General features: G+C 40.6%; 9 protein-coding genes, 3 long non-coding RNA genes and 1 other non-coding gene across 32 annotated transcripts; 8 read left to right on the top strand and 5 right to left on the bottom strand.

Annotated features, from left to right (window-relative positions):
* The first annotated feature begins 55,944 nt into the window (after nt 1–55,944).
* lrpap1 (low density lipoprotein receptor-related protein associated protein 1) lies at nt 55,945–68,040 on the top strand. Its single transcript, XM_044346304.1, has 8 exons — nt 55,945–56,271; nt 57,418–57,562; nt 60,300–60,430; nt 61,143–61,263; nt 62,655–62,810; nt 63,818–63,900; nt 64,425–64,601; nt 65,349–68,040. Exons 1-8 carry the CDS (start codon nt 55,969–55,971, stop codon nt 65,415–65,417), a joined length of 1,185 nt encoding a protein of 394 aa, XP_044202239.1. The 5' UTR covers nt 55,945–55,968; the 3' UTR covers nt 65,418–68,040.
* LOC122979090 (protein Dok-7-like) lies at nt 66,177–88,858 on the bottom strand. 3 transcript variants are annotated; one of them, XM_044346300.1, is made up of 13 exons: nt 88,422–88,858; nt 88,258–88,303; nt 87,298–87,386; nt 86,525–86,675; nt 83,592–83,792; nt 77,650–77,769; nt 74,750–74,860; nt 73,259–74,163; nt 70,210–70,281; nt 69,179–69,224; nt 68,924–69,076; nt 68,514–68,738; nt 66,177–67,633 (listed from the first exon to the last, which is right to left on the bottom strand). In XM_044346300.1, the coding sequence occupies exons 1-13, from the start codon at nt 88,473–88,475 to the stop codon at nt 67,482–67,484; spliced, it is 2,325 nt and encodes a 774-aa protein (XP_044202235.1). In that variant the 5' UTR covers nt 88,476–88,858; the 3' UTR covers nt 66,177–67,481. The 3 variants fall into 3 exon arrangements, with proteins under 3 accessions (XP_044202235.1, XP_044202238.1, XP_044202237.1); XM_044346303.1 differs by having other exon boundaries at nt 66,177–67,618; nt 68,541–68,738; XM_044346302.1 differs by having other exon boundaries at nt 66,177–67,618; nt 88,422–88,856.
* LOC122979092 lies at nt 87,777–99,909 on the top strand. The gene is made up of 3 exons (XR_006402795.1): nt 87,777–88,313; nt 99,336–99,450; nt 99,820–99,909. It is a non-coding gene; the product is annotated as an uncharacterized LOC122979092 (long non-coding RNA).
* rgs12b (regulator of G protein signaling 12b) lies at nt 94,212–142,911 on the bottom strand. 6 transcript variants are annotated; one of them, XM_044346295.1, is made up of 19 exons: nt 142,489–142,911; nt 139,930–141,253; nt 139,337–139,576; nt 137,689–138,681; nt 131,813–131,932; nt 108,928–108,949; nt 102,953–103,122; nt 102,154–102,246; nt 101,800–101,943; nt 100,472–100,654; nt 100,030–100,180; nt 99,826–99,920; nt 99,318–99,530; nt 98,696–98,769; nt 98,425–98,551; nt 98,227–98,323; nt 97,995–98,065; nt 96,819–96,990; nt 94,212–96,432 (listed from the first exon to the last, which is right to left on the bottom strand). In XM_044346295.1, exons 2-19 carry the CDS (start codon nt 141,019–141,021, stop codon nt 95,831–95,833), a joined length of 4,659 nt encoding a protein of 1,552 aa, XP_044202230.1. In that variant the 5' UTR covers nt 141,022–141,253; nt 142,489–142,911; the 3' UTR covers nt 94,212–95,830. The 6 variants fall into 6 exon arrangements, with proteins under 6 accessions (XP_044202230.1, XP_044202229.1, XP_044202232.1 ...); XM_044346294.1 differs by lacking the exon at nt 142,489–142,911 and adding an exon at nt 141,977–142,473; XM_044346297.1 differs by lacking the exon at nt 142,489–142,911 and adding an exon at nt 141,977–142,473 and having other exon boundaries at nt 96,819–96,867.
* On the top strand, nt 101,895–102,951 carry LOC122979093. Its single transcript, XR_006402796.1, has 3 exons — nt 101,895–101,970; nt 102,174–102,261; nt 102,867–102,951. It is a non-coding gene; the product is annotated as an uncharacterized LOC122979093 (long non-coding RNA).
* A 2,706-nt stretch (nt 142,912–145,617) lies between the features above and the next one.
* On the bottom strand, nt 145,618–177,514 carry htt (huntingtin). Of its 9 annotated transcripts, none has more exons than XM_044346281.1 (67): nt 177,152–177,514; nt 175,211–175,294; nt 174,010–174,142; nt 173,667–173,726; nt 173,381–173,460; nt 173,086–173,224; nt 172,642–172,783; nt 172,244–172,422; nt 171,863–172,067; nt 171,462–171,509; nt 171,049–171,126; nt 170,503–170,906; nt 168,541–168,667; nt 168,310–168,425; nt 168,097–168,208; nt 167,406–167,543; nt 166,669–166,827; nt 166,450–166,547; nt 166,219–166,358; nt 165,994–166,057; nt 165,759–165,859; nt 165,313–165,459; nt 164,919–165,039; nt 164,587–164,732; nt 164,299–164,483; nt 163,946–164,169; nt 163,709–163,835; nt 163,494–163,618; nt 163,255–163,365; nt 163,008–163,085; nt 161,954–162,177; nt 161,752–161,830; nt 161,500–161,661; nt 161,356–161,411; nt 161,085–161,233; nt 160,857–160,993; nt 160,630–160,746; nt 160,356–160,478; nt 159,929–160,188; nt 159,642–159,784; nt 159,274–159,505; nt 158,842–158,983; nt 158,533–158,712; nt 158,082–158,258; nt 157,694–157,770; nt 157,169–157,304; nt 156,910–157,032; nt 156,581–156,788; nt 156,157–156,302; nt 155,664–155,841; nt 155,436–155,537; nt 155,087–155,271; nt 154,871–154,997; nt 154,614–154,717; nt 154,242–154,396; nt 154,007–154,146; nt 153,821–153,906; nt 153,577–153,707; nt 153,337–153,469; nt 152,907–153,062; nt 152,559–152,749; nt 152,130–152,244; nt 151,736–151,949; nt 149,764–149,983; nt 149,342–149,504; nt 148,243–148,403; nt 145,618–148,112 (listed from the first exon to the last, which is right to left on the bottom strand). In XM_044346281.1, exons 1-67 carry the CDS (start codon nt 177,247–177,249, stop codon nt 147,899–147,901), a joined length of 9,615 nt encoding a protein of 3,204 aa, XP_044202216.1. In that variant the 5' UTR covers nt 177,250–177,514; the 3' UTR covers nt 145,618–147,898. The 9 variants fall into 9 exon arrangements, with proteins under 9 accessions (XP_044202216.1, XP_044202222.1, XP_044202217.1 ...); XM_044346287.1 differs by having other exon boundaries at nt 149,764–149,872; XM_044346282.1 differs by having other exon boundaries at nt 153,821–153,903.
* Nucleotides 162,807–162,938, bottom strand: LOC122979874. The gene has a single exon (XR_006402951.1).
* Nucleotides 168,326–181,159, top strand: LOC122979088. Its single transcript, XR_006402793.1, has 3 exons — nt 168,326–168,413; nt 174,028–174,156; nt 180,745–181,159. It is a non-coding gene; the product is annotated as an uncharacterized LOC122979088 (long non-coding RNA).
* On the bottom strand, nt 178,030–230,289 carry grk4 (G protein-coupled receptor kinase 4). 3 transcript variants are annotated; one of them, XM_044346292.1, is made up of 16 exons: nt 229,944–230,289; nt 211,430–211,525; nt 202,539–202,651; nt 201,205–201,282; nt 200,331–200,431; nt 194,688–194,780; nt 193,974–194,037; nt 193,498–193,638; nt 189,535–189,725; nt 188,057–188,094; nt 187,446–187,535; nt 187,071–187,279; nt 184,445–184,582; nt 183,466–183,603; nt 182,896–183,073; nt 178,030–181,635 (listed from the first exon to the last, which is right to left on the bottom strand). In XM_044346292.1, the coding sequence occupies exons 1-15, from the start codon at nt 229,993–229,995 to the stop codon at nt 182,897–182,899; spliced, it is 1,719 nt and encodes a 572-aa protein (XP_044202227.1). In that variant the 5' UTR covers nt 229,996–230,289; the 3' UTR covers nt 178,030–181,635; nt 182,896. The 3 variants fall into 3 exon arrangements, with proteins under 3 accessions (XP_044202227.1, XP_044202226.1, XP_044202228.1); XM_044346291.1 differs by having other exon boundaries at nt 182,942–183,073; XM_044346293.1 differs by lacking the exons at nt 211,430–211,525; nt 229,944–230,289 and adding an exon at nt 203,364–203,453 and having other exon boundaries at nt 182,942–183,073.
* Nucleotides 230,290–235,905: 5,616 nt separating this feature from the next.
* On the top strand, nt 235,906–244,105 carry LOC122979136 (target of Myb protein 1-like). 3 transcript variants are annotated; one of them, XM_044346362.1, is made up of 15 exons: nt 235,906–236,127; nt 238,462–238,546; nt 239,210–239,288; nt 239,557–239,706; nt 240,128–240,262; nt 240,350–240,499; nt 241,156–241,272; nt 241,789–241,922; nt 242,050–242,092; nt 242,257–242,389; nt 242,793–242,859; nt 243,311–243,386; nt 243,518–243,577; nt 243,695–243,734; nt 243,834–244,105. In XM_044346362.1, exons 1-15 carry the CDS (start codon nt 236,055–236,057, stop codon nt 243,977–243,979), a joined length of 1,488 nt encoding a protein of 495 aa, XP_044202297.1. In that variant the 5' UTR covers nt 235,906–236,054; the 3' UTR covers nt 243,980–244,105. The 3 variants fall into 3 exon arrangements, with proteins under 3 accessions (XP_044202297.1, XP_044202296.1, XP_044202298.1); XM_044346361.1 differs by having other exon boundaries at nt 242,254–242,389; XM_044346363.1 differs by lacking the exon at nt 235,906–236,127 and having other exon boundaries at nt 238,467–238,546; nt 239,197–239,288; nt 242,254–242,389.
* A 399-nt stretch (nt 244,106–244,504) lies between these two features.
* Nucleotides 244,505–245,958, top strand: LOC122979137 (noggin-2-like). The gene has a single exon (XM_044346365.1). The coding sequence runs from the start codon at nt 244,880–244,882 to the stop codon at nt 245,843–245,845; it is 966 nt and encodes a 321-aa protein (XP_044202300.1). The 5' UTR covers nt 244,505–244,879; the 3' UTR covers nt 245,846–245,958.
* Nucleotides 245,959–248,253: 2,295 nt separating this feature from the next.
* Nucleotides 248,254–252,839, top strand: get3 (guided entry of tail-anchored proteins factor 3, ATPase). Its single transcript, XM_044346305.1, has 7 exons — nt 248,254–248,444; nt 249,269–249,416; nt 249,826–249,974; nt 250,262–250,412; nt 250,520–250,627; nt 250,989–251,186; nt 251,297–252,839. Exons 1-7 carry the CDS (start codon nt 248,302–248,304, stop codon nt 251,423–251,425), a joined length of 1,026 nt encoding a protein of 341 aa, XP_044202240.1. The 5' UTR covers nt 248,254–248,301; the 3' UTR covers nt 251,426–252,839.
* A 2,126-nt stretch (nt 252,840–254,965) lies between these two features.
* Nucleotides 254,966–261,984, top strand: LOC122979081 (bestrophin-2-like). Its single transcript, XM_044346272.1, has 9 exons — nt 254,966–255,156; nt 255,257–255,351; nt 256,001–256,234; nt 256,992–257,146; nt 257,295–257,372; nt 259,017–259,169; nt 259,266–259,346; nt 259,565–259,719; nt 259,987–261,984. The coding sequence occupies exons 1-9, from the start codon at nt 255,005–255,007 to the stop codon at nt 260,762–260,764; spliced, it is 1,881 nt and encodes a 626-aa protein (XP_044202207.1). The 5' UTR covers nt 254,966–255,004; the 3' UTR covers nt 260,765–261,984.
* The last annotated feature ends 26,374 nt before the right edge of the window (nt 261,985–288,358 follow it).

The raw sequence follows: 288,358 nt of genomic DNA, 5'->3' as shown, positions 1-288,358 counted from the left end.
AGGCCACTTCTCTGTTTATTGAGGCTTTAAGTCCAACACAACACTATTAAAGATATTAAAGTCTGAAACTGCTTTTGTTAGTGGACGATGTCTGGGACAACCCTTACAATAATCCAGGATTGATGGTTCTCTTAGTAGACTATTAGGTATGAAGTGAAATTTAAAGATCCTCTCCAGTTGTCTTCATTTAAAAATATTCTACTTACACAATAATGTGTCTGTTATAGTTTTCCCAAAAAAAAGTATAATAATCTTGTTAAAATCCTCCTCCTTCTCCCTCATTACAAATTACAGAATCTATGAATATGCAAATATTGTTCATTATAGAAGTTAAGTTGCTTATGGACCACATATTGGCTTCCAAACTATTTGTGATGTCACAAATCATGCTCATAGTCCCACCCCTTAAAATACAATTTTTTATGAGCTCAGAGAAACTTTCCACCTTTCAGCAGATGTGAAAACAGCCTTCTAGTGTCAAACTCTGCACAGTGAAGCTCAAACATTCAAGTGAAGGAACAAGAATAAAAATATATTTTTCAGTGTGTGGGGACTTTAAATTTTAGTACCCCAGCTAATATTTGGGAGGCATGCAGCATTAGAACAAAAAAGGATAGTTTCATGCATTCCAGCTAGTTCCACTGATAAATTAATGATATGGTGAAAACATTACATGATGGAAGGAAATTTTAAATGCAATCTCGCATGCAAGACTTGTTCTAGACTTCACATGTCTTACCCTCTCCAAAAGAGATGACAGGAGTATATATTCAAGAGAAGTGGTCAAATGTAGGGCATGTGATTTAAAGGCTTGAGAAAAGGTCGTAACATTTCAGCAGTGGTCAACAAGGTCTTTAAGGTGGAGAGAATGCAGTTGAAACAATGTTGCCCTCTTTTTTTAAAACTTTACTAAAGGTTATCTTGAATCAAAGTCAAACAGCCTACATGGCTCTGATACAAACATTTCCATATGGTATGTTTTGGAACCATCCAAGGTTGACTTTGTTCTGGAAAAACATAGTGCTTGAAGTTGATATACCATTCAGATTTGATACACTGTACTTGCCCTTTGAGCTGAGACATAGTGCACTATATCCCTGCAAGTGAAAGACTGACCTCACTTTTGTGATTATGTTTTTATTGAGTTACCTAACAAAAAAAAAGTAAAATTAAGTAAGACCCACTTCTGTAATGTCAGGTCTGATTATTTCAGTTGTCCCCTTTTAGTTTTTGTTTTAGTCTTGTTAAACTTCCATCGACAAAAATGGAACTCAGTGCTTGAAAAATGCATTTTACATGATTCCAGTGAAAATAGTTGCAAAACAGGAGATGTTGGAGATATTGATATGTTTATGTATGCTAAACACATAGTGGAACGTTAATTTTGTCCCACAGCCTCAAAATATTTTTTTTAATGTTTTACCAGAACAAAGCCCTCTAATTTCTATGTGTATGGATTCACATATCAAACTGTGACAGCTTTTGGTAAATTTAACTTTATCTTTACTTTAAACATGAGACCCCTGAGCCACAACATCACCACACAGTAATTTGTTTCTGGATTGCATTATATTAAGCAACAACAAACAATTATATTGAATTATCAGCCAACCTTATCAGTCTCAGTGTCAGCTTTCAAATACCCGTGAGTCAAACTGTCTGCACAGACTGTCGGCACAGTACAAAGTAGTGCAGCAAGCTGCAGCTACAGTGCTGCTGTGTTTGAAACTTGGTCTTCTAAATTTAGACAGACACTGGGAACAAGGGAGAGGAAAACTTTCTGTAAGTTTTCACTCTGCAAGAAGACAACGTCCTTTGTCAAGCATAACAAATAAATCTGCCAGATTTTGTTGTAACTGTCTGCTCCCCTCTACCCCATGTCTCCCCTGTCTCCTCACACATCACACCTTTCCTATGTCTCTCCTGATCCCTCCATCTCTCTTCCTCTCATGATTATCTCTCTCATCATCACTTCTTAATCTCAGCCTCTACTCCTTCCCTTCGACCCTCTCTCTGTCTATACACTTATATTCCTTTCCTCCGTTTTTTTCTCCTCTTTCTTCAATTTAGCAGCCCCAATAAGTTTATCAAATGAATAGACACTTAGAGCCATGAGGTATCCCTGATTACAAACCAATTACAGAATTTCTTTTTTCCCATCCTCTCTCACTCTCTGTGTTCGATCTCTCTATCCTCCTCTGACCCTTCGATTCTTCTTGGTCTGTTGTGAGATCAATAATGTACCTCACCACAGTTGCTCCTGACGTGTCATTGGATTGTGGCTTAAATGGATCTTTTTGAATATGTGAAACCAATTAGAAAGCTAATTCTCTTAAACAGGAATAAACCCCTTTTTTGAATAATTGAATTGAACATTGAAGTCTCTGTAGCTCAACTAAGTCGCTAAAGTTGTATGTATGTTGTACTGTAACAAACCATATTAGCTCATCTATCTCTTAGCTTCTAAGCTTTACATTCATTTTAAACATTAAATAGGTAGAGATGTGCATCTTTCTATAGAACATAAGTTATTGCAGGAGGTCTATAAAACTAAGGTATAATCCTTTCAAGAATAAGAGCATTTAGCACTTAAAAACATTTACAAAAAATCAGTTAATAGGCTCATAACATCTGATTTGATTGTGGGTTACAAAACGCAGATTACCCCATCTGTAGAATTACTGGAAATTTTGGTCAAAGGTTCGCTTACCTTTGTTCATTTAGTGAAACACTGGAGGAAAGGGAAACATGCCGGTGCACTTGTGCGTCTCTGCAGGCGTGGACCACGCACTCCATTACCAGGAATATTTCTCTCTAACATGTGATCACTGTGCAACAAAGCAGATGAGCTTCAGCCACTGGTGAGAAAGAACAGAGACTTTTCTTCATCTTCCATTTTGTGCTTCACAGAAACTTGGCTATGTGGATTGATACCAGACTCTGCGCTGCAGCTGACTGGCTTCCACCTGTTCAGAGTGGATTGCAACACAGAGCTCTCCAGCAAAATGAAAGGTCGAGATATTTGTTTTTATACTAACAGTGGCTGGTGTTAAGATGTGACAGTGATACTGCAGCGCTATTTTCCTTCTCTGGATTTTTTTTTATCAACTGTAAACCCATCGAAATGAATGAACCAACCCATTCATTCATTCTGGTTGGTGTTTACATTCTAAGGACTGGTTTAAAGAATCCAAATACAGATTTAGCAAGATGGTGAGAGATGCTAAACAACTGAACTCGACGGCAGCTCTCAGAAAACAACTCAACCCCCTTTCTAGAGGGACCTCAGACAGATTAACAACTACAAACCAAAAGCCCCTTACCTGAATGAGTTCCTGACACCATCCCCCGTGACTCCATCTACCAGCTACTCCTCCCCCACCTCAGCAGGGTCCAGGGCCTCTCCACCTCTGAGGCCATCTCCTCTCCTACCACAATTAGGGTTTTTCCATTGGCACTTTTGGCCACCCCGAGTCAAACCATGCCGCATTGATTTGCATTTCCATTACCAGTTTAAACGCATCGAGTTGTGCCAAGTTGCACCCAAGATGGACCATCTCCGGAGCCGGGTCAAAGCGCACCCGAAGCAGGTTGTAGTGACATCTTGCAAACTGCAGCAAACCTGTGATGACCCCCCTTCTCACCCTCAAACAAGTGCGTGTTGCACAGTGAGACTGAACTCATGTCTGTGCTGGAGACCGGAGAGAAAGCTGTTTTTAAAAGTCTCTGTGTGTTCACCTCTCAGGACATTTGTAGCTTCTAACTGAATCACTGTGGTTTAATGCTTAGTTTCTCTCCTGTGTTCCTGGTTGTATTTTTTCAGATATCTGCTTTATTTTATTACTTCCTGATTGGCCATATCAGAGCTGCGTTAAGTTACTGCTGATGAAAACATTTCCTGTTGCTTCATATTAAAAGCTTTCCATTGATGAACTAACGGAAGGCTTTTATTGTGAAGAATTTAGAGGAAATGAAATATGTCTATCCACCGTTTTACAGCCATGACTTTGACCACTAGTCACAGCCATTATTTATACAGCCCAATGCTTTCAACTCAAGACAAGCACGTAATCAGTTTAAGACACACCTTCAAGCAGGTAGCCCTGTTGTAATGGGGATGCAAATCCCTGCCGTGTTGGGCTGATGCGCTGAGCCAAACCGAGTCAAGCCAAGCCCACATGTGTATGTTAACAGACTGTTCAAAAGACAGAACCCCCACAAAGCAGCTGGACCGGACTCTGTCTCTCCCTCCACCCTGAAGCACTGTGCTGATCAGCAGTCTCTGGTGTTCACAGACATTTTTAACATAACACTGGAGACATGCCACGTATCAGCCTGTTTCAAGACCTCCACCATCATTCTCGCCGCCAAAAAACCAAGGACCACAGGACTCAATGACTACAGACCCATTGCCCTGACCTCTGTGGTAATGAATTCTTTTGAGCACCTTGTACTGTCCCACCATAAATCCATCACAGACCCACTCCCCCCTACAGTTTACCTACAGAGCCAACAGGTCTGTGGATGATGCGGTAAACATGGCCCTCTACTTCATCCTCCAGCACCTGGACTTTGCAGAAACCTACGCCAGGATCCTGCTTGTGGATTTCAGCTCCACCTTTAACACCATTATCCCAGCTCTGCTGCAAGACAAGCTCTCTCAGCTGCACATGCCTGACTCCACCTGCAGGTGGATCACTGACTTCTTATTTGACAGGAATCAGCATGTCTCTGACTCCCGGACCATCAGCACCGGTTCTCCTCAAGGTTGCATGATTTCTCCACTTCTCTTCTCCCTGTACACCAACAGCTGCACCTCCAGTCATCAATGAGTCAAGCTCTTGAAGTTTGCAGATGACACCACCCTCACTGGGCTTATCTCTGGTGGGGATGACTCCGCCTGCAGGTGGGAGCGTCTGGTGATTTGGTACGGCCATAACAACTTGGAGCTCAATGCTCTAAAGACAGTGGATATGGTTGTGGACTTCAGAAAGATCATGTCAACACTGTGTCCTTCTGCTTCCTGGGCACCATCATTATCCAGGTCCTCAAGTGGAAGCTGATCATCAGCAGCCTCACCAAGAAGGCTCAGCAGAGGATGTAATTCCTGCATAGTGAAGAAGTTCAACCTGCCAAAGCCAATGATGGTGCACTTCTACACTGCCATCACTGAGTCCATCCTCACCTCCTCCATCACCATCTGGTACGCTGCTGCCGCTGCCAAGGACAAGAGCAGACTGCAGCGTATCATTCGCTCTACTCAAAGGGTGGTTGGCAGCAACCTGCACACTTCCAGGGCCCTGATGCGGGCAAGAAAGATTGTCACCAACCCCTCCCACCTTGGACATAAACTCTCTGAACCACTCCCCTCCAGCATGAGGCTGCGGTCCATCACGACCAAAACCTCACGACACAAGAACAGTTTCCTCCCAATTGCAGTTGGCCTCATCAACAAGGCACGTACATTAATGCACATGTCCATATCTGACTTATGCATTACATTAATGCACATCTTGCATATATTCTGTATTGCACATATCCTTATACTTCATACTGTGAACTTTTGCACATTCCCTGACAATATTTTGCACATTCTTGCACAAAACTGCACAGCTCTATTATTTTTAAAAACAGACATATCAAACCTATTATTATGCTTATAAAAGTTCATTCATTCATTCATCTTCTATTGTTAATTTGTCACTTATATTTCTTGTATTTTGCAGTACTTGCCTGTATTTGTCCTCACACTGTGTTTATTGTTATTGTTATGCATCATCAAGCCAAAGCAAATTCCTTGTATGTGAAAACCTACTTGGCAATAAACCTTTTTCTGATTCTGATTTCTTGTTCTGATTTGCATACATTAAAACAAATTTGTTCAACACCTCTCCACTGTCTTTGCCTCCAGTCAAACTTACCAAAGCAGCAGCTAATTCTGCAGCCAGCAACTGGAACTGTTCTCCAGACACATTCAGCAAGTGAAACCGGGCTTGAAAAGCACAGCTCAGTGATGGGATTAGTCTAATATCAGAACGCCAAAAAAAAAAAAAAAGAAATCAAAATGTAGATATTCTTGGATTGTTATTTTTCTGATTCCTCCCAAGCTGAACCTCAGATGATAAACTGCAAATAACATGTACATACCTCGGCAGGGAACATGTGTAAAATAAAATGTAAAAGCTCTAATAAATCTGGTCCTGAGTCTGTGCAGACCATCCCACTCTTCATAAACCCTGATTCAACCGTCAGATGGTTTTGACGAGTTATTTTCTATTTGACTTCCCACCCTGCCAAGTCATGGAGGCTGTTTATCATTCAGAGAGTGAGCTTTGTTAAATCATTCTTAGTCCCTGCTTTTTCCTCCACAATGACCTCTGACCTGCCCAAAATGCACCGTCTCTTCCATGAGACAAAGCCAGTTGCGTCATCCTACTGTGACAGGCATACGTGTGTGTGTGTGTGTGTGTGTGTGTGTGTGTGTGTGTGTGTGTGTGTGTGTGTGTGCATGCATGTGTGTATGAGGCAGACAGACAGAGGTCTTGCGTCTGTGTCAGGGCAGGAAGGAGGCACCAGCATCCTCATCATTAAAAAATGAATTCTACACTTTCTACCCCCAGAATAAGAGTAATTTAATGAACAATTTGAGAAGTTTTAAAAGATCCAGAAAAGGTTGTGTGTACATGATTGTTTTGTTTTTCATCTATTTGTCTTACCTTATGCTACATTCAATTATGTACATTAACCATTGGTCTCTCTGATATTCAGTTGGTGATTATTGTTAGCAGACATTTTGAAGGAAAAAAAAATCAATCACAGTTTCAGATTTTTAAGCAATAACCTAAATAATTTAACTTATCCTGACATTGTGATGTCTACAATTATAAGCATTACTGTCATAAAGCAGGTTAATGGGGAGAATAGAGTGTTCTGCAAACTAAAAAGTGGGTTATTTGAGGTTTGATTGATGGTTTATTGTAACACTGCAAATTATATCAATCCTTTCCAGGTTCATGAGGCGTCACTCTGACAAGCCAGTCAGTATTGATTTTTATGTCATTTTTAAGGGCACTGTCTCAAAGAGCTTAGTAACTAGATAAGTATTGACAGTTAAATTAGTTTTTTTTTGTGTGTTACTGCTGTTTTTCAATAATATGTGAATGGAATATGTTATTTTTCTGTCTTATCTTTCAGTTGACGTTCTCCATTTCTCATTAAGAGCCTGAAGTGGGACTAAGGAGAGTTGTTAGGTCAAAAGGTTATAGTATGTTTTATTACTGAATCTGTTTTAGAGTTTGTTTAGCATGAGCAAAATGTCCCAACCTTTTTTTTTCTGGCTATAGCACGTAAGTGTAGTTATGAATTTCCAACATTTACTGTAATGAATAGAAATGGGGTTTGACATCTCTCCCATAGACAACATAACTTCCAAACAAACAATTATGGGCTTTGTCCTTTGGGTCTTCCATACATTATTCAAAGCAGACACTTGGAAGCAAATATGAATACTAAAATACAGCAAAAACAGCTCAAATAGAGTTATATTCCAAATTATAGCAATAATGCCAGCAGGGCTTAGTTAACATTAATATCTGATTCTGACCAATATCTGTCATCTACAAAGCTGGCATGTATGAAGGTCTTTCAGTTGATGAACTCCCTGTAGAGCCATCTGAAGGCAGCAGGTTCGTTTGAGTTTGTCTGAGTAATCGGCCAAGGGCAAGTTATTAAACCACAATATGAATTCAGAACAACCAACTAGCCGGACACAGGTTCATAGCCAGTGAGTAAGCAAGGACAGAGGTTTTGACTCAACAAAACAATGTGTCTGTAGTGGCTTGTCCTGTGGGAGAACTGAAACAGTGTATTTGGCAAAAATATGAGTGTGTGTAATGAATGGATATCTTTAAAGTGGATTATACTGCAGGAATGCATTAGAGTGTATTTTCTTTTGACATTTTGATACTTTTTTATGATGTAACACTGGGTCACAATATGAAGGTTATAATGTTCAATTTTTGAAACTTCAGTTACAGCCACAGGGTGTTAAGTACAATGATTTTGGATGGAATATCAACCTGCAAAACACTAGAACCCCTTTTTTTATTTGTGTTTATATAATATATACTGTATCACAAAAATGAGTATTGTGTCATCATTGTCATTCCAAGTAAAATCGTGCCTCCTTTAGCACATTGAAAACATGTTAACCAACAGCAGAGATGATTGATTTCAACTTCTTCATATTATCTGCCCTTTGTCTCTGCATTTTGATAACTGTATATTCACACTTTCTGACTCTGCACAATCTTACCAAAGATATTAGTTTACGCTGCAGCAAAGCTGTCTAGACTATTACTTTATGCCCCCTCCCACCCATGAACTCCCACCCATTCAGTTCCTTTACTAGAGGACAAGAGAGACTGGTAGATCAAGACCCTCCCTGGTGTGGCGCCATTTTCGCAGGACAGACTGTAGAGGGGACGGGGAGGGTGGGTATTATGATTTAATTGCACTTACATCACAAAATCATGAAAGCACTGCATGTGTGTGTGTGTGTGTGTGTGTGTGTGCATGCGTGTCTGTGCTTGTTTGTCTTTCAAGAACTGAGCTACAACTTAGCTCTTGCTTGACTCAGAGTTATAACACCACTGTGGAGAACATTAATTATATTTATGATTTAACTTCCAAGCAGTGACAGGTTACAAGAGGGTGACTATTTGGAGTAACAGTAATGCTGGCCACTGAGAATGACATTTTATCTGGTGAATACAATAGTGTGAGTGTGAAACAGTTCATCAGTGAGTGTTTAACAACTGCTCATACTGTATTTATGTAATGCTAGTAATGATCTTGGAGCTGGGAGAGGTTTGTAACTTGCTCATGGATACATCAGCAGGGCAGACGTTTGCTGACTCAAGGGCTTTAATTGAATACCTCCTCTCAACATCACCCTGTGCACACACAGGCAACAGTGTATAAAGTACTGTAGGTTATGTGTATGTGTAATTGGCTGTGTAATGTCCCTACGTTACAGAGCTCATTGATTCTTGGTATTCAGAGAAATACACTTTCTAATTCAGTGTTTCTTAAACAATGTGCCCAGGAGGCTGCTGGTATGATTAATGGCTGCAGTATTGATCAAGCTAATTCAAACACACCCTCTCTTCTAATTGTTCATTCTTAGAGGTAATGCAATTCATACAGCAGCATGCTGGTGTGGTCCATCCCCTAAAAAAATGTATAGAATGTGTCTACAAATACTCTATATGGTTTTGGTGAAAAAGAAATAAATTGCCTCACTTGAGGGCAGTAGTAATTTGTCACGACTCATGGACCACATGCAGAAACGCACACATTGAGTGAAAACGCTTTGATTTAATTTGTAATTAGTTCACTCTGCTGATAGCAGTGCAGTTGAAGCAGTGCCTTTATGAACCCAGATAAGCAATGGGCCAATAACTTAACAAAAAAGACCAGGTGATTTAACATTGTGCAAATGCAAAACTAAAGCTATGCAGAGTAATTACACTGAATCACCAAATCATAGGCTCTGTCAAGAGTACAGTTAATGTTGTGAGCAGTAATAATTTTGTTCTCTGAACTCTAACAACCTCTCTGCTCCAGCTAAGCTCCCTTGATTACCTTCACACCAACTTCCCAAACATTGCATCTATTCTCAGCCCTCCCTCTTTCTGACAGTTCCCTCACTTTCCAGTCCGTGATGGATCTGTCCATTCGAGAAAAAACACCTTCTCCTCCATCGTGAGGGATCACCTGTCAACTGGTTTCTCACTGTGTGTTTGCTTGTGTGTGTGTGAGTGCCTACTGTTAGTGTACTCAGTGTAAATGAGCTTGGAGGGGATTCAGAGGAAGCATTTCGTTGAACTTGTGTTCCTCGCTAACACAGCAAAATTTTACCACAGTAAGCACAGCTCACAGAGTTCACGCTGGTCAGGAAGGACAGATGAAGGCAGAGAGAAACGAAGACACAGGGTGGAGGCTAAAACAACAGGAACAGTGAATCTGTAGGAGTCTGAGCACCATATGTGAGAAGATTAATTTCAATTGATGATGGAACAATTAGTCGACTAATCAATAAGTTTATCAACAAAAAATTAACTTACAATAAGTTTGATAATTTATTAATTATTTCCCTAATTTCAGCTTCTCAAATGTAGAGATTTACATATTTTTTCAGTTTTACATAATTGTAAATTGAATATTTTGGGGGTTTTGAAATGTTGTCAGATAAACTAACAATTTTGAGATGTCACCTTGGGCCCTGGAAAAAATGTGATGGTATTTTTCTCAACTATTACAAAACCACTTAAGTAGGAAATGCAAAAGTGTCTGCAATGCAAAATGCAAAAGAGCTGAATATCATACTGTATCATCTGGTTGTCGTCATTTAGAGGGTTAAAGGTAGATGGAAAAGTATGATTTCCTTTAGACTTTCCTTAGACCTACATCATTTTGGAAGTATTGGTTTACACCCTGCTTGTCCAAAATATCATAATCTTTCATTATTTGGTGAGTATTTTGGTCATAAACCTAGCTGGATCTCAGTTCCCCTGCCCTTTTTTGCTGGGGTCTTATTATTACTTCCACCAGCAGAGTTGAACAGGGGTTAAGGTCTATTTTTCCCCTTGCCTTTCCTTCTGTTTAGTTTGTCTTTTGGCAGGAAATGTTAAAAAGTTGAATGGGTTTGCACTAAACTTAATGGAAAACGTTTTTTGGGGAATGGGGGAACTAATAAATGTTTCGCTCCACCTGACTAAATGGGAATGATTCACAAAGCAACTGCCTCTTACCCAAAACCATCCAAGGTAATCACTACTTACATCCTGCCCTTATGTTCCTGGTCTGCAGTGATCCACTTCACCAGTTATTGGCCCAAAAAACCAGACTACTCCATAGTTTGTTAAAAAAAAAAAAACTCTACTACAGTAGTAGATGGCCAATTCAAGTAAATTAAATCAAGTATAGTATTCCTGCCACACTTGAGCTCCATGTTTTCCTGATGCTCTGACAGAAAAACTGAAAATGCCTCCTTAGTATGTTCTTAGTATGACACATGGGCTCCAAACTCTTGGACAACAAGGACACCTACATGCTAAGGACACATACATTAGGCATAGCATTAGACTGCTTTACATCTTATCTCACTGACAGAAGTTTCACCGTCTCTATTGGTGACTTTGTGTCTGATTCCTCTCCACTGTCTTGTGGTGTCCCACAGGGCTCTGTTCTGGAAATATTAATAAACTGAAATCAGTAGTTTCAAAGGGTGAACTAGAGATGCTTACACATGCCTTTATCTCATCTCGCATTGACTATGGTAACGCACTTTTCTCCTCACTTAGTATGTCTGCTCAGCAATCCAGAATGATGCCACCAAGACTACTCACTAGGTCAAACATGCAATCTCATATTACCCCTATACTTAAAACTGCTCACTGGCTCCCTTTAAAATTCTCTTTCTTACTTACAGAGCATTGCACAGTCAGGCTCCTGCATATGTGGCTCATTTACTTCACCCTTACTCATCAGCTCATTCTCTTAGGTCAAATATGCTAAATTTGCTGTCTGTCCCAGAGAGCTTTAAGGCTGTGGAGAGGTCATTAAGCTTTTGAGGTCGTAGCACAAACTATGGAATGCTCTGTCCACACCTTTACGATATGCTGAATCCATAGAGTCTTTTAAAAAGCAGCTAAAGACATACCTGTTCAGACCGACGTTTGGGTAACCTGTATGCAGCATTTTATGTTTTTATTGAGTATTTTTATTGTGTATTATGTTTTTTCATTGTGAAGTGTTTTTTAGTTTTGAACTTTTTAATCACGTGACCTGGGTAGTCACTTTATCTGCTATGATTTCTGTCTTTTTTATATGTTGTATTAGGCCCTTGTAAAGCACTTTGTGACTCATGTCTATGAAAAGTGCTGTGCAAATAAATTTTACTTTACTTACTTTACTATAGGTCAGGACACTTACTGATTTCAGCTCCACGACAGTGTCTTCAATGAACTCCATAGCAATACACTCTAAAACTGGATGTCTGACTCACCAATCAATCACACACTGATATCTGTATGAGATTAGTCATCTTACGGGGAGGAGGTACTGTAGAGCAATTTGTAGCTTGGTTTTCTGACAACCACCTGCCCTTGAATGTCAGCGAAACTGTTTTTGACTTCTGGATGAAGACAACAGCGTAGCAAAAGAGCCGCTGAAAGAATTACGAGATTAAGCTTCCTGGGTGCACAAATCACAGAATGCCTGAAATGGACTACAAACATTTTTCTTAGTTAAGAAGGCCCAGCACACTTCATAACAAGTTGTATGTAAACAGTTCTCTATTGTGACCACTTGGCAGCTCTACTGGAAATGATGTGTTTCTTTTTTTGTTTAGTGTTAGACAAACAAAATGCCCTGCATGTGTTGGATTTAGATAGATTTCTCTAGACAAGCTTAGATATCTATGAATGCATCCAATGTACCATATTTACACAGTGTACTTTGATGGTTTGTGTGATCATAATCTGTCACGAAATCCACTTGGTAAAACCAAGAGGCTGTCCTTGCAAGAAAAACAACAATGTTGGTAATTTGTTTAAAGTCCTAAACTGACCTATGTTAACATTCTCCTCACATGGACTTCTTTACTGTTGTCTATCAGGAGCAAAGGCAACTCAACAGTCAACATTATTTTCTTTTCACCATGACCACAGTTTTTCCCTAACTAGGTAGCTTTTGTGCTTAAATATGACCAAACCACAAGTAAGTGGTGGAAGATCAGAGAATTGAAATGGTCCTGCAAGGCACTGACAAATTATGTGTTCCTACTAATAGGGGCATCAGATCTAAACACACTCATAGGAGTCTTTACAATAAGGTCTATGACAAATGTTTGTACCTTATCTTATCTATATATCAGGATACAGAACAGTATGAACAGTTCACTTCAGTTGACAGCAGCCCAAAACCTTGATGACAGATACAGTTATGAAATGTATCATTACACATAATCAAGGAATTTTAGGTAAAATGGCATATTTGTCTGGCGAAGATTGACCAGTATCTTTGGTTTACAATAATGCTGCATTTATGCCATTTTGTAGAACAAGAACTGTGTAAGGTAGCATACAGTCAACAACCAATCCAATCCATCTTTGATTCACACGTGTGAGATTTCTATTATAACTATGTGTTGACAGGCAAGAGGGGGTGAGAGTTTGGAAAGCTTTGGTGTAGAGACAGAATGTCTATTTAGCCTGCTAACGCAGTACTTGATTGACTGTGATTTTGATGTTTTTAGTCACATTTGTTGCTTTCTTCCTGATTTGGAAATGCATACCAAAGATGGAGCCAATAATAGAGCAGATTGAGGACAGTTTGACAGAAGAGGTTTAGCATTATAAACATTTGTGCTTCTCATCTAAATGTTACAAAAATGGAAAAATGACTCTTGGAGAGTCAGTGGAACACTTTGAGAGCATCTTGATGATTATTTTCAAAAGTGTAAAACTATAAATTCAGCAGCTATAAATGTCAACAAAGCAGTTCCTATGGTGTTATTGTGCATTAATGTCTCTTGTGTAAAGTTTATGCAACAATATGCAACAGAAAAGCTAAATCTCTACTCTCTTCCACACCATGCTGCATAACCATAATCAGGCTTTAAAACACCCAAATGGACAGGTTGCCTGTGGATAAAGGTCTACACAAAAGGAGGAGGAGTGATGGAAAGTGAGGGGAGACAGAAAGAGAAGGGGGGGTAACAGATTAAAGTCTGAGTAGGCAGCTTCACAACATTATTAGTAGGTAGTACACACCAACAATGCAAACAAAGTTAACTTTTACCAAAGTTGGATTATATTTCAATTAAGGCAAAACATGGAGCTGCTAATTAAGATTAGCAGCTCAATTTTTTATTCACTGCTCACTGTGAAGGTGGTGCAAAGGTATTGTTCTCCTCACACTCCCCTTTATCACAGCCCCATACCGTTACAGCATGCACCCACACTGCTTGGAGCAATGAACACAAAGCAAAGCACCAGAGCCCTGATGATGCCACACATCCAAATCATGAGTCTATTCCTGCTGTTACCAAGCTGGCAAATCCACTGACAGATTACAGCTGCTCATTAAATAGCCACTCTATTGTTTTTACAGGTTTTCTCCTTCTGCTTTAAAACTGTCTGGAGCCATCAGAGACCCTGAGCTAGCAAATGTAGTGGATAAATTTCACATTTCCACCACACCTCACCAAACACAACCACACTGATGAAGCAGATGGTGGTACTACGAAATGCAATTTTATGTTTTAGGCAATCACTCTTGACCCATATGGCACTGAATAAAATGTTTATTTATTCATTCCAAGATATTTTAGCTGCCTTTAATTATATGCAAACCCTTTTGTTTTGCTATTTTCCCTCCAAAGTTGATCAAGTCTTCAAGTCATTTTTGGGAGGGCCAGCAAATTTCAACTGCCTATATGTTGCCTCTTTTACAGAATTTGGCTCTTGAAGCTGTTTGGCAGTGGTATATCAACAAAGTTGCTGATTCTGATTAAAAATATGGGAAGGAACCAGCTAGATCCTAAATGGTTCATGGGTTCAATTTGATGGATAGGTTTCAAACTAGTGAAGCAAAAAAGCTTTACTCTGGTCAGTCAGAGGTAGAGCGACAGCATGCCATCTTTACATATTGACCAAATTATTTCTTGCTTAAAACGAAGCTGTAGTTCATATTGGTTATCTCTGCACTGATTCACAATATAAACCAATTTTGTAAAAACAATATTTTGACTTCCTACATTATGTCAAGTAAACATACAAACAAACTAAGTTATAGTTTGGGATGGGCCCCGGAGACTACAGCAACACCTCTGCACAGTTAATGACCTTAAATTACTTTATACAGTACCAGCGACAGTGATAAGTCCTAACATCATGATCATTATAGAGAAAAATAATGAGTAATAAAAAATAATTAGTAATAAAGATTCAAAAATGAAACCGACAGCAATTTTAAAATGTACTGCTACAGCACTCAACTTCCAATAGATATTTGCACAGTGCCTTCAAAGTCTGTCAGATCACATTTGGTCATGCTATGTAGTAATAAATTGGCCATTTTGCAAATTTACATAGTCAAGTCATCTGTGTGTGTGACTGATGAGCTTGGACCACACAAAAAGAAACTTACAGCTATTGTAGGCAGCAGAGACCACAAGCCAAACTGCCATCACATGCATGGAAATAAAGCAATTGTTGCAGAATAGGCAGAGTACAAAACAATGTACGTGTTACTCTCAAATTATATCAGCTAACTGCTGTTCATGTCAACAAGAGTGCACATAAGAGAAATGTTTACTGGTGTCAGTGGAAATAAGGTTCAAATGGGCCTAGATGATACCAAAACAATCTTCCACAAGTTCTGCAAACCCTCAGCTTTAAGTTTGAGAGAACACAGTTGACTTTTATAGGTCAGAGTTTTCTCTTCCTTTTCCCTCAGCTGATACATTATTTGTATGAACTGAACTGTTTCATATATTACTGATAGCAGGAGTTAAACTGGGATTTGTTATGTTGGGAGGTGATTTGGCTCAAGGATCTTAATCTGCTGTATCCTATCACCCCATCAGCACACAAAGAAACTGGTCTCCAGTCTACTGCCATGCTAATGATTTTTTAATGACAAAATATATTAACACAGGAAAATATATTTGAAGAAACACGTTAATATCATTACTGATGTCTGAGAGGATGCCAGTATTTAACAGGCCAAACAAGAAAAGCGATGAGTTTTGTTTGGGTCTCGGTTCAGTGGGTCATTACTGTGAGCACTCTCTCCTGCAACACAACAGCTTAACAGAACGAGGAGACAGCACAGCAAATGAGTCAACAATGTGGACGCACATGTGGCAGCGTTCCCCTTGTCTGTTTGACAAAAACAGCAATAACGAGCATCAGTGTAAACAATAAGAAAACAGCAATACCGACGAGTCAAAGTTGCCCACAGGGGAACCTTAATGATTAAATAAACAAGAGGGATGGCGAGGGATAAGAAAACAACTACCACTGGGACAAGATGGGACATTTGTGTGTGTGTGTGTGTGTGTGTGTGTGTGTGTGTGTGTGTGCATGTGTTTATGCATCGCATCACATGTCTGTTTTGTTTGTGTGTTTTTGGCCATGTATTTTTACAGCAATATTTTTCTGTATACTTAGTTAAACAATGAAACACAGGGTTGGAGTATATTTGCCTATAAATGAACAAAGATGTGGGTATTAGTATTCAAACCAGCAATATTAATTATGTTCAGATATAATGTAAAGCAGGCTGTAAATGGACATTTCTGTTACCTTTAAGATAGAAATACCTTATTTAGGAACAAATTATTTTTCAGTTGTTATTTCTAATTGTGTGAACTCTCATACAGTCGGTGGTGAGGTGTGGGCATTTCAACATTTTTCTCCCCAGCAGGACCAAAAGTAAGGCAGGTATGATGAGACACAGAATGAGAAGCACATATATTAAAACATCGGGTCTGTCAATCACTCGTTCATAAGTTGTGTGCGATATTGGTATTTGGAAAAAGTCGGGGGGGTTTTTTCTTCCATATGTCTGTCAACTTTTCTCATTCTCCGTCCTGTTGACCTCCCTCAGCAGCACGATCTGTCTCTCTCTCTCTCACATACACACTCACAGGTTGTGTCAAGTTAAATGTTTTTATGGGTGGGCAGTCACTATTACTAACTGATGAAAGGCTGTTGTTATGACAAGCATGGCCTTGAAGACCAGCTCATTCAGCTTTGCAAATGTATTGTACCATCCAAGGCTTCAAGAAAGACTTTTATAAAGTTATAAGTTGTAAAGCAATTTTTTTTAAAAAACAGACTGATACTTTAAATTAAAGCTTTTGTCCCAGTTTAGCCTAAAGGATTAAAATGTTGTTTATATTATAATAAATAAGCTGATTTAAAGTTTTGTGCTGCACTGCATTTTTCTTTCACATTCTCATTAAATAGGCAACTACAGTATACTGCATCTTTAAAAGTAAATACAGCCCATGGAATAACATCACAAACACATATACAATCATCTAATACAATGCAATGCCAAAGCCCTGAAGCAATGTGTGTTTGTAAGGATTATAATGTGTCTCTACTTGATGAGTTATATCTACAGTATATATTTTGTCTTGTCCTTGGCATAAAGAGACAGGCTGTGGGGAGGAGAGGATTTCAGCATCAAACAATACCCTGGCCATTGTTATGAAACACATGTTTACTTGACAAAAGGTTCTTGCAATTGTGAAATTGATTGAATCAAGTGACACACAGTAATGACAGCTGTGTAGTTGTAACATTACAAGTTAGTACTCTCTAACTCAACAAACGAAATCTTTTGGAATAGCTCAGCACAATTTTTAATAAACATTTTCTTAGATTAATGTCTCTTGTCACTGGCTAACATACTGTATAAGTGCCACAGATGAATCATTGCCCATCATCTGTTGACAAGTTGTATAGCAATATGCTGACCATGCCTAGTCTTCCTGACACACTGTATTGATGTCACATTTTCACATGGTTAAACCCTCCTCACACCCTCTGAGTGACAAAACAAACCTGCTGTGGTGAAAATGAGGAGAGTTGTGATACTGAGAGGAAAACAGTCAGCAGTCCGTGGATGTTGACATGTGGCCAGAAATTGAGTTTCCTCACATATACTGTATATGTTTCTTATTTCAACACTTATTTTGAAACAGAGCAGTTAATCAAGATGGTGTCACACAAAAAAAAATATGTGTTTTAATAAAATATATAACATACTGTACCTGATTGGGGCAGTGGTGGCCTAAAGGTTAGAGAAGCGAGCTTGTGACTGGAGGGTCGCCGGTTCAGTCTCCTGGACTGGCAGGATAAATCTGGGTGGGGAAAGTGACAAAGCAGCACCTGTCCCTCATTACCACTACTGAGGTGCCCTTGAGTAAGGCCAAGGGCATTTCAGCTGGCCACTGAGAAAGCTGCTCAGTGGCAGATCAGACTGTAGGTGTGCTGGGCAGCTTCCAGGTACGAATGTGTAACTGAGAGAGCATTGCTCTCAGTGAAAGTCCCCTGAATAAATAAAGGTTTAAAAAAAAAAATTAGACTTGTCAAGAATGATGGCTCAGTTCCATTGAAGTGTCCTAGTAATCCATATCATTGAACCGGTATGCACAAAATCAGATTTCTGGGGCTGCTATCCATTTTGGTGTTGCAGCCCCAGAAATCTGATTTTGTCCATCAATAACATCATCAATTACACCTCTGCTTTTCCTGCTATGACACATTAAAATGTGAAAAAGGCCAAATTGCAGACCTCACACAACAGCTTTTTTTTAAACAACTTTTCATGTGAATGTTTCCATATATTTTAAAGTCATCCTTTCATGCAAACCTGTCTTTATTGTATTTCAAACATTTTGTTCTGACATTTTATTGTCATTAACCAATGAGAAACAGTTGTGTACCTCTAAATCAGGTACTTCTCTGGTGATGCATCCTTTCGAATGGACAGTATTCCACATCTTAATTAAACACCTCAACATTTTTTAACATATTGTAAAAGCATGGCAGCCAGTCTAACATATCATGGCAGGAACTGTATTTTCACTCGAACACACAGAATAGTGCTCCTGTCAAGCTCAGCTGCTACAATGGTGCTCTCAGCTACACTTTAGCATTTATTAATAAAGCATAAAGATTTAATTCCTCGAGGGAACTGAACCAATGGCCTTTTCAGTCACAACCGATGTGCTCCAGCATTCCAACCCACAGTACACTGACTTAAACCTCCAGGGAGAAAAGGTAAGGGGCACTACAAGGCCAGGGACCTCCAGCTCCTCTCGACCTCATGAAATTGCCATGTTTTTTCCTTTTCTTCTCCTCTCCCACACCTGTCCTGCCCTCACTCCTTGTTTTTTCTTGTTATATATACAGTATATGCAGTATATCAGGGGCGGCCCTTGTTATAGGCGACATAGGCGGTTGCCGGCACCACAAGATAAAGGTTGTTTTTTTTTTAAAGTGAACTATTATAATAGTCTTGGCACCAGAATGTTATGTTAAAAAATGAAATGGTATTTAGTGTTTAGGGTTGGGCACATAGAGGGGAGGGGGCAATCTAAAATCTTGCCTAGGGCTCCAGCACTGTCAGGGCCGGCCCTGCATAGACAGTCTAGTATTTCAAGGCTGGCTATCATGACAGTAGCGTCCTTCTGTCCTCAACCCTAATGAGTACCTTTATAACCTGTATTAGTGAGACAGATTTCTGTATAATTACTGTAGCTGCTGCCGTAAGTGATTCAGATTCCCTCTCAGCGAGCAAACTAATGCAGATTAAAGCAGCCTGATCTTGAAATCAGACGACAAGAGACCTCATTAACACTTTATCGAGGCTAAATAATACAATTGAAATAAAATGGCAGCTCACACTGCAAAACAACGTTGGATTAGTTCACAGAATGTGACTCTTGAGGACTTCAGTGAATTTATAGGGCCACACTTTATATAAACGATTTAATGGTCATGGTGGGAAAACATTGGAAATAATTAATAATTATGATAATTGAGTTAGAAACCTAAGTTTGAGGAGGCCTCACATGGTTCAGCCTCATATATGAAATGCAGCTTTTCAGACAACAACAACAAAAAAAGTTCAAAAAGGAAATGGAAGAAATAAGATTTAGACATATTAGATGAATGTGTTGCTTAATGGCATCTTCTTTCCAGGCAGTAATGGCATTGATGACGTTTGGAAAGCTCAGAAAGCTGTCTTCTCTGCTTTTCTTAATGGCTTTATACTCCACTCCATCCTTCATTATTTTTCTCTCTTTCAAGATAATTGGGATTTTAAAGTAAACAGTCTGCCTTCACTTGACATTTTGAATTTCTGTTATCACACACACTCCAAAATCATGAAGATGTCAGCAGTTGACACTTGCTTAAGTGCTAATTAGATGTGTGTTGAAGGAGCCACACTGTAAATGTTAATTCCCACCGAGATGGGAACCCAACCAGGACATTCATCTGCCTCTATAACCTCCGTCAGCTTATTTAAAGCTTACACACCACACTGCACTATATATCCCAAGGCCAGAGTTTAGACAGGAATAATGTATTACCGGGGCAAACAAAACACCCAAGCCTCACTGCCATACACCCAGACTGACACACACTGAGGAATATGAGGATGTCCATGTACAAAAACACACAAGATTGCTCCACTGATGATTATACTTGTGGGTGTGATGAATGAAACTAACTGTACGAGTATGTGTGTGTGTGTCTTTAAGACAAGTACAGAGTGATGTACGTAAGCAAGTTGTTTTGCGGCAATAAGAATTCACAAACATGACAGTGACCAGCCATCATATGGTATTATTATGAATCATGTGACATGAATTTTAAAACAGTCGACGTAATAAGGGAGCAGATGTCAAACAGATGCTGTGCTCCTTTGAGGATCATACTTGGCCTTGCTTAAAACTGACAGCATGGGTGAAGGGAATTGCCACTGGAGAGATACTGTTCAGTACATGTGTGTTTTATTATATTTTAGATTAATTAATATTCTAAATAAATTAAATCTGCTATATTAATCAGTGACAGAAGGAGTGAAAGCTGTTTCAACATCTGCTAAAAATCGTACCAGCTGATCTCCACCAAGCTCTTTTTAATAATCCTCTTCCTCTGACATTTACATGTCATGCATTTAACTGGTGCTTATCCAGTGTGACCAAAGTACTGCTTTTTTGAAAAGTATTTTATCTAGGAGATGAGTAACTTTCTCAAGAATTCAGGAACAGCATTACAAATCTACACGTTTATGCTTTTCTCACGAGAGACCTCTTGTAGTCGTGTAACTAAGGACTGTCCTATCAGAGAGGCAAACTCCGAAGTTTCAAAAAGTTATTATGACACCAAAAAACCTGTAAGGAAAGAGGTCAGGGTGGATGGTTGGGTGTACAGAGTCAGTGCTGGTTTCTCTTCATTGTGACCAAAATCTTTCCCTATGGAGGTTTTGTTGACTATTGGTGTGGAGTTTGCATAACTGAACATTGAACATCATGTTCAACACTGAACATGATGTTTGTGTTTTTTTTGTGAGTTTCGCAGCCACTATAGGTTCTCCTACACCCTTGGGAGGGCAGAGGTGTTCAGTTTTTTGCAGTCTGCAACCTCACCACTAGATGCCACTAAATCTTACACACTGGTCCTTTAACTGATGACAGACAACAACTATGTTGAAAGAGCTACAGTATTTTGTATCTTTTCCAAGGAGTAGATTTGAGTTCTCACTTTTCAGTCAAGTAAGTCTTATTAAACAGTAATATTGGTGAGTTTGGTTTCTTGCTCTGCCAGGACACTTTGGCGTGACACTCACAACATAGAAGCCAACAAGGCCTCATATGGTCATTTTTTGTTGTATAGCTAAATATCAGTCATATCACTTCTGAATTGAGAAACAGAAAAGAAAACTATTTGAATTATAACATCGTCAGCTACCTCAGCTTTTTGTTGTTTTACTATTTCTTTCAGTTGAAATCTGTTGACAAATGATGCAATTGCTTGCAAATTTTGTTTTTATGATGGGCTTTAATCACACCTATGAGACTACCAAATAAGAACTCTGCCCTGCAGCAAAAACACTATTACTGCTTCAGTAAATTTTTGTGCCTTAGATCTCTGCTACATCCTGTAACTTGCATGTGGACTATGCAAAATTTGCTGTCCCTAACGTTCCTTTTAATAAGTTAAGAACATTTATAACCTTGGTGACTGCAGTTCTCATTGCAGTCTTCCTCTTTTTCACTAATGTAAAATTTATTTCTGCTTATTTTGGTGCTGGGGGGGGGGGGTTAAGGTCATTTTCATGGTAGAGTCTGTAATCTCTTCATCAATACTTTGATACACACGGGCCACTGACTTCAGATTATATGACTTTACAAATCATAACTTTACATAGCATACTCGACTTTACATAGCATAACAAATCTCTCTAGCCACTCAGTCACGCTGTAAACCGTCTCCTCTCTTCCCTCTCTAAATGTGTCCTGATTGGCAGCAGTGCAGAAAAAATGGCAGGATGAAGTTATGTTGCTGTCAGCAGAAACTGTGAACTGCTGACAACAATGATCCCAGATGTCTGTCCCAGGAAAAATGACAGAATCAGTCATTTTAGCAACTGCTCCACAACAATATACATTTATATTCGAATGACAAAGCCCTCCAGCAACCATAGTCATTCTGACATTCGACATGATTATAGAGTGACAAAGTTTGCAGAGGGAGGAGGTTGCAGTGGATGCTTGGGTCACCAAAACATTGCCACAGAGAAGCAGAACAACAACAGCAAAAAACAACAAACAGCAGCAGCAGCAGGAGAAGGACATCCCCACATCAGTGCAGTCCATGGGGTTTCCTGCGGATGAGAAATCACAAAGAACTCTGGGGAAGAAGTCAAGTTAGTAACATGCATTAATGGTAAATGAATACATACAGATGGAGAAGAGGAGAGAGGAGCTCAGTGTGTCAATGGAAGTCCCCCGGCAGTCTAGGCCTATAGCAGTATAACTAAGGGATAGTCCATGGTGAGCTTGGTCGGCCCTAATTATAAACTTTATCAAAAAGGAAAGTTTTAAGCCTACTCTTAAAGGTAGAGAGGGTGTCTGCCCCCCAGACCGAATCTGGAAGATGGTTCCACAAGAGAGGAGCTTGATAGCTGAAGGCTCTGCCTCCCATTCTACTTTTGGAGACTGTAGAAACCACCAGTAAGCCTGCATTCTGGGAGCGCAGTGTTCTAGTGGGGTAATAGGGTACTATGAGCTCTTTAAGATATGATGGTGCCTGACCATTAAGGGCTTTGTAGGTGAGGAGAAGGATTTTAAATTCAATTCTGGATTTTACTGGAAGCAAATGCAACGAAGCTAAGATGGGAGAAATATCATCTCTTTTTCTAGTTTTTGTCAATACATGTGCAGCAGCATTCTGGACCAGCTGGAGAGTCTTTAGAGACTTGTTAGGGCAACTGATAAGAAAGGAATTGCAATAATCCAGCCTAGAGGAAACAAATGCGTGGACTATTTTTTCTGCATCTTTTTGAGACAGGATGTGCCTGATTTTTGTAATATTACATCAGTGAAAAAAAGCAGTCCTTGAAATTTGTTTTATGTGGGAGTTAAAGGACATATCCTGATCAAAAATAACTCCCAGATCCCTTACAGTGGTGCTGGAGGCCAGGGTAATACCATCTGGAGTAGCTCTATCATTATATAATGTGTTTCTAAGGTGTTTAGGGACAAGCATGATAACTTCAGTTTTGTCTGAGTTTAGTCGCAGAAAATTGCAGGTCATCCAGGTCTTCATACAGGTATGCTTGGAGTTTAGTTAACTGATTGGTTTCATCTGGCGTCATTTATAAATATATTTGGGTATCATCCGCATAGCTATGAAAATTTATGGAGTGTTTTCGAATAATATTACCTAAAGGAAGCATATACAAAGTGAATAGTATTGGTCCAAGTACAGAACCTTGTGGAACTCTGTGTCTAACTTTTGCCTTCATGGAGGATTCATCATTAACATGTACAAACTGAAATCAATCTGATAAATAGGACTTAAACCAGCTTAATACAGTTCCTTTAATGCCAATTAAATGTTCCAGTCTCTGTAAATAGTATGTGATGATCAATTGTGTCAAATGTGGCACTAAGATCTAACAAGACAAGCACAGAGACAAGTCCTTTGTCAGATGCAGTTAGGAGTTAGTTATCCTGACTGAAAATCTTCGAATAAACTATTGTTATGTAGAAAGTCACACAACTGATTGATCCAGATAAATCTAAATCCAGATAAGACTAATTCACCAAAAATCCTCCTCCTTTACTATTAGTACAATATCTGGGTCTAAAATTTAAAAAGTCCCATATTATAAGTACCTGGGTATCTGGTTAGATGAAAAAATATCTTTTAAAACTCATGTTGAGGAGCTGACTAAAAAGCCTAATTTTTAATTAGGTTGTTTTTTGTTTTTTAAATAAACAGTACCTGTCTTTTAAAAGTAGGTTGCAGCTTGTACAGGCAACATTTTTATCAGTACTTGACTATGCAGATGTAATTTGCATGCATGCCCTGAAACCCCTTGATGCTGTGTATCACAGTTCTCTTACATTTATTACAGGTGACAGTTTTAGAACCCATCATTATATCTCTATGAGAAAGTGGGTTGGAAATCACTTACCACTCGAAGGGAACAACACTGTCTCTTTTTTCTTTATAAAGCCATCCTAAATAAGCTACCATTTTATTTATCATCACTTTTAAGACTTAGAAATATGGGATACCGCATTTGTTCACCAGAATGCATTACCTTGTTTATCTATATATGAACACAGAACTGGGAAAAAATATTATGATGCTCCTCATAGGTGGAATAAGCTTCAGGACTCCCTTAAATTAGAGTAAGAAATTTAAGTTTTTATACATTAGAACATTTTACTAGAACATTTTAAGATTCTGTTGAATGATGTTTTGTATAATTAATGCTCTTTTTTTTTCTTAATTGTGACTGCTTTGTCCCTGTAAAATGTACTTATTTTACTGCCTTTTTCTTTGTGCTTTTTTGTATGTTGTAAGTCATTTGTCCTGTGTTTGTGTTGTATTTATGCTAAAAGTAGTAAAAACCAATATGATTATTGTTTTTATACTTTTTGTTATTTGGTTGTTTTGGTTGCATATTTGCAGTTGCACCATTGGAAATGCGAGCTTTGCTCTCAATTGGTTTCCCCTGCTAAAATAATGGTTATCTATCTATCTATCTATCTATCTATCTATCTATCTATCTATCTATCTATCTATCTATCTATCTATCTACATTTACACCCTTTGGTTAAAAAATCATTAAGTATCAAACTGTCAGAAGAGGTCACAGTCATTTATTTCACTGTGAAAATGTTAATGGAAGTTGCTGGACAATAAACTCTGAAGTGACTAGTGAAACCAGTCATAATGTATTCTCACAACAACAGAAAGTTGACAACTTCATTTAAATGAAACAACTGGGAGACTCAGCTTGTTTGCCAGTGTTGATAATGATTAGACTGGTTAGCTAGCGGCAGTGGAGTTGTGTTAACAAACAAACAGGATGACCAACATAGCAACAAATGCAGTGGGACGTTCAATATGACATAATTCATCTCCATGAAAGACAAATGTTAGATCAAGAGTCACCCTCTCCCTCCCTTTTCTGATGGTTAAATGTTTATCTGCGGCCGTTGTATGTATTTATCTCCTTAACAAGAAAGTAGCAAAGACATCATATAATGTGCTGTAGGTTGTTTGCCTGGACACTGAAGCTGTTGTGTTACAGCTTGCTTTTAACATGAACAAGGACAAGGACAGAACCTGATTCGTTTAGAATGTATCCAGTTTTTTATGTATTGGTTGTCCAGCCCCCTATTTACTGTGTGTGATTTGTGAATAAGCATGTGCAGAGGGTCTGGTTGCCTGTCAGATCTTTATTTTCTCTGTGATGTATAATGAGCTTAAAGTAACAAGAACATTGTAAGCTTTGTAGACTACTGCATGTATGTCATGATATAAGAGAAGTCATGTATTTAACACATGTATTAATAGTTTTTGATGTAAACATAAACTTTTAGATCTGTGAATGTTTAGTGTTCAATCTTTTTAGTATTCTGTACTGATCTGTACCTGTATCAGAGTGTAAGCTTTGTAGTGCTTTACATACAGTATGTCTGTATACTAAGAAAACACAGTACTATTATAATAATATATTAGGTGCAAAGTGCAAATATTATATCCATGATATGTGAATTGTCTCTTTTTGATGTGAACATAAATCTGTTGTCACAGTAGAACAGTACTATGCATTTGAAGAATATGACACATTGGCCTACTTTATACTTTATTTCTTTACATGATGTGTCTGTCTTGGCTTCTGAATCATTCCACTGCTGAAATGAGCGCTTAGTTTCAGAGTTTATTTAACGGGCCCCTCTAAAACAGCTGGTCCCGGTCTGGCCCCTGTGGTTAAAATGGACTAGAAGTGCCACTGTTCCTGACATGTCAAAATATCTTATGTGAAAAAACACATTTTAGGATAGCCTGAGTGGGTTATATTTGAATTACACTTGTTGAATTATGTGTGACCAGTGACTCTCTACCTCTGAGCAGAGTCACACACATTGACCTTTTCACTCTGTCAAAGCTCTCCCTCTTAGCTTCCTCCTCCTCTTCCTCTTCCTATTGCAAGCACATTCAAAGCTAAAGTGGTACTCCAGAAACTGCCAGAATAGCCCTGTGTTTGAGGATGAATATTTTACAGAGTGGAGTTTTTGAAAAGCACAGTCTGCACAGCAATTCTCTTTTTTTCCTCACTATATGAAGCTCATGTAGTGCACGGCTGCTGATAAAATTGGTTCATGGGGGAAATAAAAGAAATAAAGAAACAGGCGGTTGTGATGAGGAAGCCACAGAGGGACTACACTTGTGCATTGCTTTTCACTGACCAAGCATTTTCTCTGATATAAAATGAGTAAGTATGATGTTAAAATAGGGAAAAGAAATCAACATTTGCCTGCATTTCACTTTTTAACTATCAGTCAGCTTCCAGATAACTGCAGCAAGTTGTAAAATTGGGTCTGATAGATTCTTTTTCTTGTAATGTCTTTATTTGAAGTCCAGTATTCAGCCTTGAAATGTGACTTTCATTGCAAGTCTCTGATGCATATGATTACATCATTTGGTCAGGGAATAGTGAGGATGGCAAGGTACAACACACAGTGGGGCTGTTTGATTTGCTGCACTGTCAAATTTATTTCCAGATTCACACACTCCCGCCCATGCAGATACCCACAAAGGATATTGCAGGCATTACATGAGATGACAAAGGACAAAAGGCAATAAAGGAGTGTGACATGAATGCAAGGTTTCTCATAGGGAATACACACACACACACACACAAATGTGCATACATAATGAATTACTGTTGAATTCAGCAGAGAGTTGACAAAACAAGGCAGGGTTGATTGCTGTAAATGAGCTGAGAATGAAAAGTGTTAAATTAATTTTGCATCATCCACAGCCAAGGGAATTGAATGAGAAAGTAGGCAAGAAATCTGGTTAGAGGTGGAGAGCTGCAAGATTCAAAAATGTCTCTTGCTGCCACCCTTTCTCTTTTGTTTTTCCTGTCGCTCCTTCTCTTCTTTCATTCTGACTCCATTCCTATGTCCTCCATCATTCACGCTTTTTGATCTCATTGTCAGAGACGCATTCATCCATTACTCATGCATGCACAATTACACACACTAACCACATAACTGTAGTGAATCAGCATATACTTTCTGTGTACTCGGCACATATAAAGTTCAGTAGAGACCGGGGAGTGTGGGAAGAGCGCTCAGAGCTGAGAACTGAGAGAAGGTGCCCTGCGAAACATTTTGATTAAAGAATAGGTTCGTAATTTTTCAAGTCTGTCTTAATACAACAGTCAGGTTCCCAAATGAACATTGAGACAGGTTTTGCTTGCCATAATCATTCCTGCTGTTCATTCTGACTTTTAGAAGGTCCCCTCCTAATTGTTTACAGTACAATTTCAGTGATGGGGGACAAAATCAGAATCTCATTTTGAGCAAAAATGTGTAAGAGTTTATCTTCAGATAATATGAGGCTTCAGCCATCTGAGTTAGTCAAATGAAGTGGATATCTTCCACAGTTACACTCTTTTTAGTAAAAATTCCCTCTTTGTGTCTCAACAGTGTTTCAACAGTGTTTCAACAGTGAAGGATTGTAACAAAAAGGGGGAATTTAGTATTAAAAAGATAGAAGCTTTGGAAGATATTGACTTGATTTGACTGATTTGGGCGACTGAAGCTTCATATTAGCTTTTAAATACATTTTTGCACAGAAGGAGGACTGTAGACTTTGTCCACCATCACTTACATTGTAAGTGCATCATGAAGGGATCTCTAAATGGCTAATATTTACAGGAGGAATGATGACAGCAAGAAAAACATGTGTCAATGTTCATTTGGACACCTTACTGATGTGAACATGTGTCACATCTAAAGTGTCTAAAGTCCGATGTTTTTTTTTGTTTGTTTGTTTTTTGTATTTTCTTTTTTTGACAGGTATATCGTAGAGCTATCGTTTTTCATCATATAATAGCAGATATATATATCAGTGAGATCTTAAACTCACAAAGTCAGCCTTAATCAGTTTTCATAGTATGATTTTAGATTGGAAAACATCCACTAAGAATAGACCAAGCAGCTATACACCCGACCAATCAGGAAATAGTGGGATTTTCAATAACAATGGGATGTGTACCTTCTCAAGACCCCAAAACCTGATGAAAAACACACTACACTACACTAGGGGCCAAATCCATAAAAAGTATTGTGTGGCTTTTGCAGCCGTTAAACATGTGCAAATGAGACAAAAAGATAGCATCTAATTCACAAAGCACCCTCAAAGGGTAAAATGCACCGCAAACTGTGCTGCCAAGCAAGTAGCATCTTGGTGCGCCTGTTCCATTTGCATGTATGTAAATTAGGTAATATTCATACATTCAAACCTCATTGCAAAAAACAGTCTAACACAGAACATTAATTACTGTCTAGATCTTGACCAATCCAGAGTTAATGAAGTTATGGCTGCTGTGCCGTGTGTGCGTACATACACACAGCCTCTTTCTCAGTGTGGAGACACACTTATCATTTCAGCTGCTCTGTGATGCTGCAGCCAGCTGTGACGCACAGCCAGCTGTGGGCAACAAACAGAACATCAGTACTGATGTTTCTGTTAATATTCAGGTGTCACTGATACATTCAGTGACACCTGACCAATATTATTCTAACATGTTTCAGACCTGCCTGAGTCACATTAATAGCTGTATTTTGACATTTGACATTTCAGTAGATTATGTTATAGATGTGAAATACGAGAGAAGTACAAAAAAAAAGTAAATTAAAAAAAGTAAAATACAATTCACGAAATACAAAATACCACTGTGTGTGCACACCTCTGCTAGTTAAAGACACACAATTTGAGGCTTTTATGCTCTTTGCAGTTTTCATTATGGACCAATCTGTGTGTTGAAATGTGGAGAAAAGCCTGAAACACTGGAACCCGCTTCGCTCACTCAAACAGATGCAAAACAAGGGCAAATTGCACTCAGCTGCAAAACTTTGAGCGTGTTTGCGCCAGCATATCATTAACACAAAATCTTTTGTGAATAGGACCTTAAAACGGGGCAGATTGTGGATGCAAATGCTGCGCAATTCACAGTGCAATCCATTTTTATGGATCTGGCCCTAGGTGTTGATTGGAAATATATCTACTGCTAGTGTAAGTGTTTTTTAACATCATATAAAATATGACAGTTTGAGACATCTTTCATCTAGTATTTAAGGTTTTGCAATGAACAGTGTTTGCATATTCAGATATTCTGGATTTTCAACAAAGGGACTAGATGTAATTTTGAGATTTTTTTTATGTCTTTTGTGAAAAAAAACAAAATATTATCAAAGCAGAGTATTTTAATGTCTTAAAACACATCAAGAAGGCATCTTTAAAAATCAGACAGAAGTTATCTCAGGGCACTTTTCACTTAGAGCAGGTTAAGAACATACTCTTTAATTTATAGAGACCCAACATAGCCACATGAGCAAGCACTTGGTGAAAGCAGCAAGGAAAAGCTCCCCTTTACCGGGAAGAAGCCTCAAGCAGAACCGAGCTCCAGGTGAGCGGCCATCTGCCTTGACTGGTTGGGTTGAGAGAGAAAGAGGGAGGGGAAGATGGGGGAGAGAGAGACACAGAGAAGCACAATAACAACAATAATAGCATTAACAACAATGATAATAATAATAATCATAGAAGTGTGACTAATAATAATATTAGCAGGCGTGGGTGTCAAGTAGGACCATGGTGATCCCAGCAGCCACAGTCCATGCAAGCCCACAATCCATAACTAGGGGGTCAGTCCACAACCCTGATCCATCTATCTATCCAAGCCAAGATAGTAACACTAATGGTTAATGAATGCATACAGATGGAGAGGGGGAGGAGGATAGAGGAGCTTAGTCCCCCAGCAGTCTAGGCCTATAGCATCTCTAATGGAGAGACTGTCTAGATTTAAGCCAAGTGTAAACACTAGGTCTAATGTGTGTCCACAGTTGTGAGTTGGACCGTGCACATGTTGGACAAAAAACATGGACAAAATTGTAGGACTCAGTAATATTTAAAAACTCAGGTGTAGAACAATTTTAGGTGTTATTGACATGAAAGTTAAAATCCCCAACAATCATAATTTTATGATACTTTAGAACCACGGAGGCTAAAAATTCTGAAAATTCAGTGAAAACACAGGGTTAAAAGTTGGGAGTGTGAACAATGAAAATTTATTGAGTGTTTCCTAAAGGACATATCCTGATCAAAGATAACTCTCAGATAGTGCAGGAGACCATGGCAATGCCATCTAGAGTAGCTCTATCATTAGATAATCTGTCTCTAAGGTGTTCAGGGCCAAGCACGATAACTTCAGTTTTGTCTGAGTTTAGTAGCAGCAAGTTGCAGGTCATCCAGGTCTTTATGTCCTCAATGCATGCTTGGAGTTTAGTTAACTGATTGGTTTCATCTGGCTTCAAATAATAATAAATTCAGTAATCAGTCATCATCTGCATAACAATGAAAATTTATGGAATGTTTCCTAATAATATTACCTAAAGGAAGCATATATAAGGTGAATAGTATTGATCCAAGCACAGAACCTTGTGGAACTCCGTGCCTAACTGCGTGCATGGAGGATTCATCATTAATGTGTACAAACTGAAACTGATCTGATAAATAGGACTTAAACCAGCTTAATACAGTTCCTTTAATGCCAATTAAATGTTCCAGTCTCTGTAAATAGGATCTGATGGTTAATGGTTTCAAATACAGTACTAAGATCTAACAAGACAAGTACAGAGAGATGTTGTTTGTCCGATGCAGTTAGGAGGTCATTTGTAACTTTCACCAGTGCTGTATCTGTGCTATGATGCCCTCTAAATCCTGACTGAATATCCTCAAATATACTGCTGTTATGTGGGAGTCACACAACTGATTGGTGACTACTTTCTCAAGGATCTTAGAGCGAAATGGAAGATTAGATATGGGTCTATAGTTGGCTAAGACGCCTGAATCAAGAGTAAGCTTTTTGAAAAGAGGTTTAATTACAGCTACTTTAAAGAACTGTGGCACATAGCCTGTTAGATAAAGAAATTATTGAAGTTAGTTCAGGAAGGTCGATTGGAGAAAAACAGTCTAAATATATATCAGGTTTTACAGCTGTTTCTAAGGTTCCTGTATTTGGGGATAAATTTGTGCCTGTTGAGGGCAGGAGGTGATGAATTTTGTCTCTAATAGTTAGAATTTTATCATTATAGAAGCTCATGATGTTGTTACTACTGAGAGCAATAGGAATACATGGATCAATAGAGTTATGACTCTTTGTCAGCCTGGTCAAAATGCTGAAAGGAACTTAAGGCTGTTTTTTTCTCCTCTATTAATGATGAGTAAACAAAGGGCCTTCCTATATGTTTTAAGACTATCTTGCCAGACTAAGCGAGATACTTTCAGTTTGCTGGAACACCATATCCTTTCAAATTTTTGCAATGTTTGTTTTAATTTGCATTTTTGGGAGTTATACCATGGAGCTAACCTCTTTTGTTTTATTATCTTCTTTTTTAAAGGGGCAATGGAATCAAGTGTCATTCACAGTGAGCCTGCAGCACTGTCAACAAGATGATCAATTTGGGAGGGACTAAAGTTAGGATAAGAGTTTGTTGTATTGAGACATGTGATTGAATTCAATACTGATGGAATAGCTTCATTAAATTTAGCTACAGCACTATCAGACAGACATCTAGTGAAAACATTTTTGTCTAATGGCTTGTAGTCCAGTAATAGGAATTCAAAAGTTATTAAGTAATTGTCTAATAAAATAGGATTTTGTGGAAAAACTATTAAATATTCAATTTCGATGCCATATGTCAGAATAAGGTCGAGGGTGTGATTAAAACAGTAAGTGGGTTTTTTTACTCTGAGAGAAGCAAATTGAGTCAAATAATGAGATAAATGCAGTTCTAAGACTATCATTGTCGATATCCACATGAATTTGAAAATCACCCACTATAATTACTTGATCTGTACCAAGGACTAAATTTGATTTAAAAAAATCTGAGAATTCAGATAAAAATTAAGAGTACAGGCTAGGAGGGTGGTATAGTATAACAAAAAGAACTGGCCGTAAAGTTTTCCATGTTGGGTGTGAAAGACTAAGAACAAGGCTTAAGTTTAGGTCTAGGGTTGATTATTAGGCCTGAGTTGAAAATGGCTGAAACTCCACCTCCTTGGCCAGTGTTTCAAGTAATGTGAATATTAATATGACTGGGAGAGAGTGGATTCATTTAGGCTAGCTCATTCTTCAGCCAGGTTTCAGTAAGACAAAATAAATCAACATGATAATTTGAGATTAGATCATTTATTAATACGGTTTTAGATGATAGAGATCTAATGTTTAAGAGTCCATATTTAATTCTCCTATTTTGTTGTACTATTGCAGTGGTGGGGTTTATTTTTCAAATTTTTTTAGATTTTTGTGAATAACTCCTCTTTTGTTTACTTTAGATTTAATTGATTTAAGTGGTTGGGGGACAGATACAGTTTTTATGGGGGTTTGGGTGGGTAACTGCTCTAATGGAAGCGCAGAGAAACATGTAGGACTGAAGCTCTGCCTCCTGGTCTCAACTCTGGGTTGTCATGGTTTTGGTCTACTAATAAATTAAACTAATAAACTAATAAACATATTAGATATGAGAGCAGCTCCAACCAAAGTGGGGTATATGCCATCTCTCCTAATCAGACCAGGTCTTCCCCAGAAGGTCTGCCAATTGTCTATGAAGCCCACATCGTTTGCTGGACGCCATCTTGACAGCCAGTGGTTAAATGATGATGTGGCTATACATGTCATCACTGGTCAGATTAGGTCAAGCCCCCAGGAACAGCACTGGGCTGTGAAGCCAATTTGACATAGCAGCCAAACCGTGTAATTACATCACGTGATGCCATTGGGCCCAAAAAGACTTTTTCCCATAGACTTACGTTGTGAAAGAGATGTCTGTAAATCAGCAGATCTTTTTTTTTGAGCATTACAAAGCCTGCGAGATGTCTCACTATCAGAATTTGATCCATTTGGTCCGATCACATTTTGACAATGTAAAAGAGACACACGATTGAATTGTTTGCATTCAAGTTAGCCAGAGGGCTAAACTGGAAGTAGCCTGCTCAGCTGGCGAAAGTCACTAGTGCACTTGCTCTATGGGCCCAACAGACGCGGAAGCAATACAGAAGAAGTTGAACTTTTTTGGCTTCATGCGCCACTAAGCAACTTTCATAGGAATGAATGGGGCACCACCTCAGATGCTGTATTCAGTTCTCTTTATACATCTTATACTCTTTATACATCCTGCTGAGCTAAAGTAACTACTACAACTGTGGCAGAAAAGTCGCTAAAAGGAGAGAGCTAAGAGTGCAGAACTAGCATAAGTTTAAATGCACATTATCTGCAGTAATGAAGAATACAGCAAAATTAAATGAGTTGAGAGCAGCAAAAACGTTATCAGTAACACAGCCGGCAACCAGAAATGAGACAATACCCTTACTGCAGCATGTCAGCAGCACATCAGGGGGGATCAATGCAGGGATCAGGGACAAGTTCATCATAATGTCTCATTGAAGGAGAGCAACTTTTATCTCCTGCACAACCCTAGATATGACACCTGTCCAAAGCAAATACCACCTGAACCTTATGAACAAAGTGAAAATTGTGAACTGGATATGTGAGATGAGTGAAATATAGTCAAGCCATTAAATGTCCATTCAGTAAACAGCTTTTTAGATAATGAAATCTGACATAAATGCTTACCCAAAAAATAAGTTTACTGTATGAGCATGCGTGTGTTTGTATGCACAAGCGTAACTGCCAGCTAATAATGTTGGCTTGGCTAGCACAGACAAGTGTACTTTTGGTTGATACGTTGTACCTGTATGGACCAGCAGGGACCAAAGATAGGGAACAGCAGGTACAGATGGCCAGTGGGTGTACATGGCTACATGCTGCACAGCAAAACACACACACACATGCAAGCATGGACACAAATCATACAGCAGGGCCAGATTCACACATTAAGCTCCACACATTTTTTACCCTTTAATCCTCGAATTCCAGCTCTATAATTATGAGCAAGGATACATCAAACAAGAGGTAATAAATATGCAAATCATGGTGTGTCGACCTTTATAATGTAATGCAAACATCGTGACAGAAGCCACATTGTGTGCTTCATTCTTGACATGCCCTGAATCCTACAATATGCAGAGCTATATCAGTTTCCTGCTTTAAGGCAGTACATATGCATGCTAATAAATGGCAGTAAGATATGAACTGCTGAGTCACAAAAAGTGAAAGTTAATAACCAGCATCATTAACATTACATGGATGTTAAAAGAGAATCATAATGACTTTAGCCCTCTAAATTTTGAGCTTTTACTCACAGGCTGTCTTGGCCCACCCGCTGTCATCTTCTTCATCTCACTCAGGTCAAGTGAATTTTTAAGGAATCATCAAAGTGGATGGCACTATCAAGCCACATACTCTGTGCCAAGATGTAATTTAAATGGCAGAGGTGCATTGTATTCCGCTGTCTTGCACGGATGGGTAAGGAAATTGAGAAGAGAAGAGAAAAGTGTTGCATTCTTCATCATGTGAGAGTTCCCAATATCGTCAGTGCCATCAACGAACTAGAAAGCAGGTGTCTTTAGGAAACCAATCTTATCAATCTAAAAGTTATTTTTTAGAGCTCAGGATTTTCAAAAAGTATATTTTTTTCATTATTTGCATCATTATGGTAAGCTTAACAATCAATTTCATCCCATTGTTTTTTTTCTGTTCTTTTTTTTTTTTTTTTTTTTTTGCTTGATTGTGTGAAAATGGAGGAACTTTCATGTATATTGTTTATTAATTTGAATAAAGAATAAAGTTATTACAATTCATCCTGAGAGGGACATGAGTGTCTGACCCACCAGCTGTACATAAAGATCAGCCGGTCCTCACAAGAAAAACAACAGTATAGGCCTAAAATTCAGCTGGCAAAAACAACATATTGTTACATTTACGCCATATAGCAGCCATAGTAATTACGACGTCAATATAAGGTGACTTCCTTATTAAGTGAAGGCGGGCTGGGAGGATGCAAAAAGTCAAAAAGTGGACATAGCTGCAGGAGACCACTGTTTGCTTCCCGTTTCCAACCGCGAGTGTCATGTTTTCAACCACAAGTCAGGACATTTTTTTAAAAAACATAATGTGGGGATAACCACATTTCAAGTAATAATTTTAACCCAAACCATGGGTTAACCATTTAATCATTTAACCCTAACCCTAACCCTAACCCTAACCCTAACCCTTCCCCTAACCCTTCCCTGAACATAACCAAATGGTTTCTGTGCCTAAACCTAACCAGACCTTAACCACAGCGTTGTCAAACCAAAAAACATTATTTTTTAACAGTGATTTGTAACATTTTTGGAAGGCAGTATATTAATGTTGCCATATATTACGCTCCTATGGGTTTTTCTGAAAATGCCATCCGTCCTATAGAGGGTGCTGAACACACACATATATGTTGTTTTGGGAGTCATTGGAAATAGACCTATTCTGTAATTTCAGTATGAGGAGGTGTTGTAAAGATGAATGTAGCAAGGTGTGACATCACCCATTGGTTTGCATTGGAGCCCATTTGAAGCCCAGAGTTGCTGCTTGGAGCTGAGCGCACACTTGGGCTAACATTTTCTACTTAAGTTAAATTGTGCTAACAGGGAAGGTATCATAATCATTTAACATTAAACTTCCGAAATATTGTGACAATAATCTAACTGACATTTTCAAATCTTAACGGAGCAATAATCTCCAAAATGGCCACCAGCACAGTTAATCGAGGGCCGAATTTAGCAATTAAGACCATAATGACCTGTTGAAAAAAATTTTGACTTTGCATTTCTAAAGAGAAGTTGACACTTTTTTATTGGGAGTCTATTGGAGCCAGGGATTTTTTGGAGCCAGCATCTAGTGGCCATCGGTTGCATTGCACTTTAGGGTACTTCTGCATTGGCTTCAGCCTCAAGCTGTGGTAGATGCCCCTTGGTCTGAACTCAATTTCATGGCATCCAGTGGTTGTCAAAATATTTCACTCAAAACCACAAATCTCAACTTTATGGTGGCCCTAGAGGAAAACTTTGTCCCAATCCATCCAGTAGATGGTGAGATATTTCACTGGATAAGTGAAAACTTTGACCTTCTGACGGCATCATATGAAAAGTCAGGGGATCACCATTATAAGTATGATTCTTCCTCAGGGGACCATGACTGTCTGAAGAAAATGTCATGGAGATCCATCCAATTGTTGTTGAGATATTTCATTCCTGACCAACCAACATTGCCATCCCTAGAGCCAGGCTGCTAGCATGGCTAAAAATCTTGAGAGAAAAAAACTCTGAATAGCCTCAGTCAATTCATGTAGACAAAGCTGAGCCATGTATTGTACAGGCTCCCTACTTTAATTGCCACCATTATTAATTATTTCTGATCATTTCCTCCTGTGACCATTAAACTGTTTAATCAAAGCATGTCCCTCTAAATTCACTGAATGAATTACTCCAGGGTGACATTCGGTGAGTTAATCTGACATGGTTGTTTTGCAGTGTGAGCTGCCATTTGATTCTGCTGTATTATTTAGCCTTGATAAGATGTTAATGAGGTCTCCTGTTGTCTGATTCCAAGATCAGACTGCTTTAATCTTCTTTCATTTGATCGCTAAGAGAGAATCTGAATCACTTCAGGCAGCAGTTAATAGGTAAGGGAATCTGACTCAGTGACACATATTTAAACTTATTTATCGAGTTAAGGTATGAACGAATGCATAACATACTGTAGATACTAGATTATACATATTATATTATATTATAGTATATTCATCAGTGTGTAAGCATTCAAAAGTCTTAGAGGAAAGGAAGAGATGTTCACAATATTCAGTTACTTAAATACTCACTTGTTTATGTCCTCCATCAGTAATGAAGACAGTTTTGTTCTCTGACCTTTGATAAAGTACTCTCTCTTCTTCACAGAGTAGCAGGCTGTCTCATATAATATGAGCTGAACACCAAATGGCAGATTTAAAGAGCTTATGTGTGAAATTCAATTCATCTAAATGTGAAGCTAGAAGAGTGCACTCAGTAGAGTGCAGATCTCCACCAGGTGTGTACAGTCAAGATGGCAGCGAAGATAACAGGGATTTATTTGTTTCGTACTGTGCCTAACTGCAGTGGATCATAACATATCAGGTATGGAATTAATCTGCAGATGCTCCGATTCAAGATGAGCCCATTTTTCTATGGATGTCAGTTTTTGAGCCACAACAGGCCAAAATGTGGCCTGCAACAGACTAGGTAAGCCACATTTTTAGCCTAGCTGATTGCTAGAAATGTCTCTTGCTATGTTGTAAGGCATATTGTAAAATGGCGAGGACTGAAAAGAGGAAAGTCTAAGCTTTGTCTGAAAATACAAAAGTCTAAGCTTCAGGCTCATAAGAAATGGTGTTATAAAGTAGTTTTTTCAAAAATTGTGAATCACTACAACCACAAGAGGTCCTTGAGCATACAGTCATAAATGCGCACTAAAAATCAGGTCAGAAAGAATCAGAAATCACGACCAAACACATGATCCCCTCCGGACTTATGCTCAGCGGAGATAATAACCTCATACCTCACTGTGTCACATGCGGATGAGTGCACATGCTCTATCTCTTCTATTCTGTCCTTCACTTTTCCTTCTTCTCTTCGCTGTCATTCCCTCTGTTTATATCACTGCCACTGTCTAACTGTCACTTAGAAAATACATTTAAAAGTTAGGAAAAACGAATGTGGTGCATCACTTTTCTGTTTTTTACTTTTTTTACTTTTTATAAATGTACAGTACCCAAGAGGGAATCCACGTTACATATGATGACAATTGTGTGAGAAGTCACTCCCTCATTCACTCATTCACTGTCCTGTGTATAATAGACACTCAATAGTTTACTCACCAGTGAGTGATAAATTGAGATTTCGGACTCACTAACCATCATAATTTTGTGTCAACACTTACAACTATGAAGTCATAAAACAGTTATTATTGCATTGTGGGATTGTTGAAAGTAGTGTACATGCCATGGACACTGCTTTTTTTGTCTCACTGTGTAATTTTTTAGGGCAGTGGGGGGAGTCGGGAGTGATATGGGACACAAAATGACATGATGCATCAATATTGCTATATGTTATGGATATTTCTGGGGTGCATTTTAAATCAGAGTAGACAGGAAATGAAAGGAAGAGAGAGACTGGGGGTGACATGCCACAAACGTCCAGTGCCAGAATCGAGCCACGGACATTGCACTTATGTGGCATGTGTCTTAACCAGGCTACCACGCCAAAACTATGTTTATTTTATTTTTAGTGAGAGCTACAGGTAAATACGAACATTTAAATGGGGGGACCGGCATTTTGGTCTTTAAGTTTTCGGACCCCACACCATGAGATAGAAAGAAGATAAAACACACACCATAAATTGTGCATAGCTGCAAACCTGAGACAGCTGTTGCTGTGCCTTTGGGACCGGAAACTGCTGATGAGTATCATTACTAAACACCATCAAATAAAAACAACAGTTAGTCTTTCATCTTTTAACAAGAATACATGTATTTAGTATTCATAAAATACCACTTCTTTTAAAGTATCTTAAGATGAATCTTACTGATAATATGCTTTATTTTTCCGCTACCAATCACATTGTAAAAGAGGATGTCAGATGTTTCAAACTGTATGACATTCTGTGTCTTTGTTATGTAGATAAAAATAAAAAAAAAAACTCATCAAAAGCAAAATAAAGAATGTTTGACAGAAATATGATTTCTGTTTCTCTGTGAATACAACTGGAATTTATTCAGGAAGACGTGATAGTAGTCTAATGTATGGTTTGTGAGGAGCTTTATATGGCATCCACACTCACACAGACAGAGATGGAGGTTTGATTCACAGCCTGACTGCACTGTATTTCATCGTATACATAAAAAAACATCAAAACTACTGTGAAGCATCAACAATAACCATATGACTTTTCAATAACCTCCACGTATAAATTGCATTGCTTCATGTTCAAGTTTCTGTGGACATAGTGAAACATGAATGAAAATGTGTAATGATCTCAGTGTCTTAATGTACCAATCATTTTAATGTTTGAGTAATGTGTGGTGGGTTTATTCTGTATTTGTAGGTAATCCATGATTGTAGCACTTTGTGTGTATAGGAGCTTGGTCTTTTTACTTTTTTAGTGTTGAGGTAGAAATTCTACTTGGATTCTGTCTTTATATTACTGTAACATTTGCATAGTGAGACTGCTGTGAAAAGTAGAAATAAAGCTTCTACTGTAACAGCATACATCCATGTGAGATCCAGGAAGATCCATGTGCACACACACACACACACACACACACACACACACACACATACTCTCTCTTGCACACAAATAAGGGAGTACTGGGAACTGGCGGCAGATGTACTGTATCTTCTCCCAAAAGCCCAACTGTTAGCCTTCTGTTTTTATGACTTTCGCTGCTGGCAACTTACCCTCCCTCTCACGCGCACACACATGCTTAAGGTAGCATGTGGTATGTTATGTTTTAACTTGTGTTTTATGCCTGTCACACACACATACACACACACACACTGTCTTTACTATATATCTTCTGTCTTTACAGTTGACTCACTTTCTCCTCTTCAATCAGGCGATATTACTGCTTTCAGAAAACATCTATCAAAATCATCCCACCTGTAGCAACCATCAAATAGCAGAGCACCGCTACACAACAACAAAGGCAGTTTTATTTTTCATGCCCTGATGCCCCTGTGTAGTGTACCATAAAGTTTTTGTTTTTGTTGAGACCTATTGGAAAACTTGCACTCAAAAACTTCAGTTTTTGGTAACCAAACAATTTAAGAGTATAGTATATAGTAGGAAACCAGCACACTTTCAATTCAATCTGGAAATTATGATAATAAATATTAACCATTTATTGCAGTAGAATTGTGCATTTAAATTCGACTGTGGCACAGCTCTTGTCATGTTTCAGACACAGAACCTTTCAATTTTCAACTGACGAGAGCTGTGACTCTTACTAAACACACAGTATTTTCTGCACATACTCATGCCCCTAGGACGTCCCCATTAAATTGAAACTTTACACTAGTGCCAAAAATACTAGGTCCAATAATGGCAAAATTGTCTTTGTAGTACTGTACGTGATGACCATTTCAGTCATAATAGAAGAAGAATGGAAATTAATACACGTACTGTATGACAGTTAAGTTTCCCCAAAATATAAAATTGATCCCATTTCTCAGTTGATAATAGCTGAACTCCAATCAAAAAGCACACTTGAATTTATTATTTATTATTTATTATTTATTATTAAAGTTGACATGGTTGAATAAAAACACAAGATTTGACTTGATCAGAGTTTTCAGATGATCAGGAACAATGATAAAAGTTTTGTTTTGTAGAATTCAGCAACTCAGTTATAGTTATAATCCTATTAATAGTCACTGGTATGTCACCATAAATTATGAGTTAAATGCATATGTCTTAATATTCCTTCTACTTCATTAAACAAAGACCTGCATAAATATTCTTCAAAGATTTAGTTCTGTTTTGCCGAGTATTACAAAACATCTGAGAAACAACATGACCCTGGTGGCTACTGATCAAATAATCAGCTACCACAAGACTGAATTTATAAAATGTGCATTTTTATTATAAGAATCAAAAAATGCACTGTTCAGTAAAATGAATGCCAGATCTGAGAAGAGTTTGAAGGTTCTGACAAACAATATTTGCACTTGTCTGACTAGATGAGAAAAAATATTGGCACTGCTTATTCCATTGTTTGTTTTTAATTTTCTAAAACTTGTTGTTCATAACTTTGTAAAACTTTGATTAAAAACATGGCTTTTGGACTGTGTTTTTTCCACTTTAAATCAGGTTACTGCACTGTTTTCTGGTTTATTGATATCTTTTCTTGTTTGTACATTTTTACATATTTTAGATGACTCAGGTGGAGGAGGTGTCCAGGAGGTGGTGTGGCAGATGGTGGGGGAGTAAAGGTAGTTGTTAGATTGTAGAATAAAACTATGGTCTCATTTATTATTAGATGTTTCATTGTCATATTCTCACTTGATAATTCTCTAAGTTAACAACAATATAACTAAAGTTTTAAGTCCATCTGTTAACTTCTTCTGAATATTTCAAGCTAATTGTTCTGTGTTTTTGATATCCTGGTCCGACATGCTGTGCATCTTGCACTGGTTTAGACATTTGCTTCCAAACATCTGTCTTCAGTTGATTTGATGGTGTTGTGTTACTCGTAAACACTGAGCAGCATTGAAAATTAATTGTCTGCCAAATGCCATAAACAAAAATGTAGACATAAATGTGTTTGTGACTTGATGTCACATTAATGTTTTGCTCCACAGCTGATGTTTGCAGAAGTATCGTATTAATCATATAAATCAAAGACAGAGTGTGCAGACTGAGTCACTCATCTCTCAAACAACATATAGCATTCAGGGCAGTATATCCACAGATGTGTTTTAACAAGGGAGGGGTTGAGGGAATGAACTGTGACTTCAATCACTTCCTAAGACAAAAGCTACAAGAAACAGAACAAGAAAAAGAGAATAACGAGACATTATAGTGGAGACGGAAATAGAGTAAATAGGATGTTCTCCTCTGAAATGTATTTGTCTTCCTTTATTGTTGAACATATCAGTTTGCCTATGGAATGAGACAGAGCCCAACTGTGTGCTTTTATGTTGTTCACAGAAGGCTGCGCATAGCTTCAGGGCTAACACATGGCTACATTACAGAACATCGCTGACAGAGTCACAGTGCCGTGTTAGTTATACTCAGCATGAACACTTGCAGAGATTTAACAAGAAGGAATGCAAATTATTACAGACACAGGCTGTGGGAGGAATATTTCCTTGTTGTCCCTTATTGCCTAACTGAAAATTTGTAAATGTTCAGACACACACGTACAAACACTCATTTTGTGGCTGTGCTCCCAAAGCCATAATAGTTGTCAAAATCTCTACAGGAGGGGAGGGGTACACCATCAATTTAGTATTACACTTCCATAAAGTTGGGAAGATTAGACATAGATTTTTAAAAGAAGGCATCTGCGGCAAAGATATCCTGACCTTTATTACCAGTCTAAGTCAAGCTTCAAAAACATTGGGTCCTACTGCATTTCCCATGATGCAACTTGACAGCATCTTTCATTAGAACCTTCTTGTCTGGTAAATGCCTATGTTTTTCAAACATGGACACTCTAGGAAAAAAAATTGCTTGATGAGATCATTATGATATCATTTGTCATTTTCTCAGTCTTGAAAAAGCTCGTCCAGAGTCACAGAAGACGTTATACTGACATTTAACTGTTTTCACAGGCTGAATAGTTCTCCTAATGAGAAGTAATCTGATATTAATGTATAAAATCATTGGCATGCTCCTTTAAACCATTAAACCATACACTCTGATGTAAAATAAAAATGACCGCACCTTTGAGGAAATCTACCTGTCCTCTCTTTGAGTAGCGTTACCCGCCGCTGGGCTGTTTTCATTTTCTTGTCCTTTATTTCTCTTTGCTCTTGTTGTTTGACTCTCACGGTCTCTGTCTTTTTGAAACATTATGCTCAATGATGGCCCTGCTCCTTATGAATTAAAGATAACAGTTTCTCCTCACTCCAACTATAGTCCACCCGCTCTTTTACATCTCCCACAAACTTTCACAAGAACTCTCTTTTACAAACTCACACACATTCAATAAAAATGTAATTCTCTCAGCACCTCAGCATGTAAAGGATCATTTCCTTTACCACCGTCAGTAGATGGGTGACTGAAATTGCATCTAATGTTCAATGAGATGACATCTACAAGAAATAAATTGGAAAATTGAACAGTGTGAGCTTTTGAAAGAGCTGTTTTTTCAATTGGCAGCTTGCATACCAGCACCGATGAATCAGGTGGATGAATACTTTGATCTCAACTTTTAATCTAAGTGATGTGATAAGTTTCTCAATAAAATCTGTGTTCAGACGGATGATTGTCGGCTCTATGAAAATGGATTGGATTCCTTCCAAACAGACATTACCTCTCCCTCCCTCTCTCTCTCTCTACCTCTCTCTCTCTCTCTCTCTCACTTTCCTCCTCTTTCAATTTTGCTTTCGCTCTCTCCCACCTTATGTTATCCAGAGACATTTATCTTATTTATGTTTAATATATGTAAGATTACAACTCAACAGCAATTTATGATTGTTGTAGAGAAAGTAGAGAGAAATGACTTTCAGAAATGGATTTCAAACGAATACTCACACTTTGTACCTTCAAGTATCATATAGATGACATATGCAGTAAGTTTCGTATGGTAGTATAAAGCTTGTTCTTTTCTTTTTTTTTCCCAATTCGAAGCCCACCTCAGATCCCACAGTCTTTGGTTCTCAGTGACAGACTCCCCAGAGAAACACCTCACAGCTTCAATCCTCTATTTATCTGGCTCCTTGCTGCTCACCGGGACTCAGGGACTTTCACTCTGTATTCTCCTCTTTTTGAATTCCAAGGGCAGGTGTATGTTAGGACTGTATTCATTCACATGCATTACTCTGGTAAATAGAGTTGCATGCCTCTGCGCATGAGATCTGTGGTTTATCATGATACCTGAGGCTTTTACTGTCAGAAAAAATTTAAAAGGAGCTGTATGTGCGAGTGGCACCATGCTGTGATCGGATCACAACAATGATTCAGAAAAGGCTGTGACGTGCATTTTTTTCCAGAAGCCTGGCCATTTTTCTGACAAAACATCCTTTCAAATTCCAGAGATGATGCTCAGTATAATTTATGGCACTGCATTTCACATTAAATCGATATTGTGATATTCTACAGAGTCCCTGTGTCATTATAAAAACATCTCACAGGTGCCTCAAGCACATGGAACCACGCATGAGAAAAGCTTGTTCAATTATTCATTTATTATTATCATTGTATTCATACATACTGCCTTTTTGCCTAATTTATGTAATTTCCGGTGGCACTCTTTAAGTAGTTTATAAAAGTAAACATTTAGCCAACCACAATTGTGAAGAAAAGTATATTGCTCTGCAATTATCCGACTTGTTACCTCTAGGCTACAAGTAATTATGAATTATTCAAACATGCAAAACAGTTTCAGGTAAATCTCAGAAGGCCAATATTTAATTGAAAATTATGTTGCGAAAATCTTTTTTATTACCTTGTACTGGTATACCTATCCTCAGGAGTTCAGTTTGGTAAAAATGTGATTATCCCTGAATTTACTATTGAACATTTACAGCAATTAAGTATTAATGAAAGAGGAATTCGATGCCTATGGCAGTTTAAGCAGAGAAATCTCAGCAAAACTCCAAGATGCAATACTCAAAGTGAAAGTCTAGTTTGGAGACACAATACAAGAACACCTAGCTGTCCATTATATTTTGAGATGTTTTGTCATTTTCCAGGGTGTTGGGTGGACTGGAGGGGAGGGTGTGGTGGGAGGCATAATACCTTTTCAACCACTGGTGGGTAGAATTTTTCTGACCACATTAAAGTTATAATCTTTTGATAGTATGGTTGTCATGCACCCATTAAATGTATTTACACTCTGAAATTATCTCTTCAGTAATTTTCAATATTAGTGACGGAGTACACCATTCGTGCGCTACTCAAATAGCCTTCACACGCAGGAGAGATTCACAGGAAATGATGCAAATACAGTACCAGTCAAAAGTTTGGACACACCTTCCCATTCACTTGAATGAGACAGTGTGTCCAAACCTTTGACTGGTACTGTATGTAATCGAGCATTACTGTTTGTAATTTTATCTCATTGATGTCAGCCTCTCTGTTTACTGCTCACTCTCATACAGCTGTATTAAAGCTGTATTAAGTTACTGCTAATGCAAACCAAACATTTCCTGCTGCTTTACAGGATTTGAGTTGAGTTTTAGTATCTGCAGGCAAAAGGCTGCACCCCTCCAACTTCTCAGCAAGGTAACCAGCTCTTTTCACCTGCTGTTGAGACTACTCACACCATCTACAGCTTAAAATGATCATGGCATGAGTGAAAAAGGCCAATTATTGACTTTTTTAATCTTATTTATTAAAACTGTGAGTTTGTTTGGCTGCACTGTAAACTGATACAGCAGTTACTCCTCTGTATTTCTGACAAAGTAGCTTTTCGGGAATGTTTTCTGACCCCTTGGACCTGTAGTGTTAAACCACACTTGCTGTTACCACGGTAACCACAAGTGTCACCAAATCAATAAAAATTGAAATCTTGAGGATTCCTACTTTAAAGGCCTCTGATCCATGTTGGCTTACACAAAGGTAGTTTTTATCACATGGTTATTATATTTGCTTCAATATGTGTTACGTCATGAAAGCCAAGTGTAATTTTGCAGTCTGTATTCTCTACAACAGTCTGTCTCCAACAAGTACACACTGATCAACAGAATCGAGCCTACCTGCATCCGTGCTTGTTTCAGTTCAGTGCAAGCAGCAGGGTCTACGATGTAACAAGAGAAACCAGGTTTTCACTGTTGTGTCCACGGAGCCAGCCCCGGGCTACAGCTGGCCTTTGAGAAACAGATTTCTGTGGACAAAGATGCTCTTTTGGAGGAACGATCATGCTGTGTTTGTCTGCTCCTGCTTCCTTTGTTGTGTCAGCTCCGAATAGAGCCCTCTACCCACGGCAGTCAAGACATTTGGCTCTGGTCTGTGAGCATCTCGGCCTTTCAGTATGAGCAAAGTACACACACAGCTCAAAGTCTTGCCTAAGTCAAATTACAGCCTTACAGTTTTAATTCTGATGTATTTCATGACAAATTCCTTTATGCAAGAATTGAAATCTCATATTAATATGTGACAGAGTGCTGGAAACAGATACTTTGACATTAGCCTGTCAACAGTCTGACAGGTGTTGTTTCTGTTTTATTTTGTTCTCCCAGGTGAGCCAAAATGTGAATTTTGACAACTTCACACTGCGCTCTCATGTGCTAATGTTCCATTGCCTCGAACAACCATCTTATAATCCTCCTCATATTCTTCTTTACACCTTTCCCCCGATTCAGCTCTACTATAAATATCTGCTTCAGTGGAGTTAAAAAATCTGCACACCTTCATAGAGTCAAGGACCCTGTCAGAGCACAAATTAATGGTATTTTTCCCTCTCCTAAACTCAAAATGACAGTTCTACTGCAAAACAGGCTATTTAGCCTTCCCCTTTTGTCTTTCTTTTCCTCATTCCACTGTCATCCGTCTCCTCCCAGCTGATCTATATTGTCCCTCTTCCCTCTCCTCTCTGTACACAAAGCAATACCCTCAGGGAATAAATCTGTAAGTGAAGGTTTGCTTTGAAAATTAACGTCTCTTATTGAATCAAATGAAGCATGGACTCAGGGAGGGAGGTAGGAAAAGGTCAGCAGACTGAGAACATTTAATGAATATTGAATCCACCACCTCTGTCTCACATACAAACACACACACACACACACACACACACACACACACACACTCCAGCAAAGCATGTTTCAATCAGAGGAGTAATACAAGAAATAATAATATCAATCAAAACATGCACCCATTTTTCCACAGGGACTGGATGTATTACACTGGTAAGAGAACAGGTTATACCTAAATCCATTTTCTTTGTGAAAGAAGTGCAGTAGAGTCCTGTATTTCTTTTGACACCAAAAGAGTAGCTGCAGTCTTTTTAACCTATACAAGATCTTGGTGTGTTGTAGTTGAGTGTATCTGCAAACAGTTTTATTATGTGAATCCATTGTAGAAGAGATTGTTTATTACAGCATTTAGGCAATTAAACAATTCATTCTTCTCTTTCTTTCACCCTCCATTTCATCTAGCCTGGATTAGACAATTATTGATAAGACATCAGTTTAAAATCTTACCAGAACTATAAATTTCTCTATAGGGAGATTTGATTGGTTTTAGCATATGTTTGCAAACTTGTTGGAAAGTTAGCATTTTTAATACATGTATACTTTGGCAACTTCTGATAGCATCATAAGCATAACTCTCTCTTTACTTGTTTCATGAATGATGAGTAATTATTCTTTGGTGGCAAACATATCTTTGAGGGATCAGTGGTTCTGCTCCACTGCATATTCTGTCCTTTTTCTAGGATGCACCAGAGAGGGAAACTTCAAATTGTCCTCATCAATTGTAACAAAATGACCATGATATCATTGAATGCCAATAATGTGCTTTGTGCACAATAAGTAAGACAATAAGTAAGCAAAGTACATTTCCTCACCACACAAACATTAAGAGAAGGAGACGTGATTAGAACCAGGAGGTACTTTGACATTTAAATAGCACAGTGTAACTTAAGGCCAAGTTGACCCGGTAGATGTTAGCCATTCATATCCATTTCACTTCAAATGTTGCCTATTTACCTTAACTAAAAACTTTACCCTGACCTTTACTGAAGCATTTTATCTCCATTACCAAAGTTCTTCTTGCTTAAATCTTACTATAACTTGTGATTACCTTAATGTAATATACATTACTAACATGTGAAAATCATATCACGTAATCTTTTTGTCACAGCATCTGTGTGCACAACATGTAAACTTAATTTCAGTGTTGTTCAGTGACATTTTCCCTTTAAATGATTATCTGCGAGACAGTAAACCGCCTTCCCATTTCTGTATCTATTAACCTGCACTTCCTACCACTCTTATCTGTTAACATTTCTCTGATTAGTCACACATTTTATTCCAACAAGACTTTTTCACAGCAGACATTTGGATTTGTCATAGTAGTAAAAGCGCATGTGTTACTAATAACATTAACAATGGCTTCGCTCTGTTCAAGTGTAGCAGTAAGTCATGACAGTGTGACGGTGAGCCAGCGTGTACCAGGATTGTGGAGGAAGTGAGGGCTGTGTGGGAGGCAGGTAAGGTCTAGAGGTGTAAATTGTAAATCACTTTGCTGATTCGAATTGTTTCATTCAGTCTAATTAAAAGATTCGTCACTGTGAAATCGTTGACTCATTTTCATTTTGCGACCATACTGTACAGCAATAAGTGAATGCTTCACCGCTCATACTTCCATGTTGTTCATCACTAAGTCTGACTGTTTTCAGTTCAGTAGTACATTCAGTTTGTTGCTAATTCAAACTGTTGTGTTCACTTCTGTGCAAAATTGGGCAAATATGCAGCACTGTTTATAAGACAATAAGAAAAAAACAGAAAATCACAAGCCAAAAACTTTGCTTCAGCCAATCAGATTTACAGTGTCTGGGTCACAGCATCATGTACAGACAATCCCATATATTCACTCTGTCCCTTAAATGTGCCTTCATTGAATGCACTGAAAGCAAATGAATAAAAAAGCTTGTTAATTATGCACAGTAAACATATGGCTGAGCTTCCATAACAAAGAAAATAAATCAGCACTAAATTATAGTCCACAGTATTTAAACATTTCCGAGCCGTTACCAAAAGGATTACAAGATGGTGTCTACAGTTCATGAGTGAGCAGCCGGCTTGCCAATTTAGCTTACCAGTGGCCAACTACTCATTTACACCTAATATTAAACTATTCCTCATACATCCATCACACTGTAACAACATCAACAAGTTTGGCAACGGTAAATCACAGAATCAAAGCATATCATGTTTATTATCACATGCTACTGTCACCTGCCACTAGCTCACTGCTAATTATGAAAACATGAGTATATATGATCACATATAACTGAAATTAACTTATATGGCATCATTAAACCTCAGGAACAGCACTTGCTAACTAGGCACAAACTGTCTCTGTCTCTCACTGCTGGAGATCGATGCTGTTTTAACAAGGTGCAGCCTTCAGTCAAGTACAGTTGAGAGTGCAGTCCAATCTGCTGTCACCTCCAGCAATAACAATGTCACTTATTGGCTTTGTCTTTCTAACAAGGATCCTGAAACAGAAGCAGCTTCATGGATTTATCATTTTATTAGTCACACAAATGCTTCTCCGACTATGATGTATCAAAACGGCTTCCTTGTAAATGGCCTATTGATCAGTAATTGAGTTGCATAGGGGTGTCACACTCGGCATTTTCTTCAAGTCTGGTACAGGGCAGCTGTCCCATATTAATTAATAAGAAGCACCAAATCCCCAGAGGCTGATGGAATGATTGGCAGCTTATAGACAGGAATATGTAGGCCTGCCAGAGAAACAAAGAAATGTGAAGCATAGTTACATGTATCTGCTTGTGTGAGTGAAGTAAGTGATTCCCGTCAACTCAAGTGAAGCTGACTGTAAGGCAGAAGGACACATTACTGGCAGCACTGAACATGATATTACACAAGCTATTACTGGCATATCAACCTTATCGATTTTAAAATGTATTGCCTTTCCATGCCAGTAGGTTTTAAAATAGAAATAAGGAAGTGAGTCAGGGTAAGCAACATTAAAAAAACAAAATTACTTGTAATACTGGTTAAAAGGTCGCAGTTGTTCAGTCTAATGAATATAAATAAATCCAGTTATTTATTTATTATTTCTAATTAATTGATTATCCTATTGATAATTTTACATTTAAGTATGACTACATAATAGTAAAGTAACTCATAATGTGCTGAACTTTAATGTCAGATGTGCAGTCTTTAATCAATTGCACATTTTCATCTAAAGCACATAATTCTACCGTTCAACCAAGCTTAAACTTCTACTATATACTGCTGCACACTTCTAGGACTGAATATGCCCATTTTTAGCTTTTCAAAAATGGACAACATCATATCACTTGCCTCTTAGCAGAAAACTCCTTTTTGCACTGACATTTCAGGCTGGAAACTGCATCAAAGATGTCAGGAGTTGAAAGCCGCCGCTGCAGCTGACAGATTGAAAAATGCTAGAAACTGATCATTTTGTAATGCTGAAAATGAGTAGAGGGGATTCTAGACACTGTGGACATCAGGAAAAAAAAAAAAGTTCTTGCTGCAGATGTGAAAAATAGAAGCTCTTTTATTTTTCAGCCATGCTCTAAAACCAGTGCAGACATTTTGATCATAGCATCTTCCTCCACTGGGGATTAAGACATGTTCTCCACCTGTATGGGTAAAAACAAGAAACTTCATATATTCAGACAAAGCAACCCTCCTAGAAATTATGTTCATATACAACTAAAATATAACAAAATATAACATCAGAGCCCAGATGTCCACAGTGGTGTACAGGGTGACTATGGCCATGGATATATCACAGTCCCAACATGTCCTACACAGACATAGAAACTGGATGTGTGTAGAACAGACACTAGCTGCAGAAAATGTCAACGAACTGTATTTTCCATTTTTTCCTTCCTTCTTTCTTTTTCAAAGGCCCAGGTTGGGCTGGCACAGACAGAATTACATGAAAGAGACAGACACTGACTTTGAACATTATATCACAAATCTCCTTCTGCAGTGACATATATCATATTGCATGTGACCGACATGAAGTCCATATAATGCTCACTGAACTCTGCGAGATGTGCACTAGATAGACTCACAGGTCAGTCTCTTAACGCTTCGCTCAGTTAGAGACTGTGGACAATCTACCAGCTTTCATTGTTAAAACAGGGTGGAAATGATTAGAGAGTTAAAAAAAAAAAAAAAAAAAGCTGCATTGCAGAGCCAATCCCCAGTCTTTAGGGCAGCCCTTCATACTGGGGCAGTGACATGCAGTTCACTATGGAGGAGAATGGGGGCAAAGCATCATTTCAAGTAAGGAGTGTCCTTGACAAAATGTAAGGAGCGTAGGTTTGTCATTTGCATCTCCATAAATTATGCTAATTGAGATTCTGCTTCTTTTTGTATAAAATGTCATCTGTCTTACAATTTCACTCTGACAGTCTGATCTGGAATAAAGCAAGCAAAACAACCCAGTATATTTATTTTTTTACAAAACATGGAAGGAATATTAAGCTCTAGTGTATGTGACTCAGAAGTCAAGGGGCAGGGTGATTTGTGCAGGGTGACAAGCAAAGGGGAAAATATAAAAATATTTGTCATGGGGAAACAAATTCTCTTCTTTTCCTTTATCAGCAAACATAGTTGGTATATCTGCAGTCATTAAATATGAATTAAATTTAATTCACCACTGAGCTACTGCAAAACATAGGCAAACTGCTATTTTAAAAACATGCATTGAAACTAATCCCAGCTTTGTCGAGAGTACAGCACCATCAGATAGCTGTTTGATTTTGAAATGCTGAAATTTGTATTAGTGAGGAGCTAATTCGAGCTGAGATAGACTCTGAAGTTAATGTGATGTCTGCTGCTGTTGTTCCCTGCAGTTAAATTAGCACAAGTAATAAGATGATCGAAACCTGTTTATTGCAATCACTTGGTCTTAATGACTGTGTTTGTTCGTGGTCAGTGATTGAATATGTCCTTCATTTCATTACAACTCTCCCTCGCACCCACAGGACAACACAACCTGCTCATAAAACACCGGCTATCTCAATCTCTTTGTTTCAGTCTTGATTTCTTCTCTTTCCTTCCTCTTTCGCTCTGTGTTTTCTGTGTCTCTGTGCTCTCATACCCTGCCTCAGCCAATTTCTCTCTTTCCACCTAATGGAAGCCAAAGGGAGACAAAATGATGCTGTCATCAAACATGGTTTATGTAACAGTCATGGCACTGTGGGCTGTTTGCTGTGCTGCAGCCTCCTTCCGGCCTAATATCTCTCTCTTTCTTGACTTCCTACTCCAGAGACTCTTGCTGGCAGAAAAATTTGTGCAGGCTAATAACTTATCACAACCAAACCAACACCTGACACTTAGTCTGTCGCTTTGTGATCTATAAAATTACAATTGAGTACAACTGAGTTTATCTACAAGTATGTCAAGAAGTGCAGGGAATTAACAAAACTATACAAAACATTTCTATCCAAGACACCAACATTGTCCAGAAAAATGTCTCTGACCTGTTGCTAAAAGCATTCATCATAACTCAATAACTATGAAAGAAACCACATTTTGTCTTTATAGTGAAGTGTTGTTTGAATGCAACCCCATGCAAAGATATGCTCGTACATCCAAATAATAACACTTCATGAAGTAGAAATTCAAATTATTTATTTTCCATCTAATGATGTGGACCAATGATGATTAAAATGTGTATTTATTGATATACTACTAATATTATTACAGATTAAATATTAATGTTATATCACACTTAAAGATACACAGATGTTTCACAGCAAAAAAGAAGCCATGTGAATTCATAGTTTTTTTTTTATCATTCAATCATATATTAATTAATACATTTATTTATTTGTCCATGTCACTCACTTAAACATTTCAATATTATTCATACATCCACAAGGTATCCATGCTTGTGTTTGTGTGCATGCGTGCGTACAGGGATGCTGCAGGCGTGCCAGACGCAGAGACAGATGTGACAGTTTCAACTGTTTCCTGACAAGGTGCTGTTTGACCTTCTGAATTGCAGCTAGTGCTGATCTATCAGTAGCGGATCTCTTGCAGACATTTTTGCTCGTTAAAGCAAAAAACCTGACATGTAGAAGTGCAGTAAACAGAGATGTTACACAACAAAGAGGAAAGGAGGAGAGTTATGGGAACTGGAAAAGATCAAGAGAGTTTCATACTGTAAGTGTTCCTGTTTGTGGTGCCTTGTCATATGCAAATGAATACTGCAGGCGATATCTGATCAAAGCACAACCTCGTCTTTAAGAAGTTAGTGTTGTTATTATAATAGCCAAATTAAAATCAACTTGAATTTGGTTAAATGTGCCATTAAATAAGGTATGAAGATTGTAGGCCTCCAAGAAGTTATTAGAATACATTTTCAAAACATTTTCAAAGGCATAAATGTGTTAAAGTTATTAGATATGATGTTAGTATTCATTTACCGTCTGCCTGTCTTCTGTTTTCGGAAACTAGATATCAATATTGCCATTCTGAGAACACTTCACTCTGAATATAATTATCTAGCAATATTTTTAACTTTGCTACTTAATAATCAGAGGACGCTGCAGCTCCTAACCCCTGCTCTTCTTTTCAATGCGTATGCTGCCTCTAACTTTGTTGCTCATATACTACAAGATTGCCCTGCGTTTAACAATCAATGTAACACACACTAGAAAAGGCTTCTGCTAAATGCCTCAAATGTCAAAGTAATGCCAAGTAATGTGTCAAGCAACAATGTTTTGACATAAAGTGCTGTCTTGAATAACTGCTTGCCTCAGAGTTTCTGCCATAAACTCCTGTGTATTGTTAAATCAAAAATGTCTGAGCTCAGTGTCCCCTGAGGGAGCATCAATGGAGAAAGCAGCCAGACACGTACAGTACATCAGTCTTGTCTCAGTCCTGAGAACAGAGTGTCCCCCTTCACCAAGGATATCTCTGGCCGGTTGATAAGCACTGCATCTCCACAAGAGAATCACTTGAAACAAATGAGAAAAGGACTTTTTTTTTTTTACTATGCAGATGTCTTTTAACCTATAATTACCATGACATATAATATTTCGCCCATTCAAATAGAAGCTGAGGGTATCAGGACAATATTAATAACTAGTTGACAGAGACTAAGCTGTTAATTCATCTACTTAAGTGTCTCATCCTCGCAGTTTGTCTTATATTCAGTCAACAGCAATTTGCGGGACAGCAAATAACTGTCACCGGGAAAATGAATATAAACAACTGCTTGTTAAATTACACAACACTGCAGTTATAGAATATAAAACAACTAGCTTATCTTTGTCTGGTCTACTGCGTCTCCAAATTTTATAATATCCCAATTAAAATCCATTCATTTTCAGATGATTAAATTGACCGCTGCTGAAAGTGACTGCTGCTTTTCAAACAATGTAATTTAAGGTAAAATCCATCTTTTAATAACATTTCTAATTAGATTTTTTTTGTCAGGAAAGTAATAAAAGAGTTTTCTGACTAATGGTAGCATGTCATTTTAAAACTACTGTGAAAAAGTATGTTATTTGTTTGGTCTTTTGTTGAGCGTTTGTGAATTGCTGCATAGCAGTCACCCATGAGTCCATTACTCACAGTCTCTCTCGCTCTGTCTCTACCTCTCCCCTGATTCAATCCAATCCCATCTCAGTTGAATGAGATTTATCAACATTAAACAATATTGTCAAGGCGGAGGAGTACAATATACTGTCTCTCTGTCTGATTGTCCCACTCACTTCCCCCTCTCTTCCTCCCAGTTTAATATTGCTTAACTGAATTTACTTCAGTTACTGTAGTGCATTGGCATGAATGCTGTATAAACAATTTTGCCAAGGTGATCAGTTCAGTGGATAAATGATGAAGAGCTTGCCCTCCTTCTTTCTCTCACTAAATCAAATTAGCTTGATTGGCATGAATTTGTGATGAACGATATAAATTATGAATTCATAAAGCTCTGTGTGTGTGTGTGTGTGCGTTTGTGTGTGTGTTTTGCATTATCTACACACTCCTATATAGGCATGTAGGTATAATTACCATATACATCCCAGGCATTTCTTTCACTCTAACTCCTTTAAACTCTGAACTCTTTCTCCTACTTTTTAGGAGTGCTGCAATCTTTAAAGAAATAAATAACAATATACTAATCTTTTTAAGCAAAAACACAAACATGAGATAAGTCTACAAATAGTAGCTATGTGGGAATTGCAAGAATAAATATTAAAACCAAAAAAATGATGGACTCGCAATTTTCAAGTCTTTTCTTAAAACAACAGGAGCCCAAATGAACATTGAAATAGGGTTTTGGGTTTTTTTTTTTTTTGCTTTAATCATTCCTCCTGTTCATACTGACCATTATAAGATCCCTTCATAAAACACTTACAATATAAGTGATGTACAAAAATGTGTTTAAATGTTTATCTGAAGCTAATATGAGGCTTCAGCCGTCCAAATGAGTCAAATCAAGTAGATATCTTTCAATGTTACAGTCTTTTTAGTGTCAAAGTTCCTCTTTTTGTTACTATACTTCCTCCGCAGCTCAACAGGGCAACACTGTCTGAGGAAACACAAAGAGGGAATTTGATGCTAAAAAGACTGTAAATATGTCAGATATCCACTTGACCTTCAGAGAGCTTAAGCTTAAAATAAACTTTTTTAAATGCATTTTGACTGTGTGGACACACTGTGGATTTTGGCCCCCATCACTTACACTGAAAGCGCATTTGAATGGGGTCTTTTAATTGCCAGTATGAACAGGAGGAATGATTACGGCGAGGAAAACCTCTTTCAGTGTTCATATGGACACCTGACTGTTGTTTTAAGACAGACTTGTGAACCTATCCTTTAACTCCAAAGAAATGTTCCTGAAGGGCTGCGTCTACTATGAAACTGAATTACCCCTTTATTATCCCTGTTCCTAGACTTACTAAACAGACTCACACATTCCAATGAACTCCAGCAATCCATGTAAACCTCTTGTACAACAGAGACCCTCACACAGCAGCGTGTGTGAGGATGTGAGCAGCATCCAGTCACGTAAACGCGTGGAGGCTTTCTATTTGCTCAGGGTTTCGCAGCCTCCGTTGCCAGGTAACAAGGCACAGCGGCATTTCAGGAATTGTAGTTTAAAGGAGGTCGTATCCTCCTTACCAAGCCCACAAGGGAAGGGACATGAAACAACATATCCCAGAATGCAATTCTTATGGAAATGCCCTCCCCTTTTGAACACATGACTTATGGTACTCCAGTGAGTCACAATAACAGGAACAGTTTTCGTGCTTCATGTCCGTCTAGTATTTTTTTCGGTAACGTTAGCTTTTCTGTCGTTTGGTGTGTATTTAAGATGAAGCCGTGGTGTGTAGTTGTTGTTGTGTGTCTTGGGGTGGGTGTAATGGCCGGGAAATACTCTCGGGAAATGAACGAGGCCAAGCCGGGCAGCAGTGATGAACAGACGGTGGAGTTCAGGATAGCTAAACTCAACCAGGTGTGGGAAAAGGCTCAACGGGTACGTATGTGTCCGACAAGCTAAATAATCTTTACGATTAAAGTTTAGCTCAGCTGTATTGTTAGCAGCTGTAGAAACTGTAAGTAGCAGCGCGCCACCATTAGTTAGCACAAATCACCAGTGGTCAGTCAGTGAAGTCAATAAATACTAATATATATTCAGGTTGCAGCTTTTCTTACTGTGTACTTCATTGATAATAATGCAGTAGACGTAACGTACACATACAGGCTATAGATAGATAAGAGGAATTATCCACAAACTGGTGCCAGGTGGGCAAGCGTAGTTAGCTAAAAACTTACTTCAGTTATTAGTCGTGCAGATATTCTTTGTTCATTACATCGACATTTACAGCCAAGAAGCTGTCAAGCTTGGTTCTGTAAGGTTGTTGGGAAAACTTGTGAGCAAGGTGAGATAGCATGAGTACAATTCTACTCTTTCAAAATGACCACAGCTGAGGACCTTTTGGACAAGTTCGTTTACTAACCAGTGGCCCCAGTAGACCTCAGTCTGTGGTTCACAGCAGGAGACTGTAATTGTACACATCTTTCTGGTGGATATATGTCCGCTTCTGTACAAGGCAGAGCAACACTTATGTTAGGGTACTTTAGAGGTTATATCCAACTGCAAAAAGAAATGGTATTTTTGTAGGATTTTGTTTTTATCTTTGAGAACACACACACACAGAGGAGACCCATGTGACTTGAGTGCAAGTCCTTGAAAAGTTGGACATCTCCTCTGCAGTATACCATGCTATAATCAACATTTTTGGCCATCTTGCCTTCACCTGAGTCGTTCTTGACTGCTCATCAGACTGTTCCTGGTGCCCTTTTTATCAGACCAGTGCAGACTATGATCTCGAAATTCGTCATCATAGTCAATATAATTACACTTGTAGTATGTTTCCGGCTCAACTTGTAAAAAAGTTTCTCTAGGAACTGAGACATTTTCATTAAAGATTAAACCCACAGTAAACAACACTTAGCTACTTAAGAAAAATGTTTAGACACAGCTGTAACAGTGTGTTTGATCTGTCATTATATCGCTCTCCTTCTCCTGTCTGTCCTTCCTCACCACTTCTTCTCTGTCCTCACACCCTCAGTTCTCCCGCCTTCTGTCTGACTAACGTTATGTTATTTGGTTTGATAGATGCAGTTGTCTCCAGTGCGACAGGCCGAGCTGCACAGTGACCTGAAAATCCAGGAGAAGGATGAGCTGCAATGGAAGAAGATGAAAGTCGAGGGGCTGGATGAAAACGGGGAGAAGGAGGCCCAGCTCCGACGTAACTTTAATGGTGAGGCAGTCTCTGGGGCTGATCAATTCAGGATTCAGTTGAACCTCTAATCACTGAAGAGTCATTCTGCCCTAAAAAGTTTGCACCCTTTTTGCTGAAAACTGCATGTTTTTTTTTTTTTACAAGTAATGATGTTTGAAATGTAGGCCAGGACAATGTCAATCTAAACACTTGTTACTATTAACTAAATGTAAAAAATACCATAAAGAAGCAGGCTTTTCCCCTTGACTGGCAGGATAAATCTGGCTGTGGTAGTAGTGGGAAGCTGTGAGTGTGATCAGGGTGTTCCTTGAACAAGAGACCTTGGCTATTAGTGAACTTCCCTGAAGAATTCAAGGGTGAACATATATATATCAAGCTATTATACAGGAGTTTCAGCTCAGCTCATCTCAAAATCTGGGTTGGTGATGGTGATGTCGCCCCTGACGAAAATACAGGATTTTTTCTTTTTTAAAAAAAATAATCCTCGTGTCTTGCATATGGTACTCAGAGGTGCGTCATGTCTGATTAGAGGTTAAGAAAGTAAATGTATAGTCTATGAAACTTAGTATGAAACTTTATCAGTGTTGCCATCTAAAGCCAGTGCTTCAAAGAGATCAGTTGAGACTAATGATAGATCAAGCACAGGGCTTTTTTGCTCACCAGCCACTGTGGCTAGTGGTTTTTTAAAGTTACTAGCCACTCAGCATTTTCACTAGCCACAATTTCGTTGTTCTGTTTTATTTGATTAAAGTCGACTATGGTGTGCTTCAGTTTAATTGAAGAACTAGATTTACAATGCTTTAAATGTAAATGACCCCTGTAAACACCCAAATCAAGACTACATAAAATGTGAAACACTACAGTCATCGTTATATTTCTCATAAGGTTGTGTGTAAAGCTTCTTTTGTATGAAAACATGCAACCGATTAAGACAAAGACAATAAAACAGTAGCTTCATATTACATATAGGCCTAATAAAAGTGGTGCAGGGGTGTAGAAGATCAATTGAAAAGATAAAAATTAAACTGTAAAAACTTAGCAAGAGAAAAACTTTGTCTATTTAAGTATTTATGAACAACAACAATAGTAAATAATACAAAGTAGAAGAAATCTCTGCAGTAGAGAACAAGTTCTTTTGTCTAATCAATTCAGTTATTGCTAGCTGTGTGTGTGTGTGTTCGTGTGGATGCAGCCGTAAGGTCCGTGATGGGTGTGTGTAAGCAGCCCGACCATGCTCTCGTAGCTGCAGCAGTTTTCCTCGGATCGATCTGCAGCGCTGCTCCAGTTTATGACAAAAGAGTTCACGACACAGAACACCACCCGTCAAAGTGACTAGTAGGAGTGACTGTGTTACACGTCACCGCTGAATTCTACCCACATTTGGTGGGAGGATGCTAATGTCAAGCCCTGAGCAAGCACAATTTTTCCGGAGTTTGTTGTGTACTACAGTGTTCATGATAAAGGGTACACAAAGGAATGTCTCATACTGGAAAAGAAAGTTTATGTAAAAAAAACTAGAAGTTACTTTCCAGTCCAGCAACGGAGTCCCATAAGGAATATAATATCTGATCCCCATTAAGGCTAGGCAGTTGCTAACATCTCATGACAGACTCTCTGTAGACTGTATCCATGGCACATATATTTAGTATGTGAAAGGTTCGGAGAATGCATGAAACACTGACAGAAATATTTAGTTTTTTGAGTCTTTTCCTGTACTGTGTCTACGGTCTGTTGGGTTTGACAAGAGACAGAGCTGAACATCTTGCTTGTAAATTGGTTGATCTGACGGTGTAAGCTCATTTTACCGGTTGCAGTCACTGTATATCACTTGGGTCAAGAGCCTCAACTGCACACATAAAATATAAAGTATATGAGGCCAACAGCACTCCAGAGTTTGTCTCCAAGTTCCTGCATCCTGTTTATGAGGGTTTAAAACTAGCCCCCCTGTATGTAAACACTCTCCTTATGAGGTGTGACTGGTTAATAAGTGACACTGATGGGTTACTACGGAGTTGAGATGGTGCTGAATCAGCTGCTGCAGTAAAGGTTTACTGGAGCAGAATAATGAGGGCTGAGCCAAGTCCAACTTTGTGTCGTTTTCTAGCGGTCCAAAATGAAACAGGACTAGATTGCTGGTATATTATGCTGCTAAATATCGATTCTGCAACAAAACTGACAAGTATCGAAACTTAGTCAACAAATATGTGGCAACATCATCAGTTATCAGTCCTAGAAAGCATCTACTTGAATTTATGTCATGGCAGTTTGTGGATGCACAAAGAAATGTTTCTTAAAGGGAAACTTCGGTATTTTTCAACCTGGACCCTATTTTCCCATCTTTTTGTGTCTATGTGACTAATGGGGACAGCAATTTTTGAAATTGGTCTAGTATTGAGCGAGATCGCTTCAGCCAGCAGCCGCAAAATGGGCTACAATGGAATCTGACGGGGCAATAGCGCCCTGTCAATGTACGTCTACTAAAAGTGCTTGTTTTTGCCACTGACAGGCTCAGATTGTTACTATAAGTGTCTGAAAGCATTATAGAAAGGATCATACAGAGAAATGAAATGTTTTTCTTTACCTTTTGCTTGATCCAGTCTCTTTGTTATTGTGTCTAACCAAGTCTTTGCTCAAGAAGAAGTCTTGTTTTGAAATCTCATGAGAGTTGAGTTGTTGTTGAATTCAGCTAAATATTCAGTGCATATGCATATTTGATGCAGTGTTTCAAAAAAATTGTCGTGGTTGTGTTTTGCAGTGATCTTGGCTAAGTATGGGATGGATGGGAAAAGGGACACACGGCCACTGGAGAGCAACTCCCTGAAGGACCATGACGCCAAAGAGGGAGACATATTTGATGATCCCAGGCTGAACAAACTCTGGAACAAGGTGTGATATATGTTGGAACCGGTGCCTTTTTGTAGTGTCACTGTGTCACTTTTACAGCTTCCGCGTTGCTGCTGGTGGATAAAAATCTACCAACGATGTTACAAAAACATAAAGACATGAACTTTGAATCAGCTAAAAAAGAATGTCTCTCAGTTTCAAATAAAAAAAGAGCAAGTGCACCAAACATTTGATAAGATTACAAGCTTACAGTTACAAGATTCTCACCCAGCAGCACCAACAGTCATTAAATGAAGCTTTTACACCAGACTCAATAACTTCATTATTGTGTTAAAAACATTATTTTCTAAAGCTTGTGCAATACATGAATAAATGACACACCGGCACACAAAACATGCTGTTTGTGACAGACAACAAGTTAAGTATGCAGCTAGTTAGAGAAAGGAAATGGAGAGTTTTACTCTAGCTCTGTCAGAATTCTCCAAATTACACTTTTTAAAACTGAAACTTAAATCCTGATTATAAATTAATCTTAATCTTTGACTATTTTCATTTTTGTGAGAGGGGTTAACAATGTTTAAATACATTCATATGTATATTATACTTACATTAAACATGTTTATTACAATTGCAAGAAATAACTTGGAACTGCAGTGATCCTATCTAGAATCCTTTTCCATCCAAAATACGCCTGTTTTTACTGCTACATTGAAGTTTGACTCTTCTATTTCTCCGATGACTCTTCCCCTGCCAGGCTGAGAGCTCAGGCAAGTTTTCCAAGGATGAGCTGATGAGCCTGAAGAGAGAGTTCCAACACCACAAGGACAAGATGCACGAATACAATATCCTCATGGATACTGTCAGCAGGACCGAGGGTGAGCCGCTCGAATAACTCCCTCTGCTCTCTCGCTGAGCAGAGGTGTCACACCGCCTCTGCTTAGTTTTATTGGTATTTTCTGAGGCCAAGTCTTCGAGTCTTTAAGCCCTGCGCTCCTCTCCTCTGCTGCTTCCTTGATGTTTGAAATCTCTAAAGTTTTCAAGAAAGCTAACAACTAAGTAGCAGTTTGATAACGGCACACACTTCGCTAGCTCTTTACTGCTCCTTAGGGTGTGTTTTCTGTATGAAGTTATGTGTTTATCACAAGTTGGCTCCTAAGCTCATACAAGGATAATGCTCAAGTTAAAAATTTACATATTCAAATGAAACTAGGGAAATTCTGCAGAGAAATAAGGCAATTTTCTATCTTTCAGTGCTGTTTTCAAAGTAGATTACTGCAAAGAAGAACACCTCCTCACTCTCTATCACCCTTATTTGGCTGTCACCCATTCTGCTGATGAATAGGTCAGTCATGTAAAAGTCAGCATCCAGTCAGAAATGCTCTGTGTTGTGTTTGTTGAGGCGATGTATCCACTCCTCTGGTCATATGTGTAGGTGGCAGGTACCACATGTTGCCACCCACCGCTCTGCGCTCTATCAGCTCTTGTCAAATCTCATCAAGCCGGGAGTTTTAAACCGATGCTGACAGGCCTCAGTGTGTCTCAGATAGACAGCGGCGAGGCCGGGCACGTCTCCTTTTTGACGTGACTGACACTTCGCAGCTGTTTCGTGCCAGAACTTTTCTGTTAGTGCTCACCATGCGCTACGTCTCTCGCGAACAAGCCGGAGGTATTTTTCTGCTTGTCTGATGCATTTAAATATTAAGCCAATCACACGTTGCCTTGAGGGGAGTCTCCGCGCACCACCACACCACCGTCACTTCCATCCGCCGCCTGTCGAGGTTCCCCAGTTTTCATTTCCGCTTCACTTTGACTTTTTTTTTTTTTTTTCTTCTTCTGATCCAAATGTCAGCGGAGTCAGTGTGGGTGCTATCCAGTTATCTCCTCACCTTTTTCCAGGGTGAGACAGGCAGGAATCTGGTGTTAATCAATGCGATAAGGCTCATAGGCTAATCAAGGTTCTTATGAAAAAATAAATGATATCTATAATGTATGATAATATAATCTAGATGAAGTCATAAATATAAAACTTTTACAGGTTATTCTATGGCTACTACTAAACTCTCCTTATTAAATTTTGCCTCTCTGTGTCTCTTTCATCGCATTAATCTCCTCTCTTCTCCCTTACTAATCTCTCTTCTTCATGCTTTCTTGTCTCGTTTCCTCTACTCTCTAAACCGCCATAACCTCCCACCCGACGGCTTTTGACTCCTAACCCGCCCCGTCACCACCCCTTTTTTTTTCCCCATCCGTCTGTTCGTCTCAACAGAAATACACAAGAATGTGATCTCTCCCCTGGAGGGCGACACCAAAGAGCATGTGCTGCACCAGAAGCACACGGAGCTGAAGCAGAAAATGAGAGACCTCAACCAGGGCTTCGAGCGCCTCCGCAAGCTCAGCCACGAGGGCTTCACCGAAGACAGTGGTGAGAGAAAGCGCACACACACACACACACACGACACAGCTTGTCTCTTCCTGCATATCAGTCTCACTCTGCATTTATCTCATCAGCTTAATCACTGGGATTTGTAATCATAATAACACGCTCCGCCATATCACAGTTGGAGAGTGTTAATATGCTAATGGATTAACGTAAGCGTTTTGTGCTTTTAGTTTCAAATTTAATATGTTTCTAAAAGAGGGAAGGATGCAAAAAAAGAGGTTGTTTAAAGCAGCAACCATCCAGTGACGTAGAACAGCGTGTACTTGTGCTGTTTAAGTCGGAGAAAACATTCATTACTCTCTCATGATTGAATTTTATTTTAGTTTTTTATCTCTCCACTCCACACAGACGTTAACATGTAACTGTTTTCGCTGCTTTTGGTCTAGTGTATAGCAGAGTTTGTGTGTGTGTGTGTGTGTGTGTGTGTGTGTGTGTGTGTGTGTGTGTGTGTGTGTGGAGTCTCTGTAGTGAAGGTTTCAGTGGGTGTCTGTTGGAGAGTTTAGATAAAGGTTATGTTCCTTCTGCTGATTCATACTGACTCCTTTACTTTCTCTCTCCTCGTTCCCCTCAAGCTGTTTTTTCGCTTTTCACTCGACTATTTGTTCTCGTCCTCCTTTCGCTTCCCGCCTCCTCTTAGACAAAATGGTCTTAATCTCCTTCTCTCTGTTTTCTCCGTCTGGTTTTGTTATACCTGCAGTTTTGTTGTGCTTAAGGAGTTTGCGGAGTGAAAAGAAATCTGTGACAGCACCTCAAGCTGAGATTTGAATTCAAGCAGTTTTCGTCTCTTTTTTATTTTGTTTGTATACACCAAATTATTGAGCAACTAGTATAGCTGCTTGTTGTGATTGTATTGTATAAAACATCTGCTGTGGCTGCTCCTCTTCAAAGCTCCCTCCCTCATGAGTGCGCAAGTATTGGTGAGGCTCCAAACTTGTCTCCCTGGATAGTTTATCGCTTCATCTTTCTGTCTATCTGTTCTTCCTCTGTAGAGTTTCGGGAGCCCCGAGTGATTGAACTGTGGGAGGCTGCCAAGAGAGCCAACCTCACTGACGATGAGCTGGACTCTCTCAAGGTAGCTCTTACATCTCTTGTGACAGTGTTTTGGACACTTCTGCTCTCACCAGTTTGTTTCCAGATAACAGTTTTTTTTGTTGTATCACAGTACTGCAGTCTAACTCTTAGAATTAATATTGCAGAAACTTTTTAATCAAGTGCTCGGCATCTGCTGCATTCACTTTTGTAGTTTACTTTTTTAGCTAAGTGCTACTTGTGTAAGGTAGGTAAGCCATGAAGCCTAGAGCACATCATTATGATAACATCTTATGCATTACACATTTGACCCAAGTATTCCACTCCTCCTATCTCTCATTGTGCTCCTTCAACCTTTTGTCATACGGGCAGAGGATTGCAGTGAACAACTCAATTTCTTTTTTAAAGATATCTGGCTTCAAGATCAGATGTATCACAGGGAAACATTCGGCTGGGATTTTCTCTACTTTAGACGCATATTGGCTCCCTTGCGCAGCCATCCATGTAACTGACGGCGAACTGAACTTACACTCCTCTGTGTTGACTGAACTTTACTTGTTCATTTAGGAGGAGCTGCGTCACTTCGAGACCAAGGTGGAGAAGCACAGCCATTACCAGGAGCAGCTGGAGCTTTCTCACCAGAAGCTACGACACGTGGAGGCTTTAGGAGACAAAGAACACATCAAGAGGAACCAGGAGAAGTACAACACACTTGCTGAGAAGACCCGGGAGATGGGCTACAAGGTAAGGAGGGATAAAGAGGGTCATCTGTTAGCTTTTACTCCACATTCTGCCATCAAACACCACTGAGCTATTTCCAACGGCTAACTGCTGCCTGCTATAGAAACTAAAATGGGTAAGGAATAAAACATTGTTATAGTGTCCAGAGAATGCAGTTACACAGAAACAGGGGACAAAGGTTAACAACACCTGATATTGTTCCTGTCACAGAAGAGTAGACTCTCTCATTTGTGGACTCGCAGCACAACAGTTTTTTGTAATAAACAAAAGGCTGTTGACAACTGTTCAACTTTTCACAAGAAAAAACCTGTTATAAATATTGTACATTGTATTAATATTTACACATATTGTATCATCATGGTTATTAGGAAACAAGCTGATAACCAAGTGTATCACAAAGCACCAGGATAAACCCAAGCATTCAAAAAACGAGTGAGCTCTGGTGATTTATTGGAGATGAATCTTAAAAGTTGGAGCACTTTTCGTATTGTAATAGATGTGAAGTCCACATATTCAGTTCATTCCTAGACGGTATTAGTAAAATTAAGTAATATCCTTGCAGAAGATTGAGGAGAGTCTGAGGTGAAATTCACAATGAAAACAACCAAAACTCAATGTAGATCTACTGGAGTTTGTCAGTAGTTTAAGGCCAGTGTTTGTGCCTTTGTTTATATTTGAGATAGAATAAAAGTTGAATAAAAGGGAGAGACAAGTTCGACACTGACTGTTGATTCTTTGACTTGATTTCAGATGAAGAAACATATGCAGGACTTGAACAACAAGATCTCTCGCCAGGGACTCGTCCACAATGAGCTCTGAGAAGCTCAGCTGATGGTCATCATCTCAGTGAAGGTTCAATGAACTGAAATAATTTCCTCTGCAGCACACAACATACGCCGCCACCCCCCCCCCCCCCCCCCCCAATTCCCTTTCAACTACTGTAAAAGAATCAGTGTTTTCCATGGGAGGTTTTCTACTTTTCTAGTGTTAATAGTTGTTGATTTGTTGTTGATTTTACAAAATCGCTGAATGAATGAATTGTGGGTTGTTTGTACATATTACGCATATGTGAGATTTCTTATAAATCAGCTGGCCTTATTGTGATAACTAGTCAGATGATTTAATCATGGTACAGATGAAATAACGATGGGATAGTTTACACACTAGTCTGGTACAGCTAATGACAGGCAGATGTAGAAGAATTGTCTGGTTGTTGTGCAAAAACTGAAAATGTAGCAGCACTCACAGAAAAACAAATTTTGTAGGGGTTGTTTTTGAGGGATAGTTGAGTCCACTTAACCAGATGATGTGGTTTAGCTGCTGAGTGATGGTCGAGGTCTTGGGGAACAGCAATATAGGAATATTGGCACATTGGTAGCTAGACAATTAGTCCACACCTGTCTGTCATTAGCTGTGCAAGTAATAAATGCTACATCACATACTGTAGGCTGTTACCAGTGTAGTAACTCATACCTTGGCCCGCTCAAATGTGGTCATGTTACTGATATTGTCTTATCAATATGAGATGAAGATGCTCTGTAGATTCAGATAACAAGCACTGAAAACTTGGGACCTGAAAATGTAACAGCAATCTTTAATGTTCAGTAAGATACAGGTGCCAACAACATACAAACAGTAATATTTGAAAAATATAGTTTAATATTATTCATATTGTCTTGGCATAAATAAAAGCAAATACTATTTACACATCCTGTAGAAGAAAGCAGCTCCTGCAGAGACATTAACAGGCTATTCTTGGTAAAGAGCTAACTTTTTCTGACTCCCCCCCCCCCTCTTGTTGTTTCTCCTCGTCTCCTCCTCAGACACACTAGTGGGGAAACACCACCATAAAAATAAATTAGTGTCAGATATTGGACAATTTGTTCCGATGATATCAAGAGGGAGGTGAGAAATTGGAACACACACTGTGCTCTTCCATTCATCAACTCCTGCCCTCTCACAGACCAGAAGCAGAGACATTGATTACAGTGATGAATGTTACTGGCTGGCTGATTACTCAGTCATGTCCTGCTTTGGCCACATGGGCCTGGATTAATGTAATTTGCACCTGAGATATAACTCTAAGCTGCTTATTTCAATCGAACGCTTTCAAGCTCTGATGTGGAATGATAGCCAAGCAAGCTGGGACTCTTAACGGTCGATTGTAGAGTGTCAGTGTGATGAGGGAGGCTTGATCTCATTGTGTGATGATATTCTGCTCCAACCCTGTGATAAATAATATGAATTTATACCATGGCAGTTGGTGACCTCTTGGTTAGAGTGGTAACAACAAACAGACTCACACCCAAACAGTGCTCCAATCAGGAAAAAAAGTTAATCTAGCCAGAATATGAAATAAATTCAAGCTTAACAAATTACAATGTGACATCACAATACATCGCTGTATATCTGTGTCTGCTATCTAGAATATCAGTGGTAAACATCAGGTTTTGGTTTCAGATTAAAGCCATTTTCTACCAACATTCAAGTGAATTTTAAAGGCAGTTATAACCAGTTTCCCCTCTGACATTTGTCTCAGCAGACATAAGTGCCATGCAGCCCAAAAAATTTGGGGGTAAAAGTCATCAAGTGAAATGTAGGAACACTGATTTAAGTATGCAAGTGGGGTTGAAGGAAACTGCACACACAAAGAAATGACAAACATCCATAAGCAGCTATACAAGAGACTTCCCAGGCATTTCCTATTTTCTTCTTATTCTTAGTGGAATGGATTGTTTTGCAGGAATTTCTGTTCACTGGCAGTACTGTGTGTGTATTTATGAGTATGACAATGATTGGTGAGCAATGTAGCTTATTCGAAGAAATGCAGAGAATCAGCATTGAGAACTGTTTTGAAGTGTCATCGAGTTGGGCGTAGCAAAGTCAGGTCGGTGGCCCTCGCCGCCTGCTCTCCAGCTGAGTCAGTCTGTCCTGCCTGCCCTGAACGTGCTCCGCCCCCACTCTCTGAGCCGTTTCCATGGCAGCGATATCTAGGTGGGCATACCCGATGGAGCCCTCTTCTGGTTGGGTGGTACCAGTGGTAAAAGGGGAGAAAACAGAAGAAATGTGTGTCTGCAGTATGACGCATTAACTTAACATTGTGACATACAACAATGACCTCTCAATACCTGGGATGCAACGTTACTTTGACCTCATACGGAGCTGAACCTTACACCATTTTCTTATGACAACATTTTCTTCATTGTTAGTGCTGGAATATATCGATAAAACATTCATTTTTATCTGTGTGATTTTAAAAATGCACACGTTTTCAGTTTGCCAATTAACACCTGATCATTTTTAAACATTCAGATCGCTGGAAATTATTTTGTCACTGCTGTTAATTGCTTAATTTTCACCGTCCAAAAATGTATTACTAGGCTCTGAAGCAGCAATAAAAATTAAATTCATGTCTGTTCCCAGAATAAACAGTTTCTCCTTATTCCTTACGGGTAAAAATCAGCCTCTGTTTCCTTACACTTCTTCAAATATCACTGATGGATACAGAGAGGCAGATCAGAAAAATAAGTAGCAGCAGGATGCTCTCAAACAAACCAAATGAAAATGAAAAAATCTGCTCTGTAAATTTTTTAGTCTGTACATCTGCCACGCTTCTAGTTACAAGCCGGTGCATGAGAAAGATAGATGACATTTAGCCAAAAAGAACTGATATTTGCAAAGCAACGGGACACTTTCTAATAACCCTGTGCTGTTCTTCCTTCCTTCCTCCTGTCTTTGTTAACTTTCCCTCATGACAGTGGGTGACATTCTGTAATGCACTATATGCATTGTGGGTGGCAGAGAGTTGGGGGGAAAAACCTGACACAAAGGCTGATGTAAAGATGGAAAAGGAAGAAGCAGCAGGAAACGAAAAATAGAGATTTAAAATGTCCATTTAAGGCTCGGTGTTCTTACTGGGTCTGCAGAGCTGCAAAGTGTTACCTCTGACAGCACTGTGTGGACTGGAGACTGGAGATGAACTGGGCTCCTGCAGGTCCAGCTCTGTGTAGAGGAGCTCTCTGTTAGTTCTAGCTGGCAGGGGGCTAATAGGGATGTTGACATAATTAACAGTGCTGTCACTGTGTAGCCCGGTGTCCAGGGGTGCAGATGGAGGAGCTTCACTGTGAGACTGGAACATACCTGAGAGAAAAATCCAAAAAAAGAGAGCTCTTTAGAGTGGTTGCCCATTTGATCCTTGCCAATAAATTGACAATTAATCAATAGTACGCCACTCTTGATAGAAAAACACCAAGACAAACCTGTTATACCTGGCAAGTATGACACATATGACTATTAACTCATCAGAAATTAGGTAATACTCTTACCGCAAGCTGATGTTGGGCGACGCATGCTCAGTGTGACAGGCAGAGGCGGAGGTCCAGAGGGAGGCAAAGAGGGCAGCCACCTCTTCAGACCTGCAAACTTATTACCAACATCCCCACTGTCATCATGTTCCTCTCTCACACAGAGAGGAGGGTCTGAATGGGAACACAGTTTAACACATTAGTGTTTGACACTGACACAGTTCCACTTCAATTCACACAGTGGCAGCGAGACAATGAGACACAATCACACTGCACCTGGTTTATCTGCAGAAGGTGATGGACCTGAAGGTGAGTTGTCAACCTATAAAGTAAGTGACAAAAGGATTATTTAAAAGGTTTTATCTTGAAGCACTGGAACACCTTACTCTTTCCTTCTGTATCTGTAAAACTTAAGCTGCCTTAAAAGACGGGTTCAAAATTTTTCAAGTCTTGTCTTAAAACAACAGTCAGGTGCTCAAATGAACACTGACATGTTTGTCTTGCTACAATCGTTCCTCCTGTTCATACTGACCATTCAGAGATCCCTTCATAATGAACTTTCAATGTAAGGGATGGGGGACAAAATCTACAGCCAAAGAGTATTTAAAAGTTTACTTGACACTAATATGAGGCTTCAGCCTTCCAAATTAGTCAGATCAAATCAATATCTTTCAAAGTTACAGTCTTTTTAGCGCCAAAGTCTCTTTTTGTTACGATCCTTCTCCTGCAGCTCAACAGGAAAACACTGTCTGTCGAGATACAAAAAGGACATTTCTTACTAAAGGGACTATAACTGTGAATGATATTATTTATTTGACTAACTCAAACTGCTGAGGTCCCATATTATCAGAAAAAAATTTTTAATACATTTTTGCACCAAAAACAACAACTGGATTTTGTCTCCCATCACTTACTTTACATCGAAGAAGAATGGAGAAAGGAAGAGTGATTATAGCAAGCAAAATCTGTTTCAATGTTCATATGGACACCTGATTTATCCTTTAACTTATCCTTTAATGCTCCCATCAGTTGCTTTAAAGACATCATCATGTTTATCTGTGACATGGTAAAATGTAATGTAACAGTAGCTAAAATTAGCCACCATAAGATACTGGTCATACCAGACCAAGTAAGGCTGTAGCAGCAAAACCACTGAGTGTATTGAAATGAGAAAGAGTGTTTTTTTATTTATTATGAACTCAACTATTCATTTTAAGAGGAAGACTGGTATTTCTTCTTTTAAATGTTACATAATCACAACCTACTACAGTTCTTTTTACAAGCCACATAAGCAAGTAAAACCTTACCGGTGTGAAGCAGCTGTTCCTTGCAGACCGCAACTGCTCTGGTGAAATGTAGTTGTCTAAATCATGACTGCACTGTGTGGGGAGATATGAGAAGTTATCGTCATGGCAGGGTTAGATATTTGTCCTGGCAACATTCAACACTGACACTCAAATAGGAAAACAGTAACTTTTTAAAATATTGAGAAACAAGGACAAAAAAGATGGTGAAAGGAGAGGAAATGCAAGCAGCCGTGGACAGAAAGATTTATAAAGGGATTGATAAGGAGAGAGAAGGAAGTGTGAGGGCATGAGGTGAAGAAATGCGGGTGTTACAGAGCCAAGAGAACAGAGCTGACATCTTTAAGAGGTTGCAGACAGGAGACAAAAGGATAGCTGGCTCAGACATTAGAAATCTCTGACAGTGTGTCCCAATTTACCACTTTCTCCTGCCCACACCAGCTAACAACGCAGCAGTCTCCAGCTTTAGGAATATTCTCTGTCATATGGTTTGTTTCAGTGGACATGAAGCAGGAATCATCTTATTAACAGACATGAAGAGTGTGTTTTTTTTGCCACGTTGAACCGCTGACACTTCAGAGTTGAGGATTGATGAATAAAGAAAACTCATTTGTGCTTCGTACAACAGGATTCTCCTCTCTGAGGGTTTCTGTCTGTTTCATCACTGCTCATTAACTTTCTGGGTCCCCTTTTGCTCTCTCTCTCCAGCGTACACATGCTATATAATGAACGCACACGCGCGCGCACACACACACACTCCTACACAAGCTGTCAGAAATCACAAGACATGCTGCTTCCTTTCCTGCTCTGATAATAATTTGCTCGCTACAAGGGGGAAAGCACTTTTCACAACCCATCAGAAAATTAATTATACACAATGTGAAGAAGTCTCTTCTGGGGGATTTTGGGGTTTCAGACAAATGTATCAAAAGGAAAATAACAGCAGCTCTAGACAGGTTTTTGATGGAAACTCACACCTCATTTTTTACAATTTTTGCTTTCCTATATGGGCGGTTCATTGGCTCAGAGATGAGCACTGTCACCCTGCAGTTATAGAAGGACCTGGGTTTGACTCACTGTCACATATGTCTGGTGTTTGAATCTTCTCACCATGTAACCGATGCCTGTGGTCTTCAGACCAAAGGCATCCAAAGTCCTGACATTGGATGTCTTTGGGACATCCAAACTCCCCATATGGAAGAGACAGAGAAGGCATGCTGTGAGTGCAGGAAGGCAGCCAGGCAGGCAGTAGCACAGCATGAGCTGGTGTAGCTCACAAATGGTTAGAGAAGTTTTTGCTCTCCGAGTCCTGTGTTGCAGTGGTAGTGATGAAGAATATTGTGTACAGAAATAGTTAAGTTTAGGTATCATTCTTCCTTGGCATTATGCAGTGTTTTCGAGGGCAGCTACCCAAGTGAGTCATTTGGTTGAATAACAAGTAGCAGAATATATGTGAAGAGGCCAGATAATTGCTACTTGAACTGCAGGTGCATCAGTCGCAATCACTGCAAAATTATGTAAGGCGGAAAGGGCAAAAATGAAAATGACTACATAGGCCAAACAGAATAAAACTGCACTTACAAAGAGCAGCAGTGATAAAACATACAGTATATCTTCACTAAGACCGACTAAAGAAACACTTAATGAGCAATTTGCTGGACAACCTATAACCTCAAAAATTACCATAAAGTTGAACCAACATTTCTGACAGGCAATATATCTATCTATATCTATCTACATATATATATATACATACATACATATATGTATATGAATATGTATATATATGTATATATATGTATGTATCTGTTGCTGTGTTAGAAGGTTGTAAGTCCTGCACTTTATGACAACTTTCGTGATGTTTGTGCCATATTTTCTTTCCTTTCCTTTTATTACCTCTGATCAATCAATACAGGTATTCCTGTATTGATTGATCCTCGGGTCTTGTGATACATTCTATTTGTGGAGCTCCCAGTTAATTTGGACTTTGGGAACTTCATTTGTGAACTGCATTTCCCATGTGTACTTGCATGAATAGGCACAGGGTTGCTCTATTTAATGTCATTATACCTTTTGAGATTCCCTTGTGGCAAATATTCACCCTGATGAAGGTCTGATTAATGAAAAGTGTTGAAATGTGGTCAGGATACAGATCTATCCCACTAGCACAATAGAGCATTACAGGTTCTCAGAAGTTAAGAGTGCATCCCAAAATTATTACTGTCGGAATATATAAGAGAGGTTCTAATTTTTGTCACTTGTTAAGAGAGAAAAAAGACATTCAGAGCTCACTCCGGGATGCCTAAATTTACAGAGAACTCTATTACAGCTAAACTTCTTTGACAGCAGGTGCCAACTTAGTAACCTCAGTAATATCACTCACCCAGCCTCTTTCCTTATTCCCTAACATCCAAACCATATTTCTACTGGGGAGCTCATCCTAGCTTATTAGCACAAGGGATAGTTATATAAGATCCCATTTATTCGGTCAAGAATAAAAAAAAAAATACCACTGTGGGCTTAATAAATGCAAGCAGGCACATTAAAGAGAGATTAGCAACTGTGGGAGCAATCCAAGAGCTGGAGTAAGTGATTTGCATGATGATTTGCAAACATCTCGTTTCATTTCATTAAGTCTCTATTGTTAATGTAAATGTTAGCACAGAGACTAAACTCCCAAAGAGAGCTTGAAGCTGGGAAAAATATCAGTTCAGGGCAGAGATTCAATTATATAATGATGAGAATCTGTTTACATTCTTGGATTGTACTGTATTATAATGTGATTAACCAAATCTCCTCAGGGTGATTAGACTCTAGTATTATGAAAATGTTTCAAAAAAGCATATTTTCTCTTACTTAGAGCCTGTTTAAAATATAGAACTGAAATGATCCAGTTCCATACATGGGGGTTTAAGTCCATAAAGGACTTAAAGGACTTGTACATGTAGTCTGAGCCTTAGCTAACATGATACTCATGTATAGTCTCTCCTGTGTGAAACATTCTGCTCAGTTGTTTTATTGATTGATTGAAAGAGTGTGAGACCATCAGTACCTGTGTTTCTCCACAAACAAAGCCTCCAGGTAACAGCGGTGATCTGGGTGTGGACCTCCCCTCACTGTCCACAGAGGGCGCCCTCTCACTGCCCCAGGAGTGTGAGCGCTGCATCATGGGCTGACGCTGAGCCCTGGGTCCTGTGGGGCAGTTGTTGAACTCTTGTCCCTGGCTACCACCCCCATCCCCACCGCTCCTGCTGTCCCTGTCCAGCCCAGGTGGGCCTCCCTGGGCTGGGGGTTCCCTCAGGGACAGGGTCTGGAGCAGACTCCTTGGGGTATCATACTGCAGTCTGAGCAGGCTGGGGATCTGGTACTCCTCACCGTGCCCCTGAGATGGACAAGAGCTACATCTGGAGGCACAAGAGCGGGAGGAGGAGGTAGCACCACTGAGCTCTGGGGTATGTATGGACTGAAAGGGAAAAGGAGGAGGAGGAGGAGTGGGGGGAGGAGCAAAATGAGGTGAAGAAAGAGGAGGTGGGGCAGGTAAACTGGCCACGGAGCCAAAGTCCTCCCCTCCTCCCTGACTGGCCGTGTCCAGACTCCCTGTGTATGAGGAGAAGCTCCCTGAGTAAGACGACTGACTGCCTGCCGCTATCCCAATCCCACTGTCTAATGAGCTCTGCCGCCCGCTGTCATGGAGACCACGAGGGTGGAGCTGGGCGGAGGACGGACGAGTCCCAGAGTTTCCCATCACAGCCGCATAAAGCCGGTCATCTGAGCTGGCCAAAACCTTCAGCGTGGATGAGCTTGACGCAGTCTCGTTGGAGAGGTGCGGCCTAGCTAACGGCTCCGCCCACAGTGGAATTCTGCTTCCATAGCTTGCGTCTGATTGGCTGGAGGAGGAGCTGGAGATGCTGCTGTGGTCGTCCCCGGCAACAGATGTACTGCAGCTGTAAGTGGAGGCTGAAGAGAAAGTTATTGCTGAAGTAATTTATTAACCAATCCGCAAAGTGACACAGACACACACTGAGATGCATTCATCCTACACAAACCAGAAATTAAAACTGCTGTATACACAACATTTAATTAATAATATGTAAATCAAACTGTTAGTTTGTCTCTGGGTACAGAATATTGTGACCCTGTGAAATTCATTTTCAATTAACTGCTCTCATTCGCTACAGTTCAAGTCCTCTGCAGGCGTTTCTATGCGGTGACGGCAGAAATCATGAAGGCTTACTTTCCAAGACTCTCTCTGAGCTTTGGAGGCAGTCAGCAAAAACAAATCATACTGAGCCTCACATTTCTGACTAATATACACACATAATTATGACTATACTTCTCTAGAATGGCCTCATAAATATAAACCAGTGATTAAGCCTTTGTGTGGACAGACATCCAGTGAGCTTGAGGAGACAAGGTTCAATGATGAATAAAAGACTCACAATTTACAAGCCCTAAGATGATGCATGCTATCCCCCTGATACATTACAGTGCTCATGTTGGTTACTCATAAATAGCTTGAAGTGAAGTACATAGAATAATGTACCTGTGCTGCTCGCTAGGCTGCAGTGAGACAACATGCTGAGTCTTTTCTCCAGATCTGATGCCTCCTGGCTGATCCGTTCTTCTGCTGAGGCTGGGTCAGCGTAGGGATCCGCTGTTTGTACATTACACACAGAAAGGAACAGACACACGCACACACAAAGACATCATAAAACCTTTAGACTGCAGGGGAATGAAGGACACATTAATACACACAGATTTACCATTTACAATTTGACATTTTGTATTTACAACAGATAATGTTGTATTTGCATCTTAACTTCCTTTACTGGCTTATCTTTGACTGATTTCCGATTCTTTTTATAAGACTATTAACTGTATAGTAAGTGTACTGGGAGTAAAAAATACTGATTAAATTATATGTATTTTTACCACAGACACTGTGTTGTAAGAGCCCTACTGTGCTCATCAACCTCCTCCTTAAGATGTCTGCAATGTATATGTGTCTCCATCTGTTACACTGGCTTGTAAATTTAACATCTCCCAGAGGAGGCTATAGACACCTCGATTATCTGTTGGAACATCAATTTAGTGTAAAACCCTGCCAATTACACACTTAATGCCTACTATATATACATACTGTGGAGGCGGGTGTAAGGGAGGAGGCCTCTGGGGTGTAAGAGTGTGTGTGTGTGTCATTGTGCGAACGTCGCAGTGGGTCAGGGTGTTTGTGTGTATAGGTGTCAACAACCTAACCCCTGGATCTCTGCCTCTGGACCGGAGCAGCTAATGCTAACGTGCAGATGCCAAGTTTCTTCACTACGCTATGTGAGGTGTCAGCTAACATTTGCTAACGTTGCTAGTCTATGCTAATTATAGCTGCTTCACAGCACTGAATGTCGTGAGGTTACAGTGGGGCCCAGAGCAGACTGACTCAGGCTGGCTGACACTAGAATAAAAGTTACAGGGAGGCTGAAGTTTAACTGCGGCCACTTTCAACCTGGATGCTATTTTTCCATTTTTTTTCATTAGACTGACGTGATTCTGACCCAACTCTAACCACCTACAGGCCTACAACTATGCACAGAACAGATGTTAGCCTGTCTTTTTATTTGTCAAATCCAATCCTACTATATTCACTTTGTAACATGTACAACGTATAGATGTATATTTTAGTCGTATTTTCAGTATTTACATTACTTTAATTGTAGTCAAAGTAGCAATAATGTGAAAACACTCCATCACAAGTCACACATTCAACATTTTACTTAAATACAGAAGTTCTAGCCACAAATTAGTTACCTCTGAAATGTAGTGGAATATAACTATAAGATGTACAAAAAAGGGATAATCAGTTAAAGTACTTCAGTACCAAGTGCAGCACTTGAGTAAATGTGGTAGTTTCACCACTGCAGCTCATCCATGAGCTTATAAATATGTCAGTGTAAGATAGAGGGAGACTTTTTTTTTTTTGGTTGATTTTTGGAGAGCCTTGGCAGTACTGAACTGCAGAGGAGCACTTCACACACTGACATTGGTGGAGTGTAACTCATTATATTTACTCAAGTACTGTGCTTAAATACAATTTTAAGATACTTGTACTTTACCTGAGTATTTCCTTTTTATTCTACTTTGTACTTCTGCTCCACTACATTTCAGGAGCAAATTTTGTGTTGCATTACATTTATTTCACAGCTATAGTTACTAGCTACTGTACTTTTCAGATCAATATTTTATATGTTAAAATTATCAGTTTATAAAATATGCATTTTTATAGACTGATATATTCTGATTACACGTATGTGTCAATGAATCAATATTAATTAATAATCCGATAATATATTTACATATGATAAATATAACACTCTAAATGGGGACATTACACATAATGAGTACTTTTACTTTTGATACTTTAAGTACATTTTGCTGCCAATACTTATGTACTTTTACTTAAGTACGATTTTGAATGCAGGACTTTTACTTGTACTGGAATATTTTTATACTGTGGTGTTGCTACTTTTACTTAAATAAAAGATCTCAATACCTCTTCCACCACTGCACCCCGACAAGCAGGATAAATATAATTCCACAGAAACCTACTGACAGGAAAGTTAAAATCCATCAGTATGATGGAAATAGATAGGAGAACTGGGTCCAGGTCTAAAATAGTCAGGTACTATCATAAATTTAAACGATAACTGACTCTGCAGAAAGTGTTAAGAGCAGTTTTATTTGCAGTAGCTAACTGCTGAAATGGAGAGGAAGGTCTCTTCATAAAGTCAGTTGTTACACTATTAAAAAAAAATAAAGCTAGGAGGGAGTTACTGTGGATTTTTGTGCATTTAAATATCAAACACCAAAAATAGACCCTGAGATGTGTATGCGTATGCTGTATTAGCACATTCTCACAGTGGAATAAGCTTGTCTCTGTCTATACAAAGGTATTATAGAGTTGTCAGATCCTTGGTATCTGTCCTGTACAGGTTCTGTCTTTTCAGCTGTCACTAAACCCTCTGTCTGCATATCGTAGGTCTTAGAAATGCCTGTGAAATTAGCAGTATGTTACAATAGTGCACAAGTCACATGCAAAGGCATAACCCCCTAATCCACAGGGTGACCCTTGGGGATTTAAGCATGTGATGTTTCCGTTAGCATGGCGCCTCAGACAAATGCTAAACATGCACACTAAACAGGCAGTAAACCTTTATAATGGAAGTCACAGAGTCACATACCGATATGATTGATTGTTTTAGTTCAGAGCAGTGGGACCCTTTTGAAAACATCCTTGCTTAAAAGACTGAAATTCCTGCTTACACTGCATCTTATTTATGTTTGCAGACATATTCTGTGTGTATATTGTAAAAAAGCTGGAGTGATACTGTTCGATACTTGTGTTTGTGTGTGTGTGTGTGTGTGTGTCTGTGTGTGTGTGTGTGTGTTCACCTGGCAGGGCGGGTCGCAGGCCATGCGGGACCCTGCTGGGGTTGATGCCCCTTACGATGCAGTCAAACAGGAAACTGATCTGCTCTCCTTCTGAACAGGACAAGAAGAACACACCAGCCCCTGGAAGATAGATGAAAAGTGTGGCACAACAAGGCAGAGGTAAAAAAAAAATCTGTAGTAAGTGGTAAAATAATGAGTAAAATCACAATTTTTTGCGCAAGGCCAAACAATATCCTCTGAGGCTCAGAGGGCTCTTGTAAACGCAAGGCTGTTCTTTGAGCCAGTAACAAGCCTTTCATTTAAAGGTTACATAAAACGTCCCCCCCCCCTCTGCTATCAAGCCAACACAGAAGTAGGAGTCTGTGAAAACACAAGACAAGCAAAAATTCATGAAACATCAAAATCTCACATCATGGTGTTATTTGAAAGACAGCCACAAAGTAAGCCCTTACTCAGGGTTTTGGTTTAAAAAAAAAAAAAAATCATCTTTGTTCTTTTGTTCATCTATGCACTGAGTTTGCTGCTAATAAAAGAGCGTAACAGCTGAGAAAGTAGAGCAGAAACACATTATTTGGAAAGATAACAACTGAGTCAGTCTGAGTAATGCCATTCAGCAAAGTGTCTTGGTTTAAAATGTCATTTCTAAGAAACAGATTTGAGAAAAAAAAAAGCACTGGTATTGAAAATGTGTCTTAGTTGTGATACATTATGTTTGTATTTATGAGACAATCTAAAAGAAAATTCCAAAGCTCAACGTACTTAACCTTACTAACTTATCATTTTTCTTACTTATTAAAATATGCTTTCAGAGCTCTGTTTAGCTTTTCCAGTTGACTGATTGAAAAGATTTTCTCATCGCTGAACATTCATTGTAACGGAAGCCAATCAGCCTCATCAGCCATCATGTATTTTATCGTATTCTCTGGAGTCAGTGGAAATGTCTGGCCAACTCATCGAATCACAAGCTCAGTCAGAGTTTCACAGCAGGAAGGAGATGAAGCAGAAAATATAATCATAGATATTATCTTTGTTCAGCCATTAGCTGAAATTATGCTTGTATGACAGAATTTCTTCTTTTACATTTTCTGTTAAAAAAAAAAAAGCAACAAAGACTGATAAAGAGACTTTTGAGACTTTTTGAGGTTTCAGATCTCTTCTCATGATTTAGTGCAGTCACAGCTACTGGGGTTGGACAAAATAATAGGAACATAATAAAATCTAATGTAAACACTACCTTTGTGAATGTCCAGTATGTTTTATTTTATCATTTTAGGCTTGTGGTTTGCATTGCATTACATTGTAAGATGTTCACTGGATGATTGTTCTATACTTAGATAACATAAACTGCAGGCTCAAGGATGGCTCATGCAGGTATGACGTCAGACAGATACCCAGTCTGATGCTGGAATGTATCCAGTATAACACAATACAAACTACAAAGTCTCCAAAATAACCATAAAGTTGAATCAACAACCTCTCTGAAACAAAAACTGAGCATTTATTTCAAAGCTGTTGTATTAGACTGCATCAGTTTTAGCAAGATGTACCTAATAAACTGGAAGCTGCATTTAATTAGGCTATAATTATCTTGTTTTTTTTTTTTGTTTTGTTTTTCCTTTATGGCTTTAACTCGATTACATCAATCAGTTTTCCATTTGGTGGAGGTGCTGCATTAACAGTATTAGCAATTTTCCCTCTTGAGTTGCTGTGCTCTACTACACATGCCTCCACCAAGATTTATATTTTATGTATCAAACACTCAGCCCTTGAAGACTTTAAAGGTAGCTGTATAAACTTTGTAGGACAAAACTACAAACTTTGAAAAACTGCCTTTAAGGTCTACAGGAGGTGAGTATCACTTAAAGCCTGATCGGTCAAAGCTCTGCTTAAATGTACAAACACTGTCCAGTATAACTCCACTTATTAAATCCTACACTTTCCTTTGAAATGATCTCATGCATAGTTTGAAAATAATTCTGTCCGTAAGCAGCATAGGGTTGTATTTCTTTCTACTTTCTTCTTTTCATCTGGTGGGTAAAAAATAAACATAATCAGAGGCCTTGAAATGCTTTTTTCCCTGCACAAACAATTTTGGAACACCTTTTAATCAAAAGAGACATATCTAGTGTTAGAAAGAAAAATATTAGGATGTGTTGGGATGAAATAAGATGTATTTCTCTATTTTCTGTGGTTTTCTTGGAAGGCATTTTTTGGCAGTCATATTCACTTTTTTATTACTTTTATACTTTTTTTTATTATTATTATGTTATGAACACCAAGGGGCATTGTTGGACTCCAGTCATTTCACAAATATGCTGACTTCGGCGACATGAAAGCTCATCTTAAAGGAGACAGATCTTATTTTCTAATAACAAATAAATATTGTAGCAGTCAATTTTATATTGAATATGGAAATGAGCAGCTTTTCTGTTGGATAACAACATTACAACCAGTCTTTTGTCTACTTGGGACTGGTGTTCAGCTTATTTGTTCACACAGACAACTTCCATCCTCTACACTGGTTTACAAAGTGTAAGAGTTGGGTTTTCTATTAACTACTCTACAACTTTCTGTAAAAATGATAATGACGTATATAGTAGTAATGGGTCCATCCAAGAGGCTTCATCACTTCTAATAGAGAGTCAGAGACATTTTAACTTCTATTGGTCATTCACACCTTAATGACACATGACAGTGTAGCTGAAGTTGCCTTTTACTTTATACTTCTAACCAAAATTAATGAGAATATGGACAAACTATAACAACATGACTTTGTCTGATGTAGAAATGCTGCATAATAATTTAAAACATATAATGAACACCACACGAGAAAAACAAACTCACACGCACATCAACATACTTACTGAACTACAAGACAACGTGTGTACGTGTGCGTTTGTGTGTGTGTTTACGCCTGCTGAGGGACATGGAAAGATTGCTGACATAGCATGTCGGCTTAAAATTTCTTTTACTTAGATCACAAGGTTTGATGGACATCCAAACCCTGCAGAGGATCATTTATTACTGTATGCATGTGTGCACTAAGGACCTGTGTGTGTGTGTGTGTGTGTGTGTGTGTGTGTTGGCTATGAGGCCTACATGAACACGTGTGGGCCTGATAAGCCAGAAAATATCTGTCTAGCTAAGACACAGGCTCTGCTCCAAACATCATTGATTACAGAACACTGTGGCCTCATTAACACATCCAATAAGAGCTGAACTACTGATTTCACTCCATACTGATTCACACTAAAACACTGTGTGTGTGTATTTGACTGTACAATGTCCAAAAAAACATTCATGAGGAAGCTGCCTCAACTGATTATTGCCTAGTAAAAGGCTTTGCACAGCAAGACTGCCCGCTATCCCACAGGACTGGTCACAGAGTGCATGTGTGTGTGTGTGTGTGTCCATGGCAGTAAAAAGGCTCGTCACGTCACTGTGGTGTAAGCCGTCAACTCTGCAGCCAGAAATTGTATCGTCCGAGGCGCAGCTGACTTTGAAAGTGCAGCTGCAGCAGAGAGCACTGTGGCAGTCAAGGGTAAAATATTTTTATACAGCAGCATTAGATGACCGAGAGACTCGCTTACTGATTTGCTTGAGCATAAAAGCCTCTGAGGGAAAGAGAACAGAGAGAACACAGCTTTTCACAGCAAATATGTTGACTTGTCATATAAAGACAGACACAGGTGTAACTTTACACATTGATGATGACTCTGTTCTATTTAGATGCCCCAATAAGCCATGACAATGAACCAGCACCAACAAGACAGGACCCTGAACATGGAATCAGGACCCTGACATGCAATACAGCCAATATTCATGTTATTAATTACAGCTGTGCTTTTCCTGCTATGACATATCTGTTAGCTGAGAAAAATGACCATTATAAAGTGACTGATCTGACCAGAAGTACAACCAGTGCTGGAGGAAAATCTATGCAGCAGTGAATTTCACTCTGGGAGTTTTACATTATTGTTGTTGGTTTGAGTCGCTAACAGCAGCAAAAAGTATTGGTGAGACAACAGAAAAGAAAATCAGTGCTAACAGGAAGGAGAGTGGTATCAATCTTCTCATGTAACTCTCTACAAGAGAGCAAATAAGATTCTTTCCCAAAATGTTAAAATATCCTTTAATGGAGATGCTAGCTGAAGCAAAGCTAACTATGTTCAATTTTAATGACCTACCCTTCCAAAACACACAAAGACGTAGCTGTTGTCTGGTAGTTTTGTACTGTGTTATCTGCTAAATTTCTACTTTTGTCAGGAAAAGCAAGTGCACATCCTCTTACACAATTGCTGCATAAATATTTGCATATATAAGCCATGTTGCACTACCTCTGCTTGGTGACAAGTGGATAAAACACTCCCAACTACTCACTGTGTCTGGGCAGTGTCACAGATAAGAGACTGAAGTGTTTGCTGTGATTTCTGGGTAATGTACAAATGATTGAAACACTGTTGGGACCTGACTGAAAACAGAAAATTTGGTCTGTAAATGTCCAGAAGAAAATATGTTCTAGGTGAAACCAGACAACACTCCATAAAATGACTGCTGGCACATCTCACAAATACTCACCAAATACAAATAAACATGTAAACATGTAAACTAACACTCTGCTTTTACCTTGCAGTCATGCAAGGAATGTCACTTGCCGATTTGACTCTCACATCTCTCTCTTTCTGTCACTCACTCTTTTTTTCTGTCACACCAAGAGGCCCTCTCTCTACCATCCCTGTGCCTGCTGGGTAATATGTACATAAGGTGAAGAAAGCAACTGTGATTGGCTGTCTAGCCCCCAGGCACTATGTGATTGGCTGAGTGACCACAACAGGGGAGGCCGGTATTTATAGCTGTTGCTCATCAGAACACTGAAACCAGAGCCTCTGGACCTCATGGTTATTCCTGTAGGAGCCATGAGTCTGCTTACACACACACACACACACACAGACGTCACACATAAGTGCATATTGCACTCAGAAACTTTCTCTTCACACTGTTATATCTCTTAAACACTGACAGTGAGGAGATGAAGGAATAACAATAAGCATATTTCCAGGTATCTGCATACCTGGAAATTGCAAGTGTCCCATTAAACACTTTTCTTGTCGTCCATGTGTCTCTTACACACACACACGCACATACACATCCCCTCCCAAAAACATAAAACTGCCTCTCATTCTTCACATACAAGCTCACATCAACTGGACATTCAGAGGATACCTAAACCTTGGCAACCACACAAACACACACACACACACACACACACACAGCATTATTTGGTGGGCAGGCCCACAGTACAGTGTGGTGGGTTCATTTCTTACATTGATAAAGTTACTCTATAAACACCTGCAATAAATCACAGGTTTATTTATTGGCCTGTTAGTGTTAAATGACAGAGCTATCGTTCTGCAAAACCCTAGAGGTAAAATTAGGAGAATTTATTTATCTAAAGGAGACACTTTAAAAAATAGAATGTAGAAACCTTAGATTTTGGATTTTGGTACCATTTTCTTATATCCCTCAACTTGCATCTTCGACTTCATTTAGTTGTTTGTATTTGCATGTAACAAGAGTTAAATTGATGATGTTTTTTGCGGTCACTCAAAGCCATTTTGGCTTAAAAGAAATAACAAAAGAAATTGTGTTTTCTGTAAGAGACAGAACACTTTTTCAATATTTGACCGTCTCTCTTTTCTTGTGCAACATTCAATCAATATGGGAACCAAGAAACAAAATTTGAATTTATGTAAAGTTAGGAAGTATCTCACATTATATGATCTAGGTTTGTCCAGTTACACACAAATAAGAAATATACCAACAACAACAAAACTGAGTCAGCTATGTGAGGCTCTGTACTTTGCCAAAGTAGTGTTAGTGTTGCCTTTTTGGCTGCAGGCTGCAGCGTCTATATTCACACAGCAGAAAAACCTCTTACTCACAGTATCCACAGCGAGTGCCCCCCTCGAACACAAAGCCATTTGGCACAGCACCATATCGACGTAACGCCGACAACTTCCAGTGGCCAATGACAACAGGAGGGAGGCCCCTGGTGAGGACCAATAAGTTGTTGCACAGGTGGAGGGAGGCGGGGCCACTCTCCAGTTTGGTACCTGGCTCCACATTGACGCTGAACCTGTGGACTGAGGAGTGAAACACAGACAGACAGAGAGGTGTGAAAAAGACAAATGAGTGTGTGCGTGTGTCCCACATACTTAGTCATAAAGACAATAGAGGTATCATTGATCACAAAGCCACATCAATCACTAAACAAATGAGGTGGAACATAAAAACAAACAGTATACCACACACACACACACACATACACAAACACACAAGCACACATAAAACAGTGATGGCGGTGATAATGATGATTTAGCAGTTCTTTAAGCTCTGCTGGCTGCAATTTGTCATCACTCAGTTTGTGCAGATGGCACTTTTTCAGCGCCAAGCTCTGTCTCCCCCTTTCACATACTGTATTGCATCACATACAGTTTACATACTGTACATGTAGAACTATATACTTGCCCACAGAGCATCATCAGTGGAGCCTGGTGGGTAAAAATCATCATCATCTATCCTTGAAGTCACGAGACAATAATAAAATCGTACTAAATAAACAAAGAGAATAAACTGAAAAATCTAAGAATTTATATGGTAAATAAATTCATAAAAACGTATTTTATGTAGAGACTAAAGGACGCTTGCTGTTTTCTGTTAAGTCTGTGGAGCGAACTGAAGAGCTCTGCCTGGATAACTAGGTGCAGTCTGTCTTGCAGGCAGCTGAACAGTCAAAGATGTAGCTGAGGGCTAAGTCATGCTTTGTGTTAAAAAAATCTCTGCAAACGTTTTGCATAGCATAGTGAAATGAATTAAAACCAGTGGCTGCCTGGAAGGTAGGAGGAAATGAGCATGCTTGTGAAAATGTTAACAGAAATGTAAAATGTTGTATACTACAACGAGAAACACCACCGGTATAAGAGGCTGCCAGTGGAGGATATTTAAATTAAGATGAAACGGTTTCTACATTTGGCTGAAGAGAAAAGCCTTGCAGCAGCATGGTAGACAACATGCAGGCATTAAATAGACTTTTGTTAGGTAATTGGAGCTGTAGTGATTTACAAGAGGAAATAAATCTGTGAAGGACTTTTTCTAGGTCAGCTCAAGGTTGTGGTGGATACACCGAATCATCCCTAGATTCTGTGATGTGAGTTTTACATTGGAAGATAAATATCCAGCGTTCGTGTTATGAATTTTATTTTAATAATCAGAGGAACAGAAAAGAGAGTTAGTGTCGTTAAACTGGAAGATGTTCTCTGACACTGAGCTCTTAATATCTAAGATGGCTCTAATTCAAAAAGTCAAGACAGCTGCTGTTAGAGGTTTTCGAGGGGAGATATGTTACAGTCACATGGTGATGAAGGAGCAGACTGCTTGTGGATAATATGATTAAGGGGAAGAAATGAATGGAGCCTAGAAAATATCTTGCAGGTGATATTTCAGAGGAAGAATTAGCTGTTCAGAGAGATGTTATAGGTAGTGACAGTGCCATCTGTGCAAAAAAAAAAGTGCGCATTCGAGTCACAGCCTGGCACGGTTAAAATTCAGACCGGAGTCATTTAAATAAGTTATTAAAATTCATGATAGTTGAGGGAACATGTTCTCAATAAGACTAGTTTTATAAAGAAAGTTTGGACAGAGATAAAAAGTTATTTATGAGGCCTGCCAGTTAAAATTCTTTTGTGAAACGCTGCTAACTTATAATTGAAAGCCAGAGTTTTTAACAATAGGTAAAATGATTAAAGTGTTGAATACTTTGAGGTGCTTGGCTGGAACTGTATCAACAGATGAAAGATTGTATTATCTTCCTCAGAATTTATTGTGGTAATAAGGCTCTGAAAAATATTTTTCAGTTCTTGTGAAAACACATTTGCGAGCTTCTTATTGTGCAGGAGAAGTCTCTGAGGTAGAGGAGGGACAAACAACCAAATACTACAATAAAAATGATCCTTTAGAGGCATTATTTCTTGAAAATTTGGAACACACTATAGTATAAGATAAACATAACTTTTATGAGGTACATTACTTTGGCGCAGTCCACTCTTTTTTCCATACCCCACTCTCCACTCAAAAGAAAGTTGTGATGTTGAGACAGCAGATTTTGCAGATAAAGAACGGCCAATGTGATGGGAAAGAGATTGCATCTGTTTGTGTAATTCCACTTCAGAAAGTGACCTCCAGTGGCTTTTTTCTTTTAATTTTTAACCTTTACAAGTGAGCACAGATGTTTTATTTAAGCAAAACACTGATTCACATGCAGAAATATCTTCCATTCAGTCAAATTACAGAAGATTTTCAGGCTTTGAAAACACGTGAAGGCCAATGAGTGATTAAAAATATACCATGTCCTAAATGCTCTTAAAAACACAAGTAGTCTGATTTTACTCAACAATAGCAAGAAATTATTGTAATATACATTGATCGAAGGTTTGAAGGAATAATTTGTTGATTGATAACACAGTGAATGAACTCTTCATCAATTTCTGGAACTCCAAACTCATCATCTTTTTTGCAGTTTGTTTTAGAACTGATGAAAAGTTTCTTATTCACATTTACAACTACTCAGTGTTTGAGGATGAGCTCAGATACGACTAGACCTGGAGAATCAAAGCTTTACTTGTGGGCCTTCATGAATACAAGGATTGTTGTTATTGTTGCAGCAATACTTGATAAAAAAAAACAACTTATAAAACAAACAGCACACATTTTTGATGCGTGTTATCGAGCTTTCCCCTTCAGCGCACAAAACCCTGCACATCACACCTTCAAACAACAACACAGCACTGCGACATCCACACAAGGCCAAACCACTGACCTTCTCCCAGGCTGTAGCGGATGCGGGCATCCCAAGCCAGCAGGGCTTCTCGGCTGTGGAAGCCCAGGACCAGCGTGTGTGCCAGGCAGAGGATGGAGAGGGTGTAGGATACGCCGTCGTAGCCCGTCCCTGGCTCCACACCACAGATGCCCTAACAAAGCAGAGTAGTTGTTTCTATTATCACATTTGAGATGGCTGCATTTGGTAAAATATCATTTTTTCCTGTTCTATCATCTCTCCTGATAGAGGTGAAGTGGATTCATCCAAATTAAATTCTGATATCAGGTGTGGAGACTTTTCCAGCCAAAGGAGGTGACAAACTGAAACTCAAGAGCAAAACACGAGGCAGTCTCAAATATCAGAGAGTGAGCAGTCTGTCCGGGGAAAGCTGAATTCATTAATGTTATAGTGAACCTTGTGACTCTCTGGTTCCTTTGGACTTAATAATCTTACACACATAACAACAATATGAGCTTTAAAATGTCTTGATGTGATGTTTTGGACTCATATAGTTAACTGCCAGAACTCTTTTATAGCTGACAAATTCTGACTGGCATTCATTCTAATGTGACCCACTTCAAGTCCCTCCGTCTATGTGGCATCAACATTATTTGATCTATGCTGTGTACATGTGACAGCAGTCTCATGATAGCAGTAGGAAGCCTGAGGTATCCATCAAAGCGCTGTAATAAAACTGCCACCAGTGCGATTCACCTGCACTTCAGATCAGAGGCAGCCAGCCTTTGGTCTGCTGCAGCCGAACATATACATACCTCCAGTGTCACATTTAGCCTCTCCTTGTGGCCGCTGCTCTTCTCCTTCCCTTTCTTCTTCTCCTTATACACCAGCAGAGACAGACAGTCTGAGGAAGACACACACACACACACACACACACAGAGAGAGAGAGAATGACAAGCTTTAAAGACCGACAGGCTCAAAAGTCAATTTTCTGATTAATAGCAGAATAACAACACTGTCACTTTTTTGTAATCCCTGCTGCGTGCCTGCGTGTGTTTGTGGCACAGCTGTCATAACAAATCCCTAAAACAATGAACTGATCGGTTGGCACAGCTGATGATGAAAGTCAAGACACAAATGTACGCACATAGGTTACATGATCACAGAGAGAGAGAGAGAGAGAGAGGGAGAGAGAGTACATCATTCCCACCACTCCTGCCAGTTCCTGTAGTCATGGTATGTGTGCTGATGAGCTCAGTGTCCTCACAGCATCTAAAGTGAAACTCACTTCATTTTTGAAAGACACGTGGCTCTCTTTTTCTACCAAACATGCGGAGAAAAAGACCTGTTACACTAAAGTTATGTCACAGTTTCTGTTTGTGGTTGCAGCTTTTCAAATAATTAACCTTAAATCAAACTGGCACTATAGAGCCCTCGTGATTTTATGTCCCCATTCCTAATTTGAAGAGGACACGTCTGCACCGTTTCAAGGTGATTTTGCTCAATTTAATAAATGCAATGACTCGATCAACTCCGCTGATGCAGCCACTGCGCAACACCCACACGTGTTGACGCGGATATGTTGCGTTATGCGCTCCTGTGGCGCACAGCCAAGAGTCCGGTTGACAAGTTGTGATTAGTTTAACTTCAGAAAATCGGATGATATTAGTGCCGAATGATACGGGTGACTTAGCTGATCCTGCGTGGTTGTGAAAATGTGCAAAAACTGACCAGAGTTTATCGATTATAAAAATAGAAGCGGTTTCGCCACTTACCTGCGACCGGAGAGGGCTTCCGAAGAACGACCCACCGAGTCTTCCACTGTGGAGAGGTTTGTAAAGAAACAACAAATTACAAAGTATATATCCCTCTGGTCGGCCTTGAAGTTTAGAGGAAATATTTTTAAGCTTAAAATAAGAAGAACATTGGTGGAATTCACCTTTTTTCCATCTCTAAACTTGACTTGTCCCTCCGCGACAACAGTATCCGTCATCTTCTGTCATGGTTCCGAGCAGCTGTGCGTGTGTGTGTGTATGTGTGTGTATGTGTGTGTTGTGCCTCCCCCTGCTCACAGAGAAGGGGTCACTTTTCAAAATAGCCTTTACAGCGCAGTCCCCGCCGGCAGACTGCACTCTCTCCCCGACAGTTAGACCACCGCGGCGGGGAGAGACAGCAGCCTCCCCCCGCTGGGCCCTGCAGAGTTAGTACAGTTGTCATCCTGCGTCAAGTGCTTATTGTTTACAGCGGAGCTAATTCGATTAAAACCGCATAACTCGCGTACCTTTCACTTAACTCATAAAACTGGCACTCAGCCGAGTGTTAGACAGGGATTCATGTTGCCTTAAAGCTAATCAGAGGAGCCTCAGCTCTGTCTGTAGACAATCCAGGTTAATCTGTAAAAGCTGCCTCAAGAATAATGCCAATTAAGATGTTAAATTAGCAAATTAGCCTCAGAGTCTCAATTATAAATCAATTATTATACGAGATTCAAGAAAATACTTTATTACATAAACATGAATATGCATATGTCCACTGAATGAGCAAATCCTGAGAGGAATACAGCAGTCCTCCTGGTTTTACTGGATACTGACTCAGTGTCTGTCTCACAACAGTAAGGTATATAAATTCTCCTGTCATTACTCTTGACCAAGGCACTTAATCTCCAGTGCCCCTGTACTGTAAGGGACTGGGGCAGTTTTTCTCTGAAAGGACAGGTGAATGTGTGAAGTTATTAATTGTCTGGACACAAAACCAATAATATTTATCTCATGGAGAGTCACGGCTTCGCTGTGTTGTTCTGAAATAAGAAGACAGATGAGGGTTTCCTTTTCTAAATGTTAACCTTGAACTGTAACTTCAGCTGGTAGACATATTGAAAAAAGAACTAAAATTAATACTGATACAGTTTTTGTTTGCCTCTTAAAATTACAGGCTTATGTCAAAATGCAGAAATGCAGGTTTTCTCCTGCATGTTATCAGGTATCCTTTAAGGAAGTGCGCTGCTGTGTCCAGACACCATATTACATACTAGAGCTGAAACTATCAGTTAATTAACTGAATTAACTGGCAACTATTTTAATAATCTATTAATAATTTTGGTCAATTTTGAAGCAGCTTATAAAATGTGAAGATTTTCTGCTTTTCTCTGTTTTATCATAATGTACATGTATAAGGACATTGCACTGAAAAATGTTCACTATTTCTGACATTTTATAGACCAAACAATTAATTTATAAATTTAGGAAATATTGGTCAGATAAATCAAGAATGAAAAGCATTGTTAGTCGAAGACAAACGGTTACTTTTGAATGTCACTGCCAGTTAAACTTCACAAGGAGAAGACAAAATATTTTCCCAAAAATCTAATACTTATTTTTTATTTTCCTGCAGCTGTTTCACCACCATTCATGAAGTGTTTTGATTTTTTGCAGCTGTGAGCAGCTCCAGCATTGCCTTTGTGCATAGTGATATCAAAAGCGCACTCGAAAATTACACACTCTTTATGCTTTTTCATGCTTATACGTGCGCCGACTTTGACGGCTACAGTTTGTTCTGTTACTTTCCAGTGTGAACACAATACAGCACGTACTCAAACAATGCTTAGAATGAGTATGTAGTGTGGAACTGGCACACAGCCTTTGATTAATCTCAGCCTGCTGTCTTCTAATGGTAGCCCTCAGTAGGTAGTCTGGGGAGCAGCTGCACAGTTGTTGACACCGGGCTCTTAACCTCAATTTGAAGCCTAGAAAACGTTTCAGCTGCTCCATCAGTGCAGTCAGAGTAGACATGAGCGGGGCAGACAGTCCGTGAGTCAGTGGGCTCCTCAAACAAAGGTTGCTTTCAATTTACTCCTGTCTATCTGGCGTTTGCCCTCACTTTGCTCCAACTGTCTCTTGGCTTTGACCATGGAGGGAACCTCTGAAGTCTGGTACACGGTTGACCTCGTCCTGCTTCCACGGCAACGCAGCTCCAAGGCCACACCCTCCCACTTCCGGTCTAGTTCTGAACCCCGAGAGCCCCGGAGGTCTCGGGAACCTCTGCGGGTTTGCCTGGTGTCTTCTGAGTCTGCAGCGGCCTCGATTTTGTCAACATCCAAGGCTCGTTTTGGAGTTGCGTGGTTGGAGCGGGATGAAGGTGACTTGGATTTGCGTCGTGAGCGAAGGGGAGGCCGGGGAGGGGGGGGAGGAGGAGATGGAGAGGGAGGTGTGGGGTTGGAAGATGTTGTTCTTCTGCTGGGCATTTTGAAATCTCCTCCTCCTCTCACCATCCCTCTCCATCTGTCTCTGTCTTTACCTGAGGAAGAAGAGGCTGCAGTAAAAAAGGACAGATGACAAAACAGACAGGAGGCAAAAGAAATGACAAAACACTCACCGCCACTGCAAACCATCCACATGCAAGGAGCACTCCAAGAAAACACAAAATAAGTCCAGAATGTTCTGCGTTTGTCGGTAAAAGTCGGTGGTGCAGTGAGGAATAAGATAAAAAACAAGAACACACGGTCTATAACCTGAAGCTAAGACATATCATCATCCTTCTGTGTTTATGTGTATATGAAGAAGAGAGTGAGAAATTAAGATTATTCATATTCTGTCAAATTCAGTCAAATATCACACTTTGACAGCCATGACCAGACTGTAGCCAACTGCACTAACACCATGGATACAGCATCTCACACACACACACACATACACACACACACACACACACACACACAGAGCTGGGAAGCAGCAGGAAACTAAGTGGATGTGACAGATATTCCTAAACTGGCCTTTGGCTATGACATCATGGGAAAGAGGGTTAGATGGTGCTCACTGCCAGTGTGTGTGTGTGTGTGTGTGTGTGTGTGTGTGTGTGTGTGTGTGTGTGTGAGGGAAGAGAGACCCTGTCCACTTAATACAGGCTGCTGCCATCTACTGGCTGAGAGTCAGAGAGATGTATTTTGTTGGTGATAGCTGATGTGCCTTCTTTTTGTTCACAGTTCGTTTTTTTTACACAATTATGTGACTTTGATTTCAGACTGTTGTCTCATTTCATTACTTTTTTTTTTTTCTTTTAAATGGCTTTGTCTTGTTTCAAAAGGTGCAGATAAATCAATTAGAACAAGCCACTCACACAGCAGACATGTGGACATTAAATTGTTGAAAGAGCACAAGTGTAATTAATGAGGATAATAGGAACACAGCCATCGTTAATGTTGTTAGTTCCACCTGTGCTTTTCCTGCTATGACAAGTCAAAATATCTGCTGTGACAAATGCTTATTACAAACAAAAGCAGTGAAGGCAAGATTGAAATTAAGGCGTAGATACACAATCTTTTTTTTTTTTTTCTAGCATTGTGGTTCAATGGATGACTGATACAGTCTTCTTCCCACTCTGGCGGATGTACAGACAGAGTCGTACCAAGTACAAGTGCTGCAACTTGTCTTCAGTATTACTCGACAGCAAGGACTGTATTGAAGACTAATGGGCTATATGTCACATAATTCCCCGCATAGCTTTGCCAGTGTGTTGTGCAGAGCCTTTAATGATTGTGCCATAAAAGTGCAACTAGACTACTCTGTATGTTTTACTCTTCCAAAAAGATGTACAATAACTCGAGTGAAAGAGCAATTTTTAAGTGTTTTAAAGTAACTACAAGCACATGAAATAGTTAAGCTCTCAATTCAGTATTACAGTATGTTTAATTAGCTCATTTCAACTCAAGATATCATACAGTGTAATCTGGAAAATGAGGAAGAAAAAGTCTTCTCCCCCCTCTTCCTCTGTCCACCATTTTTATGTTTCTCCTCTCACCAGCAGATGGGGCCATTTGAGGTGACAAGCACTAGACGCTCCGCACTAGAGGGCTTTTGTTGGCCAGTGGACACATGGGCAGTGGTCCCAGAAAGAGCCAGTGAATTGAAACACAGAGCCAAAACTGTATTCGTATAACAGCTCCTGTGTACAAGGTTTTCCCATGCAATTACAGCAACAATAAGATAACTGACTGGGTCCTGTAGTATGAAAAGAAGAATCACACCCAGGAATTAGTTTACTTTGAAGAAACTTCAGTACTTCCTTGGAATTTAAATTAGAATTAAATTCAATTTTAATGCTCTTAAAAGGTAAACATTACTGAATGTCAACACTTTGAGGATGGAAAGGACTTTGTATTGTTATTCTCATCTGATAAAACCATCACTATCTTGTTTCCTTACACATACAGATCCTTGTCTTTTTGTCCTTTCCACTCTATTTTCCCGACATTTCTTTGACAGAGTCTTCTGGGAAACACTTGAAAAATCTTGAAAAATATTTATCTCCCTTTCTGTTTCTGTACGGAGATGGACGGGTTAATTATATGGACTGGTTAAATACAATCAGTTGGCTGCTGTTGTCACATGTCAGTACCGGAGGAAACACAAACACAACAGAAAACACTGAAGAATTATTCTAATGAAAACCGCTACAGAATAAGATCATCATGTGATGCTAAAGACACGCAGATGTAGGCGCTTCTGTGTGAGCGCGAGCATGTATGTGTGAAGTGGAAACGAGTATGTGTGTGTGTGTGTGTGTGTGTGTTAGGATGAGGAAGAAACAGAACTTAGTTTTGTTTGTGGGCTACCAAAGAGCCCATGACAAAGCTTGCCTAACAAGGCGTTGAGCAGAGGGGAACCCATGCATAGCTAATAGCCCAGTACCCCCAAAAAGCCTTTGTACCCCGAAACAAAAGCCTTGTCCTGCAGACAAACACACACACACACACACACACATATATATAAAGAGGAAAGAACAGAAGAGGCAATAGAAAGAGAGGGAGAGGAATATCAAGTAAGCTAGATAGGAGAAAGAGAGTGTTTGACAGGCTGAGGTGGACAGAGGTCAAAAACAGAAAAATATAAAAAGAATAAAATAAAAATAAAGAAAAACATAACTTAAGAATCTTCTTTGCTGGTATTGAAAAAGCATTTCAACTATAATGGCTGAATTTAAGAACAAGAACTATGAGCGGGATCATCTGAGATGTGCCAGTAATAGTAATAGTAATAGTGAGGAATAGTTTGATATATTGTGAAATGCCTTTATTCACTTTGTTGCCCCTCATTTCTGTTCGGTAAATATGAAGCTGCAGCCAGCAGCCTTTTTATTTAGCTTAGCACTAAGACTGAAACAGGTCGACAGCTTGCCTGGCACTGTCCAAAGGTAACAAAATCTGTCTGCCAACACCTCCAAAGATCAGTAATTAACATCTTGTTTGTTTAATCCTTACAAACCTGAAATATAAAGATGATGTGGTTTTTTGGGGGGGTTATGTGCCAGATTATTTCTTGGCATTAACTTTCTGGAAGAAATAGTCTGTACAACCCTTCATAAAACTCCTATTTGGTGTTTTTAAACACGTATTAAGCAAACAAGATATAACACATCATATCTATACGGCACATACACTGCATATAACCTATATATACACCTTTCGACAGAGCCAGGCTAACTGTTTCCTTCATTTTTCAGTCTGGCTCCAGCTTCATATTTAACAGACAGACATGTCATTCTATTCCTTCAACAATGGGAATATGAGGGTGCATATAAAAACTCCATGTAAACATTGATCCCAGTTCAGCACCTCGATGCAGAGAAGTGCTAAATACAAATGTGGGACACACACTCATGAAAAATGAAGTGAGGAAAATTGAGTATCTTGGATATTGTTGAAAGTCTAAGAAAAGAAAGGAGGCTAATCACATGATGCTCTGCAGAGAGAGTTTAAACTCTAAAACATTTATTTGATCTATTTACAGACAGTACAGTCAACTGAACAGAACAGAGAATTGATTTCTACTGTGACACAACTGAAGAAACAGCATGGCTGCATTGCAATTCAACAATGACTACAGTAACGCGGTGATTTCACGAAGTTGACTATATACAAATTAATACTTTTAACTGATAGATAGTGAAAATTAAAAGGATGTGGGATAAATTAATGTTTTCTGGAGAATATAGTACAGAATAAAGTAAGAGTAAAACCTGTAAAAAGTGAAACCTTTTGACTTGTTAGTCCAGTTTTTCCAGCTGAGTCCCTGTAGGAAATAACAGCTCAAAACATTGTTGAATTGCTAGACTGTGAAAACTCATTTAAGAAAAAAACAAAAAAACAAAAACAGATGCTGCTGCGCGATGTAGTGCAAAGAAGAAGACGGAGATGAAAAAAAAGAGAAAACTGCTCACATACAGACGGATCAGAACTTTCTGGATTATTTGGTCAGAGAGCGAGATCGCATGTGTGCGCCGTCGCTATAGTCTGTTTTCATGAGTGACACGAGAAACGCCTGAGGTGAGAGAACAGTGTTGGAAACACAGAATGTACTGTGCTCGAGTCGATAAAGAACAGCTGAGCAAATGTGTGCGTTCATGGTACTGTAGCATATGTCTGTATTTATAGGGTCAGCATGCAGTGTGTTTAAAAGCATGTAATAAGTTGAAAATAACACATGGTCCGCATAGAAGTGCGCTAAAGTAGCCTCCATACCGCTCTGGATTTGGAGCAGCTGATTATTAGCAAATATCATCAACTGTTTTCTGAAGGCAGCTCAACCACCTGTAGCATGAAATAAACTGTGTCCACAGTAAAAAAAAAAAAAAAAAGAGGGAAAAAATGATTTTAAAATGTGTAAGGATGTGTAAAGTCTTGTTTGTAATTGGCTAAAGTGCATTGTTAGATTCTGTACACTGGGGGGGCTGGAGGAGGGAGTTTGGCACTGGTCATCACCAAGTCATCCTGAGCTCGCCCTCGAGCTTACGTCTCCAGAAACAAATCCACAGCGAGTCCGCTCAACAGTTCACACAGATACACACCACGCAGGGAAATTCCAAAGACAAGCTCCATCCAAGCCTAATGCATCCATTTTTCCTCTTGTCATGTGCCTGACCTGTTATCTTAAGGCTGCTGTTAACCTACAGTAGATGCTGGCCAGAGGGTAGTGCATACATCACTATATCAACTCACTATTTGACTAAATGAACACTTATTTCTATTGTATGTGATGAGGGTCGTAGCTCTGTTTTTTTTTTTTTTACATTATTTGTAAGCTGTAGCTGTATTAGCTGTATTTTTACACTTGAATCTGGAGTTTAATGTTTTTGTAACTTGACTTAAATTGTAGAAAGTGATTTGTTAAATTAAAACATGTTCTTGGGGAAGGGAGAAGATCTGGATGCATTCTGGGCCATTCAGCCACAGACCGAGAGTTCTCAAGGTCTGGACTGAAAATGGCTGACAAGGAACTTCAAACTGACTTGAAAGGGTCTCCAGTCCCGCTCGCAGTCAGGTGAAGGAAGAGGTGAAAGTTCAGAAGTTTATAGAGTTCACACGGGGTAGGTACCTGAGCTAGGCCGACCGTCCTGTGCTTGTTGTTGGGGTCGTGGGTGGGGTTTGCACGTTAGGGCTGAGGGAGTGACGTAGTTGAGGATGGGGCTGTTAATGTCCCCCTCTCCCACTAGAGTCAGATCAGACCGGGTGTCCTCCTCCAGCATCTGGACTGATTCTCCCCTGCCAGAGTCCTGGAGGAGACCACGCTGGGCGCCCTGGGATGGGTGGATGGGGGAGATGGTGCCAGGAAATGGAGGAGGTGGTCTGGCTTTCCTCCCCCCTCCACTCTCAGTGCCCAATGCAGAGTCCAAGCTCTGAGACTGATGGCTCGCGTTGAGCAAGTGGGTGCCGCCTCCCCTGTCATTGCTGTTCGCCTTATTGCCCCGGCGACCGCTGCTAGGGAAGCTGCCGTTGTTGGGGTTACAGGAATTAGGGGTGGAGCAACTTGGCTCAGGGTCGTAGGGAGGAGGCGCAGCCTGGTTGGTTGCCGCTGGCGACAGGCGCAGAAAGTCTGGGAGCTGCAGGTCGCTTTTGTTTAGCAGGCCTCGCTGGTCGTCTGCTCGGTTGCTCTGAGCTTTGGATATGAGGTCGAAGAACTCTGCATGCACACACACACACACACACACACACACACATACACACAAGTGCAGACACACAAACACACGCACATGTACGTGCATGTGTGCGCACACACACACACAAATGAATAATCACCCAAAACAACAGTTTGAATACAGTGAAACACATTGATTGTAATTCAGGAAACATGCAGCAGAGGGTGTGTATTAATCAGTTAGACAAGTCAAAGCTACATTCAGTGTGAGCAGAGGTGACTGTGCTACATGTAGCTAGCTAGCTCCGAAAGCAATTGGTGCTGCTTCTGCAATACTGCAGACAGGCAAAAAGGGTTAGTGTGATCATAGCAACACAGCTACAGGAATAAGAGGTCACAAAAGAAAGAGAGGGAGGTCGTTTCATCTTTACCTTCAGCTTCGTCTATATTAATCTTTTTCTGCTTTCTTTTCTCCGGAGCCTTATGGAGAGAGACAGAGTGGTTGGGTAAGGGATGGCTGCTTGTGTTAGGGCTGGGCCCAGCCTTGCCGTTTTCCCCATGGGGGTGGGCTGAACCGGCTTTCCCTGATGGCCTGTCCTCCCCCTGGGGGCCACAAGGAAAGTGGAGCGGGGCATTAGAGCCCTGATGAGTCATGATGGTGCAAGTATGGGCACAAGTACTGACAACACGTGGGAACCAGTGCTACTGATGGTGAGGAGTTTGTAAAATGGGAGTAATTTGACGAGGGATAGGGGGCACATGATGATTCCATGATGGGGGATAATGAGATCGTTGGCTTAATGTAATCAATAATGAATGACATTGATTGAAAATCATTCTAGTAAAACATATAATTTCTAATTAAAGACATGTAGGATGTTCCATTCAGACAACCACAATGTCCAACATTGTGTGTACATCACCAACATGTAGGCTAACAATGACACACACCACAACACCAGAGGGACTAACTATCTACTACTTAAGTGCCACACTACTGCCCTTGAGGCGAGAAGAAGTCTGTTTTAAAAACAATTCCATTAGAATCGAACAAGTAATGAAGTAATGAATGACCACTTCAGATGGTCATCAATAAGCTAAAACCCCAATAATACCAAGAAAACCTAGACAGCAATTGAAAGTACTACCACCACCAACTAATTCCCTTCCAGGTGGACAGAGGGAGTTTCTGGAGATTTTGAGACCCAGCAAAAGCTCTCCGAGGCTGGGCATTTATCACCTGGCCAGTGGATTTGTTATGGAAGAAAGAGAACCAGCAAACCAGAGAGAAAAGTCGGTGATGCATTCGGCCACAGGCAGACCACAATAATGGAACATTAGGATCCTTGAGAGTGTGACGGGGCTCTTGGCCCCACATGACAGTGCACATAATACAGTCACACACAGCCTGCACGCTGCCAGAGACACACATCATACACCTGCGCACATTTATAACACATTGCAAACAGACATGGGTGATTGAAGACAGCGAGAGAGACACTTAGTAGCGTGACATCATCAACCAGGAAGTGGAGACATTCGGTGGGTTATGGAACATTCCAGAGCGAGAGGAAAAATTGGAAATAAGAAGTTGGAGGGGATCTTACTGTTGTTGATTGGTTTCTGCTGGTAGAGGGCGGGACGTGGCTCTTAGAGGGAGCTGCTTTCTGTTTGTCTGCTGAACAAAGGAGAGAGACAGGCAGATGTAATGACACTGATGAAAAATTATAATAAATGAGACGGCAATGCAATTGCTATTTTTTGTTAAGGTAATGAGAGACAGCAGCTCACATTTGTTGACAGAAACTTTGTGTGTGTGTGTGTGTGTGTGTTCCTTACCTTTTTCAGGGGTGTTTTCTGCTATATCTAATACAACTCGCAGCCCATCCAGATTGGATATAGGAAGGCCTAGATCTAAAGGCTCCGACTCCCCACTCTGCATCAAACAGACACACACACGAAATGAGAATAACTTTATCACGACTTGTCTGTCTATTTCTGTCTGTCTACAGGCATCTAGGCTGAGGGGGGACTTACAATGCGTGCCACCAAATCAGAGAGGTGCAGGCCATATTTGGCCACTACAGGCCTGAGGACCTCAGTCACTGGCTTGGTGGGCTTTGCTTTTAGACCCACTGAACGGTTAATAGGGACCAAGTCAAGTCTGGAACAAGAGAGAACAGAATTAACACTTCCTGTAGGGCTCTGTAGCTGTAGTGTTAGTGGTAACAACATAGCAAGGACTGGTTGGAAAGGTTATTTTGATATTGCATAAAAGCAAACCTGATTACGACTACATGTTACTGACCTGAAGAGAGTGCGTTTTTCTAGTCGGAGGTCTCGAGAGCACAATGTCATACAGTCTTGGTCCAAAACAAGTGGCTGAGAAAGCGAGACAGAGAAGCACAGAGAGAAAAATAGAGTTAAATAAAGCAGAAGAAAACAAAATCATGACAATTTCTGCTCTAAAACCCTTCTTTTTTTACATCTTTTATCAAAAATACATATGTAATTTTTTGTTTTGGGTACTTGGGGGCACAACTTCACAACAAGCTGAAAATCAAACATGTTTGACAAATTATGACCTTATGAAGTTAATATGGCTAACATGTTGGCAATCTATTGCCTGTTTGAGCAGTGAGACTGAAAACAAACAGTAAAACCAAAACAAAGACCCAAAAGATACTAAAACGCTCCACAGAACTGAGAGAAACTGGGTAATAAGTCTGTGGGTTTGTCACCAAGATTGACATCTTTCATATTTAATATAGTCATTTAACCAATTGTTCATATAGAACTAATGATTAAGGCAGCTTTAAATTTTTTATTTATATTTTTTAAAGTAACCAAACTGACCCTATTTTTTTTTACAGAATCTTTGAGGCCAAAAAACAATATTTGGGACAGCCCCACATCCATTTGTGTTGTACCTTCTCCCCTCCAACCAGGAAGAGGTCTATAGCTGCCAGGTTGATGCAGAGCTTCTCACAGAGGCCCAGCAGCAGGTCCCTGATGGACACTCCGGCTCTCAGTGGCACAGAGCAACATGAACCATCCGGCAAGGTTATGTTACACTGCCTCAAGGGGGCGCTGCCCCCTCCACGCTCTGTTGACACTGATACTGCACCACGGGAAACATCACCCTGGAGGAAGAAAACAGAGACAGAGACCAGGAGTTAGAGAGGAGATAAAGACAGTGAGAAGAGGGTTAAAATAATAAGAGAAACAATAGAGGTAGCGGCTGATAAACAAGCAGTTTTTATGACATTATTTCAGTAATTTTAATGTTTTTTATTTTAAGTTACTTTTAAAGCAGATAAATTAAATTAAATGAGAGGAAGAGAGTAAAAAAGCATCTCTATGCTGACATGAATGTCTATGTTCCCATTGTTGTAATGCCTAAACTGATTATCTGGCGATGTCTCTTTCCAGACTGACCTCATTCCTCCCTGACCCCGATGTCCCAAGCTCCAAACTGGCTCCTGAAGACAGTGAACCCTGTGATTCACGGCGACCGTTGCTTCCAGAGAAATCTGAAAAATAATACACTTATCAGTAGTGTCTACAAGAAAAACAAATGAGGGAGTAATTCGAAAAAAGGACAAATAATAAAAATAAAGTAAAATAAAGAAAACTACTGACTGTAGTTTAAGTCAGCTAGCTCTCGTTTCTTCGGGCCTTTGCCGAAGCTCCTGTTGCGAGACCAGGAGAAGAACATGCCCTTCCTCCGATCTCCTGAATCATCCCGGCTGTCTTCGTTCAAAGATCGGCCCGACTTGCTCTTCTTGTCCTCCTGTAAGACACAAACAAAATGATTGAAGTGGGGTAGACAAAGTAGTTTGCACACACAGCAGGCTCATTAGAGCACACACAGACACAGTCAGATGCAGTGCCTTTCAAAACCTTTTATCTGTTCTACTTATGACAATACTGGGGTTCGTTCCAACTCTTCAAAATAGTTTGGATTTTTAGGAAGTCTGTGACCCCCTGAAATTCAATAACCACTTGTATTTTGGTGTAAGAAGCAGTATAAGCTTATCTATATTTATATACTTATATATTTATAAGCTGTGTGTGTTGTTACCTTCTTCGGTGTGGAGAGATTGGAGCGGTCGGAGCCAGTGGTGCTGTGTTTGGAGGTGGGGCTGCTGGGAACATGGTAAGGGTCAGGCAGGGGCCTGCCCTCCACCTCCGCCAACATACACTCCTGGTACAGCAGAGACTTGAGGAACCGTGTGTAGCTGTCGAACTTCATTAGGTTGAAGATCTAAAGGGAAGGAAAGAAGCAATCAGTGGGCAACAGAAAAATACAGGAAGGAAAGAACAAGCGCATAAAAAAGGAGGGAGGAAAAGGGAAAAACAGGAAAGGAAAGGGGATGGAGGGCAGGTAGAGAGGATGGAAAAATAACCTACGGTAAAAGCATTGAAGAAAGAAAATGAAGAAAGGAAGAGGACAGAAAAAGGAATGAAGAAAGGAGGAGGATTAGAGAGGATAAAGAAAGGAGAAAGCAAAGACTGAATAAATTGATGACAAGAAGATGCGTACAGATGCTGAAAGCAGCCCTTTGAGGTTGTTCATGTTCATGGATGACTACTGACACACAAATGATTTTATTTTCTCGGAGACCAACACTGGTCCAGAGGATGTGTCCTCTTATGGAGCATGAACATGCTCTGTAAATCACATGCCAATGTGTCTGTTATATTTTCATGTGTTTCTTGTTAAAGATACATGTACTCGGAGGGAAAGAACAAAAGGAAAGAGCCTGGTGCGAGTGTGGGTGTATATGTGTATGTTTAAGAGCTCATGCGTGTATAAGTCTGACCCAAGATTCTGAGTCAATGGCGCCACGAGATCTTGATGAGCCCAGGGGTATTTTGGAAAAGCTCATGTCAGGCTTTGATGTGTGTGTGTGTGTGTGTGTCTCAGGGAGAATATGTGTGCATGTTTGATGTGTAAAAATATAGACGGTGATGATGAGAATATCCTTCTAGCCTTGTGACTCTTATCAGTTTGAACATCTGAGCTCAGCTGTTGAAATCAATAGACCTTTTCAGTAATTCTCCCCCCTCCATGACTTGGAGATCTAAGAGGCCATTCACATCCATGATGCTAGACAGCAGGCGAAGATGAATAGTTGACCTTATGTTGTGTGAGCACCCAGTGCTGTAATACTAGTACATTTTCAATAAGGGTCTGTTTTGTTTCAGTTTTATTAGTGATAATAATTTGTCCTTAAGGGAAAACTTTCACTTCCCCCCCACGAGGAAGGTCAGAGGTCAGTGTCATCTAAGTATAGCCTCTGGATCAGATGCTTCCTGTTTGACAGAAGTGTTTGCTAGTCACCTTGGGTTGCTAGTTAACTCTCTTGGTGTGTGTGTGTGTGTGTGTGTGTTTGATGTATACGCTACCTGCAGTTGCTGCTCCTTGAACATGTCAGGTTGGGGGGCGTTGAGGATGTTGTCGGCGAGCTGAGCTTGACTGTCTATGTTGACCGGTGTGGTGGCTTTACTGGACAGGAAGCTGTTATAGATTTCCCTGGCCCGCTGAGATAACTGGAAAAGATGGGAGAGTCAAGCAGAGTGAGTTGCAGTAAGGGACATGGAGTGTGGAACAGATGTTGAAGTAGAGATAAAAAAAGACAAGATTTTTAGACAAAGAAGATGAGTGAAGAGAGCTAAGTAACACATCTCCCTCTGCTTTGCTAGAGGGGATGTCAGTGGATAAATGAGTGTGATCTGACTATGTGCTTGTGAGTGTTTTACCTGCTTTTTGTCATTCTCAGGGACGTGACTGAAGAACTCACAAGCCTGCCAGAACAGGATATTCTCCTCACTGAACTCTTTCTTTAGGAATTCCTGCAGCACAAAGAGGTAAATGTGGATAAAAAATGAAATAAAAATCAAACTAATATACGGACAGAAGTGTCCTACAGTAACAAGCATGATTACATCAGCTGTGTAGAGATAATAAACGAAAAAAGTCAGTTTAGAATATGATGAAATGCAAGGAAATTAATCCTTTGGTGAATCTGTGCAATAATAGAGTATGAACTGTGTACCTGCTGTATAGGACACTTATCACCTCTGTATGCAGTATAGGTCAGTGGTTACAGCAGGTCTGTCTCTATAGCTGCTATCCAAGAAATTGAATGCAAAATCTGATGCATCAAATTGTAAAAACATTCTTACAGTTTGCTTGATGAGGATTCTGCCAGTAGAGATATTACACAGTCCAAACAAAATGAAACTGCAAGCCGGCCTGATCAAATGGTTCAGCCCCACGATAGATTTGTAACATTCAAAAATGTCTCTAAAATAAGTGCAGTCCAACTTTTTAGCAATGATCTACTTTTTAACATAATGTCCCAACATACGGCAGAATACTCAGCTAACAAAATTATTTCTAATCCACCTTTAATTTCTTTATTTCTATTCTATTCTTTCTGTTATTTTTTAATTTTTATTTCATGTGAAAGGTTTCATTTAAGTCCCTTTCATAGTTGGAGACCGCTTATGTGTCCTTGTGAATGTGCATTTGCCACCACCCGTCATGTGCTGTTACCGAGAAGTAGCGGACGCCCACGGGGTCCTGCAGCAGCCTCTCGAAGCAGACAGCCCAGCTGGCCACTCTCCTCTCAGTGTGGCGCCGGTGGCTCTGGACGCTGGGAAGGCTGGCATTACTGTTCAGACTGTTGTCGCTGCTGCAGCCCTGCAGCTCCACGCTGTTCAGTTCTGCGCTCACACACACACACACACACACACACACACACACACACACAAACAAACACATGCAACATCAAGTACTTGTTGTATCTCAGTAGGGCTTGAAATCTCTAGATACTTCCCAACTTGATTGTAATCAGGGTCCAATGATTTAAAAAAAATAAATCTCTTGATGTATCTCAGTTTTAGATTTCAGTACTTTTTTACTGTATGTACACATTCACAACAGCAGAATCATCAGGCAATATGTTGTTGGCTGTGTGATATGGTTACAGTACATATTAAGATAAATAAACAGGTTTTTCCTAAATGTATAGCCACTTTGTCTGCAGGATCTGTACCTGAAGGCAACACTATCAGCTGATGATAAGGCCAGGGTAGCAGCCAATCCAGTGAGAGCTCGTTAACCCTCACATGTCCGCGGTGTGGTTTTTTGTTGCTTTATCATTCGCTTTGCAACACAACACCCATACAGCAAACTTTCACTCATACAATTCCTACAATATTGATATTACAGATTTGACCTAAACATTTGTTTGAACTACTTTCAACTCATTTGTTGTAAATACACTTACTTTATAATTCACGACACTCAAGGGTCTCCTATTCTTGCCACAATCTAAGCGTCGGGCTGTGACATACTATGGCAAATATATACAAAAATCACATATTAAATAATCAAACTGAGAACTGTGTACCACTGTTTGCACTATATCAGACAAAACAAATTTTACTCATCAAGCACTATTTTAACATTCAAATGAAGGAGTTTTGAACATGGATGCTTCATTGCTCAAAGGAGATGCATCTAAGAATCTAGTCTTTTTCCCACCACCAGACCTCAGAGTGTCTATGTTCCTAATGTTTGGACAGATTAGCAAAAAAACAAGATCAGGAGGCAGAAGGAAAAAGGAGAGAAGCTGAGAATAACCAGAATAATGCAGCTTCAGGCCTGACGAACTTAAAGTGGGCAGCTCAGTTGAGATAAAACAAAATACAAGAACTGCCAGAGGGAAGCCATCACCGGTCAGGTGCCCAGGACGACGCAAATCCTGTAAATAAACTGAAAGACCAGTATCCTGCCCAAAGCTAAAGTTCTGTGCGATTTACTTGGAAAATTTGAAATTTGCTATAAATGGATAATTGCAGTGTGATTTCCGCTTTTGCTCATTTTTCTCCTATTTAATGTTATCAATGACAATTTTCACACTGAAGATACTTTTAATCCTGCTCATTCACTCGTATTCAGTTCTTAACAACAGTAAATAACTCCTGAGACTTCTGCTTCACTCGTTAATGGTTCTGTATTGCTGTGAATGAGAGGCCAACATCAACCAATCCATTTTCCTCCTCAATGTCACAGGAACTGAAGTCTATCACAACACACATCCTGGATAGATCATCATCAGTCTATTACAGAGATACTCTAACAATATGAAATGCATCACAACAGTAACACCAGGCTATAAACAATATGCACATTTTTTGAGAAAAATAGTGAGAGCTAAGACAGGAATTATGTTAGTAACTGCATGGTTATGCTTTTCTACTTTCCACATTTTCTTCGTCAGAATAAAAATTCTATCAAAAGCAGACAGTAGCAAGCTCGTCATTAAAGCTAACACGCAACCCAACCAAACAAAATTCTTTTGGCAAAGTTTGATTTTAAACAGTTAGACGTTACAATTTCTGCAACTTTCATAACTGAAATTAACTGGAAATATTCAACAAGTAAGATTTTAAAAGGTCCTGAAACCTATTTTCTACATGAACACACAATTTTCTGCTAAACTTTAACAGCTTGGGTTATTTCACAAGAGGGATTTCTGTATTTATATTTTCCTCTGTTCTGTATTGGAAAATGGTGATGTCAAATACTTCTGTGAACCAGGATTTTGCAATATTTGAATCAAAATGAGATGACAATCTGAGGGGTCAGGCCAGTGTCAAAATCTGATCAAACCACACCCACACAGTCCTGATGAAGCAGCTGAAGTTTTGAAACTCCTTATAAATAAAAACTAAGCATGTTTATCTTTCCAAGCTTTAATTGATGCTTATTTGTTATTGAGAAATACTTCAAATTTGAAACCAAGTTTTCAGGGGCTTTAAGTGAGATTACTGAATAACTTCATTCTGATGTCCACTTCTCAAAAAGAGGCAACTTTTAATACCGATGCAAAAGGAAGTCAACCGTTTGGAAAGATAGTTAGCTGTGAAAATGCTCAGCTTTAGTTCAGTTCACTGTCATATTGTGATGAAGATAGAGAAGAGCAACGCTAAAAGCACAGGCCGAGTTCACTGGAAAATGTAAGCCACAGTATTTAATCGTCACACCATTCAGACTAGCAACAACATCTTTAACCACAGCACTCGCTCTACCACATTTCTGCCAACAGACAGGTTTAAGCTCATGTGATCCATAGTCTGCAGTCGGTAGCTACAAAAACATTTATTTAACTAACTGTGATCTGGAGATTCTTTAAGCTTCCTCTTAAATATGGCCTTATAATGATGTAGCCAGTAAACTAAAAGATAACCAACATCAAAACCTTCTACTGTCAATATGTTATCTCCTCTGTGCCTAAAATCTGCATTTTCTTTAATTAGACAAGAAACACCAGCTGTCTCCTCACCTGGGTAGAGCTGGTAGGAGCCTGTGTGGTGCCAGCGGGGCAGGTAGCGAATCCTAAGAGGTAACCAAGCCCCTCCATCCATACTCACCCTATCAGGGCCTCTCGCAAACTCAAACAACACCAGGTCGAACACACACAGATACAGATGACAGCATCACAGGGAGGAAGAGAGAAGGATGGAAAACAGGAAGAAAAGAAGAGGGATTGAAGGAAGGAAGGAGGCTGTCGGTGGTGAGCAACCCAGCTGACAACCTGAGAGACCACAGAGAGAGTCAGGTCACAGCATGCACACGCACATAGATTCAAATACACACACACACGCACACACACACACATACATATGTGCACGCCTATGAGCTTCCAGGTAGGTAAGTGATACAAGCACACACAGGCCTTGAGATGATGAATAATTAAGAGCCGAGGGAGGAGGGAACTAAAAACGCAAGAGCACACACATGTATGCCTCTACACACAGACACACACACATACACACAACCTGCAGTATTGATGAGGAGCTTGTTAAAGGAAGGCCACTACTGAGACTAATGAGGCCTGCAGCTGCACACACACACACACACACACACACACACAAAGAAGAAAGAATATACATCAACCTACTCTTGTCTTGACTTTTCTGACAGATCAAAATAAATCAAAATTTGTGAGAAAGGTTTACAACAAGGCACAACTGATTCTGCTATAGGCCTTCAGAAGTCACTCTCCAAGTACAGTCTAACATTCAACAGTCATACAGGGACAGTTACTCGTGTAACTGTCAAAAATGTAAGTTACATGAGTAACTTTCACTCAAGAAATGGCCTAAATTCATGTATACAGTACATTTTATGTTATTTACATGAATGATTACATTTCCTATTTGTGTGCTGTATTTAAATGTCTGCTCTAAAAACACACTCGAGCCTTCTACACTGAACCATGAATACATAATCATGTAAAACTTTCAAAGATGGATTTTTTTAAGGGTTTAAAAACAATGTGTCTTATTATTGGATTTAAAAATGAAATGAAATAAATGCAAGTTATATTAAAAATCAACACTTAGTGTCTACTATCATCACTACCGACATGCAGGAAACAAGTTTTTTAAAGGCCCTGAAAACATATTTTCTAAATCAGCTTCTTACTATGATTGAAAGGGTCCTAGAATGAACACAAAGTTATCTGCCACAGTAGAACAGTCTGGGTTATTTCACATGAGAGCTTTCTGATTGAGCTATAAAACCCTAAATGGGCATGCCCCTTCGTCCTCATCGGTTCAAAGACTACACTTTCCAAAAACCCACCCTTTTACTATTTCCATTGATGACTGTCCGGTTCACCCCCACCCACACACATATTTCTGAGTATCCATCAGAACTGAGCGACATTTGAATTGAAATGTGATGACAGTTGAGATATGGGATAGATAGAAGTTGTTTGTTTATGTTGCCATGCCACTATCAATCAAATCTGATCAAACCACACTCACACAGTCTTGATGAAGGCAACTAGTTAAGTTATTGACTGTTTAACTCTTAATAAATAATACCAGATGATTACTGTTTATGCTTATTTAGTAATGAATATTTAATGTTATGGAAAAAACTGGAGATTTAGTACCAAGTTTTTAGGGGCTTTAAAACTGCCATTTGAGTGGAGTCTATGTTAGACAGGAGTTAAACTGGCAGAAGTTAACAATAATGCTGGACAGCGTTTTGCCATCATCTCATACAATCAACACCCTCAGTACTGCTGCTCACAAAATAATCAATAATCTCTACAAGTGTTATTGGAAAGAAAGCAGAAATGCTCAAGAGAAAATTACAAACACCAGGCACTTCCAGGTAACTTGCTGCAATAAACCCAACTTAGCTCTAAATCCCAAACATCTCTTATATCAATTTGATTTAGTGAGAGTATTGGAGAAACCTTCTTACAGAATCGTCTGTTTAGTTGTGCAGGATTCCTCCCGACCGAGATAACATTCATTGTGTAACCTTCACTGCGTTAATGAGTTTCCACTGCACTCACAAACAAAACATCCTCTCTTCCAGAGACACGTGGTGTGAATAAGTGGTTATAAACAAACATGTCTGCCATGGCTTCTACATCCCTTTTGTGTTGATTCTCACCTCCTCTTCCTCCTTTTATCGCCCATTAGCCATAAATTGTGTCTTTTAAGTGCACCGTGAGGCGTTAAAGCTCCATTAGAAAGTCTCCTAAATCCAAGACCTTTCGTTTTTGTTGGCACATGCTAATTGCACACAAGACACAGCACTTTACATCTAATGAGATCCAGAACAACACAACAAAACACCAAAAGGGAACACAGAGTAAATCCTATTAAGACATACATGCTGATAAAAAAAAACACAGAACTGATAGTATAGAAGTGAGCAGTAATAAATTAAACCCTGATATAGATAATTTGTTTTATTAAAATCTCAGTATGCTTCAAACAAATCTAACAGCGACTGAAACACCCTCCCCCGCACCTTTCCAACTTCAATATGTGGATAGATAATGTCTGCCAATTTTTGTTACTTCCCAAAATGACAATCTGACAAGCACGCCCAGGTGTGTAGAGGTGAGCAGGTTTGCAGGATGGCAACTTCCCTCTCACTCTGTTTCACACAACTATAATATCACTTTTTATGAGTGCAACACCATCAACGTCTTGGAGGAGGCGAGCCATTTGGAAAAGCTATAAACACCTTTTCTTTTAGACATGCTATTACATTGTGGTAATGTAGAACTGTCAGTTATTAAACTATTCCATCTAATTCAAAACTGCATCACAAATACACACGGAAGAATTAGTGAAGTAAAAGCAACATGTCAGCCATTGAGAATTTAATCTTTCCCTTTAAAGTTGACTCAACACCTTCTTTTGTCTCATGCTGTGTGTCCCATCCATGACTTGCCATGGCAAGTTCTTGTTGTACAGCTGATCTGTTTACAAAGTTGGGACTATCTTTAGGTTACAGCCTGGAGCAGAGCAGGTAGAGGTGGGGCAGAAGTTGAGCAGGTCAATTCAAGCCAATTCAATAGATAATTGTCAAGGGTGTGTTGAATGTCAAAATAAAAACAGAAATTGGCAGAGAGAAGGTTGAGATAAGGTCATGAGAAAGGTCAACAAAATTATGAGAATAAGTATTGAGAAAACAGATCAACTCACCTCCATCGGAGACTGCAGCAGACTGTAAAAAAGCACAGAGAGACATGGATTAGGATCTCTCCTCATCACACATTCATACAAGCTGGAACAGTACATGAGGGCCAAGAGGCAGCTGCCCAGGCACACACGCTTTTGACCACATGGAGACACGGACACAGACTGACTGTTTCTTCTCACAGGATCTGACCCATTATCATACACACTTTCACATCATGACACAGTAGGTTAGCGCCCACACTCATTGTCTTGTGTGTGGGTGGAATCATCTGTGAACTGGCTGTGCTTGCTCTGCAAGAAAACCTCCTCACAGGGGTGTGGCTTTACTGTGTGTGTGTGTGTGTGTGTGTGTGTGTGTGTGTGTGTGTGTGTGTGTGTGTGTGTGTGTGAGTGAGTGAGTGTGAAAAGGGGAACTTTTAGGCCTACCTGCCCCCGATTTCACAATGAGGTGTGTTGTTTACTTCCATATCTCACTATCACTAATTTTAGAATTTATCACACAGCTACACAAAACATATCCAAACAGACAACATAACAAACTTCATTGAATTTGCATCTAATCAACAGCCTTTACTGTCTTACTATTTTCCACTCACACAAACACAGACAGAGAGAACTCAGTTCAGACTCAAATTCTATTTCCCTAACAAAACAGCACACGCATACACACACACACACACATATACACACACACACACACACAGCATACAACTCAGGGATTTTTATTCCAGACATGCTGAGCCGGGATGAGATCATTCAACGCAGACATCAGTAATGTAGCTAACTCTGGAACATAGTTGAAACACTCTGTGACTCAGGCACAGCAAAAGGAGAGGAGTAGACAAAAGGGAGAAAGAGAGAGAGAGAGATAGAAGCGAGACAACAGAGGAGGGGTGAGCAGCAATTTAAGACAGAACTGTTTGCCAAAGAGAATATGAGAGAAAGACAAGGGAAGCAAATAGCGGAATATCAAACTAACATCGGCTCTCTGGATGTTAAAAAAAAAAAAAAAAAAAAATCAACACCGAGCCACACAGTCAATCTGTCAGAGGCTTTTGATGCCGTTAATCTGACCACCAATCTTGCTAGTGACTGACTTTATGCTTATTTATTTAACCAAAGGCAGGCTGTAGAGAAGCCATGTGGCTATGAAAGTGTTTTGTTCCACTGTAAATTGCTGTGAACGACGCAGGATGACTAAAAAAAGACTATTTGTTGAAGGACTATGTCTTTGTGTTCAAATCAATAAAATGACTACAATTGAAACTGACACTAAAATAAAAATAGAAATCTGCTAGTTAACAAAGGACTTTAAAAGGGTCTAAATAAGTCAGTTTCCTCACTGTTAAATTCAGACATAGTCACACAAATATGGAAAAAACCGTGCTCTCCGGTCCGGCCCCCTCAGAAAAACTTCAAGAAGCAGCATCTTATATATCACTCATACACAAAAACAATCCTAGGATCAACTATATGCAGGCTTTACAGTAAAAGGGTTACATCAGTGTAGGCAAATGCATTACCAGATTTCCTGTCACAACCTGATATCTTCTAGTAACCTGGTTTTTCATGTGCATATAAACACACAGTAGTCAATCTTCAGTCAGTCATGAAGTCTTGTTTTCAAAAATTCACACACAGCTTTTACTGTAAAAACTCATCGTATTCAATTCATTCTAATTCATTTGTGCAACATCCCGATGCAGATTCAATGTGCACTTTTAAACTACATAAATCTGATTAAGTTGACCCCCCCCACCCCCCACCCCCTTCATCCCCCCACCCTCTCCAGGCCCCATTCATGTGCATCTTGGCCATTTTTCCTCACTTGAGTCAAGCTGTCCTGGCCAGATGGCAAAGTCAGTGTAATCACAGGGATTATCTATTTCAGACTGTCCCTGGAAGAGCAGAGGTTGGCACCGACATGTTAAAGAGATTTGATGTGATTTTATAGGAGTTGATTGTGGTCAAAGCAGCACAGGGGACAAGAGAAAATGACAGAGGGAGAAACCTCAGCAGTGGAGACTGGTTACCCGATCCTCACACTGATTAGAGTCCCACACGTTTCTCGTTTCACACACATTTCAGTGTCTCTGATGTGCATGTGTGTTCGTGTGTGTGTGTTACGACATGCTGTGTATTTTATATGGGTGTAGCCGATGTGCATGTGGCCAACATCTGTTAGAGATGTCTTTTGTATGTAGGGTGCATTCTTTTGCATTTGTGAATGTATGTGTGTGTGTGTGTGTGTGTGTGTTCACCCCCCGTCCCCATTCAGATCCAGCGTGATCACTTCCAGACGTACTCTGTAGTGGAGCGGCTTGGCCCCTGGTCGAGGCCCCAAGTCTCCTCTCTTCTTTCTTTTCTTCCCCTCTAACCTATTTTCAAACTCCCTCCTTTTGTCTCCTGTTTTCCCCCTATCCAGTCATCTTGCTCTTTCTTCTTCTGTCCCTCATTACCATCTCTCTCCTTCCATTTTTTCCCTCAACTCACTCTCTTCATTCCCTTTCCTCTGTCATTCCAGTGGTGTCCCCCCTCCTCTCCTGGCAGATCCTGGTCATTCCTGACAGCCCACAGGGAATGACTGGGGTTTTCCAGACTTTCCCTCAATTCCTCCTTAAGATTTTCTATCCAAGCCTCTATCCACAGGGATGCATGCATCTGGAAAATTGTGCTTTGATAATAGAGAGTCATAATATCAAATATATCTCCCACAGTCTGCAGCCAACAAAACTCTCCTTCCAGTTCATAGCTTCCATGTGCTCTCAGTCTCAACTGCTCTAAGACTTTATTAGACTACTACATCATTACTGGCAATAAGCTTTTACTGATATGTCATAGCTCCAATATTGTCTGCGGTTATTGGTGGTGATGCTGATTTCCACAGATATTAATGGGGCCTTTATGTCCCCCATCATACAGTAAATGCACAATAAGTTCAGAAGAAAAAAAGTGACACAGCTGCACATGACTTATAGTCATGATTAGGCTTTCCACATTTGCGGAAGACTTGGTTTATTGTTAGAAGAAAAAAAGTTCCAAGCAAAACCTCTCAATGTGTGTTGTGGTGAATTACTGCAGAGCTGTAGCTAATGGTTTCTTCTTATCAGTCAACATGCTATGTATTCACCACTTAAACTGTCTCAGATAGAGTCAGTCATAATACTGCATGACAGCCGTTATATTCCTAGCCGTGGCTAGGAATATTTTGGTTGTTTCTGTGTACATCAAACTGAATGTTTCTGCAGAAATAAAATCATTGGCACTAAAAGAAAGTCTACACTTTCATTAAATACAAGCTTAAATCAGTGATTGACAATAGCAGCTTGGTCAGGTATTTGACTTTCTCTTGCTCTGACATTTTTGAATTTTATGGTATTCCAGAGCATATAATCTGACTATCTGCAATATTTGCAACACAGTATACCACAATTATTTGATGTATTAATACAAAATAGACAAATTTACTTGACAGCTGTGATCACAGACACATCAGACGCAGTCTAAAGCTTGACTAATACTGGATTTTGTGGCTGATACCAAATTGACAGAGTTTAAAAACAGATTATATATTAGCTGAAACAGCATTATATTTTTTAAACTTTGTTTTAAACAAACGCATAACAGAAACAATTATTTCTGAAAAGGGTCCCTTAACCTTTCTTACTGAAAGAACTGCAACCGAGATATGTGCAGACTGGGACCTTTTGAAGTTGAAAAGTAAACTTGTCAGTGTTCTTTGGTGGGCAGAATGTCATTTGAAGTAGGGCTTCAGGTAACAAATATCAATTCATGTTTTTTTAAATCCATCAAATAATTAAGCCAAATTGCTCATAATAATTTATCAAATCCCAAGGTGACATCTTCAGATTGTCAGTCCAAACCCCAAAAATATTCAATAAACACTGATATAAACCAAAGAAAAGCAGCTAATCATTATATATGAAAAGGTGTAACCAATAAATGTTTGGCATTTTTGCTTGATAAATTACTGAAATATTAATTAAAAGTAATTGTAATTTTATGTTCCTAGACTGATTGATTGACTAATTATTTCAGCCCTTATTGGTAGATATCATCATATATCAATAACATCAAACCTCATATATACCCCAATTGTAACTGGTTCAGTGGCCTAATTTATAGCGGCTGCTGGAAAATCTTGAATTGTTCTGAGAAGTCCTGACTGTGCTCTGAACAATGATACTTCGGAAAATTTATTCACTGTGTCAACATTCAACACCCTCACCCACTTCAACAAAAGATAAGATATGTCTTTATAACACTCACTTGCAACACACGCTGGTCTGAATCACATCCAGGGCCATTTATTATTTCCAGTAGACTTGATGATGCATGTCTCTCATCAGGATCCCTGTCTATACACAGAAATCTTCTACATACAAGATGCGACTGATAAGAGTGTAGGAGGCACTATATTATGACTGTTGATCAGTAGCGATAACATACCCCACTGGATTATGTGTAAAACATGGTTTCTTTGTGTACAGGTCCAAACATGTTTGTTCACCTACATCCTCCTACTTTTCAGCTCCCTGAACATAAAATGCCACCGTGTAGCCACATGCACAGCCTGTTTATGTTGGGTTTATGTATGTGTATGTGTGTGAACGTGTGTGTAGGGAGTGGTTGGTCACCTTGTGTGCAGGTCCCAAGTGCTTTATTAGCTGTGACTAGTAAGAAAGGGGTGGTTTACATCATCAGTTATGCACTCTGGACATTGGGTTCAAACTAGAGCTAAACACACGGTATAATTTACAGGTGTCCATTCTCACTGTTATCATAATATTAATACTTCAAAACCCATAAAAGTCTCTTTAAACAGTCTGAAGTTTCCGAAACGTTCCTTGTCTGTGTGTTGTATGTGCCTCTAGGTGGACGATGATTCCTGGAAAAAGACGTTCTGTTTTATAAGATGAGACATAGAGCAGCCAGTAACACTTGACAGGGTGAATAAAATATGTCTATCTGTGGGAGAAACTGTCAGGGATAACATACGCACAAGCGCTCACAAAGACAACCCTGTTTGTACCACAGGAACCTATTCCTGGCTCCGACACTGGAGCTGTAACTGCCACCTTTGGTAAGGAATGAGAATCCACTCTTATGTAGGTGTGAGAGCGAAGTGAAAGATGACTGAATAGACTGAAATATGGAAGAACACTGAACATGTCCTCTAAGTGTACTCATGTGCCTGTAAACACTGGCATTACCACAAGAGACCACACCTATAACTGAACAACTGACATACACACGCTGTCCTTAAAAGGTGACTTGGAATTCACAATGCAGGTTTCCAAACTGCACACGCTTAAACACACACACACACACACTTCCAGCTGAGGAGGAAGCTGTTGCGCCAACAGTCTCAATGTGTGCGTGCCTGTGTGTTTACTTTTGAATATGAGGTGAATAGTAGCTGCCATTGAGAAGACCAGAGTCACTCTGCCAGGATTGGCAACCATGAAACCACTTAGCTTTAGCGTAGCTTAACTCTGTGAGGCAAGATGAGGCAAACAAGCTGATTAGCTTGTAATGATCCAAAAGTCAGTCAAATGAGGCTCCGCAGGTGTGAACACGGAGGTGGGGGGGGGGGGCACAAATACCAAATCGAAGCACTTCCTGAAAAAAATGATTTTCAGAAAGATTTTGAAAATACATAACTGACTAAAGCAACAGATAAACAAATAGAACAATCAGGAAACTCCGTGTCAATGGCCCCATGGGTTCAAAATCTCAACAAACATTTCAAAACTTAATTTTTTATTCTGATGTGAAATGCTCTGCGACTGTCTCTGGAATTCTGGGAAAGCCTAAATCCCTGCGATGCACTCAGGAATCAATATCTACTCTCCATGAAAGAGAGGAATGCAGATAATGTTTGCTTCCCTACAATAGAGCCGCACAGGAGATGTGACTCAGAGGCTGAGCGGGTGATAAATGTCTGTTTTACTTGGCTCCTTGCCTTAAGCGCACCACCGTCACACAGGCAGAAGAGGGAACAGACGTGAATACAATACAATCTGATCAAATACCTCTGTCTGAACACCCGCAGACACACGCTCTCACAGCTGCCAGTCCACACACCAAATAAAGTGAAATTCACTAGTACTGAGAGAGCAGAGTCAGCTTACCTTTCTATTGTTTTATAGCTGTTTTTGCTCAGTTTCTTTAAACATGCACAGGACGAACTTTGGGTCACACACACAGAGGCAAGAAAAAAAAAAAAGAGGCTCTTTCTGTCTTCGCCTCCATTTGTCTCAGTTTCTGGCCCTGTCCCAACCTCTGTCTCCATCTCCCGCCCTGGCCCAAAACACATCTGGCTTTGAGAGGAAGAGAAACAGCCTGGAGCTTTCTCAAACTCTTGTGAGTCTTTCTTTTCTTCTATCTCACTTCACCTTTACGCACACTTCCCCTGTCTGACACCACCGTCCACAGAATGGATTGTTCATTTTTAACTTCTGCTCTGTTCTTTCCCCCCAAGAGCTCCTTGTCCTCTCTCTCTCTCTCTTTCTCTCATTCATTTCCATTTTCTATCTGTGCCTCCCATCCCTGTGTTTTCCCCTTTCATATTGTATGCTCTGAAGGTAATGGATTCCTCTTTCTCCTTGTGTTCTCTGCTGTATGTAATAGTCCCCTCGTTTTCCTGTTTGTCCCTGCATTTCGCACGTGTAGCGAGCGGAACAACACTGGTACACACTGCAGACACCTTCACTCATCCCTCTCTGATATTCATGACAAGGCGAGCTGAAACTGGAGTACGACACTGACGCCTTGTCATCAGGAAAAGTGCAGCTGATTTTTTTGTTGTGGCTTTTTCTACATGTGGCACTTTAACAGCCTAACCAGTCAGACTTAGGTTTGTTATTTGAAACTACTTTGTCTTCTTATGTTTGCCTCCATGGACATGAATAAATGAGCAGATGAGTAAATAACTCTTTCTGTACACTTCTACTAAAATGTACTTAGAAGTTCAGTACTTTTCTACAGACCACTTGTAAAGCACAGTAAGTGTGTTGTGTGTGTGTGTGTGTGTGTGTGTACTACTCACTGTATTGAAGTTCCAGACCCGCTTGAAGGAGAGCCTCTTCCTCAGGCTCATCCTGCTCTCCTCTCACAGAGGAGAAAACCTAATGACTGCTTAATCTACATATCTAGCACACAAAAACAGTCATGTTCACACACACACATACACTCGCGCGAACTCTGACGCTAACTGAGCTTCTTTGGAAGTTTTCTAGGACAGGAAACTGCAGACAGCTGACTCGGAGGGAGCCATGCCTCGGCACATCTGTCACACACACGTTGAATTGGCTGTAACTATCTGCTAAAGCTGCGAGAAGGAAACACACACAGTTTCTCTCTCACTACATTATATAGCCCTCTCCTCTCTCTCTCTCACACACACACACACGCGCACACACACTCCTCCACAACCTGAACTGACAGACTGACTAGGAAGTTCCATTCTCTCGCACACACACACACACACAGACACACCGCTTCGTTTCCATAGTGACACGCCCCCATCAGGCAGCAGTTACAGAGAAGGGGAGGGAACAAAGGTCAGTCTGCCAATCATGTTGAAGCACAGCCTTTACCTCTCCACCCTCGTCCTACACTTCCCTGTTCAAATCGCAGTACATGAAGGTTTAGGTCTGATCAAATTCAGCTGTGTCAGATCTTTTCTGGCGATTTAAGAAATTATTTTTATGTTTATTGCTTCATGTGTTAAAAAAGGACAGATGAGAAGTAGAGAGGGGATAAAAAGAGAGACAAAAAACTCCTTTAAAAAGATTAATGAAAATTCTAAAGGTTTGCTAAAAGGTCAACTGAAGCTAACAAAGGCACTTCACAGGACAGAGCAGCCTACTTCAGCACACACTCACTCTTTCTCTCACACACACAAACAAAGGCTGCAATTGAATTTGTGCATATGGCCTTGAGCCTACACCTAGCTCCCCCTAATTTCCTGTTTTGGCAAAAAAAGAGTAAGAGTTTCTCTCACACCTTCTCAAATACTTCCACAATCTGTCTTTTTGATCCCACTGTCTTTGACGGTGATGACTCACTGGAATAAACCATACACTGGTTGGAAAAGACATGCAGTAAATGAGTATGTGTGTGTAGCTTCACTAAGCTGCACTGTGTGTGTATTTGTCTTGTCTTCATGTTCAATTACAATTACTGTATTTAATTAACTGTTAATGAGTGTCTCCACTTATCTTCTCTCTATGAGCAGGCCTTGTACCAGACTGTAGAGCTGTGGGGAATCCAAATGTATTACAGCATATAAAACTGTCTTTTGTATTTGCATTTTGTGCGCATTTATTTAGAAAGTCTCACCTCGTAGGATGTGCCAACCCCCACTCCCCCCAAAAATAAAACATCAAAGAGCTGAGCTACATCCTCTAAAACCCTGAGAAAAACCATAAGACATTAAGAGCTTTGTCAGGACCTGACCGTGTTAACTAGAAATTCTAGAAATTTCTTCCTATTATTTTCAATGTGAAAGTGTCACTTTAAAGATTATTAGCCCAAAACAGGTGACATTCACTGCCCTCTTTTCAGCACTACAAGTGCCATTTCAGGCCATGGAGCTCAAAACGCTGCGCCATATTGTTGTTAAAGTTAATGTTAGCCTTCCACGTCCCCGTATCATAGCAACATCAGGGATGGCTCCGGCACTCAGCCCCCCCACTACCACTACCACTACCACACATACACACACACTGAGGCTGACAGCGCTGCCAGAACACTAATTACCAGTGCTGCTAGCGCTAAAGAGGCCGCCCAGTAGAACCTGAAAACTTCCAAGTTTGCCTGGTTCAGCTAATGCACCTCAAATACCAGTAAAGCTGCACTGTTCAAATTTTATTTCAAAACAGCTGGCTAGTTTATTCATGCATCTTCAACAGGCCAGGAAGAACTATAAGTGGTCTAAGAGTAACCTGTGCTCAAGCTCGGCCCAAATCTGTCAACGGAGGGGAAGAGAGAGGTGCCAGGCGCCGCATGGGATAAGTGGGATATGACAAAGTTTAAATTGGCTAAATCCACATCCTGGTGAGAAAAGGAAGAGAGAAGAAAACAAAAGAGAAGAGAAGAAAAAAGAGAAGACAGGAGGGATTTCTCATGTCTCACTCCTCTCTTTAGTCTGATTCCTGTGGTCTAGCCAAGCAGCTTTGTTTTGTTTGTGAGAATGTGCAACTGTGCGTGTGTGTGTATCTGGGTGCGTGTGTGTTAGATTATGGTCTTTTCTAGGGCAGTTCAACATAAGAGGGAAATATTCTCTTCTGCAAATATCTGATGACAGTAACACAACAGGACTACACACGCAGAGAGACATTCTGGTGTGCACTCAATGCATGCACGCACACACACACACACGCTAAAAGTTAGCACTGAATAAATTTTGTGCTTCTAGAGTGAATTAGCATTTCTGAAACAATGTTTTATTTTAACCACACATACTTTTATGGTTAAAATACACATGTTTGGCTAACCATGTACATGTACAAAGCATTTACTAAACACACAAGCATACTTAGATCTGTTGGCATATAAACTAAGTGGGTTATATCAGGCTGTGAATTAATTATCTGATAAATTCAGGTTCATTTCCAACTCTAACACTAACATAAAGTAGTCATGTTCATTGAATAGATGAATATGACTAGAGGCTAGCTCCTTACTATTAACAGAATATCAAAACCTCTGATGGCTGACAGAATCATATCATCTCATTGTATACTGTCATATTGCCCAAATCTATATTTGTTATTTTGCCTAACCTCTGTATATAATGGGATTTTTAATTAGTTTTTAACTTTTCCAAATTAACATCATAATGAGAAATATTCAAAAAGTTAACTTTGTGATAATAACAGGGATTAAAGCAAGAAAATATTTGTGAGCCTGAAAAGTTGTCTATGGAGGAAATACAATGTGCAATGTATTGAATTAAGTATTATATGAATTTAAAACTGCTCTATGCCTGAAATTAGGCATGGTGCCTGAGAACGTACACCTGTAATAAAATAGAGTGAACAGGAGCCAGTGTCTTAACTGAGAATATGGAAGAGTTAGCATACAGCAGCACACTAGGAATCAACAGATGGTTTTCCTTAATGGTCAAACTAACGATATTGTATCTGTATTTACTCACTTTCAAATCATCTCTGCCAAAGAAAACGAACCACTGACAATATTTTTGCTGCAGAAAAGAGTTTATTATCCCTTCGTTTCTCTGACTTGCACGCTAACACCCACATCCAACAAAACTCAACAGTGCCCTCTGCTGTTGCTATTGAGGTGAGGCATCAAGTACATCAGAGCAGGAAAAAAGCTTTTTTGTTTCTTCAGATCATTTTTCTTTTGATGCTGAAAGAAGAGATGTGCCATTAGCTGTACCAATGATTATTTAAATGTGACAGTAAATCAATGACAATGAGTTAATCAGCCTTATCAATGGGATTAGACAGACCACCAGCTGAAGGCAGACGTCACTGGCAACAACACACACATGATGATATTTAGGAAAGTGAACATACGTATGTTGGCCAAAATAGCAGAACTGCCCTACTTGTGAATTGTGTAATATGTCCTTGAAAACCCACTCATCAAACTGGTGACTGTCATATCTCTATTACATGTAGAGACACGTACCACTACTTGTTATTCAACTTGATGTGACTCACGTGTTGCTCCTTTTTGAAATTGTGATTTACAGTAGTAAGTAGCTAACAAGCTGGTGACAACAGTCACAAATGTTGCAAAATTCTGTCATATGGCAAGGGGATAAATGTTTAAAAAATCATGATGACTCATGCCAAGCACAGGAAAACTACACTAGTAAAGAGGAACAGGGGTCATAAGCAGACCTTCAACAAACTGACTGAAAGACACTTGACAGGATATTTGCTTAACAGCACTTCAAACTGAAGCCTCAAACTGGTACGTTTTTTTTTTTGTATAATTTTGTCTACCCTCTGTATTTTTTGAGTGCATTTAATTCACAGCCCAGCAACTGACTTATCACATGACACCGTTTGATTGTGCTGATGTGGTAAACTGCACCCATCTGGCACTTGATGAAGATAAAAAGGAACACTTGTGTTTATCTGAGACTGGAGCTACATCTGATGTGACTCCTGGCCTCCTGAGGTGTTTCATGTACAGGAGCAGCGTTGATCCTGTCTCATCATCTGATTTTCCTACCCCAACACACTCTGCTCCCAGGGGATATCACGAGGAACACACACACACACACACACACACACATACACACACCCTCACATAGAAGGAGAGATGTGCGTGCAGGTTGTTATCTTTGAGCATCGGATTGTGTGCTTATTCACTTTTTGGGGGGGATATGAATGAGCGTTTTTATGCCTATGTGTATGTGTGTGTGTGTGTGTGTGTGTGTGTGTGTGTGTGTGTGTGTGTGTGTGTGTGTGTGCTGGGTCAGAGGGCTTTCAGGCCGTTCTTTTCTCACTGCTGTGTTTAGTGAAATAATGTCCTGTGCTGCTTTCCACCAGAGTGTCAAAACCCCCTCACTCAAGATTGCCCACACACACACACACACACACATACACACACACACACACACACACACACACACACACACACACACACAACTGACCCAACTGACTACATGAAACAACCTTGTTGACTATAATCTCACTCCACATACTATGACATATATTAACACAATGTACATTTAGTATAAAATATTCATCCTATTTTTTGCAACTAGACATACTGTAACTAATTGGCACCTTTATATTTGAATAGCAGACCACAATAACATATCAAAATATTTTCCTCAAAACAATTCCCAGTAAGATCCATGGAAAATAAATACAACACTGTCTCTTTCCTCTCTCCATGCTCTGCAGTTTTTGATCTAATGGACTGAATCAAAGAATCAACAGGCTTCCCTTTAACTCAGAAGAGCCAGAAACAGCTTTGTGATTGGCTTCGCACAGGTCACATGATCTGTCATTCCAGAGCTAGGCCTCATAAGTAAAGTTTAAGTTCATTCAACACATTTAAATCTAAAGACATATGTATTGGAGTGTGAACTGACAGGTCCACAACAACAACAAAAGCAGAGAGCTGTGACATTAAGCAGTAGCTCTCATTTGTTCTGTTGCTTCATGATTCAAATAAAAGAGTTTGATGAGGCTTTACATTCACAGTGGCAAACACAGTTATAGTTCTGATAGAACCTACAGCATCTGTTTCAGTAACATTGGTCAACAAAAAGTCACGATTGTGTAACACAATCTGCATGCAATATGTGACAGAAGCAAGGGAGTCATCAGTGAGATGCGACTGCATCAAATATAGGAAGAGCACACGCACATAAATACCCACGCACACACACATACACACGTGCACACGCAACTCGTTACTCACTGGTTCAGCGGCCGTTTCAGAATCCACGCTCAAAGTTTGCTGCTCCATGAAGGAAGAGACAAGTAATCCTCAGCACTGCGTGTGAGAGCTCCCCTCAGCACACATTGTCATCAGCTGTTCAATGTGTGTGTGTGTGTGTGCAAGCAGAGAGATGAAGTGATGGCTTTCAAATGTCCAAACCGCTACAGAATGTCGTTGTCGCTTGATTCCCCTTTCCTCTCTCTCTCTCTCTCTCTCATCTCCCCTCCTCTCTCTCTCTATCGTCTCCCTTGCCCTGCCTCTCTGCTCTCCCCCTCCTCTTTCTCTGCTTTTCCACCCACCCACCCTTGTATAATTTCTATTCCACCCACACTGCTGTGGTCTGAGAGACCCGCACATACACACGTTCTAGACGAATGCGGAGGCAGGGCTGCAGAGGGAGACCCCTGCCATTAAGGAACACACACACACACACCCACACATAAGATCAGTGCTGGGTGAATGTGTTACCCTCAGTGCTCTTCTGTCATCTGCTTAGTATGCCCCACGCATGTCTCTGGAGCACGGAGAGTAAACTGACATTCATGATGGGTGGAGAACAAGGGGGAGAAAGAGGCAAAACAGGGAGAAGTGGATGTACTGAGGGTTTAGCAATGATCTATCCTGGAGGACTGAGAGGCGACAGAGTACAGAAAGAGAGATACAAACATGCACACAAGTAGAAGGAGAGTGAGAGAAACAGTGAGTTGACAGCAAGGACTGATATCTGAATCTATGATATGGCTGCGTACAGCAGAGCTAGGAAATATCTGCATTCCTCAACATGCCTTGACAGACAGTGGCGGTACTCACCCTAACACCCCCTCCCTCCCACACAAACCCTTCTCCTGCCCATCCTCTACATGGCCCAGGGGTGAGGAAAGCGGGTGAAGCACCACTTCACTCATATTGAGCACTGATAAATTCATGTATTTTACAGACAGGAACACACAGGAAGTCGATCACACAACAGGAACACAAATGTTTTCACTACAAGGCACAACAAACATCACTTTAAACAGCTTTGGAAAGGGTTTTAAAGTAATGTCACAAAGATATTCAGGCCCTGTGTTCACATAATTAGGAGGAGTTCCTTCATGTGTCCATATCGCTTATTCCAATTCACAGTCACTATGGGGCTGGAGTCTATCCCAGCACTGTATTTACATTGGTGTTCAACATTTGGCTTGGACATTTGGTTTTGCTGTGTGTGAAAAACATAGACAGACATGATGTAAAAGTTTGGCTGAATATTTTGTTTTAAAGGGGAACTCAACAGCTTTCACATGAAGATCAGTTTACTCATCAGGGTTAGTACTACTCAGTATGTAAAACTGTATATCACTGCATGTCTTCTGTGACTACAGAGAGAGCTTTCTAAAGTCTGAAAAAAGACTGTTTGTTTGTTTGGTCATCAAATATTGCAAGCCTCATCCTTGACTTATTAATAATTATCAATAATAACATGGATGTTTAATGAGTATACTTATTTTGAAGTAAAAATCTCAACTTCTATCATTTTCCAGAGCTTTCAACTGCATATCACAGCCTTCCACAGCAGATGGAGTTTTCTGAGCAACTGAGCCATAATTGAACCTTAAAGAATAGGTTTACAATTAAAATAAGTCTGTCTCGAAACAATACTCAATATTCGGTACATTAAAACAGTTTTTGTTGCTGTAATCATTAACTCTGTCCATACTGGCCGTTAGGAGATCCCCTCCTCATGCTATTGCAATGTAAGACAAAATCCACAGTCCTGGTTCTCTTTAAAAAAAAAAAATAGTAAAACAAAAAAATGCATGCCAAAGTTGTACCAAAGTCAATATGAGCCCACAGCAGTCACAGTTAATCAAAGCAAGTGGATAGCTTCCCAGTGACAGCCTTTTTAGCACAAAAATTCACTCTTTTTATCACAGTGGCTCCCTGCGGCTTAGCAAGGCAACACAGTGTGGGGAATTTTGCACCAAAATGGCCTTAAGTTTGGAAGATACCCTCCTGACTCGACCAGATGAAACTGCCAAAGCCTAATATTAGCTTTAGATGAACTTTAGAATGCATTTTTGCACAGAACAAGGATTGTGGGTTTGCCTCCCATCACTTCCATACTGTATGGGCATGTGAGTATTGTATTATGAAAGACTTAAAAACACCATTTAAGGTTTAAGATGTTTTTCTTATCAGACCACTGTTTGACAAAGAAATACTCATAACAATATTTTGCCTTTCTTAAACATTCTAATCGTTAGAGCATTAGATATTAGATCACATGTAAGTTTGCTGGGAATTTGACAGATCCTGAACTTAAACTTAAGGTGAGTTGACCTCAGAGCACAGTGGAAACTGTCAGGCAAATGTCTTGTGCTTAGGCCATGATGCCTGTTTGTGTGTGAGATTAGATGAGAGTTCCCACAATTCCCCATGGAGAGACAGACTGCATTTGTCTTGGCAGGGTAGATGACAACATTATGGTTCTAAGTCAATTAGCTTTTGGGTAAGTCATGCAAGTACAAGCACAGAGATATAAAAAGCATGAACCAACACAAACATACACTTCACAAACAGGCACACGTCTATGTAGTAGATGATAATGATAAGTTAGATAGAAACTGTCAGGCTTTGGTATTTCAAAACTACACAAATATTGAAAATCCAACATGTCTGTAATGTTATGCCCATCTGCAATCAAAGGGAAAGTGCACAAAAAGAATACATATAGAAAGACATTAATGAATAAAGAAATATTGAATGTCTGTTGCTGATAAAATGACAGCCATAAATGGTATCAAAAATGGGATATGACATGATGAAAATATTACAGTTGCAATAATTATCTTTTGGTCACCTGGAGACAGCAGAAACAGTTTTGAACACAACACCGATTGTCGTTAACTTTTAAGTTGGTATGGGGAACTTGTTATCTAACATTTGTTTAAACAGTTGCTTATTTTACGCATCCAGCAGTTACGGAGCAACATTATCATTCAAAGTCGTGTTTCTGTCCATCTGGTGAATGTAAATCCAACATTCACTTTCTTTTAGCTCTGGTTTGGGTCTCTACCAACTGCTGAGGGAAATATCTGGCTCTTTAACTGCTACTGTAAATTCTCGATTATGCTCACCAGCTGGTCACTAACTGTGGGTTAAAGTTGTAGACTTGACAGCAAAACAATGAGGTGAAGCTCGCTATAAAGCTTCATAAATTCATGGGGAGCTGCACAGTTGAGTGATAATTCCTGGTTATAATAGAAACTATAAAATAAAAATATTGATTATACATAGCCACTTTAAGGGTCATCTAACAATAAAGCAAGGAAGCTCTATCGGTCTGTATGTTTGTCCTTCACCTATCTCGAGAATCGTTCATCCGATCTATTTCATACCTGGCAGGTGGATTGCTGGGGGCTCAAGGAAGTGCAGTGTCGAGTGTGAAATTGTTTGAATGAGCCGTTCTAGAGAAATATATAAAAAACACCTTATATACAACATTGATTTGCTTCTTTGGCAAGTGGAGTCAACAAGCGGAAATACGGACACCGCCATCCTGCCATTGCAACCCACAACATGGGCATAGGTGGGATTACATCCATAGTGATAATGACTTGAAAAAGTTTAAGAGACTTATGCTCTACTATTGAACTTTGTACTGTGAACGAAACATGGCATTTACATTCAAGACTTACTGCAGGATGTCTCAGACATGTTTTGAACGGGCACTGCAGTTCATCTATGAATCTATGTCTGTCTTGTCATGGAAATTTTTGCATGTCTCACTCAAGAACACACAAAGACACAAGAGAGAACATTAAACCTTGTTACTTGTTGAAGCAGTTGTAAACACTGTACAATCCTTCACACAATCAGTAACAATTATACAAATGTCCATATACAAAAAAACAAAACAAAAATACAATTGTACAACAGACAGTGTGACAGTGAGTCTCCAATTGTATTTTTGGAGAGAAAGCATGTTGTTAAGCCATCCCTTTCTCTAAAGATTGCGACCACACAAACCAGACAGTTTTATACGTCTCAAAAAGTTAAAAACAGTCAGGCCCTTAAATGGACACTTCCACAAACTGTTACACCCTCTTACAAACAAGTATGGTCATACTATGACTTACAGAGACCTAATGGTCAGTGACTTCACGCAAGGACATCTTTTAAATTTAGCTCATCTAGGCAATAGACTTAAGGCAAAGGGTTGTTTATCTCTAGCTAACCCCAGAGGTCAACAAACAACCCTCAGATAGGAACAAGTTCAAGAGTTCACACTGAATTGACAACAAACATTGACCCCTTAGTTTGAAAACATTTGTAACATATATAATATATACAGTAAAATAAATCATATGATAACCACTATTTAAACCTCTCTCACAGTCTGTCTGTCTGTATGTTTGTCCTTTGAATATCTTGAGAGCCATTCATCTGATCTACTTCACACTTGGTGGGTTCATTGCTGGGAACCCAAGGACATGCAATGTCGAATTTGGTGCAATTTGGACACACGACATGTTTGATATTAATACACTTTGAATAAACAAGTGAACAGTGAGCTGCTCAGCTCCATGTCTGAGTGCAGCAAGGGCTGTTTGATATAAATACCGCCACATCATATCTGGGTGGGGCTTCTGGACTCTCACTTGCTGAGCGAGATAAAGGCACATGCCTCGCTTAGTTAAACTGCCTGAGAGAGAAGAACACCTGCACACAGGAGAAAAAAAACAGCGGTGGAGGCAGTATAACTAGCCAATAGGAGTGCAGACATGTTTGATTGGCAGCAGAATCAACCAATGGAAGGCCGTAAACTACTTCTATGGTTGAACCTCAATTTAATCTCACTGGTGAAGTTTCTGTCTGAATTTAAACCATTTAATTTATTGAATCCTTATTGTTTTAATTGATATGTTTGTCACTTGACACATACACATGCGGTTCTCAAGAAATAATAAGCAATTGGCCTGTTCAGAACAGGGACGTTTTGAACGGGCACTACACTAATTACTGTAATCTGGGGAATGTTATACAAAACTTACATTGAGGTTGTATAAACCAAATGACCAGAGGAATCTCTTTGGACCTGCTTTAGCTTTAGTGCTGCCAAACCTTAAGCCAGCACCACCTTGGGTATTGTGCACTGCTAAGATTTTTTAACTCGCTCCTGCGGTCAAAGTTTAAATCATCTGAACCTTTTTGCCACCAACCTTTCAAAATGGATCCAGTAAGATTACAAGTGACCAGAATACCATAGTTTTTTTTTTAAATAAGAGTTTTCAGCATTAACTTCTCTGTAGACTAAATAAAATCAGGGCCTGAATTTCAGTGCGGGATTGCGGGTATTGTGCATAGTTTCATCGATTACCGCAAATCTAGCACTTATACTGCGGGGAATTCCCGCACGCCTTTACAGCAATGTCTGATAATGTCCAGCCAACGTTTGCACTGGTGCTGAATGCAGGACGACTGGCCGGAAGCGCTGCATCAGACCGACCGACTTCTACCCTGGACAACACACATGGCGCGCTCTCTCTCTCGCTCTCTACAAGGCTATGAGCCCCCTCTGCTGTTGCAGCATCTCTCGCAAGCATATAAAGACAAACTTGCAACCTTTTTAAACAGAGTTGTTATTAAGTGGAAAGAGATGAAGCAGAGGAGACAAGTGGACAGGGAAAGTATAAAGGATGGAGACAAGAGAAAAGAGGGAGCCATCAAAAGAAAGACTAAGCAGTATCCCCCCCCCCCAAAGTGTATAAATCCCCCCTATATGAAGCATTTAAGGGGGGGAATTCCCCCCCATTTTGAAAAATGAATTTCAGGCCCTGTAAAATACTAGATCTGCTAAAATTAAACAATATGTGCATCCTTCCACAGAAGGCTTCTTGTAAAGAATAAAACTGTTACTTTGTGAAAACCTTTCCCCTGAGGGAACATGCCACCAGATAGCCCCACGGCTGATTGCTTTTCACATTTCACTCTCTTCTCCAAAACATATAGAGAACATTGTGTGCACTGGTAAAACATCTTTTTTTTCCCTTGCTAGAATTGCCTCTCCCACCAACGCTTGAGCTACACTAGAGGGAAATTTCATCTTCCTCCACCTATCATTATGTTGCAGCTTGTGGAGGAAACAGAAGCAATCAGCCCTGCAATCAGCCTATTGTCTGCATTGTTTGGTACTTAAATTTGTGCATATGACCTCTAAATGATTATTTGTGCCTGCTTTCATTTGTGAGTCTTACTAGTAAATAGCTTATACAGCTGGGACGAATTGCACCCACAGTCACCTTGCCATACACAGTTCAGCCTTCTAGGACCACTTGAGATTGTTTGCGTGTGTGTCAGCGTCCTTTCAAATGGTTAATTCAGTTAGCTGCATGTGAGGGTGTTTTTTTAATCTTGCTGACTCGAAAAATACGATAAGAGCATATATATGTGCAGTATATGTTAATGACATGGCAGATACTCCAACTTAAGATCGACACACAGCTGGAAAGGGGCAGATGTGTACAGCCTGACTTCCTTCCCTTTACTGTTGTCATAAGACAATGTCTGTTTGTTTGCATATTCGTGTATGTGTGTAATGGTTAAGTGTGTTAGGGTTGAGCTCTACAATTAGACCCATCACAAGATAAGCAGCAAGCCTCAAGCTTTGGCAACATGCACTGTGCATACATTACTGTGCATATTTTATACACACACTTCAAACAACAACAGCATGAAGTCTGAAAGCTGCTAGAAAGGCTTAAATTGCACAGTGAACAAGATGGCTGAGAACTGTGTGTGTGTGTGTGTGTGTGTGTGTGTGTGTGTGTGTGTGTGTGTGTGTAAACTAACTGCAATTATAGTGCAATCATAGTAAGCTTATGTGCATTTATGTGTTTGAGTGTTACTGACTTCAGGTTGCAATGTGTTTGTGTATGTGCATGCATATCTCTTCGTATGTTTGTGTGTGTGTGTGTGTGTGTGTGTGTGTGTGTGTGTGTGTGTGTGTGTGTGTGTGTCTACATACTCTATGTACTTTTGTGTTGAGGCCTCACTAACGAGAAGAATGTCAGCTTGGTGCTCATCAGAGCTCATTAGAAGTGCAGGCTAAGTTCGAACCCCATTACCCCACCACCCACCCCCCTCAACACAAACACACACACATCAATCTCTCTCTCCTCCCCCTTCTCCCGACACAAAGCCCTCTCTGTTTGTGGACATTACAGCATGTGCAGCAAGAGAAAAAGGCCTAACGACCGGAAGAAAAAGGTAGAATAAAGGGGGAGGGAGGTCGGGGAATGAGGGTGAGGAGGAGAAAAGAAGAGAGAAACCCTGCAATGGGATGGTCTGGCAATGGGACAGAGAAACACACACAACGGTGGACAATCCAAGTGTCTACTGAAATGCACGGATGCTTCAAATATTACCACCTGCTGTGTGGTTTTTGTTATTATCTGTGTCATGATTAAAAATATATATATGATGGAATGGAGGCTATGTTGTATAGGTCTTTTTCACAGCAGACATTTTGACTTGTCCCTGTAGGAAAGGCTCAGGTGTAACTTATAACATTGAAGAGTAACTGCACACCCAAATTCTGCTAGCTCCCTCCCTCCAAGCATATTTAAAAAATGCAGCAAAGGACTGCACAGCAGACGACTGTAGGGGGCGTGGCCACCTGGCTACGTAGTGTGTGACATGAGAGGTAAGGGGACACCGACTGACCACTGCTCAGTGTAGCATGAATAGTGATGTAGAGGTGGTAGTCAGAGCTAACCAGCCATGAGCAGCTGCTGTCAGACTCTGTGTGTCCACGCTGGAAACATAGAGAGTCACATTCAGAAGCAAATTCATGGCCCTTTGTAAATGTTTCTGTGTGGTAACTTTGTTGTAGCTGAGCTAGCGGCTCAACAAGAGTGGTAGGTGGGTGTTAACGTTATTTTCTTATATAAATTTCATGACGTAGATAAGCCCCAACCAGCCGACTCTCGTCTATGTATGTCAATATTAACACCGGCATTGATGTGTTTCATCACAGCGCAGTCATATCATTTAGTTTACAGCTCAACAAACACATTTAAGTGTGCAGTACCTCTTTAACGATGGCTGTGCTCTATTCCCAATAAGCCATGACAGTGTGACAATGAGTCATCATGCACAATACCAGGACCCTGAAACTGAAGCAGCTTAATGGAATTCAGCCATCGTGTGCACCTGTGAAAAGGTCTTTGTAATGTGTTCTGTCAGGCAGCTTCAAGGCACAACATGGAGATTAGTACAGCAAAGTATAACCCCTTTCCAATTCCATTATAAGCCAGCCAATCTGGAGCTTTAAGTCGTCTAGCGTTTGATTTTCTCTTTGAGGAATTTAATTTATTCAGAAGATTTTTTTTCTCAGAAAATCTACACATAGCTACACACTTTAAGGCTATCATAAGTAACTAATATGTCGGTGAAACACTGATTTTTTTTATGTGAAACTGCTTTATTCAGTATTTTTTACCTGTTTATTCCCTTTGTATGTTTGTATTGGAGAGGAGGAGACCTCTGTGGATAATTTGCTCCCAGTAAAAACCTGCTGAATGTCTGGATCTTAAATTATCAGAGAAACAAGCTAAGCAAATGTTAACAGCGGCTCGGCTTCCAGCCCCTCCTTATGTCCTGTGTCCGCCATGCAGCATCTGAGAAATACTGATTTTTAACGTGAAACTGCATTATTCAGTGTTATTACTGGTTTTAATCCCTGGGTCTGTTTGTTTTGGAGAGGAGGAGACCTCTGCGGATAAATCAGCTCCAGGTAAGAACCTGCTGAATGTCTGGATCTTAAATTATCAGAGAAACAAGCTAAGCAAATGTTAACAGCAGCTCGGCTTCCAGCCCCTTCTTATGTCCTGTGTCCGCCGAGCAGCGTCTGAGAAACACTGATTTTTAATGTGAAACTGCATTATTCAGTGTTTTTACTGGTTTTAATCCCTGGGTCTGTTTGTTCTGGAGAGGAGGAGACCTCTGCGGATAAATCAGCTCCAGGTAAAAACCTCCTGAGCAATGACCACTGAAGTAATCCTAACCGGGAGAAGCTGGTTGTTTAACAGTGAAGACAACAACTCCCATGATCCCACACTACTTCACAAGATCATCAAACTCCATATTTTGTTATTGTTTTGATTGAGAGACCCCTAACGACAGAAATTACATATTGTGTGTTTAATTATATTTAAATATGGTTTTGGGCATGTTGACTTACAAAGCAGCGTCAACCAGTCTGAATCCAGCTAGGGAGCTTTGCAGCATGTCCTGACATCCAGTCTCTCTCCCTCTCTCCCCATACTTCCTGTCGCTCTCTACTGGGCCGTCCAATAAAGGAAAAATGCCAAAAATGTATATGAAAAACTATTACTACTGAAGCAACATAGTGGAATCTGCTTATCTGCTCCCAGGGTGCCCAAGTAGCCACTAAACGGCGGAAACATTTAGCTTTCCTCTGATCTCTATCTTAGGATAACAGAGACAACCAACGCCGCTGTTATGAATCGCGCTCACAGACAGCAGGACTCTTCTATGGTCTCCTAAACTTTCACACACACATACATACACACAGGCAGGCCATGATGAGAATAACACACAGTATGTTTTACTTCAGTTTAACTTTAGTGTACAGCGTTATCCTGTAGCTGCTGTCTTTTCACTCACTTTAAGACTGAAGGAACAGCTGACAAAAAAAGATGCTGGAAATGGATTGTCATATATTTAAATTTCAACATAATTAAGTTGAGTATAACCGTGTACAAACCTGGGCCTTGCCCCAAGGGCACTTACAGTGGTAGCCATGATAGCAGTCTATTGTATCTCTCCTGCCTGAGTACTAGAGCAGCCGCTGTACCCACTGTAGACTTTCTCTTTATAAAATGTTGTAAAGTAGGACTAAATAGGCATATTGTTAGGCAAAACTCATGTCTCTCAAATGACTGGATACCAGGTCATTTCTTGCAGCTAAATGGAGAGCAAAAGTAGGATTCTCGCCTTGGTGTAGCCACACTGCACCCAGTCGGCAGAAAACGCTGAACCTGTACAGCAAAATGTGTGGCTGCACATATCAAATAGTAACCATAGTTAATATAGAGCAGTCCCCCGCTATCAAAGCTGTATGTCTTAATCTAAGTCTATGACCCTAAAATATCAGCTGAAAGGTGCATACTGGCTCGTTCTATTTGCTATGTTACCATGGTGATATGAGAAGAGGGCTTTAAGTGTCATGTGAGGATGTATGATGCGCTTGAGCTGCTATTATTAGAGATGGATGGTGCACGTGTGGCTCAAATGTGACAACAACACAGCGGTCAGACGAGGCAGTTCAGAGCATCGCAATAACACTCAACACTCATTGGTGGATGTATGTACAGTATATGTGTGCTGGTACTGTATGTTTGCATGCATTTGCTCTTACCTCCAGGTCGTCCAGGGAGCGGGCCAGGCTGAGACGCTTGGAACGTCCAAAGGAGCGCCTGGCCGAGGAGCGCTGGGGGAGAGGAGGGAAGCCCATGGTCAGACCTCGGAACCGACCACCCTGAGGGGAGAAAAGATACACGTGTTCAGTTCGTGTGCCATTTGTAATACAGTGCATACAGGTAGGGATGGCAGTAGCTGAAAAGCCAGAGAAGCAAGCTGGTGTCATTGAGGTTGCCAGTTCTCACCCCAGACCAGGTGAGAAAGGTTTGTGGGGTGTCAAGGGTTAGTGTGTGTCTTCCCTTCAACACCTGCTACTGAGCTTCCGCTAAGAAAGGTACTTTAGGTTGTATTGGGAAGCTCCCAGGTGTGAATGTGTAGAACTGAATGAGTATGATAAAATAATGCTCTTTCCAACTGAATTGACTTTCCAACTATAGGAAAACTGATGGATGCAGGGAGTTTCTTAGTGGTCTGGATTCATGGATTCATAAGATCCCAGTCTTTTATCACATTTCACTCCCCTCCCCCTCTCTTCTCATACTTTGTCACTCTTTACTTATACTCTTCAATATTAGTTTATGGCAGATATATTAGTATTGGTGTATATGTTTGCTAATAAGTAACAAGAAATTCCAGCATAGAAACACCAAAATATGTTTATTGTTTATTTTTCAACTGTAAAATCAACTGTAAAATGTCACCTTCAGTAGATGTCCTGGTCACAGATCTTAAAAACATTTAAAGATCCCCTCCAGACATGTTTTAGATACATAAAAATACTCTACTTTGAATAATCATTTGTGTCTAGTTAAGTTTTTCCACCAGAAAGGTACATTATCTCATTCATTTAAATGACATTTACACTACTCTTCTGCCTCACTGAAAAATCCAGAATCTATAAATATGCAAATATTTTTAATTTCAAAAGTTTAACTGCTGGACAAAAGATGTCTCCTCCTTGTGTAGATGTTTCCATTCTCAGTGTTTGTGTAATCAACATCACACTTAGACTGGGATTGGCTCCAAACTAATTGTGATGTCACAAAATCATGCTGGTAGTTACACCCAGATTTAAACCTGCAGTGCAGAACTTTTGTCTCCCCTTTTGGCAGTGACAGTAATTACAAAAACTCTGTTGACACATGCTTACGTCATAGGCTCTGCTGTAGCCGACTATGTCACTACTGTTGCAGCTGTAAAACGGAGGATAAAAAAACGGAGGAGTGTCACAACCCCGGCAAAATGACTCATTTCACTATCAGAATTTGATCCATTTGGTCTGATAACATTTGGAAAGTCTAGAAGAGCTGCATGATTTAATTGTTTTCTCCCCATTCAAGTTAGTGAAGAGCTAAACTGGAAGTTAGCCGGCTCAACCAGCAAAGTCTCTATGGTTACCCTTAACATTGGTGCAAATTTCCAAACAGGCGTTATTTGGATAAACTGACCACTGGGAATCTAAATGGTTACTTTCTCACCTGAAAAAGTATTAAAATTTAATAAAGTGACCTACTAACAGTTCTACAGTGAAAATTACAACAGCAATCACCGTCAGTTGGTATGAAATGCATTCTGGGATACTTAGCTTCGGCCGCCTTCAGCACTACCAGTGTGCCAGCGCGGGAATGCCGCCACAGACACAAGATTAAAAAACTCCATATACTGTGAAATACAAAAAAGATTTATCTGGTAGTGATAGACTTCACCAGCATTGTGTGAACTGGTTTGGCAAGGGCTTGAATGTAACTGGTGTTGATTTACATGTAAAAGTCCTGCACTGCAGGTTTAAGATGAGCCCAGAGGAACTTTCCCCTTCAACAGAAGAATGTGAAAACAAGCTTCTAGTGTCAAACATACATCATACGGTGAAGCACAAACATCCAAGTGAAGGAACAAGAAGAAAAACACATTTTTGAGTGGAAGGAGACTTTAAGGGATCTTTATCAAAAATGTCTGTTTATGTGTTTCTGTACTAAAATTATAATAATAATTAATAATAATTGTACTACATTTTTTTCTGTATTAAAAGTGATAGCTGCCAATATATTGTTATCAAATATCAGTATTGTTATCTGTATCAACCTTAAATATCCATTATCTGTCGAGCTATAAGACAGACACCTGAAAAAATATACGTAATAAATAATTTGATAACAGACCACTCATTCTCTCTAACACACCCTTGTTCAGTTTATTTCTTTATTATTATTAGTGCATAGGGACTTTACAGTACTCACACTCTTGGTGGACTGTGGACTATGTTCAATAAAAACCATATCTTGAGTTTACCTGTTAATAATGCTCTCATAAATTCAGAGGATGTCTACATTATTACACAACTTAAATAAAAAAAAACGTTTCCATTGATAATAATATGGTAATTTTTCTATTTGTTTGCATTATCCAAACATATAGTAAATTATCCTAACCGTTATCCAAACACAAATTTTAATCTGTACCACATAGAAAAACAGCAACAATTTCCTTTCACCATATGACTGGTGCCTGTGTGTGTATTTACTTTTGAGCCAGGTCTTATAAAACCTAAGGACACCTGCTCTACTTGAGTGTCACTATTAGGACAGGTGGTATAGAAAATTGAATGTCTAACTGTCATGTAAATGAAAATATAACATAACATGCACAGTACCGTCTTTTGCTTACACGAACAGAATCAGTGCAGCCTTGTCTGGAGTTTTGCTGTTACACATGCATGTCTGTTTAAGAGGGGTTTCTTTTTTTTCCACTTAAATGTTAAATTCCACATGTTAGACTTAGGCATGTACAGTCTTGTCATTTTGCCCGCAGTACCAGATTGTACTTTAGTCAACCACAGCCATAGCACAGAGACAAAAACAAGAGATGGACATTTATTTGGGTTTTATTACTGTGTCTGCTCACTGTTCTTTCATTTAATAATAAAGCTAATGATAATATATACAAATCATATTCAAGATATTCATATTTTTGTAAGGATTACCGCAGTGGAAACCCACTAACTGGAATGACTGAACTTAAAAGTGGCCAGCTGTTACATGACGCCATAAACTGCTGCCTAAAATGAGCACATGAGAAAATTAGTCACTGGGTCATCAAGATTTATTGTTAAAAGCCATCTGACAGTGATGTAACCAAGCTGACTGGTGCTATAAACTAAGATGAGAAGCAGCTTAGTCTTGCGTTGACTTCAAACAGTCTACAATTAGTCTATAATTAACCTTTTAACAACTGTTGCTCTTTTGTCCTTAGAGAACAACAGTAATATTCTGGTGCTTTCTATCTTCTCACAAATGGCATTTTCTTCAGACACTGTAGCATAGAGCATATATCAATGGACCCTAGTTGACTAATGAGGAATGAATCAATGCTGACAGGCTCCAGAGGCCAAACTATAACACATGTTGAATCTGACTGGCTGATTAGGAGCAGGTCTTGGCAGCATTTCATCAGGAGATGACCAGTGGTGTTGCCTGGATACCGAGTCAACCCTGCATGTGTATGTGTGTGTGTGTGTGTGTGTCAGATAACACAGATTTGAACATTTGATTTGATGTTGACACAAATATTCTCACATAACCTCTGTTTTACCTGTTAAAAACAACTCTTATTTATGATGGCTAAGATGAGGAAAGCAAACAAAAGGTTTTGATGAACTGAGATTTTGGATAAAAATTAAACCGAAAATGAATGTCTGTTGATCTGAGCCAGTGGTGCTGGGGTTGTTATGGGTGTGGCTGCACCAGAGCTTTTTCAGAGAAACATCTGAAAGACAAAAATTTTAGTGGGAAATTCGCAGCTTGTATCTGTGCAGTAGATCTTCTCCCCCCTGTCTCTCTCTCTCTCTCTCTCTCTCTCTCTCTCTCTTCCTCACACACAAACACATGCTATCGATGTCACAGAAAAGAGGTATCCTTCCTGTTTACAACAATACAGCTGTCAACATAAAAACCAAACACACACACACACACACACAAAACACTTAAACACTACACTAATCTGACCACAGCTGAATTAATGTGCTAAAGCCTTGAAGGCACAGTCAGTATAATTAAATGGTTCTTTTTTGATTACATGAAATACAATAAATGAAAAAAAAATCTAAAATAAATAATATATGTATCATATTTCAAGAGTCAAGATTAAACTGCTTGTTTCTGTATTTGGTATATTTAAAGACTTTAATTCCACAGTGAGGTATTCAATTCAAACATGTCATGAAAGTAGAGAAAAATCATGTCTACTCTGTTGGACAGATACACTTCAGATACCAAGAAAAATTAATGTATAGCTTTTTTTAATAAAAAACTGGCTTGGTTTCCTATGGAGGATCAAGGTAATGCAGGTTCCAAACAGTGAAACAGTGCCACCATGTGGCAAACAGTCATAGGCAATTAAAATCACATTGCCTCAATACACTTAATACACATACACTGTTTTTAACAAGTCAGGTAATGCTCAAAAAAGTATTACATACTTATGAAAGATAGATGAAGTGCAACAAATCTACATTCATCTCAGCAGAATCAGCATTTTGTCTCAACTGCTGGCATTCCGTGACAGCCACAGCCTCCAAAGCTCTGTGTCTCCAGTCTGAAGACATTTTTCAGAGAGGTTAACATCCACCTTCCTGTCACTGTCAGCCTCTACCCTGCCCCTCGCCTAGTAAACACTTCCTCTGATTGTCCCCTGGGGTCCCTGGGACCCTGTCCTCTAAGAGCTTTACTGGGGAAACTCCAGCCTGTTTCAATATGAAGGAATCAAGAGTCTATCCCCAGCAACTTCTTAAAATGTAAATGCAGTCAGAGACGATGCAATTGTTTCCTACATAGTTTTAAAGATTCTGTAGGAGCGTTTCAGCAGTCTGGCTGATGAGAGGTTAATGCAGAAGGAATCCAGTCGGGCTGGATATATATCTTTCACTCTCTGTATGTATCTGCTCCTTTCTTTTGTCTGTAAACAATAGCAGACAGTCAATAACGGACTGCATCTCAATGCAACAGGAAATGTATTCCCACTAAATAATGCAGCCAATGTATTCAACTGCAGATTTATCTTAATTGGAAAATTTAAAGCATTTTTATATACTGTTTGTCACATTAATTGATATAACCATGTTGTTTGAAACTCTATAACTTTCATATGCAAGGATAAAGCTGTTAGTTGTGCACTATACATTTACTCCACTAAAACTTGTCTGAAAAGCTGCTCTGCTATTACCAGTGAGACTCATTACGGAGGGAAACAGGTGGTTTTCAAGTGAAGGCAGATGCTTGGCTGGTGCATAATATATGATCTGATACTGGAGCAGTGGGGATAAATAACTTATCAATCCACTTGTACTAAGCCTGGGGAGAGAGCCAACTGGGGTGCTCGCATTATTCAATATAGTACAGGCATGTTTGGTGGGGTAAACATGGTCCATGGAGACTTTCAAACCACTGAAAAGTTTTACATCTGAGTGAGAAAGAAACTTCATTCAAGACCTGAACGAATTAAATGCAGGGCGTTGAGAGGGAAAGGGTGAGAACGCGGAGGATGAACACAGATGGATTTATAGCCTCGATAAACTGTAGTCTTGGACAGACTCTAGTCAGAGTAAATTTCCACAGCACGGGTGTGTGATGGGGGATGCTACCTGCTGCCCGGGCTTCTCATCTCATGTTCACTTTTAACACAACTCTTCCAAAAGGCCACAACCCGCAAACTGGCACAGCGTAACACATCATAAAATGAACTGTTATGGAAAAACTGACCATTTATAAGGTTAAAATATGTGAACAAAAAGGAGTAAAATAAGTGGTCAGCAGGAAAACTGATAGAAAAATCAAGGGTATGACTAATAAAAACACTTTCACAATTTTATCAAAAATTTACCTTTTTCTCTCCATCCTTGGTGTTCCCTCGTTTCTTCTCTCTTTCACCTCTCTCTGCCCCAGTTCTCTCCCTGTCACCAGCACCAAATAGCTTCTTAGCCCACTCATCTTTCTGAGCAGCCAGCCGGTGGGTGTGGGTGTGTGGATGTGAAGGAGGAGGAGGCTGGCTCCCTCCAGGTGGTGGCAGGTGGTCTCCAGGGGCCAGTGGGGCCCGGTAACGGTCGGCTGGGATCTTGTTCATGGGCGGGGGCAGGGTGCTGCAGTTAGCTGATGACCATCCGTCGGTGGATTCGGCGTATGACTCCTGATCGCTGCTCAGGCCCTGGAGGTGGCTGTGGTGGTGCTGCTGACGCCAGTCTCTCAGTACATGGACTGGCAGCCACCGTTGCGGCTCCACCCCTCCTCCTGCTCCTCCTCCAGCCCCTCTCTTTTCTCCTCCTCCCACAGCTCCTCCCCGCTTCCCTGGTGAGTAGTGGTGTGGGTGGACACCTCGAGAGTGCCTGCCGGGCACGTCAGGGTGAGCCAAGGGGAGAGGGTGAGGGAGGTCAGCCAGGTGTGGTTCGTGGCGGTAGTGGCCATTTCTCAGAGCTGGTGGAGGGGGAGGAGGTGGGTGAGAGGCTGCGGCTCCCAGGGTGGGGCTCCAGGCCTGCTGGGATGAAGGTGGACTGTCCCAGTGGCGTGGCCCAGAGACATGGTTGTTGTTAGGAGGACCTCCAAGGTCAACTAAAAGCACTCTGTTGCTCTTCTCCTCTGGTAAAAAGTTGCCGATCCCACTATCACTGTTGCTGCTGGTGCTGTGGTTCTGCTGGGCATCGTTGTCTGGATCATGGAAAGCCCGGGCCCGGACCCCTTCAATGTTGTCCCCCATGTCCCGGTAGAGTACAGAGACAAACTGGAGGAGAGGCTGGGAACTGGGGGGGAATTCCAGGCAGCCTCCTGTGTCTGGGTCAGGGGTACACTCAAAGCCAAACCTTATGGCCACGCCCAAATGGACCTGAGAAAACAAGCATTTAAATGTCAAACGTTTGAAAAAATGCACAGGTATATATTTGTACTGCTGCTAAATGTTTTTTAATTGAATAAAATGTAACTGATAGTATTTCTATGGCTGATTAGCATTAGCAAATTAAATAAACTTAAGGCTTTCTGTAAACAAAAAAAATCAAGCAGCATCATACCTCAATACTTTTTGAGTACTAACCAAAATATGTCTGTAGCACTGACTATTGACATCTGCCAAGCTGGAATTGAAAGCTTGCCCAGATTCTTATTCTTATTTACTTATTCTGTAATGAGATATTTCCTCATTTGAAGCAGAAATGTGGTATTTTAGACTGTATTCTATTGAGGAAAATGTCTTTTACAGCTGCTTTGTGTTTACACAAAATTACAAAAAACACATATTTGAGAATTCTGGCTTATTTTGTTACAGTTTTGTAGAAAAATACACCTACGCCCTCAATGTGAGGTCTTCAGGTCAGATTTTACATAATAGAATGTGCCATGTATCTGTATAAACACATTTACTCAGTTCCGTTTATTCGGGTTTTACTCTTGATAGAGTTGTGATAAATGGAACAGAGGTATTTCCGTTTGAAGTGCGATTTGTAAATCACAATTATATTCCATCACTGTCTCTCTGTTCACACCTGGTGGTGGCAGAGGTCAGGGTCCACAATGAACACGTGACAGGAGGTCCTCAAACCACCCTCTTCGTCTCTTCCGTTGCTGAAGTAACGGTCATCGTGGTCATCTGTGGCCTGCATTGTGACCAGTCCGAAGAATCGCCGGTCATCGGGACAACAGGCGCTGAAGGCAAGTTTTTCTGCAGGATAGGTGGCCAGGACCTGACCTCTGTCACTGCACAGACGCACACTGTCATGCATGACCTGGAAGGATATACGTAACGCATGTCACGACTTGATAGCAGGGGAAATAATGAGACAATCACAGTTACCAGACATCCTTAGCAATTGCATGATGACAGACAAATTTTCATCTTGATACACTGTGTTTATACTGCTACAATAGAATAATCTTGTCATTTTATTTATTGCATTCCAGCACTTTAAGTATAAATGCTAACAGACCTGTTAAGTGTTGACTTTTTTGAGGCCTTGTGGCAAACAAGATTAAGGCTTACTAGGCAACTGAGTTTACATTAAGCCACTATTGTTTATGCTGAATTAACAAATATGTCAAGTTATTGTCCTCAGATGGGATACAGAACATTTAATCTAACCTTCATGAGGACCAGTGAATGGATCTTTTGCTCGGCCCTGAGGCGCCTCATGCTCCCTCTGATGGCTTGCAGGCTGTCATTCTCTAGACTCGTCCCTGTGGAGGCCAGCTCAATGGAGCCAAGATAGCCCACAATCATGCCCACATTGAGGATGCCCTCGCCAGGCTCTAAGCCCATGTCACCCCCATCTCCTACATCCACGTCTTGCTCTTCATGGTGGTGCAGGTGCAGATGGCGGAAGTCTGAGTCCAGGAAGACCGAATCATCACAAAGAACCTGAGCCATCTCCTCCTCAGAAAGTAGGATGGGGTTGCTCTGAGAACGGGAGGAGCTACGATATGGGGGGAACTCTGGATCAGACAGTGGACGTGGTTTGGACGATGAGGTGACCCCAGGTCTGTCCTTGTCTGAGCTGCTGGAAGAGTGACTGGAGTTCTCAAAGATCATGTTAAAAATTCCTCCAGACTGTAGCTCCGCCACCACCTTCTCTGCCCGATTGATGCCCAGCTGCTTAGAATCCAGTTTAGGTTTGTACCAACCCCCACGGGCTCCACAGCCTGACCTGCTGTTATTGTTGTTGTTAACACTATTGTCGTAGAAACCATCCAACTCATCATCGCTAGAGCATGAGTCCAGGTAAGATGCTGCCATTGTGTTGCTGCTATGGTGACGACCACCGGAGGTGCGTTGGTGGTGATGGTGTCGTCTGTGACGCTCTCCCTCAGCAATTACTAGTTTCAAGACGCCAGAGCAGCGTCCAATCAGTTTGACCACGTCCTCATGGGACGCCTTGGAGACGTTGATGTCATTGACAGAGAGGATGTAGTCTCCTGATCGCAAACCCACATAGTCCGCAGGGCTCCCTTTCAGAATGCAGCTGAGAACACAAGGGCTTTGGCCTGACAGTGTAAAACCATACCCGGTTCTCCCTCTTGCCACCTCCACAGCCCGGATACGGCCCTGCTGAGTGGAGGAGGATGAGGAGGGTGGAGGAGGCTGGGGCAGACCGAGCCCACTTCCACCACCAGGGCGTCTCTTGGATGATGCATCCCCTTGCCTGAACATTGTGCCAGGGAACTTTCTCTTGTCCATTAATTGAGTGAGTTTCAATTAGTCATTATACGTCCCTATGCTCTGTGATGCTCAATCAGGGACACATATCCACTGTCTGTCTCCTTGTCAAACGGCTCTGCTGTCAAGCTGCTACGAAAAAATGAGTCGCAGTTCTAAATGCAGCAGAGGGGTGAGAGTTTGGCTTTAGCTCTGGCACCGGCTCGCTACTGAAGCAATCCCATCCTGGTGTCAGTCGCTCCCGCTCATTTACCTGCAGCAGAGCAGAACAGAGCCAAGTCAACCATGAGAGTTTTTTCCTATACTAACATACTCCTGTTGTCTCTACCTGAGCCTCTATCATACTTTTATTTTATATGTAGACCAAATATGCTGTCTGTGTAGCCTATGTGGCAGTATAGCAACTCAATATGGTAATAAAATCTGACAAAATGTCAAGGAATGCAATTATTATACTGTTATTGAGTGCAGTGATGGTAGTAAATAAAGTGTGTGGAGGGGAAGGGACTCTACATGCGGCAAAAGCTGGATAGGGTGGAGTCTGAACACTTTTTGTCCAATGGGGAAGCATGTTTTCAAAGCAGAGGCGTTTTCACACCTGGCAGACATGCAGGTAAATTGGTCAGACCCAGCCTACAACACCTGCACTGTGTGGTAACTTCAGCTTGTTAACTTTCATAAAGTTGCATACTCCTTAGAAGTAACGTGGCGGTTCGCTTTCGTTCGTGTTCTACTATTTGGTAATACAGAGTCCAAAACATTCACTGAGATGAAAATGTAAGAAAAGTTAGCTGACGCGTTGCATTTGCCGTTAGCAGGTTAGCCGCGCATGCTAACAAAAGCTAGGTCTCTTAGGGTAATGGCCGTTGTTGAGGGATATTAACAGCATGTATTAGTATGACTTTACAGCGGAGGAGTGCATGCGTTATTCCGTTCATTTACAAGAGTTAAAAACTTTTTTCTTGCCGTCACTTACTGTTCGAAAAAAGTGCATCCACCCCTGCTTAAACGTTAGTCCCGCCCCTCGATTTCCAGCTCTTTGGAATGTCGGCCTGTAACCATGACAACGGCGGTGTACACAGGCTTTTAAATGCTGTCATTGGTTTCCCGGGTTGTCAGTCAAAACAGTGAACGGTTAATGTGGATAAATTGACAAAAGTTAGATTGAGAAATCCCAAATAAAAAGTATCAACAGTCGCCGGACTCCACAGGTGTCAAAAATTCAGCGTGACTAGTAGAGCTGATGAATGTTGGGCGTTTTACTGATAACAGCGGGCGTGTATTGATGTGTGTTTTACCACCACGCAGCGGGAAAGAGAGACAGCAGAGGGGAACGACAACAGCTGGGTAACATAACGCCTCAAGTTGTAAAGCAGCGACAGCAAAGTAAAAAGGTGGATGCAGGTCTTTTTTTCATGTTCCGACAAAAGACGTTTTTTGGTCTAGCGGGTTCACCCATTAGGAGAAGTAGTGAGAGAAATGACTTACTTGTCGGTGCCAGACGATGCTGCTGCCCGGGCAGTGGCCATAGTTTTGTAGCTAAGGTTAGTTAGGTAAACTCATGGACACGATGGGTAAACAAAAGAAAAGGCTGCACCATCTGGCGAAGTAGCCTTAAAGAGGAGGAGGAGGAGGACCGGAGGAGAGGGAGGTGTGTTTAGAGAGTGGGCAGCAGAGGGAGGGGAGGGGGGCATCAAACTGTTCAAATAATGCAAGAAAATCCACTGTAAAGTGTTTAAATTCCTTATTTTCATATTGGCTATATTATCTATTATGTCTGGGAAAGACAAGTTTACTGAGGCTGAGGGCAAACAGCTGCTGAGCAGTGACATCAGGCCCTGTCTGGTTTTTGGAGTTAGGGTCCTTGAACTAAAGATAACCCTACTATGTATTAAATATAATAATAATAATGATAATACATTTAATTTGTACTGCACTCTTCATTCATAGTGAAACTCAAATCGCTACAGTATTAATACAATAGAACACAACATAAAGATGATAATAATAATGAGTTATGATGAAAAAGCCTCAGGGCTGCAACTAACAATTCTTTTCGTTATCGATTAATCTGTTTATTATTTTTTACTTTTATTTATTATAAGTTTGTATGGTGGTAAGGCAGGTGGGGACAGGGGAGCGGGGTGTTCCTGTTTGTTGTTGAAAACTTAACATACTTGTCAATCGCTGTGTGTTTTCTTATGGTCCAATATACAATCACCAATAAATTGTCGAAACTAACATTACATAACAAAGTTTAAAGCTGATATTGATATAAGTTGTTCATTTTGTAAAGCTCTGTCTGATACGCTGCTACATTTAGTTTGGATTCTCACACTAGAATATTAAGATCTTGCTGGTTTTATTATTGCTAATAAATGTAATGATGAATGAATGAGAATAAAAAGTGTTGTCTATAATCTGTCAATTATCTTCATGATTTATTGATTAGATAAAATGTCAGAAAATGATGAAAAATGTCGCTCACTGTTTCCCAGAGCCCAGGGTGATGTCATCAAATGTCTTGTTTTGTCCACAAGTCCAAGATATTCAGTTTACTGTCATAGAAGACTAAAGAAACCATAAAATATTCACATTTGAGAAGTTGGGATCACAGAAACTTTTTTTTTCTTAAAAATTACTCAAAATTCTCAAAACAGCTTAAATATGAAACAGTTGTTCTTCATGCCAGTGATGTAATAAAAGTTGCCTGTTTCAGCAAGAAATCTGCATGTCTGAGTGTCAAAAAAAATCTTTGATGTGTATAGAGTAGCTTAACTTTGATACCTGAATTGCTGTTTCAAACTAGAGAGACAACCAGTTACAACACAGTAAGACATTCACACACCTGTTGATCTATTGTTGGTTTTCTTACCTTCAAAAGTTCCGATTTTGCTATGTAGAGTCGCAACAAGCTCCAACAGAAATATCTAAAACATTGTTAGGATATCAGTACATTTCTTGGAATCTGCTCATCTTAATGATGTACTTAGTTTTACATTGTAAATATGTGCTATACTGACTGTAAATCATACAGATGACAAGATAAAACCCTTTGTAAAGTTCAGCCATTAGAAGTGTTTGCCATGTGCAGTTGCTTAATACCTGGGCCATCATGATTTTAGCTCAGGGCTTCATGAGCCATATGGTAGCTGCTGGGTAATCTTGTTAATACCTTTTAATCATGAAGCAACATCTTAATGGGCTCCTGTAAAAAACCAGGAGCCACATATATTTTCATACTGTGTGGTCTATAAAAGGGAATTACAGGCTTGCTGAGAAAAGGAAATTGTGCAAAATGTGATAACTTGATCATGTAAGAAGTCAGTTAAAGGTCAGATAACTGGATTCATGACATGATATAAATATAATATGCTACAATAGACCTTTTCAATGAGAACATGTTGGTAAATGGTGTATTTTCTGTGTGCCCAGCTCAGCTTGACCATTTGTTGCCCTTCTGGCTAATCTTGTTGGGTGGAAACAGCTTGTTCTTTCTGGCACAGAGGAAGACGAGGCAGAACGTTTTAATAGTTGTAACCTCCCAGGTTGATCATGTTGGTGCGATTTTCACAGGAACACAGTGGAGACACAGTGGATCCTGTGTGTGCTGAGCAATCAAATTTGTACTATCTTTACCTGAAAGCACATACGACACCTTCTGGTTTGCCTTTGAACAATCAAATCACGAGCATCACACAAGATAACTTTAACATCTTTAAATAATTTATTCATGTTTTCAACAGATCATATGCAGTGATTAATCTCTTTAAAATAATCAAATCAACTGAAATACACTATCTCTTTCATTCTTTTTTTTTTTTTTTTTTTTACAGGCAATTGTAAAAAATAAATGTGAAGGCTCCGAGGGTCCTGCTGGGGGTCCAAACTGAAGAAAGGGAATCCCATCATTCTTAGTCTGTGCCTCTTCTGCAGCCTCCACAGAAACAGGATCATTGAGTAATTCTAAATAGCGGCAAGTAGTCGCCAAACTGTATTTTCAAGAAAGGGGAAAAGAGGTATTTTTTTAGAGCCAAGCACTAACATGTTAATCGCAAAGACAGTTCACATTATGGGACATTTTATGAACCCGGCAGAGAAAAGCTTTAAATGATTCTCAGCGTTTATTTTTTTTTATTACATTAAACCAGTAACTTGACAATGTAAGTTGTCAAATATGCTCTGAATTGTTCCTTCTTCAAATGGGAGGAAAGTGGAAAAAAATGTCTTCAAGGGAAGCGTGTTAAACCAGTTGAACATGACCTTTGTCCCTGACCTCCACGCCCATCTCCCAAAACCACAAAAGATTTCTGGGCAATCGCATTACCCCCTGCAGGGGTGTCCAGTCAGTCTTTTGCTCTTCTTATGCCCGGAGAAGATACTCAAAGACAAACTGAAAAGAAACTTTGTTCACTCAAGCAGTATGAAATCCTGTTTTTGAATAATTTCCTTAAAGCAGTGCAGAAAAAAAAAGGTTGTTTTGACATCCTCCATTACTTTTACCCTCTCGACACAAAATCCAAATAGACTCTGAAGAGACTGTTGATCTTCCTACTGAGGGAAAACAGGACTCATTTAGGTTCATTTAATCTGCTTCAGGGAGGCCTCACACTGGAATTTCAATAACAGCTGCAGTCTGCCAAGCAGCAGAGGACTCACTCATTTATTGTGTGAATACATTAATTTAACATGATCAAAGGAAACCAGTCACATTGCCTTTAAGGTTGGAAAGTGGTACCATATTGAGCAAACAAAAATCGCTGTGATGTTTTTACTTTTATGTACTGTAGGACTCGTTGCATATCCAGAAAGCGCCTAACAACATGAGAAGAAGTTCAAGTTTTTAAGTGCTAGGTGTATTTTTAATATTCTGCACAAAGACAATGAATGATGAAATATTTACCAATCTTTAACAGAGACAAAACAATATTTAAAGCTCAACAAAAACAGAAAATTCCTGCTGTCCCGTGGCGTCACTACGCTACACTTCCTCCTCTGTTGATTTGTCAAAGCTGCTGTTGGTTGCTAAGGTTACAAGGCTCCCTTTGGATTGTGTTGCATCTCTTCCACACAACAGTACCCATGGAAATACAGTATTAAGGACTATGCAAGAAAATAGCAGTAATGCTAAGCATGCTTTCAAGCTTTCAGTGTACAGGACATACATATATTCAGTCTTTATCTAAGGCAAGTGTATGTACAGAGTAACGAAGCCCAGCACGCTCCCAGGCAACTCAAGGTCAAGTCTTCAATAAAAACACTATAAGCTTGTTGCTTTCTGCATTCTGCGGTCTTCTGATTCACTTTTTTTTTTCTGATCATATATCTATGTGTGTGTTTTAAAACGGACAGACAGAAAAGAAAATGGCATCACATTGTCTTACTGTCAATTTAAAGATCTCTCATCTTTACACAGTTCTTATCATGCACCATGGCTTTCATATTACTTTACAATTACTTTGTACAAGATACGAAGGTAACTCCATTTAAAGATGACTGTAAATTACTTTGTCTTATTACAACAATAATAATCACATCTTAACATCCTGAGAATTAAAAAAGTACAGGAAATGGACAGGTGGAATCATTCAGGTGCACTGTGGGATCATCATACAAGACTCGAAAGAAATTAAAAAAAAAAAAAAAAAAAAAAGGACTAGACAGATGAGCAATATCATAAAATCATGAGGAAATGTTTTCCCCCTCTGCTACTGATAAAAAAAAAAAAAATTAAAAAAACCACACTGCAATTTTGGTATTTTTCTTGCTCAACAGTTTTCACTGTCAAGTGTTGATACTGTATATGGGCCCTTGAAAACAATTAAAACTGTATAATTTTGGAAAGCGGCAGAAAATGAATATATACCTGTCTAGTTCTTTGTTCTCTCAATGACGCATCCACAACAGGCCACTGCACAGATACAGGAACTGTAACAACTTGCCGAAACGGGTGCAAACAAGTTGCCCTTTTTTTGCAGTGACGTTTACATGTGCAACATCCATCCCCTGCTTCTCATCATCATCATCTTGAAAACAAATTACTATGGCTATTAGTGATCATTCTTACACATAAAATATTTTACTATTTAACTCACTCTGTGTGTGTCACATAAGGACAACAAGTAACTTAAATATTTAAAAAAAAAAAAAAGTCTTCAAAAGATACTAATTATTGACAACATTAAGCAGGCATTTCTGACTACATCTCCTGTGTCAGCCCATTGTCAGTTTCCTAACCAGACTTTAAGCACTCTAACAAAAAATGCACTGAAAAATAGATGCATTGAAACTTGAAATATAGTAAATACTTTGCATTTTCTATTTTTTTTTTCTCTATTTGACTTTACTGACATCACAATACTCAAGCAAGTCCTCACAGGAAAATAAATCTAATTTTGTGTTTGATTAATGTTATCTTTATATGTTTGTTTTTTTAATCAAGGTGCTGGGTAGGAGGAAGTGTTCGAAGGTGCTGTCGTTCGTCTCGAGGAATGCTCTGTGCAGGGGAGGGGGTTGTGGTTGTAGGCAGAACCACAGTTTGAAGGTTTTGCAGTCAGTGTCCTTCATATAAATCACTCTTCCTATTCAGAGACTGTCCTTTTACATTTAACATACACCCTAATAGTTATACGGATTGACTACTGAATTCATCATGGTGACATCAGTAGTTCTTCTCATTTCAGATCAGTGAAAAGGAGGGAAACGGATGAGGCTACAGTAGATTATTCTAACACATTCTTTTCTTCCCCTCCGTCTCAGCTTGAGGTGTATATGGTGAGCTCGTTTCTCACCCTACCACAATCATCACTCTAATCCACTTTTCTCCCCGCGTGCTTCATCCCCCCCCCCGCCCCACAGCTACTCTCTTTGCCTCCGTGTCCATCTCAGTCCGCTACCCTCAGAGTGATGTATCCTGGTGGATTGACTTCAAGCAGCCCAGCAGCTGGTAATAAGGGCTGCCTGGCGAGGCCACAGTCTCAAAGACAGATTGGAAAGCCCTGCGGTCCAGCTCCTCGTCAATCTGGTGCCTGTAGAAGTCCATGGCCACCAGGCAGAACAGGTTGACGTCCACCACCTCGCTGGAGCCCATTCGGCTGATTACGTGTGGCAGTCTGGTTAAGAGCAAGGGGGGTTAAGGACAACAGCTCACACTGTTTGGTACATTTACACCTCTATGCTACTACATAAACAACTCAATCAGCGTCTCGCTCATGAGCTTGACTGTATGTCATGGAAGGATACAGGGCTGAGATCCACTGGGAGGTGGAAGCAGAGACAAAGAAGCAGGAGAGGCTCCACATGGCCATGGCCACCGGTGTCCTCTGGGTGAAGTTTGACAAGGACAGCAGCACCCAGTCTCGCACCATAGATGACTGGCCTGTGGCATGGAGTGTCTGGAAAACCTGGAGGTGGATGCACAGCAGAAGGAAAGTTAAAATCTCACTGAAGTGTGACATTGTTTAAAGCGTCTGAAAAAAGCAGCCCAGCATTCAGTTTAATTTTTACAACAATAGACAATGTAGATTTACTTGGGAAAGGAATCAATAAAAAAAAAATGCACAATACAGTCACAGATTCATGCTTATTTTTTACATCTACAACATGTAGTTTTAAAAAGGCATTGCTAGTTTTGCATCACCACTTAAACCACTCCCCCCAGTTTGACCAGTCCAGCTTTCATGTACTGGGCTAGATTCTCACTGGAGGTTTTGCAGACATGCTGCTTCTTATTTTATTATACTCTCAATTGTAACAGTACAATGACATTGATCTCGTTTATTCTTTATTTTACATCCCTGAAAAAAAAAGAAAAGAAGGGTCACAGTGTCTCTGCTCCTGCTTGATGTTGTCTTGACAACCTTTGTCTAAAATCAGACAACGGGTCTGATTAGACAAAGAGCTGGCTAGAGTTGTCAAAATGGAGGTACCAAGTAACAACTTCATTGAAATTCTGTGTCAGGCTCCTTGCAAGAAGCAAACTACCAGTAAAAGAGCAGAGACTTGAGAGCACTGTTGTATTTGTCTGGTGAAAGAATCTGATTTGACAATACAAAGAGTGAAGTACAACCGTTTTCATTTGTCAAAGTAGGAGAAGCACAGGTGTTAATAATAACATTGATAATGGCTCTGTTCTATCCATGTGTCATCCCAGTAAGCCATGACAGTGAGCCAACATTCACAATAGCAAAACACCTCGAAATGTCGAAATACGTTTATCAGATCACATTCTGTCTTGTGACTCTCCTGCAAAGTATGTTTTCCAGCTCGTTATAAGTAGGGCATAAACTGCGAGAGAGAAAATGTATTTTTGATTGGCATGAACTCATGTCCCGCTACTGACCTTGTAGACGACAGTGGCCATGAATTGCGGATAGGGCTGCTGATTGGACAAAAACTCTCCGATGACCTTGTTCATGACGTCCTGTGGTGGGAAGAAGTCGTCCAGAAACTGAGGCAGAATTCTGGACACCACTCGAGCCTCGCTGGGTAAACCCTTCCTGATCCTGCGAACAGGAAACACCCCCCCACGGAAGAGCAAATCATGATGGGAAACAAAATGAGTGCGTCTACGGTTTATCAAGAAGAACAGCTGCTGCCATCAAATTATTTTTTGGACACTACAAACCCAGAGATCATCACCTTGAAGGTGAAGGAAGAAAGCTGGAAAATAAGTAACGTAGTCTTATTCTGTTACCAAAGCTTTGTGCAATTTATGTAGAACTGAGGGTGTGTGTCTGTGTGTGTGTGTGGGAGTGCGTCTACCTGTCGAAGAGCACAGAGACCCTCTCCATGGCAACAATGATCGACTCGCTGTCTGGGGCCTGAGGGTCAGAGTGGGCGGGGCGACTGGCGGGGCTGGCTTTCTCCTTGCCTGAGGAGAAACCAACATGACCCGCTGTGACGCCCGCCGCCTCCGCTACGGCAGAGCCAGAGTCAACCTGACCTCTAACCCCTGTCACTTCTGAACCCGACGCAAGCACCGCTGAGAAGACGAGAGGGGGGGGTGGCACCGGTTGAACCAGTGGGGGAGAGGTTAGAATGGGAGTATGGACACCGATAATCACAAGATTCAGATGAGAATTTAGTTGACCTCAAAATAGAAGATTGGTGAATTTCTGGGAGCTACCTTCAGTCAAATTGGCTTTATATTCCTTCCTTTGTAGTTTCTTTTGTAAGTGACTAGTGCTTAAAGTATTAGAGGTTTTCTATTGCATGTTTCTTGAGTACATTACATTCTAGCTTAGCCTCTCCTGTGACCTGAATGTGCTTCAGCTTGCTTAGCTGTAAAGCACATAAAAGGGAAGTATGAACAAAGTTAAAAAGTTGGTTTGCAAGAGTTTGGGTTTACTCAAAGAATTTGCTGGATTGCTCTTGGCAACAAAGAAATGTTATTTAACCCGTCAGCACAAGGAGAAGAAAATGCTTAGGGTTGCTAGAGTTAGTTGGGGCCAACGTAGGGGTTAGAGGTAGGGTATATCAGATGTATACAATACATAAAATCACATGCAGGGTGCAAGCAGGCTTTTTTTTTTTCCTAAATGCCATCATATAAGGCTGGTTGGAGCTTTGAAATGTCTGTTACACTGTTATGAGATGTAATGAATTTAAATAGCTAATATTAGTCATGACATGGTTCACAGTGAGTACAAGCAAGTGTTACTGACATTACTAACTGTGGGTGTAAAGACAGCTGATGTGTAAATGTGGCAAATGTAAACATGCAAATTTGGTACTATGACAAATCATTGTTGCGATTGAAATTGTGGGTACGGTATACTTTCATTATACAACAACATTAATCTAAGATGGAGACTCTCGTGCATATAAAAATCGGTGCGCTTTTGATGTATCACTAAATATAAAAATGTTCAGCAATTTGTCATGTGGATAGTATGTACTGTCAGCTGCATGCAATTTTGGCATACACAGTCAGGCGCAAGCTCGCAAGTCAGTTTTTCAGTACGCCTAGCTGCAGCAACACATTCCCACATAGTTATTCTTAAGCTTGTCCCAGATTTCCTCTTTAACACTTCCCCTTTGTTTCAGTCACTCACAGCTGTGAGGGGTTGAGATAAAATAACTGCAGAAATGGGACACTACTTTACTGACTTTTACACATCAGAGGCCACAAGTGGGATTGGGGTTGAGTGGAGGAACACTAACATTTAACAGCAAATCAAACCCTACATTATACAATATTTTTAGGTGTTTGCAAGGTGTTAATACAGAACCCCTGTGAAATATTTTGTCTTGTATGCACAAGTTACCTTGAACAAACAAGATTTAAAAAAAAGATTCTAGTGATAGTGGGTTCTGTAGTTTATGATAGCAAAGGCAAATATGTAGGGAGAGGTGGAAGGGTCACTTCACAGGGATAATACTTTATTTTACATGCTATTAGAAAAGGATGGAGTCTAGGATGAGAACACTAGGAATAAATGGGAAACAGCTTTATTGTGGTAGAGTAATAGTTAAACTTGCTGGTCAGCAAGCTTAAGTGGGGATAACCAATTATAAATTAGTCTACCACTAATAAAGAGTGTCCATGCAGGTGAGTTAGCCAGCTAGCTCGATGCTATAGTGAGCAGCGGATTGTGAAAGTCAAGTCACAGCAGCAGTGATGGTAGCACCAGTCTTAATGTTGTGCATGCTGGTGAGTTAGATCGCATGCAAGATACAACAGTGCATTCAGTGGTAGATTTGATGTGCATCAGTTAATCAGCGTCTTGCTTACCAGTGTACATGCAGGTGAGCATGAGGCCCAGGGCAGCCATGGCTCTGTGTGGTGACGGCATGTTCACTCTGTCCACGCTGAGTTTGACCAGCGCTTCTCCATCCACGCGTGACAACTGCTCTGACAGCAGGAGGCGCTCCAGACCCCGCAGCACACAGTGATAGATGACGGAGGGAGTGGAGTCCTCGCTGGCCGACACCATCACACCGCACACCTGGAGGACAGGGACAGAAGCAGGAGATAAAAGAAAGAGAACAGATCAAAAAGGAAAGGATGTATAATGCCAGACACACTGCAAAAAGCTAATGAGGTACTTAAGTATTCAGGATACAACTTAATTTGTCACAATTATGCAGACTGATTCTTTTAAAATGAAAGAAAAAGACTTATTTACCTGTATAATTCCAGCCATAAACTCAGCTCCTACATCCAGAGGGTAGTTCTCCATCATGTAGAAGGCCACTGCGCACATCACCAACACATGCTGCTGATTATGCAGGTTCACACAGCTGCAGGACACAGGAGGGAGAGAAATATATGAAGTAATGGGCCCAAAAATACTTTGGATGAAATGGACTAAATAGAAAGACCAGTTGATATTTGTTTGAAATGTGAAGGGCAGCACCTAGTGGCCAAGAGTTGCACTGCACTCTTCACCTTATTAAGGTGGATGAAAAACTTATTTCAAGATCCACTTACAGTGCAGTCACTGACATTAAACACATATTCTCTGAGGCTCTATCATCATTAATCCAGCTTATTAGATGAAATGAGGTCTGTGTGTGTGTGTGTTTCTGAAACAGAGGATGAGTGTGATACTCACTGAGCGATAGCCCTAAGGTTGGAGAGCAGGTATTCAGAGATGGTAGGGATCAGCTGTTTGGCTGTGTCATCCAGCAGGTCACACTCCAACACATACAGCACTCCATGCAGAGCCCCCATGCGGCTGGGCAGGTGGGTGCTGCGCAGGGTCGTCTCCAACAGGCGACACACGGGCTCTGCTATTGCTTTGTCCTTTTAAAAAAAAAAAAAAAAAAAAAAAAACACAAGGTTGAGGTGTCTTGCATATTGTCTGTAGCTTTAATGGTAAATGATTATAGCTCTTCTATCTAACAAAATCATCTTTGCCACACCCCTCCTCCATCCACCACCCACACACAGCTCTACTCACCATGCCCAACACAGCAGCTGCCTTGCAGATGGCAGGCACCAGGTACTGATTGAGGATCTCATCCTCGGGCGGGTGGAGCTTCTGTAGTTCCATCAGGGTGGAGAACATCATGTCAAACTGGTTCCTCTCTGTGAACAGGTCCGACACTGCCAGCAGCTACAGAGACAAGAGAGAGATGCCACAAAAACTTTAGGTCAAGTTTAACATGACCTAATGTGAAACCTAAAGAAAATTTAAAGATTCTTTTTAGTATTTTTTCCCTTTTCTCAAGACAGACAAGCAGCATTTTTATTGTCTGTGGTTCAGCTAAACTGTTCTGAGGTTCAAAACCATTCCTCAGAGAAAAGCAGGCAATCTTTTACTAATGTGAACAGACAGATCCTTAGCTGAACAAGTGAGATGATATCTGAATATGTGCATCGTAGCTCACCGATCGGACCACTTCACTGACGAGTATGGTCGGAGTCCTCCTGTTACTCGGGGAGCCAGGGATCAGCCACTGACTGTAGAGCTCCAGGAGAAACTGGGAACATGAGTGAATGTCCACACCCGCGCGGTGCTTCCTGAAAGCACACAGACAGCAGTAGGTCAGGGCGTGTGCGTGCTTGTTTCAGTGCATATGCGTAGAAACTGAAGAAATGTGTGTATGCCTGCAAATAATTTGTCTGACCTGGAGTTAATAGGAGATATGGGTGGGGAGGTGGGTGCTGGAGTGTCTGCTTCATCTTCTTCATCCTCACCCCATTCTTCCTCCCTAAGCGGGGTGATGTTGTTACCAAGCCAAACTGAATGGATGGAGACCTGGAGAAAGAGCAATGACAAGTAGAACAAACCCTTAGCATTACACTATTGAAAATCTAGCACTCCTCAAGCTTCTTTTATTTTTCCTTCCTCTTCTTTCATGCGTCTCTTACTTGTCCCAGTTTGTAGTCCATGTTGCCCATCTCCCTCTCTGTGTTGATCTGAAGCAGTAGCTTCTCATGGCTGATCAGTGTGCCTGCTGAAACAGAAATTAAGAAATTTAGTAAATTAAAAACATGTGGTAGGCGTTAATGCAGGATCTAAAGATATAAAGTGTGTAAATATTTGTTGTCCGTTACCTGCAGAGGCTGCTGACAGAGAGGGCACAGGGTCCCAGGCATGGTAGGGGTGGTGTGTGTGGACATTGTCTCTCTTAGACACAAGAGCCTGAATTTCTCTCTCCACTTCACCCCTTATTACTGCAAGTTTCCTTCCAAATCTGGGCACACACACACACAAAAAAATCTCCAAATATTGTTGCATATTTCTTTAGGGCACTACTACAGTGGAAACAGAAAAGGGCTGCATAGCTACCGTGTTTCCAGGGCCTTGAGGCTCTTGTTGCGGGGCTGCTGTTCCAGACAGCTGACTGCAGGGTTGCCAGCAGTGGGCAGAGTCATGGCACTCAGCACCAGGCTGGTGATGGCCTGCACTGCCAACACATTCAACTGGGTACGCTCCAAGTCCTCCTAGACAGCAAAACAGGAGGGGAACAGAATATCAGGAGAATTTAAATTTTTCCAGGTATCATGAAACAGTATTTCTTTAGTGCTTACTCTCTGAACAAATAAATGTTTGTGGATGTTTCTCATCAAAGTAAGCATTTGTGTGAGTGTTTAAGCAGGTACATAGGAGTCATGAGTTTTTTTTTTTTTTTTTTTTTTTTAGTATAGTATGTGCGTATACCTCCTGCTGCGTCTCCTCCTCCTGGTCCATTGTGATCGGTTGGGTGACCAGCACCCCCAACAGAGTGGCCCAGGTCTCTTCAAACTGAGTCCTGCTGCTCCAGCCTATGTGAGAAAATATGTAGAGGTCACGTTCAGACTAAAAAACCTCAATGATGCCACATTTATAAAGTAAATGTGGCATCAGTGTGATGAGATACTGCACACGTGAATGGAGACAATAGGGAAAAGCCCATTTCATAACATGTGTTTCTGTACCTAGTGTATTGATACGGTAGAGGAACTCTCTGAAGACATCCTTTTCCTGCAGGAAGTCCACGGGGATCTCAGGCAGCGTTGTGCCGAATTCTCCTCCTGGCTGTGGGGACCAGCCCAGTTTCCAAACCTGCACACAAGCACAGTATGTCAAAGTTTATACTGTATGCCATGCAGACACATATACAACCACAGATACAGTTTCTTTCACATACTGACCAGTGGAGGTACTCGGGTGAAGCTGTTGACCAGAGGCAGTCGGGACAGACTGATCACAATGTTGCGCAAGGTTGGTGTGAGAAAAGCAGGGATTGCACTGTTCCTATGGTGACCCAGGGAAAGGATGCTCTGAAGGCCTTCCACCAGCTCCGCCATGATTTCACATGCTTGCCACTCACACATGTCTGCAACACAAAGAGGGAATCTGTCATATATTCCCTCCAGCTTTCACCTGAGATCTGCTCAGAACACCATTAGACATTGAATGGAGTGATGCGGCAAAGCACTGAAATACTAAGTTACATGAAACAACCCGGCAGTTTAAATGGTTCTGTAAGTGAATGCTCACGGTCAGCATGTGGTGAGTCCACTTGGTCTTCTTCAGCGTCTCTCTCTGCCTTTGTCTTCTTCTTCTCTGGATACAGAAGCTGGTCTCCGGGACTCACAGCCACTGGAAGGCCAAGACAAAGTTTTTTCCATCAGCATACAATGCTTTTGTTTTGTTTTTTTATTAAAATGGCATGTAACCACATTAAGTCATAGGAAATGTACAAATATGTCCTCCTGGCCTCCTTACCTGCAACCATAATGAGGCGTAGGCAGTAGATGAGGGAGCAGGTGTGTGTGGTATACTCTGGGGTGGAGAGTTTGTTCCAGACGCAGGGCTTCTGCAGAGCCAGACACAGGCAGGACAGAGCCCACTGCAGGTCCACACTCAGGGGCACGTGATCCTGGAGCAGACGCCACACTATCACCTGGACAAAGAGAGAGAGAGAGACACACACACACGTGTTAAAGAACCATAATTAACACATTTGAACGCTAGACAAGATTGTATGTTGGTGGCCCATGCTTGAGGTAATTGATAAATGCCATCCCCATAAATGGCACCAAATGTCAAGTAAACTGTACCGAGTGAAGCATTGAAATCTTAAAATCTTTCTAAACTACAAATATTTTTGTTCATTTCATTTTATGAATCTACAAGCAAGAATCAGTCCTCTCACCCAAAACACTCAACAGGCAAATAGACAATCAAATGTTTAACATGTTAATATGTGGTCTTTTACCTCTGCGGCAGTGCAGGTGAAGGTGGTGATGAGGTGTTCCTTGTCAGACGGGATATGTAGTGAGGAAGGCAGCTGGCTTACACTGAGCAGGTACTGGGACAGAGCTCGACAGAGCGACAAAACCCTGGGGTAGAAACCTGGCTTATCTGAAACACATTGATGCATTGAATGCATTAATGCAGAGAATACCTCAACTGTAGGTCCACAGATTTTCCAGGCTTCAAACTGACAGTTTTCCTGCTTGTCATACATAGCACTCAGCGATTTACACAACTCCTCCTGCTCACTAAACTTACTTAAAATCTAAACTTCTTCTTCATCTGTTAAATGAGCCAGACTCTGATCTAACAGCATTAGAAATTACACGACTCTGCCTTGTGTGTTTAATCCACCAATCTCTCCTTCTGATTCTTCCCACTCTTACCATACACAACAGCCAGCTGGTCCCAGTACGGCTGTGACTGGGAGGGCGGCAGGAAGGACTGGTGTGGGGCAGGAAGTGACTGTGTAACCCCTGCAAGCTGCTCTAAGGTCACCCGCAAGGCTGTCTCCAACAAGAGTGACCCCTGACCCCGTGCTAACCGCTGCACTCCCATACTCAGGCATGGACACAGCAGACTGAGGTTGAAATCCTGGAAAATAAATGACCAAGTTTAGGTTGGTGTTAATATAGAGTCAATGTGGAGTCAGTATGTATAATAAAAAAAAAAAAAAAAAAAAAAAAGGGGTGGTGTGTGTTTGTATCTGTGTTACCTTGCAGCTCATAACGTTGAGAAGATCAGCAGGAGGTAGTTTGGTAAGGAGCTCCGTAGTCTCCAACAGCGAAACGTCTCCACGAAGACAGCACTGGGACTTCACCAGAGCCACATACCACTCCTACGACAAAATGTCCGCGAGAAAAGTATTTTTCTTTTGTGATGTTGAGCAAAAATGTTCCTAAAAGCTGCTCTTGCATGCTTGTGAGCGAGACAGAGTCAAACCTGGAATACAGACTCAAACGCGGATTCTTTACCTTATCTGCAATGACCAGTTCAGGCGCAGGGGGTGGATCCCCATCCAAGGGGTGTGATGTCACAGGAGGGGTGGGGCTGCTGGTGTCAGCAACAGTGGCTCGGAACCTGTCCAGCAGGGAGTAAAACCTCTGATGCCTGTGACGGGAAAGATGAACGAGGATATGACACCTTTAGTTTTTCCAATTTGATGGAGATTGTTAACAGGCACAGGTGAGAAGTCTGGTTGGCTGTAATGCTTAAATGTCACTTTCCCCTGCTACACATTGTAATGAAATTGTAGCCAGTAGTTTCCCCATCATTTAGGGTCCAGTATTTCGATCCATTTGGTTTTGGACATCTTAATGTTTTGCTTTTATTAACTAGTTTGTTTTATTTATGGTTTTGTTGTTGACATTCTGTTTATTCCTATAAAATCTAATGTGAGTAAATGTGTACAACAGAATGTTTCATTGTAAAACTTAATACCCTGTGTTTTAATGCTGCACGCTATTCCTCATAATGGTTGTAATGCCAGTGAGCGTTACCTCTGAGCCAGGCCGCTGGTCTGGAGGTATTCCTGGATCCTGTCCAGTTCCTCCACAGGCAGCTGAGCTATACTGTTCTAGAGGGTGGAAGGATTAACAAAATATCAACTTGAAGGAGATGACAAGTACACTACATTAAAAGTACAAAATTTCAGCATTAAACACCCAAGTAAAAATTTTTTTAAAAAAAAGCTCCCCCCCCCCCCCCCCAAATATTCACCGATAGACACAACATTTGCATCCAAGTATGTTTACCAATTGTATTATAATGGATTTATGATTCTTTTGAACCCATACAGGTTGCCTACTTGCAAGACACTAAATTAGACCCTATCAAGTGTTCAAATTACAAGAACACTCCTCTGTGACAAAAAAACCCTCACTGTACCTGTAGTGTCTCAGCCAGCAGCATCTCTACCCTGCGACACGCCAGTGTGTCCACCATACGAGCCAGAACCCTGAAGGGTGTACTGAGCAGCTTGTCCACATACAGCATCAGCAGGGAGCCAGACTGGCTCAGGTGGATGCCTTCCAAACACTGCAGAGTCTTCTTCAACATGGTAGGCTGCAAAGAAAAATGGGCAGCACATGCAGAAAGAGGCAGAGAAAGAAAGATGAGTGCAAAAAAAAAAGTGTTACATCACTGATGATACACGTCAGCATTTAACACATATTTAACACAGTGGTCTAAATAAGATTCAATTGTGGAAATGAATGATAGAAATAAGAGAATTAAGTAGAACACCGAGTAGTGAGTAAAACTGGGCAACCTGAATATAGAGGAAAAACAGAAGTTGAGACGAGAGGAAAAAGACAAGGGTAAAGAGATGTAATCTCACAGTAGTGAGGTTGTCACAGCGGGACTGGATGGCCTGGATGAAGAGGCCGCTGGCAGCTGAGTTTCGGTGCACAGCGCTGATGAAATCTTGCACTGGAGGCTCATGGGAAAGGCTGATGAGGTCACGTACGTGGTTGACAATCAGCCATGTCAGATGCTCTGAGTCGTGGAGGTTCTGACACTAAAGGAGATGAAAAAGTCACAATTGAACTGAAAGAGAAAGAGAAAGATCTATCCCAACCTTATTTGTAATTAATTTCAACAGTATGTAAATATTTTATATTGTCCAACATTCTTAAAAGAGTCTCACCACATAGTCACAGAAGAGGATGAGAGCTCCCCTGTGTACAATCTCTCTGTTGACCATGGATAATTGGGACTCAGGTTTATCCTCTTCACCTTCCCCTGAGGAGTGAGGGCTCAGCAGCTTTGTGCATGAGAGGCTCTGTCTCCTGATAGAAGGAAAGAAAGGAGGATGGACACAGGGATGGCAGACGGGAAGTTTGGGAGGGAGTTTTATTTATATAGTGGAAAATCATAAAGGGCTTTACAATCTGTACAGGATATAACCCCTCTATGCCGAGCTCAAGTATAAACAGAAAATCTACATAATTTAATTAAAATCTGTGGCACAACAAATTGTCAGATGGTTTATAGTGCACTAAAATTAGTAAGAACATTCTAGCTTTTATCATTTGTATTTGTTTGTTGCATTCTGTTATACTGCCTACACTGTTCTTACCTGGGTGTCTGGTGCACCTCAGCCCACCAGGAGTAGTTGGTGTAGTCGATGATGAGGAGGACCTGGCACCAGAGCAACACCAGGGAGGGGTGGGTGGTGATCAGGCACTGCACCATGCTGTTCAGACCCTCTAAAGGGTAGAAGAGGCCAGCCTCAGAGCCGCCAGTCTGTCCACTGCCACTCTCGCCCTTCAGAAGGCGGCTGGCTGCAGCTGTGATCCTACGAAACATCCCTGGATAGCAAAAAAAAGAAAAAGGGAAAGGATAGTAATATTTTTCAAGAAAACTGGCTTACATTGAAAGTGCACTGATTTGTAAAACGTTTTAATATGACATGTAATATATGCACACAATGTAATATATGCTCACCACTTTTGAAGACATGTATTAAACACATGAGCAGTGTGCCCAGCTGCTGGCAGTAGAAGGTGTGTTGCTGCTCTGTAATGTCCACTTTAACCCGTCTGGAGGAAATGTCATCCAGCAACACCCCTACCAGCTGGAGCAGGAACCTGGAGGGAGGGGACGGGATGAGGACAGGGAAGTCAGACATGTGAAGGAAAATAAATTGCAAGAAGGCAGGGAGGGAGTAGCAACACCCCTAAATTCTTGATGTCAGAGGCTTCCAAAATATACACAACAGTGAACACACTAACCTGGCAAAGGTTTCCTCAGGCAGGGCTTTTTGTGCCTCGCCGTTAGACTCCTGGTTACCGAGCACGTCGGCAGCAGATGGGTCATTTGGAGAAGGGTTTTGCTGATGGAGGCGGCGGATTGTGTGGCAGGAAAGGAGATGTGGGGAGAGGGAAAGCTCATGGATCCGTGACAAGACAATATCCTCAGTGGACTGGGAGACCAGCACTCTGAGCACCGCCAGGATACCGGAAACCCACAGCTGGACTGTAGCTACTGATGCCTGGAGGAGCGGAGGTTTGATTACAATTCAGACTTTGTGGAAAACACTGATATTTTGCAATCAATTTAAAAAAAAAAAAAAAAAAAAAGCAGACAAGATGTTTAGGTACAACAATTTGGTAAGTGTTTGTGTATGCACATATTCAGGTATCAGATGAGATGCCTCACCATGCTGGCTGGGGTGGTGAACATACTCTTGAGCAGCATGTCTACAGGTCTAAGAGAGGAGGGTGCTACACTCTCAAATAGAGTGTTCAACACTCCCAACGCCTCAGGAGAGTCCAGATGCATCTGTGGAGACACAACACACAGATGTGTTAGTTGACAGCAGGTAATAGTTTACTTGAATGCCGATTTTTCACAATGATCTTGCATAAATGAAATTCTATGATTTCCCAGCTGATTAACGGCACAAACATCTTAACCTGTGTGCATATCTCACCTGCTGCTTGGCAATCATGGGAAGTATGACATCAGCGATCTGTCTGGACAATCTCTTCCATTTGTCCTCATTCTCTTTGTGACACTGCTGCAGTACAAGAATGAACATCTCCAAAACCTACAACACACACACACATAAAGACACATGTAAGGAAAAGAAAAGGCTTGGATCGCTTAAAAATACTTTATGGTACGCAGATACTATGTGCCTTGTATTTGAGACTGTACCTGATGGTACTGTACAAGCCTGAGCAGCATGGAGACCACCACTTCTTTCTGCGTATCCAGCTCTTTGCCTGCATCCGCTTTGTTGGAGCCCCTCAAGACAAACAGGTCATGGACGATTGGCTGCAAGGCTGGAATCGCTGGTAGAGGAAGGAAGAAAGTATGTAAAACAAGTTAACCAACAGAAGAAATAACTGCCTATGCGGTGTGTGTTGCTTGCATTCCTCTCACCGTGCGTGACAGCTTTCCTGCCGCTGGCCATGATGCCGTCACACAGCTGGATGATCTTAGGGATGCTGATTATCTGCTTGGAGTGGTAACGCTCGTAAGACAGCAGCACCAGGAAGAAAAAGATGTTGGGAATGATGGCCTCTGAATCTCTGAGGAAAAAAAGTGCAACATTTATTAATTCATTTGCAGGACAGCTTTGTGCGAGACACATGGGTTTGTGAAGATTGGCGAGACAGATCGCCCTGGTTTCACAGAAAAAAAGCAAACTTACCTGAACTGTCCCACTTCAATGTACTCAAACTGCTTCAAGACAAACCCTATGAACACCTGGAACATAGAAAATGTTTTCCCAAGTGAGTAAAAGTCCCAGATGTTGCATGCAAAAGAATGTATGCATTTTATTTATGTGTTTAACCTGATCTGAGTCCAGCAGGCAGTAGTTGACTCGGAGCTGCACGAGCTGGGCTAGCAGATCCAGCACTTGTCTCTGCAGGGCCACAGATGTGCTGGTGGTGTACTGCTTCAAAGCTTTGATCACCAGCGGCTCAAACAGACGGATGTGGTTGTGGATGGCATTCTGGGAAATCAGATGAAACCAGAGCTTTCAGAATTGCAGCATCTCACTCAAATAAATGAATAAGAAACAAGCAGAGCAATATAAGTCTACCTTGTCTCCTCTGTGGCGTGTTGCATTTGCGATGTTGGACCTCAGCTGGGTGGATGCTTTTTGCATCACATCAAACCATCTGGAAGTGGAGAAAAATGGGTCTATAATGCTTTGCTTATTCTATGTTAACTTATTTCTGTGTTCTACTAAGCACATTGCCTCATACACAAAAATCATGTGTGATCTATGTGCTACAACCCACCCAGAGGTGTCCTGCTCCTGCTCAGCCTGCACCATGTTACGGAGACTGGCGTCAGCCAGTGCCTGGGTGAAGTGTGTGTATGGTGCCATGAAGCAGTAATGGTAGAGGCCTGGTCGCAGGCTGGACGAGCCAAGACGGAGAGCCTTGCCCTGGGAACGGCTAGGTCCACTCAGGACGCCCTCGTACTGGGATGCCAGGTTGGTGCCAAACAGGGTTTTCAACAGCTGAAGAACAAGAGTAAGTCTTCAACTGTTAGAGCAAAGAATGAATTGAAAATCTGCAACATCTAAATAAACTAAATCAAATCTAATTTAATAAGAGACATTATCTGACTTTGATTGAATCTACCAATTAGATTCTCGAATTTAGCCATAAATAAAGGTCTACAGTGGAGCATAATCATCAACTAGCGAGTCAGTTCTTTGCATTTATTATCAATTTTCCAAGGATGTCTTGTCTTAATGCAGGATATTCCCATTTTAAACAGTAATGTTCCTCAAAGATGTTGGTGTGACATAGTGTGACATTTTTTTAATCTGTGAAAATTGTGATCATTTAATTTTTGCTCTTGTAATTCAGTGACTTAAGTGTTTCATGGGACACTTCTTTAGTAAGGGCTCTTGCCTCCACAGGAGTAATTATTACAGGGGACATTTTTAAGTACAATCCCTTTCTTTGTTATATCTGGTATTAATTCTAAATTGACAGGCAGTGACTATTGCAAATAGTCAATTTTTTAAGCATTTTTTTGCTGATTCTCTCTGGCTTCTTAGAATCAGGAGAATTCATTATGTGAAAAGAAAGTGAAGAGATGGCCATCTAGCCAGTATATTGCTATGCGTGTATAATAATGAATGTATGGAACCATCGCACAGGGAAACCAATGCCTTTACAGGCCCTGTCGGCAGGAACCAGCCTCACTCTGTGTGGAGTCGCACTGGTTGCAGCACACTGCTCAGTGCTGGAACCACAGAAAGACTGCCACACACACACACAAACAACTCAAAACACAAATAAACACACCTTTAATCAGAAACACACACAAATTACTGACCTGCTGTACACAAACAGTAGCCATGGTTGGTTCTCTGGAGAAGCAAGACTTGAGGTAGCCCAAGATTTCCTCCACACACTGAGAAAAAAAAAGCAAGATTATTATGAGCAAGAATTTACTGGCTTATATTAATGAAACAAAATAACTTTAATAGTATCTATACTGACCTGTTCAATCCTCCAGAACATCCTCCTTCCTGCTCTCACTGATATTAATACTGTCTAATAGAACTGAAAGTCATGTTTACCTTGCTGATGTCATGTAGTGTGGCCAGCTCCAGTAGCTGAGACAGAACGTCTAGAGTAGCACGCAGGAACCCTCCAAATTTCTCCTGGCTACTGTGGAGGTCCAGCGTCACCTAGGAGACCAACAGCAAAAAAAAAAAAAAAAAGAAATTAATCAACAACACTACCAACCACTGCCACCACCATAAAACAGGTTTCTTTCATGTAAGCAACTAGATTACAAATTAATGTGTTTTCTGACCTTGTAGTTAGCATGCGTAGCTTTGAGGACGTCATAGAGCTTGAGGTAGGGTGGCAGGTGGTAGAAGCTGCCGAGGGTGGTAGACTTGTTTACGGCTGCTGAACTTGTGCCATCTGCTTGTCTGCCTGCTCACAAAAAACACAATATCAAACATTAAATACTCACAGACACTCAGAGAGATAAACTGAACCTATGTTAGGTGGGTTTGCATGTACCTGTGTTGACCTCATTGCTTTTCTTTGGGCTCATAGGGGCAACACTGGGCTCAGCAACCTCTTTCTCCTTGCCTTTCCTGCGGATGGGACTGAGGGAGGGGGTGTTGGTCAGGGAGGGGAGGGTGGCCTGAAGAGGAGGGAGACGTATGAAAACCGTTACCACCATTACCATGATACTATTAAAAAAACAACCAAAAAAAAAAAAAAAAAAAACCAACAGCTCTCTGTCAAAGTTACCTTAGCTGCTGGTCCTGGTGGTGTGTCATCCAGCACATGGGCGCAGATGTTGAGGATCTTCAGTAGGTGTGAGAATAGCTGCTCCAACATAGCCACCAGGGAGCGCTCCGAAAGTGCTGCCCAGGGTTCCTCCATCTTATTTGGGCCTCCACTGGGGTTTGTGCTGCCACTGCTGCCTTCTTCCTCTCCAGCCCAGGGGTTGCGCATGCATTTAGGAGCCACAGCTGGGAACAGGAGTATCAATAACAGGTTACTGATTTTGCCTGAGAAGTTTTGTTTAAAGTTGGATTATATTTTTACCTCTAATTTCAAGCTACATGATCATGTGAATTTTTTCTATACATTCTACTCACCAGCAAGCAGGTTGCCAGAGAGCAACAAGGCGTCCTGGTGTGCAGATAGATCCAGTGGGAACCAGGCGGAGGAGAGTAAGGAGAGAACCATGTTGGCCATTCCTACTGTCAGAGTTCTTCGCTCTGTGTCTGGTGCAGATGAGGAGGTGGTTGAGGAAGCCGCAGCATTGCTGGGCTGTGAAAGACTGGATAACAGAGGGACAGTGTCAGGAGTTAATCAGGTGTGTTTATAACACTACTACATGGGTAGTCACATGAAGAGGTATATGTGTGCGTGTGTACACAAACCTGAGGGCCCTGCCCCTGCTGCGGTTGAGACTAGAGCGAGATGCAAAGCTGCTACTAGAGCTAACGTAGCCGCAGTGCCAGCCCGTGTTCCAAGTGCACACTGGAAAATTTGAAGCCAGGAGGCACAATGCCTCACAGCAGCCAAACTACAAAAAGGGCAGCAGAAAAACAGAATTTGAGCACATTATGTTAATACATAGTCACAATCTTTTATTCATATTTGCTGTAACTATTACCAACTAGAATCTAAATTGTTGCCAATGTACAGCATAAATAGTGAAAAAGTGAGACAAAAGATGTATGAGTGCGTTTGTGCGAGTGTGAAAGCTCACAGTCAGAGCTCTGGAGGTAGAGGAGGTGAAAGCATGGGAGACAGCGGTGACAACTCGAGACAAGTTGTTCTCCATTGTGACGTCAGACACAGTGTTGGACAGGTTGTAGCCTCGATACGTCCTGTCAGACAGAAGAGCATTCAGTTACTCAAAGATTATATTCAGTGGTTTCCTCATGGGCTTCGTTTGTTATTGAACAACTTGAAATTTCAAAAAAGATGCTGTGTTTCTAATCTAATACAAGGCAGTTATGATCACACTGAACTGCTTGATGGAAGGCTTGAATTCGAGATGGCTCAACAATTATTTTTAGTAAAATTGTGACCATGAGAGCCTATGAAATGCAACATGAAACGAGTGTGCACCCGTGTAAAGTGTGTGTGTGTATAGGTACCTTGTGATTGTGCTGACTGTGAACTGGGAGGGAGGTTGTGTCTCATGCATCAGGAGCTGCAGGTAGACTGAACTCTGGTCTCGGGCGATAGCCACTATGGGGTCCACCTGGCCCTGGTCACAGTCATAAAACAACCTGGGAACCAGCCTGTTGGAGTGAGAGGCACAGAGAGAAGAAGAAAGGGATTAAAGGAGAATAAGGAGGGAGAGGTAAAGTTAACATGTTAGCATGCTTGTGCCTCAGACATGGTTTTGCCAGATCAAAAGGAAAAAGCTAAATATTGGGATACATTCTGGACCACAGTTGGAGTATATCCCCATTTCAAGGCACTGAAAAGTTGCTGGTGAATCCTTCTGAGTAACCGTTCTGTCACAAGAAATTAGAATTGAGACTCAATAACAAGTTTAAAACAAGGAATAAACTACATTAGTTTATTAAGTGTATACCTGCTGACAGCTGAGGCTGCCACGTGCCGTACTCTGGGGTCATCATCTCCCAGCAGGTGGACGACTACGTCATTTAGAACTCTTTCCTGCAGCCGCAGTCGCTGGATAGAGAGAAATGTGGACAAATTAGGGACCAGATGACAACTCAGAAGTTGAAAACTGAAAAGACATTCTGCATTTGGGTGAGTGTGTAAAACAAAAAGGGTACAGGAAAGGTAAGAAAATGAGAAGTTACCCCAGTGTAGTGATGATCTCCTTTGTGCAAAGTCTCAGTTTTCCTCTCCAAGAAATTAACTAACCTGAGAGACAGGAAAGAGTAAATCTCTAGAGGACAGTCACAGCTAATACATTGTATTGATGTGTTCCAAGCTATGTTTTTATTAAAGTAAACAGTGTGAAGTGAGCATCGTATCTCCTGGTAGCTCCAGTAATACAAAAATAGATCATGAATCCATCTTACCGGAAGTCCATCTCAGCCAGGGTTTCCAAGAGCTCAGTGCGAACGAGCCAATAGGATGAGTCCCTCAGAGCCAGCAGGTCTATCACCAACTGCAGGCCCAGCTCACTCAGGGTACTGCTGCACACAGTCATGATGCAGTGCTGAAACACACACACACACACACACGTCAGATTCACAAACATACACAGTGCACTACTAATTCTACTAACATTAAACACACAAATGTCTTACCCTGACTGCAGAGCAAGCCATCTTGCAGGTGACGGAAGACTCATCTTTCAGAGTTTTTTGGAGCAAAGGCACCAAATCCACCAGGGACAGAGGGTTACCTGGAGAAGAACGGGACACACGGGTGATATTTAACCTAAAATTCTAAACAGCACTCAAGTTCCCAACAATGTGTCAGCACAAAGACAAACTGCTGCACAAAACATCCCCACAAACACTCACCTGTTGCACTCTGCACACCGGCCAGCCAGGTGTGTATGTTGTAACGTGTTTTGGTGAGTGCAGCCTGTATGATGGCTCCACAGAGGATGGCCGTAGCCCCTCTGATCTGCGGGTCCCCGTGATCAATGAGGCCCAGCATATCACTGATAAACTGCTGCTCTGCAAGGGGACAGAGAAAGGAACGAGGGTCAAAGGCAGTGCTAAAGGCACACGAATAAGAGTTGCCAGTTGATGCGTTTTGTAATTGACCATTACTTATCTAATCCAGACAAATTGTATCATGACAAATTCTCATTTCTCCATAGCACAGTGCACAATTCTCATGCCTGACAGAATGTCACAATGTGAGAGTTGAAATATCAACAGTCCACCCCCACAGGTGTTTTCACTTATTGCCTGATTAGACTTCTCCTCAGGACTGTGTGGGCGTGTACAGACTGTCAGTTTAGGGGGCTGGTGACGTCACCCACATCTCAGTAAGCTCTGCCCACTTTCAACCTGAGCAGACTTCTAATCAGCCAGAGTAAGTGAAAACACCTGTGTGGCTGCACAGCCTCTCATGTATATAAATGACAAGTTGCAGTATTTGTCCTACAAATTATAGGACTTTGTTCTAGTAAAACACTAATAAAAAATATCTGAATTAATGGAATAAACCTAACTTGTAAACTGTTGTGAGAATCTCAATTTTGTCCACAATGAAGGATTGTCTTTATTTATTTTTTTTTATTTCTTACCTTCTACTGGAATGCCATCCAGCGGCTCCAGGTAGAGGGAATTAAAGAAAGCTTCAGGATGCAATGCACCTGCTGCACCGATACAGCTGACCGCCAGGGCCTTCACGCTCACTCGCACCTCCTTGTCAGGGGTCAGACCTGGACAAACACAAAGCAAAGATTGACACACTGAAACATCAGAGACTCATGCAGCTATGTGACCGGTCTGATGGCGGAAAGTCAGATAAATCTATTCTGAATTATTGAAGTGAACGACTGTGTTGAAGTTTCTTGTTCGTTTGTTTTTGATATCATTTGAAATTTTATAGTCCTATGTTTTTAAGTTTTATAGTTGTACAATAGTAGTGTTTAAAAAATGTATTAATTGGTCGACAACTGAATAGTTACGCTTTATGAATTTTTCACGTTCATTTATTTGTACAGTTTTTGTTTGAAGCATGAGCAGATCAAATTGATGGATTACTGTCCTTAAGTATTATATAATAAAAAAAACTGACACAGATGCTTCCACCCGAGCTTCTCAAAAACTGGGCCAGATTCACTGGTTCTGCTTATTTACAGGCCAGCACTCCCTTTTGCTGTTGAAGACATCAGCTTCCCCAGAGTTTGTTTTCTTTCTCTTATATTTTAGAATTTATATTTCTTGATTTATTTACTCTACACACATATGTGCCATTTTGGTAACACTCACCATTCTTTTGTCCTGTCAGCAGGAAGGAAGCAGCAAGAAGCCGTACACAGTGCACCAGAGGCTCCACCCCCTGGTCTGTATAGTGTCCAATTGGACCCTTTATACGTGATGGCTGAGAAACAAGCAGAAGAGTTAAACAATTAGATGCTTCACCTTTACTTTCACTTCCCTTGTGAAATGCTGGAATGGAGATTTGTGTGGCTGTGTCTTTACCTTGTTGTCCGGTTCAGGTTCAGCAGGTTCATCCTTTGGTAAGAAGCGGTCCACACTGCTGTCTGAACCCTGCCGGTTGTGACCTCGACCTTCGAAGAGATGAGGTTTGCTCAGAGCTGCACGCACACACACACAAACAAAAACAATTAGGCATTATCAGTGCTTCAATAATTTTCTGTACAAACCACAGTTTCTGTGTAAGCATGTCTCCATTTGTGCACACAAACATACCCAGTGCTGGCTGTAAGAATGGTTCTCTGGGTTCTTCTTGGGAGGAAGGTGCTGCCCCTTCATCCTCTTCATCCTGTAGTGTTCCAATCTGCATCCCAGAGTACTGACTCTCGCTGCCATCCAGCACCTTATACACACACACACATAGAACAACCATCTCCAGAAAGGAACAAAACTTTACTTTACAGATACTTCACTTTACACCTCAAACACAACCACATGCAAAGGATACCAAAATAGTTTTGACTCATTCATTTTGAGTTAGATTTTCTGGGTTGTAGACAAATACAGCATCACAAACAAAGACCAGGTTGCAAGTCAAACAAACGTTCTCCTATTAGAACTCTACTTCATGCTCGGGTCAATGCGAATTACAGCAAATCAACTGCATACAGGAACAAAGCACAGGCTCGAGAACTCCACAGTTGTGGTTGAGCACCAGAGGAAGACCAAGCTTTTGATCCAAACTATTGACTTTGAAGTGAATGCCACCGAGATGAGCGTAATTTATTTGTCATCTACATGAGCTTTTAGATCTAGTTTAGCAACAGCTTTTTTCCTGGTAAGATATACGAAGTATTCCTCTAAGAATGTGAAAAAGTGTTTGGTTTTTTTATCCCCTCGATGTTTGACCTCCGCTGGAACAAAAGCCCGTCACCGCCTCTCGAAATATTTAGAGGGAAACAAATTTTAAGGAAAACAAAGGAATTAGTGGCCGTCATGCTTCTACTTTGAACACTCCACTCCAGGCCACTGAACATGGGATGTCGGGGTTGCTTGTTTTTACAAAAGCCTTTCAAAAGCATCGCATTTTTAGGAGGGAAATCATTAAACATGGAGCCGAGGAAAAAAAGAAGGGGGCATAACGTATTGTCAGTGACAACACGAGAGGAAAAGTAACAATGACGGAGCACATTGTGACGAACAAGCGAACGAAAGGAGGAAAAGTAGAAAAGGCAGACAAGCAAGCCCCTCCCACTCTGTTCAAAGTGTCCAATCGGCTGACCTTGTCACTAGTGCTAGAGGAGGAGGAGGTGGCATAGAAGGAAGAGGAGGAGGAGGAGAAAGAGAAAGAAGACGACGAAGAGGAAGCAGTGTAGACAGAAGAGTCGCTGTCTGTGGCATCGGGACCCTCGGTGGAAGTTGGCGAGGGCGGGGGCGGCTCAATCACCCGCGGCAATGGAGTGCACGACTGCGACGAAGTGAGCAGAGGGATAAAGGAGAAGGGGGGCAAGATCATAGAGGTAGAATTGTTAGAATGGACAAACTCACCAAAATGTCTCTGGAGGGAAGCAGATTAACATGACCTGCCTCCCAAAAAAAAAAACAAATGATTGAACCTAGGGAGTGACTTCACATCTTTTCTGTGTTTTAATTTGAAAAATGACCATAAAAGTGGTTTGCATGTTGTACTCCATTAATTACCTGCTGGAAAAGGCCATGAGAAGACAAGCGTCCCACCTCTTTGAATAGAGAGTCGGCCATATTTAAAGTTCTGATAAACATATTATCTCTCCCAATCCAGTTTATACCCGACATTGGCAGGATTTTTCACAAAAAGTGGCTTTTAATACTGTACAGCATGAACTGAAGCTAATGGCTGTATGTAAGGTGGAATATTAACTGAAGAAATTATACTATAAATTTGGGTAATTGTTTACAGTAATTTTAAGTATTTGATAGGTAATGGGCTAAAAACACAACCAATTAAAAACCACCACTAAAAAAAGTGAGATGAAAATTTTGTCCATTCTACAAATCCTAATTCTATGAAGTGTATCATTAATCATCAGGAACTAGGCCATTAGGTTTACAGGTACTGGTAGCTTTAACTGGTAATTGAGTCTTTTAGTATCTAGAGAAGTATGCTGTCCTCTGCATACCACAAAAACACAGAAGTGAAATATGGTATTTTTTAAACCAAATTTAATCTCACTCTCACACCCGTACAATCAGACTGACCAGCTCTGCTACATCTGAGGGAGTGACAGCTGAGTCTGGCCCCTCTGTGGTGGTCTGGGAGGAGTCGCTGGGTGGAAGCGAACGATCATTAGTGCCTAGCAGTGTCCCGCCCTCTCCTAAGGGCCCTCCCTCTGGCGTGGCGTTCTCTGGTGTGGTGTAGTCAGCTGTTTCTGGAGTGATGTTGGCCCCGCCGCTGGAGCTCTGACTGAGCATTTCCTCCTCGTTGTCATTGGGAGACTCGGGAGTGTCTGACGCAGATGTCCCGCCGCCGCCGCCGCCCTGCTCTGAGGAGGCACTCAAGTCAACGGAGTCGCCAGGCTGCAGGGTATGCTGGGAGGAGCGCGGCTGCTCCGTGATGATGTCCACCTGGGCTGCGGAGGAGCCGTCTGCACCGACAACAGACGCTGGAGGAAAGAAACACACAGAACTAGATGGTAAAGCCCCAAGCTGCTTTAATTTTTGATTTTTTTTCTGTAAAATATAGTGAGTAAGACTACCACAGTTGCCAATTATTTTACATTCCACCTCTTGGTTGATGCGACTCACCTGTGAAGGCACCAGTGGTGACCTCAGTCCTCTCAGGGTCATCCTCCAACCCATCCTCCTCCCCAGAAAGCATTTTACCTGCAAACAACAGGTTTAAGGTCAATATAACACACCAGCATCAACACTAGCTGAAGTGAGGGAAAGAGACTAAAACCTGGGTGGGGGAAATTTACTTTCAACTGAGTAAAAAAAAAAAAAACAAAACACCAGAAACTGCTTCAGATTTTCTTGAAATGGTTAGCTCTAGGATATATACATTGAAATCCTAATATTGTGCATCCTTAACAAAATAGAGACTTTAGAGGAAAATCCACCACCTTAACTGACTCAGTTGGAGGTAAATTTTCCCAAACCTTGACTGACATATCAGTAAGAGGTCAGAGGCGAGCAGAAGAGATAAATAGACTAGTCACCTCTCTGTTTCCTGAGAAGGAGTGGACTGCAGGAAGACCCTCCCCCCGCTGCAAATGGCAGGAAACAGGAAGCAGAAACAGGAGGTGAGGAAGAGAAAAGCAGCAGAAGCGCCGCGAGACTCGTAGGAAACGCGAACAATTAATTACAGACAAAAGAGAATGAGTAAGCCAGCAAAGAAAAAGCCACAAACAGATATCAAAGCAGAAACTAGAGAAAAGTGCAGTTTGGTCGAGTGATTAACTAGCAAAGTCAGTATGGGTTAATGAATTAAAAGCTACCGGAATCACATGTATGTAAACACTGCAGGAGCAACATTAGATTGTAAAAAAGGGGATAACGAGCTTTATGAGCATAGTCTCGACCAGTGGCCGGACATAAAGACGCTGACAGATGTGTTTACCGATAAACTCCAGGATGCTGCCAGAGCGCGCGCGACTCTCAGTGTCCTGCCGAAACACGGTGGCGTGTGTAATGCTGCCTGCGGTGATGAGCATGTGCAGGAGTTCTGGTGGGGGAGTCCTGAACATCTGCTGCAGGAGCTCCAGAGCTGCTGTCACCACATTGTGATCCCAGTGCTGTGTGTAGTGTAGGGTCAGTTCATACACCTGTAGACACACACAAAAGGATTGATCGTCAACTGAGCTCTGATCACAGTGACAAAATCACATGTAGGTCTGGCGTGTGGTCAATACCTTCAGCCAAAAGTATGCTAATATTGAAACTTACACTCTGACACAGACACACACACACACACACACACACACACACTCTCTCTCTTAACCTGTAGCAGCTGTTCAGGTGTTGGCTGTACGTCAGCTTCCTTCCTCATCACTCCGAAGCTTCCTTTGAGGCTGGTGGTGTTGACTTGTTGCTGCAGCAGAGGCATCAGGTAGCGGAGGGTTAACAGCACCCCCAAGATCAGATGGCTGGGGTGCTCCTCATCCACTGGAACCACCAGACCTGCACACAGGACAGACAGGAGGTCAAGCACATGTCTGTTGCCTGTGTGTCCTGCCAAACTAACTCGCAAACGCTTGCTGAAATAAGTTTAACTGTTAAGTAGAAAAGTGTCTCTGCATCGCCTTGTAATCCAACCAATCTAATCCAATTTATCTGCAATGTACAAAAAGGAAAAGGGTGATCATATTTCTATCAACAAACATATAGAGTGCGTCCTACCCAGCAGCACGTTCAGAAGCCAGGTGTAGAAGTAGCTGGTGCGTCTGGAGTGTTGGCACACACTGACAGCCGAGCTGGCTGCTGTCCGTCTGATGGTGGGGGAGCTGGACTTCAGGTTGGCCACAAATGACTTCAACAACACCTGGGACAAAAAAAGGGTTGGACGACAATGAAAACAAGCTTTAAGGATTTCCAGATATGTATATGCCCTCATGAAAGTGTGTTGCATTAAAAATGTTCTATTTGATTGTATGTCTGTGCGTGTAAAGGGAGAAAGCCTTCAAAACAAATATTTTTATGGAGCCAAGATGGGAAATAAATACTTATGAAGAGAGGAAACCTCAGGAAGAAGATTTAGGAATAGCTGGCGCAGAAAGAAACACAAGGGGAAACTCTGCTACACCGTTTCAAATGTTTCTGCTTTAGAACCCTGTGAGAAGATACCTTGATCTCGCCGTCATTGGCAAAGTGTCCCAAGGCTGCCATGATCTTAGGCATTGCTGCAGCCAGTGTCTCCTGCACAGTCTCCTCCTGCCGCTTGGTGATTCTGGTGAGGCATGGCAACAGGTTGACCAGGTAGGGTCTGGATCACAAGGGGGAGGCGGATGAAGGGAAAAGTATGCAAAACAAAAAGGAAAGTAGGAGAGAAGAGCATTTAAAGCATAGTTAGATTATGAAATTGTAACCTATTTGTCATATGAATGAAGTAAAAAGTTATCTTTCAGGCGCTTGTGCATACCTGCATTTCTGTGGTCTGATGAGGTGGGCCAGCTCAGCAAACCTCCACAAAGCTGCCCTCAGACTCCGAGAGGCACCATTCTACAAAATACACAAACATCATCATCATCACAGGTACCAACATCACCACTTTTAGCATCATATTAATATCTTACAAGAGAAACAGCGAGCGTTTTCATTTTCACATTTTACATGAAACGACAGTCAAACCTCTCATTATTGAATGAGATGAATTCAGTTGCATAACACAAAAAAATGACTCACAATACAGACACATGCCTCATTACCTTTTTAATTTCTTTGTACAGCTCCAGCTGCAGTCTAGGCAGGTTGGAATCCATTAGTGCCTGAGGATAAAATGGATCAAGAATCATCAGCACAATAACACTAACATGTAACTTCAATTAGTAATTTGGTGAAAGGAACCCTGGATTGTAAACTATCAAAAAACAGAAACCAAAGTCAGATAATATCAGGAGCCTGTTGCAAACACGTCAACATAATGCACCACTGAGCTCCCTGTGAGCAAAGTGTGGTTTGGAAAATCAATCTATGGTGCTATTTGTTTAAATCAGGGTGGAGGAGAATGCTGAAGAAAGCCTGGCGGGAGGTTTATGGGGTCTTGCTCACTTTGATGATTTTGTTTAGGCACTCATCGGCTACCATCCGGACATCTGACTCGCTGTCATCACTGCAGAGCAGGAACATCTCCATGGCGATGCCCAGCAGCTTCTGAAACTCTGGAGACGTTCTGCTCCCAGGACCATAGGAAAGAAAGTGAGGAAAATGTAACTACACACATATTTAACTTTCAAAAGAACATGTTTATACATGAATAACAGCCTGTTCACACATGAAACACTTAAAGCTGGAGTGTGAGACTTTTACATATAAATGAACGGCCGTTACATTCAAGCCCTTACCAAATGATTTAATGCAATGTTGATTAAGCCTATCACCACCAGATAAATCTCTCTGTATTTCACAGTATACAAAGTTTTTAAATCTGGTGTCTGTGGTGACTGCAGTGGCGCGTTTTACATTAACCAGCAACGATTGGTTTGCCAGAACTGAAGGCCATCCATAGAGGATGCAAACCAGAGACTTCCACCAGCTGAGCCAGTCAACTTCCGGTTTAGCCCTCCGCTAGTTGGACTATTTAACTATTCACTCTCACTGCCAGATTGGGAGACAAAAGTTCTGCACTTCAGGTTTAAATGAACACACCCCCACACAAGTGTCATTCTTCCATTCAGCTGAATTTAAGCCAAACAGCTTTTCTCCAACTATCCTGAATCCCTGCCTTTCTCCTCACCTTCATCAAAGACACAAAAAAAACAAAAAAACAAACCCACTGGTACTAGAGGGTGGTCCGACTAAAATCATCAAATCAGCCAATAATACCTAATAAAGCTTAAAGCAAATCAACCAATAATCATAACTAACTGAATGTGCTCAGTGAATTTCATACTAATCGGCCCTTCAGATTTCATGTACACCAGTGAAAACAATTACAAAATATTTAAGCTACTGAGAGCATTAGCTGAAAGGTCAAGAGGTCACCAGATTTGTTAGGACTCATCCAGTGGTTATTATTGATTCCCATACAAAAATTCACAGCGATCCAGCTAGTAATTATAATAACTTGCTGTGGACCAAAATAAACGCAGCAGATCATATTTAGCACTCCTATAATAAACATTTAAAATGTGGCAACCATTCTGTCAGTTTGGAAACAAAATATTCAACTTTGGTCAATTGTTATCACACTCTGTTAGGTGTAAGGCTTGACTGGAACAAACAAGATTTTAATACAATAAGCAAGGCCTACCTTAGAGACTGAGCCACAATGTTTTCACATATCGTCAGGCAATGGGTCACCCTGTCCTTCTTTGTGGCAGCCTGCTCCTTTTTCCTGTGAAGAAAATTGGGAGCATGAGAAGAACGGAGAGAAGGCATTACAGAGCAAAAGACAAGGAGGGACTGGGTTCAGAGACTGAGGCAGTGTCACTGTGAAATTTACTACATGCAGGAAGTCATTTCAGGATCTTAATTACATCTGTTGCTAATAGACCAACAGTAAAATGGATGGAATACTTAATATATGTAGTCTGTACCGCCCCATAAAACACTGCTCACCTTTTTAGATTTCACTGCAAGAGATCAACAAAATTGAGTAGATCTCCACACAGCACATTTTAACTTTAGCCAAATTCAACAACTTTCTCTTGTTGAAAGGGAGAAACATCCATTTGAAATGCTTTTATGTCTCAAATGGGAACTCACAAGGACATGATTTCAGACCTATTTATCCTGCATCTAATGATAAAACATATCAAAGCACTGACAGCAGAATAAAGCCTGTTGCAGTGTGTGGAATGTAATGCTGGGTACGGCAAGTTATCTAAGATCACTAAGGGGGAGGCAAGAAGACACAGAGCATCAAAAATCATGGCTACTATTCAACCACATAATCATTTAAACATATATAATCACCATAATGACATCTGTAACATTGCCTAAGATGCAGAGTAGGATAATCGCCTGATGTCTGCTGTTTTACATTATTTAATGGGCAAATAAGTAGCATTGTTACCTATGGCTACATAATTGATTATGAACAATTACGTCTGTGTATGAACCCAGTAAGCACCACAGCGGTCATGCAAATGAACTAATGCAAGCTATTAATGTGGAAGTTTTCTTGGAGATGACCAGGCCTGCACTGTAATAATCGCTTGTGATCGTAACGCTGTATGCCAATAAAAATTCTGTCCATCTTGCTCATGACTTGTTCTGGTATCACGCTGATGTGATAAATGATAATCCTGTGACAGCAGAGCAGGTGCAATTTTCAGAGCGAGGTGCTACAAATGCTTTTCAATGACTGCAGAAAGCTGAATTCATGATTGGAAAGACCTGGCTTTTCCCAAGATAATGTAAGTCCTCATAGGCTCACCAAAAAAATTGAGTTTTTAACATCTAGAGCTGCCCATGACTATAGCTGTTACACAAATAACAAAACGAAGTATGACACGAGTGCCTTAATAAATTGGTCGTACTGTAATGAGTCTGCTCGGTACAACCATGGCACTTGACGTGATATAATAGGCTAAAAAAATATGTACATTTTAAAATGTGGAAAAGATGGTCATTACTGTAGCTGTCTGTCATGAGTTCTTGAATTAAACAGGCTTGACTCCTTAAGCAGGAGCACAGCAGAAAACAAGGCGTGCAGCCCCCCCAGTACCTCTCGGATCAGGGTGGGATCACGGGGTGCGATGGACAAGGCGTAAATGACGTCAGTCCATCAAGAGGGCTACCATAGTAATTAATGCACCTGGTCACAATATGTACCCTTCCGTGCGAGCCATAACAACTGTACTCATTCAGACTGTGAATATGGCTTGCTCTCCTGAGATCAACCCATTAACCAGCAGGCACTGAACATATTAATTTCTCCCTGACCCTTTTTTGCAGGTGCGTGGGCATTAATTAACGAACGCCTGTGTTACAGTAAAATCTGATACCTAAAACTCCAACGCCAAGGGGACACTCAGAAAATACCGAGGGAAGAAACCTCGCTGAGCAGCAACAAGTGGCTCTAAAATAACAGAGAAGTTGGAAATAAAATCTTAGTATCTGTATGATAGCTTCCATGTTAGCGTAATTAGCTTCGAGCCAGCTATTAAGCCTGTGAGCCACTGCCGTTAGCTGCTGAGCTAAGCTACGTGTGTAACCCCGCGGCTGTTTAGACAAAAACCCCACTTACTGTCTCTGGACAAGCTCCTCGGCGGTTGGTGGTCCCTGCTGTTGCTGGAATGACTTCAAAGACTCAAAGGCCTTCATCAGTTTCTCCATGGTGGCCATTTTAGCAACCAAACAGAAAGAAAGCTAGCTTGGTTTAGCTAATATTTACAATGTGAGCTGGAGAGCGAGCGGTGCGTAGCGCGACGAGAGTGCTAACACCGCTCGCTACAGCTACCACCTGCTCTCTCTGCCTTCTGTGGTGCAAGATAATCTCTTATCCTTCCACAATATTTTTCCTACGTGAAGAAAATGTTGGTCGATAAGCCATCTTTGATGCAGCGGTTAATATCACACCAGGAAGTGGCAAACGTGACAGCTTGACAGAGAGAGGGGGAGGAGTCCATCAGCGACCAATCAGATTGCGCTTTTGTGCTGATTGACATGAAAAAGAACCAATGACTGACTGTGAGTTTTTTTTCTTTTGTTTGTTATTGTTGCTGTCACGGGACCGCTGAAATACAGAATGTAAAAAACAGATTTGCGCAACAGAAATACTGAAGTTTGTATCAATCCCGCAAGGAAAAGGAGTGAGGAGGCTATGAGAGCTTCCTGTGAATCAGATCAAGGAGAAAATACGTGTAAAGGCTCTCACCCACACAAGGATAATTTAATCTACCCATCCCTGACTCAGTGGGAGGGGTGGAGAATGAATGAAGAAATGACAACTGTCCAATAGAAAGAAATATTTAACTTTAATCTGTAATGAATTCCCATATAATGGGGTCAAGGAAGTAGTAGTAGTGAAAGTCTTAATAAACCTGCATTAAATATCCTCTCATGCCACCAGTGCAAAAGTTACATATCGTGGCTTAGATATAACAGATTTTTGCAACACAAGTCTATTTTTCATTCCTCCCATCTAAGCCCATTTATTCACAGAAAAAACAACACATTAAGATATGACACAAATAAGTCAGGACACATATTTTTTTATACAAATGGCAGTGTATTATTTCATAATTACAAATGTCAGATATGGTACAACAACCAGTGATACAACTTGTACAAGAATTAACAATGACTGCAGTGGTTGAACGACATGACTGTACAGATACAAAAAGAAGAAAAAAAAAATCAAGAAGTCCCAGGCCCCGTTTGAATACCAATAAAGCATTTTTCATTCCTCCCTTCCTTGAAATATCACTTCACTGACATATCTTGACTGAAAGTGAAACCCAGAAGAATCTCCAGGCATACATCAATGGTTATCCCAAAACTAGATTCATGTGACATCAAGGAACTGAGGATCTCTCACTTCTAAAGATGCTGGAGAGGGTCATCCCAGTTTTAGCGGGGCTGACTCACCATCACCATCTTTGAGGAAGGCAGGAGAGAAGGAATGCTTGCTATGTGTTCAAACAGGGCCAGCTCAGCTGGTCACCTTGCCATTTATAAAGTTGTCCTCAGATACCAGTGAGATATGTTGGCACTAGAAGGTCATCATTTACATATACAAGGAACCTGAAGTATTACAAACCGATACATGCTTGAGTAATAAAACATATGTATTTTTTTAAAACAGGCATTACAATGCACTTAGTGCGGACATTCAAAACTGTTGAGCTGTTTAAAGTTCCTTTATGTGAAGGAATTTCTCTCAGAATGGACGGAAGGATTAAGAGGTTGAAAAAGGTGGGATGTCATAAATTAACTTGGTAATTGGCACATACAATAAAGGCTGTCAGTCTTTCCTCAGTAAATTCTTCAGATAATAAAACACATTTGATTTACTCAATGTTGCTTTTGGTATCATTGGCAAAAAAGTTAAAGACACTTCCTATAGTCATTGTCAAAACACACCATAGTGCAATGAAACTAAACAGAATTTATTTACTGCTATATGGATGGTAGAAGAGTAAAGTTACTCCAAACAATGACAGAGGCATGGGTGGCGAACACAGTTTAGTTTCCCTGTGAGAGTGAGCGAATGTGGGTTAGAGCTTAATTACATGTTAGAAATACATCATTTACAAGGTTTTTGAGGCTAAAGAGCTAAAAGGCTAAAATCTACATAGGCAAGAGAAATCAGCTTCAAAATGTGCCTGAGAGCAACAAATAAGAACAAAACACTCAGAAACTCAAGTGACAAGCCAGCAACAGCTAGATGCGTTTGATTCCTGATTTTGATAATGGAATGTGCAACAGGGGACAAAACTTTTAGAACAAGCCAACTCTCCGAATTAGTAACCGGGTGGGGAAATATATGCGTACCATTTCACATATATGCAGTTTTGAGTTGTTTGAGTGACATTCAAGTCCCTACATGATTTTTGACCTATTGTATTGACAAAATGCAGACATTGCTTTGTTTTATTAGTGATGTTGGAAACATCTGTAGAATCACAATGAATGAACCCTTTCAGTAACTTAATTTCTAACTTCACAATTTGGACATCAAATTTACTTCAATGCATTAGGTTGAACTAAAGCTGCATTTGCATACAGTATCATATACACACACGAAGCTAACATGTCCAGATTGGGTATTCACAGCATTAAAACAGGTGGTGGGGGAGTAAACAGCGACTGCCTCAAAAGCAAAATTCACAAGCAAAATGGCTTCAAATGCCTCTGAAATGCCAGTGAGAACAAACACAAATAGTGAACATGTTGAATCCTTATTGTAACATGTTTGGGTAATGCACAGAAAATCTATTTGTCCACGATTGGTTAACTTGGAGGCCAAAAACTTCCTCTATGATAAAAACAAAAGTGCACAACAGTTGTGGTTCTGCAAGTGGTCGAGTGTTCCTGTACACAGATGATGGTAACTCTGCAGGCAGGAGTTCAAATATTATCCACCTGTTTCTCCCCGTCTACACACATACAAGCAACTGTCTCAAGTCATTCCTATGAGAGAACAACACACAAGATTTGAATGGAATAGTAAAAAGGTGGGCGCTATTACGGTTAACAGATTTTATTTTTATCTAGAACAAACACAGCTAAAGCCACAGGATTATAGCTGGAGGTCTACTAGCAGGATATGTGGCCGACGGGCATCGTGCTATCTATGATCAACAGGCGCACAGGCCAAAGCAGGCTGTATCGCGACTCAGTGCAGAGGCTAATAGCTGCTGACAGCTGAATCAATGGAAGTTAGTTTGATGCAACAGCAATTTGTTATCTAGATGAAGCCATTGTCGGCTGCAGGTCAGATCTCTGATACCACCCTATCATCCTCATCACCATCACCTGTCACTATGTTCCGACTCAATCACCAGTCAACCAGTCTCAGATTTACTGTTATACTAAGAAATATGGACAGCAAATTACTTGGATAATTCGAGGGAAAGGAGATGAAATAAAAGAGGTTCATAATTACTGGACAGGTCAGGAAAACAAGGTAAAGCCAGGTAGTACAACAAAAGTGAAGCAGGATTTAAAAAAAAAAAAAAAAAAATTAAAAAAAAAAAAAGGATGAGGAATAAAGAGAAATCGCCAGAATTGTTCTGCCTGAGTGAATATTGTAACAGACATTTACTTAATGATAATTATCAGGCCTTGTACTGTATTATGGAAAAAGCCCTCCATAATATTTCCTTTATTTTCCAGGTCTCAAAGATTGTCAGAAATAAATCCATGCCACCTCTGCTAGACTCGAGTTGGTACAGGTACCTAGAAGACCGTTTACGACACACCAGCCAAACACCAATACTTGCCATCCAACCTGCCTAACAGAGCTGACGGAAGGACATGGATTATCACTTCTAAGTCAACTTCGTGTCCTTCGATCGAAAGGACAGGTGGACATTTAAGGTGGAAACGTACGGGAAGGGTTTAAGCAGCATGGCATAAACACAGCAAAGTTAGACTGGATTTATTTTCCCCTTAACATTTGGATCTACAAGCTTCATTCAGATCTACCTGAGCCTTGAGGGGATACATAGGCTATGGGTTTGTCTGGGACCGGGCGGGTCTGATGTGCTAACAACACGTCACATTGGCCAAATCAATGATAAACATACAGCACACATAAAAACAAAAAAAAGGCCTTATGCTACATTGAGAAAAATAAAAAGACAACTGGTACTGTGCTTCTTAAAAAAACTCCCCAATACACATTATCCATACTCATTCCAAAAGAAAATTAAAAAAAAGAAATAAAAATGTAATGTATGCATTCAAGTGGTACTTTTATGGCTTTTTGTACAATACAACCTTTAGTGAAAATATACATCTAGACATAAATTCAAGTACAAATGTACAAAATCTTTAAACTCATACTTTTTTCTTTAATTATAATACACTTTTAATACAGCTCATAAATACAGGTCAACATTCACTGAGTTCCTAAGATTTGCGCTCGGTTGGAGTTTGTGGTGAAGTTCAGCGGCGGGTTGGGGGGGTGGGGTTAGGCAGGAGGCAGGTGGAGGTGGAGGGAGTGGTTTAAAGTCGCGAGGGCTCTTCAATCTCATCGTCACTGTAACCGCTCTTAAAACAGACCTGGGAAGAACCAAAAGTGAGGATATATCATTAGCAACTTTGATCACTACACCATCTCACGGTCAAAAATGTTCAAGATGAGGGTTTGTTTTGTTTTTTTTCATTTTCCAGAAGTGCTGACCTTGAATTAACCACATCACAAGTGTTATGCGCTGTAAGGCAAAAGCTGTACCCACACGTTACTGTGAGCACGTACCAGCTGACATGTGGTAAATTAGAGAGGAACAGAGAACATGTGATTCAAGCAATGGCATTGGTTTGGTAGCAAATAACAAATTATGATGAAATTGGTCACTATGCTTTATTTTAAATTGGTAGTATAACAAAAAACATGTAGAAATGCTATGCAGATCTCTGTCGTGTTGATGCACTACCCCTACTTTCTTGACAAAGACCTTATACGTAATGATAGATATCTTAATATTAACTAAAATCATGCAGAGGGAATAGTGTGTAGTGTCTGCAGTCTTCCTCTCAGGCTGCATACGAGCCCCAACAACCTCCACCAACAAGACGAGATGGACTCTATGCAGCCTGAGAGGCGAAACGTGGGGCACAAGTGTAAAGTAAAGCACTCACTGCTGCTCGTAAAGCTTATTGCTGTGAGCTCACAATAACAAGTAAAAGGCAACTGAGATGAGCATGTTGACAGTTTTATCAACTCCTTGCTTCTCTAATCTTGATTTTGGCAGCTGGACATCAAGATATCTGTGTGGAGGATTTCAAAAAGTGAGAAAGACATGCCCCCTCTTGTCCCCAGATTACTCACAAGTACCAACAATTACAGAATGAACAAAATGAAAAAGGTCTCAGCAATAAATACCAGATCAAAGATAGTGAAAATGTTACGTGTTAGTTGACAAGCTCCTGCTGCCAAAAGTGAATGTTAGAAACATTTATTATCCCTGCCAAACACTTTGTGATATGTATCACTGCGTCTGAAAAGCTTCAGATCAGGTCTTCCCACAACCACAAACCAGCTTCTCTCAAGAAAAAGATTCCTGGCGTTTGACCCTCTGAAACAAAAGTGGCATAAAGACAACTAGAGGAAAGAATATGCAAAGGGTTAAGGAGGGACTGAAATATTCAACCCAAGAGAAAAGGAAAAAAAGAGGCCTTAATCCAACCAACTATAACTAGGGATTGTTCTGCATTGTGAGAAGATCTCCAGAAGTTCACATGGGTCAGGAGTTTTCACATGTTGAGACTGGACAAGGCCTGGTGGGAAAAAAGGAAGGAAAGAAGGAAGAGAGGAAGTACCTTAGCCCCCACCCCCTCGGACAGTTGCCGGAGCACTAGCACTTGCCTCTCTTCTGAACAGGCGGTAGAAGAAGCCTCTCTTTGGTGGAGGGTTAGGCCGGTTCACGTCCAGGTCTGAGCACAGCGTCCCGTCAGTCTCGTAGACATTGATTTCTTTGAAGCACTCCATCTCAATCATCTGCAAAGGAAGAGAAGCCCGGTTATCTAAATGTATGCCTTTTATTTAAGTGGTTTGGTTCTACTAGAGGCCCTTGGGTCATTAGTTTATAGTACAACTCTCTCTGCAGATGTAGTTTCTCTAGAGAGGCATCTGGAAGCAGCTGTTATAGTATCCGTTTAGGTAAGACATTTAGGATGTAAATGAACACCCTCCACACTCTGTCTCATACATATTCAATAACCTCACTCATTCACAGGCAACAGTATATCAACGTTTGTGTGTATTAACATGAATTTGTCCCTCTACTTGACCCCAAGGTATTCTTCATTCATACAGGTATTTCTATGTCACCAGTAGTGTACTGCACTGTCTGTGTCTGACGATGACATCATCTCAGTGGCCTGCAGTACCTCGTTCTGCCACGGGATGGAGACACTGCCTGTGACAAACTTGTGGTAGAAGTCGTCGTCGGTGGGGTCAAGGTTCACGCCTTTGACAGTGGAGAACTGCTCGATGTCCAGGACGTCTTTACAGTACACGGCTCGAGGCTGAGAGAGAGAGAGAGAGAGATAGAGAGAGAGAGAGAGAGAGAGACAGAAAAAACAAGGAAAAGAGAGAGTGAATAAAAATCAAAGAAGTGAAACAACTGTGAAAAGTGTAATTATCTTCTTTGAAAGCTGTAAAATACTAAACCTGAAATAGTTTAAGTCACATTCTTATTTCAATAACATCAAAATCTTCACACCACGCCTGTGGACTCTTTGCTGCTCTGTTTTCCCTCAGCATGGCCCTACTGACCTGAATAACCCAAAATAGAAAACACAGATAACACTATCAACTTTCAACTATTGATTTAACCTCTTGGGCCAGTCGCTCTCCCTCACTCAGTCTATTTATGACACTGAAAATGTAATGATTCCCTCTGCAAACAGCTTTGTTATCCCAGGCAGAAGTCCATGAGAGCAGCTCGAAATAAAAGCTTACAGCGTCTTGTTTTGATGAACTACATTATTCCAGGGAAGGTGGAGTTCTGTATCACAGTCCGCAGTGACACATATCCACATCTGAGAGTTTTCCAGTATGAGTACAGCTCATGATTACTGTGAAACAGGGCAACTTCGCTTTAAATGCTATAGGAAGCATATTTTCCATTCTGTCAGCTAGTTTCAAACGGGGATTTCAAACAAGGACACGGATATCACACTCCTGCTTCTCACCACCCCCACCAGCTACCATGATAAATAGCTTATAATGGAAGTGTTTGTTTACTTGTGACAATGGTATTTCCTGTATGCTGATTTGCAGCTTGCCAAGGTTTCAGGCTACGAGCTGTGAATGGAGACTGTATGTACGACTGTGAGTGTGTGAGTTTATGTGTGTTGTTCTTACATCGGGGCTGAAGGGAGGGTCCAGAATGTTGGCCTCCAGCCGTTTGAAGTTGATGTTTCTGAAGATGGGGTGCTGCTTGACCTCGATGGCCCCGCGACCCTGACAACCCAGTCGCTCCTTGGGGTCCTTGGCCAGGAGCTGACAACACAGCGGGAGGAAGAAGAAGAGGCAAAAGAGATTTCAACTCCCTAAAGATGTGCGTGTAGTAAGCAGATAAATGATTGCTTAATATATTTCACATTTCTCACTAAAAATAACATAAAACAAACCTCTATTTTGATTTACTCTACCAGTGATTTACTCGACCAGTAAATCACACACACACAGGGGATTCCTACAATGTTGGATATCTCTTAACAGTTTTATGACTAATCCCTCTACTTAAACGTATACAAAACACACACATGGACGTGGTTTGCATGTAATCCTCTTGACTTCATATATCTGACCCAACATAATCTAATAAAGGCACAACACAAATCCATACACTCAGGGGTTAATACAGCACCATCATGGATAGAATTAGAGAGCGCCATTGTCCGTCTCTATGAGAGCTTCTGGATAATATTACCACCACACCACCTACGGTACAGCAGGCTTATGAAGTGGATGAGTGCTGTTTAGTGGTTTGGCTACTAGCGGACACTCCGACTGGCCCTGTTGTCACTCAAACAGTGATTGCTTGCACAATCAACAAGCTGATGGCTTCTCACTTTTTCACCACATCTCCAACTCTCTCTTTGTAGTTCCCCTTTGTTTCTCTTGTCCTTGCCAAACTCTTTCACAATTTACGCTAGGTTTCAAAGCAGAGACTCTCACTTTCTGCTCTTGACATCTCAGTTCACTTCTCTATTTTGGGCTGTAGTACTAGCTACATCTCTCTAGCATTGCAGACTTTTTCCCCCCTGCTGTATTCGCTCCCATTCCTTATTATCTTTCTCCTATTTCTTGCTGAAACCTTTATTCCCTCGCCGCCACCACCCCACCCACCCCCTCTTCTCTTCTCCCTGGGGAGTCTTTGATTCTGTTGAACCTCAGGTCAGAATGTTCCAACACGTCACACAAATAAACGTCCCGTCCCCTCCTGCTCAGGCACAGAGAAGCTCAATGGCTCCCTCTTTGAACACAAGAATAGTGAGATTGTGGAGGACAGAGGGGGTGAGGGAGAAAATATTCCAAGCCAAGTTATCATAAACAACCAATCCTAAACCTGCACTGATCAATATTTTCATATAAACAAGTACAATGTGAAAGGGGTCGTTCATAGTGGTGAACCCATGTAGAATTATCATCGGACTCTGCAGTTCCCCTCAGCTCTACAGAGCGTCTTTCAGTTTTGGTTTTATGGCCCCACAATTTTACTGTTTTTGTTCAGCATCATTTCCAGCAAGAGCAGGCAGCTGTTTTCAGAGAAAAATCTCTAATGAACCCACTTGATGCTGCCTGCCCGGTACTAAACAGACAGTCAAAAGTAAGCGAAGAGTCGGTGGACGTAACGGTGTGTTTAGCAGCTACGGAGACAGATATTTCCCTCATGAGAAGTTAGAGACAAAAGCAAAGTTAAAAGAGAGATTGAATATTGAATTTGTACTTGTCAGATCACCACAAACTCAACTACAAATGAATGTTAATATTGCTTTGTGTCTACTGGATGTGTAAGTAGGAAATTTGCCAACAGGTTTGCCAAAACAACTTTAAATGGTCTGCTGTCCTCAAATAGCCAAAATATAAATATATAAATTATAAATAAATAAATAAAAATCTGATAATACAGGTTAAGGTGCATTTGTTTAGGAATAAGGTGCATTTGAAAGAAAAAAAATGCCTTCATAATAAGGGATAACGTCATCTTTGAGAGAAACAGACAACGAGGCACAACACAAACATTTTATGGTATAATTATGCTGGGATAAGCTCCAGCTCCCCACGGTGTACAGGACATGTGGATATACTTAAAAAACAAATGATGATGAACAAATATTATTATATAACCTTGAAATAGAATTATAACATATACTATAGTTCATCAATGATCTAGAAAGACATTTCAGGCAACAGGCTTTATTGTAAAAAATTACATCTTACTGTAAGAATGTGTTTCAGCCATTCCCATAGGAAGCCTAGTTTATAGCCTTTTCAGAAGAAGTAAATATTTGGCCCCATTTCAAAACAAACCAGCAACTTGTAATTGACCAAAATAAAGTTCAAGACAACATGTTGCAACAGCAGAGAGTCAGATGTTCTAATAAAATACTGTCAGTCAGACAGCCTGCATCTAATATCTCATTGTGCAACTTCTGCTTTTTACTGTGTCAGTGTTTATTAAGTGAGTGGCAGAACATAAAAGCCGCCTCCCTATTAAAGCCAGCGCTAGTAATAGTAAAGACAGTAACTGTCGTAATGTAAACCAGTTCATGTAATTTATCAAGACGTGAACTTCTCGACATGAAATCCTCATCCTGAAGTAGTTTGACAATGTTTTTTCTGCATTCTCTCTCCATGTCCTCATTTGCCACAGGTCTGAACAAATTTTGTTAATGTGCTCTCCTTCCTTTTTCCTTTTCCTCCCTTCCACCCTTCACCTAAATCCCACAGCCATCTGTCTCTTCCATCTCTTCACCCTCACCTGTCTGCAGATGTCCTTCGCCTCCTCGGAGAACTTATCAGAGTACTCCTCCTGGTCCTCGCGCACTCGTCTGTCCACCTCCTCCCGCTTGACGCGTTCCTTGCGCTTGCGGAAGGGCGACTGGCCTTGGATCATCTCGAAGATGAGGCAGCCCAGCCCCCACCAGTCCGGGCTGACAGTGTAGCTCTCGTTCTGGATCACCTCGGGAGCTGCAGAGACAGGGATGAGGGGTGAGAAAAGAGAGGTCCGAACAAGTGGAAACCCGACGGAGGGGTTTGAATTGAGGTGAACTGAGAGAGAGATCATAAAGTTCAGGGTAAGAAAGTTCAGTGATTATAAGCACACTTTTTTTGAAAGAAAAATGTAAATTCTTACCCATGTATCCAACAGTGCCCACTCTCCCTCGTATCGTCTCTCCTTCAGGGATTTGAACTGCAAGACCCAGGTCTGAAATTCGGATGTGTCCTAAACAAGATTCACAGATTACAGACTTCATTAAGATCATGTTAAATGGTTAGAACAGATTACAACATTTTACTGAATAACTTTATCCATATTGACTTACAGAGGAATAACAGAAACCAATAACATGCAATGTAAAGGTCAAAGCCATAGCACCCTGACAATAGCCATATTACCCTAGAATGACCTTTTTAAGAGAAAGGTATTAAGAAAAAAGTAAGAGCTGAAGAGAGACACAGAGGAAATTCCTCTTGTTCAAGATAAGACCATGTTAGAGAGAGAATAGATGATATGGGAGTATGACTCAGAGGAGAGAGCGTGATGTGAACAACTTGAAGAGTGACTTTTTAGCCCGTGAGAGACAGGAAAGCACTCTGCTGCTATGCTTGCACAAGATACACTGGACTAGTTACAAACTGTTCATTCGTCTCGTCATCCACAGTCGGCATCAAAACACGTGCACCTACACGTTAGTCCACACACACACCTGACTTGAATAGTGAGAAAAGTGAATTGGGACATACCACGATCATCCAGAAGAATGTTTTCAGGTTTCAAATCCCTGGAAAAAAAAGAAAAAAAAACATACCTTTGATACTGTGCTCGTATAAAAATAGAACTTAGATCTAAGAATTAAGATATAAGAATGAAATCCTGGATAAATATTTATATTGCCAGAAAACAGTATTCTTTATTTACTGTCATTTCATTGACATTTCATTGTCTTTTATTTCCTGTGTGTTTGTTGTTCTACAATCTTTCATGTGGTATTATCACATTCCTTATCTGCGCACATATCTTTATTTGCTATATTTGCCATCATGCACTGTATTGCGCTGAGCTGTCATTACCAGTGTTGCAACAGAACTTCCTGACTTAAAGATATCAGGCTCATAAAGTTTGTGTCTTTTAATAAATCCCTTCTGTAAACTCATTTAGATGTTTACTTGATTTAAACACTCTTTTACCTGTGCTAATCATTGCATTACCATTTTGTCTTGTAAACTTCCTGAAAAAAGCAAGACACTAAAACTTTGTTATTTACTGCACTACAATAGCTATGAAATGTGAAAGCTGGGGAGCTTCACTAATGTCAAATTCAAGCACGATGCCAACTGTAAAGTTTACTGTAACACATGCATAGATTAAGGAACACTGTGTGTGTTCATGTGACCATGTGGGTCATGTGAATGTGGGTGCGTGTGTCTTATAAGAACATCAGTGTTTATATTAGCATTACTCTGAGCCTCCACTGAGTGTGACAGGTGCAATACACCTCGGTGCAATCGGTGCACCAATAATTCAGTCACACTTCATCAACCTGGACTTTCTACTTGTCCCAATCTTACACGGCCACAAACACTCTTCCAGAATACATTTCTTATCAACACCAGAGCTAAGAAAAATAGGTTAACATACAGTTAATGATGATTATTGATTAGGTTTGTCAATTAAACAAAGACTTTAAGTCTGGGTCAAGCTCCAAAATCTTGGATCCTACATTTCCCATGATGCAACTGGACAGCATCTTTCATTTAGACCCTCCCTGCTTGGTAAAAACCTACGTCTTTGAAATCCTACACCCCTAATTCAAACATGACAAGTCTCAAGCCTACTTCCCTGATATCATCACTATGACATCAGTTATTTTCTCAAACTTTAGAAGGCTCCTTCAGAGCCACAGAGGACATTATATGACTGTTTTCACAGGCAGAGTAGTCGTAAAAATTGTGTAAAATCAGTGGAATGTCCCTTTAAATGCCAGAACATTTATTCTCATGTACAACAACAAGATTACATAATGTGGTTCTGGTCGTAAACCTCAAAACATTTGTCCCCGGATACAAAGAGCTTCAAAATACTCATGAAAAATGTCTCTAGGCCTGATGCTGTCCTAATATGTGTATACATCTTCACAAGATATAAAAAGATGGCTACATCTGAGTCCTACAACCCCGTCTATACCTGCCCCAAACAGTTCCTGACCCGCATGTGACCTAACCTGTAGACTATCCTCTCACGGTGCAGGTCCTCAAGGCCACAGCAGATCTCAGCAGCATAGAAGATGGCCCTCTGCTCGTCGAAGCCCGAGTTGCCCATGTTGTAGATGTGGAATTTTAAGTCACCACCATTCATTATGGTCAACACCAGGCACAGCGCATCCTTGGTCTCATAGGCATATGCTAAACTAACCTGGAGGGGGAGGCAAATTGGGGAAGTGGTAAGAAGGGAGGAGAGGGAGCAAGTTAAGAAGAAAGGAGTTGGTGTATAAGGGGGGGTTTGAGGCAGGAAAGGGGGAGGAGGAGGAGGAGAAAGAGGGAAGAGCCGTGGTCAGAGACAGGGTAGCGAGAGGAGCGTGATAGGTTCATTTGGTTTGTCTGATGTCCTAAATAATCATCCATTATCCCAGATGAAATGACAGGAATGTACACAAAGAGAAACACAGAGAGAGATATAACAGATATGGAAAACCAGAAGTTTCTTCTTCACTCCTGACTCCACTGCCTCATGTCGTTTCTCTCTAATCCCACCATCTATCTCTCTTTTTCCCTCTTCATTCCCAATGCCCCCCCCCCCCTCCCTCCTGTCTTTTTTCCTCTCCCCCTTCTGGGTCAGTGACACGCAGGGTATAGTGTGTGTGGCTGCGCTGTTGTGTACAAGCAGGATGTTGCTGCCATCGGGAGGAATCCCATCTGCTGCGGACTGTGTAGTCAGAGACGGACCACAAGAGGGGATGGGAAAATTCTTGTGTGATCTCAAGTGAGCATCACACACGCATACATATACATATGGAAACAAAGACACAAAAATACACCACGAGCCAAAGCAAACAGGCCTCCAAAAATCATGCTTATTCATTAGCAATGGACACTTCTATTGATCTTGGAACTACGAAAAGATGTGGAACACACTGGGCTTGGTGTCTGTGATTTCTTAAATGTGTAAAAGACTATTAAAAATACCCCAAAAGAAGCTTGAAATTCAAGTATTTCAACTGTACCATTAAAATTTCCACTAATGCCTGACATCTATGCCAATGTAATACAACGACAGACATCAAGAAAACCCGAGGCAACCTTCTTACTGGAAATGACTTTACTCTAAAAGGAGGTGAATCATGAAGTGCATAACATCCGCTCTGCCTCCCTCTGTTCATCTTGTCAAGTAACGCACAGAACAGTAAGTAAAAGTTGGTCTTGTTCCTTTGTTCTTTGATCAGATATTTATATCAGATTTAAATCACTATTTGAGGAAAAAATCTTATTTGAGCAGAGATTTGTATGGAAAATTGTATCAATACAACATTAGACAAGTCTGACTTGTTTTTTCCGTCTTTTTTTAAAACAGGTTTATTGTATTGGCACCGGAATCTAAAAAATTCAATTGATAGCCAGCCAAGTCTGCAACAGAATGAGCTGGCTCGTACCTCAGTCTCACCTGCTGGAAATGCTAGAACAGGGTCATTCTGCCCTGAGTTACACACATACACACCCACACAGAGTATGCCGTTAAATGTGAAAACATAAGCAAACAGTATGTATTGACTAATAGTATGCACTGATCAAAAAAAAAAAAAAAAAAAGGTAAAGAAGAATAACGAGAGAGAGAGAAATGAGGGGTTTGAGAGAGCACTTGACTCTTCTCCTTGCTACTGCTGTTTGGTCAGTGTTGCTAGGCAACAGAGCTGCTCTCGTAGGTAGAGAGGCACATGAAGAGTCATCAGTTCTGCCTGCAGCACAGAGAACGAACACACACACACACACAGAGAATCATGTGCCAATCCCAGGTGACAAGAGCTGCAAGTCTGAGGTTCTGTAACAAGCCCACTCCAGCCTCTGTGTGTGTGTGTGTGTGTGTGTGTGTGTGTGTGTGTGTGTGTGCGTGCATGCCCATGCACATGCTTTTGCCATGACTCACTCAAAACAAGGACGCGCAACATAGCTCAGCCTGCATCAGAAAACGTCTAACCTAATCCATCTAGTACAACTCAAACACAACCATTAGCTTCAAACGGGGAACATGGAGAAGCTCTGCTCCCTTACAGTCCAGGTTACTGCACAACAGATCAATATCACTGTTCTGTACAGTTAACAAAGTACACATTGCACAAAGACCCACAGAGCAGAAATGAACATGCTTATCCCTCCAGTCGCTCCTCCCCATGTTCCAAGAGAATTAAACAAGCACTTGCTGTAATTTTCTTGTCTTTGGAACAATCATTTTTTGGAATAACAACACTGAGCCAAAGCTAATTTTTCTTTTCCTGTCTGAGCACCTGAGATGCTTAGTGTGTACAGTTGGACGAAATGGAAAGACAAGCACACATCACCAGTTTTCCAACTGCGTTTGAGTCCTGATGTCAACAAGCGCAAGTCGAGCAGGATTCAAATTCAAGCATTTCCATTTTTACGTACAAGGGGTGTCGAGAGCAGAGGGAAAGAAAAAAAAAACAGAGCAAAATGCAACAGGGACGTACACGCTGCATCACAGGTGTACACAGTGAGAGGTAAAAGGAGTTCAGATGGCTCATATTTTAAAATTTGCCAACTGACAAATGCCAACTCTTTTACTCGTTATTGTTTTTCTTGTCACATGTCCCCTTATATTTCATCTAGGATCCATAAACATTACAGATATCTCCCTTTGAGGTCTGTTCCTGTAATGTATTATCTTACATGTTAATGGACTGTCAGCTCTAGATTTCTGCCGCTCAGTGCAGCATGGATCAAATGAAAGGCTAGGTGACTCCCTGAAAAGTGTTGAAGCTTGGCATTAAAGCGCCAGCCAAAAAAACACCTCTTACTCATGACTATGGCTCAATTTATAGAAATCCTCTATAGGAAAAATCAGCCAAGAGCAACGCCACTATTAAGAGTTTGAGGTATGGTGGTACGGTGGCAGGGATTTTTTTTTTTTTTTTTTTTTTTCAGGGCCCGGACACTGTACTACTTTCTTCTACGTGCTGTTGCTTTACTGTGAAATTCACTGTCATGTATGAGCCTGCAATACTTCTGAGAAGTTCTTTAGGAATTGTTGTATATTCCTCTTTTCTGCGGTTTCTCAGAAAAGCTCATGTTCTTGCTCTGACATGCACTTTTTAAATTTCCACTAATGACGGGTTCGCAGTTTTTCAAGTCTGTCTTAAAACAACAGTCAGGTGCCCAAATGAACATTGAAATAGGTTTTTCTTGCCATAATCATTCATCCTGTTCATACTGGCCATTAGAAGCACTTTCAATGTAAGTGACGGGGGCCAAAATCCACAGTCCTCCTCCTGTGCAAAAATGTATTTAAGTTTCTTCTAAAGAAATCTATTCTGAACTCAAGCTGGAACACAAAAATGAAATCAGAAAGTTAAAAAGCGTATGACCAATGGCGTACAGGCACGTGTGACAAAGAATACAGATATGGCTTTCAATCTATTATTTGGCTCTTTAACATCAACAGAATGCAACAGAAATATATAAAAATGTCAGCAAAACAGATTTCAATCAATTTAAAAAAAAACAAAAAAAACATCACAGATGATTAAAATCTGACAGCATGCTTCAAATAAACTCAAATATGGCATGTTTGCAAAACGGCAGGTCTGTCACCAAATAATGAAGCAGTTGTTGCAGCTTTGATTGCTGTAGTGTGCGACTGTCCCGCAGTGCGCTGTCACCTGCAACTAGTCAATAATGTCATGTGACTGATTTGTTTCCACTTCAACCCCATCATGTTTCTTTCCACTGCGACTCAGGAGCTTGTCCACCTGGCGCAGACGTCATTAAACAAACAGAACTTGAGTCGCAGCGGCTCTCTTTAACAGCTGATCGACAGCCTTTGCAAACACGCCAGTTGAATTTCATTTGCAGCGACCAATAATGCTTTCACATATGCACACACACTCACGCACACACACACACACACAAAACAAGTACAATTCGGTTGAAAAGTTGAATAAGAAAAAGGTAGTACTTACTACAAAACTACTGTTAACTTTTTCTAAAATGCGTTTTTCGTTTAGTGCCATTGCTTCACCTTTTCTTTTCTTCACTCGTTTCTTTTCCAGCTTTTTACAGGCGTACATCTTACCGGTGGCACGTACTTGGCAGGCACAAACCTGGAAAAACAAGCAGCGAGGAAACATGATCACACACACACATTTAAAAAAAAAAAAAAAAAAAAAAATCTCTTTAAAAGTGTAACTAATGGAAGTTAATATGTCACACCACAGATTTCTCCACCTAACATCACCGGAGTGGACACATAAACAGCGCCATATTAGCTAACTGTTACTTGTACCAACTTAAATCATTAACATTAACATCTCAGTTCCAAGCTTGACGTGTAAAAGGAACATAACGTTGGCTCGGTATCCATCATAAAAAACGAAATAACAAAAAACACCACAATAAACTGTTATTGAGAGTCAAGAGTTATTGCCGTGATACTCACCTCGCCAAATCCACCTTTTCCTAGTACTCTATAATGTCTGAAGGTATTTTTGGTTACTGGTTGCCTGCAGGGATGGAAAGACCAAAGAGGAAGAGAGACAGAGAGACAAAACAAGTAAGAGACATAAAATAACTGATGGGTTATGTCATTCTCTCAGACCGTGTGATGGTGCAGACAGAGTAATGCTCTAATATATTATTAATCCGCCCTGATGACTGCTGTCTCCACCCTGCTTCGGTTGCCAGCCATTATGCAAATCATCATCAATTATTAACCGCTCGCACAGAAACGCCAATTGGCAGCACCACCTTTGTGTTTGGGTGCAAACACTACTCCTGCTACTGGTCTGTATATACTGTATACTGTAATGTTTATCTTCTGTTTGTGCATTTCTGTATTTTTTTGTTTGCTGTAAGCATTTATTAACACACGGTTATCTTTTTTCTTTTTTTTAAAAATTTTATTCATTTGTAAGTTTCTTTCTGTAGTGATGATAATCTCTCCAAAAAAAATAAAAAGTCTGGACATGAACTGGTAGTTTAAAGAAGACAATGCGCTACCCTTCCTAAACAAAGAAGTGGAAATGAAGTGAGACTAACCTGAACTGTTAATAATTAAAGCATATACAGTCCCAGATGTCATTTTTATGTAAGTATGTAAGGAACGGTTTACATATTTGCATTACCAAGAGTGTAATCTGCAGTGACTACCCACCTCTCCAACCATTTCCACTGCAGGAAGCGAGAGAAGTACATGGACTCCTGGTAGGAGGAAAATGGAGCTCCACTCAGATAATCACGAACTATTCTGGAGAGAGAGAGAGAGAGAGAGAGAGAGGGAGGGAGGGAGAAAAAAAAGGGTTGGTGATCATTTTAATAACGACTTAATAAGGATGTAAACAACATGTCACTCCTAACCAGGAAAAAAAAAAAAAAAAGGTTCATGTATGACTTGTTGCCAAATTTTCTAGACAGACAAACAGACAGCTGGCTTGTCTACCCCAGAGAGCTATAACTCCTTTTAACATCACAATGACTAAAAAAACAAACATCCTCTTTATCTGACTTACATGTGCCTGTTTGGGTGTGTTGGAGTGTGTGTGTGTGTGTGTGTTTACGCACTGCTGGCTGTGTCACGGTTCAAAGTGGTTCTCAATGGAAAAGACGGAAAAAACTGTGTGTCGATACACCACCGTGAAAAATGAAAAATGCCTTTGAACAGAGACATTCCGCTCAACTCAACCAGGAAACTGGGGATTTAGGGAAACTGGTTTTTGACTGAGCGGGAGGTTGAGCGGAACATCTAATCTCACTTTACCCGACACGTGAATGTGGGTGTGAGTCTGTCCGCTGGAGTCACATACAGACATAATCATCCACATAAAAACTGTAAGATTCCTGCTTTAAGAGGAGAAAAAAAAAAACTTCATCAAAATAAAGTTTTCTGTGGAGAGGAGGGGTCATGAAAGGTCACGGCTTCATTGACTCCGGTCCGTATGTCAACTGTCACTTCACTGAGAGTTGCGAGAACATGAATCTTTGACACGACCCTGGCAGCCTCTTGTGTCAGTGTCCTTTTCATCTGCTTTGACCGCAGATGTTGACTTAAACACCAGGTCATCTTTAACACTGTCGTACCAGACAGAAATGAACTGAACTGTGCTGAGATGAGTTTACACTTCAAGGTTTTGTGACAAAAAAAAAAAAAAAAAAAAGAAAAAAGATACACTCTAGTAGCAAAAATGTTGCGCTTATCATGGCACCTTAAAATCTACTATCCTCGCCATCAGCATTGTTGACTGATAACGTATTCTAACGGAGAGGAGAACCAGATGCTGGAGGAATCTTGGGAGATTACGGCACCACGGTAGCGGCTCCACTTTTTAAGGGTTTGGTGTTTGCCCCTTTCTCTTCAGTCAAAACATACAAGTCAGTAGGTTTTCATCCCGGATCTCAAGGTAAGACTGAATTTATTCAACGAAGCTTTGATGGTTCTTCTTTATGCTCGCATGAGCAGATTATGACTGTAGACTGTGACTCTTTCACCCCAGACCTACTATTAGTACACCTGAACTAGTCACATACAAATAATATAGATATTGTATTATATTTATTTATTATATTAAATTGTACTAATTGTGTTAAAAAACTGACCCAAAGTAATTACAAGCTGGATGTTAATTAGTATAACAGATAAAAAATAAAGATTTATTTAAGTCACTATGGCAAAAATACAAAAATGACTGATCAAATTTATATTCATATATTCTGCAAAATGTGGGAGACGATTTCCAAACTTGTAAAAGAAAAGAAAAACATTGTTAAAAGTGCATGAGGTCAAAGGTCCCACATACTTACCCAGTTTTCAACATTTTGCTTATCTATTAAGTCAATAAATATTTCACTTTGTTTACAGGCCTTCAAGTGGGAAAGGCTACAAAAGGCTAAATAAAATTCAGAGCATTTTAATGCTTCTGTTACAGAAGTCCATGTTTCTATCTGTTTTATACAGTAGCAGAGAGACTGAGACAAAGGCCAGAGACTTGAGACTGACACATCAGAAAAGTTTAACCTGTTTTACCCATCTGCATTTCTACTCAAACTAAAACATGACTGCATTGACACTGGTCGGTATCTGTGACAATTTTGTGCTCTGTAACTATTATGTGCCACAGCAGCAGCACTTGTGCTAGCCAATAAACAAGACTCTGGTACAGAGGCTATTCCAACCATTGACATGTAATTAACATGAGCAGAACGCTTCAGAGGTCAGCTGCACAACTCCTGAACCATAGCAGAAAGTGAAAATTACACCAGTAATGCTTTCTCTACTGCTGACCAGTGTGCAAACCAAACGTTTCAGCCGATATATATCTCTTCTACAACCCCGATGTTTAAGAGAGATGCTCATATTTGTCTAGGAGAGTTTCCTTAACCGTTTTTCAAAATGACTTCATCACTAAAGAAGACGAGGAAAGCTACCTGTGGTTACCAACAGCACTGGGGTGGCTGTTCTTGGCAAAAGACACGAGAGTAGAGAGTTTCCACAAGGGGAGTACCCTCTGCTGTGTAAAAGAAAACTGAATTATGTCATCATAGGACCAAGTTACTCTGCACATGACATAAACATTCATCCAGCCTGACGAGATCTCAACTCTTTACAGGGGTACAGCGTGTACAAGATTTTGTCAGGTTTGTACTAAAAATTATGTCACTTATAACTCATTAAAATCTCCTGCAAAGTGCTGGTCTGCCCTGTAACCTCAACATATATGATACCTCGTTGTCATCAAAGTCTGAAGAACACCAAATGTTTCGCCCGCACAAAATTCCTGTCTTAATTCCTTTCTTAAACCATGGCGTGAATGACTAACATTTCTCATCCAAGTTCACTTATCAGGTCAGTGAACTTCACTTTGTCTTAGAGGTCAAGACTGTCCCCTAACACTTAAAGAGAGGGGCTCCAGAAAGGCAGGAGCCTAGCAGTTCTTTCTTGGAGTCGAGCCTCAGACAGACACCGCTGGGAGTAGAAATAAACACAGCTACACAGTTAGAGGAAGGCAGCGGGTAAGAGAAAGAGAAGGGGAGAAAAATCAGCAGAGAGACCTTTGTCAAGACAGGCGATACATTAAAAAACACCACGATATACATGTACTTAGCAGCCATGCTTTACTCTTGCTATGACATAACCGTATGTTCCACTGCAGCAGAAGAAAATCCATGAGTGAGCTAATACATTTCTGCTAGTGGGTGTGTGGCTCTGCCAAAAGTCACGTTTCCACGTGCAGCACCACGCTTTCCTACAGGCTTTCCCTCTGAGAAGAAAAAAAAAGGATAAACCCTGAGTCAAAATTACTTATCGGAAGAAAAAAAAAAATTAAAGTTCCACAATGGAATATCAATATTAATGATAGTGGAAGGAAGGAGTGACGAACGAACTTGAACAGGAATCCCATTCAAAAACAGTGTTGCTGTGAGGCTTTTGGTAACACAAACACGTGCCTGTGTTGTTCTGTGTTTGTACACTCTGCCTGTTTTTTGCCCCGCTTTCCTTAACACTCTCTTTCCATTTCACCTCACTTTTCCCAATTTCTCCGTTTTTTTTTTTTTTTTCTGTGTTTGTTTCATCGCTCTCTGTGAGTTTTCTAATCCAGCCCCTCATACTGTGCTTTCAGTGGGCATATCTCTTCCTCCCTCGCTCGCTCTGTTTTCAATCCGGTCGAGAAGTTTGACTAGAGTGGATGCTGTGCTTCCCACATAATGAAGTGTGGAATTTGAGTGTTATAATTCTGTGGCCTCTCTCTTTCTCACAGTCTTTCTCTGCCCTACTAAATGCCTTTTTCACTACTCAGAGATGTTAAAATAGAGATGCGTGCAGAAGGGGAAGGAAACAGGGCCAGCAGACCATAACCTGAGACGCCAAAGAGAGAAGACAGGTGTGTGGTGTGTTGTGTTCATCTTAACCTCAAACACTGACATTTCCAGTTTCAAAACCAAACCCTGACCTTGCCCAACCTTTCCTCCTAGCAGAGCCTTCTTTCTTCGCCCACACACACACACACACACACCTCTTCTTATGTCCCTTCACTGCTCGCTTTGTCACCCTCTCAATTCTCAAGCAAATCTTACTGTGCTAAAACACAAGCCAACAAAGTTATGTTAATGAGCTAAAGACAACATTAACAGACTGATGACACACACACACACACACACACTACAGCATTTCAAAACTATTAATGTAGATAACTTAGTTAAATCCATGCCTGGGAAACAAATTCATCTAATCTTAAAAAAATCTTTAGAGTCCTTCATAGTCACCCTGACCAGCTTCGACACGATATGAGTAATTTATTTCACAAATCCCACAGCTTTTAAACAAATAAAGTCAAAACCAGAGTACAAGCTGAGAACATGAGTATTTTCCCAACCGTGATTCCCACTTCTGCTAAAATCCTTCGAGCAGATTCCGATATTCCCCAGAGAAGTGAATCAGAGGCTGCTCGCGGCATTTCCAACCCAAGTCGGCCTGTGTGGCTCAAAGTTGGGACTTCACAGAAATTCGGCTTTTGCCAGGACTGTGGAAATGTGGCTTTGACGTGATATATTTAGGTCATATATTTTTCTTTCTCTTGTTTGAGAGTAATTCTTTTTTTACATGATCCATGACAAATAAATAAAATGCAATGTTATGTTTTCTGTGCACCACGCAGATCTGGATTCACATGTCATCTGCCAAGTCACTGCCACATTATTCACACAATCCAAAAACAGCTTTTTAAAAAACCATTTGGTGTACACTTGTCTGTTAAAAGAGCCTCTGACCCAGGTTTTAACTCTCTGATGTGACGTGTGGGGTCCTGGTTAAAGCTCGACAAACAAAACTTATTATAGCAGCATTACGTATCTCTTACCAGCCTAAATGTATTCACATCACAATTCTCTATAAATAGACTATATTCCCTTTAATTAATCTTTAATAGCACAACCAATAACATCTGACATGAACTTCAGCCTACAAATCAGCACAAAGTGCAGTTCAGGCATCAAGAATATTTAACTGCTCATACAGTTTTTAATCAATACAAACTCATTAAAGGTGAACCAAAACCATAAAGGAAATGTGGGAAACAACACCAGCGTATATAATAGTTATCATTATCTTTATCATTACCAAGCTAAATGTGACAACTTGTGACAAACATGACATATATTTCACAATATCTCTTTGAGCTCAAGTCCACAGTAACTGTGGCAGAATTAAATTATCGAGCCAAAACAAAGTTAAGTTGTGCAATGAGAAGTACATTCGGGATAATAATCCCCGGTCTGTTTGCTTCTCCTGGCTCTCAGAGCAGGAAGCAGAAACACCTGCAAGAGTGTGTGTTTGTAAATCTGTGTTTGTGTGTGAGAGCGAGTGTGTGTACGGGGGGGGGGGGGGGGGGAACACTGAGGTGGCTGTTGTTTTCATGCCAGCCATCCGGATGCTCTCTCTGCCCACTGCTCTTTTTCAATCGCTTTTCGTTTGCCAGTTTGTTTGTGTGTGTGTGTAATGCTGCACTCCAGGTGCCAGCTGCCTCATCATCACTAGTGACAGGGCACACTAGTCCACACAGTCTACAAACACACACACACACACACACACACACACTCTTTCTGAAGGAACAGGCTTCTGTTGGTGCCACTGCACTTTGACAGCCAGATCATAAAGAAAAACAAATCTATACGTTTCCAACGAACAAGTATTTCATTAACAGACTGAGTGTGGGAGTGCTGATCACAACTGAGAGCTGCATGTCAGATCATAGTCGTGGACATTACAAGAAGTAATCCGACATGTGTGGAGAGGACAGAGACTTACTTGGTGCAGTCATTGAAGAGCTCCTTACACGGACTCTGCTCCAGTCTCTCCCGGCACCCAGCGACTACCTCCTGCGGTATGTCTGGCAGATGGGCTGCCGACTTGAGGGTTAAAGAGACACAGAAACAAGAGGGTGAGGCAGGCAGGTAGGTAGACAGACAGACAGAGGGACAGAAACAAAGTGAGAGGTTGGTCAAATATGACTGCAGACTGTCAAGGCTAAGAAAACAGATCAAAACATTATCCTCCTTTCTGCTTGTGATCCTGTATGGGTAAACTGGTAGAGCATGTCAACGAGGCTGTGGTCACACCTCACTTGTCTGGTGTGGTCTAAACAAACTTGGGTTCGTTTGTCATTTTGGTTCAGTTCATTTAGGCTGGTGAGAACGCTGTAAACTATTTGATAATGGTATGGGACACATTCAAAAGCTAAACTAAACAATCCAGTTCCTCCTTCTTGCGGTATAGGGCGGCCTATTTCCTGTATTGTATTTCTAAAGGAGGGTCATCATTTCTGTTAGATGAAGTCAAAGTAGAGTCTCGACCAATAATGTTCATCAACGAACCAAGAGAACTAAAACAGAGGTGTGAACACTGCCCAACACTACTGCAGACAGGGGTGTAAATGAAACTTGTCACTGGCAAACATGTGTTCATATGTGTACTGATAACATCAAGACACAAAGCACTAAACAATACAGAGAATAAGAAAACATCCTTTCAGTTTATTGCACTTAATCATGCAGTTAAACGAGACGAACAACTGGAAGAATTAACATGTAATTCTGCATATACAATATGCAATATTATCTTATAATGAAATCAAAAGAATTCTTGCGGACTCTCAAGATATCAGTCTGTGTATGTGTCTTACCCCATTATTAAAGTATGTGTCTAAAACATTCAGTCCATAGTCCCTCCTCTTCTCATCAGGAGCTAGCTGGTACATGGCCTGTCAGAAGAATAGAAGTGTGAGCAACCACACCAGCACAGGAAGCCATGTTCATTCAGCCATCTTTAATATCACTCCAAATAAGGTCAGAGACAGAGAGAGAGAGAGAGACGGCACCAGAAGGCAGGAAAGAAGAAGAAGGCTGAGAGAGAGAGAGAGAGAGAGAGAGAGAGAGAGAGAGAGAGAGAGAGAGAGAGAGAGAGAGAGAGAGAGAGAGAGAGAGAGAGAGAGAGAGAGAGAGAGAGAGAGAGAGAGAGAGAGAGAGAGAGAGAGAGGAAAGGGTGAGGGGGTTAATAAGAAACAAGAGAGAGAAAGAAATTAAAATAGAAATGAGCGTGGGACTGCAGACAAATAGAAAGATGTTACCAGTTACAAAACATCTCATCTTAGTCAAGGCAGCAAACTGGCAACCATGTTCGTCATCCCGCTTCGCCCGTTACTCTTGTCACCTACCAGGATGGCGCCTCAGTTTTCACTATTTCCCCATTGCACTATCACAGATTGTGTTTTTGGTCAAATATGGCTGTAGGCAGGGAGATGTTCTGGAGTTTGACTGCTCCGAGCTGTGTGTTTTGTTTGAAAACAAGCTCGGCAGAGAGGAATGGGACTGAGCTGCGCTACTACGCATCACAGCCGAGGCATGAAGTCCTCTATGCGACCAACAGTCCATGTCAAGCACTAAAATGTTTCTTGTTTCATGTCTTGCATTTCTGTCAGCCAGCGTGAGAGTGTATATGCATCTCCCTGTGCGCGTACGTGCTTGTCTAGCTACCTTGAAAAAGACTAATGTAGGTTTTTATTAAATAAGTATGATTCCCCCCCATGTTTTTCTTTCACAAATACCTCCAGGGGCCTAGACACAAGCTTGGGCCTGTGTTTGCCTGCTCACCCAGGGGACCTGCCTCTGACGTGGGCTTGACCTCATGGAGGAGTGCATGGAGGAAGGGGAGGGGTCTGTTCTCTGACAGCCTGTCTAAGTTGCTAATCACCCCCCACGCCCACCCCACCTACCACCCAGTACTACTGCCAAGACCAGGCAAAGGACCAAGTTCTCTCTTTCCCCTCTCTTCCTCCCCGCTCTTATTCCTTGTTCTGCAGGCCCCAAATCAGACCAATCCCACAGGAGAAAGCTCAGAGAGGTGGAGAGGATGAGAGAGACTGAGACAGAGAAACAAGGACGGACAGGTAAAAGAAAACGTGTGAAAAAAGAACAGGTGTAAGCAGAGTACTAGTAATGGGCTCATTCAAAGTCTTACCACAGCGTCCATAAACTCAATGCAGCGTTTCAGCTCTGGCCTGGTGTCACAGTACTGACGGAATAACAGCCGACCAATGGGCTGCTTCTCACATAGACTGGTGTAGTCCCTCTCTGAGAAGAAGAGAGAAGAAGAAGAGACACACAGAAGTGTTACACTACACATTTCAAAAATGACATCTCTCCAATAGACATGGCTTCATGTAAAAAGGTTGTGACTACAACTGCAATACACTGACTATATTAAGAGGGTTCTCATTCATTTCAATGTCTCACTATGGGATACGCCTCCCTACATTTTCCTCAGAAGAATTTAGCTCATAACACCAATTCTGATCGCCACGTCCATAGAACCACCTACCCTTAAATAGCTTGCACTACAATGCAGCGTCATTCAAACACCTCTTCTCACTTTGCCACATATCTCAAACTGTTGCATAGGCTAGCTAGCTTAACTGTCCATAGACTGGAGCTATCTTGGCAAACCACTCCGTCGCCGGGCGCTAGCTGCCTTCAATCAACTCTCAATCAACAGCCTCAGCTATCCACCACAGTAGCCTGGGTGCTTTACCAGTTTCGCACAACAAGCACACTGGCAAGACGCTCAGTTTCTACAAATGAGCACACCAGCTAATTCACCATTCCTCTCCATTAGCAAACCAGCTTACAAAGATGGACTCCAGGTCAGCTTGTGCTGCCTTGGGCTGGAACATGCCCGACTGCCATCGAAGCCCCTGGTTCATGCAGGCATGGTGCCTGTTTCACCGTCAAGATTCTACGATGATGGCTAGCACACCAAGCTAGCTTGTCTGGAAAAGACCCTTACCTGTCTGTCGGTGACATGCAGGTCAACAACCGAGATAAGGTGGGGAAGAATGCAGACGCCGGGCCTTGTGCTGGCGCCAGCTGGGGCTCACAGCTAGACCTAGCCATGGCACCTCCTTCTTTGGAAGACATGCTGGAGCTGGATTATGAGGACGACAACGAAGACAGCTCGGAGCTCCTCATATCCAAGGATGACGAGGATGGGAACGAAATTGAGAGCGACACACGTCCCGGCGGTTCTGAACCTGAGGGCGGATGTGCTGTCCAGGGGCACACCACTATATGGAGAATGGACTGTGCGATTGTGGAGCAAGTGTGGATGCGCTAACACCACACTGCGGTAGATCTGTTCGTATCAAGAGAAATGCGCGATGTAGGAGCGCCTCTCGGTGTGGACGTGCTCGCACATGTCTGGCTGCCCGTCCTCCTGTACGCATTTCCTCCTTTGGTTCTGATACCCCATTCAATCCAGAGTGAGAGATCACCACCACAAACTGACTCTAATAGCTCCGCACTGGCTGGCAGAGATATATCAACTCCTGTGTGGACAGCCATGGCAACGCCTGCTACACAAGGACATACTGTCCCAGGCAGGGGGGACAATATTTTACCCATACCCAGAACGCCTGGCACTACGGGCCTGGCCCGTCAGTGGTATAATTTACATACAGTGGGGCTTACTCAGAATGTAATTAACACTGTTCAGAGCGCTAGAACCTCCTTCACCAGGTTCCTTTATGACTGTAAATTGAGGGTATTTGAGGAGTAGTGTCAAAGGGAGGGACACTTGGTCAATGGTTCTCAGAGGTGCATGAGCGAGATGTCTCACCAGACAACCCTTCTTGCTGGGGCAAAGGGAGGTGCTTATTTTGAATGATGCTGCATCATAGTACAAGCTATTCAAGGGTAGGTACCTGACGTGGACGCCACAATCACCAGCCAATCAGGACTGGCATAATGAGATAAATGCTTCTGAGGAATATGTGGGAAGGCGTATCCCATAGTGAAACACCATGGTTTTTTTTTTTCCTTCCTACCCATAGTGAGAAACAAACCCAGGGAAGCCTTTTTAATGTCTCTATGAGCAGTTTGCAATATTAGTCAAGCTTATCTCACTACCTTAACCTATCTGTACTTGGAACAGGTAGCAGCTTTATTCAGAGGTACAAAAATACACATTCTTCACATCAGAATTATTCATTCATTCATTAACAGAATCCATAGTTTCTTCCTCGGATAGACTTAAAAGCCTGTGTCCTAAAAATATAACATTAAACAAAAAAAAGAGAACTACAGTTTCGCTAGCCTCTGTTCAACTAGCTTCCATAACTCTTATTTTCTAAGTACATTTTTTTCTTAAAAGCTGATACATGAACCTGGGTTTTTCTTTTCTTATCCAAAGATAAATTGATACTTACTACTATAAAACTACTTCATATTAAATTTGAATACTTTGTCATTTTTACAAAGAAAAAACAAGGAGTGTACATAACATGTACACAATGTTACAATTTGTAACTTTGGTAGAGTAGACCAACTCTCCATATTTGGTTAAATCTAAATTAATATTTCCTTACTTCTGAGAAGAGCTATAGCCTCGTCCAATCATTTAGCTAAACTAGGCTAATCCCATTGAAAGACATACTTTCAATCTGCAGAGATACTATAATCCTGGGTAAGACGGAAAATGTACCAACTAAGAGACAGGTTACTTTTGGTGGGAATTTCAAATGTGCTACAATATGCTAAAAACAAAACACACAGCATGTCTGTGTTTTCTGTTTTCTGCGTGTTGTCTATGCATGTGTGTCTCTTGTGCAGCTGGCCCCGGTCTATTAGGACTAATGGTGTCCATTTGAGTCATATTTCCTCTGGTACCAAATGAGGAAGAAGACCCAGGACATTTTCCATCACTGGCTGACAGTAAGGACACACATACACACACACACACACAAACACAAGATAAACATACAAACAAAAATAGGCCACACACATTCATGGACACATGCGCACTTGTGCACAGAGGAAGGAGGAGGAGGGATGCATGGGATGAAAATTTCTGAGTGGTGACAGCTACAGGACAACCTCCAACAGTAAATCAAATCTTCATGACAGCCCTCCCAGCTGCGCTGTTTATTACACAGCAACTCTGCAGCTCAGTGCTTCTCATTCAAACTCACCATTTATACGACCACAAAACCAAAGTTATCACTTGGCTGAGCAAACAGCCGAGTGTAGAGATATGATATTTTTATTGCTTCCCTTTCCACTGTGTGACCACTGCGTTTTAAATCTACAGAACAAAAGCTCTTTCACAAAATCTCACTGAGAGATCCCTAACTGTATTGCATTGTGCCTGCCTTCAGACAGTGCCTTTCATCTTTGATCACCAAGATTCGGGAGGCCTGCTTTGGCGTTTCTCTATCAGCTGTGTTCAGCTGGAAAAGCCCCTCATACTCTGAGTTGATAAAGGCAATTTTAGGGCACCTGTACAGCAAAAATGTTTGAAGTTGTTCATTTGAACTCTGGAGTGTTTCCTCCTGTAGTTTGATTCATCTGGCCAGGTGAGAACAATGTTGTTTGAGCTGGGTATGATCAATGCCTGAAAATGTGGATCTGTGGTCTCTATTTCCACACAAACAAGCGTTAACTTCCCTCAAAATCTTGTGTCTCGTAGTCACAGGACAAGTTACTAACACTGCAGTAGTTACTTCTGAGTACACAGGACTTTTGTTTATGAGTTCGTTTGTTTGCAACTGGGCATTGCGAACCTAAACAAACCAAATTCAACAAAGTCAACTTTTCCACTCTGGATCAGAAGAAAATGAACTTTGAATGCTCTCTTAGCTTGAATAGTTAGTGTCTGCTCTCCAGCAACCAAATAGCTTAAGATAACAGATTCTTGTAGTTCTCATTTTCTGTATATCGCTACACAAACAGATTTAAGGACATTAGGTTTGCAGTGTCCAATGTAACATTTTTCCCCCCACGGACCCACTTAGTAGATCAGAGTTTTACTGGCTCAGCAGCCAAAAAATGAAAATAACTCTTTTTTTTTCAATAATTTTGGTGATTTATTGATTGTATACATGACATGTACAACAGTGATGTTCCCTTTAGATTTGGTTGTTTTCCTTTAGTTATGGATATGTAATGTTGATATACCATATTTACTCAAACAGTGGCCGGGGTCTTTATTTACCTCAACTGCAGAGGGTACCAGGTCTTTATTGGAAGCAGGCTTATATTAGAGAGAGGCCTTTATTTCCTAAATTCCCTATTTGATAAATATATTTGCTCATATTATAGTACGAAGCCTCATTGTTTTCTGATCTGCTTCCGTTTGCTCTGTTAAATTTTTGTTTTTTCCCCAGCCTGTTTTTGGGGGTGGCCTTTATTTGTTCATGTTGACCACGCCCCCAGCCATTATCAGAGACCTGGCTTTTAATTGACTACTGTCTTTTATTTGAGAAAATATGGTATAACACAAATATCCAACATTAGGAACATATTGGATCAGTAAATGAATGGTGTATAAATGTAGGTTTCTCCATATTGTGTGTAAAGCCAAAGAGTATGGAATACATAGGGAGAAGAGAACAGAGTTTATGATACTATAATAACATTTCAGCGAGTATGGATGACCTTGATAATAAACTCTTGTGTCAAGAACTGAGACAATTCTGAGAGATCTGCACAAATGTATTCGTTAAGATAGAACAGTGACAGAAAGAACATAATGGCATTTGTTTGTGTGTGCGTGTGTTCACTCCAACCTCCTTCTGTCTGCTTCCATGAGCCACTTGTCCACTACAGACATGGAGTTGAACTGTAATGAATGAATGAAAAAGAGAAACGCAGAGGAGGAAAATGAAACTAAGAGCATCTGTAGCCACAGTAAGTCATCTGTTGAGTGTTTGATGGTTACTCATTTGTGCTTTAGAATGTAAACCACTGTGAAACAATCAGGAAATAACATTTTATTTCTCTCAATCACTGCTTTGTTCTTGCTACCGCCGCTCACTCTCCTCGCTTGACCACTGCTGCTCTCTCTCTCTCACTGGTTTGCGCTCTCCGCTAGGGCTGTCACAGTGAAGGAATTCCCCCTGCAGTGATTCAGGGTGGCTCAATAGCACGGTATGCAGTCTATGCGGTATTAGCGCTGGCTTTTATTTTTGTGAAAATCAAGGTATGTTAGTCTGATTATGTGTCGGTCAAATGGAGCAGCAGCACCTGACGAACACGGAAAACACTGTTAATCATGTTGTGGCAGGACACAATATTGGTCTACAGCAGAGTCCCCACCTGGGATTTATGAATGGAGTCTGGCTGGACGCTCCTTTACATCGTATGATTGGTGGAACACTACTTTACCTCACATATTAAATGGCAGCCTGCTCGGCCACGCGGTGACCCGGGAGAGTTTAACATATAACCAAGACAAAATATTCATACAGACATGCTTTTAACTACCCCGTATCAGCATCGACCCCCTGTCGGCTCACTCCAAGCCCAGCTCTGTTATGAGTGCCAGGTTAGCTGGACCCCAGCCTGCGAGATACTGCGCATGCCAGGCGGGATCCTCCGGTGCTGCCAGATTGGAACGGGGGAGCCGCCAAACATTCAATAAACACACACTGAAGTGTAAAACAAGAAGGGCCTAGCCTCATGAAAAAAAGAAAAAACATGAACACAGCACAGTTGTGGCGGTTGCTTGCCATCCACCGCAGCTGGCTTGTCTATAGCGCTTGTATTGCAATATTGCGATTATTGCGACAGCCCTACTCTCCTTTCACTCACGCTCTCTCTCTCTCTCTCTCTCTCTCTCTCTCTCCCCAAAGCAAAGCCTAACTTTACTTTTAACATTATCAAAAGAAGATTAATGTACTCCCCTCGTCCCAAACTGTATACCTATGACTGGTCACTCTTTGAGGTGACACACTCCAATTTGCGTAAGAAAAAAATCACAGAAACTGTTCAACATTATTGAAAAGATGTTTAAGTAACTGACCGATTGAGTAACATTTGTTGAGCACAGAAATGATCCATGTGTCAACATGCATGACTAAGCCGTTAGTAACAAAACAATAATAGTTGTGGCCTTATGGTTACGGTGAATACCACATAACTGCAACGTCTACGGTTCGACTCCCAACCCCTATCTCTCTCTCCCTGTGTTTCCTGTCTTTCTCTACTAACTGTCAAATAAAGGCAATATGCCAAAAAATAATCTTAAAAATAATAATAGATTTCATTATACAAACTAAAATAATTTAAACCTCCCTCCCACTACCACACACAAACACACACACATCACTTTCACTTCCCATTGAAATAGGAGGTAGTAGTCTCAGCAGTTTACGTATATACTGTGTTATTTTCTGTCATAATTTGTTTACATTTTAACGGTACACAGAACTGGGACTTGGCAACAATCTATACTCAGCGACACATGAATGATTTTAGTATCTATGTTTTCATAGACTTAATGGGTAAACAAGTCAATTTTCTAAAAACAGCACATTCCTGTAAAAGTAAAAAACTACCACAGAGGCAATTCATGTTGAGGTTCTGAAAAAAATGTACATTTTTAAAAAAAATAAAACAGCAGAATCTGATGTTAGTAAATTCTTTAGTCCTGAGATGTATCTAGTTTTTCCAGCCTTACTGGGTTGAACATATAACATCGCTAGGGTCAATGTCCGTTAATGTCCAAAAGCAAACATAGCAATAACGCTAAATGTTATGTATAATTACAGATTTGTCTTTTTATGCTCGCCATCTACATCTTTTAACTGACTCTTAAATTTTAAGCAGAAATGTGAAAAGTGAAAAAGAGAGCAGTTTCTTTGGCCTGGCTCTGGGTTAGAGTGTGTGTGTGTGTGTGTGTGTGTGTGTGTGTGTGTGTGTGTGTGTGTGTGTGTGTGTGTGTGTGTGTGTGTGTGTGTGTGTGTGTGTCCAAGCTGAATCCAGGCTCTAAATCATTTGAATATGAGAACGTAGGCCAGCATTCCACCAATGAAAAATTTCCCCTTTGCGTAAGAGAACACTCTCCCCTGTCGTGAGGAAAAACAACTGTGAAAGAGAGACGGAGAGAGTGAGAGCGTACAGGACGTCAAGGTGTCAGAGAAATATGGGAGAGGAAAATGAAAGGCCTGAAATGAAGAGTTGTGAGGCTTAAACTAGCCTGGACTAGATCAGTGGACTAAGCTGCAATTACGACTTAATTAAAACTCCAATTTAGGCCAAGAGTGAGTTAGTGAGACAGTTATGTGCACTAATGTGTGTGTGTGTGTGTGTGTGTGTGTGTGTGTGTGTGTGTGTGTGCGCAATAGGTACAATAGTGTGTGTGTGTGTGTGTGTGTGCACATCTTTGAGGCAGCAATGCTCACTGCTGCTATGCAACAAGAGCTGTTAGTCTCCATCCAAAATACCTCTGGTTTCAGGAGCGCATTAGACAAGCAAACATGTCTGCAGTGATCAAACTGCTAAGGTAATAGGTGCACATGTGCTGTATGTATTGGATGGATACCAGAGGAAAGAAAAAAAGGGAAGAGGAGATGGAAGGAGAGGAAGGAGAGAGAGAGAGAGAGAGTAGTCTGGCTGGCAGACAAAGTGGCTGCAGCCCACATAATGTAATCTAGGCTTCCTAGAAGCACTGCACACTTGTCAAGGCTAAGGTCAAATGCCTGACATTATCAAGACACAACAAAGACACTGCTATCAGTCACTATACTGTATCTTTCTATCCACTGTGCCTACACTGTGTTCGGGCATGCGTGTGCGTCTCTGCTCACGGGGGCGTGTGTGCATGTGTGTAGATGCAAATGCCTACACGTCTGTGTCTTTAAGTATGCAAAGGGGATTATTTTGATCCTGCGCTCTGTGTGATAGGGAAATTACGCAATAGCGTCTATGTAATAGTGACGTATGTAACCCTCAACAGCTGCTACACACACACACACACACACACACACACACACACACACACACACACACACACACACACACACACACACACACACACACACACACACGCGCGCATGCACATATAGCCCATTTTTAGATTCTGCTGCAAAGTTATAATATAAACGGCCATAAATATGTAAGACTTGACAAGTATGATGCTCCTTCACACTTTAGGTGACGTTTATGTGCCGTTTTTTTAAACCAGGTAATCTATCACAGCTGACGACAGTTACATTCAAGTTAATAATAATCAAATCTGTCGGTGATGATTTGTGATGAGCACAAAAGCAACACAATCGACGCTGAGTAAGAGATATCACCGCAGGGAGTATGTGCATCTTCATCTCTTTCACTCATCCTCCCTCCTTTTCTCCCTGCCGTTTCTCTCCTGTACTTAAGAGATCTTTTCCCCCCGTTGTAACGGTCTCTCTCTCTCTCTCTCTGTTTCAGTTTTCCACTTACACTCCCTCCACAACTCTCCTGTCCTCCCACTTTTGTGTTGCTCTGAAGTGGTGGAAAGAGGGAGGGAGAGAGATACAGATAGTGGGAGGGGGAGGCATGGAGATAGAAAAGAGGGAGGGAGAGAGCATGTGGGGGAGGGTAGCACTGCAATCTCTGGCAGAGATAGCTGTGACGCACTATTACACACACACACACACACACACACACACACACACAGGCAAATATATTCAGAGGACTAGGGTGAGTGGGTGGGGGGGGTGGGGGGGCAAGGAGATAATGTAGCTCAGGAGTAGAGTACTTGTCTGGGCCGCAAAGAGAGGAACCTGCCCCTCACTCTCAAGTCAAACCTGGATGTAGAAAACGGGACGTAAGCACTGTTGAAGACGTTTTGATTTGACACGTAAGACTTTATTAAAAACGTATTCCCTGAGTAACACACACACACACTTATACACACACCGTTTCCTGTCCCCTGCCTGTAACTGTGGGTGGAGACGGGTAGAAACAGGAAGGAAGTCCAATCTGAACTTCCTCCCTCAGTTAGACCCACCCCAACGACACAGCATGGCACGTTATCTTTCTGCGTCACACACACACACACACACACACACAGCATCATCTCCCCCCATTTCTTACCAATAGTGCGGCGTAGCTCCTCACACTGGCTAATGTGGGGGAGTTTTAGCATCTCCTTCCATTTCTTACTGCGGCCATTCCTCTTCCCTCCTCCACCTGCGAGACACAGAGAGACACTGAAATCAGCTCATCCATCAGGCCGCTGTTTCGACGTTGCACTTGGAAGTCTTTCACCGCGTCCGTCCAGTGGCATTTTATTTTAACACAAGAACAAGACGACATCCAGCCAAGTGTGTGTGCGCTCGTGCATGTGTGAGCATGTTGACCTTACTGTGACCAGAGGCAGGAACAGCTGGTTCGTCTCACCAGTCGCCTCCATGCATCATGACAGAACATGTGGTGAAGAATGTTGACAGCTTCAAAGATCATGGGGGCACGCACTCGTCTTGTCACACACACACACACACACACATATACAAAGTGCCCGGAGCTCAGTCTCAGTCAAGCATTAGCAAAACATAAATTTAACATAACGTTCATGGGTTATCTCAGTGAAAACACTCACACACACACACACACACACACACACACACACACAGGGTGGTGTTTGGATGGTCCTTTTGGCAGATCAGATGACCCCGATGTGAGGGGTGAACGACCTCTAGGCACAACAGTGCTCTTCAGAAGACTGGGGTCACTCCACATATTTTACTGAAACACTCATTCCAACACCAGCAGGGGCGGTGTTGTGTGTGTGTGTGTGTGTGTGTGTGTGTGTGTGTGTGTGTGTGTGTATGTGTGTGTGTGTGTGTGTGTGTAGAGGAAAGAGAGAGAAATAGTCAGGGGTAAACTGAGGTATGTACTCCTTGAGGCAGACAGAGTACTGAATAACAAGTAGTACACTGATGAGCTGCTGCTGCCATTTACAAACCGGCATGTTTACAAAGCACAAAGCAGACATTTAAACAGACAAGAAGAAAGCTTGTACGGTAGTATGCATGATCACAATTGATGATCATCATTTCACTGGAAAAAAAAAACACCCTACATACTGTTTACAACTTCTAAAATGTGAGCATGCGCTTACTCATCTTTTTGCCAGATCATCGGAAATGTAATTTAATTGGTGTTTTTGACTCTTGATCATACAAAATAGCTTTTACAACTTCACTTAAAGCCCTGGTAATATGCAGCGAGAATCTGACATTATTATGTGATTATTATTATTATTATGTGATTATTTCAAAATCATGATATCTTAATCAAAACATGGCGGACTAGATATGAATTGACAAGTAGTAAGTTCATAGATATAATATAAAAGACAGGGGTGGCTATAATAAGAAAAGTTGTACGATACAGTACCAACACAAAACGACACGCTTTTTAATACCTTACTTTAAAAGAGTGCCCTACTGATTTAGTGTTGCATTCCTCTAACACTGTTGGACTCATGGACAGTTTTTTTTTTTTTTTTTTTTAAAAGCAGAACCAGAGATACTGTATTTTTTTCAAATCCATGCCTACTTCTGCCTTGTCAAAATCAGGTGCCTACATTACCCACAATGCAACTCGATCACTAACAGTTCGGTTGGATATTTGGGTGTGTTATGCTAGTAGCTAATGTAGCCCCAAGCTTCAACGCCAACCAACTCTGAGTCAATTTATCAGACTTTGACTCATATCTCCCTCTGGAACCACAAAACGTTTTGTTTGTCTTTTCACAGGCGTAATCCTGAACACCTGTAAACAGACTGATGTGTAATCTCACAATCTGTGGAGTTCCCCTATTTTTCCACAAAATCATGTTGTTCTTCATTTGACCCACATTTCTCAAATGTTAAATGCTGTCAAGCAACTATACAAGAATTAATCCTAAATAAAATACAGTCGAAAAAGTATTGCAAAGTATGATTTCAATTAGAAACTGTCTCAAAGAATCAGTAGCAGCACTAAACATATGACCAGTCATTTCACGCCAGCTTTCAGTAATTGACAGTTTGTTACTCAGTTTACTTTCATGCTGCAGACACATCCCAGCCGTTGTGAAAAAAGTATTCAGGCTAAATACCTAACCCTATTAAACTGTTACATGCCTTTTGAGTTTCACTAATTTGTCGTTAAAATACAAATGATGATAACAGGAGGCATCTTTTTACATAAGTAGAAAAAACAAACTCTTCAGTAGTTTGAATTGTTATTTAGGCAGTAAGATATTAGTGAGGAAGACAGAGAGCAGGACAGAAAGCTCTTACTGCAGACTCACATCTGGTTTCAGAGTCAGTGGATTTAAACATCGACTATCTTTGGGCACACGTTGCTGTTTTTCCCATCTATCCAACTCCATGTTTTAAAACGCTGAGAAAATAAACTAGCCGAACCCGACTGAACCACGTCTGCTGTTACAGTTTGAGGACGACAGAGAGGGAAATCCTCTGCCCTGAAGTTCACGAAACACCAGCTGGTCCAGCAGTGACGTGACAGTTTCAACAAAAACACATAAAGGGGGGTGAAACACCTGCAAAACAACACCTTCACAATACACACAAGCATATTGTTGATACCAGTGAATGTGTTCTCACATCAAAAACATCCTCATCCCTAATTCACCACAACAGGCCTCTTCATTTTCATCACTTTTTTTACATTTAATTATATTTTCAAGTCTTGTCCTGTGTTCATGGCGAACAATAACAACCAAAAACTGCCTCACCGAGCCAGATGTCAACACTACAAGTGGTCACAATTTATTTGGAGAAGAAATAGTAACACACACTTTCAAAAAAACAGACAAATCTTTAACTTTTACACACCTTGAACGACTAGACAGGAGTGTTATCAGCAGCTACCTGTTGACGTTTTGTTAATGAAGCTCATAAGATCACACTGATCTCATGTTGTAGACATTGACAGGTATGTTGACAGACCTGTTATGGGGCTGCAGGGCATGTAGACACATCCACACATAGATGTAAAAACACGAGTACAAAAATGTTGTATGTTGCCTTTATGAAGCAAAAGGAAAAAAATAAAAAGAAAACAGCAAAGACAAATGTTAGATTTGACTATTGGATTAGCTGTCATACACTCTTATCATCTGATGATAGCCAGTTGCACCTGGCCAGGTATTTTGCAGGAGAAATCCTTGTACCCACTCGAGCCAAAAACACAGAATGATTGATGAATAGAGTCAAATCGGCTCAACAAAAAGTAACAAATTGTCAGAGATTAATGTCCTCCCTGTCAGAGGCTGATAGTGTGAGAAGGAAATTTAAGTGTTAGGACGTGTAGTGCCAATAAAGGTGGGAAGTGACAATGCTTGTATACTCTAAAAAAGACATGATGGAGATAAATGTCACCTAAACTTGAGGTCAGATGGAAAAAAGACAGAGAGAGAAGAAGTGAGGAAAATGACAAAGATACAGAGAAAAGAAAGACAGGGATTTTAAGAGCAAGCTGTGGAAGAGTGTTTGTGTATGTGTGTGTGTGTGTGTGTGTGTGTACGCGCACGTGCCTGTCAGAGCTGGCCGGGCCACCCCACCCTGTTTAATGTCACTCTGACGTCAAAGCCATGTGTGCAGGCCCTTAATGCAGACAGGATGGAGCAAGTATTTATTTAACTTTGGTTCTCCCCTCCGAGAGAACGGGGCCCTCCATAAACACCGGCTTCAGAGCAGTTTCGCGTCAGCCAGCTCTGAGATCATTGCGCAGGATCTCAGGGCAGGTCTGCGCATGCGCGGCAGGGACGAGATTCAAAAGTTGCAACATGCCGAGATAGACTGATGTCGACGAATGAGAAATCCTGCACATTCCTTTCCTTAAAAGATTTACAGACAGCAGCGGGGTCATCCTGGCCGCACGGCAGCCCAAGACGTGTAACATCTAACCAACAACATCTCAGACTGGCCGCCCGTGCCTCCCATCAACGCCCCTCTCTCCCCCCCCCCCCATTTCCCCACCATGTTTCCTGTCGCTTTCTACTGTCAACTATCCAACAAACGGAAAACACCACAAAAGATGCCGTTAAAAAAAAAAAACTGCCTGACAGCTTTGGCCACAGATGAATGGATGACCCAACATCACACTCAGCTAGTTTAAAACAACTTTCCGTTACCAAAGTCCTCTTCTTCCTTGTTGATAAGAGCCAACAGTCTGTCATGTCTTAAAGGAGAGAGTGCCAAGTGGCTTCAATGCAAAACATCTGATGGAGCCTTCATGTCTTATTACTATGCAACAAATTTCATTTTCTATCATTTTTATCTAATTAGCTGCACTACTTACAGTAGGTATGGACACACTTAATAGTAGTATTATTTAACTTCTGTCTGAAGTGTATTTTGGTGCGTTTCCTCCATTTTTCAAGTCTGACTGGTTATACGTATTTAAGAAATGGGAGTATGGGAAAGAGATAAAAATACACTAAGAGAGAGAAGGAAAGAGAGGGAGTACACCGACAGTACTTCCATGCTGCTTTTGTTTGTGTGTTTCTGTCTGTCTGGAGTGAACTATGAGTGCATTGGCGACTACATTCATGGGTCTCCTGCGTCTCCGTCTGTACTGTCCTCCTCCCTTGTGATCGGTTGGGGTTTTCACATGCTTTCAACGCTCTTGGAGGCCAACTTCAGTGCGACACCTTCCCAAAAAACGCTCCTCTCCCTGTCCTCCCTTTCCTCTCGCTTTCATCTCAAGTAGGAGATGGAGCCAGACTGGAAGTCACACAGTAGACTGTAGCAGTATCATCTCGACCCAGATGCTTTATGTCTGAATTCCTGCAACTTTCACATTTATTTTTAATGTCAGCTCAAATTGAGTTCATAACTTGTTTCACATCCAAAAGTCGATGTGGAAAAAAGAAAACCGACCTTACAGACCTGAAATTAGATCTAGATATATTTATCGGCAGGCCTATATATTGCTAATATTAGCTCATCAGATATATCGTATCAGTGTATATGTCAGCAGATAAGTAACAAGAAATTGCAGTACAGAAATCCAAAATACGTGGTTGTGGTATTATATTACATTACTGTGCATAGTTTGCCCATTACCGGGAACTAGTAAGTTTATTTTATAATTGAAAAATGTTCCACTTAGTGCAAAAGAGCGTCAAAAACATTAAGGGATCCTTATTAAAATGTTTCTTCATTAACTGTAACAATAAGCCAATTAGTCGATCAAATGAAAATTAATCAGCAAATAATTTGATAAACAATTAATTGTTTTAAGCACAAATACCAAAAGTTCCTAAGTGTGAAGATTTGCTGCTTTTCTTGGTCATACAAGATAGTAAATTGAATATTTTTAACTTTTGGACTGTTAATTGGACAAAAGAAGACATTTTTCACACTTTTTTGATGTTTTATAGACCAAATTATAATCGATTAATCAAGAAAATAATTGACAGATCAAAGGAAAATTCAAGTTTATTTGAACCTAATGTTATTTCCCACAAATGTGGCAGTTGTGACTCTATGTGTCCTGCTAACTTTGCTCTCTGCAGTTCCGTTATTGAGATTCTGGAGATGCAGATAGAGATTCAGGCAAACAAGGCCTCATGTATACCGACCGTCAGGGCAACCTCCATCAGCCTCCTACTGCTTTAGAAATACACATGATTTTTACATGAATTGCTTCAAAAGTTTGTTTGAGAGTCGGAACAAAGGTAAACACAGGAACTGGCTGCCTGTAGCAGCATTACGTCTAAATGCATAGAGAACTACATCTGGGGCAGTTTGCATGTCAGTTTGTTTACGTCTGACGCTGTGGATAGCTCAGCATCTGCTCCTGCCATGGACGTATAATAAGAGCTTGATAGGGCGCTGCTGCTCCACCTTGCAGCCAATTTTTCCCAGTGGCCACTTGCAGTATTGCAGCGAAAAAAAAACCCTGAGGCCTAAAAAGCATTTTCCCCATAGACCTCCATTGTAAAAGAGACGTCTGTAAAACTGTTGATAGGACACCTCGAACTGCAAACACGACTCTTTCTATTATGAACTTTTAATCCATGGAGGTTTTATATTTGTAAAATTTTCCTCAAGCCGATTTTAAAATCGGGTGGGGCCAGCAGGGGAAACACTACTGCGCATATTCAGTGGGAACAACGTGGAAGCAAACCCAGAAGCTGAAACTTTTTTTGGTGTATGCACCAGCCGTGTAATTCCTATAGGACTGAATGGGCGCCATTTTTAGTCCGGTATCCAGCTCTTATAATACATATTTCTTAGTTGATGAAATAAATCATCTGCAAATTTCCAAATTGGAAACGGATAAAAAAAAAAAGGATAAAATGACCAGATCCACAATGTGCAGTTATCATGAATTACTGCTGGATGATAGAGACTAACATACTGTAATTCTTCACACCGTTATGTGTTGTAATCGCATTTTCCTTACCATGTGGATCTGAACATTTGATCCAGCTGACCACATTCTTTTCTTCCAGTTGATTCTGTAGAGGTCAAAAAACCTCCAGAACGACAATGTTGATAAACGCTGTAAATCCATTTGTAGTAGTTACACAGCTGGGAGATCTTATCTGTAGACATGTCTAGATTTTCCGAGTCTGATAGCAATAAGTCCCACTCTCCAGAAGAAGTTTTCTTCTTCACTCATCAGGAGAGGAGAGCTGTGACTGCAGAACAACAGTTTCTCTGAGGTAACCGTTACTGTACGCCGGTGGTGGCTGGGGACTCAAAAAATTGGGGAGGACCAGAGGAAAACCAACATGGAATCTTACAACAAACCGCATCAAACTATATCATTGTCCCACCTGATGAAATCGGAGGGGTGGGGGGCAATTTTATATGCTTGAGTGGTGAAAAGGCTGCTTCTTTAAAGACATTTAGCATATACATATTGTCTCTAAACAAAGAAGTGCTCATTTTAGCCATGGAGTGGTTCAAATGTGTCATTTTACCAACAAAGTGAAATTCAAATTTACAGTATTGTTCTATTGTGACAACAAATTTATGTTCTCATCAAAAACAGACAACATATCACATGATTTACACGTGTTTCCTATGTATTTTCTTAGTATACAGAAATATATAAAATAGAACAAAGCTTATAATGTGATACAGATTCAGATCAGTGCTGAATACAAGAAAGATTGAACACTAAAAACATTCACAGATTTAAAAGTGTAGGTTCACATCAGAAAGTATTAATGCATGTATCAAATACATGACTTACACACCCTTATCTATGTGGACGACATACAAAATATAGTCTACAAAGCTGACATGTTAGCACTAGGGGTGTTAACATGAACACAAAACTCACGGTTCGGATCGTATCATGGATTTGAGTCACGGATCAGATCATTATAAGGATCAGCAAAAAAAAAAGGGGGGGGGGACAAATAAAACTTTGATTTCCATTAATATTGTAACACACTTACATCAAGAAACAGCAAGGAACTTTTGCCCATGGTCTTAAATGAAAACAACATTAAAGATGTCCAATGTTTAAATAAAACAAAATAAAATATATAAAATATTCAGTGCTCAGTTATTGCAATGTGAGGCATGAAACCTTCCTCTTTTAAACAGTGAATGAAACAGCCTCTGTCCACGTCATCAAAACTTGATGATAACAAACATTCACCGCTAACGTCAGTTAGCAGCTAGATGCTAATTAGCTGCTCAGCTGCAGCACATTAAACAGCAGGTAAACATAACTCAAATGTCACTTCGGAACCGTTAGATGCTGGTTTGATCTTTGCTCTTCAAAATCCCTGTTAGACTCTGTCTGCCCATGACTTATACTTACAGCTTTTTGTTTACTTTGTCTTAACTGAGACATTAAATTTTGCAATTAATCCGCAGTTCATATGCCAGCCGAACCGTGGGGGGCAATCCATACGGATCAACTACAATCCATTACACCACTAGTTAATGCTTGTTATTCTAGTTACTTTAAGCTTATTACTCAATATATGGCTCAGCTTAAAAACGAACTAAAGAAACTGTCAGAAGCAAGCAGCAAGACCTCCTGCTCACTAGTCATACAACATCAACAGGTGACTGAACAAGCACTCAATTAAAAAGACAGCTCACTGTAACTTCAACAAGCAAACTACCCACAACACATTATATGATCTCTGCTGCATTCTTGTTAAGGAGATAAAAAAAAACACAAAAAAGCCACACAGAGACATTTAACCATCAGAGATGAAATTAGCGACCAAAGAGACAGAGAGAGAGAAGCTGTATCTGACTCACGTTATCTGACGTCTTCTTCTTTCTATCATGGAGATGAAGTATTCATGTCATAATGTCCATTTGTAGCTGTTGGTCATCTTGTATGTTAGTTAACAGAACTTTATGGCTGCTGCTTAACCAGTCTTATATCATTAGCAACAACAACAAACAAGCTAACTCTCCTGGTTGTTTCATTTTTCCCATTAGCTTAACAACAGTCCTTAAAAGTCCTTCCATGGATGTATAAAGAGTCCTTCAGGCTGCTACAACAAGCCAGCTGTTGCATTGGCTAACGCAAGGAGCTATCTACTGCTGCTACTCTGCCTTACAGCGGAGAGAATTGAAGATGAAATCTGGAAACTATCATTGGACCAACTCGATGTCAATATTGCATTCTGGTTGTTGATTGGTAAGGGAGGACGTCCTCCCTTGGAGCGTCATTTTACATGTCATGGCCAATCACAGATTAGCATGAAAAAAAATGAAATACATTAAGTCCAATGTGAGAGATCCCGCCCTGCGGAGGACAGCAGGCACCCGTCCTCCACTGTCCCCCCACTCCATCCCCCCACCACCACTTCACACACTGCTCTTTCTCCTCCCTCCCTGCAGGTGTCGCTGTTGAAGCATTTTAAACAGAATATCTGTAATGGATTTTTTCCAAAGAGGAGGAAAAATACTTTATAAATAATACTGAGATTTGTAATGGTTTATTTCAACCAAATATTCTCTTTTATATTTTGTTCTCCCTTTTGCCTCTCAAAAAATAGAGGAGGATCAACCTCCTCTGCCTCTATGGACCAGCCTCCACTGCTGTACGCTGACTTTCCTGACGATCCTGTTGCCTTTCTGCCTCAATTCTTCGTTTTCCAGTTGTTTTATCTCTGTGTTCTCTCTGTTTACTCTGTTATCTGTTTACTCTGGCTCAAATAAATACGATTAGCCGTTCAAATTGATATGACTCACGATCATCCTCACAGTCCACTGGATAATTCGTCATTGCATTCCCTTACAGTCTAACCACAGATGAATGTGGGTGGTTTGGTTAGCTGGCAAACTGCCCCGGATATAGTTCCCTGTGCAGTTAGCCAAAATGCTGCTACAGGCAGCTAGTTCCTGTGTTTACTTTCATTCAGACTCAGAAATTTTTTTTTGAAGTGATTTATTTAAAAGTCATGTTTATTTCAAAAGCTGTAGGAGGCTGACGGAGGTTGACCCTATAACTGTAAGTATACGCAAGGCCTCGTTCGCCTGAATCTCGATCGGAATCTCAATATCAGAGCTGCAGAGTTAGCAGGAGACATAGGCTGCATTCAAAACCACCTACTACACTGACAATACATACTGATTTGGCCAAAATGTAACATGTAGTCTGCAGTATGCCAAAAACACCCAGATGTCGTACTCATTCAGAAAGAAGCCGGTCATCTCGACCGTTGCCATTAGCTGTGCTATTGTTTACTTCCACTTTCCAAACCCAGTGTTACACCATATTTGGTTACACATCGGATTCTGTGACCTGCCCTAATATTCCTAATCAAACCTTAACCATCTCACTCCTCATGCCTAAACCTAACCAACACTGCAGGTCACAGAATCTGATGCATCACCAAATACTGTATATCACAGAACTGGCTAAGCGTACTGCAAATTTAATCAATTTAACAGTTTCACACTGCATACTACTATGAAACGTAGTATGCAGTACGTAGTACATACTGCACATGTAGTACATCCTATATATAGTATGTAGTACATACTGCATACATCAATAGTATGTAGTAGGTGGCTCCAAATACAGCCATAGAGTCACAGCTGCCACATTTATGGGGAATACATCAGGTTCAAATAAACCAGAATTTTCCTTTAACTGATAATGAAGATAATCATTAGCTGCAGCCCTGTTCTTTATGTTATGTGTTTATTAAAGAAAAAAATGTTTAACTCTCAAATATCAATATCAGTATCAGCCTAAAAAAATCCAGTGTCTGTCAGTCTCCAAGTAAAGCGGATTTATATCAAAAACAAGTTATAAAAAAGGCAGCAAGCCTTTAAAGAAAAACTGTAGATATAGTAGGAGGTATTTCATTTGAATTCTTTGTATTTGGGTAAATCCCAGATAAACCCAAAGAGATAAGATTGTTTTACTAACTGTTCTTTATAATTACTATACAGTTAGAGAAAAGTGTTATAATAAGGCATGTACAGTATGGATACCATAAAATGATTATTTGTGCACATATTCAGTGAATAAAAGCCCTTCCAAGAAAATCAAAGAAATAGCAGTGATGAAAAAACAACAACACTTGGATGGTGAAACAGCATCACTGGCAACTTCCTCAACTGTGATTCCCAGCTTTTTTCAGATGTTACTGTGAACACATAGCAGTGTGGCGCTGCTGTCTTCACAACCCTTCTTTATTTTGCATCGCCATATGGGAGAAGCCGCTCACCCATCTGATGAACACATGTCACATGCTGACACTCAGAATAACAGCCACAAGGCCAGAAAATCCAGCTCGTCTGTGACAGTGACAGACCGACCACGGCAGCGAGCAGCCAGTATTTACATCTTCACACAATATGCTTCAGGCAGTTGGGCTGCACTTACACAGAGTGACTTTTAATGAGTGCACGACGGTTTGTTTCCCTGAACCCCAACATAACAAGCGGCAGAGCATGCAAAGATCAGGCTCAACGTGCCCTTAAAAAGAGAAGAGTGAAAGAATACAGAGGAGTAAAAATGAGGTATGTTCACTGTGCTAAAAAGTCCAAACAAGCTCTTAGGTAACTCTGCTACATTTTGGCACAAACAGCAATTTTTCCAACTTTCAAAACACTGATAACGCTGTTTACCAAGATATTTTTGGCTAACGTTAAGTGTACCCTGAATATTTGGTACCAGCCCATGCCTTGTCGGGTCTGCCTCCACACCCTGCAGCAGCTGCATAGGTGGAGGTTCAGATTGGACGGCAGCGGTGCTCTCCCAAAAACATGACTTAAATGGTAGGAAATGAGAGAGGGTCACGCATAGTTTAGGCCCATTGTAATATGAGCATGCACACGCACATAGGCACAATGGAGCTTGGCCATGATAAATGAATGGCCTGTTGCTTTCCCAGTCGCTCTCCCGTACAGCGTGTGATTGGCCGGAGTAGCCCCTGATATGGAAAACATTAGCTGCGAGTATCTGTGCTGCCTATTCAAAGCAAAGGCCCGGTGTTTGCATAAGGTAATCCGTCTGTATACTCGCACTGAAAGACACACATCAGCTGAGCAAGAGAGGAAAAGAGAGACATGTGAAAATCAGGCAGCACTGCTCCCCTCTAATCCTCACCTCTCTCACATGTCCCTTCCCTTTTCCTCCTCTCTATGACTTCTGGCTCCCCTCCCCCATATAAACAGCTCTCCCCCATATAAACAGCTCTCCTCTCTTGTTATGCCTTCGTTAATTCTTTATGGCCAGACTTGTCTTTCTCTCCATATGGCCCTGGGAGAAGGCGTATGTCACGTGCAAAAATGTGAAAAACATTACAACATCGGAGTAAATTCCAGGACACGACAATAAAGGAGCAGGCTGGGCGAAGGGGTGGGGGGGGGGGGGTTAAGCCTCACACGAGGTAGGACATGCAGTTTTTCACATGAGGAGAAAAGACATACACGCACACACACAGCGCACCACAAAAACATGCGCTCTCACTCATTCCAGCAGCATGCTGTGGTGTTTTGCAAGACCTTTCCTTCCTCTGCCCCATCTCCGTGTTTGAGATATTCCATTAAATCTAACTGAGAAGTGCTTGAAAACTGACTCTTGTTTTTACAGTGTCTTGAGGGAGAACGGGGGGGGGGGGGGGGGGGACAGTGAGACTACACTTGAGCAAGACATGCAGAGTTGGAGTGTGTAAGGGGACAAACTGGGAGGTTAATCATCTATATGTTATCTACAGCTGTCTCTCAGATGAAGGGCCCACTGGTTAATTTCATGGCCATGCTGAAAGAACAGGAACATATAACAGCACTGAGCCCTTGAATGTGGAACACATAGTACATATTATTCCTTGAATATTATCTTTGATAATACAACACCTTCAACTCATATTTAAAGGCAGGACTGACATCAAATTTAACCAAGGGCAGTGCATACCACTGATGCCAAAACTGAGATTGTAGGGATGTTTTAAAAAAGCAAATTAATAAAGTATGAGGGACTTTTTAAGTCTGACCCTGACTGACCCCTAAAAGCTATTTTTTTTAGAAACAAATTCTTCATTTGAACCATGAGAACTTGTAAATATAGTCAGCCCGGCTGTACACATTTTTTAAAGCAGGCTGACAGCTGGCTTCTCATAGGAAGAATGCCCATTTTATATTTACTAAGGCGGCTGGAACAATGTCTCTATGATGTTCACAAAGTGCTTCAGAAAGTGCTTCTTCATGCTTACTCAGCTTGCCAAGAAATTGTGCTAATGAACGTTCCGGTAGCCACCCAACTAACCGTTGCTGCTGCTGCTGCTGTGCAGCGGAGCTATGTGCGCAACACACTGCGTTTCGTTCTCCACACCGCCCATTTGTGGGTGTAATAACTGTAAAATGAGTCCCACATCAAGGGACAGTCACAAAGCAATGTGTTTTATGAGCCTCAGCTGGAGGAAACACCCCAGAGTGATGACAACAAGTGTTAGCTTGGCTATGACCACAAAACTAATAAAGCTACGTTGGCTAACGTCACAGGAAAACCCTCACAAATGGTCTGAGAGGACCTGCTGGCCTGCAATTTGAAGGGTAGTGGAGAGGGGGCAGAGAGCAGAGAGGTTAGTGACACCAGACAACAGAGGCACATCCACTTACATGTGTAATGTTCTTGTGCAACAAAAAAGGAAGCTTCCAACATGTAAGGTGGAAATGAGTTACATAAGCAGGATTAAATTGTCTTCTGTTTGTCAGAGGAATGTGAGCACTGGACTGTCCACATTCCTTCCGTTTTATGAAGACAGCAGGAATAACGAAAGAAACACCGCAGAAAACGATCGAGTGAGATCTGATTCCAGGCACAGAGGTGTTAGGGGTAAAAGGCCCTTTATGTTGAGTCACTGCTTACATTTGAATATGAAAATATGTGTGGAAATGTAGTAAAATGAAGTATGTGATAAACATGCTCATGTTCCTGGTGTACATAAATTTGTATTAAAGGGTGATAACAATCAGCTGCAACATTCAACCCTGTTCTTCTCTGCCCTTTGGACAATTTCATTGCTTCTTATTAGCACAAACATATTTCTCTTCCAAAGCTTGAATCTGACCAAAGTCACTGACAGCTCACCACTTTATTCCAAGGAATAGTTGGCCATTCTTATTAACTCAAAATTGAAATTTAGATTTCACCTTACTGCACTCGTGGCAAAGGTATACTATTGCATAGTGCACATTTTTTATTCACAAATGTATAAAACTTTATATCACATCAATATATTACCACTGTAGCTACATTCAAGCTCAATTGCTGATTTTTTTAAGCTAAGGAAACATAAGCAGTCTTCAGGCTTTGGTATCAGAACCTCCAATTTGCCATTTCAAACTTTGAGCAGAGTTCAGTCTCTTAAATAACAATAAATCTCAATAGACCAGAATGCACTACAGCCACTACCACCTTGTGTTTTGACTCAGAGGTGCAACTCTGTCATGCTCAGACCATGCCATCACCACTGGTCTCTACACCTACGATATTTATAACTCACAGCTGAATGCAACAAGTAAACAGCAGCTCTCAGAAGAGATTCTGGGTAATGTAGTCAGTCACACACTGAAATAAGAACAGAGGCAATAAACCCCAGATTCACAGCTTTTGCTAACATTTTTTTCAGTCGTTTCAATTAGAGCTTTTTACCCAGATGTCCAAGAGCTGTCTAAAAAAAACCCCACAAAAGAACAACTCCCACATTCATCTTGCCTTCGTTCAACATCTTCACTCAAAACAAACCAACACACAACACAGAGAGCACTAATACAAATGCTTGTAATTTATGACATGATCATACAGTTAAGACATAGTGACACTCAAATGTTAAAAGTTGGAAACTGTATATTCAAGCTCCAACAATTAGACGATTGACAGAAAATTAATCGGCAGCTGTTAAACATCGGATGGTTCAGCTTCTCAAACAGGAGAACTGACGGCTTTTTCTTGTGTTACTTTATACTCAAATATTTAGGGGTTTTAGACAGCTGCTTAGACAAAACAAGACAATGATGATGTCATCTTGGCCTCTAGAAATGTTCCTCCCTGACATTCAGAGGCGTTTTACAGTGTTGCCTGATGTTTTATAGACTAAACGATTAAATCGCAAAACATTATATGTACATTGATCCATAAAGAACATAATTGTTAGTTGCAGCTCTATTATATATGTTAACCTTTATAAATAGAGCATTGATGTAAATATAAATATTTTGATAGTGATTATTGGTCTTACTATCGAATCCTATCAGTTGATCACAAAATGACGTAATGTGCAGACTTCTTACATATAATAATGTAAGAACATACAGAGGTAGTTTCATTGAAACAGTTTACAACAGCAATATTTTTTAATAGAGCCCAACCATTATCATTGGCCGATATTGACCATTCACAGATATATCGGTATCGGCGTATATGTTGTTCTATTACATATAATTTTTTTTTTTTTTTATTTATAGTAATTTATAATTATTAAATTCAGTTTCAGTGCACTGATGTCATTTTATACAATTAAGTTTATTGTTAAACTGTAAAATATAAATATAAAAAATAAGTGTTTATGTGATAACCATGTTTGAGGGATCACTGCAAAAAATTTTAAATCCCTAATATCGACATCAGCCCCAAAAATCCAGTATCACTTGGGCCCTAATTTTTAATGTTTACAGCATCACAGTTGAGATTAGAGTTAGCATTCGTTGACTTTTCCATGTATACAAGAGGAAAATATGTCTCATATAAAGCGGCTTTTCAACACAGCAGCTTGATTCCAAATTGAGATACAACAACCATACTGTTCATCTAAAAAGATTCCTATTTCATATAAACTATATTTTATTGCAAAATTATAATAAAAAAGGAACCCTCCAATTTGGTTATTAGAGCCCTGACAAATAAATGTAATGGAGGCAGGATATTTTACAGCTGAAGAGTGAGCATAATTTTTCTCAGCAGACTTCACACCACCATCTGCTCCGCTATGATAGGGTGCTCTGCCAACTCAGGTGCTGCAAAGTACTGTAAACAGTGGAGTCTGTGGGACAAACTATGATAACACTGTTTCTAAATTATCTTGAGTGCTTTTAACTACATTATGTACTGCAGGTTTTCTGTGAACATAAGCCAAATATGTGCACCAAGTCCCGCCTGTGATAAACCAATATTAGCCGATTACACCAGCCCTCCAATATATATATCAGTCAGATTCTACAATTTATAGGTAAATAATGAATATGGGTACTACTTAACTGTGTGAAAAAGGGTTTGGACTGTCAATACAATTACTGATGTTGTAATATATGACACCATTGGGAATCAAACTGCTTTGCTGAAAATAACTCTCTTGGCTTTGCTATTACATCCACATAAACTGTGGACTGCATCTATGCCAAAAGCTCTCCTCTTGGTATTCTTGCAAATGCCATTCCCAAAATTTTCTAATATATTCTCAGGGGAGCCATAGCAAGAGTTTTCTCTGGAAGTAGAAGACTTTCGCCTCATGCAACCGTCACCTAATGCAGCCAGAACATCCCTTAACACTGTAAATGTGGCTTTTTTCCTTTCTACATTTCGTACCACACGTATGTGTGAAATTCACTGAAGCAGGGGTGGGGAGTGGCGTTAGTGTCATCTCTACAACACAAACCACTTCCCTTGACGTGTCATTTCAACTGTAGCAGACTAGGCACACCCTGTCATAACACTTCTCGCTCCGGCCACCCAGTTTCACATGCACAGGTGTGAAAAAGTTGGTCAAAAAGTCAACATTTTGAGCATCTTGTTGCCAGACACAAAGGTTTTCTAAGTACCAACAGATGTGTTAATTCTGGGATGGAGAATATCAAACGCTGGTAAAAGAAAACCTATGATTTTGTGCGCACCAACACGAAGTAGCCAGCCCTACACTGAGAATTTGTCATTTCCTCTCTGCGCAGTGACATCAGATAGATTGAGAACAACTGATTTAATGTCTTGCTCAAGGACACATCAACAGGGCAAACTTGCTGACTCAGGAGCTTGGACCCAGCTCCTGCAGTTGAAAAAAACCACCTCCATGTACAACTCTGGTGTATGTAGAAGCTTGGATGCCATGTTGCATGAAGGTGACCTAAGAGAGAGATAGGCAACTGACTTCTGATTCACAGGAGCGGTTTTTCTGCATGGGTTTTGGTGTTTGTGGTGGGGATTGCTCCACAGCTCGTGACACTGCCATTGTTGACAACTGTGAGCTGTCAAGTGACATACCCCAAACACTCTGACAGCTGCAAACACCCACCTCTGGAAAGACCAATTAAAATCAAATTAGTCTCCTGTGCACCTTAAAGAGATAAATTGGGAGCCATTAGCTGTTTTAATCAGTGCGTTAATTAACAGTGAATGGTATAGCAGGGGGAAATATTTCAAAAACAACACTGCTGACTGTACACTCAACACATTTGACATGGTGGTTGAAGTCTCCATTTTACAACAACTAAATCTGAAATCATCACTAAGACCGCAACTACTCATTGTTGTCTTTACTGATTAATCTATTTATTATATTTTCAATGAACTCATTACTTGTACACGACCTTCACACCACTTCCGCTCTTCCATTCTTATTTTTAGTTAGTAAATGACTCAAATCATTGCTAAATTATCATAATCAATTTTCTGTCATATCACTAACTGGTGAATCCCAATGTTTCAGAATTAATCTTAATATTGAAATAGAGAATATTATGGTGAACCAGGATCACATATTTAGCCTTCCACTCTCTGCATGTTTATGGACTCACATTTATCACTGAGGGCCTTTTGGAGTCTGTGGCGACAAAGGACTAAATCCTGACAGGTATTCAGCCTGTAGATCTGATCAGTGTACAACAACCTCCCGGGCTAACACTCATGACAACGTCTAACACCATTTAACAGGTTAACAGGTAAAGGAAAGCCTGATGCCTCGTAAGGAGCAGCGGCTGCTATGAAATGGATTCACTGCTGCTGTGTATAATCCATTTCACAGCAGTGTTGGCGTTTAGTCTTGAACTGAAACGTAGTCTGAATATAATGCAAACCATAAGCAGGGAAGGCCTCTGCGTGCGCACACTGAACCGCGACCCCCCGAGCCATGTACGCACTGTGAGCGACTCGCTGTCGAATAAAATGGATCAACTTGCACAATATCCTCTGAGGCCACGCAGAGGCAACAGACCCGTCTGCTGGTGTCCAATCCGATTGGAAGAGAAACAAACGAGTGGAAATCGAGCAGTAATAACAGCTTTTCTCCCTCCTCTGGCTGCTGAAACAGTGTTGCACACCCACCCTGCGCCCACTCACTGGCTACAAAGTAGCCTCTCTGCTCTGCCATCTCCTGGAAACAGATGGATACTCGCCTCTTCTCCACCTCCAGGTGAGCTGCTGCGGGATCACCGGCCCACTGAACAGCGTGCACACCCGGGGCTGTAGCGCCTGGGCCGCCGGGGAACACGGTGGGCCTTCTTCCAGTCTCCCACTGCACCCAAAAACCTCCACTCTTAACATTATTCCTTCACCTCAGCAGCTCCCAGTCAACAGCCAAACGGCATTGCAGTGGCATATTTTTGCGTCAAATAATACCACACATTCACTTCAGCTTACTAATTAGGTTTTAAACACACCGAAACCTACAATGACAGGTAAGAAGAAGCTGTACCGAGACACAGAGCCCCACTGCGTAGCTATATGTTGCTCCACACTCAATACCATGTAACATGAATACCATTAAATATCCGTTATGTCATCGTAATTTGTAAATATCCATAAAAAACCCCACTGGTGCTTGTGTGAAAAAATTTGCTCGACAGCCTCTAATGCAACGCTGCCATCTAACCGCGATGCTGCAAACACTCCCTGCGTTGTTCACCCCCAGCCAGCTGGGCCTTATGTTAACCTGCCCGGTAAATATGTGTGTTGTTGGTGTCCAAACAGCTGATTTCAACGGAATATGTTTGGAGTTTGCCCGGAGACAAAGCGCTGCGCAGGGATGGAAGACAGAGAAAGCATAAATCCCAGGGCGGACAAGCCGAGGAGCTCAGGCTCGTCCATGGCCATGTCGCTGAGGTGGGAGAAAAAAATACACTCAATTTCTTCTTTTTTGCCGTTCAGCTGTGCTTACCTTCTCTTGCCTTCAGGAGAACCGTGTTGGCCACGATATTTTCAATCTCCATTGTCAGAATGTGAGTCCCGAGCAGTCGCGATACATTTCACTCAGCGGAAAAAAGACGGTTTTTCTGATCAAACGTGCCGACGACGGTGAGGCTGCTGCACGCGCACTGTGCGAACGCGGCACTGGCGCATAGTAAGTCTTTAATAGTAGTCGTCGTTTCTCTCCATTGCAAGATGTTTTATGAAACCCTACCTACGGAGCTGTATGATTACGACGGGGCTTGTTAGCATTCACAGCCTGCCTCCCTTCCCTCTCTGCCTGCCTTCCTTCCTGCTTCGGCTCCCTCCTCCTCCTCCTCCTTTTCCTCCTCCTCCTCCTCGCCCCTCCTCTGCACAACGAACCAGCGAGAGTAGGAGGGATCAATTTACAACCAGTGCAACCACACACACACATGCATTCATACATGCATGCATGCAATCTCCAAGGCTCCTGAAATTATGGATGGTTATACCATTTATTGTGTGGCAGTTTTGGATTAAAAGCTGCTTGTGTGTGTGTGTGTGTGTGTGTGTGTGTGTGTGTGTGTGTGTGTGTGTGTGTGTGTGTGTGTGTGTGTGTGGTTTTCTACAAGCTCCCCTCAAGCATACTATTCTCCACAACCACACATACTACAAGAGCCTACTGGAAACATCTAGAAAAGAGAGATGTTTCCTTCATGTAATCAACCTCAAATGTCTTTTTTTTTTTTTAACCAAACATGAATAAACATACAAAAATTTAAACTTTTCCTCCCCATCATTTCCTGGCGTATAGCTGTTTCATGTGCTGCCAGCTCATGTATTGTCAGGAAACATGAATGCCATCAGCCACAGAGGCCTGTTACAGACCTCTTTGTGTGAACAATGTGTGTGACGGTTTTAAGTTGTTGCATTATGCCGGGTCATACAGCCTGGAGAAAAGAGATAACACACTCGTTTTCTCCTCCTCACCACCGCACTGTAGTCCAGCATCCCTCTGGGCTTTCTAATCTGACTCTTTGATCTACTGAACAGACAATGCCTCGAGTAAAGCCGCGTGTCTGCAAAAAGAGAGAGAGGCCAGGCGATGGTGATGTGGATTGGTGAAACTTTACATGTGAAATTTGTTTCTGAAACAGTTGAAGGATTCATGAATGAGATAAATTGAGAATGAAAACAGTCATTGACCAATAAAAAGCAGTTTCACCATGGATTGTGCCATTACAGTCATGAAAGAATTACAGGGAGGCCTGAAGGTATCTGTGAACCAGAGAATTGAGGAACTCAAAGGTCAAAGGTCACTGACTTTTATCCTCAGGTTTTTTAACACCGCATGTGTCAAGTTACTGGATCAATAATGTGTCCTCACTGATTTGTGTTTTGTTGTTTGACATCTGCTTTTCAAACAAGTAGGAATGAGGAAAGTGTGACACATGAAATCAATAATTGCTCCCACACTGTTTCCCAGAGAAACAGCATACCAGTTTGCAGACGTATAGCACCAAAACATCCACTAACATGATTAATTACCTTTAAATCCAAAATCCATGAATATGTGATTATTTTTCATTTCTGGACATAAGATCAGTCTCGGCCTCAAGTTTCCACATTACACTTGTGCAACTTTCATACTGGACCACAATTAGCTCCAACCTAAGTTGTGATGTCACAAAATCAACTTGCACACACAGATAACATTTAAGGTTGAGCTCAGAGGAAGTTTCCCCCTTCAGCAGATGAGAGTGAGCTACATACAATCTTGTCAGATGGTGTTTGTAATAAGGTTAAACCAATGTTACTGTACCAATAAAACTATTTTTTATGATAGCAATATGTAGGATTACATAAGAAACATGCAAAATCACATAAAGAATAATCACATTAATGGTTGTTGCAATGAACCAGGTTCCATTTCAGCAGACAAAACTCTTAAAATGCGCAAAACTAATTGTGTTAGTTTCAAATGACATTTTGATTAAAACCATTAATATGGATGACAACATTCTGTAAAACAAAAACATGATATGATTATATTGACAGAATATGATACCACTGATAACCAATATAAGCTAATTACTGCCCAGCCCAATTGATTACAGAGTAAAACAAAAGACATGTCTGCTTTTAGAGTTGTTTTTTTGAATGGTAGAATGCAAAACTATCTGATTATAGGGATAAAAAAACAGACAAATTTGTTCTTTAAGGACACTTTAGTATGATGTACAATGAGAACTGGGAGTTTGTACTTGTGTGCTCCAGTTGAGGGACGGTCACATTACTCTACTCTACAACCTGTTGTATCATCAAGACAGGAAACGAACCACAGTTGTAGTTATAAGACCGAGACGCAGACGACTGAACCGCCAGAGAAACACAACACACGTTTTCTCTTGTAATACTTGGATGTGGTCCAATGCACAAGTCATATATGCAAAAGAAAAACAAACAAGCCAAGCAGCCATCAACCTGCCAGCCAAGTCATGACTTATGCGGTTTAATTTTACACCTCAGATGTAAATTTACATGTGTATCACTTACAGATGCTATTTTATACTTGCTCTGATTACTTCAGATTTAATACCAAAAGGCTTTACTTATAGGTGTGATACATAGAAGTTTTGAAAGGTCAACCATAATCTAATAACATCTAAATATCTAAAAGATCCAGGATATAGATAGTGTCTTTCCTGGTTTAGTGCAAGTGGTAAAGTACGTGAATTACCAACTGTCTCTTTTAGTAACATTAATTTTTAACTTTGAACTGTCTTGTAAAAGTATGTCATTATCTCATTTTGGCATAAAAGTCTCGTCATAAAACATAACTTCCAATTCATGCAGGTAGAGCTGTAGGTTTTAGTGCCAAAGGTTCTTGGCTGAGAGCTCTTGGGCAATAAAGAACAGAAGTGCCTGCTGACTGCTATCACCTGAGATGATCAGTAGTTTTTGTTGCCTTTTAGTGTCAAACTCTGCACAGAATTCTGCACTATGAAGCTCAAACATCCAAGTGAAGCAACCAGAGGCAAAACATATATTTGAGTGGACAAAAAAAGAACTAATGTGTTGCCTCAATTTATTCTTAATTTCTACCGAAAGTATTTTCTTTACTAGAGGCACAAGATATGGATGTAACAGACAAGTAGGTAATCTCACTATAACTCCTTAATCAGATCACATCAGTGGGAATTCCCAAAGAAGGAGTCAGTCTGTATATCAGAGTGATTGTAATTATTTCATCGATGTCCGTAGCCCATCAGTACATGGTTTATTTGTTGTCAATGTGAGGTTGCATGTCTGAAACACCAGCAGTCAGACAAGAAATACTGTGGTATCACAGATGGTCCATATAGATTCAATGCTGCCACCTAGTGGTGATAATGCAAAAATACAAAAAGGACACTACATACAGTATTCATACAGAATGCTGTTTTGGACAAATGTATTCTTACATATGAAGTGTATAAAGATATTAATATAGATGGATGAATAATATATTCTAGCAGCTAAATGTATCTTGTGGGGCCCTGACCCTTTTAGTTCTTCGGTCAATCATGTATTATACAACTATAATTCATCTACACCGATAAAAATGGCCAAATTCTCTATACAACTATGTACTTTTGAGAAATACTTAATCTGATTCTGATTGTTATCAACAGTAATGCTAGTGTTCACTATTTTTCTAGACATGTACTGTAAAAAGATTACAGATAAGAACAGATTAAATAAAATGGACCTGAACAATCGTTATAAGGACACTGTGTCATGAGAGCAGCTGGTTAATAAGATAATGTTCATGATGATTAAGATATAACTCAACAACCAATTTAACTCAAAATCCTCCTGCACTCCATTTGTAAATACTGAGTGTGACCTCTCTGTTGTCATGTAGCCTACAGTTAAGGCACTAGATGGTGCTGCTGACAAAAAAAGTGTCAAACTAACCAGAACTTCACAACAACCTCCAGGAAACCTCCACCTATGGTTTCAGGTGTGGGTGCTGGAATTTCTACAAAATAACACAGTAAACACTTAGTTACCCCTCATATACATATTATTCATATTCACTTCTATTTCTGAATGTACAGGGGATGTTACTCTCATTGGTCTTATGTCCTTTTAGGTTGTGGGAACACATACTCTCACAGTGATTTAACAAAATCTGGGGAAAAAAATGTTTGATTTTATAATGAGGGGTTTTATTTACGACACTTTGTTTCTCAGATAAATGGCAAAAGCATGATGAATTATTTAGAAACTTAAAAAAAGAGAAATCCCAGATGATAGTGTCAAAGACCTTGGGGGGAAAAGTGATCTTGGACAGATGAGTCTCAAGGTTGATTCACAGAAAGAGTCCCACTAAAGATGAAAACAAGTGACCCAAAATATTAAACATGAGGTAATCATTTCTGGAGCTTCTCATCCACAAATTCAACTGAGACGACTTTGAAGATCACTGTATGTATTAAAAGGGAAGAAAACTCTGAACTATCAAGATATCTTCATGGTCTACATAAGGCCCAACATGATCTGATCTTTGATTATGAGGCCTGATTGAGTCATATATTTTTTTTAGATTTTGCTGGCCTGCCACATTAAACCAGAGGTTCCTAAACTTGTTCATGCCAAGGATGCACTTAGAGAGACCTTAACAAACCATTTCAAGATTTAAGAATTATGTTGTAAGTCTGTACATATTTACAAAGGTGCACACACTATAGATGTCAGGGTAACATTTTATACTTTTTTTTCTACTTGCCCTTATTTGTGATTTTCTTGATAATTAGATTTTTCTTTTTATGTACTATGTGGTTGTTGCTTGCCTTGTCTCAAGAGTTTCACTGCTCAGAATGACCCTGTGTTACACTGTGCATTTGACTCGTGATGAAAATCTTCTTCAACCTTATACTGAATTAATTTCTTATTTGAATTTGTGGTCTTTTTTATTTGAAGAACTCAACAGACTGTGGTAACCCTGTGTATTGAAACAAACAGGGCAGAATTAAGATGACAACATTTCTCACTTCTGCAAAATAAGAGTGTGAGAATGGTGAAAAGCATGAAAAGTCTTTGTCTGTGTTTGCTGTACTAAGATAGCTCCTGCACATCCTTTTATCAGTGGCAAGCGCTGTGAAATGAGACGGCATATCAGACCCTCACATCTGTCGAAAATATGTTTCTCTAAACGCTAGACAGTTTGGGATGATGGTTTGTTCTGTTTTGTACCTCAGAGGATCGAAGTTTCAATCAAACTTCTGCAGCAGTGCATTTAGGACAATGTAAACCTAAACAACCCAACCGTTCAAAGCAGATGGCCACCCACCAAGAGCCGGGGGCTGCTTGAGGTTTCTACCTGTTAAAGGGGAGTTTTTCCTCACCGCTGTCACCAAGTGCTTGCTCATGGGGGAATTGTTGGGTCTCTGTAAATTAAAGAGTACGGTCTTGACCTGCTCTATGTGAAAAGTGCCTTGAGATGACTTTTGTTGTGATATGGCGCTATATAAATAAAAATTGATTGATTGATTGATTGATAGATCACTGTGGTCCAGGTCTATCTAATTGCATCTGAGAGATTTTAACCATATAGGGGGATTTTTTTTGCCTTTTTTGGACCACTGGGAGTTACAGAAATAAAAAAAAAACAACAATTCACAACTGTTTTGAATATTGGTGAGTTTGTAAATGGTATGATGTTATATTGTTTTATGACTGTATGTTTTTATGACTTGTTGAAATAAAGGGGAGGACTTTGTATAAGCCCTCTGAGCTTCCTTCCTCTCCTGCACAATTTAATATAATTTTTACTGTGAAATATTTTTATTGTAACCTTTGTGCAAATAAAGAAATACAAAAATATATCGTTGAAAATGTGATGAAACAAGCAGCTGTTCGCCTCTGTGTTTCCTGGGTGTGTGTGTGTGTGTGTGTGTGTGTGTGTGTGTGTGTGTGTGTGTCTGTGTCTGTGTGTTTTCACGTGACGGCGCAGGAGAGCTAGTGCGCCTCTCAGGCAGCGGTACACACGGAAAGCAAAAGGAAACGCCGCAGCTTTGAGCTCAATACATGTTTGCCTGAACGTCGAGGAGTTGGACGCTTGACATTTTCGAAGATGTTTTCATTCGGGGAGAAAATGGAGTTTCTCATAGGAAACCCCTTTTCAACGCCCGTCGGTCAGAGAATCGGTAAGTCGCAGATGCTTTTAAAACTACACAGAAGTTGTGCACCGTTGGATTCAATTTGGCGTCATTATTTAAATTTATACAAGCAATAACATGTTTCAGCATTTTAAAACCACACTGCCATTGGTGTATAATCACTTCATAACACTTTTACATTTGTTTTTCTATTATAAATACTCTAAAATCTTTGTTAATGAACTCCATATTTGACAGAAACATCATTAAAAGCCTCAGAGCTAATCAGACGACAGAGGCGGGCTCATTACCCTCTATCTTTCAGGTGATTGGTGGCTCGGAGTTAAGTGACACGACAATATGCCAACCAGTGATAGCAAAGGAGCCACTTCATTTTTCCTCTCACTTCCTCAATCATATGTGTTTGTCAAGCAGTTTCACACCTCAATCACAAGTGTTACTGACTGTCTTCAACAAGCATATGTCATGTCAGACAACGTTTAAGGCAGCAGAGTTTCCTCTAAATGGCTGCTTCTTTTTTTTGTGAAAAACTGCAAATCCCCACACATCCACAAAATGCTTGAGGCCAGCCGGTGATGCCTGGAAAGATGTGTAATCTGGACAGTCATGAGTAGTGAGAAAATGTTACACACCCGTCTCAACCCTCTCTTCCTCTTATCTCATCCACTTCACTTTCTCACACATGAATGTCAGAGAGGCTTCAGCTACTTCTGAGGCGAATGAGAACAGAAGCAGCTGACAGTCACATGAAGTGGAGGGAGCTGGGGAAGGAGGGAGGGGAGGGAGTAGATGTGAGGAGGGGAAGAGAGTAAATGGGATTGAGAAAGGCAGGGGTGAGGGATCGGAGACGTGTGTATTGGTGGTGGTGGGGGAGGAGGGGTTGGTGGAAAGGAATGAAGGAGATTTAGAGATTTATGAGGAGCCTGTGAGGGTTGGAGTTCAGGAAAGCTGGCTTTGATTGCTAAGTAGTTCAGAGGGAAAGACATGTTTGAGCTGAAAAACCCATTTTTCTGAATCAGCCTCTTACTATAAACAATGAGTTCCCATAAAGACACTTTGAGGAGAAACTTCTGTGTTTGTGCTAAAGTGGGCAGGGTTTGGTTGGAAAAAGGTGATGGTGGGTATTTCCATCTACCAATCTGAATCATAATGTGATGACAGTTTGTTTGCTTATGTTGTCTGGAATGTGCGCCTTTTTCAGTCAAATCAGATCCAGCCACATCCAAACAGTCCAACAAGCCAGCAGATTTAATTGTTAAAGGAGCCAGTGTTATACAAGTTATCAGGGTTATCTTAGTTTGGACCCAGAGACTAAAAGCTTGCTTTACAAACTGGGTGAGGAGGTTGAAAGACATGTGTTTACAAGGCAGGGAGGGTCTCAAAACAGATGCTGTCGAGTTGCATTATGGGAAATGTAGGATCCAGTGGAGCTTGACTCATATTTGGTCAGAATATCTTGACCTCTGGTGCTTCGATTTTGACAATTCACTTTTAAATGCGTATCTCGCAAGTCTCCTAATGGGAAGGGCAATATGAAATTGCTAGAGTGGTACTTTAAGCCTTTCTTAATTAGTAAACTAAGGAAGCTTTTTTGTAACTTTAAAGCTGCTCTAATCAATATTTTTATATCAACAATGGGTCAGATGACTTGACTCCACAGTTGCCCTCAGCACTGCACAACTTTTGAGCGTTTTAGCTTCTTTCAGCTCATTGTTTTGGTTTTACAGCCTGCAAAGTCTCACTGCTCTCTTTAACGTAGTTTCCACATGCAGCAGGCTCTGAAAAAACCAACTGTACACTGTTTGCTCCTCACCAGAATGGCATATATACAAACTTAGCAACTAGCTGGGGAACATAGAGGAGCATTAGCTGCTCTAACCCTTAATCAGGTGACCAGAAACATGGCTCCAAATAAATGCACATGCTGTTACATATCTTCAGGGTGCGTAAATATGCTTTTTTTTTCTAACACACTCTCCACAAGAAGTGTGGTGATAATATGTCAATGCTGTGTCTACAGCTTGTTGCACTGCCCAAAAGTAGCCAAAATGAAAATCAGTGAATGGAGGATTAATTGGTTTAGTTAGTTTAGTTTAGTTTTTTTCCCTTTGATTGCCGCTTATTTTGTCACAAATTTTATGGTGAAAATACTTGAAAACTATGAAAATACAGATTTTCAGGTGTTTTAATTAATCCTCTGTGCTGTGTAGACTTGCCTGTAGAGATCCATGGATACATTGGATACATAGATTTCAAATATATGAGGATATCGGAAGAAATACGCCTAGTTTTTGTGATCTATTTCTCTATCATCTAGTATTACTGTATTTATTTTACATAAAATTCCCTCTCTGTTGATAGAGCGAGCGACCAGCAGCTCTCTGCAGTCGGAGGACTGGGGGCTCAACATGGAGATATGTGATATCATCAACGAGACAGACGAGGGGTAGGAATGATGTAATTTGTTCTGCTCAATGATTTGTGGCCTGTAGAGACAGAGATTGTCCTGTCCTTTCATTCTTTTTCTTGACTTCTCAATACAAGTCAGAATATTGATTATTGGTGAAAAGAAGAACACGGTAACATGGTTTCATTAAACCACATTAGCTGCTACCTGTCCCCATCTGGGGCATGTTGCCTTACCTTTCTAACTACCTAATACACTGTATGTATGTAGGTCTCCATGTTTACTACTTTTACTACTACTCTTTACTGTGTCACTTTCTTCATGGTTTCTTTTTGCACGGCCGTGCAGCTGGTTGTGACTGAATGAGCTAGTTATGTAGGCCAATCTCAGTTTATGCAGTTTGGTTTGTAATGCTATGAGGAATATCTCTGTATGCCTGAAATCCAAAATATTTATAGTAGTTTGACATGTACAGTAAGTTGGTTGTAAGTAAATAGAAATATTTTAGTTACCTTTTTTTCAGAAGACTGTCTTTATTTTTTAGCTCTTTATCACTGCAGACATGAGCCACAAACAAAGATACCTTCCTTATGTTCTTATCTTCTTTTAGTTTGTTAATGATAATTGCTTACTTTTCTTTTAGAAATATAAACATGGATGAATATGGTAACTGATCATCCAATGCAAAGTTGTGTTTTTCAGGCCCAGAGATGCAGTCAAAGCTATAAAGAAGAGAATCGTTGGAAACAAGAACTTCAGAGAGATCATGTTGGCTCTTACTGTGAGTAATCGTCTGTACGTTAAAGTGTCATTTGCCCCGTCATGAGCTGAGGAATGAGGGGCGTGAGAGGTTAATCTGAAGGCCAGAGTGACCCTTGACCTCACTGGCTGGTGGCTTAGAGGAGACTGTTTCAGTATAAATGCTTATTCAAGTGGCTAAATCAACATTTGTATTGAGACTGTGCAAGAAAAAGCTTCTTTTGGAGCAGCTTGAATGATATTTGCACCTTCTCTCTGCTGCATACTGTAACTGGATCACTGTCACACAGGTTCTCGAGGCCTGTGTGAAGAACTGCGGCCATCGCTTTCATGTTCTGGTGACGTCTCAGGACTTTGTTGAAGGAGTTTTGGTCCGTTCCATCCTGCCCAAATATAACCCCCCTACTGCCCTTCATGACAGGGTGCTCAGCCTCATACAGGTATGTGGATGCTCTCATAGCACACAGAAACTGTCTGTACTCTGTTTTCTTTCTTTTGCTTTCTTTGAGTGGTTTGACACGTCTGACATCCTACAACTAAGTTTGACTCTATTATGGCTACGGACAAGAACAACAGTGTTATCTTTAGTGTTCTTTGTGATTGAAATAGCTTCATACTGTCCTGCACTATGCAGTGGAAACCAGTTGTGTGAAAGCACATTCTAGCAGAAATGATAACGTTTGATAGAGTCAGCCTTATAAAGCCTGCAGGACAATTCCTTTCTGTTCTCTCTATGTGTTGCTTTTCTTGTCTTCTTGTTCTTCTCGCATTTAATCTTTGCTTGTGTGCTGTATTATTGAATACTGATTTAGGAGTCAGTCTCTTTTTATGTAGTCATATGTCCTCTGTGTCATCCTCCAGTCGTGGGCGGATGCGTTTCGTAGCTCTCCCTCCCTTGCAGGGGTGGTGTACGTATACGACGACCTGAGGAGACGAGGTCTGGAGTTCCCCATGACAGACCTGGATGCTCTGTCCCCCATCCACACACCCAACAGAGTGAGTCTGTCGACAGAGTGACTCACAAACTCAAACACATACTGTATCTCTCTACCAGACTTCACAGTCTCTGCCTTCATTTTACAGAGTATCCCAGAAAACGGGACTCCCGAGACGACCCCTGTCACCACTCCACCGCATCAACCACAAACTCAAGCCTCTACCAGTGCTCCCATTCAGAATACTTCACCTCCAGTCCAGCCCAGTGAAGGACCAGCCTCACTCTCTGCAGAACAGGTACCACAGTCAAAGACTTCATAGAGCCAGTGAGGAAAGCCAGTACTGACTGATATGGACTGAGGGCTGATGCCGTTGATGATATTTGTAGACTTAATATAATTTTTTTGAAATTTGTTTTCAGTTTGACAGTAAAGAGACATTTTCTGTTGATCTGTGTCAAAAATCATAATCACTTCCATTGTGATTCAGTGTTGCAAAACAAAAAAAACATGAAAAAAGGCTCTTTAATACTGACTTGTTATGCAACTAGTAGCAGCTGAACATCCTGTTTTGCTGACCTCCAGAGCTTGATGTTTTCATCTTGCAATAGTGATGGAGAAATGCAGATGGTGATCAGTACATTTTGACATCACTGATGGGTGTGGTTACAGATGCAACTGAGTACACCTCTGACCTCACCCAGTCAAACTCATCAGTGATCCTGGGTGTGGTCAGTGAAGTGAAAAAGACTTGAAACTTTTAACAAGAAAGTCAGTCAAACCTTGCTGTTCAGACTGCTGTTAAGTTACTTTTTACACTTCTCAATCAAGCCAATGTTGCCTTGACATAACAGAAATGTATTAATCTACACAAAATAACTAGAAAATGGACTGAATTGTGTTGTGGTTTTTGGCTGCTGTTGATTTGTTTTTGTTTTGTTTTGTCTTGTCCAGGAACAGAAGTTGCGGAGTGAGCTGGCGCTTGTGAAGGGAAATCTCACTGTGATGTCTGAAATGCTGAATGAGCTGAAACCTGGGCAGAGTCAGCCTGATGATACAGAGCTGCTACAGGTGTGTGTGTGTCTGACTCAGAATCATCTATAAGATCTACTTTATCCAAGTCTTGAACTCCAATTTAGAGGGACAATAAGCTTTAATCTCCTATGTATGCAGCATCTAGATACTTTTATAGAATTTTATAGTTGAAAATGTTGAATCATTTTTTTACATCCGCGATAAAGGGCTCCTCTGTAAACTCCCTCATACATGGGAAAATACATGAGGTAGAGTCACTAATTTCTCTCTTTTGACACTTGATGACACTTTTCAATCTCTCTGGTCTTTTGCTCATTCTTTGGTCTTTACCTCCCACTGAATTTTCAAAGCATTTGGTGAAATGTAGGAAATCAGTGACTGGAGGTAGATGAAGCTGTCTAAGGAAAATTGGTTGCACCAAAAAAGCAAATAAGAACACTTGCTCATAAATTAACTCTTGGACAGGATTTGACATCAAAGATGAATGATTATTTTCCTTTAAGTCATTCCATGACACTGGCTGTGACAACCTCTCCTCCTCTGCCCAAGCAGCAGCTGTACTCGGTGTGTAAGAGCATGCAGACTCGAGTGGTGGAGCTCATCCCTCAGCTGCAGGAAGAAGGATTTATTGAAGAGCTGCTCGTGGTCAACGATGACCTCAACAACGCTTTCATCCGCTATGAGAGGTGTGTGGCAGCCGACTTGTTTTGTATTTTTTTTTGTAAGAGATTTTTTGTTATAAGAGTGAAATACAAGTATATGTGACTTGCTTATGGCTGAGTTTATACTCATTGTATTGTAATTGTGTTTTAGGTTTGACAGACTTAACAAGGCACAAACTACAAATACTCCACAGGTAAGAAAGAGCTTGCCTTTCTCTTTTGCTTGAAATAATGATTTGAGTACTCAGTGCTTCAGACAACTGTGAGGTCTGAAGGTTTTCCATCATTTGGACTTAAAGAATATACTCACACACTAGTCGAGTGTGACGCCCATTGCATTGTGTCATCATCCTAGCAGACCCCTGTCAGCAGCCGGAGCCTCATCGACTTCAGCCCTGAACCTTCAACTCTCAGCCAACCTGCTGTCATCACAACAACCAGCCAACCAGCAGCAAGCATTTTGGCCAATCAGAGGCCATCAGCCAACCACAGTGAGTAATCGGTGTATAACTTCTGCTTCTCGTCTGCGCTCTTTTTGCAACACCAAATCCATATGTACATTGAAGTCTCGAGGATGCAGGATTTGCACCTGTGTTTTGCTTTTGTGATGGCAGAAAACTAACATGATGTTTTAGGAAAAGAAACTATGGTCACCATGAGGAAATCCTCACAATGCCCTGCTGTTACCATGTTATCTGTTTAGAAAATGCAGGTTTAGACTTGATCAATACCAGAATTTTATAATATTGCTATTGGTGCATACATGACATATCTAGTAAAAATGCTGTTTTCCATGAAGTAAATTTGTGTTATACAGAAAACTAGAGAATAAAGTGAAGTGCTTTGTTTTACAGTCAATTGTGAATTTCTAAATTACAACCTTCCATCTTGCAGAAGAGGAGGAGGAGTTTGACATGTTTGCCCAAACCAGAGGCAGCTCCCTGGCTGAGCAAAGGAAAAGGTAAGTGGTGCTAACTGGTGACTTACTTACTTAATTATTTATCCTCTTCATCCGGGCTGGGACATACAATAAGGCCTCAATTATACGCCGCCACTGAACCTTGTCTCATGCTTTGGCCGGTGCTTCGTCCCATGAGAGACCCATTTCTCCCAGTTCCATCATCACTGTCCTTCACCAGGTGGTTTTTGGTCTGCCTCTCTTTCTCCTCCCAGTTTGGGGTCCATCTCAAGGCTATATATATATATATATATATATATATATATATATATATATATATATATATATATATATATATATATATATATATATATGTATATATATATGTATATGTATATATATATGTATATATATATATATATATATATATATATAGTTCCTCATTTGAGATAGTTCCTCATTTGAGATCTTGTTAGGCCAGGCTGTCACTGTGTGTGTGTGTTTGTGTGTGTAGTGTCAGGTATGAGGACCCAGGAGCTGTGGAGGGCCTCGCTGGAGCTCTGGACTCAAGGTTGCAGGTCACAGCGGGGGTACGTAGAAAACACTAACACACAAATGGATTTTAACAAGATATTTCCTTTGAATAAACAATGAATTGTTCTGTACAATGTATTAAACTGCTAAAAGACAGTGTCACCTGATCCTTTACTTTTCTTCTTAGGTGCCACCAGTGAAAAACTCTGTGCAGAATGATATTGACAAATGGCTATCCTGTGATATGGTAAGACTATCTACAGTATGTACAGTGCTCTTTTGCAAAAAAAACAAACTCTTTGACATGTGATAACAGTGTGATGTAATCTTTATTCTTTGTGTTTTGATGTGTTTGAAAATGCAGCAAGACCAGTCTGCAGTTAGTGAGGGAGTTTCCAGTGAAGGTATGTTGATTTCTCTAGTGGTCCATTGCTGCTATTTCTGTGTAAAGATAATGTTTCCTAATTCTTCCTCACACCTCTAACTTTATCTGTCCCTTTCAGAGTTTGATAAGTTTTTGGAGGATCGGGCGATGGCAGCAGACCACAGCGGCCAGACGACTCGCAGTGTGCAGCCCTCCACATCCAAACCAACGCCACAATCTAGCCAGCAAGAGAACAGATCACATGACCAGCTTTTTTCACTCTGAGTTTGGGAACAGAGAAAGAGGAGCAGGTAGATGTAAAGGTCAACATGCACATACCATCACACTGAAATATACGTCACACACTGTGCCAAGTCAGGTTGTCTCTGAAAGTACACACACACACACACACACACACACAATAAAACCTGTCACTACAGAACTGTTGCCTAATCAATTCATTGCATAAATGCAGTATTTCTTTGTTAATTCTGCTATTTGTTATGTTTATGTGGTTATAAACAACTTTATGTGACTGTATTTATGAAATGTATAATATGTTATATTATAATGTTGATGTAAACAAAACCTAGATTTGTGTTTACAGTTAAGCATAATGTTGCAAATATGTTTGATATTACACCAAAGTGTGCCTTTGACCCAGACAGCTGATTTTGTGCGAGAGAATAAATGGGGCAAACATGTTTCATCTGTCCTTCTTGTTAATTTGTTTTGCTATGTGATTATTTCGACTACCATGAGAGGAATTTACCCTGAAGCTTGTTTTTTAACTGATCTATAAAGTTGTGTGTATAAAGTTTGTGTGACGGAACCGACACAACTCGAGCAAATCGAGGTCAAATTATGTTCGCTGTGAAATGTGCAGAACTACTTACTTTATAGGAATTTGTTCAAGTTGAAGTATCAACACATGACGTGAAACCAAAGCTTCTCAGACTTGTCTTGTATTTTTGCAAATGGTACGATAGCCAAAACATCAGAGCCTTGAATGATAGGTGGGAGCTCAGGTGTGCTCTGGACACACTCAATAATGTGTCTGCTGTTTGTGTGATAAGGCACTAATTTCAGTATGTTATTGTTGAAGAGCCCAAGGATGTCTGGTGCTGAGTACACAGAGTCCCTGAGGCACCCAATAATAGGAAGACAGGGGAGCACCCAAACTAAATGAGTGAAAAGGAAGACCAGACGAGCAAGTTTTCATTCTTCTGTTCCAGACCATCCAAACCTAAGACCATGTTCAGACTACTCAACTGTGGAGTCTGTCTCTGCTTGATTTATGTGTCTGTCCTCCTACATGGACCTGTAGCCTTAACTTCAAAGGCTTCAACCCAGGATCAGCTTCCAAATGTGACAGAGGAGGACACAGGCTGGGATTCACCGTTTCTTCAGCTGAGAGCCAGTCTGCCATCTTACTCGCAGCCGATTCGTCCATACACCTTGCTGACAAACTCAGAAGACTACCACTACATGCCCAAATCTAGACATCGCCGTCCCTCTCGCCTCCTGCGTCTTCTAGGATCCTCTTTTGACCCATTCTGGATGTCTATAGATCAACCATCTGAGGCCTCCGGGATCTGGACTTTAGAGGGAGATGATGGTCCACCTCACTCACTACCTGCCAAATTACCCAACTACACCGCTTTCAGAGACAGGTTCAACTTGAGTGCCTCTCCAGAGCTGAGAGAGGCTGCAACAAACCATCGCCAGAAGCTAGAAGAGGAAGCTGCAGGTCTGGACTTCGGTTTTATGCCTTCAGATGTTGTCAGCTCAGTCCGAGCCTGGCTGGTGCGCTCAGCCACATGTGGATTACGTTACCAGTGGGTGGATCTGGGCGCTGCTTTCTGGCCACGTTGGCTGCGGCAGACTGATTGTGAAAGATCAGACGGAGTGCGAAGCTGCTCCTTTCCCAGTGGGATGGAGTGCATTCGAGCTCAAACAGCGTACATAAAGATTCTGGCTTGGCACTGCTTGGAGATCAGAGAGGGAGAGGAAGGTGATGGGTCCAGAAGGATTAAGGCTAACAGGTCTGATGGCGGCACTGAGATGGGGACAAGTGAAGAAATGAAAAGGTGTTCATGGAGGCAGGTGCCGTATCCTGTGGTCACAGCTTGTACATGCTCATGTAAATGAATATTTTTCTCACCAGTGCTTCAAATTTTCAGCTCACCTGCAACCGGGGCTCCATATGCTTATGTGTTTTTTTTTTTTTTTTTTTTTTTACTGTGATTGAATTGATTTTACTCATGTAAGAAAAAAAAAGTCAAATTGCTTGTGCATCACTGGTATTTGTTTTAGGTAGAGTATAATAAACATATTTGCTCTTGATGGTTAAATACTTTCTCAAGAAAAGTTGTTACAACACCATTGCACTTTTCTAGACACCTTTTGCACAAACTGCCTTTGTGTTTAAGTAGAGATTACTTATTCACTTTCCTTATTTTGAGATAGCCTGGGGATTTGAACTTTCAACATTTTGGTCACATGCCTGCCTCTTTAAACTTCAAGTAAATGTCTTCTATTGCTAATAACATGGGTCCCATACTGCTATGTGGCTCATGCAACATTAACATTCATGTGGGAAAATATTGTATCCTTGTGTTTCAAGCAGTGGTTGCAATACTCTGTGATCAAGACTTGTTACTTCCTCTTTTTCACCTTTTCACAATTACTGTCTCATGGGTGAATCTGAGTTTCAGATTTTGTCCTTTTGTGCCATTTTAAGGTGTTAGTAGATAATTGCAGAAGCTGAAGCAGTTTTCAAAAGCCAACAGTGAACGTGTATGGTTTTCAGTCTGCTTTCTTTCTCATATGACATATGCAAAGCCATCGCTTGAAGTTGAAACTATATTTTTTATTGATGATTTATAATGCTATTTAATCATTATTCATCTGTATGATAATCACGTTACTATTAAAAAAGGTTTGAAAAAAGTATAACTTCCATTTGTCAGTTGTGCTTGAAATAAATGAAAATATTTAAAGTTCGATTAAAATCATTTTTCAGTTGTGAATGTGGTTCTGCACTTAAACATTTCTGATTCTCATCAATCAAAACAGTGAGGAAGCCTCATTACTGCCATCTAGCTTTTGTTAGTCTAACATCACTGTGACAACACTATACTATGAAAACAAATACCAGATAGTTCAACGGACTTTCAATTTATTCATTTTAGCTGGAAAATTTCACATCCATAAATAAATAAAGTTCTTGAGGTCTCGTTCATCATTTGAACATGATTGAATTTAGAAAGTATTTTGAGTCTATCCAACTTATTGTCATAAACAATAAGAAATGTGCACATACAGTTACAATTTTTGAATTTGGTCCAGTACTGAGTGAGATCACTGCAGCCGGCAGCTGCAAAACAGGCTGCAATGTAATCCTTTGAGGCAATAGCGCACCGTTAATGTATGTCCATTAAAAATGCTTGTTTTTGCCATTGTCCAGCTCAGAATGTTATTATAAGTGTCTGAAAGGACCATACAGAGAAACAAAATGTTTTTCTTTACCTTTCACTTGATCCCGTCAGTTTGTTGAGTTGTTGTTGAAATCAGCTTAATATTCATCCATGAAAGATTTGGAGAGAGGAGTGCCAAGAGGAGTTTGTTGTGTTGGAGTATTGAAAGCGTAGCTTTGTGTTATCTCAAAAGATTCATGGTTGAATATTTAGCTGATTTTGACAACTCAACTATGGCGAGATCTCAGAATGAGACTTCTCCTTGAGCGAGACTTGATTAGACACAATAACAAACAGAATGGATCAAGCTAAAGGTAAAGAAAAAAGTTTTATTTCTCTGTATAGTCCTTTCCATAATGTTGTCAGACACTTATAATAACAATCTGAGCCTGTCAGTGGCAAAAACAAGCACTTTTTGTGGATATACTTTGATTGTGCGCAATTGCCCCAAAGGATTACATTACTTTGTCCCCATTAGTCACTTAGACACAAAAAGATGGAAAAATAGGGTCCAGGTTGAAAAATACCAAAGTTTCCCTTTAAAGGAGCAGTGTGTAGGATTTAGTGGCATCTAGTGGTGAGGTTGCAGATTGCAACCAACTGAATATATCTCCCCTCCCCCTTCCCTTCAAGCATGTAGGAGAACCTATGGTGACTGCGAAACTCACAAAAAATGCAAAAGGCCCAGTCTCGAGCCAGTGTTTGGTTTGTCCGTTCTGGGCTACTGTAGAAACATGGTGGGCTCTGTGGAAGAGGACCCGTTCCCTATGTAGATATGAAGGGCTCATTTAAAGGTAATGAAAACACACATGATTCTTATTTTCAGGTGATTATACACTGATGAAAACATAATAATGAATATTATATTCCATTTCTGCCAGTTGATCCCCCTTGCCTGTTATATTATCTTTATTTCCTTATGATACATGTTTTCTGTTATTGTCTTATCGTCACATATTCTGTAAGTGACAGTTTCTATAAATAAAGAGATGGGGGAAAAATTATAGCTAACTCTCTTACTGTCAGTATTTTAATCTCAGACAGTTAAGACGTTGAAAGCCAAAGGTCCGACGAGCATGAAGGCAGCAGTCTGAGCTGTGACGTCACGTTCCAGCGTACACAGACAAGATGGCAGCGTCACTGGAAGACGAGTTTGAAGATGCGCCTGATGTGGAGCCCTTAGAACCAACACTGAAGAATATCATCGAGCAGAAATCTTTGAAATGGATATTTGTAGGTGGAAAGGGAGGTGTTGGTAAAACGACATGTAGGTGAGTGGAAGGAAAACGTTCATTAGCCTCCGCATATTGACTCAGGTTACGTTGGCAGCTAGCATAGCTAACGTTAGTTTTAAATAGCCGTCACCATAAAGTTAACGTGAATCTCAGTTATTTAATCCGATCTGTTACTTTCCATAATGTCGATGTAGCGAACGTTATTTTACCATCTTAAAACAGAAATAGTTTTACATTTCAAGCTAGCTAGACTATTAAACCAACGGTCAATTTGCCAGCTGGTTGATTGCTGTCAAGCCCTGTCACTAGCTAACGTTAGCCAGCTGACACATGGATTCACGTCTCTCTCAGATGGTTTCATAATAATATAACCTGCTTCTTTCCTCTCTTAACGGGAAAACTTTTCACTTTGTTGTAATTCAATGGACTTAGCTTGTACTAAAGTAAAGCACTAACTTAAGCTAATACGTTGTCGTTAGCTGTCAAGTCTGCTCAATATCTGACTCGATGAGGCCACAGAGTTAGTGATGCTGACAAAATCAGTTACGGCAGGACTGCACATCTGAGTCACTATTTATAAAGCAGGCCAGGTAATGCCTACAAAGTCACATATTTTTACGACCAAAGCATCGTGGATCTATTTGCCAAGCAGCTAGAAGCATTCAGCTAAAACCATTTAAGTTTAGAAAATGAATCACTTAGCTGGCTTTCTGTAATGCAGCGTTTAAGACTAGGAAAAGAGAACATGCATAACAACAGGCAGAATTTAGGATATACATATAAATATATCACGAGGTGCTACTGTGAAACACTGTCCTGTCCACCTACTAACCTGTCTGTCTCTTATGTCATTTTTCTAGCTGTAGTTTGGCTGTCCAGCTGGCTGCGGTCAGGGAGAGTGTCCTCATCATCTCCACTGATCCTGCTCATAACATCTCTGATGCTTTTGACCAGAAGTTCTCTAAGGTGCCTACTAAGGTCAAAGGCTATGACAACCTCTTTGCCATGGTAAGGCAACATGCAAGAAGCAAACACACAACACACAGAGTAAAGTGTAAATGTAACGATTGGGATAAAATTAATGATGTGTAGTCGAGAGGTATGATTACAGTTAACAGGTAAGCAAAAGTAAAAGTTACACTAGAAAAAACTATTGATGTAAACATAAACACTGATAATTTAATCAGTCAAGTAGACAGAAACGTAGCTACTTTTGCTTACAGTGATTTCTGTTGATGTTTCTTTGCTAAATGTCATGCACCTCATGAGGCCACTGACTGTTCAAGTCTCATGATGATTACACATCTAGGTCTCAGAAGCACAAGCCAGCATTTTGTAAGAAACTGAATGCCCAGAGGCCCTTAGAAATAATTGCTGTGTCGTGGTGCCACAATGTTCTGTGTGTTTGTGAGTGCAGGAGATTGACCCAAGCCTGGGTGTGGCAGAGCTGCCTGATGAGTTCTTCGAGGAGGACAACATGCTCAGTATGGGCAAGAAGATGATGCAGGAGGCCATGAGCGCCTTCCCTGGCATCGATGAGGCCATGAGCTATGCAGAGGTCATGAGGTAAGACAGTTGGATCAGTGCAAAGCCAAACCACCTTACACACATTACAAGTAGTGCCGATACAAGAGATACAGAGTTGCTCTACTTAACTTTTTCATGGCACTACTACTCAGCTGATCCAATGCATGTAAGCTTATTATCTGTTTCCCTCCATTCAAGATCTCTGCTACTTACAGACAATTTATTGTCATAACTCACGGTTCTGGTGAGACTTTTTAAATCCCCATCCTCACCCCATCTTTTAGTAGCTCTCTCACATGATTATGCTTCTCTCCCTTGTGTCTCAGGTTAGTGAAAGGAATGAACTTCTCAGTGGTAGTCTTTGACACTGCTCCCACTGGCCACACACTGAGGCTGCTCAACTTTCCCACCATTGTAGAACGTGGTCTCGGCCGCCTCATGCAGATCAAGAACCAGATCAGCCCTTTCATCTCCCAGGTGAAGAGGGACAAGCAGATACAGCCATTCATTGACCGTAGACGTTCACTAACTTTTATGTGACTTCATAGCCTCTCTTTCTTTCTTTCTTCTCTCGTTGTTTCTAGATGTGTAACATGCTCGGCCTGGGTGACATGAATGCAGACCAGCTGGCCTCTAAGCTCGAGGAGACCCTGCCAGTCATCCGCTCAGTCAGTGAGCAGTTCAAAGACCCCGTAAGTCACACAAATATAAAACAGTTGGAGTTATAACCTAAGCACATTTCAAAATAGCAAGTGTTACTATGCACTTTACCCCGTTATTGAAACAGTAATGTGTTTAACTTTTGCCCCAGCAATAGAGTTTGTTTTTTATTTCCACTGCAACTTGTCTCCTGATGGCAACTCCGTTATATTGTGGCTCAGCTACTCTATTGATCTGTTGCATTTACGCTGGCTCTGCAGATAACGTCTTAATGTCTTGACGTACCCATAATACATTAAATATTTAGAGCAACTCGACATTTGAGCTTGTTGTATTTGTTTGTTACTGTCTATGTGTTGTAACTCTTCTCATTCTTCCACTTGTATCCCTCAGGAACAGACCACCTTCATCTGTGTATGTATCGCCGAGTTCCTCTCCCTGTATGAGACGGAGAGGCTGATCCAGGAGCTGGCTAAGTGCCGCATCGACACACACAACATCATTGTCAACCAACTTGTTTTCCCCGATATAGAGAGGCCATGTAAAATGTGTGAAGCCCGCCATAAAATTCAGTCCAAGTATTTGGACCAGGTATGTAATTTGTATTTTGTGTTTCTGTTGTGGCAGCAGTTGCAAAAAAGTGTCTTGGACACCTTTAGCTTTTTATTAAATGTCACGTGTCTTTGCTCTTCTCCCTACAGATGGAGGACCTTTATGAAGATTTCCACATAGTCAAATTGCCGCTGCTGCCCCATGAAGTTCGAGGTGCTGACAAGGTCAACACATTCTCGAAGCAACTACTGGAACCATACAAACCCCCAAACAAGTGATCTCCATCCCCGCAGGACCTCCCCTTTCCCCCTTACAAGACCACACCTCTGCAGTCTGAACTCACGTCCTCTGAGCTCCCCCCAACCAGCCTCAAACCCCGCAGTAACGGCCTCAAGATGATCCACTCAGTCCTCAGCCCACCACCATCCAGAGCAGAGCGTGCTCAGTGCTACAGCGAGACACACGCTTTTAATGAAGGGGAGCTGATGAAATCATAAACACACACACACATACATGATCCACTACATTGTTACAGAGATAGGACAGTGCAGATTAGTGCTGCCTTACTCTCACCTCACCTTCTCTTTCCTTCATATTGTCTGTGTGGCAGTTGTACTATTCCTACTTTAGAGCATTTAACTTTTTCTCAAAAAAAACAAGAAACAAACTTCCCCTCTTCCATCCCACGCTGTGTCCAGCCTCAAAGTGTTCCCAGTGACGGTGCTGTGTATTCCAGGATAAAACGGCTTTCAGATGGTCGATGTTTATGCCTTGTTTAATCTGTGTGGTTTGGTGGCTGTGTCTGTTCTCCAGTTTGACTTCCATTTCACACATTCATCTCTCACACATCTGGAATTTACATCCAAATTTCTACAGATTCAGGGTGTGACGGCAGGGCAATGAAAACAAACAAAACACCTGTGGTCTTAAGTAAGTTTTGTCCTTGACCAAGACCATCCATGTTATTGCAATAAAGAAAACGAGAGCAGTCTCAAGTGTGTCTTTTCCCATTTGTCACAGTGATCATGGTGTAAATGCAGTTACCTAATGCCATCAAGATTTTGAATTAAGCCCTGTAGGTGGTAGCTATGTAATTGTTTGAACTTGACAGTCTTAATGGCCTCTGTTAATTATTTTAGGCCGCTGTGGTTGCTCCAGGTGGCATTTTGTCGGAGACGGCACCAGATTTATGAGATTCAAAAGCAAATGTGTGGTGAGACTCTTGATGTTTGAGCAGCTGGAAGCTAAATTTGAGTGAACCCCAACACCGCTGAACTCCCAGTACAAGGTTCCCATACAACGCTCAAAAAACTCTACCAATGCTCTTCGCTGTCAAACATTTTGTGTCCACCCTCATGTTTGCCGAGAACTGAATGGAAACACTATTGAAAGACATTAGTAGCCTTATTTAGTGCATTGTTAATTACAAATATATTGAATGTTGCTTGATCAAATGTTGAACAAATGAATGGTGAGCCCTGGTCATTGAATACTGGACTCTGATTGGCTCACCTGATGCTTCATTGTTTTCCTATATGTTCCAACAGAAAGATATAGATGACAGGTGAATTCATCCTCAAATAAAAGCATAATGTCCCCTCTGTCCCTGAATGCTTTTGAGTAAAAATAATCTGTTTTCTATAGATTTTCTTTAAATTATGTTGCGAGTGTTAATTAAACAAACTTGCCTCAGCTGAGAGCCTTTTGTGGTCATTCTTTTGATCTGCTTAATAGTTAAACAGTGTGTTAATTGGAGAAAAGCGCGCGCACACACACCAAACTGACAAAAGCATTAAGCCTCAGTTAACCTTCAACATCACAGTTCAGGAGCAATAAACAAACCTCCCTCTGAGATCATACAAAACTTATGTTTATACAAATGAGAGATGCATGCATGCAAAAAAAAAAGTGTGCCACTTCAAAAATGAACTTCACAGAAAATCCTTAGAAGTATTGTAGGCCTAATGAGCACCACAGGTACTATCCTTCCCTTAAAAGTGTCCTGGTAGGGAACTGTACCGGGAACAAGTGGGATTATTAAACCCCACTGGGATTTTTTTCTCATAAAACGAAAAAGTAAGTTTAAAAACATAAATAAGACGCATTTTGCTTCCAGTAATTTGGTATTTTATGATGTTTTTCCATAGATGATTATAAACCTGTAAGCGTGAAAATGGATTTTGTTTTCATATCACTCAACACGAATGTTTGCCATGGTCCACTTGCTCCCGTTTCATAATTCCCTACTGTACTGAACGGTCCTGTGCGCTCCTTGTGCCCCAGCGCTGCGGCCTGTCGCTTGTGGTCCATCACTGAGCCGCGCTCTCCCTGTCGGGGGCCGCGCTAACGAGCTCCTCCTCCTAGTTTTGGGGATTTACCCCGGGGCGCACTGACCACTGGACGCACCGAGGAGGCTCCGAGGATTACTGCCATGCAGCCGACCGAGCCTCGAGTTAACCGAGCTGACGCCAGGGGATATCAGGGTTATGCGCTCTTTAGCAAAACACCACTGGCGAGCCTAGAGAGCCGCACAGAGAAGACTATACTGCTGAGTGGAGATATGAAGTCATTTCTCCAGTGGTGCCAATTACGCACAGAGATGCGCTGACTAACTTGCACATCCATCAAGACGAAACACTACAAAAGGTAAGGAGATACTTTCTTTAAAGACAAAAAGCATTGGCTCTAACATAATAGTCTAATCATTTAGTTTCATGCAATAACTTAACCCTCCTAATGTGTTAGAAAAGTGTTTACACCTTTAGTGTTTGCGGGTCAAATCTGACCCGTGATTGAATTCATTAAAAAGCACTGAGAAAAAACACTAATTATCATCCAGTAAAATGTTTTATCTGCTAAGTGACTTATTATTCATCCATAACCATAATATATACATACTTACTTTGATATTTTATGTTCCTTAGACCACATTTAACTTACAATGTACAAATCGTTTTTAGTTTAAAATAAGCACAATTTATCTATTTTATTGCTTATGATGAACAGAACAGGTAAATAAGACCCTGACATGATGTGACAAACAAAATAATTCCTAACATAACTTGTTTATATTTTCTTATACGTTGAAATGAGCAATTATTGTTACATCTGTTGCATTATGGGTCAAAATTGACCGCATAGACTTTGCTATGAAAAAAGGAGAAAAGTCAATTTGATTTCCTCAAACAAAATTTTATTTTGGTCAATCACACAAGTGTCATCTCCACCATGTTGTGTGTGTGTGTGTGTGTGTGTGTGTGTGTGTGTGTGTGTGCGCGCGCGCGCGTGTGTTCACGCTGTGCCAGGTGTATGGTGAGATGTGAGAAATAAAGCGTGAGAAAGTCTGCTAAATACAGCTGGGGAACAGGAGATCTCTCTCTCTCTCTTTGTATATGTTTGTGTGTGTATGTATGTATGTCTGTGTGTGTGTGTAGGGTGTGAGTGAAAGAGTGTGTGTGTGTGTGTGTGTGTGTGTGTGTGTGTGTGTGTGTGTGTGTGTGTGTGTGCGTGGGATCATATTTGCTGCATACCACTCTACAATTGAATTCAAGTCAATATACTTTCTTGGCATGAAACATAATTTTAATTTTACTACACAATATGTTTATACTATTTTTATAGGATTTCATTACTATTATTTTTGTTTTATTGTAATTTTTGTTATTCATGTCATTCAAATTTGACCCATAAAACAACAGATGTAACTTTTCTTTAATAGGCATTAAAAAGTGACTCCTGTTACTCCTGACCACCTGTTCACGGCCTCTGACCCGCTTTTGTTCTCATTGCAGGTGCAATTACAGACTTGATTCCTTACAGCTCTTTTCTTCTGAGGATCTATAAACTGGCTGTCACCAATGACTGTCACGTACACGGCCAGAGTTGCTAATGCTCGCTTCTGTGGCTTCTCCAAGCTGCTCTTGGCCTGGAAAGGGAGCATCTACAAGGTGTTATATAAAGAGTTCCTGGCTTTCTTTGCCATGTATACTGCCATTAGCATCACTTACAGGTAGGACAGAAAGAGCTTTAGGACATACTGGTCCCCGAGATGATCTGTGCTGTGATTCACAAATTATTAGTAAACTCTGGATCATTTTTTATTCTTTTAGATTTTTCCTGTTTGATGACCAGAAGAGGTATTTTGAAAAGCTGGCAATTTATTGCAACCACTATGCTAGCCTCATCCCTATGTCCTTTGTACTGGGTAAGCATTAATGGTCATTGTCAAATTTGAAACAACAGAGGAGGGGGCAGGATTAGAGATACTGTATATAATAATAAATATATGAGAGCTCTTTGATTTTTACCTGTTTGGGACTCTAGAGGGTAGTAAGCATGAATACACTGACAACTTCTCATAGGTTTAGGTTTCAGCTCTGGATGGCAGGACCTCTCCTCAATATATTTATAACCTGGGGGCCATATCCATCCATATCATTCTATCTCTGTGCAATATCTACTATTAGTTGTACTAGGAAATATTTGTGTAATACACATTTTCGCAAGGATTCCTCAACAGAGATGGGGTACCAACCTACTATTCTAACAGACTGCAAAGTGTATTTTTCTGCATTTTCTTTTTTCCATTAATTCATTCTTTTCTCTCTTTCTTTGTGTATGCATATACAGTAGGCTAAAATACTTGATAACACTTATATACAGTTTGCAATAAGTCAAAATTATCTGACAATAACAGCTATTTGGTGTATCTGCTGGGAACTATTTTTATTACTATTTTTAATTTTGCTGGGGACCCCTGAGACCACAGTTGAGTTGAGTCCCTGGACCACTTTTAGCTCCTCCTTCAAGGTCTGATGTAAACACCTGCATCTCCTCTCCACTGGTGCGAGCAGGTTTCTATGTGACCCTGGTGGTGAACCGGTGGTGGAGCCAGTACACCAGCATCCCGCTCCCTGACAGGCTCATGTGCGTCCTGTCAGGGGGTCTCCAGGGGAGCGATGAGCGAGGCCGCCTGTTGAGACGCACCATGATGCGCTACGCCAGTCTGTCGTCCCTGCTCATCCTGAGATCTGTAAGCACAGCTGTCTTCAAACGTTTCCCCACCATGGACCATGTAGTAGAGGCTGGTGAGTGTGTAAGGACAGGGGAGGCAATGGGGATGGTGGGGCTCAGCCTTAGTTATGTTATACGGGTGTTCGTGTTATTGTGTCCACCCCTGTGCTGTTACTGTACAAAAAAAACCCCAACCTTAAATCATTTGTTTGTTTGTTGGCTTCTGTTCTACATTACAACCTATCTGAGTTTGTCAGCTTGACTTTTCTCATACTGTACTCAAAACGTGACAGGAAGCAATGTGATCAGTCACACGCTCACGTCATGAGAGTGTGTTTCTTCCTCTCCTGAACATTCCCTACACCAGCAAGTGCAGCAGAAATCACAGAGACAGGCACATCATGAAACTCACTGGTGATAAACAAAAGATATCAAATGTCTGCAGCAAGCTCATAAGACACTGGTGTGGCAATCCCCTCCTCAATGTTTTCTGAGTTAAACCTGTTGCATCTTTTGGTGAAATCAAAGTTTGATTTACACTGTGACATTGTTTTACAAAGTCACAAACATTATGTCAGAGTGATGTGATAAGATAGAGCTAAGACATCTTCACTGAACACATTCAATCAGTTCTCGCTCACTTTATGTCAACTTCTTTGGACAAATAACATCTGACTCAAAGAAAAGTTCAGGCTTAGGACAAATGACACTGATTTGATGTGATGTCTTGTTGTATTCCTACCTACATGCCAGCTTTGAAATGAAATTGAAATGAAATGAGTCGTGAAGTTATTAGTCTGCTGTTTCCTTTTGAACAAAATCATTGTGCAGGATTCATGACGAGAGAGGAACGGAAGAAGTTTGAGGGCCTCCACTCGCCTTATAACAAATACTGGATCCCCTGCGTTTGGTTCACCAACCTGGCTGCTGTGGCACGTGGCGAGGGCAGGATCAAAGATGATCACACACTAAAACTGCTGCTGGAGGTGCACCATTACACACACACACACACACACACAGGTGTACTGATTTATAAGTGAAACTACGGTTCTTGCGTAGATTGGTTTAAGATGTATATTCACACAGTTATACAGTTAAATGATCTCAGACAGCTTAATGTTTGTGTGTGAACAGGAGCTGAATGCGTTCAGAGGGAAGTGCAGCATGCTGTTTCATTATGACATGATCAGTGTTCCCCTGGTCTACACTCAGGTAAGCAGCTTGGGAAGTGGCACGCTGGAGGTGGAGAAGCCATGGTAAATTGCATTTGAAAGTAACCCAACACTGAAACACCTAACTATCCTAGATAACTGAACAATACTTAAAGATCCCCTCCAGACATGTAATAAGACATAAAAATACTCTTCTTGGAACAATAATGTGTGTCTGATATGGTTTTTCCACAAAAAAAAGTGTAATTACCACGTTAAAATCCTTAAATTGACATCTTCTCCTTCTCTCTCATTTAAAATGACAGAATCTAATAGAATGCAAATATATTTCTTTTCAAAAGCTTAATTGCAGAACATAAGACATCGCCTACTTCAATATAAAAGTCATTCTCAGTGTTTGTGCACTGGGGGGTTCAGGTTTCCACATCAAACTAGTGTAAATTGCACACTGGACCACAATTGGCTTCAAAAAAAGTTGTGAAGCCACAAATCATGCTCAGGGGCCTGCCCCTTAAAATCAGATTTTTAATGAGTACAGAGAAACTTTCCACGTTCAACAGATGAAAGTGAAAACAAACTCTGCACATACATCATTCTGCACCATGAAGTTCAAAGATCCAACTGTAGGAACAAGAAGAAGAACACATTAATGAGTGCAGGGGGACGTAAAGGTTTATGTTATGACCATCTGTTAGGATTATGTCAGTTTTCACCAACAGTTTGCTTAGTTGAATGGCTCTCTTTACTGCAGTTCCTATGAGCCTTGGTGACCGTTGCAGTGGAGAGGATGCCACTCAGAAGTGTGTATCAGGAATGTAGCGTACTGAGAATGATTTATTATCAGGAATAAAACACTGCACCATAGCTGCTAAATTGATCTCCGAAAGTAGATCTGAAGCATCTAAATTGAAGCTGATAAAGTTCTGCAAACTGTCACTGCCTTTAGTGGTGTGCAGAGCAGATTTTAAAGCTCAGTAACTACGTTTCTGACTGCAATGCTCCTTCGCTCCTGAAATTTTTATATACACATGGTTTGTTGATAAGAAGTGAAAGGTACAAAACCTTTCACTTTTTATCAACAAACCACATTTTTTTCAACACAGCTGCTATTGCATGATATGATGTTTCAAGCAGAATTTCATGACCATCTAAAAACAGGAAAATGTTGTCTATAGGAAACACAAATACGACAAATATTTCTTTAACCCTTGGCTGCCCAATATAAATCTGCCAACTACTGTACTCGTCTATTCCTGTCTTACTGAGCAGTCTGGTCACCTGGACTTTGCTTTTACAGACCATTTTCAAAGAAAATACTTTGACTTGTCAAAGCAGAAAAAGTACAGGTGTAATTAAAGACGTTAATGATGGCTGTTCTCCATTTAGGTGTGTTGGTAAGGCAGCTTGACAAATATCATTAGCTCAGCTAAATGTAATTAAACCCTCATTAATGTTAGTAGTTGCACCTGTTTGGCAGGTCACATTGTCATATTGTTTGATCAGAGTTGGGTAATGTTACCTTTTATTTTAATTAGTTACATGGTAACATACTGCAACACTACAAGTTCAAGTACAAGTTCATGATTAAGTTTTTGGAGGCCTTTTGTTTTATACCACATGCCATAATTGAAGAAACTTATAAGATATTCTAACCTGTTAGTTGTTACCTATATCTGCCCTGCAGGTGGTGACCTTGGCAGTGTACAGTTTTTTCCTGGTGTGTCTAATTGGTCGACAGTTCCTGGACCCTGGTCAAGGCTATCCAGGTCATGACCTTGACCTCTATGTGCCCATCTTTACCCTGCTGCAGTTCTTCTTTTACGCTGGATGGCTCAAGGTCAGACAGTGGGTCAAATATTGAATGTTCTCCTTTAACAAGTAGAGTGTAAAGATCCCGTAGTTTTGTTATAAAAGTTTCTGTTTTGTCCTGAAGGTCGCCGAGCAGCTGATCAACCCTTTTGGAGAAGACGATGATGACTTTGAGACAAACTGGTTGATAGACAGAAATTTCCAGGTTTCTTAATGCTGTCTCTTTGTCTTAGGCCATATTATTGAATACTGTTTACTTTGCCAATGTGTGAGACTTTGTGTGCACTCAGTAATTCAGTTCTGTTTGCGACAGTTTGCAAACAGGTCTCGTCTTATGTTTCATGTTTTTTGGAAATTAAGTTTATTTCCATTTTTATTGTGGATACTTGATCTGTGTGTGTCTGTCTGAATTTCACTCTGCAGGTGTCGATGATGGCGGTGGATGAGATGTACGGAGATCTGCCAATGATGGAAAGAGACCGCTATTGGAATGACTCTAACCCCAGACCACCCTACACTGCTGCCACTCTCTTTGTTCTCCGCAAACCCTCCTTCCAGGGTTCCACTTTCGACATGGCGTAAGTTTCTCGGTTTTACCTTTTCATTGTATGTGTACTCGACTTGTGAGTGTGACTTTCACTTTGAATCCCCCTGCTTGCTGGGAAAGTCTCGGTGGTGAAAGTGAAAGTGTTCATACCTCATTCGAAAAGTAAGTAGTGTGATGTTGTCAGGTCTGAGGAAGAGTAACAATCCATTATCTACCCTCGATAGAGTATGACACCAACCAACAACTTAATGTCTGATCTAACAGAAATCATTGTGACATTTCTGGTGCCATTTGACAGGATTCCTAAGGAGGAGATGCACTTCCAGCCTCTGGAGGACATTGCTGAGAACCTGGAGGAGTCAGGCAGTCGTCACCCCAACATGGCCCTCTTCAACCGCCTCCTCAACGCAGCCCCCTCCCCCACTGGCCTCATGGGAGGGGCTCTTCGGCGCACCTCAGCCCAGCTTCAGAGGCTACGCCACTCCCCCAGCATTGACCAGTGCACCAGCGATGATGAAGACAATGAAAGTTGTAAGATAGGTAAAGGGGGGTCTCTGCCATCAGGGCTGGGGCAGGACACCCAGAGCACCGTGAGTAGTTTTAGAGACGAGAAGAGCGCCACAACGCCTCTACTGGAGATTCAGTTTGGGGCAGAGCAGGAGAAGCGAGGAGTGCACCCTGCTTTCAACCATGGGAAGCTGGGGAGGGGAAGGGATGGGAGGGGTGATGAAGATGGCCAGACAAGGGACGAAGGAGAGAAAACAGAGAGTACAAGGGGGGAGATCCAAGCTCCTGTGTCACTACTTCCTCCCGCCCCCTCACAATCCAAAGAGACTCCAGCCTCTGCCATTCCAATCACCTCCCGTCACCCTTCTGCCTTCCTGTTTAACCCCACTGCCCACTCCAGTCTGGAGCACTGCAGCTCGCAGCCAATTATCAACCAGAACAGAGCCGTACCCGCCATTCCCAAACCTCCTTTTGGTGGAAACAAAATGTCCTTCCTCACTGTGCCATCTTATAATGAACCTCAACGTTTTCGCAGTGTGAGCATGGGATCAGAACTCACTGGGTCTTAGGGGGGGACAATGGTTTATGATGTTGTCATGAACTTTTGACTCTTTGAAACTATAATGCTCGATTCAGTGCACGTTTACGATAATGAAATTAGTCATAGATAAGGAACCGTGCTTTCATTTTTACTTTGAGTATACAGCACCTTTGGGGCAGTTTTTGGAAATAAGATTGTTCAGATTTTCCCAGATTTTCTCATAAAAACTTTCCAAAACATCCTCCCAATTCACTGCTGACTTTTCAAAGTCAACTGTGAACTGTACAGAATTTTAACACATCATCTGGGACCTGGGAAAAGTTTGGTATTTGATGGCATTTTGAAGGAATACTCTGACATCACGGAAGATTCATAGTCTTACTGAGTGTGGGAGAAGAAAAATATTAATTTAATACCTGTATGTTCAGTACAGAGATTACATGTTTGTGCTAAGCTAGGCTACACAAATTTCATCAGGTTTAGCCTAGCTTTGCATAGAGACTGGAGGCAGGGAAAATTGGCCTCTATCACAAAAAGGAAAAAAAACACATTCCAGAAAGTGTCTTATTTACATTTTTGTGTTTTTGCAGCTAGCAAATCACTAACCAGTACATCCAAGATTTATGAAAGTCTACAAAGCGTCAGTGTCGTCTATTTTGTTGTTGTTGTATTTTTCTTGTTAAATACAGAAAATACAACATAATAAGACAGCTTTGGAGTTTTGCAGGGTATCTTTGATGGAATCAGGCTAGCTCTTTCTCTTAGAGCTTAATTTGTGCTAAGCTAGGCTAAACACATTGCAGAACTACCTCTGTACAGTACTGAAGAGATGCAATTGAAACCAGTTGTTTCTCAAAATGAGAAACTAAATGTTCAGGTTCTTCAGTTAACATCTTGTAGAAAATATTGCTTGTCACTACTTAAATCTGTATTATATAAAGATGTAGCCTAATCAAAATTTATCCTGGAAATGGTGCCGAAAAGAAGACAAATGTGTTAAAACTGTTTTCTTTTTCACTTTATTTACCTTGATTACTAAAATAAACCTGTAAATAGAATGATCTCTAATACATTATCTTGTGTATTTTCAAAAATGTAAGTTAAACAAATAACAAATGGAAAGAATGAATGAGTTAACAAAATAGCTTTACAATGATGGCATGAAATGAGTCATTGTTTTGCATTGTTTCTAATGGAAATTGAATCTTACCTGTAAAAATAAAATTTGAAATATCACACAATGAGGAATGGAACTGACAATCTAGTGATTATTTACAGGATATACATGTATGTACATACATTTAGGTATAATACAGATATAAAAACATAATCAATGACACTTCTTTAGTTTCTATCTAGTTCCAAAATTACAAAATTGTCACTTTAGTACCACATTTTACCAGCAGGGGGTGATAGCGGCAAACCAAACAGAGCACGTACAGAGAGACCTTCTCCCACATCTGCCCATGAGAGGAGGAAGCTGGGCTCTCCATGACGATGAAGGGTCCTACCTGGGCTGCAGGGAAAACACCCTCCTGGCCTGGGTGGACTGCCTCTGCTTAGCCAGGAAAGACTGGGCAGTGCCTGGAGTTCTGGAGTCCTCACACAGACTTTGCTGCTGCAGAGCAGAGGACTGAAAGAGGCAACAACAACTGTCAGCTGTTAGTGAAAACATTATAATACTCTAATGTAGGCATGTTAACCAGATCCTACCGACATCCACTACCACTAATATTTGAGTGCTACTGCAACTACTATCACTGCTGTATCAGCATAGATTAACCTGATAAAATGTCACTGAATGGAGTACCCAGATAACACAAAGTCAAAACAAGACCGGGACTCAATCCCCTTTCGTGGCGTGGTTGTGGGAAGCCAGTGAGGGATAGCATGAACTCTGTCTATGGTCCATCCTCCCAGTGAAGCTCCTCACTGGTAGCTGAGAAGAAGACATCATGTGTACTGGAGAAAGCATAACGATGTCTGTATGTTTCTCACGGCCAAAAGTGAATTTAGTGATTAAAATGACTACAGTTCAGGGGAAATTGGTGATAACCATCCAAACTGGGGTAAAAAGGGGCGTATGAAACATCATGCAAAAAAATCTGGCCTTATTTAAAGTGGTAAATTTGGTGTGTAGCTGTGATTCAAGTGTTCAGAGTGAGTCTGATTTTGAGTGAGCATGAGTTTTTCCTGACCCATTTAGAGTTGTTTGAATACAAAAGAAAAGCTTTGACAAAGGCAGACATCATTTCATCTAAGCAACAACTTACAGTGTTTGTTTCTGTTAAAACGGTTTGATTCACCATGATTGAACATGTGCATATCATTTACCAATATGACACAATGTTATGGCATATCGTTACCTCTCAAATACTTATGACAAATGGCACTTGACTGTAAGTGATTAAAAGTTCAACGAATAACAGTTATGAGTTATGAATAACAGTCACTCTTCCCTTATTTACTCACCATACTTTGCCAGGCTGTAAGAATCAGTTTCTCCTCCTGTTCCCATCTGGACCTTGTATTATCTCCCTGAGAGTCCTGTCCATTTGAAAAGTGTTTTACCAGGACAGTTTAACACAATGACATTAGACAAAGGTACTTCAGAGAAGTATCAGAGTCTGGACAGACACTAACTCACCTCTGCTGTCATAGTATCAAACGGTCTGGCTTTCTCGTTGCTCGTCATTATTTGAGATCACAACACAGTCAAAGCCAAGCAGAATATAGCAAACAATAAAACAAACAAACAAAAAAGAAATGTTTGCGTGACTGACCAACTTGTACACCAACGGCCCCCTGACCTGCCCCGGCTCTCTGCAGCTCAGTGCTGCTCCTGGCTGTGTTTTGCAGCAGAGGCCCTGGTTTTGTTGTGTGGCAGACAGAACAATATGGAGAGGTGCTGCAGGCTTAAGTGCTCTGGCTCCTCTCCACAGTCAAAGATGCCATCCTGCTGACTTGGGCACATTCACTGTTGGACATTCAGTCACTGAGCTGGGGATTAGTGGGTATAACACAATATAATTAGCTCAACAATAGATATGGCTTCTTGTTGAAATGTAGGAGTATAAACGTGGGTATCTCAAAAGCATATTAGCATAGGACTCATGTTTGTTGCCCTGATGGTTGGCCGGATTAAGGAATAAAAATGCATTGATGAAAAGAATAAGAAAAGAATAAGAAGGAATTTTGTTTATACTTGTGTCAGTCGTGTCATATCATGCTCTAATGTTTCCACAAAGATCCATGAGTTAGTGTGCACATTTGTTTGTCTGTTTTACTGAGTCATTACCAGTTTCAGTGACCCAGAAATACCGTAGTTCCCCTGATTATCAGTTGACCAGCATCAAAAGCCAGCATTATCAGCATATCAGGCAAGATCAAGCTATAGAGAAAATCTCTGGCCGCTAGTGGCTGAATGTGTTCAGGAGGTCTCTATTTCCTGTCTCCCAGAGACAGTTTTAGCAAAGGTCAACCCATTCCAGTCTTTGAGCTGGCTTCAGGGGAAATGTGGTTTATGTTTTTGCCATTAAGTGTGAAAACATAAGTGTGGGGGAGGATTTCAAAGAAGTGTGTGTGTGTACATGTTTCTTTGGAACCAGGAGCACTGAGGTCAGCAGGCAGGCTTACTGAAACTATCTAATTACGACTGAAATCAGCTCTGCAGCTCCTCACGAATGGTTTGACCATATTTACCACATGGTAAACTGTATTTGCACACATTTCACTTATTGCTGTATGTATACAGCAGGTTGCTACTTTCTGCTTGTGGGACTTTGTGGAAGACATGCGCTTCTGAAACGGAAAAAAGTGAAAGAAACAAAACAGACATAGAAAAATGTGGGAAGAAAAGAAACCTTCGTAGACAAGTTTCTTGAAATCTGCCTCATCTGAAACCTGCAAATGTTTACTCTCTTAAGAGAGACGCAGTTCACAAGGCCACAACAGACACACCAAGCGCCACAGATTCCTGTTAGCTAGCAGGGCCTGAACATCTGTTGTGAAATCTCCCTCCTACTGCTGTAGTTTCTGAGCTACAGTCTCACACACTGAGATTATGAAAGATTTCTGCAAAATCACAATCACTTTGATTGCATCAGAAAAGTCCTCTTTATTGCACATTTGGTCTTATTTTTGTACTTTTGTCCAATGGGGGATAAAAGCTCAATGGTCAGATGATCATATAGTTGTAAACATGGCAACAGTTCGACCAGGTTACCTAAACCACTTCATTTGGAGGTAAAACTGAAAGTGAGCACACCTGAAATGTCAATAATCATTGCACAGGAAAACTGTGGGTGTGCAAATCTACTGTAGGTACTGTAAGTCCAAGTTCAACCAGAAGGTCAGTTTTTTTAATGGTTGTAGATTACAGTAGGCAGTTTGGTTAATAATTTGACTGTTTACCTTTGTTTTCTCTTTGAGATATGTTTGATTAACCTGCAGGTCTGTTTAAAACCTGTAAGTCATGTGACTGTTTATGTTTCTCACCCCGTCAGACTCCTTTTAGCAGTGTTGCCTACTGAGTACAATATGATTATTACCTATATAAATGATGCCAAACCTACAAAAGTAAGACCTAGATTGTATGAAACCAGAATTTTCCTTTATACAAAAGACTAAAGAATACAGAGCGATGCTGCATTCAAAGACAGTTTGAAAAAAATATCATAAAAATATGGTTTAACTGAATCACAACATTTTATTAATGAGTTTTATCTATGATGTGTATGAGGTGTTATGATGTAGGAATTGGTCACTGGAAAGTGAAAGAAGGTTGTATTGTTAAAAATAGAAACATATCGGAAATCAAAATTACACCCGGGCTTTCATATTCCTCTTCACAAAATAGAAAAATAAATAAATAAAAATAATGAAAATACAAAGCAAAAAACATACACCTCCTTTAAAATCAGAGAAAACATCTCAGATATCTGTTGTTTCATATCCTGTAATTTCAAAAAGTACAGATAGAAATAGGACATGTTTTTTAGGAAAAACACCTACACCCATGAAGAACATGAAGAACATAACACGCACACAGTAATGCCAGTAAATGCACACATGAAAACAGGTCATTAGTACGACCACAAGATTTGTATTGATTAGTTTGTTTAAACACACACACACGCATACAAGTACACGTACACACACAAACATGCACACACTGTTTATAACTGCAACTTGTTGCCTTTGTTTGCACATTATGCAATAATAGGATCAACCGTACTCTTTCAGCTGAATAAACACACATGTGACTCCAGTCAGTGTTTATTGTACCAATTCTAACTCATTTGTTTTTGTCTGGCATGTGTGTGTGTGTGTGTGTGTGTGTGTGTGTGTGTGTGTGTGTGTGTGTGTGTGTGTGTGTGTGTGTGTGTTTGTGTGTTTGTGCGTGTGTGCGTGTGTGTATTACAGGCACTCCCTGTCTTACACACCCTGCTTCATGAAGAAGTATTCTGTACATAAGGACCTGTCTGTCTGGTTCTCTCTAGTTGTGTGTGTGTGTGTGTGTGTTTTTCTATCAGCCCAGTCTGTTACAGGCTCGTTCTTCCTCTCTGTGTCACACACACATACAGTATCTTTTTGGCTGTCTATTGTACTAACTTTATTTAAAGAAGACAACTTTATCAGTACTGTCTGATCCAGAATGAATCAACTGTTTGTTAATGGTCTGTCTGTGTGTAATGTTATCAAGATAGATGAAGTACAGAGACTTGTTTTTGAAGTGTATGTGTGTGTGTATGTGTGTGTGTCTACAATATAGTGTGAGTTTATCACCCAGTAGATGAAACATTTCCTTGATTGTCTTTTTCCGTGTTTAATTGTTTCTAGGTAATTCTCGCTTCCCTAAATTGTCTCCTCACTCCTAGTTTCCATAAAACACAGCAGCAGTTCAGGCCTGTGATTGCGCACAAACTAGAGTATTACGTTGTTCTCTACAAACAATGTCAATCACATTTAGCTACAGTGCTTGTCAGGGGTCTTTGAGTGAATTTCAGGGGGTTTATATTAAAAGTACAAGTATTTTACTGCCTAAACATCAGCGCATTGTGCAAGGACTATATTGTTCATGGATTTTTCCCTACGCTCTGCTGGCATCAACTCACAGTTATATAATTCTGTACCAAGTTATATTTAACAACATAAATCTTCTCAGATGCAGTTCCAAAGGACTAATTTTTAAATCTAATTAAAATGGGGTCCACGGTCTAATGTGGATCTATTTTTTTTGGCATGAGTGAGCTGTGGGTGGAGGTGAGAAGTCTTTGATATGGAAAACTCAGGCCTTTTTCATGAAATCAGTTCAATTTAAAGGTACCATACGCTCATATTTTTTCTTTCTGTTCCGATTTGTCCCTAACAAGCACTTCACACCTGTCACAGCGCAGTGTACATGTTGACCACTGTCTGTTTCACTGCCAGCTGCCTCCTGCAGCAACAGCCTCACAGCTTCCTCCGCCGCAGCCCTCAGTAGCGGAGGATCTGAAAACTGGGCAACGTCTCCAAAGTCAGACTGCAGGTTATTATCTACCTGAGGATGTTATTATTTCTGGATAAGGTGGAGCAGACTTGACAGATGGGAGGGATCCACTACTGCAAGCAAACTGGACTTTAAAAGGATCATTATATTGTGACGGCTTTGACATTAAAGAACCATTCTTGTGGTTTTTGATTTTTTTCTGCCTACTAACCATAAATTGCCTACATTACCCCTGACTAGACAGACAGGTAATGAAAAGGTATAAAAATCAACAATGAAAAAACAAAAAAAAATTCAAGCCTGGTTCCAGACATCTGAATCACTGCCCACATCTCAGTGACATGAAGTGAAACAAAATGACAATTCAGTCTGATTATCAGGTCAAAGACATTTGTAATTCTTGATATAAAGAAATTCTTGATTTGTGACACATCGAAAGAAGGTTTGACTTTTAGACTACAGAGATTTTCAAGCTGTCTGGAAATCAAGAACGCCTACAAAGAAGAGGTCAAAGATCTGTGTGTGCGCAGTTACATTCAGATATACTACGATGAACTACAGAAACAGGCTGGTTTAATGGTTTCCCTAAAGAGAAAAGGCCTTGTTTGTATGTGATTTAGGTGACATTGAAGACAAAGTCCATTTATTGTTTAATTGCTCATGTGATGATAACATACATAAGATAAATAGATGGATGATTATAAACAAGACAAAGACTATAAAGAGTATAAAATAATTAACTAACTAACATAGTCACTGTTTCTTGTCTTTAAAAGTTGCTGATTCATGAGTCGTTGGTGGCCATATGACTAGAATGTAATTTTAACAAAAATAAAGCAAACAAATGAAGTGACACCAAAAGCCTGCTGTGAGGTAGTAAATCAATATTAAACTACAGATCGGTGGCAAATTAACATATAATTATTTCTTATTTCTTTGATTCATCAAAGCATTCAGTGAACCCTTGTTCCATATATGAAAACATTTGAGTTCTTTATGTTTCTCCACTCATTTATTCAGATTTTTCCTGTAATTTTTAACCAATCTATTTATGATAAGTTTTGGAAAATATTCTCATTTTTTGTGGTTAAAGCTGTAAACACGTAAAACAATGGCATGACCCTTTTAATAAGAACATGTTGAGAAATCCAGCAGCAGCTGCAGGGATGCACATCTGCATTGAGAACAGATGGGGAAGGGAGGAGGTGGGGTGGGGAGCGGGACAGCAAACAAGTGTACTTGAGGGCTGAGGGGTGACTAGTTAAGGGCTGACTCCCTGCCCTGACCTCTCCTCCTCCTCCTCCCTTTATTCCCCCTCTCTCGCCTGCTTCCATGTCACCCCTGGGCTCCCTGATGGATGCTGACAGTAACGGCTGTCCTCTGTCCCCCAACACATCACCCCACCTCCGCCATCTCCTCCCCCCCCTCCTCCCTCCTTCACTCTGCCCTCTCGCTCTTGCCCGTTCAGCACTGACCACAGTGACCTCGCTTTGGAAGTTGGCGTCCTGCGGCTCGGCTCTGAGCTTCTTGGGTGGCAAAATGTCTGAGCCCAGCTGTCAAAAGCACATCTGGGATGTGATCTGCCACTCATCCATGACTATTAATCTCTGGTAGACAGTTGTGTTTCTCAGTGCTACAGGCAAATAAGTACATGCCTCTGAAAAACCCAAATGGAGTTTTACTGCATGTATCAATACTTGTCTTGTGATTCAACTGCAATGAAACGTAAGAGAAATTTTTGGGATGAGTCAGTTTGACACCTGTGCTAAGACAACGGTTACACAGTGTATCACGTATGTGTAGAATTATCGTCACATGTCAATCAGTTCTATAAACTGGGGTGTGGCAACACACACACACACACACGTACACACTCCTTCCCACTTCCTGTTGTGCAATTTCATAAACCACCGATGTGAGGACTGAACTTGTTGAACTGGATAGAAGATGGCAGGTAATCAGCACAGAAGCTGGAATGGAAATAAAACTGGGGCAAACTTACTTACACAAAAACACACTCCACGTTGACATGGGTCAGTAATGATGAAGTAAACTTTATAAAATAGCAGATGAAGGGGGGAGAAAGTGGAGGATGTCATCTTTCGGATGGGACATGCATTATTCATGCTGTCAGTGGGGACGATGGTGAAGTCACAGGAGTGTAAGTAATATCGTGTGTCACATAAATCAACAGCAATGATGACCTCATTTTACCGCCGTCCACACCCACACACTTTAAGAAGCTCCACATGCGTGAGGCTTCATACACACGTACACACACACACCCCCAACCACATACACACACACACACCTTAAAAACATGTGTGCAATTATGTTTGTCTTATACTTTTTTATGTAATAATGCACGTAAATTATGTTTACAAATAGGGTGTGTCCGTTTCCGCTTTCTCTAGAAGTACACCAGTACAATCTCTGCCTCTCTCTCTCTCTCTCTCTCTCTCTCGCTCTCTCACACGCACACAGTCAGTGGTGGAAGAAGTATTCAGGTTCTTTACCAAAGTGAAAGTTTAAAAACGTTATGTTAAGTTGACACCAAGTTGTTAAGGCCTTTAATATTGATACCATTGATGTATAAGTTACTGTTTTAACTGGTCAAAGTGGAGCTAGTTAGCTAATTTAGTGCAGTGGTTCTCAACCTGGGGGTCGGGCCCCCTCCAAAAGGTCACAGGGTAAATCTGATCGGTTGTGAGATGATTAATAGGGCAGGAAATAAGAAAAAACAAAGTTCTGCTACAAAAATATGTATTCTTTTTATTTTAAATTATGAGATATTTGATTTTTTGTGTGATATCGGATAATCGTACCTCTTTGAGGCTGAACTGCTATTTAAATCAAACCACTGGAGAAGTTAGAGAGGAAGTGTCTCTTTAGAAACCCACTAACAACTAATAGACATCTGAAATGTGACATGAGGACCCAATAAGACACTGCTTTTTTCTCTAATGGTTCACAAGCCAAAAAGGCTGACAACCATAGGTATACTCTTTAACTTAATTTAGAAATTAAATGTAAAAACATCATACATTTTTACAGTTAAATCTTAATCTGAAAGGTAACTAGTAACTACCGCTGTCAAATACATGTAGTGGATTAAAAATATCCTCACACACACAGTCATATACACACACGGCACACTGTGCTCATCTGTTGTTGTCTGGAGCTCAGGTGTTGTACCTGGCAGCGAAGCCAAACACCCGTCCGACAACCACCACACCTGGCTGGAACCGCAGACAACCACATGGCAATAAATTGTCTTTCCCACACAGAGCCATGAGTGTACACAGCAACACACACACCCACACACACTTGTAGCCACTGATTGGAAGATAACTGCAGCACAAGTCATTCTCATTGTAAAACACAGACAGACAGTGAGGCAGCAAGAAAGACGCCCTCAAATATGAAGACTACTGTAGTATGGTCCCTCCTTGCAAAGGAAAAAAAGACGTTGTGAGTTTCATTTTCCCATGGCCTCACGGCAACACACAAACAAAACTAATCACATAACAAAACACAGACGTGTCTGTTCTGTTCTGTGGTAAAGGCCTCAGAACACACTCAGCAGCTATTTAACACATTTCCTTCTTTTCAGTTACTTCATTCACGTTTTATGATCACACATATTACTTCAGTTTAAAAAAATGTTTCCAAATCTCTCGATCTCGGACAGGTTCTCTCCCGATTCCTTGCCTCAGGCCAACCTGAAGCCAGGACGGGATGTCAATAATTTCCCAAGCCTTTATTTTCCGCCTCCATTCCAGGCAGTTCTTGTCTTGTCTTGCTGCCTGTTGTTTTGCAGCTCAGAAGCCTTGAGAGGTGATCTCATCTGCGCCTCGCTCCTCAACCCCCGCTCCCAAAACAACTGTGTATTTATCTGACCAAAATAGCCACCTCAGGCTGGAAAAACCCTCGTCAAGGCAAACAGAAATAGGCCAAGAGTTTCCAAGGAAGCCAGTCTGGGCCGGAGGTGATGGTTTTGACTGACAACAGCCACAGGGCAACAGAACAAGACTCTGTATTTACTGCTGTAAGGTGATGGTTACGGGGAGATAAATAAAAACTCTTATTATTCTAGTGCTACTGAAAGACAATGGGAATACAGGGGGTGGACACATCAACTGCAACACTTGAACAGTGTCATACAAGTGAGAAAAACAGAACAATTTGAGCTTCACAAAAAAAGTATTTGATGGAGGGCTGATGTATTTGATGATGTATCTGTGCATCCCTTGTAAGGTGATCCTGGTGATTTGCAGCTTACTGGAAACACTTTATCTTAAGTCTCCCTATTCAGCATTTATAAGCAGTATATAAACATGTAATAACATAAGGACATTTTTGTGTTTATTAATGTGCTGTATTTATCAACAATTATAACTTCTCATATGAAGGCATATTTTATATTATTACAACTGTTTTACCATATTAACTTAAATCTGCTTACAACCACATTATAGTGTGTTATAAACCATTTATTAACTGTTAATGTACTGCTCATGAATGCTGAATAAGGGGACTTAACGTGTCACCCATAGGGAAAAGGCTGCAATCCACACTAGTATTATGTTAAGGAATTCAGATGAAATAGGTTGAATCAGTTTTACTTATTTCATTCAGAGGCATTTACAGTTTACAACATACAACACCCTTCATCTTTACATGTTTGACCATAAATGACATTATTTTTAATAGAATTGTTTAAAAAAAACCAAAATTGACTAAATTTGACATATATGTAATTCATCATAAATCTTCTAATGAAGCTATTCACATCAAAAATGTTCTTCATTTTCAAATAGTCTTGGTTAACAGGCAGATAAATGGAGGTTTTCGGACTCGGACTGAAAGGCTTAACAGGAAAAAAGGGAGAAATTTCAAGTCTTTCGCTTCTGTTTTTAATAGATTCTTCTCTGGTTTTAAACCTGCGCTTCCCTAATTTCATGTATTTGCTTAAAGGAATAGTTCAGCAAGATCTGTCATCGCAGTGAGGTTGCCAGTTAACAAGCAAAAACCTCATGAAGTCACTGCTCCAGGCTAAGAAATTGTGCGGAACATAACCCCTTGAAAAAATGCAACTTGTCGTTTTACAGTTCGGTTTTCATTTGGATTAAACAAACAAGATCTAACCTATTAGTTAGAGCGTCAAAGGTGCTGGTAAGCAGATTTTGTTACCTTTGTTACCAGGCTAGCTGTTTCCAACTGTTTCCACTCGTCATGCTAAGCTAAGCTAGCTGGCGGCTTGCTGTAGCCTTTAACAGATAAATATGATAGTGGTATCAATCTTTTCATCTAACTCTCACAAGAAAGCAAAAAAGCACATTTTCTAAAATTGATTTGTATTTCATATCTAAATTGAAAGTTGATCAACTATCTGATCAACTATATTATCTTTGTGTCAGTTTTGGTTAAGCTGGTGTTTTGGACTCAGTAGACCCACATAAGCCTGAGAGTCTGAATGGCTCTCTCTAGACACCAGTGAGATAATTTGGTCTAACTGCCCTGAAGTATAGACCTGAGACACACACATGAACTAACAGACACGCCACAACATTCACACAGACAAACAAACATTAACCCACGGTCTGACCCTTCTCTACTCCACCAAAGGAGGAGGTGGCGGGTAAGGAGAAGAGAAAAAAAAAAAAAAAAATCCTTGAAGAATAAAAACACATTCCATTTCCCGTAAAGCCGGGAGACGGAACCGTGAGTCACTGGGGCAGTTTGAAATGGGCTCTTTTTAGTTCCAGACGCGTCGTCTTTGAACGTCTCCACGTGGAGCTTTTAACCTCCGTGGGTCCTCTCTGTCTAATGTTGTTGATGGTGCCGCTCTCCTTCCTTCATCCCACCTCCTGCTATTTGTTCAGCCGCGACTAAAACAACTCATTCACTGACTGTGGCTCATGACAGCTCGTCTGAAAGTGATCCTCACTCTCATCTGCTCAGTTCAACCGCAGGTCATATAGGTACTGTGCGATGTGGACAGGATGATGAATGATTTCAATAAGCTCACAGTTTTTCTAATGTATTATTTTAATTATTCTTTACGGTCAGAGTATTTTACATAACACACACACATACAACCACATTATAACACATATGATTACACATAAGGTACAAAGCCAAAAAGAAAACCACACATTTAATCTCAGCAGTATGTTTTTGATAAACCACATTCAGATCCCCCCCCGACATTGATACCAGGAAAAGATTTTTACTGAGAAGTCAAATTGCACCATCATAGTGGGAATAAACCCTCCCCTCTCTTTCTTTTTCATCTTTCAGTCTCCTCCCATCAGTCTAGACGGTGGCCCCCCAAAAACAGACCCAAAATCCTGAAATGATGCTGATTTTCCATTTAGTTTACAGGCAGCAGGTCTCGCTCCCATCACACACACGCTGACAGCTTAATTGACTCTGCTGAGGAAGAGTCCATGATATCTGTTCTCTATCAACTCTCCTGCTGGCGGGACTGAGTCACACACTGAAGTTCAGGTGGACCAGCGATCAGCCGAATCTGTTCACACTCAACAGGCAGCCTGATTAATGTCAGATCACATGAATAGGCCAGCTGGCTCAGGGCTTTTTGTTCTTGCCGCTGTTAAGTCATCGTCTTGTGTCCTCCTCATCTATTAGTTCTTGTTATCTTGTCTTTTCTTAAGGTGCCTTCTGGTGAAAATTAGAGGCAGCGTTCACATCATCTGGTCTTATTCTATGTTTTTTCTATTGTCCACAAATGCTGTAGAAAGACCAAAAACCCACAATGCATTAAAGGAGCAGTCCACTAATTTTACACAAGAAGTTCAGTTTATTTGTCATGAGAAGTGTGACTCAACCTGTGAAAGCAGTCGTGTTATGTCTTCTGTGATTCTGGAAATAAATATCTCAGCTTGGGCTAGAGGCTTAACATATTCAACTGGAGATGTGGGGATTGAAAGAAGTAAGCATTTTGAAGGCAGGGGTGGAGGGCTTCAAATGAAAAGCGCTACTCAGTTGCATTATGGGAGTCCTTAATCCTTTCGCTGGCAATCAGCCCCGAGCCCATTTGTTTATACTCAAGAGGGGAATTTTTGAAAATGGGTCACAAATATTTTTTTGTACGGCTAAATAATTTCCTAAAACAGCTGGGCACTGTAGATTTTTAGTAAACTTTACTCGAACAGGGTCAATTATTCTTTATTGGGGGGACTATTTTCATCTGCGGATTAATACAGATTGGGTGCTCTGGTGAGTTTTTACAGCAGCAGGACGATATGTGTGATTTACACAAAATCAAGTGGTTTTTGGACAACAGTGGAGTTCTATAGCAAAGAGGAATAAAAACTTGTTAGTTCATTGTAGGTTTCAGTCTTTTCAAAGGATTTGCTGACAATAAGAATCAATACAGAATATCACTAATCCTTTAAAAGGAGGGACTTTAAAGTTTGATTGCTGATGTGAAAAACTATAATCAGGTGGTAAAATGAGTACAAAACAATATTTTATAACAACATAGATTTGGACATCTCAAAATAGAAAAAAGGCTCAGTTTGGGACGCAGTCATAGACTTGAGTCATCAGAGGAGAGTGTTCAGGTCTGGGCAGCTTCATGGAACAAATGAACACACACACAGACAAGCGTGTATGCACATATGTGTGTACAGATATACACACTCCCTCTCTCACTCTCTCTCTATAACACAAACACACTCACACATAAACCCTTCCTCATTGCCCTGGCTCTGCACTCGGGGGGACAGCAGTGAGTCAGATCGAGTCATGCACACACACACACAAACTCGTCTCAAACTCTCATACACACACGCAAGCACTTGCCAAAATGCCCAACTGCGGCAAACTTTATTGGTTGCAGTCCTCTGAGCTCCCGTAGATACAGGAGTGTTGTTATATTTAGAGTGAGTTAAATAATCTGGATTTATAGAGGCTGAAATCATACAACTCTCCGACCTTACTGATGATAGTTGTGTGACCTTATGATCTGTCGTCACATGTGGTCACATATCACTCTTTTTATCATCTATAAATTTCATTTTCCTCTTGTAACTGAAAATGAATCAGTCACATGTAACTGATTGACATTGAAGCTGAAGTTTATATTTATCAGTACTGAAGGGTACCAGTCCTAAATCTTTCTTTAACGGTGGATTAGGGATTAGTCTTTAAATATAGCTATTGTTGTCTTGTCAAAATTAATCCATATTAGGAGCTACGGCTTAAAACACGCCAAAAGGGTTATACAGAATCTTGGAGAAAACACATTTTTATTTATCTGTGGGGGATAATTAACATCAACAACAATTTGATGCGTGTCACATGGAAAATGACAGATGGACAGCCTTACAGTCAAGAATTAGATATAGAAGAAGATTAAAGTTTGCCACTAGAGCAACACTGTTGTATAAATGTAGGCTGTAGATGCCTTGAAGGGACAGAGGAGAAGAGATTTTGGCTGAGTTTTCCATCCACCCCCCATCCTCATGCAGAACCATTAATCAGAGACAATATGAAGTCATCGCTCCCTCATGGGATTTTTCTGCCTGTAAAAATAAACCTTAGTTTTGCTAACACTTGTATCACGAACTAACATGCTTTGGCAGACGGCAATGTGCTCTTTATTTTATGGTGACAATTTTGAAAATAAAAAATTCTTACAAGGATCCTTTTATCAAATCAACAAATCAAATCAGCCCAGATAAGCAGGACTGATAAACTGTGTTTCTGCTAGTTTTCATTAGGTTTAAAACCAACAAGATGTGATACTTGGAAATAATCAATGAGGTAGAAGAAATGTCTAATCCAGGGAAAGCCTCATATTTTCCATGAAGAAGGACTGAGTGTTCCACAACTCCCTGAACACACACGCTCAGACAGGGGAGAAAAGAAAAAAATAGAATAGAAAAGAAGAGCAAAGAAAAGAAAAAAAATAGAAAGAAAAGAGAAAGAAAAGAGAAAGATGAGAGGACAGATGGATGGATGTTGTAACACAGAATGGGAGGTGAAAGAGGGCGGTTAGCTGGCATGGTGTTTGTGAGCAAATGTATGCGTCACTGAAGCCATTCCAAGATGCACAAATGCACTCTCACACACACACACACACACACACACACACACACACACGCACACACACACACACACACACACACACACGCACACACATTTTGATAGACTTTGGCTGTTTCCTTGACAACAGTATAGTATTTTCGTTAATCAGAGATGGCAGATGTGTGTATGTGCGTGTGTTTGTTTCATCTATGTGTGTGTAAGAGAGAGATTTTACAATCCAACAGCTGTTAAAAAGCTTGTTAGTCAAGAGGGATGTGGCGAACAATTCTGGAGAAGTCAACAGTTTTGCGTCACAGGGACTACTTTGCCCACACTAAGCTAAATAAGTCATCACAAATAATAAAGTTACGAAAAGGAATATTCAATATTGGTGTGTGTAAAATAAAAGGAGAGACGAGAGATAAGAGAGTGATTGAAGGCCCCGGAGATGCTTCAAAGGCCCACACACAGCAGCAGAGGTCTGATGTTGTTTGGTGACACAGTCACATAATGTCGCCGTTGTGTTGGATCTATTCTCAGATCATCTAATTGCTTAGAAATTCATTGACGTCATTTAGGGACAGAGACAACAAACTAATGACAAATGTGGATGAATTTGACAATATCAGGTGCACTTCCTTTACTGCTATACTGGTGCGTTAGATCTGCTGATACCATGGAACTTTACACTTGTCTTCCAACTTGTTAATAACCCTCACGCCTCTGTGGCAACATAATAATTATCAAGAGGAGGTCGTCAGCCTTGAAAATAAATCAGCTGTTCTAATTTGTAATTAATTAAAGGCTGTGAAAAAAGTATACTCTGGTTAAGAGATGCTCATATGTAGACGAAATATTGACACGCACACATACACACACACACACACGCATTTCATGACAGGAAATGCATTTCCTGCTGCATTTGGCACAGGATGTGAGGTTAGTAACTTGGCGTGTTTCAGTGTATTATGAATGAGAGAGACACTCTCACTGTGGACCACAGTCTCACTCACAGCACTTTTGAAGTACTATAATCAGCGGTAATCATATTTATATGACATGCTCAGCTCCCACACACGTTCTGAGTTTATATAAAGACACAGTGGCACAAATGTGTACTTATATGAGTATAAAAATACAAGAAGGTAAACTAAAAACAGGAAGCATGCTGAGAGAACTGATTGGCTATTTCCATTAATCAGATTCAGGAACAGCTTTTTAAATTAGAGGTCTATTATTCCTTGAAATTAACGTCAAATTGTGCAATTGCAAATTGTGTAAGAATAAATGTATGTGGCAGGAAAAAATACAAGGTGCCTTGGACAAAAACGTTTGCAAAATGAATGTAATGGAATGGAATACAAAGCAAGGTGCAAATGTGTGCAAAAGATGCAAAACTTACAAGAGTAACACTTCCAAAGCAAAAGAGCAAATAGTATCTGACAACATTATGTTGAGTAATTATTTTGTGAGGTTACAGATTTCTTTAGAAAAAGCCTCTGTTCAGGACTGAAACATCCATATTTGGTTTGGGGAAGTTAACACTCAAGCAACTGGAGGCACTGTAGCGTTACGTCTGCCAAACTGCTTGAAGCATAGTTTCCTGTAAAAGTGAAACATGCTATTTGAAAATACAAACATAAAAGAAAAAAACTCTAACCTCTTTGTGGCTCGCCTAGGTTTGTCTTTATGTGTTAGAAACCTGTTGTTGTTGTATGTTTTAATGAATAACGTTTGAATTACATTTTTATTTATAATATTGTAACTACTATAGGCAAACTAGCTCTACCCTGCAACACACAAACAAGCTGCTCCTTATTTCCAAGTTTTCTACATGAATCATTGATCAGTGTGGATGCTGACCTTTTGACCTTATGTACTATATGTACATAATAACCTTTTCTGGGTTCTTGTTTTAAAACAAGTCAGCTGGAAATATTAAAAAGTCAGCCGGAGATGGAGTTCTAAACCAATTTACTGAAAAGTGTTGATTAGCTAGCTAGCTACAACTAATCAAATCTGCAAGGGGGAGTTGTTGGAGAGAAATTATAAGCCTGTTTTTGTCTACTTCTGTCTTAAATTAAAGACACATTGTTTCAAAAATGACTACAATTTCAAGTAGTAAATCTGCTGCTGTTATCTTTGTAAACTGCATGTTCAGTGCTTCACTGGAAAACAGTGGGGTTTTAGGGCTTAGGGAAGGGTCAATTAGCCGGGTGTCTGCATGTGCACACATGCATGTGTGTTTGCTTTGACCATACAAGAGGACTCTCATCATTACTATGTGTGTATGTGTGTGTGTGTGCATCTATGTGCTCTTGCAGAGTAAACAAGGGTCAAGTGTTACCCCTGGGCAGAATTTTAAATACATTACTTGTGCCAAGAATGTCTACATAAAAAACACCCCAAGGGCAAACAGCATGCTCAGCAAAGCACACATAATGCACGCCTGTACAAAAGGAGAGAAAAAGAGACAAATAGGTAGATAGATAGATAGATAGATAGATAGATAGATAGATAGATAGATAGATAGATAGATAGATAGATAGATAGATAGATAGATACTATCATACCCATCTGATTGACTGATAACACCCTCCACCTCATTTCTGGGCACCAGACTCCACCAGTAATACCAGACAGCTGGGAGGCAGAAAAAGCAAAAGCGCAGTTTAACCGTTTCACTGCCAGACAGAATTGAGTTGGCTGTGGTTGTCTGACTAAAAGCTTTCTCTCTCACTCTCTATATATTAGTGGTTTCACTACAATGAGCATTGATGAAAGTGTCACTAGGCCTCTCCCAGTCACGCCTGTCTCCACCACTACCTGACAGATTACTGAACACTATGAGGAGACATCTTTAAGCATCAGCTCTGATTACTAAGGGCTGGTGTATTATCCGTCTATTCTGCACCTAACTGAAATGAAACCAAATGTTCTGATAAAAGTCCTGAATTCATGAGACACGCACATATGGTTCATCACCTCACCAAAAAGGCTAAAAATGAAGCGCTCACCACTTTTGAATTTCAGTGCCGCTGCAGAGGGGATGTTTCTTTGTAGAACCTATGACTACAAATGACTCTGAGTTTCCCCCCCTCTGTGTTTCTCTTTCCCCTTTGCTCTCATGGGAATGAGAGGGGGATGAATATGAAAGGTGGAATTCACAAAAATTATATGACAAAAAACAGATGAGGAGAGCAACTAAATTAATTAGTTGGTCTTAAATTTTAAAACAGATGTGATTATAGCATAGCTGATTCTAAAGTTTTATGTTGATCTGATATGAATAACTGGATAAAAACAGGTTTGATTTGATATCAATCTTGGCTGTATCGTTTAACATTTGCATTGGTGATGAAGAATTATAGCATGTGCACTAATGTGTCTAATAAAAGCAATGCTTCTGCTTGGTCCTTGGCTTTAACAAGTGTATAAAGTCAGTATTTGTGACAGTGAAGCATGTCACAACTGATCAAACCAAGAAAGTCTCTGCTAAAGCTTGTGTTGGATACATTTGCATGCGTCTCTCTCATTACTCACCACTGCCATGTGGCTGTTGGCTAACAAAAAACTGGCGTGCTAATAACATTAGCCAGTACTGTGATGGGTGTGGTTCACATGTTTAAAGGTCCCCTCCTGACAGGTTTTAAGAAATATAAAAATACTCTGCCTTGAACAATTATTTGTGTCTGATATGTTTTTCCACAAAGAAGTTCTAATTCTAGTTCTAATTAAAGTCCTTAAAATTACATCTTCTCCTTTTCTCTCTTAAAAAAATAAAAAAATATGAATATGCAAATATTACTTTTGCAAAGTTTAACCGCTGGTTTTAAGATGTCTCCTACTTCACTGAAAGGTCTATTCTCAGTGTTTATGCACTGGTGGCTCCAAGTTTCCACATCACAATTGTGTAAGTTGCATATTGGACCAGGATTGGGTCCAAATTAGTTGTAATGTCAAAAATCATACTCATAGGTACATGCCTTTAATGCAGATTTAAAGGCAGAATTTGTAGGATTTGTCAGTTGTGGTTTGTAAACACAACATTCAAAGTTGGCTCCTCCTCCCCGGCTCAAAGACACCAGAAGCTCTACGTAAGTTGCTACGCTTTTATAGAGTCCCACCCTCACACCCTGCACGCTATATTGGTTGGAGGCTACACACCTACCGCCCAAAGGCTGATGCCTAGAAACGTCTTGAACACAGTAAAATAAGAAAATACAGGCAGAAGGCAGAGTCTCTGTAGATACAGACACTGCCACACACTTTTAGTGCGTCATAAGTGATGATTGAGAAGGATTATTTTTGTATGAGTCTATACGTAGTTTTTTAGGAGAAACCTTCTCATTCTGCACAAAACTTTCCACCTTCTGCAGATAAATGTGAGCCTTCAAAGTGTCAAACTGCACATATATCATTCTGCAGAATGAAGCTCAAACATCATCATCATCATCATCAGTTATGTAACAACAAGAAAAACACATTTTTGACTGGAGGGGGACATTAACATAAAATACAATAGATACACCAGTGGAAACTTGTATATGACTCATGAAGAAGTTTATCAAACCAGGCCTGATTCATGTTTTTATTAAGCAGTGGTGCTGCCTTTATCGATTCTGTTTGAAAGCAATTCTATGTAACTTTTGGCTACTGTGACAAGTGACTCATTAATGTCAGTTACACAGCAATATCCATCTGACATTAACAACCAGCTACTGGTCATACCAGACCAACTGACATTGTAGAGGCAAAACCCCCCCGACTGTACTGAACTGAGCAAAGGTGCATTTTATTGCAACTTTGTTAAGTCCAGGAAAAGAAAAGAACAATTTTATTTCATGTCTTAATCAAAACAAATTAAATCTGTTTAGTACCGAGAGATTTGCAGTTTTTTACCATAACCCCTCACAAGACTGACTGCTGTGGAATTTACAGAAACTGAAAACATGAAAAGCGAAATATACATACATACACATGTGACATGAACATGTATTTGTGAGTGTATGTGTCATGTTACCGCATGACTAAATGGAGAGTGTGAATGTACAAATGACACAAATGAGTCTCACGTTTACAAAAAGTGTCTGTGGTTTGTTGTTTTCATGGGGACGCAGCCTTTGTTATTGTGGGCTAAAACGACCTGCTACTGTGTGTAATTTATAATTTGGCAATTAGAACTTTCCCTTTGCAGGTGCTGTTAATGATACGCAGTATGTGGCTGGCCCACACTACCACCCATACGGTATAACCTTTATGCATGTACTGTGTTGCACTATAAGATCTGGAAGCTGTAATAAAGCAGTGAGTAATGTATCAGGAAATTCTATTTACATCATAGAGCTGTCAGATAAAAGACAACTAGGAACAAAGGGCACAACCAGAATTATCATACACACGTCAGTAAAAGGTCTTGAAAACAGTGGATACAGTAAATGATGGAGCAGACACGGCAGCAATATGTCTACATTCAAGGTGTGAAATGTCTCTCTGTGCAGATTGATAGTTGTATATCGGCTGCCACAAATGATCTAGGGGCTTGTTTTATGGTTTTGAATAGATGCATTTGATGCACAGATATAAAAAGCATTCGCCTTTGATCGCCTTTGTTCTCACTCATTTGGCTTTCTTAGAATGAAACCAACTATCCTTTGGCAGGAAAGTTCCTGTCTGTCTATGTGTGTGTGTGTGTGTGTGCACGTATAAGTGAGTGTGTGTGAAAACCCAAACTGGTGAACCACTTCTGGTAAAGAAAATAGAAGTGGGCTTTACTCGTTGGTGTCATCTCGACATTGCTGTGAAACAGTAAATTATGAGGTTGAGTGAATTGCCTCTGACTGCCGAATTCAGACGAATGTTTAAGTGGCTCGAATGACTAATTAGGAGATTAAGTTAGCATGTATTATGACTGTAATCCCTCTCACTGTAGGCAATTTGATTATGAGATTAATATCATGTTGTGCTATGTGCATTATATCATGGGATTGATATATTGTGATGACATTGCATAAGGCACTGTAACAGCCACACAAATACACACATGTATTCATGAAAAGGCTTAAACTAAGACATTTCAAGCTTTCAAAGTATGACCAAATCTCTGAAAACTATGAAAGCCGTAAACCAGGACAGCGTGGGCATTATCAGTCTGCTTTGTTATCAAAATGTACATCTCTGTGTAAAGCACAGTATGATGTGCTCACTCTTCTCATGAATGAATGAAAGAATGAACGGCTGAAACTGACTTTGATGATCTTTTCTGTGGTTTGGGGCAATCACGGAAGTTACATACTGCTCACCTAGATAAATCTACGTACTAAGTGCTCTACAATTTCCTCTTCTGTTTACTGTCACGCCCGTTATACAAGACTCAGAAATTCATGATAAGTATTTTCGGGCAGCCATATCATGGCATCCACTTCTGTTCACTTCACTCTGCTTTATTTCCAGGAAGCAATAGAGGCTAGAAGTGCTGAGTCTCAATGATCATCAGACAGTGAGAGGCATCAGAATGCGCCTCGAGCGCCTACACAGTTTCAACCCAGCTCGCACCAATGATCTCGCCAGTAACCACGCGATTAGACACACTGTCCTTTCCCTGTATCTGTTTTGTGTCTTTTTGGTAAACATTTCTCATAATGCAGGTGCCCTAAATCACAGGCAGGGACACACAAAAATGCAGAGAGGTGATATGCTTAGACTCACAAAGCACATGGCTTTGTGAGTCTAAGCTAGTATATGGATCAGCTATATTTATAGAAATATACACATTAATACATGTAGAGAAAAAGATGTACGATGAGATAAATTAGAGATAGACTAAAAAGTTCTTGGAAATCAGTTTTCCTGGTGTGTTGTTTGGGTTTCAAACTCCTACTATAGCAACCAGATATACCCATTTAACCTATTTTTCTATATCAGGAACAACATCTACCATTAGTGACACTGTCTCTGCACTGAAAGATAAACATAGCTACCGTCTCTCATTTAAATTACCTGCTGGGAAATTGTGTAGGCTGAAGTGAGGCTCTAACCTCAAACCAATACCACAGCTTCTCATTTTACACGTCGAGAGTAAATAAGCCAAGTCATTTACCAGCTACTGTGATTAATGTTACACTTTGCCCTTATGTGAATGAGTCCGCTTTCTCACAGGTCAATACATATTTTCACTCCATCTTTATTTTCACAGGAGCGATGAGTTCAGTGGAGGAATGTTGCAGAAATGCCAAGTGGGAGGGTGAGACATTTACACGAGGTCGGACTGTGCAGAGACAATTTCAGGGCCTCTGATAAGGCCTGAATTGAGTGACAATGAAAAGCAACCTAATGCTTAACCCAGCCTCATCTTGACAACGTTGACTAATCAAAAAAGGAACAAAAAGGATAAAATGCATGGTAGATATGCAACAACATGCCTTTTCACAAGTGCATGCAAGCCCAAATTATACTATTAAGGCTGTGTAAGAATCTTTTAATCCCAGCAAACACATGTGCAACAGCCAACATTTTAAGAATAGTTCGACTTCTTTAGAATTCTATTTGCTTTCTTGGCAAGAGTTACAGGATAAGATTGATACCACTCTTCAGGCTGCAGACGATAACTTCATTGTATTGAACGATGAGGTGTACCCAGCAATGACTCAGTGAGTAATGTGTGACTTATTAAGGTTAATGAAGGCAGCAGCCGAATTTAAAAATTGTATCTCACATCTCGGTTTAATGCGTCTCGTATAAAAAGCTACCGGTCCTGTTTGAGGATGGGTTAGTGACGCACATGCAGCCCCCTCATGAGAAATCCCAGCCCATAAATCGATCAATTTGAATGATTATCTGCTCCTGATCGTGTCCTTGTTCTTGTTCTATCCTTGTCCTATCTGTTGACCTGTTACCTTGAATCCAGGCCTCAACCTTTTCAAGCCTGCTGTTGCCACACCAGCACCGCAGCTGGCACATTACCGCAACTTTTGAGGAAATGAAAATGCGGTGTACCCAAATCCTCCACACCCTGGCCTCTTGCCGCCTCACATTCACTTCTCCTATTTTCACACAAAGAGGAACTCTGGACCCACGTCAGACAGAGGAATCAAACATCCGCAACACATCCCACCTCTCCTCCCTGCAGTTTAGAACAAATCTGAATCCAGTTGGTGTCTGTGTGTTGCTAACTGAGGTGAAAAACAAATACAAAAAGGCCCATACAGTGCTATGCTGCTGCCTGATAAGATATATATTGTTTTGTATGAGTATTTCATTTGATCTATTATGATATGGATTTACGTGATCAGATGCTAGACTATGTCACTGCACTCTGAGCAACCTTTTAGTCACTTACAGTATGTCAGCCCTCATGGTTTCACAGCAAACGTATGATGTGTCGTGTTTGGGTGCATTTGCAGAGAAGGGTGTGTTTGGCTTCTTACTCAGCTTTGTCACTTTATTATTACGCTCATTTAACACCAGTGTATGACCTGCCTGGGACCTTTTGTGTGTTTTTTTAAATAACAGCTCATATCCACTTGAGGTACTTCTCCTACAATGGCCAGAAAAGCAAACTCCTTCCCTTATTATTAGAAGGCAGTTATCAGTGATGACTGCATTATACACACAAATGTACATAGGCTTATAAAACATACACAATAAAATTCATACTGGGGGATTTTTTTTAGCCACACTAGCAGTCGAGGGATGGTAGGAAGGCAAAGACCGAAATATCTCAATATATACTACATGGATCGGCGCGCTATTTGGTACAGACATTCAATGACTTGGGAGATCCCCTGACCTCTCTGCCACCATTGGGTTCACATTTGTGGTTTTGAGTGAAATATCTCAACAACTAATGGATGGATTGTCATGAAATTTGGTTCAGAAATTCATGTTCCCCTGAGGGTGAACCTTGGTTAAAGGTGATCCTTTAACTTTTCATCCAGCACCATCATCAGGTCGAAGCTTTTGTTGTTGTTGTCATTCTGACCATGTTAGCATGTTGATGTTGGCATTTAGCTTAAAGCTCTACTGTGCCAGTACAGCCTCACAGAGTCGTTAGCATGGCTGTACTCTTGTTACTATATAATTGATCAGAACAAGACAAAGGATGTTACAGTCTCCAACAGCATTGACTAAAATATGTCAAAATACTTTTAATACTATTATTATAATCAACACCATTATCCTCAGTTTCGTCCCCCACTTAAAATTAAAGGATACGTTTGCGCATTTTTCAAGTCTGTCTTAACACAGTACTGACATGCCAATATGTACGTGTTGCTGTAACAATTCCTACTCTCCATACTGACCCTGAAGTTAATCACCCAGAGCGAGAGTACATTGTAAGAGATGGAGGACAAAATCCACAGCCCTTGTTCTGTGCAAACATGCATTCCAAAGTATAGCTGAAGCTATAATGAGGCTTCAGAGTTAGCTAAATCGAGTTGGTATTTTCCAAAGTTACAGTCTATTTAGTACAAAATTCCCTCTTTTTGTTTTTGTGGAATGAAGTCCCTGGAGGGATACATTCTGGTAGCGGCGTGTTAAGTCTGCTGACTCTATCTGGCTTTCACTTCTCAAGACATGCTCAGAGTAAATTTCAAAGTCTGCAAAGTGCAGATTTGATAGCTGGAGTATTTTTACAGTCTGTGTTTTTGGACACAAATATTTTGGTAGCAACCCGTGTACATATGAGCATGTCAGTATTGTAGTAAGACAGGCTTGAAAAAACCCAAACCTATCCGTTAAGTTCACATTTTCGCCTTTTTCAAACCAAATAGGCAACATGAGCCAGCTCAATTAATAAACCAAACGGGCATGTAAAATCAGATTAGACCTAATTAAATCCTGCACTTCCTGCTGTTTGCCTTTTTTACAGATTGGAAGAGTGACAGGGAGTTTAAGCATCCGTGTAGATGGAGGGGAAGTGGGAAGGACAGCTCCATATGCGTTATGTCAGCCCGAGGGGACAGCTGGGTCCGACTGTCTTTTCCTGCCACACTCATTTGGCCCCAGCAATCATCCTGTCTTGTGCTAAAGGTCTCTCGTCGCTACAAGGCTCCTTGGCACTATCTGGGAGCTACAGACGAAGAATATGCTGATTAAACATGCCTTCATTAAAACGATTACATGCACAAGGCGGTTCAATTTCCCACAGGCAGCCAAATAACGAAGAGGGGGAAGAAGAAGAAAGAAAGGGCTTCTGGTGTGGGGAGGGGGTTCAGTTCAGAGAGGAGAGAAGGGGGTGAAAGAAAAATTGAAAATGGCTGCTTGTTAGTACTAATTCAAGTGACCCCCCCCCCCCACACACACACACTTAAAGAACTGACTAACAATCTTCTGACTTAATATGCTGTGTGCGGGAGTGAGTTGTTGTCTCCTCGTGGGGACGGCCAGCTTTTTGCCCCGCCGAACACCCCTACCTGACTCACCACACCCACAGGCCACTTCCAGGTCATTGAGCTTCCAGCACAGAAGACCTTGCCAAAGACGCAGGAGAGATGTTACTTCTGGTTCATTTAATGAAGCTGGCCAGTGTTTAGTGCCTGAATAAGCTGTGGAGGTCGTGATGGGAGGGAAGGAGGGAGTTAAAGTCATGATGAAGGCCAAATGAACGTCATCAGCTTTCAGGCGTTCTTACAGTTTTGTCCTTTTCTGACAAAAAGTTTTGTATTTGAAGTCAGTGAAGTAATTATAGAGAATAGTCAGACAGGATTCAGAGGTAGCTCTGCTGGTTGAAGTGTGATGTTTTATTTAAGTGATCTTCATAAAGATGTTCATATATAAAACAAAATTACAATTTGGCACATTTCTGGTAATATCTCTGGCCCAACCACTGAAATTCAAACCTCACAACAACAAGTCAGCTGTAAAAAGGGAGATGCCTGAGAATTTACAGCGTAGCTACAACACACTGTGATGCGGCTTGGCCAGCAGGATATAGAATCATTGTGAGACAATAGAAATGAATTACTCATTCATCATTTGAGCACTAGCTAGAACTAATGTTCAAAATATCAAGTTATATTTAGACTGTCATTAGACCAACACTGAGCCCATTCCTGGACCACATTAACAATAACTGTGGACTTGAATTACATTCAACATGTCCAATAAAACCCAATCTTCTTATTCTTTATGACAAAACCTACTTCAGGTATTCACCAGAACTTGTTTATCTGTATTTTACTACTGTTTATTATCATTGTTTTATTTTTGGAGGAGGTATAGGGGTTTTTGTATTTCTGTTATAATTGATCTCATGCTATATTTTTTTTCCCCCTTTGTGAATATTCATGTAAGCTGAATGAGTTAAACCATTCAGCTAAAAGAAATTATCATGATTCTTTCAGCGATTGCAGACAACCCCAATTTCATGAATCCAAATTCAAACCATTATTTTAAATATATCATCTCTTAATTTCTTGTAAAGTCAATTTGACAGATAATGACAAAACCTTTACATTCTTTCACGCTGTAGTTAAATCAGCTCTGTCAGCAAAAAAACTAATTGTAATAACTGAGTGGGTACAGGTGTGTGATGAAGATAATAGATTTTCCTATAAATGACACGCTGCATGGCATGACAAATTGAATATTTCCTCTCATGTATATTTCTGTGGGCTTCTGCCTCTCACAGTTCCGTTCACCTTCCCTCGGTCTCTCTCCTGGGTACTGCCAGCAGTCACCACATACCCCTGTGATGTGCTAATAGCCAATGAAAAACAGAAAAAGTGTCTTTATGTGGCTCAGCCACAGGCGCCGTCTGCAATGATTGCACCTATATGCTCCTCTGTTGCTTTCATGTGTTCCCTTCATATTCCTGCTGCTTTTGTTCTTCGTCGTCCTATCTGTCAACCTTAATCACACCAGCTCTCAAACACAGTGACAGAATTGCATGTATGAGGTGTTTGAACTGTGCTTCTGTGAATACTCTGTGCATAGCCGCGCATAATCATGTGCATGTAAGCAAGAAATTCTTCACAGCCTCGCAGCCAATTAAGGGGCTCAAATAGGAAAGTCCCATGTAAATAATCCAGCGTAGAGTTTCTAGCGCATGCAAATTAAGCAACTGCAAAC

Source organism: Thunnus albacares, chromosome 3 (genome assembly GCF_914725855.1).
Source record: "Thunnus albacares chromosome 3, fThuAlb1.1, whole genome shotgun sequence".
NCBI classification, from domain to species: Eukaryota; Metazoa; Chordata; class Actinopteri; order Scombriformes; family Scombridae; genus Thunnus; species Thunnus albacares.
This window is presented reverse-complemented; position numbering and strand designations above follow the sequence as displayed.

Excerpts from the sequence above, each read along its gene's own strand:
- lrpap1 (XM_044346304.1), top strand. The coding sequence starts at position 55,969 with ATGGAAATGCCCTCCCCTTTTGAACACATGACTTATGGTACTCCAGTG. Across the intron at positions 63,901-64,424 it reads ATGAGCTGGACTCTCTCAAG|GAGGAGCTGCGTCACTTCGA; the intron begins GTAGCTCTTACA and ends TTGTTCATTTAG. Across the intron at positions 64,602-65,348 it reads CCCGGGAGATGGGCTACAAG|ATGAAGAAACATATGCAGGA; the intron begins GTAAGGAGGGAT and ends ACTTGATTTCAG.
- LOC122979090 (XM_044346300.1), bottom strand. The coding sequence starts at position 88,475 with ATGACGGATACTGTTGTCGCGGAGGGACAAGTCAAGTTTAGAGATGGA. Across the intron at positions 88,304-88,421 it reads AGTTTAGAGATGGAAAAAAG|TGGAAGACTCGGTGGGTCGT; the intron begins GTGAATTCCACC and ends ACCTCTCCACAG. Across the intron at positions 68,739-68,923 it reads TCGCCCAACATCAGCTTGCG|GTATGTTCCAGTCTCACAGT; the intron begins GTAAGAGTATTA and ends TTTTTCTCTCAG.
- rgs12b (XM_044346295.1), bottom strand. The coding sequence starts at position 141,021 with ATGGACAAGAGAAAGTTCCCTGGCACAATGTTCAGGCAAGGGGATGCA. Across the intron at positions 103,123-108,927 it reads TGCTGCAGTCTCCGATGGAG|AACTGAACAGCGTGGAGCTG; the intron begins GTGAGTTGATCT and ends GTGTGAGCGCAG. Across the intron at positions 98,770-99,317 it reads TCCTGGTTGGAGGGGAGAAG|CCACTTGTTTTGGACCAAGA; the intron begins GTACAACACAAA and ends TCGCTTTCTCAG.
- htt (XM_044346281.1), bottom strand. The coding sequence starts at position 177,249 with ATGGCCACCATGGAGAAACTGATGAAGGCCTTTGAGTCTTTGAAGTCA. Across the intron at positions 168,426-168,540 it reads ATTCTTACAGCCAGCACTGG|CTCTGAGCAAACCTCATCTC; the intron begins GTATGTTTGTGT and ends GTGTGCGTGCAG. Across the intron at positions 166,058-166,218 it reads CTGGCTGAGATGGACTTCCG|GTTAGTTAATTTCTTGGAGA; the intron begins GTAAGATGGATT and ends CCTGTCTCTCAG.
- grk4 (XM_044346291.1), bottom strand. The coding sequence starts at position 229,995 with ATGGAGATTGAAAATATCGTGGCCAACACGGTTCTCCTGAAGGCAAGA. Across the intron at positions 201,283-202,538 it reads TTGAGTTTATGGACGCTGTG|GCCATGTACCAGCTAGCTCC; the intron begins GTAAGACTTTGA and ends TTCTTCTGACAG. Across the intron at positions 194,038-194,687 it reads CAGTGGAAATGGTTGGAGAG|GCAACCAGTAACCAAAAATA; the intron begins GTGGGTAGTCAC and ends CCATCCCTGCAG.
- LOC122979136 (XM_044346361.1), top strand. The coding sequence starts at position 236,055 with ATGTTTTCATTCGGGGAGAAAATGGAGTTTCTCATAGGAAACCCCTTT. Across the intron at positions 239,289-239,556 it reads AGATCATGTTGGCTCTTACT|GTTCTCGAGGCCTGTGTGAA; the intron begins GTGAGTAATCGT and ends ACTGTCACACAG. Across the intron at positions 243,578-243,694 it reads AATGGCTATCCTGTGATATG|CAAGACCAGTCTGCAGTTAG; the intron begins GTAAGACTATCT and ends TTGAAAATGCAG.
- LOC122979137 (XM_044346365.1), top strand. The coding sequence starts at position 244,880 with ATGAGTGAAAAGGAAGACCAGACGAGCAAGTTTTCATTCTTCTGTTCC.
- get3 (XM_044346305.1), top strand. The coding sequence starts at position 248,302 with ATGGCAGCGTCACTGGAAGACGAGTTTGAAGATGCGCCTGATGTGGAG. Across the intron at positions 248,445-249,268 it reads GTTGGTAAAACGACATGTAG|CTGTAGTTTGGCTGTCCAGC; the intron begins GTGAGTGGAAGG and ends TCATTTTTCTAG. Across the intron at positions 251,187-251,296 it reads AGTCCAAGTATTTGGACCAG|ATGGAGGACCTTTATGAAGA; the intron begins GTATGTAATTTG and ends TTCTCCCTACAG.
- LOC122979081 (XM_044346272.1), top strand. The coding sequence starts at position 255,005 with ATGACTGTCACGTACACGGCCAGAGTTGCTAATGCTCGCTTCTGTGGC. Across the intron at positions 257,147-257,294 it reads CACTAAAACTGCTGCTGGAG|GAGCTGAATGCGTTCAGAGG; the intron begins GTGCACCATTAC and ends GTGTGTGAACAG. Across the intron at positions 259,170-259,265 it reads TTTACGCTGGATGGCTCAAG|GTCGCCGAGCAGCTGATCAA; the intron begins GTCAGACAGTGG and ends TTTGTCCTGAAG.